Source organism: Meles meles, chromosome 7 (assembly GCF_922984935.1).
Source record: "Meles meles chromosome 7, mMelMel3.1 paternal haplotype, whole genome shotgun sequence".
Taxonomy (NCBI): domain Eukaryota; kingdom Metazoa; phylum Chordata; class Mammalia; order Carnivora; family Mustelidae; genus Meles; species Meles meles.
In genome coordinates, this window is record NC_060072.1 from 48,798,778 (window position 1) to 49,061,116 (window position 262,339).

Consider the following 262,339-nt stretch of genomic DNA (forward strand, 5'->3'; position numbering starts at 1 on the left):
ATGTTACTACATAAGAATTAACTTATTTTCAATAAGTCTTTTGTAACTGAAATGGAAGTTTCATGTTGGCAGAGACATTGCTTCTCTCTCCAACATGTTCTCTGGAATGGCGAAGCCAGCACTCAACAGAGAGCTGTTGGATGAACAAAACGGTGGAAAAGAGAAAGGGATCTCAAGGAAGAACACCTGGAACCAATCCCTGACTCTACCACTTTCTTTCTTGATGTGACCTTGAGCAGATCTTTTCATTGCCTAGCCCCTTGATTTTTTTTAAATATAAAACAAGGAGAAATAATACTCATCTTGCTTCTGTCACAGGAACATGAGGAGGAACAAATTAGGGCTTGACTAGGACGATGCCTTGTCAGCTGCCAGGGGCAGCTTAGTCCCTTCAGGCTGCTATAACAAAAATACCATTGACTGGATGGACGACTTATATTAACAACAGAAATTTATCTCTCAGAATTCTGGAGGTCAGGAAGTCCAAGGTCAGGGTGCTGACAGATCCTGGGTCTGATGAGAGTCTGCTTCCTGGTTCATAGGTGGCTTTTTGCCGCATCCTTGCACTGCAGAAGTACAGAGAGCTGTCTCTGGGATCCATTCTCTAAGGGCACTGATCTTGTTCACGAGGGATCCACCCTCCTGACCTAATCACCTCCCAAAGTCCCCACCTCCAAATACCATCAAGGGGGTGGGGGGTTGGTTTCAGCATGTGAATTTTGGAGGGACACACACATTCAGCCCATAGCAGAGGCTGAGCACAGGCAGGGTGTAATTATCAAAGGCAAAATGCAGAAGAGGAAAGGCAAGGAGCTCCCATAGTAGAGACCAGATTTTCTGGGAGTGTCATTTTGACAGAAGGTGGGGACAAAGTAGGAAAAACCCAGAAGAGGTAAGTACAGCGTAGGGAGGAAACACCCCTGAGTACAGTCCACAATCTCAGGGAACTGGGAGGCAGTCTTAAGAAAGGGAAAGAAAGGGGCGCCTGGGTGGCTCAGTGGGTTAAAGCCTCTGCCTTCGGCTCAGGTCATGATCCCGGGGTTCTGGGATCGAGCCCCATATTGGGCTCTCTGCTCGGCAAGGAGCCTGCTTCCCCCTCTCTCTGCCTGCCTCTCTGCCTACTTGTGATCTCTCTCTAAAAAAAAAAAAAGAAAGAAAGAAAGAAAGAAAGGGAAAGAAAGATGCACTGGTGAGCATTACCATGTCTCTGATACTCACCTTTTAAAACAAAGTTGATTTAATCCACGTGGAAACTCTATGGGGTAAGCACTGTCTAGGTTTTATTTGTGAGGACATGGAGGAGGGCGGAGTGTCAATGCTATACCCAAGGCCACATAGGAAGTGAGAGTCCAGATCTCCGTGCTGATCTGAGGCTGTGTGACAATGCAGTCTGGGCTCCCGCAGAGACCAGTGGGGCTGCTCCTCCCCCTGTTGGGATGAAGCTCTCTAAGAGCAAGGTCAGAGTTAACCAGGGAACACCTGGCAGCCTCTTCCTCAGCTGTGTGCAGGAAAAGAGCTTAATCTGGGGAAGAGTTGATGCCAAGATATAGGACCACCCACAGGGGTGACTGCAGTAGGGGGGCAAGGGAAGGAAAGAGGATGGTAGGATGCTGTTAGGATGTAACCCCAGTTTTGACATTGTTGTTGGCGGAAATGTGCATCTGTGTTGCAAAGGAAATTATTGAGACTGGGGAGCATGGAGACTACCGCTAGCCTTGTTTACTTGTGTTATTTTCTGTTGCTAGGGTTGATTTCTTCTCATATCTTGTTTCTCTTTATTTTTTTAAATCACGTGTTGATATTACTGTTTGCCTTATCTAGTTATCTGTGTGTCTCCATCTGAGTCCAACTAAAAATCATAAAGGACTTCAGTAACAAATCTGGGAATTAAAGCAATGGAAAGAGATCTAATTTTTTTCTCTATGTTACCAATGTTTGCCTAATGAGGATTTTAATCAACTTTGAAAAACCTTGATTTATTTGGGTGTTAAATTTATGAAAGGCAGACCAGCAATCAGGTGGCTAGACCTAATACACGAGAGTCACCTGCGCTCAAGACACTGGGAATTTTGCCCTTAAAATATGGGACCATGGTTAGAAATAAAATCTTGACAATTCTAGAATATTGGATAGCTGACACCTCTGAGATAACATGAGCATGCTTAAAGTGATTTCTATTTCATAGAGTTCATTTTCCTTATAAAACTTGTCCGAGTGTGATTCTGGGTTAGGGAAGTTTTGGCTCTGTGTATAAAGTGGTAAATTTAAACAATGATCAGAATAATCCAGCCCTAAAACCCTTTTCTTAAAATAAATTGATCAGTGATATTGAGAGGTGAGAATGGGCATGTTTTTTCCTCTCATGTTTTCTTTGAATCATGCTTTCAGTTTTCTCAGTTCAAGTGAAAGGACTCTGTGTGTGGGTGTGTGTGTGTGTGTTAGAGAGGGAGAGAGAGAGCATTCCAAACTTTGTGAAGTTTCCCTCCTAGCTCTCTCTACTCGTGTGCTCCCCACTGTCTGTTCCAGCGTGATGATCATGGGCGCAGTGTAGAGAATGACTTAGGGATGGAAATGCTGACAGCAGACTCAGCATTTGAATTCTGGCTTCGCTACTTTCTTCTGGGTTTGGTACATTTTTTAACCCCTCTGTTTCCTCATCTGCAAATGAAGAGAATAACAGTCCTTATGTCTTATAGTTGTATTGAAATAAATTTCTAGGCCCAAAGGGGGGCCACTCCTGCCCAAGGTGTCCCATCAGCAAACCCAAACTTAGAGCGTTTTTGTGTCTCTGTAAATGGTTCTGCTTGACCAAAACCAGTATATTCAGTCAGCCAGCCCCAAACTCTGGGCCAAGCCAGCTCTGGGCCTTCTTACCCCAAACCAGGTTGACTATGTGGCCTGAGTCAATCAGATATTTTCTATTTTTCTCTTTCTAGTTCTTTATTCTTCATCTTGTAAAAGTTTCTTGCCTTCTACCCCCTTTTGCTGGCCTCAGGAGACTGTCTGCTTCATGAAGTGTTAAATTCTTTGTTTCACCTAAATCGTCCTTTTTCATCATTTTTCTAGACAGATGTCATGCAGATTCCATGAGATAATGCATATGGAGCATCTGGTACCTGGTCCACGCTCAGTAAATATTTGTCAGGGTTATTTTTAACTAACAACCTCTCCATTCTCTGTGAGGATATGCCTTTCTTGAGGAGAAGAATGATTTTACTCATGTTGTGATCCTCATGATATCTTGAATACAGTAGGTGTTTAATAACTGTCTATGTAAGGGAACAGAATCCACATGTTAATGATACTCAGTGTGTTGTGTCTGACCCTCAGGCTTCTCAAAAAGATGCCTGTCAGGAGGCAGGTTGAGTGTTTGAATGCTCCACTGCCCTAAAAGTAAATTCATGGTGTATTTCTCAATATCTTAGACATCCAAATGTCACCTTATTTTTTAAACATACACTACTTAGGTTGGATCCTACTGTTCTGTGGTCTTCCCAGGGCGCCTGATTTTTACAGAGCTGGTAGGGGCCCTGGGTGCATGAAGAGACTCAAGGTTGTGGAAACAAGACCACTAAAATTATGAGCAGCGTGGCTGGGAAAATGGTCATTTCTGTTTTGTCTGGGTTGCATCCTTGCACTTGCTTTTCCATGAGGTGGTCAAACAGAGGCAGAGAGAAAATTGATTAGGTGAGTCATCTCTATTATTATTAATAGCTTTGGAAGCCATTTTGGGCATTTGCTAAGGAGAACTGCTTCCCTCCCCTGGGAAACTGAGCCCAGCGTTCTTCAGCTGCTGCAACACCCCTCTTTGCAAGGGGCCCTGGCCCAAGAAACAAGACTGCCTGCCACCATCCTCCTCCTCCAGGTAGCCCCCCTCTCAGCTCCCTGCTGAAGCTGACGGAGATGCTCACCCTCCTGCATTGTTCTTTGGGCCCTCTGTTCCCTCTGCTCCCCAAGCTTCTCCTGGGTGTCCTTTTATTCTGGGTTGGGGGAGTGTGTTCTCTTTCTTTCCGTTCCTTTGCAAATGAAAGAGCTCCGTGTAAAACATTTTTGTAAGCTCTGAATAAATTCAGTCCGAATTAAAAAAAAATCGATCATTCTCTGTCCACGTGGGACCTACAATCTGTGGCACTGACTGCAGAGATCATTTAGGTCCCGCAGATCAAACTACATGAACAGCATTTCATTGCAGAGAGATGGCAAAAATGGACCTTATTAAGAAGCACTGTGAGGATAAAACGTGATTAAAGCGAGTCAGAGGAAATTACTAGGCAGGGGTCAAGAAAGGAGAGAGGGGGGCCTGATCATAGAAATACAGGCCCAGCTGAATTAATTCTATGGGCATTTGTTTATCATAATTGAGCATAAACGTTTGAGTAACAATCACACCTCCAAATTATGTGAAAATTATGCTCCTTTCAATGGCATAAAACAGTTTACATGCTCATGATCAACTTAGCCAGGGCACATGTAATGACGTGAAAGCAAAGATAGCCTTGTAATGTTTCCATTTTTAAAAAAGTCATTTTCCCCTTTATTTATATTTACTTGTCAATTTCAAAGGAATCAGAATTCATTATATCACATAAATAAAGTATCCAAAGGCAGGAGCTCCTGCTGTTTTGGGAAGTTACCCTATATTTAGAAATTCTCGGTGACTTTCCAATAAATGTATTTCCCTTAGAAAAGCCATCCACGGGCGTCTGGGTGGCTCAGTGGGTTAAAGCCTCTGCCTTCAGCTCAGGTCATGATCTTGGGGTCCTGGGATCCAGGAGTCCTGCATCAGGCTTTCTGCTCAGCAGGGAGCCTGCCACCCCCCCCACCCCCGTCTCTTTGCCTACTTGTGATCCCTCTCTCTCTGTCAAATAAATAAATAAAATCTTAAAAAAAAAAAAAAGGAAAAGAAAAGAAAAAAAGAAAAGCCATCCTCACCATCTAACCTAAGTGGATAGAGTAGAGGCTGTTTCTAATGAAATGCAGGAATTCCTGATGTCATCCAGTGTGTGGCAATCTCTCAAATTAAGAGAGGAGGATCAGAAAATGTAAAACCCCTTGGTATACCGAGCAACTTGAAAGAAATGTGTCAAAATCTCACTACGAGGGGTCGCAGTTTGCAGCACAATACGATCCTATAGAAAGTGAAAAGGTCTGCTCTTCTCTGTACATAACTTGCCCTTGGAAGCCGGCGGTGACAAACCTCACAGATCAACAGCCTCCCCTTTGAGCAAATGTGGGAAACCACTTGTTAGTTCCTCCCCTCTAAGCACCCCTCCCTGTGGCTCCACTTTGTTTTCAAACTATTTTCTTTTTGGTAAAAGTCAGGCTCAGAAATACACGAACCCTCCTGAGGTCTAGTCCAACGCACAGTGGCCCCAAGATGAGAATTGGGGCATTGTGTGCCATAAGGTGGAGGAACGTTACTTTATTACCAGAGTGCACCAGAATTTCTCTCCGAAAGGGGGATGTATTTACTTTGAAAAGGACCCTGACAGGAGCCGGGAGAGGAGAAGGGAGCCCCTGGGGGGCTAAGGGTGTGGGCGGAATATTTCTGAGACAAAGGGAGCAACTAGGCAGGAACTTTCCAGCCAGGCGAAACTAGAGATCGGGCTGGGCTGCAGTCAAAGGGAGGGCGGAAAGCGGCTTCCCTCTGTCCCCACGCTTCCTCTCTTTCCTCCCGCACCAATTTTAACTGAAATAAAGGAACTGGTTTCATATTTGGTGGACGTGGTTTGTTTGTTTGTTTGTTTGTTTTTTCAACTTGCGTCAGGGGGCCTGTGTCCAGATCAACGGAATAGGACAGAGTTAACTTGTGTGGACCCAAGCAGAGAAAAACCTCTGAGAATAACTATTTAGGAATTTATAAAAAAAACTCCTGTAGGGAGGCCTCTAGACACAGATGTGGATGGGTTTACTGAAATCTTTGAGGGGTTAAGAGGGGGTAAGAAAGCCTTTTATGGCATGTTGGTCCAGCTACTTTATGGGAAACCTCTACTTTGTGATACTGTCTTCATTGGTGGAAAGCTACTGTGTGTCTTAAGCTATATCATGAGCAGATACCTGGAAACATGATTCTATAAACACCTAGCATTATTGTTGATTCTGGAGTCTCTGAACTGGCTAGACTTCAAAATGATATTAGTTTAAGAGGCTGGCTGATGGAACATAACGATTCTTGCATGGAATAACAAAGGACTTTAAGATCCTACTCTTACAATTCATAAACATCTAACACCACCAGTTTTTCCAACATCAATTCAGAATCCTTGAGAATGAGGAATGAATTCAGAACCAGATAAATCGGATACCTAATATTCCCAAGGGATTTGTCATTAGCCAAGGTTGCTAAGGTATAGGCGAAGATGAGTCAAGATATTTGACCCTTTGCACATAATCATCGTATCTGTGCTAGGATCAAATCTAGAGTATTGCTGTGTAAACCAAGAAACAAAAATATATTTGACAATGTTTTATGGTGTATCTTAGAATTTTAGAGGTATAAAAAGTTAATGGTACATCACCTAAAGAAATGATTCAGTGTCATCAGATACTTCCTTCAACTGGAATGCTGATCCAGAATTTCAGATTGCATCACCTCCTGAGAGATGCCTTCCCTGACCACCTCTTACAATTATCACCACCAGAAACAATCTGTTCTTTTTTTTTTTTTTTAAACCTGCTTTTGGTCTGTCTGCCAACCATTGCAATATGAAGACCATGAAAGCAGAGAATTGATGTTCCTTGTTCATTGCTTCTCAAGCTCTAGGATTGATGCCTGGCATGTAATCAGAGCTCAGTAAATATTTGTTGGATCATCTAATGAATTTTACTCAGCCTTTAATCTACAGATTATCAGAATCCTCACAGACTACTACAAATATATTGTGGTTATTATTATAAAGAAATACATACTGAAGGATTCTTTAGCTGGTGTTTTGATCTAATTCCTTTTTATTATCATCTTAATCTTGGATCATGTAAATGATGATCACATTATACTCATCAGGATATTTTGTAAGAAAGAAATTCAGAATCATAGGAGCAATTTGGCAGTAACTTCCCAGTGCAGTTGGGAAGTGATACACTGGAAGTAGATCTAAAGATTCAATTAAATGATATAACAGTACAGTTCAGTTTTCATATGGAGGAATGTTTTGATGTTCAATTTTAGCTTTAGGTTAATAGCAGTATAAGATTACATTCTTGGGTCATTAGAAGGATGACCTTACTTTTTTTTTAATATTAAAAAAAGCAGTGGTGGAAGCTAGATAGCAATTCTTAGTCACAAGATTTAGCAAGATTTAATATTACTTTTGATTTCAAATTTATTTGAAAATATAATTATGACTAGGGGATGTATAAATGTCTTCAAAATGAGAACAAATAACAAGAATGTTCTTTATCTCCATGCTACGGATAATTAAAAGAAGATATATTTCAAGATAGAAATGTACTGTTTTGAGAGAGACTGTTTTTCTCCTTTATACCTTATTGCTTTGATTTTTTTTTTTTGAGGATCTTATTTGTTATGTGTTGTCATAGGAGTCTTGTTTTATAATGTAACTAGACTTGTTAAACATAAAAATATTAATTTTATTCTATGCATATTATTTTCTCCATCCTCATATAAGAACAATAACAGAAGTACTACTGAATTAAACTGAATGCAGAAAAGAAATGTCCAGAAAAATTTCCAAAATTTCCTCCCTAGAATTGGTGTGTGCATACATACTACTGGCAGAGTAAAGAAAGAACTATTTTCAGGTGTTTATGTATGCACAAATTGTTTTGGTTTTGTTTCCAAAAAAGGCATTTTATTTATCTATTTTTTCCATAACAAATTACCAGAAACTTTAGTGGCTTAAAACAATGATAAACATTTATCTCTCACAGTTTCTGTGAGGACTTAGGGACCAGCTAATGTTCTGCTGGGCAGTCCTTCATGAAGTTGCAGTCAAGATGTTGACCAGGGTTGCGGTCATCTGAAGGTTTGACTGGGGCTAAAGAATCTGCTTCCAAGATGGCACACTCATATGTCTGGAAACTATGTGCTCCTTGTTTACAGGAGATCTTGTTTCCTCATGATGTGTACTTCTCCATAGGGCTGTTTGAGTGTCTTCATAACATGGTAGTTGACTTCTCCCAGAGCAAATGATTCAAGTAAGCAATGTAGAAGTTTCCATGTTTTTTATGGTCTTGCCTCAGAAGTCACACCATCACCTCCATCATGTTCTACTAGACACACAAACCAACCTTTATACAATGTGGGAAGGGACTATGTGAAGGCATAAATATAAGGAGATAAGAATAATTGGGGGATCATCCTGGATGCTAACTATCACAGTGAGACATAGCAAGGTTATCTTAAAATCTACCACTGTTATGAATTTTGAATTGATTATCCATGTTCACTAGAACCCACTTTGCAAATTATGGAGTGGTGATTAAAAAAAATGGAAATAGCATATAACAAAAAGACCTGATAAGTGTATAAATAACATTTCCCACCAAATATTATGAATAACATATATCATCACATTGGATAAGGCAAACAAGTAATTATTATTGAATCTCTTTCATTGAACATGGGTAATCAATTCAAAATTCATAAGATGAAAAACATTTTGGTGGGAAATGAGATCATATCATTGAAAAGAAAAAAAATGGATGAAGGGAAAGATCAGAAAAAAAAATGATAGGATCAAGGGTAAGAATCCAGAGAAAGTAGTAGAAAAAGATAAAGGAAAGGAAAGGGGAAAACAGGGATGAGAAAAGACAAACAGAAATAATAGCAGAAGATATAGAAGACAAAGCTATAGAAGTAAGTGTTAAAAGAAAAGGAAGAGGAAAGTAGAGGAAAAAGATGATTTGCACAAAAGGCAGGAGAAGGAAAGGGAGAAAAGATCATGAGAATGGGAGAGAGTTTATTTTATTTTAAAGAATTATTTATTTATTTTACATAGAGAGAGTGGGGGAGGAGCCGAAAGAGAGGGAGAGAGAGTGCCTCAAGCAGACACCCCACTGAGCGTGGAGCCTGATGCCCGGCTTTATCTCACAGCCCTGAGATCATGAGCTGAGCTGAAATGAAGAGTCCAATGCTCAACTGACTGAGCCACCCAGGCGCCCCAAGGGAAGGAGAGTTTAAAAAGGGAAAAAAAGAGATTAGCCTTCTCACGCCTTTCCTCTGCTGGTATTTTGATCCTTCACCACCTCAGATCAGGGCCAGGGACTTGCAGCCTCTGTGTAGGTTTTCTTCCCATTTCCCAGCTTCTCTCAAGTTTCCTTTAAGGCCTGGTCCTCAGAACCGTGGTTTTAGCTTGTTGTGCAGACTAGGTTGGCCAAGTATTTCTGGAGAGAATAATGGAATGTCCATTTTATTTAATATTCAAGTTGTTCTTGTTAAGGACATACTATCTTTCTGGATAATATTTTTCTTAAAGTATTGAAAAATTGTCATTTATCTGAAAAAAAAAGAAAAGAAAAGAAAAAAAACCCAGATATAAGCAAATAATTTTCTGAGAGATTTTGGTTCTGTAGAAGTTATTACCATACTTGTATTTGGTTCCCTTTGTGTTTCTGCAGATTAGTATAGTTTATATTTTTTTCCTTTCTGGGTTTTTTTTTTTCTTTCTGGGTTTTTGATTCAGGGTTTACTTTAGTTCAGTTTCCTGATTCAATTCATGTTTCTGTGATTAAAGGAAAATTCTGGTTTAAAAAGTAGTCAGATGGCTGCTCTCTTTAGCCAAGGCTTCTTTTCTTCTTTAGAAGAACATTACATAAATTTGTCTTTCAATAATGTTTAACTTATAGATTTAAGGAAAGTTTGACTAAGCAATTTTCATATATTGAAATATTAAATAAGCAAATGAATAATCTGTTTTTTAAAATATATTCTCCATGTACTTTCTAAAAAACGATTTATGTATTTATTTTAGAGAGATTGAGACAGAGGGCCTCAAGCAGTCTCCATGCCCAGCCAAGCCTGACATGGGGCTCAATCCCAGGACCCTGAGATCATAACCTGGGCCAAAATCAAGAGTCAGATGCTCAACCAACTGATCCACCCAGGGACCCCTCCATGATGTGCTTTCTGATAAGTTAACTCACAAAGAAAAGGTTTCCATGCTAATTCAAACTGTGATGTCCTCTCTTCTTCCTTTTCCATTTCACTGATTTTTTTGTTTGTTTGAGTCTGTGTTTGTAGGTGAATATGAGTGAGCTGAGGACAGTTAATTAACAAGCATTTATTGCCTATTCATTATATACATAATGAATCAAAAAATAGACATAACACTTAACAAAGCATCTGGGGTGAAATAAGAGAAAAAATATGTTCATGGTTCCTGGGAAACTGAGAACGTAAATAGGTAGAAACAAAGTGAATGAGAACAAACTTGAGATGACATATGAAATATGAAACAATTTAGAACATATTAAATGTATCACGAATAGGAGACTACAGAGTGAATGATCAAAGCAGAACTGGGCCAGTCTTAGAAAACTGTCTTCAGTTGGGGAATATTGAACCAAAATTTGAAATTGGATTTGGCCCAGTATTAATGGAAATGGGTGAGATTGATTTCCATGGTATGGTGGGAAGTATGGAGGCCAGGGGTAGCTTAGTGTGTAAAAAGGATTGCCAGTGAAGGTAAACATATCCCTAGTGACTTGGGAAATGATTTAAAGAAGTGAATCTGGAAAGATAAATTTAAATGCACAATCTGTGACCCAAATTTTTTTAAATGAATCCTTTCAAAATGTTACAGAAGGCTTGTTGTTTGAGAAGAACTGTGTATTTGTTCTGTATGAAACAGTTTGAAATGATGATAATGGATAACAGAGCTTAAATAAATGACAAGTAGCAAAAAATACGTGATTTATTATCACATACCTAACAGATGAATGTACAATATGAATGTCTTATTTCTCTAAGCTGACAAGTAATTGAAATAATGTGGACACTTTTGGACTCTCTGTATTGCTCAGATGTGCAGATGTACACACAGAAGTCTGCTGTGATGAGCTCTTGGAGTCTGAAGACTGGACTTCAAATCGCATTCTACTTATTAAGACTGCTCTACCTTTGGAGAAGTTGCTTAAATATATTCAAACTCAGTGTCACAGGGGTCGCTGAGGATCAAACAAGACAATGTATGTGCAATTACATAGCGTATGTTAGGTACTCGATGTACTTTTACTTCTTTATCGTTTTCCCTGAGAAGCACTGGGGCTTTATGGAGAACGTTGTCAGTCTGGGGTGGGAACAGAGAAAATATTTGATTCATATTTTAAGTAAAGGGTGAAGCATGTCTTTCATCTTCTTTTTAGTGGAAGGATTTAGGAAGCTCCATACCTCTGTACATCACCCAGTTTTCTGGAAACGGGTCTGGGTAAAAGAGGCCTACTCATAGCCTATCACAAGGATTGGCCTTTTATGGCACAGAGCAAACATTTACAAAAATAGCTTTCTTCCTCCTCATAGAACTGAGTTTATTGTAGAAAGTTTGGAAAGCCCAGAATGTGAAGCCACACACTAGCCACAAAAAATGATTTTGGTGTATTTCCTCAATTCATTTTATGCAACATAAACTTACATTGGAATTAGCTGTACATATCTTTTATAACCGGATGTTTCTCATCTCCACTGTATAGGAAGCATATTCTTATGCCACTACACAGAAGAATTTTCTGAAAACGTAACTTTGAATGGTTATATAGTACATCCTATAGTATAGCTCTAACAATAATTTATTTAATTATTTCCCTATTTTTAAGGCTGTTTAGAATATTTGCCATAACACATATCGCTGTAGTGATTATCAGTATATATAAATCTCTGGTGATTTATTTGAAATAGATGCAAGAAATGGAATTATTACACCACAAAGTATAAATACCTGTAAGCCTCTTAACTCACATTGAGAATTATCCTATGGAAAGGTACCAATTTTATGTTCCTCTTACCAGTGTATGACAACCAGCATTTCCCAGAACTCTTGCAGTGAAGCATTTCTGTGAAGGCTTCCTTCACAAGTGGTTGCCATGCCCATCTGGGCTGATTAATTTCTGGAAACCTTTGTTAATGGTTATTTATTAACAATCACTGCCACTGTACTTGAGGCTTTCCATTTCTTCTTTATCTTCATTACAATATACGTGTTTCCTTTTAAAGTGTTTTCTGAAAAACACCAAAGCAGTGAATATGCTAATAAAACTAAAATTGAGATTTAATTTCTTAGATAAAATTGAGACAGCCTGACAAACTCTGACTTGTGGGAAGCCTGGATGGATGGTTGCCTGGCAAGTACTTCATGAGTCATTGTTTTTAAAACCTCCAGAGCCAGGCAGAAAGGGCCGATTAGCTGGAATGAGTTTTCATATTCCCATTTCACATATTTCTAGAAACAGTACAGTTTTAAAACATGTTACATGGTCCAAAATTAATAAATGATGATAAAAGCAGAAGATGAGCTGCTTTAGGCAAATTTGGCCCCATGACCTAGACATGAACCTCTTTCAAGTAGGGTGAACGGTTCTTCTATAGGAGTCCCTTATGCTTTTGTATTAAATGTGTACATGCCTGCTACCTCACTGGCTGGTAGAGTTCCTTGAGATGGAGAATGAGTGTTTTCGTCTTTATTTTGCTGCTCAGACTAAGGAACAATACCTATGATAGAATCATGTAGATGAATAATTCCCTAATGGCTGGCTAGAAAAAGAATTTTTGTAGCAATAAAAGAAATCCCAAAGGAAATTATCGAAATATTTGAACATATAAAAATTTTAAATGTCTCTATATACCTCCTCTTCCATAAATGTCCACGCTCATAAACAAACTTAGATGTCAAAACAATAGGAGAAAATATTTTTCATAAATTTGGCAGCAAGAGATTTAATCCTTTAACATATAAAGAACTCATAAAAACCAGTAAAAACTATTAAGAACACAATAGTTAAATGGGTAAAGGATATAAATATATAATTCACCAAAAATAAAATATATGAATAAATATTAAAAGTGCCTAAGATAAATTTTTTTTTTTCAAAAACTTTGACTGTGGTAAAGCACACATAACAGAAAATTTACCATCTTAACCATTTTTAAGGATATGGTTCAGTTGCCCACTTCATTTTTAATTGAAGAAATGCAGAACAAAACAGTCAGATACCATTTCTGATCATTAGATGAAAAAAATTCTTTTTCTATTTTAAAAAAGGATAATAAGCCTGGCAAAGGCAAAGTGAATGGGAATGTAATTTGGTACAACCTTTTTGGAAAGCAATCTGGGAATATGTATCAAAAACTTTAAAGATGTTCATACTTTTTGTATAAGAGTCCCACTTTAATAAATTTATCCTAAGGAAACAATCCAAAATGAAAGATTTATAGTATGCAATGTTATTTACCTTAAAAAAAAGTAGAAAAATTTTAAAATTCTATCATAAGGGTTAATCAAATGAATTTTGGTATAGCCAAACAATAGATTATTAAGACATCTTTTAAAATGTCAATGGGCGGGGCACCTGGGTGGCTCAGTGGGTTAAAGCCTCTGCCATTGGCTCAGGTCATGATCCCAGGGTCCTGGGATTGAGCCACACATCGGACTCTCTGCTCAGCAGGGAGCCTGCTTCCTCCTCTCTCTCTGCCTGCTTCTCTGCCTATTTGTGATCTCTGTCTGTTAAATAAATAAATAAAATTTAAAAATAAATAAATAAATAAAAAGTCAATGGAAATTTTTTAATAACGTGGCAAAATACCTATAATTTGAAGTGAAAAGTACAGTCATTTACACATACATATATATCTGCAGAGAAAAATTACTAGAAAGAAATACACCAGCCTATTAACAAGAACTATTTCTGGATAGTGGAATTACATCTAATTTCTCCTTCATACTTTTATGTATTTTTGAGCTTTTTGCAACAATAATGTACTGCAAATATTACCTGAAGCTAGCACTAGTTTTTATCTTAAAGAAAGTGGGTTGTTGGGCACCTAGGTGGCTCAGTTCTTAAGTGTCTGCTTTTGGTTCAGGTCCTGGGTTGGAGTCCTGCCTCAGGCTCCCTGCTCAGCGGGAAGCCTGCTTCTCCCTCTCTTGCTAACCTCCTGGAGATTCTTGCCTGATGACTGTTATTTTCCCTGAAGAAGCAAAGAGATTCTCTGCTAGGCTTCTTTGGTGAAACTTGAGAAAAGTGAGCTTTATAACTGCCGCTGACACAAAGGAAGGACCTCATGTGTTATTGTTTTCAAAACCTGCTCCTTATTCTTCTCCTCTGATTAGGGATGCAAGACAGAAATCATCCTTCCCATTCCTATTGATCAATAAAGTTCTTATTGTCCAACTTCCTAAGTATCTCTTGAACCAATCTCTTCATCTCCTCTACTTCTTCCCTGCTTTGTTGTGATAGATTCTGAACTGGTCTATCTAGGCTCCTTTGTATTCCCACCTTTCAAAAACTCAATAGGGATTTTATCATACTTCCATTTGAAATACTTCATGGCCTTCAGTTGCTTTTAGGATAAAAATCCAAATTCTGTAACAGGATATACAAGGCACTTCTTATGGTTCTTGTATTTTTTCAACTTTATTGTTTTCCTCATCTTTAGTATGTCCATCCATCCATCTATCTGTGCAACTATTCCATTCCAGGCCAGCCATCCTTCTATTCACAAGTACCAACAAGATGCTGGAAACTGTGTAGGCTAAGTGCTAGGGAAATAATACAAAGAAATCTAGACATGGTGTCTGTGGAAGAGCAACTTACAGTCTGGGGAGGTAAACAGACATAAATGCTTGTGACCCGTGCATAGTTATCATGTGTTAAGGAAGCTGTGAATGCACAAAGGACTGAGTGTTAGGTCCCTGAGGCAGGGGCTGCGCAGGGAGATGGGATCGGAGAAAGTTTCCTAGAAGATATGGCCCTTGAACTGAATCTTGAAAGTTGAGTAGATTTTTTGTTCTTCAGAAAGACGTTTCAGGTAGAGGCATTACTGAGAGTAAAGGCATGGAGGATGTGACACAGCTAGTGTTTGTGGACCTGCATGTCCTTTGGTGTACCTGTAGCATAGAATACAAGACTCTAGCGTGGGCGCGTGCGCGCGTGTGTGTGTGTGTGTGTGTGTGTGTGTGTGTGTGTGTGTGTGCATGCACGTGAGCACTGGGGCAGTGGAGGAGGATGGGTATTGAGAGAAGAGCCTGGAAAAGGAGGCAGAGGTCAGATGGTGGAGTTCTAGGCTCTGTCCTGAAGGCAAAGGAAAATAACTGACAGTAACGTAATGAGATTCGGGATTTACAAAGATCTAGTTGCTGATAACATGGAGAATGGATGGGAGGACACAAGATACTGGAGGCAGTTAGGCCATTTTGAGGTTGTTGCGTAGAAAAGAGATGATGAAAGTCCTCAAGGCTGAATTAAGGAATTAAGGAACTAAGTATTTTAGAAATGCTAAGGAGATATTATGTTCTGTAGCAATGCTTCTCCAGGTATGGTTCTGAACTCGTGACCGTCTGTGAACTAGTTGTGACTCGTCTGCTATGAGATAAATATAGGAATTGACTTTAGAATTTAGAAACTTTTGTATTAAGTGAAAGGCGGAATCTTTTATCTATTAAGTCTAATAATGAAAAACCTAGACTTGTATTTTGTAGATCTTTGCTTTTTATTTTATTTATCTAGTAATTTAGCTTTTACTGTATTTTATCCAAGTATTGGACAATATGGGCAAGCAATATGAAGTGGACCTCAGCACAGTTGGCTGAGAGGCACTCAGCTACAGGACATGGTGATTGAGTGAATGTGGGAGTGGGCAGAAGGAGGGGTGTAAGATGACTCTTGGGTCTGACGACTGGGTGTGATAGTTACAGAAAGTTAAAGAATCGGCCATTTTTTGGCAAGAGGGTAAATTCCCACTTCACTATTATTTTGGGCAATAGTCATACAGTTTTTAAAATATTTTATTTATTTATTTGAGAGAGAGAGAGAACACAGGTGGGGTGGGGAGAGGCAGAGGCAGAGGGACAAGCAGGCTCCCAGGGAGCCCAACACCGGGCTTGATCCCAGGACCCTGGGATCATGACCTGAGCTGAAGACAGATGCTTAATGGACTGAACTACCTAGGAGCCTCTGGCTATGGTCATATTTTTTAAAAATGCATTTGGGGGGGCACCTGGGTGGCTCAGTGTGTTAAGCCGCTGCCTTCGGCTCAGATCATGATCTCAGGGTCCTGGGATCGAGCCCCACATCCGGCTCTCTGCTCAGCAGGGAGCCTGCTTCCTCCTCTCTCTCTGCCTGCCTCTCTGCCTACTTGTGATCTCTGTCTGTCAAATAAATAAAATCTTTAAAAAAAATAAAATAAAAATGCATTTGGGGAAAAATGTTACAATCTTTTATGCATCTAGGGTTTGCATGCACCATTTTCTCTATCAGTAACATTCCTTACTCCCTTCTTCACTTGACTAATACTTAATATAAAGAAAAATGTTGTAAAAGCATTTATGTATCATCAGCATTGGGCTAAATACCTTACATTCATTAATTTCATTCACTCCTTACAATAACCCTGTGAAGGAGGGATCTCATTTTGTAGATGAGAAGACTGAGGTTCAGAGAGGCTAAGTAACTTGCTGAAGGTCACCCAGCAGTAAACTGGGAGATCTGGGCTTTGAACTCAAGAAATTCAATTCAAGAAAACACATGTGCATGTTGTCTAGTCAAGCCTCAGTGCAACTGATGCCTCTTCCTGAAAGCCTTCTCTGCTGTCTTTACTTATTGGTGCATCTTCTGCATTTCCACAAGGTACATGAGCACATCTGTCTCTGTCATGGCACTTGTCATGCCTGATTAGAAGCATTTGTCCATTTGCTGTTTCCCTTTCTTTCCTAAACCGTGAACTACTTGAGGGAAGGACGGACTCCTGACATCTCTGATTCTTCAATCCAGAGCACAGTGCCCAGTGTTAAGTAGGAGTTCGGTAAATGTCATTGAATAAATGGAGGTGTGAGAAAACATGGGGAGATGTTAAAGGTGGCGGGAGACTAGGGAGTATGGGTTAAGTGTAAACAGGAAATTGGGGTCACATCATGAAGATTGTTATATTCTGGGTTTAGAAATTCGCAAATAGCTGTCCCGGAATCCTTTATTCTCTTCACCTACATAGATATTAGACTTCTCAGTGCTGTAACTCTATGCTGGGGACACTAGCCAGTGATACGCCAGTATATGTTTAACAGCTACCTCCTCCTTCCTTGGCTCCACAAAAAGCCCCAGTTTGTTGTGCTTTTTGATTTCCATGCTGTACATGCTTCCATCATGGCCAATTTCAAGCTCCTGATATGAGGCTATTGAACATGAAAGTGGGAAGAGACTCTCAGTATCATGCCGATATAAAATATTTTCACCACATAGTTGCAACAGACACAAAGAACTTCAGGGCCACAGCTAATAGTAAGATGTAGTGAAATAATTAAGAAGGGATGAGTTTTGAGGGTTTATCATCTTTGTTTTTAATATGTCTTTAATTATAAGTTTAAATAATTTAATTTTTAATAGTGGCTGTGTTTAACATCTGGCTTACAAAATTCCTTAAATTTGAACAACTGGCTCCCCTGAGCTGCTGCGAGCTGACACCACTGTGGCTAATCTCTTTATCTGGAGAGTCATTCAAGCCCAGCTTCTGGCCTAATCTTATTCCTTAACAGGTCACTATAAGAAGTTCTGGGTGAGGAGCGCCTGGGGGTGAAGCATCTGCCTTCAGCTTAGGTCATCAGCCTCGCATCCAGGGGGATCCGCTCCCTGCTCTCCAGGGAGCCTGCTCAGGGAGGAATCTACTTCTCCCTCTCCCTCTGCCCCCCCACCTTCTCTCTCACTCGCTCTGCTCTCTCTCTCAAATAAATAAATTAAAAATCTTAAAAAAAAAAAGAAGAAGCTCTGGGTGAGTAACTTTTTTATTTATTTATTTATTTTTTCAGTGTAACAGTATTCATTGTTTTTGCACAACACCCAGTGCTCCATGCAAAACGTGCCCTCCCTATTACCCACCACCTGTTCCCCCAACCTCCCACCCCTGACCCTTCAAAACCCTCAGGTTGTTTTTCAGAGTCCATAGTCTCTTATGGTTCGCCTCCCCCTCCAATTTTTTTTTTTATATAAACATATAATTTATTTTTATCCCCAGGGGTACAGGTCTGTGAATCGCCAGGTTTACACACTTCACAGCACTCACGATAGCACATACCCTCCCCAATGTCCATAACCCCCTCCCCTTCTCCCGACCCCACCTCCCCCCATCAACCCGCAGTTTGTTTTGTGAGATTAAGAGTCATTTATGGTTTGTCTCCCTCCCAATCCCATCTTGTTCATGGTGAGTAGCTTTTTGAGGCAGCATTAGCTCCCTCATAATCTGCTCTAATCTTTGTGATCCAAAGATGCTTTTGGACTGAAGATTCTGTATTCCTTTGGCTTCAATAACTGACATTTGGCCTTATTCCATGATCTGATTACAAGGCTGTCTGGCTTCCTGACTTTGAACTAGCCAACCACAGCTCCAATTCAGATGCTGATAAAACAGCAATATTGAAAATGAGCTAATTTAAGCAGGTATTACTATCTTTTTGTTAGCCCTATCTGTCAATAGTTCTAAAAAAACCAGGTTGCCTCACTTGCAAACAATTCCTGGAGATCTGGGAATTTTGAACGATGCCTCAGTTAAAATAATGGAGCAAATGAATTAAACAAATGGCAGCTCTTCACTAGCTATCAGTTCAAGGAAGGTTCAGAGGAGATGGAGTGAACATCTGGGTCTTTTACAGATTGAGTTTTTCTTTGCTATAGCCCATAGGAAGGCCATATGGGATAAATCTAGGCCAAGCACTAGATGTTTCCGAAATAAAAGGCACTATACTTATGCGTAGTCTTATACTTCTTTGTTATTTGAACCTAATAAAATCAAGGCTCTTCATTAAGAAGGGGGCTTGGCATTTCTCTTAGTGTTCAATAGATATTAACACTGGTAACCTAATATTGATAGAGAACTAATGTTAATAGATTTCAGTCTTGAATACTGTTGCGTGATGTAGAGAGCAACTTGAGAAAACCACAAAGGGAAAAGCATGTTAAAAACTTGAGTTGGTTCGTCCAGTGGGAAAAAATCTTTCGTTAGTAGTCTAGGATTCATGCTGTTGGTCGGAGGTGAAGAATTGCCCCTGTGCTTCAGGCTTCATTGACACTTTGCCCTGTGGAGAAGTGACTGGGGCAGTTCCCCAGAAAAGGTCTGTGAGCTTATCACTGAACAGAATGAATCCTTAGTAACTCCAAGATTGTTTGATTTTTCCACACTCCAAGAGAGTTGTTGTGTTTAATGACATAGTAAAAATCTGCCCTGGGACAGGAAGTTGGTTTTCTGAGGAGTATTTCCATTCTCAGACTCTTATCTGTAGAGAAAATTACCTTAAATCTTTTCTTGGAAAGGATTAGAATTAACCCTTTTAAAGGGTTAAAAGATTAACCCTTTTCTTGGAAAGGGTTAGAAACAAATATTCCAATATTCCAAGACATAAATGAACAATTGAGTGACTTAGGAGAGCTTGGCATCTTATCTTTTCATCTTCAGGATGAAGTGGTGCCAGGCAGGGCCGGCTTCGTGGGCCCTCAAGCCATGCCGTTGCAGAGTCCTGTGCTGAGAAAGTTTCCACACTTGGCTTAACACTGTTGCCATTTTGGATTTCTTAATTTGTGAGCAAGGGGCGCTGCATTTTCATTTTTCATCACGGAGCCCCGCAAGTGACGTAACACGTCCTAATGACAAAAGAGGTGGGATTAGGTGTTCAAAGAAGATTTTTTTTTCCCTGCAGAAATGCTCCAGGATAACGCTGCAAACTTGCCTTGAAAAAAAGAGTTGTAATTTTTATTTAACCAGCCAGGCAAGAATAAACGAGAGTGCCACAAATGGTGTTATAAACATCCAAGTGTGTACAACAGCTAACATTTAGATACCCCATGCCAGGTTGGCACACATCCCCTCATCCTTCATTCCCTATTTTGCAGTTGAGGATACGAGACACAGAAAAGATAAGAAAATCATCAAAAGTCATACAGGTAAGTAAGTAGCAGAGCTTAGATTTAAACCAAGAAGTAGGGCTCCAGAATGTTTTCTATGTAATGTTTTTCCTTTTTACTAAGTGGAGTGATGACATTGATTCTAAAAGATGTTTTGCAGTATCTCCAGCTATGCTAGTTATTATTTTTAAATTCAGAGAAAACTAATGAGCTAGGGCCCTTTCAAGGCCCTTTCAAGCCAATGGGTATTTGGAAGCTAATAGCGAATTGCATCATAGAACAAAACACATTCTTTCCTTTGGGACATCAACTACTGACTATTCTATTAAGGGGAAGGTACTAAACACATCACAGTTTAGTGTCTCATAACTGGCATTCAGTTTTGACTCAAACATTTTTAACTACACTACTAAGCTTATGAGCTAGAGGCAACATTTTCCTCCTTAGGAATTTATCCTATACTTTATTCCTTCCAGAGAATTGAGAATTTGGCTTGTACTTGCTGGATATGTTACATGATCCTATAAAGCCATTTTCAAATTAAAGATTCTTACCTCAACCTTAGTTTTTGAATTCTTTGTAGACATCAGACCATACTGGTTGGAGGACAGCCTCTAGCATCTCATGGCTAATTCACTGGTCCTTACCTTTGCATCTGTAATAAATATAGTAGAAACAGATAGCTCACATAGTTGCCACAAGCCTAGAAGCACTCAGCACTTGCTAGAACATAATTAACACCCTGTAAATAGGAATAATTGTTTCATTTATGAAAACTCATATGGAATAGTACCATAGGTGGGTCTCAGGGATATCACATCTCTAAGCTTCAGTTTCTTCAGCATAAAATCAAGTTAATAACACCCATCTCACAGGGTGTTACAAGGATTAAGTAGGATAATGTGTAAGAAGTGTTTAGCACAGGGCCTGGCATACATTAAGTTCTTATTCTAAAGTATCTCCTGTTATTCAATTGGAATTTTCTCTCCGTAATGTAGGTCTAGATAATTTCCCAGTGTGATCTTGGACCTGGTCTATACAACTATTTTATTTTTAATAACATTTTCTGTCTTTTTCTTCTCCATAGGTCATAGTCTGTTAGGAGAATGAGATAAATGTTGGTTTTTACTGTACAGTAATACTTTTCTGTATTAATTATGCATCTTAAAAATAAAATTTGGAAAGATATGTTGGTCTTTTTCCAATGATCCTTTTATAAAGGGCTATTAAAATAACACATAAAAGAAATAACGTTCATTTATTATTCATGCGTTGTAGCAGTGATTACATCAGCTCAGGCTGGCCATCGATCGGCCCTCAGAACCCTCAATTCAGCCTGAGCTCAAGGAGCAGGCAGCAGAGGGAAGGCAAACAGCACATCTCCTATGTTTTCCAGAACTAGTTTCACCAATGAGGCCCTCCTTCTCCTGTTCTGCTCTTCCACGGGTCCCTTTCCCTCTGCCCACCGGTATGGTCGGGTCTTTTCAGACAAGAAACAAAATAATTTTTCTCTTAAACTTGTTCCTCCCCTCAAGTAATTTTTCATCTTTCCCTTTTATTTGACTGCTAACCTTCTGATAAAAATGGTCTTTACTTCCGTAACATGTCTTACTTTTCACTCCCTGTGTTCATCCTGTCTTTCATCCCTATGACTATCTGGCAACCGTTATCTTGAAAGCAGTAAGTACTTCCCAAATCATCAAGGTGTTTGACCTTTTGTTAGTCTTCCTTCTTCTTGACCTGTCTGAAACATGTGATACTGTTGAAATTCTGACAATCTCTTACAGTTTGGGACATTGTTCATGTTTTTCTTGATATTTGTGTCTTGGTTTGTTCACAGAAAATGGGAATGATGCCCACTTTGCAGAACGTTGTGAGGATAAAATAAGATGTTATTGTTAACATATATAGCAATCAATAAGATTCACTTGACAATCTCATTTATTCCTAAGACTCTAAGTCTTACATTACATAGATCACTCCTGTATCTGTATTTTTCTTTTGATCTTTCTCTAGATGTTCATTCTTCCTTTGACCTCTATTTTTATCTGTTATAATAAAACCATGGGTGGTTAGAGCTGGAAGAGTTCTTAGAGAGACCACTCTCAATTTACAGTGGAAGAAATGGTAGTGTGCAGGGTAAATTGGTTTGGGCCAAAGCTGCTGGGTGAGTAAGGATGGCTTTAGCTTCAAATAACAGAAATCCCAATGAAATTGGCTTAAATGTATGATCGTCCATAACAAGAAGTACAAGAGTATGGCATGCTAAGGTTGGTTAGTGTAGCAGTTCAATGATAGCTTCAGGGGCCCAATTTTCTCTCTCCTGGCTTTGCTATCCTCAGCTTGTTGATCTGTTCACAGGCCAGCTGCTGGTGGTTAGATGGCTACAAGTGGTTCCTACTGCCCCATTCATACCTGGCAATGTCCACTGAAAGAACAGATTATCTCTTCTGGTATAGCTCTTCTTAAGAGTGAGAGTTCATTACCCTGAATCACACAGCCAATTTTCCTTCATAATTCATTGAGCAGACTTGGGACATGCCCTGGGAAAGGGAGATGTGATTGACTTAGACCAATCAGAATTTATCCCCTGAGGCTGAGTCCAGCCTCCTCTGAAGCACATGGACTACCAAGTTGGGCCAATGCATAAACTAAATCTGATTTTTTGAGACTAGAAAGGAAGACGGCACAGTGGAAAATGAGGGTTGGGCCGGGTCCCACAGTGTCTGTCACTGTTTCCTAACCACAACTGAACTCAGGTTTCCTGATCCCTACCCAACACTCTTTCAATAATTCCTACTGCCTCTCAACCATTGGAGTCAGACTCAACATGTACACCATCTAGCTGATCACCTTTCCACTCAGACTTGCCCTATGTCACATTTTCCTATGTATTAACCATTTTCTTCTACAAATGGGCTACCATTTTCTTTACTAGTTAGCCATCTTTGACTTCTTTCCCTTCTTCTTCATAGTTCATTTTCTAAATTTTATTTAATTTCTCTATAAAAAAAATCTCATTCACTGTTTTCTTTCCATTATCACTATTAGTTCTGGGTGACATAAAGACATAAAGTCATTATATATGACTTGGATTATTACAATAGTCTGGTAACTGATCTTTCTGACTCACTTCTCTTTCCAATTCTCATTTACTCTTCAAATCACTGCCATATTCATCTTTCTAAAACATTTGAAAAAAACTTCTTTAGAGGGGTGCCCAATGAGACTAAACTCTAGTAGTTTTTAGAAACTAGAATAAATTGTTATTTGAAAGTTGCCTGTAGATGGAGAGGAGAAGGGAGTTGAGAGAAATTGGAAGGGGAGGTGAACCATGAGAGACTATGGACTCTGAAAAACAACCTGAGGGTTTTGAAGGGGCGGGGGGGTGGAAGGTTGGGGGAGCCAGGTAGTGGGTATTAAGGAGGGCACGTATTGCATGGAGCACTGGGTGTGGTGCAAAAACAATGAATTCTGTTAGGCTAAAAAGAAATAAAAAAAAAAAAGAAAGTTGCTTATAGCTTCTATTTCTAGTGTTAGAATTTACAAATTTCCTTAGGAACAGTCTATAGAATGGTCTCTTTTAGATAGATATAAGGCCAATAGTACCAGTGTTAGAGGAAAGTATGCTACAGAACTTTTGTTTTACATTGACAAATACTGCCTTTCTGGGAGGTTGCCCCCCCCAAAAATAAAAAAATAAAAAAAAAGATGGGTATATTTGCATAACATGCAAGGAGCCTTCTGGGAAGTAGTGGATAAAACCATGACACTTTCCTTTCTGAAGTTTAACATTATTAGAAAAGTATCAGATGAATTAAAATGGACTCAACTTAGGTCTTTTGGCAAAGATATCAAACGCCTTTGAGGAATAACTCATTATAATAAAAAGAGAATCCAGAATGAAGACCAAACCCATATGAGAAGTTTAGAATGGGTTCGGAATGGGAGGCCTGGTTCTAGAATGGGCTATCTGAGCTTAGTGGGAAGGCTTTAAAAAAAATGCTGCATGCATATGTAAGTGTAAATATATACATGCTGGAAGCTGAAGTCATTGAAGGGCAAATTTAAGAGTCTAGTACTGATGTGACTTGGGGTTTCTACAGCTAGCCTAATACTGATGGACAGCCATCTCCACTTGTACTTGAGGAATTCGTACAAAGTGCTAATACCAATGAGTTAGTACTTTGTGCTCTTTGGGAGGACTGTAGGATGTTGGTGTCACAGTTTTCTTGAAATCGGGCAAGAAAAAAAGATATAAAGCTATCTGGATTGGTAAGAAAGAAAGAAAACTTTCTTTATTCAGAGATGACATGATCATTTACATAGAAATTCCTATGTAATCTATGAAAGAGCTCCCAGAATTAATAAGTGACTTTAGCAAGACTGCAGAATATGAAATCATATCCATTGGACTTCAATATATAGTGCTAGCAATGAATAAGCAGACATTGAAACAAGAATGATTTAAAATAACATAAAAATATGAATATTTGGGGATTAACTTGAGAAGAAATGTGAACGATTGGTATATGGGAAACTATAAAATATTGCTGAGAGAAATTAAAGAAGACCAACATAGAGAGACATAATGTGTTCACAGGTTGGAAGACTCAATATGGTGAGGAGGGCAATTCTCTAAATTAATACATAGATTCAGAGCAAATCTCAATGAAAATCCCAGCATGGTTTTTTTTTTGGTAGAAATTAATAAGCTGATTCTAAAGTTCATATGGAAATGCAAAGGATCTAGAATAGCTTAAATAACTTGAAATAAGAGAACAAATTTGGAGGATCCACACTATCTGACTTCAAGGCTTTTTATAACACTTTAGTAATTAAGACAGCATGACAGTGTGATATTGGCATCAAGGTAGACAAACAGATCAATGGAACAGAATAGAAATCAGAAATAGACCTATTATACATATGGTCAGTTGATTTTTGACAAGGGTATTTAAATAAAAACGATAACTTTTTCAACAAATGATGCTAGAATGATTAGATATTTATCTGCAAAAAACCCCCAGCTCCCACCCCATAAAGCCCTTCAATTCATAGCATATGAATTTTGCACCGTATACAAAAAAAATTAACTCACACTGGAATATAGACCAAAGTATAAAACTCTAAAACAGGAAGAGAACACAGAAAATCTTGGTGACTTTGAGTTAGGCAAAGATTTCTTAAATGCAATGTCAAAAGCACACTCCATAAAAAAAAAAATTGGATATATTAGACTTCATCAAAATTAAGAACTTCTACTCTTTGAAGTTCATTTCAAGTCTGGGGAAAATATTTGTAAATCATATACCTGATAAAGGGCTTACATTCAGAATGTATGAAGAACCCTGGATCTTTAGGATCTTCATATGATCAGGTATATGATATATTTTAAAATGGGCAAACATTTGAGTAGACACTTCATCAAAGAAGCTATAAAAGTGACAAATGAAAACATGAAAAGTTATTAGTCATTGGGGAAATGCAAATGAAAACCATAATAAGATATTACTACACACCAACTTGACTGTCCAAAATTAAAAAGCAGAGACCACACCAAGTGTTCTCATGTGGAGCAACTGACATTCTCATATAATGCTGGTAGGAATGCAAAGTGATAAACCGTTTTGACAAATACCTTGACCTTTAAAAAGCACAACAGAAACCTACTATGTGACTCAGTCACTTTACAGCTAGGTATTAATGCAAGAGAATTGGAAGGCGTATGTCCACATGAAGACTTGTATATGGGTATTGGAAGTTGCTTTATTTGTAATAGCTCCAAACTGAAAACAATGTAAATGCCTATCAAAATGCTGAATGAGTAAACAAATTATGGCATAATCCATAAATGGGCAAAAATAGGTAAAGTTTGAAACATTGGTTATACCTGGTGAGTCTATATTCTCCAACTAACACCTCCAAACATTTGGGTCTGTCTCTTTCCTGAACAGGTATTAACTTTGATGAAATGAAAACATTTTATTGTGTTTAAAAAAATATGAACATTTTCTTAATTGTGATTATGCAATCTTCATTCACATAAGCTTGGAGAATGTTTCTTTTCTATTTGGGTTGTTTCACCTCTCAATCTATTGTGAATACATTGTGTTTATCATCTTTAAGACATTTCTCATTACCTAAGTACCAGAAACTTTTGTTTGTGGTAGATTTGTAACTGTTTAAGGATCTCCCATATGATGTGCAAGGGTTGAGCAAAATGGCATAAAGATACAGTTGATTATATTATAGAGAAAATATCAAAAGTCTGTTTCTGGAACATTTTTTTCTATTTTTGACCCTATGTTGAAATAATGAAACCCAAATCCTATCTAAGAAATAGGCCAATGATAAAACCCAAGAATAATTTTGTTGCAGAGTTAAAGTGAACAAGAAACTGGGCTAAGAGGAAAGCTTTATTGCAGTTTCAAATATCTGAAAAATTGGGAAATTTTATCCAAAAGGAGTTCAGGAAATTGTACTGGATGAAAATGATGTTTTGTATTTGTTCTAATGTAAAAGCATCTATTTCCCTCACACAGAGATGGAGACATAATTGTCTCAAATCTAATGGAAGTGCTCATTGCCAGGGGTATTGTAGTTTTGAAATGGGTTTGTTTGAGGATGCTAGGTCTAATTTCATATCATTAAACTCTGAAATTACAGAAGGTTTTCCGATGTAATCTCTGTGCTTCAAAATGGCCTCGTGGTGCACCACAAGCCGCTTGTGTACAAAGTCTGAAGGGCCTGTAATACAGTCCACCTTTCTGTAGCAACCAGCACTATGTCTCTGTTGTTGCCTTTCCCATGGACTGCGTTTCTTGCGGTGCTCCGTGTCAGAGGTCAACTTGGATACTACAGGTTTCTAAAGCTGATAATGTGGCAGAGGTGACAATGTCAGGGTTTGGATGAGACCAAATGAGAATACTAATTCCACCATGCATGAACTCCGTGGCCCAGATCCAGTCTGTTAGCTTCCCGAGTTGAAACTTCCCCATCTGCCAAAAGGGTACCACGAATGTCAAGACTTAGCATGGTGCTTGGCACAAGAGAGCACATACTCAGCACCTATGTGGTTAGTATTATCAGCAACCAGAAATTACCTTCGTTTTACTTCAAGAAAATGGTCTTAGCCTTGTGCTAAGGATAATTTCTTTTTCAAGATTTTATTTTTAAGTAATCTCCATCTCTAACATGGAGCTTGAACTCACAACCCCGAGATCAATGGTGCATGCTCCACCAACTGAGCCAGCCAGGTGCCCCTGTCCTAAGGTCATTTAAAAAAAGTATAGTGTGGATGTGGGTGCTTTTCTCAGAAACATTTCTAGAGGAAATTTGGTGGCTGTTTATCTAGTGTTAAAAGGCCTACCCAGCCTTGTCCAAGAGATACACAATGTCCATGCCTTCAACTAGATACACAAATGGTGTTATGGAACCCCTAGATATTGTCCACTCAATTCACTGTGGGCAGGAAGAGGGTCTATTTTTAAAGGGAGGGAAGAAGACCATAAATGGCTAAAAATAAGATTCTCCTATTCTTATTGCCACTTTCACCCTTCATTTTTCTGTCCTCCCTCCCTCCAGGGTTCCTAAAGTCCTCTTATCACCTCTGTTCACTCTCCCTTCTACTTTCTCTACTTTAGAAATGGTACATATTATGAACGAGAAAATTCTTGACACTGTCCCCAGAAAGTTGTGGTGGGGATGATGCATTTTTAATCCCGAACACCTGGCCTCCTTTTATTTGGCTGCCAGAATGAGAAGGTTTTTTGATTATTCAAAAAAGTCCTCTTGCTCACAAATGACTAAAAAGGTTAATAAATTTCAGAATCTGCCCGGTAATCCAGGGAGATAGAACTTTGCAAACATAGACTTTTCTTTTTAGATTGAATCTGACATTATGAAAAGCTACCCCTCTCTTGCCACACTTGAAGTATTTATCCAGGCTTTAAACACTGAGTAGCAAGAGTGTGGCAAGGGAGCTAACATTAATTGTGGGTCTGCTCTACAGAGGGACGCTCACACACATCATCTCACGTGGGCTTCATGACAGTCCCGTGGGGAACGCATCACTGTTTCCATATTTCATAGGTGAGGGCATGAGGGAGCTTCAACACGCTCCATTAGGGAGGGACTTGCTCTAGCGCTGTTTCCCCAAACACTGGTGACCCCTTGCAGGAGTTAGTCATCTTCTCCAGCTGACCCCCTCATCCTGGTTGTGTAAAACCTTGATAGAAGTGCCTCTCTGCCCACCAGGCAGTGCCAGTTATGGCAAGATGTAGCTCCCAAGTTTAACCACCCTGTGTGGCCAATCAATTCTTGGGGTGTCAAGTACAGAAGCTATCTTTCCAGGAAAGAGGGCTTTGAAATGGATATCCCCTCCCTCTGTGGTACAGACACAGCAGCTGTCTCCCTGAATCTCTTTCATGGGTTCTGCTTGCAAAGAGCAGGCCTGCAAGTCCCTTACTGTTGGCTGGGGTGGTGAGGTAGTGTGTGGGGTATGACAGTGGGTGGGAACTCCAGTTACCTCTCAACAGTGCCTCATAGGAAAGCTTGCAGAGCACGGCAGGAATGTGGGGTGTGTTTTGGTCTTCAGTTATGATTCTGAGAAAACAAGAACGTTATTTACACATAGATGATCAGATTTAGTCCTTATAATAAGTCTGTGGGGAAGGTGCAGTCATGGTCCTAAGGTCATGGAATGATTACGGATCCAGCCGTGGGTTTGAATCAGTGCTCTAATACTGTCCATGGTGAGTTCAAGCAACTTGGTATCGGTGTGACTCTCACCTTCCTGTGCCTCAGCTTCTTCTCTGTATGATTTGCCTACCCTATTCTGTTGTGAAAAGCGAATGAGATAAAAAGCAAATGAGATAGTAAGTGAGTCTACATGTTTACTGTTGCTCTCTCTGGTTTCCAGATGAGGAAACTAACACCCAGATGGGTTAGATAACTGCATAAAATCACAGAACTTCTGAGTGCTTTCAAAACCTGGGCTCTTAGCCGTGACTCTATGGCAATGCCTCTTAGCCTTTTCCACAGCCTGACATGCATGGAAAATACTATGCCTCACACTGCCTTGGAGGGGAATGAATGGGACAACTCAAGGCTTTAGGCGATGGGTCTGGTGGGCTCTGGCCATCCCAAGCTCCTTCTGGTCAGCTGGTACTTTGCTGTATTGGAACAAATGCCAAGGATGTCAGATAAGTCTTCCTGGAGGAAATGCTGTTTTCAGGGTAGCTTGAACAGTTAGTAATGTTTAGAAGTGAAGCGGGGGGAAGTGAGGTTGGATGTGAGGGACTGCTTAATTTTCTCTTCTGGAAAATAGAGATCACAATATTATCTATTTTACAGAATACTCAAAAATCGAATGAAGGAATGTATACGGAAAGGCTTTGTAAAATGTGATATCAATTATAGCTGTTACTATTTCTAAGGGAAATGGACAAAACATCTGAAATCGTAAGAGTGATTTAGGCATAGTGGTTACGGAGATGGAACATTTCTACCAAACATTCACTCAGGGAAAGGTACAGTTTGACAGGACTTTCCTCCCTCCCCACCCTCCCTTCCTTCCTTCCTTCCTTTATTTATCTTTAACCAAATAAAAATGGACATTAGCTTCTTCCAAGATTTGCTATGAGGCTTAAACTATTTTCTTCAAGTAATTGAGCGAGTAAGGATAAGTTCAAGAGTCCTATAATCCCAAGCTAGGTGATCTCTGAAGGTCAGACTAATTTGGCTTTATCTGAGGCAATGGCATGGCAGGCTGTCTCCATCAGCTCCATGCATCAGCTGCACCATCTCCTGATGGCAATGCCTGCTGGACATGGTGAACAGTGAAAGGATGAAGGTGATGGGAAGAGCATAACAGGTGCCATATGAATGGCTACTAGACTTATTTGTCAGCATATGAGAAATATTCATATGCTGACATATGGAAGAATGATTAGAAGCAAAAAGTAGGAAAACATGGGTTACACATAAAACAAAAATAAATCTTGGGACATTTCCGCAAGTCTTCATTGCTATTTCAATCCTACGATTTTGTACTCTTGGGCTACTTTTACTTTGAGATCCAGGACGAGATGTTTCAACTAATTCATCTCAAAATACTACCCATTTTAAGAAGTATTTTTTTTAAAGACCTCATGTAAAATTTGCTCAACTTTGACATTTTCTTTCTTGAGTTTACTGTAAAATTCAAGTCAAGTCACTTGCACAAATGCATCAATATTTTAAAAGCTACCAATCTTACACATAAAAAAGAAGGCTCACAGTCTTCAATAATCTTTAATGTAACATGCATTCATTATATATGAGCCCTCAAAGGAGAAACTCACATTGTTCAGAATCCTAAGTGCTACAGAACGGTGGCTTTGGTATAGTTAAATACCACACGTTTGCTTTGTAAAACCACCAACAAATGACTTTAGCACATTAACCCTGAAAGTCAGCATGACTCTTTTGTCTCTAATAATGAGGACTAAGCAAAAGAAGAGTATTTTCTCTGATGTGACATTCTTGTGGTCATAATTTTAATAAGATACTCTCTGTGAAATTTGACTCTGATGATGTTCCTCAGGCCTTGGAGAAGCTGACTCATTCTTTGTGGGTGAACTCAAATGTCACCTCCGCTGTGAACTAGTCCCTAACACCTCAAAAAAAATGACTTGCTCCCATGGAACTTGGTACGTGCCTCTGTTATGGCACCATTATCACCCAGTGTGCTAGCTATGCTTGTGTTTGTTTACCCAGTGAATCATGAGTTCCTTGGGTGTAGGATGGTTTTTGGCACAGGAGGCAATTAATAGATAATTGTGGAATTAAAGAAAGTATCTAACGTCACTGATATGTTCAAGATATAGATACAATTACACACTTGTACCAACAAACAGAAAACAAAATGTTCAAGGGGTTATTGCCATCCAGACATAGAATTTTTTAAAAAAGTATTTTAGGACGTTGTCATCTTAAAATCTCCTTAACTGGAGAGATTCAAGAAAGGTCAACAATATTCTGAGATGAATGGCTGAATTAATGAATGAAAGAAGATTTTTCTGTTAATGTGTGCTCAACTTCCACCTATATTTAAAGCTAGAACCCAGGAGAAGAGAAGGGGTTGGGCTTGATATTTATTGAGTGATTTCTGTCTACTAGGTTCCACAGTTGGAGGTTACTGATATATGATTCACTATAGGTGCCACCACCCTATTGACTGAGTCTTATTAACTCCTTTTGTCAAATGGGGAAAACTTTTGTCAAATGGGAGGTTCAGCAATGTGAACACAGTCATTCCATCTGCTAAGTGGCTGAATCCGAATTTGAACCCAAATCTGAAAAGAATTCTTAGTATATGTCTCTATGTGTTTAAAAAAGGGAAGATTTCAACAGTTATTAAGATAATTCAGATTAACACTTAACGTGTAGCCTACACTTTCCCCTCTTAAACAAATATCTAAGGAAAAGGTTTGGGGGAAGGGCTGGAAGTGGGTTATTGGTGGGGGGAGGTAAGCAAGTGGACTCAGAGTCAGAAATCTGGGAGAGAGCCTGCTCTATCATGTTCTAGTTATTTAACTTCCTTGAGCCTCAGTTTCTTTAACTATAAAAAGTGGAAATGGTTGGAGGGGAATAATTATCATTTGTATATGACAAGATGTTTTAAGAATAAAATGGGAGACTGCACTAAGCAACTAGCCAAGTACCTGGCACTTGGCACTAGGGTTCAGTACATTTTTATCATAATTACCCAAATGTTCTATGCTTATTGCCCAAAGTCAACAAATAGTTGCTCATCTCTCTATTGAATGTTGAGTAGATACAATCTTAGAATAAATGGAAGAGAAGCCCACTGAATGACCTTTCCCCTGTGACCTGCAGCCAAAGTGAATATTTTAATGGGAGTTTGGTTCCTGGTTCTGCTTGGTCATCTTGGCAAGACAGGTCACTCTGTTTCTCTGAACACAGTTTTCTTACCTGCAGAATGGCAATCAAAACTACACCTATCTTACCAAACTCTTGCCAGGCTTACTTGCAAGTGCTAAGATAAGAAGCACATGAAAGGGCATCTAACCTGGTCTAAGAAGAGCCAGGAGAGTTTTCTTCAAGGGAGTGAAGTCCAAATGGACACCTAACAAAGAAAAGAGCCTAGTAAATCATTATACACCTTTCTGCCAATAATAATTGCATTATCATTTTAGTAATGTAAGATCTTCCTTGACTTATGACAGGCTTTCATCCCAATAAACCCATCATCAGCTGAAAATGTCTTAAGCCAAAAAGCATTTAATACATCTAACATACTGCACATCACTGTTTAGTCTAGCCTGCCTCGAATGTGCTCAGAACACTTACGTTAGCCTACGGTTGGGCAAAGTCATCTCACCCAAGGCCTATTTTATAAGAAAATGTTGACTGTCTCATGAAATTTATGAAATACTGTCCTGAAAGACAGAATGGTCGTACATGTACAGAAGGCTTGCAAACATACCAGTTGCTGACCCTCACGATGGTGTAGCTGGCTTGGGCGCTGCCCGCTATTATGAGACCATGTTGCATCACATACCACTTGCCTAGGAAAACATTGAAATTCAAAATTTAAAGTAGAGTTCCTACTAAATGCATATTGCTTTCACACCATTATAAAGACAAAAAATCATAAGTTGACCAATGTCTATATAACTGATACCTAAATTTATTTCAGACTATGTTCTACTGGTTTAACTTTCTGACATAACCTTTGAATTTCATTAAGTTTTTAGGGGGAGGAATGCTGTGATTTTTAATCTATTTTAATTAATTAATTAGTTAATTTTTAGTGGATGACAATTATCTCCAAAATTTGGTCTATCATTTTCCTAAAGACATTTCTGGAAGAACTCAGTATTTGCAATGTCCTGAATCATTGGTTGTATAAAGTGAGAACTAAAAGAAATATCGACTGTGTAACTCTTGAACCAAAGGAAATATAGACTGTGTAACTCTTTCTGGTTTTCATAATGAATGGAATAAGTCCATGAACTGTGTGTTTGTGTATGTGTGTGTGTGTGTGTGTATAAAAATGTGTATACATCTTGGATTTGATCCTGAGTTATTCCTTCGGTATAAATAGGACACTGAAAGGCACATTAACTTTTCCAGGTCATGAGGGTTTTCATTAGAATGCTGGACTATTAATAGTTACCTAGTGGTGGAGAGGAAATGATGTTCCATTCCTTCTCCTCCCCAGAGGGCTTAGCATACCAGAGATCAACACTGATTTGCAAGTGTCTGGTTCATAGTGTGCTGGTATTATTTGTAAAGTCAAATTTTGGATGAACATTTTTCAATGAAAAAAAATCAATAAGGGTGTCTTCACGAACATTCTGTTTCCTAAGGAAAATTATTCTACATGGAATTTACCTAGTGCACCGCATAAGAATTCTTAGCACAGAATATCCAGTACGGTGTAAAAATTTATTTCCCTTGAGTTGCTTAAATGTCATGGTGTTTGGTACAAATAAGGAAATAACTCCTTGTGCAAATAATCTTGCCTACGCTTCTCTGCTATGGTCTCATACATAAGGGTGCCATCTACATAGAAAAGGATAACTGAGTTATTACCTAGTGAACACAAACAACAGAGGTTGCCACAAGAGATAATTCAGAAACCTTTATTTTGTTTTGTTTTTCAGTAAAACAAGATTATCTGCCCAAAGAATCTAGAAAATTACCTGTACTATTTCCAACTGATTTTGTCTGAATTATTTCTGTGAGACCCGTTGAATAGGCCACATTGGGATGAAGAGGACTTGTTAGAATAATAAGATCTGTCACATGGCTAGTATTATCAGGTTTTTACTAGACTATAAGCTGCTTGAGGGCACAATCTGTATCATATTTCTCTTTGGATCTCTCCTGGGTCTTGAAGGTAGTAGGCATTGTTTAACCAGTTATTGAATTGATTTAAATTCATTTTACTATGAAAATAATTTCTGAGCCCCCCAAGAATCAGACAGTATTTGAAAAATATATTCCTCAATGCTCTTTTTAAATTACATCTGGTTTAGTTTCCCATTGGAATCTACGTATGTATGGAAACATAAGTGTATTATTTGTGGAAATTCTGGATTTTCACAAGGAAAGCAGCATCAAAAACTGGGTAACATTTGGCAAATATGGGTAAAATTGATACAGACATGTCTGGCCTAGCAGAATTCATATAGATTAAGAGTTTTTGAAAAAACAAAAACAAAAACAAACAAACCATTTTCTATATACTATAGAATATTATACAGTACAGGCTTTTTATATATTATATAGTATTATATTATAGTATTTTATATATAGAATATTATATATATAGAATATTTATATTATATATTATAAATTATATATATTATATATGTATATATATACACATATATGTATTATATATATAGAATATTATATAGTACAGGCTATAGTACATTATACAATTTGTCTTACTTTTCTATTTTGACGGTGTTATTATTAGATAAGCCTGAAAATCAGGTGAGGTGATGCTTGTGTGTTTGTGCATGTATGTATGTAAACAAGAGATAAATGAAATTTCATCTCAATAAGATGAGTCTGGCATAGAATGATGATAATGGCTATTAATTGAGAGTCCAACATGTATCAGGTCACCTTTTTTTTTTTTAATTTTAAAAAGATTTTATCAATTGCTTTCTTATACACGAAGAATGAAAATACAGAAAGGGAAATTAGAGAATTGATTCCATTTACTATAGCACTAAGAACCATAAGATACCTGGGAATAAACCTAACCAAAGAGGTAAAGCATCTGTACTCGAGGAACTACAGAACACTTATGAAAGAAATTGAAGAAGGCACAAAAAGATGGAAGACCATTTCATACTCATGGATAGGAAGAATAAACATTGTTAAAATGTCTATACTGCCTGGAGCAATCTATACTTTCAATGCCATCCCATTCAAAATTCCACCAACATTTTTCAAAGAGCTGGAACAAACAATCCTAAAATTTGTATGGAACCAGAAAAGACCCCGCATTGCTAAAGAAATGTTGAAAAAGAAAAACGAAAGTGGGGGCATCACGTTGCCTGACTTCAAGCTTTACTACAAAGCTGTGATCACCAAGACAGCATGGTACTGGCACAAAAACAGACACATAGACCAGTGGAACAGAGTAGAGAGTCCAGATATGGACCTGCAACTCTATGGTCAAATAATCTTCGACAAAGCAGGAAAAAATATCCAGTGAAAAAGACACAGTCTCTTCAATAAATGGTGCTGGGAAAATTGGACAGCTATGTATAGAAGAATGAAACTTGAGACACCATACACAAAGATAAACTGGAAATGGATAAAAGACCTCAACATGAGGCAGGAATCTATCAAAATCCTAGAGGAGAACATAGGCAGTAACCTCTTCGACACCGGCCACAGCACTTCTTTCAAGACATGTCTCCAAAGGCAAAGGAAACAAAAGCGAAAATGAACTTTTGGGACTTCATCAAGATCAAAAGTTTCTGCACAACAGAAGAAACAGTCAACAAAACAAAGAGGAAACCCACGGAATGGGAGAAGATATTCACAAATGACACTACAGACAAAGGGCTGATATCCAAGATCTATAAAGAACTCCTCAAACTCAACACTCAAAAAACAAGTAATCACATCAAAAAATGGGCAGAAGCAATGAACAGACACTTCTCCAAAGAAGACATACAAATGGCTAAAAGACACATGAAAAAATATTCATCATCTGCAGCCATTAGGGAGCACCAAATCAAAACCACATTGAAATACCACCTTACACCAGTCAGAATGGCCCAAATCAACAAGACAGTAAACAACAAATGTTAGGGAGGATGTGGAGAAGAGGGAACCCTCTTTATGCTGTTGGTTGGGAATGCACATTGGTGCAGCCACTTTGGAAAACAGTGTGGAGATTCCTTAAGAAATTAAAAGTAGAGCTTCCCCACGACCCTGCCATTGCACTACTAGGTATTTACCCCAAAGATACTGATGTATCTTTGAAGAGAAGGGCTATCTGTACTCCAATGTTCATAGCAGCAATGGCCACAGTCACCAAACTGTGGAAAGAACCAAGATGTGGGGCGCCTGGGTGGCTCAGTGGGTTAAAGCCTCTGCCTTTGGCTCAGGTCATGATCCCAGGGTCCTGGGATCGAGCCCCGCATCGGGTTCTCTGCTCCGCGGGGAGCCTGCTTCCTCCTCTCTCTCTGCCTGCCTCACTGCCTAGTTGTGATTTCTCTCTGTCAAATAAATTAAAAAAAAAAAAGAACCAAGATGCACTTCAATGGACGAATGGATAAAGAAGATATAGTCCATATATACAATGGAGTATTATTATGTCTCTATCAGAAAGGATGAATACCCAACTTTTGTATCAACATGGATGGGACTGGAAGAGATTATGCTGAATGAAATAAGTCAAGCAGAGGGAGTCAAGTATCATATGGTTTCACTTGCTTGTGGAGCATAAGGAATAACGTGGAGGACATGGGGAGATGGAGAGGAGAAGTGAGTTGTGGGAAATCAGAGGAGGAGACAAACCATGAGAGACTGGACTCTGAGAAACAAACTGAGGGTTTTAGAGGGGAGGGGGTAGGGGGATGGGTGAGCCTGGTGGTGGGTATTATGAAGGGCACGTATGGCATGGAGCATTGGGAGTGGTGCTAAACAGTGAATGCTGGAACACTGAAAAGAAGAAAAATAAGATAAAATGGAAAAACATTTCAAAAAAAGATTTTATTTATTTATTTGAGAGATAAAGATGGCGAGAGAGAGCACAAGGAGGGGGAGCAGCAGGCAGAGGGAGAAGGAAGCTCCCCTCTGAGCAGGGACCCCAGTGTGGGACTCAATCCACGAGTCTGGGATCATGCCCTGAGCTGAAGGCAGACACTTAACCGACTGAGCCACCCAGGTGCCCAGTCACCTTTAAATACAACAATATATTTAATGTATAAAAAAACCCCTAGGAATTAACTGTTATTTCCTTTTTAAGGTTAATAAACTGATGTTCAGATCTGTTTAATACCTTGCTCAAGCTCATATAGTAAGTGGCAGAGCTGAGATTCAAACCCGAAACTGACTAGGAAATTGGTCTTCTTCCCACGTATTGTGCTTGACACAGGAGGCACCTACACATGGTGATTCTTAACAGTGTCAAAACATCTTTTTCTTTGGGAACAACCCTTGTTCCCAGGTAATTATTACCTGTAGAGTCTTTCTTTGAGGCTTACAGCTAGATTAAGGCTTTGTCGAAGGAGAGCAATAAAATCGTCCAATTGCAGCTTCTAGCACTGCCAACATTTCCTGGGAAGTCAGTAACTGGACAAAAGTGAGTCACCTTGAATAAAAGAAAAAGAGCGAAGTGAGAGGGCGTTTAATGCTTTGTCTCTTTTTAATACAGCAAATTAAACAATTTGAATTCTGAGTAGAAAGAAACAAGTGAGATGTTATGTCACTTTTCAAACCATGTTGGATTAATATCCCAGCATCTTCCCCGTCAGGTGATTGTGAACGAGCAGCAGCATCACAAAGCTGCAGGTGGAAGAGGCTGAGAACGAGCCTGCATTGTATTGGCTGGTAAGGGGGCCTCAGTGATATTTTGACTGGGGAGGAGAAGGGTGATATTAGAGAAAATTAGCTGGTTTGTCCTCAATCTCCTTTCCTATGCATACGGGACAACGATAAAGTTAAAGTGTTAAAACTGAAAATCAATTTATCTGTCTGACTTTTTTGTTCAAGTGCTGTGGTGCTCAGCCACCAGGAAGCCCAGGTCTGCTGAGATGGGCAACTAAATACCTAAATCCTCTTGTTGTGATATGTGCTAGGTGAAGCAAGGCACTGCTCTCATGCAGCTTATAAGACATAACGATTTCATATAATGGTATGTGAGGACTTTTTTTTTTCAAACGATTTTATTTATTTGAGAGAGAGAGAGAGAGAAAGAGTGAACACAGAGGGAGAGTAAGAGGGAGAAGCAGACGCCCTGCTGAGCAGAGAGCCCGATGCTGGGCTCCATGCCAGGAACCTGGGATCTTGACCCGAGCTGAAGGCAGATGCTTAACCCACTGTGTCACCCAGGCTCCCCACGTGAGGACTTTTAAAAATATCAGAGTCAAAGAAAATTAAGCAACTCAAAGGGAGAAAAATTGCCTCCAGAAGGCCCTGGGAACTAGCCCAAGGCTGGGAGTGTTCAGGGGAACTGTGGGAAGACAAGATAATAGAAAGAAAAACTAGGGCCCCAATGCAGTTTCAGCTACTCGAAGGTAATGGCATTGGTTGGAGATGGCTCCTGTATTGTGAAACAGGAGAGAATGCCTAGGCATTAACTCTCTGGAAACTGCTTGGTTCAATGCAAACTCTCTTTTGTTCACTGGTGACTTGAGGCAAGGGTCTATGAACTCTCGCAGCCAATCACATTCACTTTCTGTGAAGAGTATTTTTTAATAATTAGAAAATATATATTTCATTTATTTATGTTATTGAGGTGAAAGTTACATGAAATTAGCCATTTCAAAGTGAAAATTTCAGCAGCATTTACCATATTCACCATGTTGTGCAACTGTCACTTCTGTTTGGTTCCATAACATTTTTGTCACCCCAAAAGGGAACTTCATACCTATTAAGTAATTTTTGCTCATTCTCCCACCTCCCTGTCTCTGCTAACTACCAATCTTTGCTCAGCCTCTACTGTTCTGGTTATTTATTTATTTATTAAAAGATTTTATTTATTTATTTGACAGAGATCACAAGTAGGCAGAGAGGCAGGCAGAGAGAAGGGGGGGAAGCAGGCTCCCCACCAAGCAGAGAGCCTGATGCAGGGCTTGATCCCAGGACCCTGAGATCATGACCTGGGCTGAAGGCAGAGGCTTAACCCACTGAGACACCCAGGCGCCCCTGTTCTGGTTATTTATTATAAATGGAATCATAATCTTTTTTTTTTTTTCTTTTTTCTTTTTTATTGTTTTTTTTTCCCTTTTTATTAATTTTTTCAGCGTAACAGTATTCATTCTTTTTGCACAACACCCAGTGCTCCATGCAAAACGTGCGGAATCATAATCTTTTGTGTCTAGCTTCTTTCACGTAACATAACATTTTCCATGTTGGAGTATATATCAGTTTTTCATTTCTTTTTATGGATGAATAATATTCTAGTATATTTTATACTCCACATTTTATCATTATTGATTAATAGATATTGGGCTGTTTCAACCTTTTAGCTCTTATAAATAGAGCTCCTATGAACTTGTATTTTCATAGTCCATTTGAACTGTTGAACAAAATACAGACTGGGTGGCTTATATATATGTGCTGCCGAAGCGAGCACTGGGTGGCTTATAAATATGGAAATTTATTGCTTTCAGTTGTGGAAGTTGGAAGTCTGGGATCAGGGTGTCAGCATGTTTGGGTGAAGGCCCTTTTCTGGCTCAAAGACTTCTTGTATCCTCACATGGTATAAGGGGCTAGGGAACTCTGTGGATCTCTTTTGTAACACTAATCCCATTCACGAGGGCCCCACTGTGATAACTTAATCATTTTCCAAAGGCCCCACCTGCTAACATCATAACACTGGGCATTAGGATTCCAGCATGTGATTTTGGAGAGATACAAACATTCAGACCACACCATGTGTGTACCTGTGCTTGTTTGAACACCTGTTTCCAATCCTTTTGAGTATATACCCAGGAGTAGAATTACTGGGTCATATGCTAATTCTATCTTTAACTTTTTCAGAAACTACCAAACTATTTTTTACATGGGCCAAACGATTTTACACACCCACCAGCAATGAAAACAGTTCCAATTTCTCCACATCTTTGCCAACATTTGTTATTTTCCTTTTTTTTTTTTAAATTATAGCCGTCCCAATGGATACAAACTGGCACCTCATTGTGGTTTGATTTACATTTCCAGAATGATAAGCATTTTTTTCATGGGTTTGTAGGTTATCCGCATATCTCCTCTGGAGAAATGAGAAATGTCTATTCTAGTCTTTTGCCCATGTTTTAATTGTTTTTTTTTTTGTTGTTGTTGAGTTGGCCCCCTAAGTTTTGAGCCATGTAGTCCAGCTTTGTCCGATATAAATCTAATCACCACAGCAGTCTTAACAGTGGGGCATGGGCAGGGGGAAGAGAAAGCAGACAGCGCAATAGAGGTGGAAACTGGGATATGGCTGAAAGGGTGTCACACAGCTTTACCGTCCTTCATAACTTAGACATCACAGTTTGTTTTCCCTGATAACTTTGACTTAGCACTTTGATGGTACCATTTTCTGAATCAGTGACCTCAGCTTCTTTCTCACCACCCTTGTGTAGCTCTGCCGTAAAGCGCTACCATTTTTTAGTGTATGTCACGTACATTATCTTGGTTAACCCTTACAGCTATACCAGGTCGACGTTATTATCCTCATTTTACAGATTAGAAGAATTGAATCTTGGGGAGATGGAGTAATTGTTTCAAGATCATAACTAGAAGGCTGGGGTGCCTGGATGGCTCACTTGGATAAGTCTCTAACTCTTGGTTGTGGTTCAGGTCATGGTTTTGGGGGTCGTGGGATCAAGTCTTTTGTTGGGCTCTGTGCTCAGAGGGGAGTCTGCCTGAGATTCTCTGTTTCCCTCTACCCCTCCCCTCTGCTCATGCACTTGATCTCTCTATAATAAATAAATAAATCTTGAAAAAAAATCACAACTAGCAGGAAACTGAATGAGTAGGAACTTGATTCTCACAAATTCACACCCTTTTCCTCTTACTCCACAGATGGTTCCTCCCTTGCATGAATTATTGTCATAGTCTCCTTGCCTGTCTCCTTTTTTTCCAGTATTCCCTTCCTCATTCAGTCCTCCACACTGTTGACTTGATGATTTTTCTAAAATATAAGGCTTTTCATGCACATCCTTACTGAAGGTCTTTTAATGGTTTGTTGTCCTACAATATTCTCATCTTTCAGGTGCTTTCAGGTGCTGTCCTCATTTGCACCCCATCTTATAGTCATGTCAAACTATTCTTAATTTCTGGAATGGGTCAACCTGTTTCATAACCTTGTGCTCAAAACACAGAGTTCCTGCTGCCTGGAATGCATTAAGGACTCCCCTCCACCCCAGGATTACATTATGAACTTCTGCCTATGCCATAAAAATGCACAAACATTGGCAAATAATTAGAAGAAAGAGAGGAAGCTGTCATTATTTACATATCTCATCTTGACAGCCTGGAATATCCAAGAAAATCAACTAAAAAACTAATAAGACCACTTAGTAGTCAGATACAAGATTAAAAAAAAATCAATCTCTCAATCACCAACAGTAACAATTTAGAAAATGTAATGGAAAGAAGGTTCTCATTCACAGTAGCATCAAAAACAAAAACGGTTTTGGTGGGAATGCAAACTGGTGTAGTCACTCTGGCAAACAGTATGAAGACTCCTCAAAAAGTTAAAAAAGAAAGCTACCCTATCACCCAGCAATGGCACTTACTAGGTATTTACGCAAAGGGTACAAAGATGCTGATTTAAAGGGGCACATGCACCCCAGTGTTTATAGCAGCATTATCAATAATAACCAAATAATGGAAAGAACACAAATGTCCACTGACTGATAAATGGATAAAGAATATATATATATGGGATATTACTCAGCCATTAAAAAGAATGAAATCTTGCCGTTTGCAACAACATGGATGGAATTAGAGTATATTATGCTAAGCGACATAAGTCATGATTTCACTCATGTGTGGCATTTAAGAAACAAAACAGATGAACATATGGGAGGGGGAAAAGAGAGAGAGGGAAACAAATCATGAGACACTCTTAACAATAAGAGAACAAACTGAGGGTTGATGGAGGGAAGGGGGATGGGCTAGATGGGTGATGGGTATTAGGGAGGGTACATGTGATGAGCACTGGGTGTTTATGTAAATGATGAACCACTGAACTCTACTCCTGAAACCAATATTGAACTGTATGTCCACTAACTAGAATTAAAAACAAACTATATAACATAATAAAGTAAAATTAAAAAATTGAAAACAAACTATAAAACACCTAAAAACAAAAATACAAAAAAAAAAAAAAACCCAAAATACGTGAATTCATACTTAAAAAAAACTTTCTGGACTATTATTGAAGGATAGAAAAATAACACCTGAATATGCAGTACAGTCCATGTTTCTGCATAGTGTCACATGGTGAGGAGCCTGAGGTCTGACCACTGGAGTCCAATTCTTTCCTGGGTCATCTCAGAACATTTGCTTCACTCTTCTAAGGTGTGGCTTGCCCTTCCTTCCTTCCTTTCTCTTCATTCTTCCTCCCTCCCTTCCTTCCTCTCTTTTTTAGATTTATTTATTTATTTGCGAGAGAGAGCACAGGTGGGAGGGGCAGAGAGAGAGAGAATCTCAAGCAGACTCTAAGCTGAGTGCAGAGCTCGAGGCGGGGCTGATCCCCTGACCTGTAGATGACGACCAGAGGCAAAACCAAGAGTCAGACGCTCAACTGATTGCACCATCCAGGTGTCCCTAAGGCGTGGCTTTCTTGTTTGTAAAATGAGAGCAATAATATTCGTTAACTCCTGTGTCAAAGATGAGAGTTGAAAAAATGAGCTGACTAAATAAAATGAGCTGTTTAGAGCACTCTACCCAGTGCCAGGCACATAGTAAGTACTTAATAAATTACCTATTACACTAAAGATGTCAATTATCTTTAAGATAATTTATGCATTTAATGCAATTCCCATTGAGCATTTGTTTTGGTTGTGATTTGTAATTTTACCGAGAGCTTTACAGGTATTATTGGTTTTTTTTTTACTTTCTGTTTTTGGAGTCATGTGTCTTCTGAGCTCTGGATGTCTCCCAGCAGAAGTGTTTTGCTTTTGGTTTTGCCTTTGCTTTTGCTGCATATGACCCCATATATTTGTCTCTCTTGCTCTCTCATCCTATCTCCCTTTTTTCCTTTCTTCTTTCCTCTGCTCTTTTCTTCCTTCTTTCCTGCCTCAGGTCACAAAGATACTCTTTTTGTGTTAAATCCTAGAGGTTTTATTGTTTCTCTTTCACACTTAGATCTATAATTCACCTGGAAATCATGCCAATATCGTACTGTCTTAATGTTAAGTCTTGATACCTGGTAGAGTAAGTGTTTCTGTCTTGTTCTTCTTCAAGAATGTTTTGGCTATTTCTGGTCTGTTTCTTTTCCATATAAATTTAGAATCGGCATTTTAATTTCCACTTTAAAAAAGCCACTGGGATTTTGAACTAGAATTGAATGGACTCTATAGATCAATTTGAGGAAAACTGATATCTTTTCAATATTAAGTTTTCCAGTCCTTGACGATGGTACATTCCTCTGTTTATTTCAATCTTCTTTATATTCTTTCAGTAATGTTGTCTAGTTTTCTGTGTGGAGGTATTAATGTTGATTTCTAACCATGGGGTTCCCACAATCCTACATATGGTGCAGGCTTGATATTTCAACTTCACAAGGTGGTATTTTTTTTTTTATCATTTTCCATTTTAATTGGTATTTTCTTACAGGCATCAGAATTCTATCAATGAAATTATATTTGGTATCACTGTGCAGAAGAAACCCCCATACCTGTTTTGCCAGAAGAGAGACACTAACATAAGGTCATAATGCTACTAGTGTTTCTTTTCCTTTTTTTTTTTTAAGATTTTATTTATTTATTTGACAGACAGAGATCCCAAGTAGGCAGAGAGGCAGGCAGAGAGCCCGATGTGGGGCTCGATCCCAACACCCTGGGATCATGACCTAAGCCGAAGGCAGAGGCTTTAACCCACTGAACCATCCAGGCACCCCTCTTTTTTTTAAATTTCTTTTCAGCATAACAGAATTCATTGTTTTTGCACCACACCCACTGCTCCATGCAATACGTGCCCTCCATAATACCCACCACCTGGATCCCCCAACCTCCCACCTCCCACCCCTTCAAAACCCTCAGACTGTTTTTCAGAGTCCATAGTCTCTCATGGTTCACCTCCCCTTCCAATTTCTCTCAACTCCCATCTCCTCTCCATCTCCCTATGTCCTCCATGTTATTTGTATGTTCCACAAATAAGTGAAACCATATGATACTTGACTCTCTCCTTGACTTATTTCACTCAGCATAATCTCTTCCAGTCCCATCCATGTTGATACAAAAGTTGGGTATTCATCCTTTCTGATGGAGGCATAATACTCCATAGTGCATATGGACCACATCTTCCTTATCCATTCATCCGTTGAAGGGCATCTTGGTTCTTTCCACAGGTTGGCGACCGTGGCCATTGCTGCTATAAACATTGGGGTACAGATGGACCTTCTTTTCACTACATCTGTATCTTTGGGGTAAATACCCAGTAGTGCAAAGGCAGGGTCATAGGGAAGCTCTATTTTTAATTTCTTGAGGAATCTCCACACTGTTCTCCAAAGTGGCTGCACCAACTTGCATTCCCACCAACAGTGTAAGAGGGTTCCCCTTTCTCCACATCCTCTCCAACACACGTTGTTTCCTGTCTTGTTAATTTTGGCCATTCTAACTGGTGTAAGGTGATATCTCAATGTGGTTTTAATTTGAATCTCCCTGATGGCTAGTGATGATGGACATTTTTTCATGTGTCTGATAGCCATTTGTATGTCTTCACTGGAGAAGTGTCTGTTCATATCGTCTGCCCATTTTTTGATATGATTATCTGTTTTGTGTGTGTTGAGTTTGAGAAGTTCTTTATAAATCCTGGATATCAACCTTTTGTCTGTACTGTCATTTGCAAATATCATCTCCCATTTCGTGGGTTGCCTCTTTGTTTTGTTGACTGTTTCCTTTGCTGTGCAGAAGCTTTTGATCTTGATGAAGTCCCAAAAGTTCATTTTCACTTTTGTTTCCTTTGCCTTTGGAGACATATCTTGAAAGAAGTTGCTGTGTCTGATATCAAAGAGGTTACTGCCTATGTTCTCCTCTAGGATTCTGATGGATTCCTGTCTCACATTGAGGTCTTTTATCCATTTCGAGTTTATTTTTGTGTATGGTGTAAGAGAATGGTTGAGTTTCATTCTTCTGTACATAGCTGTCCAATTTTCCCAGCTGTGTATTTTTTTCCCACTGTGTATTTTTTCATGCTTTGTAGAAGATTATTTGACCATAGAGTTGAAGGTCCATATCTGGACTCTCTACTCTGTTCCACTGGTCTATGTGTCTGTTTTTATGCAAGGTAGGTGGTATTTTTAATTCTCAGAATGGTTCTGGGTTATGGCAGGCTTATTTATGACTCCTTTGAGTTGACAGATGATGTGTTTCTAATCCTTTTTTTGATGATCATGTGACAATCCCAGTTGCTTGTAGGCACTCAGTTCTTGCTCAAGTCCCCTGCACAACTGAGTTCTCATCCTCTACCCCTGCCTGAATGGGAACCAAAGGCCTTAGACACCTATGCCTCTAATGGAGACTGAGAACCCCATTCCCTATTCTGGCTTTGCTTTCCCTCCACGTTTGTGACACTTATGGGTTTTCCTCTCCCTCTTTTGAGCTGAGTTATGTACTTAAAACATTATTTTTTTTAAAAAAAACATTATTTTGATCAGAGTTGGTTGAGAATTTCTATTGTTTAGAGTGGGAGACAGAGGCTTTGGTGCTGGCTTAGAATTCCATATTCCTGGAAGCCTTTGGCAATACTACCTGTAATCTTGAAAAAGGTCTTGAAATAAGAAAATGAGGTAGATCTAAATATAGTAAATATGAAAAGATGGTTAAGTCATATGACTAAATGAAAAATTGCACAACAATAGACATAGTATAATTTAATTTATTTAAGCACAATGCAAAGCAACCCTCCCTTTAAAATACTTAGAACAGCCACACGAAACTGTTCATTGTGGTTACTCTTAACCACTATGAGTTGGGGTGGAGGGTGGATGGTAGAAGGAAACTTTCAAGGAGTTTTTCGTAACATTTGGTATTTTGCAATTTGTTTATTATGTGTTTACAAGCCATAAAACTTATGTTACTCTTACAATTTAATGGTCCACCATGTCCCACCTCCCAGTTCAGATCCCAAGCCCTTGACAGCCCTTCAGAGCTTTGCTGTCTCCCCACCTCCTTGGCATCTGTGCTCCAGCCACCTGGCTGTCTCTCAGTCTCTCAGTCCTTTGAGAATGCCACTCTCCTCTCTACCTGAAGGTCTCTGCATTTTCCCTTCTGTCTATAATGTTCTAGCCCCTCCTCTTTGACTAGTTACCTAAAACTCATCCTTTAGGGGCTCTCAGATTTTACAACATGTCCAAAGAGCAGCCTTCCCTGAACTTCAGACAAGGTAATCTTCCCTGTTAAACATCTGACACTTCTCTTTTGCAACACTTCCCACAATTTTAATTACATCATTTTGAAAGTAGTTGTTACACTGCTGGACAACTGCAGTAGAATATGAGCTTTGTTTTATCAGGGACTAGGGCTGTCTCATTTGCCAATTATTCCCAGAACCTAGCAGAGCAACTTGGACATAATACACACTCAGTGAAGGAATCAACAAGTAAGTGGAGGAGACTTTGGCTGAATCTTGCATATAGTTTCTGATTCCCCTAAGTCCCTTAATGAAAACTTAGGGATCTGAGGCTTCTATATTGGGAAATATTAATTCCTTATCTGTTTCTGCTCAGGGCTGCACGTATTTGTGCAATGCAGGTCATGTGAGCTGCAGTCTCTCACACTGTACCCAGAATGCATGTCGAGAATACCATCCATTACAAGTCTCCTTGAGAATTCTCATTGCCTGCGAGTCTACCTGTGAACAAAGGAGGGACTTAATGGACCTCTGGGGACTTTGGTAAGAAAGGTAACTATTTCCTGTGCTGAGTGTTGCCTGGGAGACTCTCCCTCTATCCCCAGGAACCATTCCCTTTATGCTTGTTTCCAGGCTTCTGCCATCCAACATCTTCAACTTTAGTTGCTAGCTGGTCTTTTGCTGTCTCACTGGAGTTTCGCCATTGGATAATTTCCTGTCCATGGATCCTCGGGAGATTATGCTGAAATTTTATTCCCAGCGTCATCAGGAGTGAAGCTAAATAAACTGAACTCTAGAGAATGTGCTTTCACACATAAGAACACAGCTAATTAATTGCTATGTCGAACAGAAGATGAAATCAGTACCTATAAAACTCATGCTGTAGGATAACTCATTTCCAAGCAAGATCATGATGGGACTCACCTAAACGGAATTGAACTTTTATGAATTTCTTTTTAAAAAGGACCCATTCAACCATCAGACTAAGAAAATCATTTTATTTTACTTAATTAAAAGGTCAGACTTCTTGATGTCCCAGTTACATGGGCGGTACATTATGCCCATGCTCATCAGAACATCATGGATGACTTCAGTTATATAAAAGTGCAGTCATGTTGAAACTCCTTGCTGAATGATCCCTAGAGGAAGAACCCTTTTTTGCAACGAATCACCTGATTCTTTTGAATGATTTCTAAAAAGGAGAGGCCCTCAGTTCAGACATGCCATTTACTGCCGGTCAAAGGGCAATCTGCAAATGGATGTCACCCTCTAGGAAGCAGAGCCCTTCCATTCTCAGAGAAAAGCGATGGTAACTGGACTTTACATATGTTTCCCTTTTTGAGATACAGACCACAGAGTTTGTTTATGACTATCTTTAGCACGAACAGGAAACTTGCCATGAAACGCAAACGGAGGGGCATAGAGTTAAAATGTCATCAAACTCATGAGAAATATGTTCCAAATGAGCCAGTGGCTTTAAAAAGCCCATTTTAAAACATAAGAATGTTGCAGCACGGTTCTGTTTTCAGTAGCAGGGAGGGGAATTGCTGTGCCAACCATACTCTCTGGCCTTGTGACCAGCTGCTCGTTATTTGTCAGAAGAATAGCTGGGTGGGACCACCGCTACAGGCTCTGGCTGTGTTCTCTGTGAGAAACTTTCAAATTTGTATAAAGGTCAAACCAGGAATGCTGTTCTTTAGCAGCGCCCTAACCCTACCCTTAACCTCAGCACTAGCTTTGGTTTTTAAGCAGGATAGCTCAGATGAGTAATCCTGAGGAGACCGCATTCGAGGGTACCAAATCCTCTTCTCTACTCTTACTTCCTCTGAGGGTCATGGCTGCTCCAGTGGGTATCCCCATTGGCCAGAATAGGTCAGGGTAGTCTGTTGTAATAACGACGACAAAAGCCTAAAATCAACCAAAGCCTTCATTTAGAGATGGCTGGTGGAAGGTAGGAAAATGTTTTCTGAGGCAGGAAGAAAGTTTCTCTTTCCTTTTGACTTGGGCATGGACAATGGTTGAGATGGTGGCTGTCCCATTTCAGCTGGCTTCTGGAGTGAGAAGATGAGCAGCATAGCCCCAGCTGATCTGCAACGCAAATAAACGTTGGGATTCTAAGCCACTTAGATTTAGCAGCAGAATCTGGCTTATCCTGACTAAGACCATATCTACTGCAGTTCTATAGATGAACAGATGACTGTTCATACAGGTTAAACAAATGACTCTAGCCAAGGGCCAGGAAAACCAGGCAGGAGCTCTACGAACATGTCAGGCTGATTTTCATTTGTCTCTGGCAGAGCTATGGGAGACATCAATTTTTCCATCAGCTACTGAGTCCTCAGACTGATAAGGTCATTTTGATCCCTTGTGCCCCTGGGAATAAGCCTGGTCTTTTTCAAGGAGAGTAAAATTAATTTTTTTTCTTTGGTTTAGGATCATGCGTTTCATGGCAAGTTTCCTGTTCATGCTAAAGATAGTCATAAACAGGTAGGGTAACCAACCATCCCACTTTGCCTAGGACACGGGACTATCAGTGATTAAAAAAAACCCTTAAAATCCCAGGCTTACCTGGGATGAGTTGGTCATCCTAATTACTGAGGTGATTATCTCCTGGCAACATTCAGTAATGACGTGGCATAAGCTCCCACTGCACCTTATAAATCTTTTCATCGTAATATTTATTACATTATGTTGTAAATGATTCAGACTGTTCAGTGTCTGTTTGCCCACAAAACCCTGAACCTGAGACCAAGGACTGTTTCTTGTCCATTTCATAGTCCCAAAACCTTGTATGGTGGTTGCCCCTTCAAAAGAGCACAGTAAGTATTTGTTGCATGGATGAATGGATGCTTACTTCTCTGTTGTTTTTCATTCCAAAAACTGATGTGGTATGATTGGCTCTTTCTCCTTTGAGGATCAGTTCTGCCGGGAAACTAATTTAACATACAGAAAGGTAGGAGTTTTTCTGGACTGTAGCTATAAGCTGGCATAAAGTTTTCAGTGTGACCCACAGCGTAAAATTACATAAACCTAGCACCGAGTTTCAGCATAAACTGATTCCTTATTAGACTGACTGAATAATTGAATCTCCTTGTTTGGCATTTGTTTAAAGACAGAAGGTCATGGGACAAATGGTGGGTATTTGAGGCTGTGGAAACATATGTTATAAATTTGGTTTAGCTGTTTCTGGTAACTGGGATTATTGTGACTGAAGACCCAGGCCTCCCAAGTCTGCCCTCCACCCTTGGGAATGCACAACAACATGCCCTCCAAAACCAGAGGCAGCAAGAAAATGTCCATGGGCACGTCTCACAGATGGACTACACTCATGCCCAGTTAAGGACAGCAAACAGTAGACTGAGAAACTTGTTCTGGAGAATTAGATCCAGGCCCTAGCCAGCTGGATGTTTTAATAACAGGCCTGTGAGGTGTGCTGGGAAAGCATTTGGTAGTTCTTGACTCCACTTATAAACTAAACCCTCAGATATCTTTGTTTTCATTAATCACCCATAGTGAGTCTCTCCTAAGTGACTAAGCTTTTCTGAGAAGTGATTTAAGTTCTATAAAGAGGGCTTGTGGAGTGGTGGGAGGATCACTGAACTTGTGTTAAAAAGGCTTAAAAAAATCCATCCTCAGTTTCCTCATCTGTAAAATGGGTTTAGTGTTATCTACCTTTCTTACTTCATAAGATAGCTTATGAGGTTAAAGGAGATTAAGTCAGTGAGAATAGTTTAATGCAGAATGAATATAAGATAATGTATATTTCCTTTATTCATTTACCTAATTCTTCTCATCCTTTAATAAATCCTACCTAAGCTTGCCCTCTGCTTTAGGACTTCCTTTCATTTGTCCTAATATTTTCTTCATCACAGGAAGGGAATAAGCATTTGCTTTGTGTTTTCTTTGTGCATTCTCTTCATAATGATACTTATGGCACAGGTACCATTATCTTAATTGTACATACAAATTCTAGTTCATAGTAGTTCATATCCAAGATCATGCAGCTAGACCTTAAGTTTAAACTCAAGTGTCACTATCTCATTCTCCACATGAAATTTCCATCACATCATACTACCTTCCAAGTTTTAAGGAGTTTCCCTTCTTTGTTTCTTTTGTATCTTTGATTTTATATGCAAGTTCACCTTTGGCTTGATTACAACATTTTGATTTTTTTAAAAAAGATTTTTAAATTTATCTTAGAGAGAGACAGAGAGAGATCATGGGGGGTGGGGAGGGGCAGAGGGAGAGGGAGAGAGAAACTCAAGGAGACTCCTAAGTGAGTGTGGAGCCCGACTTGGGACTTGATCCCATGACCCTGGGATTAGACCTGAGCTGAAATCAAGAGTCAGATGCTCAACTGACTGTGCCACCCAGGCATCCACAACATTGTGATTTTTAAAATTTTGATCATATTTCCTCTTCTTTTGTCACACAGACTGAAATGTCCACCTTATTCTGGCAGTCTTCTCCATTTCCTGGATCTTTGTACTTGCTTTTATTTGGACGTTTCTTGAGCTGTAACAGCTAAAGTTGCATGCAATATTGCAGGTGCAGGCCCTCCAGTGTTGGGTACCAGAGCAGAATAATGTTTCCAGATGTACTGCCAATATTGACCAGGTTATCATTAGCTGTTTGGGCTGAAGTAGGGCAATTCCAGTGGAACATCTCCCAGCTATAGCCAGAAACCATGTGGCCAGCCATCAAGGAACATGATGTCTTGAGGTCTCTAATTTTTCTTTTCCTTTATTTATTCAACAAGTATTGAAAAACACCAGCCCTGTGCCAATCTCTGCTCTAGTTGCTGCAGGTAGGGTGGTGTATAAAACACCCCCAAGTTCCTGGGGCGCCTGAGTGGCTTAGTTGGTTAAGCTGCTGCCTTCGGCTCAGGTCATGATTCTGGGATCCTGGGATCGAGCCCCGCATTGGGCTGCCTGCTCAGCACACAGCCTGCTTCTCTCTCTCTCTCCCTCTGCTGCTGCTCTGCTTACTTGTGCTCTCTATCTCTCTGTCAAGTAAACAAATAAAATCTTAAAAAAAAAAAACCCTTAAGTTCCTGTTTCTATGGAGTATATCAAGTAGTGTGGAGAGATAGTCAACAGATACGAATATGTACAATATGTCAGAGATTATTATAATAACTGTCTAACTGGCTTCCCTGTCTCCAGTGAGGCAGTAAGTGCTATGTAGAAAAATAAAGTTGGGTAAAAGAAATAGAGAAAGACTGGGTGGGGGGTTTGCTTCTCTGTCTACAATGGTCAGGGATGTCTGTGATGGAGTGAGATCTGAGCAGAAACTTGAAGCAAAGGTTATCTCAGAGAAGAACATTCCAGGCAGGGAGAACAGTGAGTGCAACCATCATGGGGAAGCTACTCACCACATGTGAGGTGTGGCAGTATAGTTGGAAGTACGTCAGAGTAGACGGGACTGGGGAGATGAGGTTAGAGATAAGGTCAGAGTTTCAAGGTTAAGGAAGGGCAGATCATGTATGGTCTTGTAAGTTCTGGTGAAGGACTTGGTTTTCTTCTGCCAAAGGGAAGGGGAGGAAGCTATGGGAGAATTAAGAACAAGGAACTGGCCTGATCAGACTTAACATTTTAAGAAACTCACTCTGACTGGTCTGTGGAGAATACACTGTGGGAAAGAAATGGTGGTGGCAAGGAGACCAGTTAGACAGCTCTTATAATAATCCAGGTGAGAGATAATGGTGGCTTGGATGGTGGCTCAGGGCAATGGTGGAGTTAAGGGCAAAGTGTTATTTGATCCTGGGTATGGACTGGATATGAGAGAAGAGAAGAGTCAATGGTGACTCCAAGGTTTTTGGCTTGAGAAATTATAAGGATTGGATGAATAGAGTTGTCTTTTATTGAGGAATAGTGTGGGAGGCATGTGTGTGTGTGTGTGTGTGTGTGTTATGTATTGTGTGTGCATGTTTGCATATGGTGGCAGAGGATTTGAAGTTCTATTTTGTGTATTTGAAGTCTGAGATGCTTCTAAGCAAGGACTTCAAGTAGTCAGCTAGATATGAGTGTGATGCGTTCACAGGAGAGGTTAAGGCTGGAGTTATAAGTTTGGGATCTTAAAAGTCCTGGGGCTAAATGAGCTCACCCAGGTACATAAATAAATCGATAAGAAAGAGGTCAGAGCTCTGAACCCTGGAGCACTCCAACATACCATTTCAGGCTTGACAGATAGATGGAACCAGGAAAGAGGAGAAGTCACTTAAAAGTTGCTTTGGTAGCTGTGTGGTAGCAGTTACTGTAAATGCTGGGTTTGCTTATGAGAGATCTGTTTTCAAAGTGGGAGACCACCCGGGATATTTATGCTTGTGTGTGTGGCCACTACACAGCATCACTGTGAAAAGGCACACAAAAAAGGCTCCTGATTTTTCATTAAAAAACTTACAGGAGACTGGCCAGGATGGAAAATTAGGTTGAATTAGTTTAGATTTGAAAAATTTGAGGAGAAAGCAAAGAAATCATGTAGTTCTGATAATATGAACATGTCTATAATATGACAGAAATAAACTCTTGATATCATGAATATACCAAACATTAGCATGTGCATTTGTAAATTAACAAGATTAAATGTTAACTGTGTATTAACAAAATAATACATACAAATGAATAATACATACATACATATACATACATACATACATACATAGATAAAGTTGGACTTTGGAACTCTTTATTTCCCTCTCTGATTGCAACTGGTGTTTAAGTTTTAGGTCACCCCATAGAAAACTTGTTTAATCCACAGTGTATCTCAGGTGTGGATCTAATGATTCAGTTTTCTTTTCTTTTCTTTCTTTTTTTTTTCCCCCCAAATCAATCATCTCAAGTTTTAAAAAATTTTTATTTTATTTTTTCAGTGTTTCAAGATTCATTTTTTATCCACCACACCCAGTGCTCCATGCAATACGTGCCCTCCTTAATACCCACCACCAGACTCACCCATCCCCCTACCTACATCCTTTTCAAAACCCTCAGTTTGTTTCTCAGAGTCCACAGTTTCTCATGCTTCATCACTCCCTCCGATTTCCCCCAATTCACTTTTCCTTTCCTTCTCCTAATGTCCTCCATGTTATTTCTTATGCTCTACAAGTAAGTGAAACCATATGATAATTGACTCTCTCTGCTTGACTTATTTCACTCAGCATAATTTCCTCCAGACCCATCCATGTTGATACCAAAGTTGGGTATTCATCCTTTCTGATGGAGGCGTAATATTTCATTGTATATATGGACTACATCTTCTTTATCCATTCATCTGTTGAAGGGCATCTTGGTTCTTTCCACAGTTTGATGACTGTAGCCATTGCCACTATGAACATTGGAGTACAGATGGCCCTTCTCTTCACTACATCATTATCTTTGGGGTAAATACCCAGTAGTGCAATTGCTGGGTCATAGGGTAGCTCTATTTTTAATTTCTTAAGGAATCTCCACACTGTTTTCCAAAGTGGCTGCACCAATGTGCATTCCCAACCAACAGCATAAAGAGGGTTCCCTCTTCTCCACATCCTCCCTAACATTTGTTGTTTACTGTCTTGTTGATTTGGGCCATTCTGACTGGTGTAAGGTGGTATTTCAATGTGGTTTTGATTTGGTGCTCCCTAATGGCTGCAGATGATGAATATTTTTTCATGTGTCTTTTAGCCATTTGTATGTCTTCTTTGGAGAAGTGTCTGTTCATTGCTTCTGCCCATTTTTTGATGTGATTACTTGTTTTTTGAGTGTTGAGTTTGAGGAGTTCTTTATAGATCTTGGATATCAGCCCTTTGTCTGTAGTGTCATTTGTGAATATCTTCTCCCATTCCGTGGGTTTCCTCTTTGTTTTGTTGACTGTTTCTTCTGTTGTGCAGAAACTTTTGATCTTGATGAAGTCCCAAAAGTTCATTTTCGCTTTTGTTTCCTTTGCCTTTGGAGACATGTCTTGAAAGAAGTGCTGTGGCCGGTGTCGAAGAGGTTACTGCCTATGTTCTCCTCTAGGATTTTGATAGATTCCTGCCTCATGTTGAGGTCTTTTATCCATTTCCAGTTTATCTTTGTGTATGGTGTCTCAAGTTTCATTCTTCTATACATAGCTGTCCAATTTTCCCAGCACCATTTATTGAAGAGACTGTGTCTTTTTCACTGGATATTTTTTCCTGCTTTGTCGAAGATTATTTGACCATAGAGTTGCAGGTCCATATCTGGACTCTCTACTCTGTTCCACTGGTCTATGTGTCTGTTTTTGTGCCAGTACCATGCTGTCTTGGTGATCACAGCTTTGTAGTAAAGCTTGAAGTCAGGCAACGTGATGCCCCCACTTTCGTTTTTCTTTTTCAACATTTCTTTAGCAATGCGGGGTCTTTTCTGGTTCCATACAAATTTTAGGATTGTTTGTTCCAGCTCTTTGAAAAATGTTGGTGGAATTTTGAATGGGATGGCATTGAAAGTATAGATTGCTCCAGGCAGTATAGACATTTTAACAATGTTTATTCTTCCTATCCATGAGTATGAAATGGTCTTCCATCTTTTTGTGCCTTCTTCAATTTCTTTCATAAGTGTTCTGTAGTTCCTCGAGTACAGATGCTTTACCTCTTTGGTTAGGTTTATTCCCAGGTATCTTATGGTTCTTGGTGCTATAGTAAATGGAATCGATTCTCTAATTTCCCTTTCTATATTTTCATTGTTAGTGTATAAGAAAGTAACTGAGTTCTGTGCATTGATATTATATCCTGCCACATTACTGAATTGTTGTATGAGTTCTAGGACTTTGGATTTTCCATATAAAATATCATGTCATCTGCAAAGAGAGAGAGTTTGACTTGTTCTTTGCCAATTTGAATGCCTTTTATTTCTTTTTGTTTTCTGATTGCTGTTGCTAGGACTTCTAGTACTATGTTGAACAAGAGTGGTGAGAGTGGGCATCCTTGTCATGTTCCTGATCTCAAAGGGGAGGCTGTCAGCTTTTCCCCATAGAGAATGATATTTGCTGTGGGTTTTTCATAGATAGATTTTATGAAGTTGAGGAATATTCCCTCTATCCCTATACTTTGAAGAGTTTTAATCAGGAACGGATGCTGTATTTTGTCAAATGCTTTTTCTACATCAATTGAGAGGACCATGTGGTTCTTCTTTGTTCTCTTAATGATTTGCTCTATCACATTGATTGATTTGCGAATGTTGAACCACCCTTGCATCCCATGGATAAATCCCACTGGGTCATGGTGGATAATCTTTTTAATGTAGTTGGATCCTATTAGCTAGAGTCTTGTTGAGAATCTTGGCATCCATATTCATCAGGGATATTTGTCTGAAATTCTCCTTTTTGTTGGGGTCTTTTTCTGGTTTGGGGATCAGGGTAATGCTGGCTTCATAGGAAGAGACTGGAAGTTTTCCTTCTGTTTCTACTTTTTGAAACAGCTTCAGGAGAATAGGCATTATTTCTTCTTTGAATGTTTAGTAGAATTCCCCAGGGAATCAGTCAGGTCCTGGGCTCTTGTTTGTTTGTTTGTTTGTTTTTAAATATTTTATTTTTTATTAACATATAATGTACTATTAGCCCCAGGGGTACAGGTCTGTGAATCGCCAGGTTTACACACTTCACAGCACTCACCATAACACATACCTTCCCCAATGTCCATAACCCAACCACCCTCTCCCTCTCCCCTCCCCCTGGCAACCCTCAGTTTGTTTTGTGAGATTAAGAGTCTCTTATGGTTGGACTCTTGTTTTTTGGGAAGTTTTTGATCAATTTCATTACTAGATATTGGACTATTCAGGTTGTCAATTTCTTCCTGTTTCAATCTTGGAAGTTTATAGTTTTCCAGGAATGCATCCATTTCTTCTAGGTTGTTTAACCTATTGGCATATAACTATTGATAATAATTTCTGATGATTATTTCTATTTCCTTGGTGTTAGTTATGATCTCTCCCCTTTTGTTCATAATTTTATTAATTTGGGTCCTCTCTCTTTTCTTTTGGAAAAGTTTGGCCAGTGGAGTATTGATCTTAATGATTCTTTCAAAGAACCAGTTTCTAGTTTCATTGATGTGTTCTACTGTATCTCTAGTTTCTAGCTCATTGATCTCTGCTCTAATCTTGATTATATCCCTTCTTGTGCATAGGGTTGGTTTAACTTGTTGTTGATTTTCCAGTTCTTTAAGGTGTAAAGAGATTGGTGTATTTGGGATTTTTCAATTTTTTTGAGTGAGGCTTGGGTGGCTATGTATTTCCCCCTTAGGACCGCCTTTGCCGCATCCCATAGGTTTTGTACCGTGTGTCTTCATTCTCATTGGTTTCCATGAATTGTTAAAGTTCTTTGATTTCCTGGTTGATCCAAACATTCTTGAGCAGGATGGTCTTTAGCTTCCAAGTGTTTGAATTCCTTCCAAACGTTTTCTTGTGGTTGAGTTCCAGTTTCAAAGCATTGTGGTCTAAGAATATGCAGGGTATAATCCCAATCTTTTGATACTGGTTGAGCCCTGATTAGTGACCCAGTATGTGGTCTATTCTGGAGAAAGTTCCATGGCACTCAGGAAGAATGAGTATTCTGTTGTTTTAGGATGGAATGTTTTGTATATATCTATGAGGTCCATCTGGTCCAATGTGTCATTCGAAGCTCTTGTTTCTTTATTGATTTTCTGCTTGGATGATCTGTCTATTACTGAGAGTGGCGTGTTAAGGTCCCCTACAATTAATGTATTCATATCAATATGACTCTCTATTTTGATTAACCGTTGGCTTATGTAGTTGGCTACTCCTATATTGGGAGCATAAATATTTACAATTGTTAGATCTTCTTGGTGAATAGACCCTTTAAGAATAATGTAGTGTCCTCCTGTATCTCTGACTACCATCTTTAACTTAAAATCTCATTTATCTGATATGAGAATCGCTACCCCAGCTTTCTTTTGAGGCCCGTTGGCATAAAAGATGGTTCTCCATCCTTTCACTTTCAGTCTGGATGTATCTTTATGTTCCAAATGTGTCTCTTAGAGACAACATATGGATGAGTCCTGTTGTTTTATTCAGTCTTCAACCCAGTGCTGTTTTATGGGAGCATTTAGGCTATTCATGTTGAGAGTGATTATTGAAAGATAAATTTTTATTGACATCATGTTGCCTGTAAAGTCCTTGTTTCTATAGATTATTTCTGTAAATTTCTATTCTATGTCACTCTTGGGTTCTTTCTTCTTTTATAGAACCCCACCTTAATATTTCTTGTAGTGCTAGCTTGGTGGTCCCATACCCTTTTAAACTTTGCTTGTCTTGGAAGATCTTTATCTCTCCATCCATTTTGAATGTCAGCCTTGCTGGATAAAGTATTCTTGGCTGCATGTTCTTCTCATTTAGTACCCTGAATATGTCTTACCAGCCCTTTCTGGCTTGCCAGGTTTCTGTGTACAGGTCTGACATTATTCTGATGATCCTTCCTCTGTACATAAGGAATCTCTTCCCCCTAGCTGCCCTTAAGACCTCTTGTCTGTAATTATGATTTGTGAATTTCACAATTAAGTGTCTGGATGTCTTTCTAGACTCATTGATCTTGGGGAGTGCCTCTAAGACATGAACACTTGTTCCATTCCCCAGATTAGGGAAATTTCACCCAGAATTTGTTCAACTATATCTTCTAGTCTTCTCTCTTTCTCCACCCCCTCAGGGATCCCAATAATTCTGACGTTGGAATGTTTCATGGGACATTTATTTCCCTAATTCTGTTTTCATGGCTTCTAAGCTGTTTGTTCCAGGCCTCTTCCTGATCCTTCTTTTCTATCAGTTTGTCTTCTAGATCACTAATTCTACCTCCTGCCTTGGTTACCCTAATTATTAGATTATTTAGATTACATTAGATCTCATCGATAGCATTTTTAACTTCTGCCAGATTGGCTTTCACTTCCGCCCTTTGAGATTCTATGTTGTCACTAATGGTCTTCTCCAACCTAGCCATTGCCTGGATAATTGTTACCCTAAATTCCCTTTCCAACGTATTGTTTATGTCCATATCCAATAGTTCTGTTGTAGAGGGCACAGTCTCTGAATTTTTCCTCTGTTGGGTGTTCCTCCTCCTAGTAATTTTGGTGAGAGGTGTTTGAGGGGATGTATAGCTGAATATATCAACCACGATCTAGGCAAGGTGCACCCTGGAAAGTTTCAGAGCAATCAGAAGCCACCATCAAAAAGAAAGAGAAAAGAAAAAAAGAGAAAGAGAGAGAGAGAGAAAAAAAGACAACCCACCTAAAATGAGCCCCAAAAGTAAGATTTATAAGGTACATAAACAAGAACAAAGAAACAAAAAGACTGACAAAAGTAAATGACAAGAAAAAAAAAAAACCTAGCCAAAATGAACACCAAGAATAAGATTTATAATACCAGAACAAAAACAAATACATAGAAACATGGGGAGAAGAATAAGATGGGAGGGTGGTTATAAATCCTCAATGTGGGCGAGGACCTAACAGTTCAATTCTCCATTTTCAACCACGTTGTTAAAAGTTTTCAGTTTGCAGTTCTGGATAGCAGCAACTACCTTATCTGATTGACGACCAAAGCCATGTGTTCAAGAGGGATGAGATATTAATTGATTTTCAGAAAACATTATTCTCCTTTTATTTCTCCCCACACCTCCCCTGCCCTCCTAACATGCCACTTCTCTATTCCTAATTTGGCCCGCTAGAAGTAGGGGAAAGGGAAGTGGATCCAGAGAACAAAGATATTAAATTCTTGGTTAAGTCTGAAAAGTCTTTATCTTTGTCTAAGATAGTGAGATTTAAAAGAATAGTAGTAGAGATAAGGCTTCTCTAGACTGGGTCATAGACTCAGAGCCGGAACTGGACAGGAAATGGGAGGTTGGGACAGTCAATGGGTACTGAGAAGAGGCCCTACCTTGCACCTCTACTCCATTATTTCCAAAGCCACAAGTGGGGTAAAATGCATTCACTTCTCCAAACATCATATACTCAAGCCCTATCCTCTAAGTCCTAGAAGGAGCTCATTGCTTCCTCTGGTTAATTTTTGGGGGAGGGGCTCTGGGACAGGCCTGTCACCAGTGAGACCCCCAGGAATGTCCAGCTGGGCCATGCTGGTAGGTAGTGTGGGTCTTAGTGGAAGAAACACAGTGGCTGTGAGCCTTCCTCTCTATGAGGCAGTGTCTTTAGGAAAAATGCTCTTCTCTTCCCTTTCATGTGGCAGAGTAGAAGGGTGGGCTAAAGCTGCCCCTGTTTTGGAGGAGCACCTGCACTTGGCTGGTCTAGTGGGATCAGTTTGGCCTCTTTTTGGATGTTTTCATATTTATCCTTTCATAATTTTTCTTGAGGAGCTTTCTTTGTGCCCACAAATGTAGATTTAATATCTGCTTCTTTGTATTCCAATGCTACCTCTATTATAGCATTGGCCTTACTGCACTATCTACTTGTCTGTCTTTCCTACCAGATTGGGAGCCTTTGGAAAACAAAGACTAAGTAACAACTGTCTTTGTAATCCCTGAGACCCATGACAGTGCATAGGTCATGGTCAGCATGAAATCAGATTTATTACATTACAAAGGAAAACAAACAAATTTACATCCCATTTCTATGCCCCAAGTGTTCTGTTACCTGTTGTGAGTAACTGAGTAGGTAGAGGAGAGTGACTTGCCTGAGGCAATAAGACACTTCCTGTTGGACAGTTGTTCAGTAACAATGACCACCAACGCATGTTTTCTCATCTTCACTCTATTCCCTGCCCTTCAGATAACAGATTGAGGTTGATTTTCTCTGGAAAGTTTCTACTGATGATCCATTCTACAATCTGCCAGTCTCGGTCTTCCTAAGACATTTCTTGTTATCAATTTGTAGCCATAAATACATGTTTCTAGATATCATAGTCAGTCTCGTTTCTTGCCACATTGTGTTCTTAGAAATCACATCTTCCATAAAATGGAACATTTTCTCTTCTGGTGCCAGTGTTGTAATTGAAGGCTGACCAAGGACTCAGTGTCACAGAAAATACAGTCACGATCAATCACACGTCAAAAAGACAAAGCTACAACTGCAATCCTCTAAAATAATTTAACATAGTAGAATCATGCCTGAATCCCATAAAAGAGTTGTAAACACACATTGATTATGCACGGATGCCTGGAATTATGTAAAATCATAAAATTCAACCCTACCCTATCATAAATTTTTTTCCTAAAATTAATATACACATTTAAATGACTATTTTCAAGACATTCATGAACAACAGTTTGCTCCACTTTCATATTATGAATGGAATCATGGAAAATTATTTCAATAATTTAGACCTCTTATAAAAGTCAGTCCAAGCAAGTTAGAAGTTACACCCCCTGTGCCCTTCATAGATTGTCCTCTTCAAACAGGGCTTCCAAATCATTCAATTGATCCTGTAGTTGCACCCAAATTAGTAGGCTGAAGAAATGTTTCCTGGAGTTTATGACAATAGTGGTATTTCTTTCCTTTTCTGAAAAGCTGACCCAATCTCTCTAATCTTCCTCTTCTTTCCTTTTTTTTTCTTTTTTTAAAATTTAAAAAATTTTAAAAAAATTTTACCAAAATTTACCAAGCAGAGTTGCTTGGTAAAAGACCAAAGCAGAGCTAGGGAGAGACATGAAATGGCCTTAAATCACTCAGGCTCCACATCCTTCTGTGAATGATTCCTCCTCGATTTAAATTTTATTGTAAAAGCGATAAAACAACTGCTGATTGTGAGCAAACTCAAAAGAAAAAAGAGGTTCAAAACATCTGTTATATGACTGCTAAGAGGTCTGACTGTCTTTGCTTAAAATTCAATAAAAAAATTCAGTCCACATTTATTGAAGGCCCATTATCTGCCAGGCCTGATGTGCGATTAGGAGATGCTGAGAGAAAGCATCTCTCAGCATAGATTGGCCTTCTGGGAGCCTACATTAAGAAAGCAGCATTTAAGGGGCATCTGGGTGGCTCAGTCAATTAAGTGACTGACTTTTGGTTTTGACTCAGGTCATGATCTCAGGGTCATGAGATTGAGTCCCGCATCAATTCTGCACTCAGTGCAGAATCTGCTCAAGTTTCTCTCTCCATCTCCCTTTGCCTCCCCCTGCCCCCCTCCCCACCACTGCTCTCAAATAAATAATTCTTTAAAAAGAGAGAGAGAGAAAGCAGCATTTAAGCCTAGTCCTGGGAACTTCCTATAGAGCAGTAGCAGACTTGGTTGACCCTCTCTGGGATATTTTAGTCATGTGATTTGTGGGTTTTATGATTGATACTGATCTACAATCATGTCTGGTAAGAGGAAGGACATTTAGAAACTGTTTAATAAGAAGCTTCTGTGTTTTCTAAATTATTTTTTTAAGAGAGGGAGTGGGGATGGGCAGAGGGAGAGAGAATCTCAGGAGACCCCCATGAGGCTTGATCCCACAATCTTGAGATCATGACCTGAGCTGAAATCAAGAGTCTGATGCTTAACTGACTGAGCCACCCAGGCGCCCCACTTCAGTGTTTTCTAGTGAGATTCGAGTATTGAAATTTGCTTCATGTTTAATTAAGAAAAATCTCATAATCCCATGGAAAACAAATAGGATTATTATAATATTTAGTAAAGGCTGATATTATAAGCAATAGGGAATTCAATTAAGGAAATAACAAGGGTGAGACAGTGATGTTGAGGCAATAATCCCCTTAGCCTTGAAGTTGTGGAACGTATGGAGTAATCGTTCAAAGAGGAACAAAACTAGATGGCCTAGCGTGGTTTTTTATGGTTAAGCTATTATTTGTCTCAGAATTTTTATGATTTTTTTCAGAAGACAGCAAGTTCGACACCATGTGCATGATAGAGTCTGGGAGAAAAAGTAGCAGCAGGAATAAGATTATTTCCAAATGATCTACCAAAAGCAAGACATGCAAGTAAAGACTTAGTGAGTGCAATTCAGAGGTTGACAATTAGGCCTAATTTTGTGTGTTTGCAAAGTTGTTGCTGTGTGGGACACTTATTCACCTTTTGACCTATAAATAATTCTCAAGAGACCTCTGATAAGGATGAATGCCATCAGAAACAAGACCCCAGAGGTTTTCTTTTTCCCAGGGGTTACATAGTCCTATGTTTGGAAGCATTACTCTGAGTTTGTTTTTTTTTATATATAGTTTGCATAGAATGCATTTCTAAAAATAGATTATGACCTCAGTGGAAAATTAAGTGAAACCATGAGTTGTCTCTGTAAGCATAATGCTCTAGAAGTAAAAATATGTGCAATAATAAAGAGGGAGGCCTCAAGTCTCCAAGTCTCCAAGAGGGAGAGCTACCACACTCAAGTCTCCATAGTCAAGTGAGATGCCTTCAACAGGACCATTCAAGAGAAACACAGAAGTGCCATGGGGTTTGAGGGCAAAGGGAGGCTTTGGTCCTGGGCCTGAGCATACTGAAGTTGAGGGACTGGGGCCAGAGGCACCTGCCTGTTGGCAGAACAGAGAGAAACAGTCTTCATGTGGAATACGTTGCACTTTCATTCATGATGACTGGCAAGAGTGTGTAAGTTTCCCATTGACTGGACTGGGGACACATAGGAGCAAAATAGCCTGGGGCCTTTTCTGAATTCTGCCCAAGAAGTTAACTGGAAGAGAGCAGTTACTCTAGTAGGGGTGTGACTCTGGGTGGCTGAAGGCAGAGACGGAGATCAGAAGTCAGAAGAGAGGCATGGCCTGTGTCCATGGAGCTATTCAGAAGGCTCTGGGTAGGGGAGGGTAGTATCTTGAGATCCCACCAAAGAGCTCCATCATAGGAACAGTCATCCCTGAAACTCTTCAAGGCCACAGGACACTGCTGGCAGATCACAAGAGGACAGGATAGCTAAGTCACCTCTGCCTGTTTATCCCATTCTTTCTCCCTCCATTGCTGGAGGAGCTAGAGACAGTATCGGGAAGGCACAGAAGATGAGGAGCAGCATGAGGCGGAGAGACAGAGGAGAAGCTCACCATGCCCCTTCCTTCCCATTGCTGGTTCTCCTGCGAGGGAACTGAGAAGCTTTAACTTTGAATGAAATTCAGATTATTGAATTAAAATCAGACTGTTTTGGTAACTAACAGAGACAGTGGGACTTTGCACTAAGAGTATTTAAAAGGGTTTATGGAATCTGCCCAAGATTTCATTTACTTTCCATGTAGGGAAGACACAGGACTCAGAACAGAGTCAGAGAACTGGCTGAGAGAAATAACAGAATCCTTTCTGTAACCCCAGTTTGGAGACCCACTTTTTCAATGTACTGTTATGCTTGTTTATTGATTTGTTGCTCTCTCTATACTGAGAGCTTCTTGGGACAGAGACCACGTGTTATATTCATCTTTACAAATCTTGATGAGTTAATATTGGACACACAGCAAATATTTGTTGAACGAATAAATGAACAAAATAATTGGTAAATGGGGGTCACTGAGTGTAGTGATTCAGGGTACAAACTTGAGCTTTGACATTGATTAGTTGCGAGTTCTTCAGCCAGTTACTTAATCTTTTTATAATTTAACCAGTTATATAACATTTTACTTCCCATTTAAAGCATTTTATTTTATTTTTTAGGGGGAGAGGGGCAGAATGGGAGAGAATCTTAAACAAGCTCTACACCTAATGTGCAGAGCCTGACCCTGGGGCTTCATCTCACGACTCTGATATCATGACCTGAGTTGGAATCAAAGTCAGACGCTTAACAGACTGAACCACCCAGGTGTCCCTTAAAGAATTTTAAAGTACAAAATAGTATTTACCTCATAGGATTTATTTGAGGATCAGATGTGATATCATTCATGTATAATGCTTAGCTCAGGGGCTGGTATATGGTCAATGTTCAGCAAACAGGAGCTAGGATACAACGACATCATTACTGTTGTTGTAGTTAGGGATGGAGTTGCACGGCTAGTGTGCACAGACTACTCCTCCACTCCAGCTGCACCTGGTGTCCTTGATTTTTTTTTTTTTTGAAAAGATTTATTTATTTTAGTGGGGGCAGGGTCAGGAGGAGCAGAGGGAGAGAGAGAGAGAGAATCTCAGGCAGAAGCCTGGGTGAGCGCAGAGCTCCACGTGGGGCTTGATTTTGTGATTCTAAGATCAGATCTGAGCTGAAATCAAGAGTCTGATGCTTACCACCCAGGCTCCTCAAGTCTTTGATTTGATAGTATGTCCTTGACCCTAGTTGGGCCTGGTGACTTTGATGCCTAACCCTCTCTGTTTTACTTCCTCAAGGAGGAGGTTTGGTTTTCTGCTAGGTTGAAGAGGGGCAACTGTGCTGCTCCCTTGGGTAGAGGAGTCCTGGATGGTGGACTTAGTGCCTTTTTTTTTTTAAGTAACTGAAGTACAGGTGGCACACAGTGTTGCGTTAGTTTCAGGTGTGTAACGTAGTGATTCAACAACTCTGTTTGCTGTGCTGTGCTCACCACCAGTATTGCTGCCACCTGTCACCATGCAATGATATTACACTATGTCCTATTACTATTACTATGACTATGTTCTATGACTATGACTATTGCTACTGACTATGTTCCCAACGCTGTGCTTTTCATTCCCAGGAGAAAGTGCCTTTACATGGACACTCAATCAAGCCTTCAGTTTCTAGCCTCCTCACCGAACTGGACACTTTCAGAGGTATGTGCACCTTTTCCTTCCTAAGTCTTTCTGGGATTCTGTAGCAAAGACCAGTTTACAAACCCCGTATTTCTCCCAAAGTTGTTCCAGTTCCTTGGCTTTGCAATGTCAGTTACCACTGACTTTCCAGTTTCCCATGTTTTGTTGCTTTTGCTTCTTCTTTGTCCTTGAGTATTTATGCCTTGAATAAAATGCTTTACCATCACATGGGCAGAGATGGCAAGGGAGATTGGGAAAAATATTGTAATAAATACGAGTGTTCAATATGCCAGGTATAATTAGAAATAGGGGTACCTTTTATAATAAAAATAATTGTAGTTGAAAAAAAGGATTGAGGGGTGCCTGGGTGGCTGAGTTAGTTAAGTGTCTGACTCCTGATTTTGGCTCAGGTCATGATCTCATGGTCTTGAAAACAAGCCCCACATGGGGCTCGGCATGCTGGCCATGAAGTCTGCTTAAGATTCTCTCTCTCTCCTTCTCCCATTGCCCCTCACCTCTCCCCAGCATGCATGTGTGCGTACACGCCCTCTCTCTCAAAAAAAATTGAGTTGGAGATATACAATGTATATGTGCATATTTTTCTACATACACTTAATAATACAAAGCAATTCATGCTGTTTTGCAAAATAAACTATGTAGATGATAAGCACCTTGGCATTTTGATAAAGTAGCAGTTACTAGGGGTGAGGTTATCAAAGAAGGCTACATGACCGAGGTAGCAATTTTCTTAGACTCTGAATAATGGGTATAACTTGGGTTTCTTAAGGGAGATGGCCTCTATTTAGCTCATTTCTTTATTAACAATTATGTGTAAATGAGGATATTATCTAGTGTAGTAGTCATTGCTTTGGCTTCTCAACATGCTTTTTCCTTGTTATTCCTTCATTTTGATAAAGATGAATTCTTACTTGGAGAGAATGAAATCAGCACAACAGAGGAAAGCAGAGCCTGGAGACAGAGAACTGATGACAAGACTTGAGCCCGATCCAGCTCCATCTAAAGCCAGAATGCCTGTGGACTTCCAGGTTGCAAGAGCTGATAAATTTCCCCTCCTCCTCCCCCTCCCCCAATCTTTTTCCTTAGGTTAGTTTTTTGTTTTTTTTTTTTAAAGATTTACCCATTTGACAGAGAGAAATCACAAGAGAGGCAAGCAGAGAGAGAGGAAGGGAAGCAGGCTCTCCGCTGAGCAGAGAGCCCGATGCGGGACTCGATCCCAGGACCCCGAGATCATGACCCGAGCTGAAGGCAGCGGCTTAACCCACTGAGCCACCCAGGCGCCCCCCTTAGGTTAGTTTTAATTGGGTTTTCATCAGAAAGAGTCCCAGCTAATATGACAGAGTAACGAGACAGTATTTACCTCTGAATTTTAGAAGAACACCACCATGGGTAGAGCTAGACTTCAATTTATAGTCTTTTGAAATTACAACTTGAAGGTTGTTTCTCATTAAGCATATTGGTGGTAGATAATTCTTACCCTTTGACTCAAGGCAGTGTGGGAACAGACGGGTGTCTGCATTTTCCCTTTGGAGCTTGTTATTTTTCTCATAACAGATGAATTATTTGTAAGCAAAAATTAAAGATAAAAATCAATTCCCTTTGCTTTTTTAAAAAATGTGGTGAACATATCCCTAGAGTTACAAGAGCTGTGGAGTAATTCATCTATGGAGTGCTGCTGGAAGGCAGAGCCCACCAAACCCCCAGAACTCAGGGTTAAGGGAAATGATAGTTTTATGCTTTTTGATTAGAAGTTTTTGCTGCAGAGGCCAGGGCAGAGATGCCAAATCTCTGGGCGATCTGGCAAATTTCTTCACAAATGTTCACTAATAACAGCTAATTAATACATAAGTACATACTATAGGTCTACTATTGTTATGTATCACCACAAACCTGAATAAGTACTGCTGTTGTCATTGTTTCCATTTTCCAGATAAGAAAAATCAAGGCACAAAAGTGTTTAAGCCAGGATAGGCAGCTAGGTGTCTCATGCTGGTAGGACATTCCCTTACTCACTGCACTCTTGCTTAATAGTTACCCCACAGAAGGTCCCTTTGTGTAGCTGCAAGTCTCAGGTGTCAGAGCAGAGTTTGAGGGAAGAGACAAAACTACTTGGATAATCAGGAAAAAGGGAAAAAAATCCATTTCTGCATAAAACACATTTCTCCGTTTGCTTTAATTGTTTTGAATTTCTCTTGGGAGGCTGTAAATATTGTTCCATGAATGGTTACTAGCATTATTGATAAAGAATAAAAAGAAAGAAAGATAATGACTTAATAATGCCTTCTTATTTGGAAGGAAATAATACTGAAAAAGCTGTGGTTCTCACCCTGGGGGCAATTTTGTTACCTGTAGGACATTTGGCAATGTCTGGAGACCTTTTTGGTTGTCACAGCTGGGAGATGCTCCTGGCGTTGAGAAGGTGGGGACGAGGGAAGCTGCTAACCTTTTGACGATGGGCAGGTCAGTTTCTGCAACACAGAATTGTCTCCAAATGTCAGTCGTCCTCAGGTTGAGAAACTGTACCCAAAACAATAAGAATTCATTGAGGATGCTTTTAACAAGCCATGTAGACATCAGTTTTCCAAGCTCAGAAAAATTCTAAAACAGGAGACAATATATTATCTTGGCAAGTCCGGAACACAAAAATAAGTTTATGGAAATGACACAGCTTATATTGGACACATGAATAGAATGATAATCCAAAGTTTCTCTCTAGAAAGAAAACTTATCTGTTCTTTGTGGTTTAGAAAATTTCTTTGTGGGTTCGAGGGACCAGTTTTCAAAACTGCCAGCTTTTTTTTTTTTTTAAAGATTTTATTTATTTGACAGACAAAGATCACAAGTAGGCAGAGAGGCAGGTAGAGAGGGAGAGGTGGAAGCAGGCTCCCCGCCGAGCAGAGAGCCCAATGTGGGGCTCCATCCCAGGACCCTGAGATCATGACCTGAGCTGAAAGCAGAGGCTTTAACCCACTAAGCCACCCAGGCACCCCAAAATGGCCAGCTTTTAATTACTGAAAAAAATAAATTTTCTCATGATGAGACAACTTAAATTCATCAGCAAATGACCTTTGCCGACTTTCCATCATTCTTCAAATATTTCTCAATGGCTAGGGCTTTAGTAACTCTAGTCAGACGTAATTTGATTTAAAACAAAACAAAAAAAAAAAGAAAGAGATTTTTATGTAAGAGGAAAAAGAACATAATTTAGATTTATTAGTATAAAGAGCAAAATGCAGTATTCTCCTACTTAATCAGGAGACTCAGTACTTTTTATGATGAGCTTTGTCTCCTTAATTTGAATATTTCAAAACTAATTATATTACGAAAATTGAATGCCACACACCAATTCACTTAGATTGTATTGATCATGATGAACTAATTACTTTAGATTTATGATCTGAATAATTTATTATTGTGCAACCCACTCCACATTAGTGGTTTTTGCAAAGTAGTGCAGAAAAGCACTCTTTTTGCCAACTTCTGTTCGCGTTTGAAGAAGAATTTCCTATATGTATGTCAAAATCTGTCACCACAGAACTCAGAGATGTCAGGTTATATAAGGTATCGGCAGAGATGTAGAGAGCATTCATGAAGGGAGATTACTTTTTTAATGGAAATGATGAAGGAAAGATGCATTATTACAGTTAAACAAAAGTCTTACCACTGTGACTTGGGCCTGAATGCTATTCCTGGAAGGCCCTCAAAGGTGTCATTCGCATAATCAACCAGGGTCAGGTGATATACTTCTTTGGTCCTACTGGTGCCAAGTGGTCATTATGGTTGGAGGTGAAAACTAGGTATAGCACTGAAAGAAAACCAGTGGGGATGAAAAAAAGAGAGAAGTTTTCATTCATTCATTCATTCATTTATCTGCTCAGGACGTACTTTTTCTTACCAGCTTTAGGAAGTATAATTGACAAAAAAGTATATATATTTAAGGTGTATAAAGTGATGATTTGACATATGTATTCATTGTGAAATATTCACCACAATTAAACTAATTAATATGTCCATCACTTCCCATAGTTACCATTTCTTTTTGTGGTGCATTCAATATGTATTTATTGATCTTCTAGTATGTGCCAAGCCCTGTGTTTGTGTTGGCAGCAGAAAGTGAGGAAGGCAGAATAGGGGAAAAAAAAGAGGACAACTTGACAAAGGGACCACCAGGCTTTTTCCTGGTCTCATAAAGTTTATAGGTCATGGCAGGGAGAACTATCAAATAGGTAACTAGAGAATTTGTTACATGGTCATAAATGAAACAATAAAAAGTGTAAGGTATTATCAGAAGAACTAATTTAACCTTGGGAGTCAGGAGAGGTAGCTGGTAGGTATGGTCTTGCTCAGTGTAAGACAACAATAAACAAAACTAAAAAAAACCAAGGCATGGCTCATAGTTGATAAGCAGCACAATTCAGATATCAAATATTCTTAATTAAATGTCAGGCACTGGGCCTTTAAAAGACATGGTGAGTTTCACTATTAAGCTAATAAAGCAAAGCAGAATCAACAGGATACTAAAAAGTACTGACTGGCCTTAGCTACTGAAGGACTTCTATGAAAAAGATGGTTTTTAAGGAAGGGTGAGGCTGGTGAGTGGGCAAAGCCCAGGGAAAGAATGGCAGGTCTAGGAGACAAGTTGAGAAGGCATCGGGAATGAGCAAGAGGTAAACAAATGGGAGTACAGGCTAAGAAGCTGGTGAGGAAAACTGGCATCAAATTCACAGGAAATGAAGCATGCTCTGAGGCAGCCAGGAAGAGGAGCCCTGGGTGAACCTCCAGCAGAGGAATCTGACCTGGACAGGAAGTGAAGGGCACCGTCTGAGGAGCAGGAAGGGGAGGTTGTTTTTTGTGTTGGTCATAATGAGGCAAATAAGTATCAGTTACTAAACTTTTGCTAAACCTTCTGTCCTGTTTGGGATTTTAGGCAGTTTGGAGATTCTCTAACAAAATATTCTGGCCTTCTGGGAGGTATTTGTTAGGGAAAAGAACAGAGAGAGGAAAGATTGGAGTGTGGGGGATTGCTATGGAGATGTCTTGCCTGGGCTCCCTTCTGGGGAACACAAGATCTCTGTCTTGGATCCAAATCAGAAGGAAATAAGTCTCTCTCCAACCCGCCCCAATCTCCCTTTTCATGATGGAAGTAATTCACATGTGACACTTGGTTGAGATAAACCCAATTCACGTTATCAAAGTTTGAGGAGTGGGAAATACTTAAGAAGTTGTTTGTTGGAGATTATATGGAAAATTTATTCTGTTTTGACTGAAGAAGGAAAAGGATAAAAGAAGCCAAAACCCTCACCAACTCCCCTAGTGTAACTGGGGGAGGGGAACACTCTGAGAGTTACCACTGAGAATATATGTAAATACAATTTTTTCTTTTTACCAGTCGTAAACAATGTGGTATGAGGAAAGATGGAAGAAATAAAAATAACCAACATTAAGTTAAAAGGGATAATTAGAGGAGCCAAAATAAGAGGTGAATGTTGCAGAGAATCTAGCTAACTTTAGAGACCAGAAGTTCTTTCAAACATTTCAAGACATTGTGAGGTTTTACACGTCTCAGGATTTAACAAAATCCTAAATGTAAAGGTCTTAAATATACACAAACATTTTTTGCTTTTTCCTCTGAAGGGAGGAGATACTAGGAGATGTGTTCTTGGCTGTCATTTGAAGAATAGCTTCTAGTACATTTTATTTTCTGTTAAAGGCTCTGGAGAACAGTTGGCAAATAGAAATTGGTCCACAGAAATAACATAGCTTCCTGGAACTTAGGAGGAAGGAAATGGGTGGTTTCTTTAATTACTACAGTATTTATGTGTGTGTATTATAGCTAAAGATAGCATTGTGGCTAATGTCCTTGGGGGGAAGGTGAATCTGGAAATTAATGAATTCAAAAGTGTATACAGTTGTGTTGAATTTGCTAAGTAAGACAGTAATGCTCTATGTTTTTAATATCCTGGCTAGACCAGAACAAGTGGATTGAAATTTGTTCTCTGATATTTAATCAGTTTAAATTTAAGGACATTACTATTTACGTATGGAGAACTAATGACTTTAATGTACGCAAGAAAGCTTATTTACAACAAAGATGGGATTGGGGGTGGCAAGAGGAGTGGGCCTTAATTAATTGATTTGCTGATTATTCTTTTCTGCTGGGTGTTATATAGTACTTTTACTAATGAGCACCGGTAATAAGAATGCTGCAGCAAGCTATTTGAACTCACTAGTAGTAGCAATAGCTTCTTGGACATCTTAAGATATTTTGGGATCCTTTTTTAATCCTCTTTTATGCTGAAATTGTGGACTTTATAAACTTGAAGAACTAACTATATTCTTTATGTAAACTTATTTATCAGCCTAGATCTGGGCTTCACATTTAGTGACGTTGGAAATAAATTAGATGACAGATTTGAATTTAAATAAAAATTTTAAATATCTCTCATAGCAATGCTAGGTATTTATTTTTTCTTAAAGACAATGACTGGTAACAGATACATTTATGCTCATTAGTATAGATGTCCAACTTTTCTGTAAGTTTACACTTTTTTCTTAGAAAGTCATGGTACTAAAGAAATTCAGAAATCTCCAGGAGATTCTGTGCAAATTCAGACTCATTTTTTTCTTCCACATGTTCATTTGTCATAACTCTTTGACCTGAACTTTTTACTTCGTCAAGTTTGTGAGTCCCATAGTTTCTTCCTTAGGCATGCTCACTCCTGACATCAAGTTTTTGCTTAGCCTATGCCTCCTGCCTAGAATGCTGTCTCTTCCCTTATGCACATCCTTTCTCCATCTCATTTTTCTCCTACATCTACACTGGTTGGGAGAAGATGGTAAGCGATAGGGGTAGCTAATATTTACTAAGCAGGTGTCATGCTTTAGGCACTGTGTTGGCAATTTACATGCATTGTTTAATAATGTCCCCATTTTACAGACGGACGAAATGAAGCTTAGAGAAGACCAGTGGACTTGCCAGTAAGTGGTATAAAGTCTGGATATGAATCTATGTCTTTTTGTTGTTGCTGTTGTTGTCATTTCTAGACTTAATCATGGAATGCCTTGAATTGCTAAGGCCTGATTTCCCTAACCAGATGGTCAGCTGCTGGCAGGCAGGGACCTTATCTTTTAGACTGCATAGAGTAGATACTCAATAGTTATAGCCTTCTGTTGAAATGAAAAATAAAATGTAAAATGTCAAAGAATTTTATAAATAGATCAAACATTTGAAGAAAGAAACAAGTCCCAGAAAACTAGTTTCTCAAAATCACTAGATGAAAGCCACAAGACACTGGTTCTGTGTGAGCTAGGCCCACCCCAACGGGTATCTAGAAATGGGGGGGTGGTTCTTATTTAGTGGGTGGAAGACAGGGATGTCACACGTCCTGCAGAAGAGGGGAGAGTTCTGTAACATTGCTGGTCCCCACCTGGCTTTGCAGGCCAATGATGGGAAATGTGGACCTGGAAGCTAGATAAAGTTCTGACCCACCTCCCCATTTTTCTAGTTGTGTAACTCCCATCATGTTAACTATGTGTCCTCTACTTCGGACACACAGTTAGTGCCCAATAAAGGCATTTATTACTCACTGCTTCCACGGAAGTGTCCCCGATGTCAAGAAATGATCTTTGAGGAGTGACAGACCTTATTAGACCAATAGTAAGAGTGTACAAATCACGATGTATTCTAAAATGGTGCTTCTCAGACCTTGATGTGCTTACACGTCTCCTGGAAATCTCATTAAAATGCAGATTCTGATTCAGGAGGTCTGGGGTACGAGTCTGCATTTCTGACGAGCTCATGATGCTGGTGCTCTTGTCTGTGGACTGTGGGTTGAGCGGTAAGATTCTAAAGTAACTTGGGGGAGCAACTCACTTAATAAACAAATAATCAAGCCATTTATTGCATGTCTATTGATTTCTTAAATTATAGAGATGGAGGTAATGGTGGTTGGCTATAAAGAGTATAGAATTTGGTTTCTTCACAGAAGGCACTTCCATCTGTTTTGCTACTTGAAAGAGAGAGAGAGAGAGAACATTTTCCATGGATAACCAATGAAGAAATATGTTTCTCAAGAGAAAAAGGCAGAGAAATATTTTCTACCTGTGTTTCCTCATTTTAAAAAAAAGGGCATTTGAAGTACCCAAATAATTAATAATTTTAGAGGAGATACTGTAACTAAGTAAATGAAAGACTTGGCTGCTATTCTTGGCTGCAGTAGATGTAAGCCTTGCCTAGCTCAGGACTAATGTGAGCTGTGTTTTTGAGCTTTTCCGTGTGTGTATGTGGGCTGTTGTGTAAGTGTGAGAGCTGGGAAGGGTCTGAGCTCTTTGCTTGGCAATTGCTTTCTTCAATATCAATAGAGAAGGGGGATCTAATAACCCCCTCCCAGTCCCTAAAGACTCAAACTCTGAGTTAGGGGGCAGAAGTTCCTAAGGCAGCCTCGACTAGGAACTTTGCATATTTTAGGCAGTGGAAGTTATTTGAATATAGTCATTGAGAGAAGAGACTACTCATTATCCACTTAAAATACTTCCCGGCTGCAGCACGCTGCTGTACCGACGCCAAAGCAATTGGCTTTGCATTTGGCCAGCTGATTTAGCAAGAAATTTTGCAAATTATGCAGTCCTTACAGATGGTGCTGTTGGGTTTGTTAGAATGTTTTAAAACACTGACATACTTGACCATGAACTGAATTTCCAGTCTCTTAGAGCTACTCCAGCCAATTCTAGACTCTTTCCACAGGCAGCTGGAGACCAGGAACAGACCTTTCCTGCAATCTCATGATAAATGATTTCCTTTAAAAACCACTTGTCTAATAAAATAACTCGGTGGTAAACTTGGCCAAGGGGAACTCCTGGAACTTGTCGGTATCTTTGCTTATCTCTGAGTTGCTCTAGTAACATTTTAAAATGGTTCTTAATTGACTTTCTGGTGCTCTGCCTGGAGGTCAAGGAGGAGGATTTCTAGAAGGGATGATGAGTGTGCTGTGCCAGTGTGAAGTGTAAATCCCCGAGAGACTGTGATGAGGGTCTATGCCTGAATGTGCAGAGAAAGAACAGCTGGAGGTTGTGGCTTCTCTGGAAAGAGGTTTCTAAATTTGCCTCTAGAAACTATTAGAAAGTTTAAGGTACTGTATTGTCTTCAGAGGCCCATTTCTTGCTCCGATCTTTGCAACAGGACTAGTCCTGATCTTTGCCGTTAATTGCTTGCTTGTTTTCTTGGTTTCTATTTGAATCATCAACTTTGATCAATCTTCCTCGATGCCCTTTTGGTTGTGCCTATTTTGGCTTTACGTAAGCAGCATCTCTGGATGCATGAATGAGGCAGATAAAATTCCCCAGGGTTACTGAACTGCCCTTCATCTATTTTTAGCACTGCAATGAATTTACCATAGCCCACAGCATAATTCAATCACTCTAAGCCAGAGAGCAAATTCTGAATTTTTTTTTAAAACCTTTCCCAGAGGCATTTGGTATAGGCTAAGCTTAAAGGCAAATAATTCAATCACTGGTTATTCAAGATAAGTCATACCTGGGCTTCTGTGATTACCAGATTGTCACTGTCAACTAGATGTTCAGCTCTCATTCCTAATTTTGTATTGGAAGCTGTGCAAAGTCTATTGTAGTCCCGTGTGTGTGTGTGTGTGTGTGTGTGTGTGTGTGTGTACGTGTGTGTCTGGCAATACAGAAATGGCAACAAAAATGTACCTAGTACCCATTAAGGGACTGATGACAGCCCATTTGAGAGCTCTCTCTCAGTCAAAGGCTCTTTCTTAAGAGAACTCTTGGCCTATAGCTGGAGATGTTTGATCTTTGTCCTAGGAACACTCCATTAAGGTCACGGCAGTGTGTCTTACTTAGCACCACAGTTTCATATCAGGCCTTAACATTTTCTGAATAGATGAGTTAGAAGGAGGCATTGATTGGATGATTGATTCATTCCTTCACAAACTTTCATTGATGAACACCTATATTCCAGCTTGGAACCCTGGAATGGGGTTTCCCCGGCTTCTGATAGAAATCTATTCTTACCACCCACTATTTTGGCTTGCAGAGCTCCTTATACCTCCTCTACTCTTGACAACATGCTCCACTAAGGTGATTAGCTCTAAGCTATTTGGGGTTACTCATTTGCTTTGCCTCCGCAGGGTCAGCCCTGCTTCTCCTAGCAAGGTGGCCCTTCGCACTTAGGAATGTTGCTAGTTTCTGTCACTGATTTCTTTCACTCAGGGTCAGACTGGAGGTTATGGAGATAGTTGTCCTACGATGTGACCTGTGATGGCTTCGGGATGTGTCCATGAGGCTAGGCTGAACTACATCCTCCTGAATTCCTTGTCTAGTAGGTTCCTGGCTATAGTGAGCTACAAAGAAGATTCTTTTGTAAAAACCATCAGCTGAGGGGCACCTGGGTGGCTCAGTTGGTTAAGCAACTGCCTTCGGCTCAGGTCATGAACCTGGAGTCCCAGGATCAAGTCCCACATCAGGCCCTCTGCTCATCAGGGAGCCGGCTTCTCCCTCTGCCCCTCGCCTCTTTCATGCTCTCTCTCTCTCTCTCAAATAAATAAAATCTTTAAAAAAAAAAAACAAAAAACAAACCATCAGCTGAAAGCTTGGCAGCAACTATTGGGTAACACGCCCCCTCCCCACTCCCAATTCAACCAAGCACCAATCTAGGGGCTACTGTGAAGGGAGTTTGCAGATGTAATAAAAGTTCCTACTCAGTGATTTTAAATTAACCAAAGGGATATTGTTCCAGGTGATTTAATCAGCAGAAAATCCCCCCAGTTTTAGTGAGATATAACTGACATACAGCACTGTATAAGGTTTAAGGAGCACAGCATGATGGTATGATTAATACTGCGAAATGATTACCACAGTGAGTTTACTTAACATCCACCATCTCATACACATATAGAAAATTTAAAAAAAAAATTTTTTTTCTTGCAATGGGAACTCTTAGGATGTACTTTGTTAACAACTTCTAAATATCTCCTATGGCAGTATTAACCAAAGTCAACATGCTGTACATTGCCAGCTCAGTACTTATTTATCTTATACCTGGAAGTTTGTACTTGTGACCCCCTTCATCCAATTCCCCCTCACCCCCGAGAAAAGCTTTTTAAAAAAAGGGTTTAAGCCTGCCGTGATGCTAGAGAGTCTACGCACAGAGCAGAAGGAAAGTTGTAAAATCTTTTTCTACACCCTGGGACAAAACTGATGTTGGTGCTGCTGATCTGCTGATTTGCCTTGTTGGTGTGAAGCAGCAGCTGGGCCTGAAATTGCTTTCCATTCCAGCTGGATCCTCATTCAATTTCACTGATGCCGGGCCAAGTGTGTGTACTCAACTCCAAGACTGCGAGCCCTGGCTTCTGCAGGATACTCTCATCATCACACTCACTCTTCTGAGGTCCTAGCCTGTTTGTGATCTCTGCTTTCTGACTGCCCGCCCTGTAGATACTAGGCTTGCTTAACCGGTTCCTACATCTGGGTAAGGCACTTCCTTGTAATAACTGAATAGATAGATTTTTAAAAAATGAAAAACTCTTTACGCTGGTTCTGCTTCTCTTGTTAAATTCTGATATGCTACATGAACTAAAGAAGCAATTGTTTTCTTCAAATGTCATGAAGTTAGGCACTTGGAAACCTAAATGGCCACCAACATTCATTCATTTATTCATAACAGTGCTAGGGTTGGCAATAGAGCAATAAACAAGGTAGAGTTGGACCTACCCTGGGAGGGCAGATCGTCTAGCAGGAAAGTAGATGTTGAGCAATATTTACAAGGATCATAAGGTTAGCATGGAGCTGTCAGAAGGTATAACTGGGAAATATGACCTACTTTGACATGTCAGAGAAGGGAAGTGAGGCCTTGGAGAGAGAACAAGCAGTTCTTGAGAGAGTTGTTCATGGTGGCAGAAGGGATGAGGCTGGAAAGGCAAGGAATAGAGGGCCCCACAAGCCAAAATAATGATGTCTGACTTTACCCCGAGGGACAAACATTTCTTTCTTTCTTTTTTTTTTTTTTTAAAGATTTTTATTTATTTATTTGACAGAGAGAGAGATCATAAGTAGGCAGAGAGGCAGCCAGAGGCAGAGAGGGAAGCAGGCTCCCTGCTGAGCAGAGAGCCTGATGCAGGGTTTGATCCCAGGACCCTAGGATCATGACCTGAGCCAAAGGCAGAGGCTTAACCCACTGAACCACCCAGGCGCCCCAAGGGACAAACAATTCTATTTACAAATCTTCATACTTCTTTAAAAAAAAAAAGACTTTATTTATTTATTTGAGAGAGGGAGACAGTGCGTGCACATAAGTGGGGGGGGGGGGAGGGGCAGAGAGAGAAGCAGGGAGCTAGATGCAGAGGCTCCATCTCAGGACCCTGAGATCATGACCTGAGCCCAAGGCAGACGCTTAACTGCCTGAGCCACCAGGTGTCCCTAAAAATCTTCATACTTTTGAAGCTGGTATTTCTTTTTTATTTTATGATATCCCACTATGGTTTCACTCTGAGCCTTTTAAGATCCCATGGTATTAGTGTGCTTGCTTCTGCCTCTGCTTTTATTCCTTTTAAGTTTGTTTTTTTTTTCTAGAGTCCTCTTATATAATTCACGATGCTTTTTTATCATGCTATTGTCACACTGGCTATTGTTATACTATTTTTAACCCATTCTCCTTCCTTATGCTTTGAATTCTCACAGCACACCTGGTAAAGGAAAAAGAAAACAAAATCTGAACTCTTAATGCTAATTTACTTGACAGTTCCCTTGTCTCAATGTTTATTTTCTGTTCTGTTTAAACTCACAGCCAAGGGTTCTGGAGGGTGGGCAGTTCAATTGGCTTCATTGTTCCTGGCCTTCTGTGCCAACGTGAGGTGCAGGGAGCTCAGCCCTCCTTTGGGCTTTTAACCCCTTTTGCCTGCTAAGCACCCTGATGCTCTAAGGATTTTTCTTAATTAAGTAATTGAGCCACATACTATCATTGAAAAGTGGGGCAGTAAATACCATCAATTCCATGGGCCAGAGGGATAAGAAAGACTGAATTGGAAAAGCTAGAACTTAGGTGACAAAACCGATCAGAACAAATCTGAGTTGGTTAAGCATGAGCTCAAATTTAATTTTGGTCTTTCTTTGCTCTTCTTCATTTTTCAAAATGCCCTCTTCAGGTCTCCCCTATAGCTGCTTTGGAGAAGTAACTAAGTATGGAGGGGTGAACCAAATCTTAAAAGCAGACTGATTTGGGCTGAAAATCTGGTTCCACCATAGCCTATTCCCTTATCTGTAAAGTGGGAAAAATATTGTCTACCTGTCAAATGACATGTGCAAAGCAACGAGCTTAGTGCTAGGTATATAGATGGGGTTTAGTAAATTTGCAGTATTAAGCACTATGATCTTGAACAAGGTGACTTACCTAGTAGCAGAAGGAGAGGACTTAACTATTTAGTAGTTTACTCTTTCTTTTTACCCTTTGTACACATTTTTATACAAGGAGTAAGAAGCATCATTTGTTTTTAAGAGCAGTATCAGATCTCTCAAGATCCAAGTTAGGAGTCATGATAGATGGTCAGGTTCATGGATTATGAGGACACTTGTAGAACTTGCCCAGACTTGTTTAAAAGTGAATGGGAGTTGGGTGGCTCCCAACTGGGTGGCTCAATTGGTTAAGTGTCCAACTCCTGGTTTCAGCTCAAGTCATGATCTCAGGGTCCTGGGATGGATGGAGCCTGGTATTGGGCTCTGTCCTCAGGACGGAGTCTACTTGACATTCTCTCTCTCCCTTCCCTTCTGCCCCCTCCTCCTGCTTGTGTACATCCTCACTCCCTCTCTTTCTCTTTAAAAATAAATAAATATTTTTAAAAAGAGTGAGTTTGAGTTAACTAAATTTATTGTGGTAATTATTTCTCAACATATACACCATCAAATCATTATGATGTATACCTTTACTACAATGTTGTATGTCATTCATCTTTCACTTAAACTGGGGAAAAAAAAAGAGAAACTATCCTCATTGTTAAAAAAAAGTGAATTGGAATGAAAAATTTTGGAAATAGTGGTGAGGGCTTTACAACATTGCAAGTGTAATTAATGCTATTGAATTGTGCACTTAGAAGTGTTTAAAATGGTAAATTTTATGTTATGCATATTTTACCACCACCACAACAAAAAATTAACCCCTGCCCCCACCAAAAAAAAAAAAAAAGAGTGAATTGGAGAGAGGTTTGCTGGCTGTGTCTGAATAAATCCTCCTCCCACTCCCAAATGTAGGCTAGCTTAGTAATAACGTGACCCACTTAAGAATGAACGAACCACATAGGGACTATTGTTGCTAAGTGCTTCTAGAATGTGAGTGAGGAGGGTCCATACCTAAACTCCTCATCTTTCAGATGAGGGGCTGGAGACGCTGAAAGTGGGACTTGCCAACGACTACATGTGCAGCATGTCACTCCCCTGAGAGCTGACTGCTATAATTGTGCTATGCTATGCTACTTCATGGGATCCTCAGAGCCATCAAGGCCTCTGGTTGCTCAAGTGGGGCCTTTTTCCTTCCACTTTTTCTCCAGGTGCCTGACCCTTGTCACTAAGCATCCAGTGGCTCCAAGTTCTCAAACTGCAAAAGCCAGGACTAGGACACTGGGTGTCAGTCCCAGCTTAATCCTCCCATAGCTGAGCAGGGACAGGCCATGAGTGATGTCTGATGATTCCACAGCTTCTGTCCTGCTGTCTGAATTTCAGCACCAGCCCTTCACCAGGCCACTCTCTTTCTCCTGCTGGGGCCTTTGAGTATGCCATTCCCTCTATCATGAATACTCTTCTCCACTTTGATACTTCCTATTCCTCCTTCAGGTTTCAGGTGAAGCATCACTTTATCCAGAAGTCTTTCCTGTCCTCCCAGTCTCTGTTTGCTCAGACTGTTATTTGCTTTTTTGGTAACCTACACTTTTTTTGTAACTCTCACCTCATTTGTAATTACTTGTATTATGTCCGAATTCCATGCCTGAGGGCAGCATCTTAGTCTTTCCTGTCCACCACTGTTTCCTGAAAACTTAGCACTGGGATGGCACATTTGTGTTCATTAAAGAAATAAAAAACCCTAAAGATAAATCAGACCTGTCTTCTTGTGACAGGGAGAATAGGTTAATGATATACCTTTACCTGCATTAACAGGTAAGAGTGGCCAACGGAAGTAGGGCAGACATGGCCTTTAATCTGTAAAGACTGATCTGGGCACGGCACCAATATCAATATCCAGTTGCTATTCCAAGGCCATGTACAAATGAGCAGGGTGGAGGAACTGGCTTGGATCACCCACACCAGCGTTGCATGCATGTGAGAATCAGTAAATCAGTAGCAGAGGGGATATAGGTTTGACACAAGGGAACACTTTCTGGTAATATTAAGTGTTGTTAAAAATGGGTCGTTATATAGAGGAGGAAGCCTTCCCTTGAGGCTTCAGAAAACAGGCCAGAGTTCCATTTCAGCTGGTTATTTTAGGCCTACCACAGGCAGCCAGGTAGACTAGACATCCTCTTAGGGTCCAATCATTCCATTCCTCTGACCCCCAATCATTCCATTCCTCTGACCACCCCTGGGTGTGGTTGTTGCCAATGAACATGCAAGCAAGCACACACTCAAATGAGAGATGCTTCTAGCTAGTCCTGTGGCTGTAAATGTTGCTAGCTCCTTTTTCTACTGAACATTCTGAATTCACCTTTTGTTTAGAAAATACTTCAGTCTTGGGCGCCTGGGTGGCTCAGTGGGTTAAGGCCTCTGCCTTTGGCTCAGGTCATGATCTCAGGGTCCTGGGATGGAGCCCCACATAGGGCTCTCTGCTCCTCAGAGAGCCTGCTTCCTCCTCTCTCTCTGCCTGTCTCTCTGCCTACTTGTGATCTGTCAAATAAATGAATAAAATCTAAAAAAAAAAAAAGAAAGAAAAGACTTCAGTCTTAAACACAGCAAAGCTCGTTCTATAAAGGACTAGTTCCATATTTCAAAGCGAGACCTGCAATACATACCAATTTAACTCTCACACTGACATATACCTACAAAACAAAAAAAAGGAGGACACAAGCTAGGCAAGAGGATTCAAAAAATAGCCCACTACTCTAATTCTCAGGCATAAAAAGAAAACGATGTGGACATTGTTGCATGTCCTATCCAGGGAGGAGGGACACATCTTCTCTTTCCCTGATTTTAAAGTGAGGGAAGAAAATGGTCTTGAATATGCAAATGAATCTAATTTAATTAACTTTTATGACCACAGCTCCTTTGAGATAACCATGGGAGCCAATTAGATTCCATTAAGATTCAGTGATTTCCCTGAAGCTTCAATGAGATACCCTTGTCTTCTTGAAGAAAAAAAAAATGAAAAGAAACATGAAGAGATTGAACCAGAGACAACAGAAAAGAGAGTTGTCTGCAGTGGCTGTGCTGTGTGGTCTGACCAGAAGCTGCTTCCACAGTCATTGGCTCTAGCTGGTCACCCTGTGTACGTGTGGCATGGCAGGCAGCAGTGTGAAATCATTCCAGGGCAGTCATGTAACTGCTGACCCAGTTTATCATAAGCTGAAGCTATGAAAGGTAAAGGTAATGATATTTCATACTTCGGACCAAAATGCAAGCCTCGTGAGGGCGAGGGAAGAATTGCCTGGACCTAAGGCCACAGACAAAGAGGAACTTACCCTATGTTTTCCTTTGCTGCCCACTTGCGTCATATTCTGTCCTTTCTCTCCCCCCCATTACATATGTAATACATATTTGATGGAAAAATACAGAATGGCTAAAAGACGCTGCTCATATCTAACAAGAGTTTGGAAGTCTCCCTTCTGCAGTTTTGTTCCCTTCCTTCCCCCTTACTAAGCAAATTGTAGAGGACTTTGAGTGTTTGGGGAGGGTTGGAAGGCAGTGGAGGGGGGAGGGTGTAATGAATGTTTGGAGTGTGGGTATCATATTCCAGTTCCTTCCTTTTCTTTTCAGTTTTTATCCTATGTCTCTTACCTCTCTCATCTATAGCACTATGCAATTAAAGAGCTGCCAAGGTTTTTGGATCCTGGCCCCTAAACCATTCTCCATGGTTAGGAAAATGTATGGTGAGTCTATCAATTGTTGACCCTCCCTGAAAGTGCCTTGGGATGGGTTCAGCAAAATGGGCAATCGGGTTTCCAGGAGCTGTATTGCCTGCTAGTTCTAGAAACGTTGAATATCATGTGACTATAATGGTGTGATTAATTTTACTACTTTAGTTAGGTGATGTTTGTACTTCTTTACATAAGCAAGCTATAGCTAAAACAAATACATGCTAAGAGTAAATCACAGTGTTTGGCATTATGTGATTATATAATTGTGCAAACTATTAATTGGAAGTAGAGATAAAGTTGCTGTAGGAAGTTTTTTAATCAAGTAGATTTAAGAACTTACATTTTGTGTTTCCTTTAGATTTTTAAAATAATGAAGTACTTAAATTCCAACAAGGTACACAATAATAAAATAATTAGAAACAAAAAAGATGGTAACGTGGAAAACAGACACTTCTGTGGTTATAAGGGAAAGGAGAAATAAAAGTAAGAAAAATTAAAATGAAATTTTTTTTTCCCCACCAATAGTTTCATTTGGTTTGTTTTTAAGACCTTTAGCTTAACTAGGTCTCAAAATTATTCCCTATGCCATGTCCTAGTTCAGAGTTGAATCACTTTGTTCCTGGACTATTATTACTTCAAGAGCTATATCTATTGAGTACTTACTGGATGCCAGGCACTTCAGTGTATTTTAACCTTTATATTAGTATTCTGAAGTCAGTTGTGTTAGATGGAGCAATTGAAGTCCTCATATCCATTCTCCCCTCTTCTTGTTTGCTAACAGAACCCAATTTTGCTTGAGGTGTCAGAGTATCCAACTAAATACTCACTTTCTCAGTCTCCACCACTGCTAGGGTGGCTCTGTGATCCAATTCTAGCCAATGAGATGTAAGCAGAATTCTGCTAGGAGCTTCTGAGATGCTTTGCTCTTTCTTAACAAAACGGGACACATGTACTTAATGCTCTCAGCCTACCCTCTCCTTCTTTCTGCTTTAGGTGTCAGTGTGATGGCTGGAACTGCCTTTGGTATAAATGTGATGGACCTGCAGTAATCATCTTGGAAACATAACGCAATGAGCCAATACGGTAAGAAAGGAAGAGTTGAAACATACAAAGACCCTGGGATCCTGATGACATCACTGAACAGCTAAACCACTCCCAGCAACTGCTTACCATGGTACTTCCAGTTGTGTGAGAAAGAGACAATTTTTAAAGTTATTGTTAGGGGGATAATTATTTGCAGTTGAAAGCATTCCCAACCTCATTTCTCAGATAAGGAAACTAAAAGGCTAAGTGACATGCCAAAAGTATATATTCTACTTATATAATGGGAATTTTAACTCACATATTCTGATTCTGGAATCTAGAGCTTACTCTCTGAGGCATGGTTGAAGTCCCAGTAGAAGTGTCATTTTTTTAATCTGATGCTTTCCCCTGCTTCCTTCCGTTCTAGGCTTCCCGCTCTGCCTTCAGGCTCTTGTAGCACTTTAGACCTATCTTTAGTGCAGCACTGTCACAGGAACCCACATGCAGGGGTCACGTATGACTCCTTTAGGATTTGCACACCTATCTCCGTGTCTGGCACAAAGTAAGTGCTTAATAATCACTGATTTAGTTTGATTTTGAATCGCACTTCCACTCTTTTTCTTTAATATCCTCTGCAGGAGATGATAATGAAAATGCCAAGTAGACAATAAGAGGGAAGTAGTATAGGAACAGAAAAAAAATCCACAAACTGGATAATTGGTTCTTGAATTACTGACCATTAACCTAAATAGTACTCACAGTAATTTCCAATTCCTCTCTTCCTCTTCAGTTCCAAGTGAACAGAAGCTGTTTTTATTGAGAATGAGCTTCTATCTTGATAGAAGAATGGGTACTATCACCCATATTGTAGAGACTGGGAGTATTCAGGATATGAATGTGTTTTATAAAAGCCATTTCCCTCAATAGTTCATATTGAAGCAGTGAAAATCACTCCCGGGCCTATCCTGGGCATGTAGGAAGATTTCTTCTTCACTAATACTTGTTTGTGTTGTCTATAAACCTCTGGGGAAAAAGAGAAACTGATGGAGAGCAATGCTCTCTATAAACTCTAATGAATGAAATTAAACTACAAGATGTAAAGCGATAGTCCTGGGGGACTGAGATATATTTTTGTTGGAGGCAGGCAGATGGTAGGACACCATTAAATCCAATAAATTGTTATTCATTTTAACCCTGAAGTCTGAGATGGAGGGTAGATCTAATGATAATCATGTGGTACCCTTTCTCTGGTAGGCTTTCATTTCGTCTCCGATCCAGAAAATTTGGATTCAGTTCCGGCTGTGGTCCTTCTGGGCAGTGTGATTTTAATTAAGTCATGACTTTGCTCTGAATCTATTTAAGATGGGGTTGCTAATCATACTTATTTCACAAGGTTGAATGAAATAAGCTATGTGAAAGGACCTTGTAGACTGGGATGAAGCCTACTAACGGTGGTTAGGACTATTATTAGGCTGATCTGCAGGCAGCGATGATGGAAAGAGAGTGGGAGGGAGGAAGAGAATGGAGAGCCATACTTAAGCTGCTCTTGGGCCTGCTCTAATGGAAACCAGGGTTTATTCTATGACAGCAAAGCTAATAATAACGCCCAGTAAAGCATTAGCACTTAAAACTTAGTCTGGGATAAGACTGGGTTTACCAGGGAGGGTTGGCCTTAACATCACATACTTCAAACCTGTGTGGTTGGCAGTCTGTTTGTTGCTCTATTATCGCCTGTTTTGGAAAGGGCGAATCTAAATTGGAACTCTCTTTCCTCTGTTTAAGCTGTTTCTGCTGAGTTCCATAGCATTGATTATAGTTCTCACACCCTGCAACTGGCTGTTTCATTCTTGACTCACCTCCAGACTCATAAATATCCCTCAGAAAACACAGGTTTTAGAAGTTGCCTATCTTTTAACCTTAACTTTGTGAATTCATGTGTCCCATGTAATAGCCAGGCCATAGTATCTTTCTTGCCTTCTTGTCCCTAAGCTATACCGGAGCAAAACCTTTGACAGACTCCTACTGGATCTTTTAAAGGAGAGGCAGACAAACGTAGAAGAGTTTCTCTGCAGTTGTGTGACCTTGGGTGGTTTCTTCAGCTACAGAAAGAGGATAATAATAACTGATGTGGAGCTGTTGTGAGCTCAAGCAATAAAGTAAGGAAGAGCACCTGGTACATGGCAAACAGCCAATAAACATAATTGCCGTTATTAATAGTAATAATAATAACAGCAACAATAACATTAAAGGTATTCAGAATGAAATGACATTTAAAGTGAGTCTTGGAAAAGTTAATTTATACTTAATAGTCAACAGCCTATCCACCAATATTTTCCATGGGCTGATTTAGAAGAAAAGTCCCTGCGCTAGAAGGAAAGACAAACGTCAGCACATAAAAATCTAAGTAACGGGTGCCTGGGTGGCTCAGTTGGTTAAGCAACTGCCTTAGGCTCAGGTCATGGTCCTGGAGTCCCAGGATCGGGTCCGGCATCGGGCTCCCTGGTCAGCAGGGAGTCTGCTTCTCCCTCTGACCCTCGCCCTTCTCATGCTCTCTCACTCTCTCTCTCAAATAAATAAATTTTAAAAAATCTAAGTAACAATGCAATGGATGGAGGACATTTTACTACATTGAAAAACTGTTAAATAGGATAATCCAAGATGGACTGAGGGTACCTACAGTGACTTTTTTTTTTTTAGTTGAGTAGTTGCCTGGTTATTACTCTATAATGCATCAAAAACAGCATTACTTGATATTATATCATGACCATGGAGTATGACAATGAGACTGTCTCAGAAGCTACCAGTACCCCATGTCTCAACTGGCTTTTAGGCCAGGAGACTTCAAATGTAGAGTCAAGATCTCTTTAGGGCTGGCCAAATAGATATAACCCCCACACCAGTCACTCATCAATGCTAGACCTTATTCCTGGATTCTCATTTTTTTAGTTAAAGACCTTGATCCTTATTGAAATGGTTATATCCTTGTTGTCACCAATCACTGACACATTTGTATGAGTGAGTTTGTGTCCTGTTTGAGGATTAAGATTTACTGGAGGAGAAGGCTCTTAGGGAAGCTGGGAGGAAAGTAGACCCTGCAGAGAAAGAAAGAGGGATGCTTGGAGGCTGGGGTGGGGTGTGGGGGAAAGGGTGGGGAAGCCTATCCTGACTGTCCTCTCTAGAGAAGCTAACTTGCCGTCTTGTATCCTACAGGCAACTTTACCTTCTGTATTCCTTCTCCTGGCACTGGTCATACTTAACAGAGATGGAATAGAGATTTTCCCCCTTATTCTTCTATTTGTTCTAAGAACCAGAAAGAAGAGGTATTAAACTTATTAGCAAGGAAAGAAGGCCTTATGAGTGGTGAGAAACTGTACTTGCAGCTTATTTGTAAGATCTTGCATTTTGATGTTATAAATTGTCCCCGGGGTTCTTAAAATATTAAATAAAACAATAAAAAAGTAATAAAGAATTTTTAGTAGCCTAAGGTGGACAATATAGTTCTTCTAGTGGAAAAATTATGATGTAATATTAAATCACTCTTCTTCATGAAGCTTTTCTTTTTAAGTGAAGCAGGAACTAACAAACACTGAATTGAGAAAGAAAGCTGATGTTGAATAATGTATGATATTGAGGTTGGCTGTTATGAATGGTTCAAAGACCTATAGATAAAGTAACATAAAGACTGACAGTAGATTTGTTATTTTTATTAATCACAGTCTGAAGTTATTTTGTGTATTTGTTTACTTGTTTACTCTCAGTCTTCACACTAGAATGGAAACCAAGTGAGGGAGGACAAGCACCATTTCTATTTTTTGCTATGTCTCCTATTACCCAGCACAGTGATTAGCATGTATTTGTGGAATGACAAATTTATAATCTAGTCTTATCCACTGGCTCAAAATTATACTTTTCCTAAATTCACTTTATTATAAGTAATAAAATGAAGTATCTGAAGATAGTTTAAAAAACAAAACAAGGGGCACCTGGTTGGTTGAGTTGGTTAAGTGTCTGACTTCAGCTCAGGTCATGATCGATCTCTGGGTCCTGAAATTGAGCCCTGCGTCAGGCTCCCTGCTCAGTGGGGAGTCTGCTTCTCTCGCTTTCTCTGGTCCTCCTCTTGCTTGTGCTCTCTTTCTTTCTCTCTCAAATAAATAAAATCTTTAAAACGAAACAAAACTCATTCCTGACCTGAAATCATATATGAAAATCACGAAAATATTCTTCAATAGACACAGATTAGTATGGCTCTATCTCTTTAACATCTGTCATTTTTAAATAAATTATTCAACATTATTAGGTTACTTATAAATGACATCAATCAATTAACACTGCAGGGCTAAGTCTTGAAAATTGTTTTTAGAAGCTAGATTGGTAAAGCGTTAACTCTTATTCTCCAGAAAGGATTAAAGCAATTTGGACTCTCACCAGGCTCCCTCTCTTCTTCCCCTATTGAAAATTTACTTAATGTGCACATTATTTGGGCTGTCCCTTCCAACACCGCTGGACACAGGCAGAGGTAGGAGTTTCAACAGGGCGCCTGGGACTAAACTACCCCCACCTCCTACCATTAGAAGAGTGAAATCTTGTGTGGCCTGTTGTTTAAAGACAATGAATCAAAGACTACTGTGCTGATTGCTAAAAGACTCGCTGTTACATTGAAAAGTCTCTCCCAGGCCTTTACGGATTGAAATGAATCATTGTCGGTTTTGCTCTTCATCTGATGGAGGTATTTTTTTTTTTAAGATTTTATTTATTTATTTGACAGAAAGAGATCACAAGCAGGGGGAGAGGCAGGCAGAGAGAGAGGAGGAAGCAGGCTCCCTGCTGAGCAGAGATCCCGATGCGGGACTCGATCCCAGGACCCTGGGATCATGACCTGAGCCGATGGCAGAGGCTTAACCCACTGAGCCACCCAGGCGCCCCTGATGGAGGTATTTTATCTGTTATTTAGAGTATTAAGAATCACTGTTGGGGGGCGCCTGGGTGGCTCAGTGGGTTAGGCCTCTGCCTTCAGCTTGGGTTGTGGTCCCGGGATCCTGGAATCGAGCCCCACATCAGACTCTCTGCTTGGTGGGGAGCCTGCTTCCCCTGCTCTCTCTGCCTGCCTCTCTGCCTACTTGTGATCTCTGTCTGTCAAATAAATAAAAAATAAAATCTTAAAAAAAAAATCACTGTTGGACCTACTATACAATTGTCACACATTCATTCTTTGGGTTTTCTGCATACCTGTAAAAAAGATGTTGTTTAAAGTCACTAAAGGACAGTTAGGATCCTGTATTGCCAGGATATTTGGTTCTATAGATACCTCTTAAAATTTAGGAAGAGAAAAAATTTACTTTTTTAAAAAAAATCTCCAGATTAGGGTGACCAGCTTGTCATGAACTTCCCTGGTTTTAAGATTGAATATCCTACATCCCTAGGACCCTTTTAGTCCTGGACAAATTGAGGAGGTTGATCACCCTACCCCTAGTTGTGTTGTGGAGAGAACCTTATCAGGACTTCTTGATACAGGAGCATGCAATTGATTTGGAGTCCAGTTTTTGCATCTTATTTATTTTAAAGATTTATTTATTTATTGAGGGAAGGGGAGAGAGATAGAGTGAGAGAAGGAGAGAGGGGAGGGGCAGAGGGAAGAATCTCAAGCAGACTTCCGCTGAGCATGGATCCTGATGTGTGTGGGGCTCAGTCTCATGACCCTGAGATCATGACCTGAGCCGACATCAAGAGTCAGACACTTAACCCAGGTGCCCCCAGTATTTCATTTTAAAGGATAATAAATCTCCATATGGCAAAGGTACACAAGTCAATAGGCAGCAAAAGTATACATGTTTTCAGGGATTTTGCCTTGTACAAAATTCTTTGAAGTATTACTCTTTGGAGCCACTTTGGGATTTAGCCATTGGTGCCTCACTCCTTTGTGGTCCCAGGAACACAAGGTCAAGGTATCCAGAAGCATTTGAAGTAGTTTAGACAACTGTGAAGAATTTTAGCAGGCTAAACCAGGCTATCCATGGATTCAAGATTGATTCCATGGGTAATGATTATGTCCATAGCAAAGGCAGCAGTGATGCCACGGAAAGTATGGATCATTGCTACAGAACAATCTTATATGAGAACCAGCTTTCCCCTCTGTGCAAATGGGGTTGATATGTCCATTGGAAAATGCTCCTATCATTCATTCTGCTGTGCTGGAGACATAAATGCTGAGGCAGGAAAGTGCTAGAAGCCATGATTGTCAGAGATTACAGACATTGTGTCTATGATTTGAGCACCCCACTTCTTTACTGTACATGTTAATTCTTGAACCTCTGAACTTGTCAATCTGCTTTCCCAATCTCTTTTTATGATTGACACCTGACTGACTTCTCGGGTATAGAGGCAGCATTGCAGAGCAGAAAGATCAAAGGTTTAGAGTAAGATACATTAGGTTTAAATCCTGGGTCAGCCCACTACTAACTATAAAATGTAGGCAAGTCTCCTGACTTCTCTTGGGTCTCAGTTTATCATCTACAACATAGGTTTAATGATTCTTCTCATGATTCTCATGAGGACTAAATGGGATGAAAGGTGTGAAAGTTCTTAGTAGGTACTAAAATTATAGTAAAAAGGACAAACAAACCCACATACTGTGATGTATAGACTATGTTTGGGCAACATTGTGTCAAAGGTGGTCTGAAAAGTCTGCTGGTTTGGTAAATGGTAGGCATAAGTAGAGAAAGCACTTTATTTATTTATTTATTTAATTTTATTTAAATTTAATTAATTAACATATAGTATATTATTAGTTCCTAAGGTAGAGTTCAGTGATTCATCAGTTGCATATAACACCCAGTGCTCATTAGAGAATGCACTTTAAATTAGTAGTCACAAAGTATAGGACCTAGTCTGGCCTCCACTCTTAAGAGCCCTTGGGCTTTAGTTTCCACTGAGCTCAAGTATATAAGTTGTATCCAATCATTCCTAGAACTCCTTACACTTCTGAAATTCCATGAAGAGATGAAGTCTGCAATATGTGAATCTGAGGTGTGTTGTATTCTAGAGCAACTATTGTACCATGTATTGTATTCCATTCTACAGAAGACACCATCCCACATATTTGAATTCTGCCTCAGGAAGAGTGGTTCTCAGCAGCCCTATGTCTCATTCAACATGACTTTATGCATCTTTTCCCCACTCACCAGCCATAGCTGTTTGTACTGGGAGTGAAAATCTATTTCATGGTGGGCCTGTTAGATTCTCATGCTGGACATTTGGGATTAGAATATAGAAAATCTAATTAATAGACAGTGCTGTTGGACCTGGAAGGTCAGCATATAGGTACTTGGAGGCTGAGGGTACTATTTTGTGGAAGCCTTCATGGATCATGTGAAAGCAAAGTGAAAAATGGAAATCTGGAGTAGGTTTGTTGGAGAGGGAAGAGGAGGGGGGAGAGGGAGAAAGATGGAGAAAGTAACTTCTTTGGTTATTCTCTGTTCCAATTACCTGCAAGCCTTGTTCTTTCAATATTTGAGTTCTGTGAGATTTCCTTGTGTTCTTTTTTACCTAAAGCAGATTTAAATGGATCTTCTGTTCGTTATGTCCAACCATGACCTAAGACATATGGTAACACAGACCGGAAAGTGGTACCTAGATAAGGAGTTCTCCTATGGCAGGGATTTTTGTCTTGTTTCCTTTAAAATAAACTTTCGACTCAGCTCTCTGCACAAAGTAGGTACTAAATGAATTTATACTGAAATGACATAAAAATCATACTTTTGTTTATGAATAGTGTCATTGATGGTCTTTACATAAAAAACGGTTGGTTATAATAGATAAGTATGTTTCAGGAAGCATTTCCCTGATCCTCCCAATTGGGCAAGAAACATTACTGAGCACTGTCTTCATGGTATCTCCAGGACCCATTCAGGATCTAGCTTACCATAGGCTTTATTTAAAAATGTCTGTTGAAGGGCGCCTGGGTGACTCAATGGATTAAGTGTCTGCCTTGGGTTTAGGTCATGATCTTGGGGTCCTGGGATTGAGCCCTGCATTGGGCTCCCTGCTCAGCTGGGAGTCTGCTTCTTCCTCTTCCTCTGCCCCTTCCCCCGACTTGTGTGTGCTCTCTCTCTCTCAAATAAATACATAAAATCTTTTAAAAAATTAAAAATGTCTGTTCAGTTGAGTCGTCTAGGATTCTGGCCACATACTGTGGAGATATTAAAAAAAGATATAATTTATAGTTGCTCTAAATAAGCAGCTTATAGTATAGTTGGGGGATACAAGAAGAAAACCTTGAGTGATTGCTATGGATTTAAAATAGTGGAGAGGATGGAAGTTCAGCAAGCTCTAATATATTTAGAGAAGGTTTGTGAAGAATAGGAGGTTGAGTTAACTACTCCTTGAGAGCTGGGTGGGATTTGGCAAGGCAGAGATAGGGACGACGGGGAGAAAAGGCTTAGCAAAGGTGTGGGGAAGTAATGAGAGTTGTAAGTACATGCACTTGGGATTATATGATTTACATAGAGAAATGTGAGACAGCATGTTCAAGTATGGAGGCAACAGAGGGTTATGGCAGAGAGTGCTGACTCTGAAGTTGGACTTTCCAGATTCAATTCTCACCTCCACATGCTGTTTCCGCACTTAACTGGCTTTGTGATGTCAGTCAATGTACTTAACCTTTCAGTGCCTTGGTTTCCTCATCTTTAAAACTGGGTGTAATAATAGCATCCATCGCATGGAGATGTGAGCATTAAAGGAGATGCAGTTTGTAAAAGTTCATTGTAAGCACTTCACAGTGTTAGCTCTTACTATCTGTTGTTGCAGTAGATATCTGGTGGTGAGATCCAATTAAAACTACCCTATTAATATTCAACAGCCATATCAAATAGCAAATCTCTTAGCCATTTGGGAAGCCAGTTACCATCTGAGTTGCTACTGAATTTGTGGAGCCCTGGTAGGGATTGGTTTATGGTAGGTAAGAACAGTGAAGACGTAGAACCCAGTGGAAGGTCTTGAGTGTGGGGGAGGGTTTGGAGTTGGTTGGATAGCTGCTGCGACACAGCTGTTTGTCCTGAGCAGGGAAATGATGTGATGAAAGTGAGAGGAGAGACAGGAATAGGAGGGCCAGCAAGGACCGTGAGGGGCTGTTGGCAGTAATTCAGCTGTTAGGAGACCTGCTTCTCACCTGCTCTACTACTGCCACCTTGGTCCAGGCCACCATCATCTCTTGGGTGGATTATTGGAACCTCCTCCTAACCCCTCTCCGCTAGAGCCTGGCCTCCTGTGGTCTTATCTCAACACAGCCACTCCTTGGCACACATGAATCATCAGCTCCCACCTCACTCAGGACAGGCTGAACCTCTCACTAGGATCTACAAGGGTTGCACTGTTGGGCTCCTGCTACCTCTGGCTTCATCCGTTCTCTCAACCCACACCCACCTGTTCTCTCTGCTCCATAAAGCTGTTGCCCTTGTTGTTCTTCAGATACATCAGACCTGTTCCTAACTCAGGGAACTTGCCTGTGCCTGTTCTTCCCCTAAATATTTGCAGAGCTAATTCCTTCACCTCTTTTAGGTCTCAGTCCAAATGTCATCTTCTTAGTGACATCTTCCTTGGCTACCTCAGGGAACTTGCCTGTGCCTGTTCTTCCCCTAAATATTTGCAGAGCTAATTCCTTCACCTCTTTTAGGTCTCAGTCCAAAGGTCATCTTCTTAGTGACATCTTCCTTGGCTACCTTTCTGAAAATAGCAACTCTTCTCCATCTTGGCACTCCCCACCCCTCTTATCTTGCTTGGCTTTTCCTTCCCTTATCACCACCTGACATGATTTCTTTGTTTCATTGTCTAATTTTTCCACTGGGATGTTAGTTCTTAGAGGGCAGATATTTTTTACTATCTTGTTCAGGACCTAGATCCATGCCTGGCATGTAGTAGGTGCTCAATAAATCTGTGTTGAATGGGTATATGAATAAAAAGCAATCAGATTTGTTGTGCCAGGCACAGTGTGGGGTAGCCCCTCAGAAGCTGCTTCATTTGCTTTTCTCTATGACCCTGTCAGAACATACAGTTCTTGTTGTCTTACAAATGACGATATGGCGGCACAGAGATAGGAGGTAACCAAGGGCACAGAGCTGGTAAGTGACACAGTCAGGAGTTGTGTCCATTCCTCTAACCTTGGCTCCTGCCATTGTTCTGTGTGTTGTTAAGATGAGATGAGGGAGGAGAGGTCAGTAAGTCCAAGGCTTCTAGTTCTGAATAATGGAAGAGCAGCGGAACCACCAACAGAAATGTAAATGAGGATGTGTGTAGTGAGGAGGGAGGATATGTTGGATCAAGTAAATGTTCAGAGGGAAATCCTTAATCTTAAGCAGGGTGACTAAAAATATATTGACTATATTATGTGTTGTTTGAGAACCTTCTGAGGGTGAAAGCAAGCACTATTAATAATTAAGTTAAAGACAGACATAAATTGGGACTGTCCCAGCAAAATGGGCATGTGGTTAGTTACCCTGGATTTAGGGGATTGCGGAGTTAGTGAGAGGTCATGTCTAGAGATTTGGGTGTCTCCCTTCAAAAGGGACAAGGGGAAGCCATGAGGATGTGGGGTCTCACCATCAAGTCAAGGGAAGAAGAAGATGTCAAGGCCAACTTCATGACCTTCCTACAGACAACATTTGGGGGAGAAAGAGGAGTCTGTGAAAGAGAAGAACCAGAAGGGAAGAAAGGCAAGAGGTCAGGAGGAACTGTAGATAGGAAGGAGGGGAAGTGGGTGGAGACCACATTTTGCAGGGCAACTTAAAAGTAGGTCAGCTGGAACTTGGCAACAAAAATGAGATTAGAGAATTACTTGCTTTTCGATTTTGTAACAATATCTTCATCTGTCTCAACAAAGTGCTAAAAGGCATTTAATCAAAGTAAATTAAAATTAATTTTGATTCGAGGACTTTTTTCTGCTACTGGCCTCATTATATTTTGAGATGTTATGGGGTGCTTTCAAAGACTGGATCAAGAACGAGGGTTTGGTGCCCCAGCCTGAAGTTTTCTGTTCCCTCTGCATGGCCTGAGTCACTAAAAGTTCCTATATTTAGAGTGTCACTGACACAGTTCAAACCGGGCTCCAGTTGGAAGATACAAAAGCAAAAGGGGATACTTTTTTTTTTCAAAGATTTTACTTATTTATTTGAGAGAAAGAATGAGAGAGGGAGAGGGAGAGCATGAAGGGAGGAGGCCCAGAGAGAGAAGCAGATTCCTCCCTGGGCAGGCAGCCTGATGTAGGACTTGCTCCTGGGACTACAGGATCATGACCCAAACTGAAGGCAGTCGCTTAACCAACTGAGCCACCCAGGCGCCCAAGGGGAAACTTTTGTGATTTCTTTGGGGTCAGGAAGATTAAAAATTAATTTTCTAGGCTTGTATAGGTAATACTGTCTTAAATCTGTTATTCTTGGCAATGTAGAAATTTTGATAAATTCATTATCAAATTATCATTATCAAATGATAAATTCATTATCAAGGGTGTCGTGTATATGTGTGTGTGTGTGCGTGCATGTACACACGAGCAGGGTTTGAGGGTTGTAGAGGCTGGCAAAACAAACAAAACCCTAGTTTAAAACATATTGACATGTCATCATTGGCAAAAATGCTGGTGGACAATATCTAGCAATAAAGTTGTTTAGTAACTGGTGGTCTGTCACATCATGGTTAAAGAGTGAGAGTTAGGTCACTAATTGCAATATTTTTGTATCTCCAGACGTGTTGGTCCACTTGGCTCTGGCTAGAAGGGGTCATTTCCAGGTAGGGAGTAGGTGTGAATGGCACATGGTTTGGAGTGCTCAGTTTATTAGACAGTAAAGGCCCATGACCAGGGCCCTGGAAACAGAACCTAGCCTTTGTGCTCTCTGAGAGCCAGCATTAGTAGCTGTTTTGGGGAGCAGAATTAGACAGGGGATACATAGCAGGCCTTCCTCATCATTGCTTTTTATCACAGCAAAAGTGTCACTGGGCTGAAATCACCATGGCACACAACTCCTGGAAACCAAAAGGAATAACATCTCACAGGAATTCAAAAGGAAGAAAGTCATTAACGTGGAGCCAAAGCCTGCTGGCATGCCTCACAGAAATCAAACAGATATGGAGGGCTCCCCTGAGAGAGGAAATGCATGACTCCAGGCTCCCCCTGCACAAGATGCTGATATCAGTACCTCAGTACTGGTTTTCACAGAAGCAGTCCTTCTGTGGCAGGTTTTCATGCCAAAACAGATGCATGTGTGTAGACAAGGCAGACCTTGAGTGGAATGAGGGAGCTGTTTTGGCACTTTGTTCCCTTCTGCCCTTCTCAACCCCACCCTAACCACGGAGTCCCCTTAGAGAGCTTCTCGGAAGATGTTACATGCAGAATGATAATTTATTAGAGACATATGGTACGACATCAACCATGTTCAATATTCCTCTCCTTTTCCCTTTTATCACCTTCTTCCCTCCTCCTCTCCTTGCTCCCATCTGTTCTTTTTCAGAGGCTTTTCTTTCTCCTTCTCTTTTGCCATTCTTCTGTCCCCTTCCTGAGATATGAAATGCAGACAGAGAGGAGAAAGAGAGAGAAGACAGGGAAGGAGGGTCATCTGTCCTGTGTAGATTGTAAATCTGAAATGTTTGTTGATCTAGGGGCTTCTTAGTATTGTTGGTGCTTGTTTTCATCTCCTAGGGTTGTTGGAAGGATTTAATGTGGAGTATTTGGCCCAGTGCCTGGCATGCAGTAAGGTCTCAATGAACACTACTTTTTAGGGATGTCTGGGTGGCTCAGTGGGTTAAGCATCTGCCTTCAGCTCAGGTCATGATGCCAGGCTCCTGGGAAAGTGCCTCACTTCCCCACTCCTTACTCAGGGGTGAGCCTGCTTCTTCCTCTGCCTGCCACTCCCCCAGCTTGTGCTCAGTCTCTCTCTCTCTCTCTCTCTGACAAATAAATATAATCTTAAAAAACAAAACAAAACAAAACAAAACAAAAACCTTGTTATTAGTATTTAAAAGTTTGCCCTTGAAATAAATATCTTTGACTTAGGCATCCCATTTAGGTGGGGATTTCTTTGTTTCTCTCAAGATTTTTTTTTTTTTTAATTCTTTCAGGGTAATTATATGTATATGTGCTTGAGCACTCTCTCTCTCTCACACACACACACCCAGCCACACCACACACACCTTTTTGAAGAAGGGGTACAATGCAGAGAAGTCTAATGCTTCATCTTGGTCTAGTAAAAGGCTTTCAGAAGTTTTTGACTACTACAACTATTACCCACACATACATCTATACAAAACAAAAAGGAAATTTTTAGTAAGCAATACGTGTCCTCACTATTTGTCCTACTGTGCTCTGCTCTGCTCCATTCTCTTTCATTAAAAAAAGTGGACTGTCACTTACTAAATTAATTTCATGATCCATAATGGGGCCACCTACAGTTAGGGGAATTGAGGTCTACTAGATACCTGGGACTTTGCTGGATCTCTCCAGCTCTGTCCTTGCCCTGGGCCTCCCCTCCACCATGACTCTCTAGACTTATCGCATTCTCAGTTCCCCCATTTCTGTCTTTCCAGCTAAGAAACAGCAGATTAGAAATGCCTTTTCCACCTTTTTCTTTCCTTCCCTTCCCATAGCTCCCTTTTCCCCCTCTCCCTCCATCATCTCTCCCATCCCCTAGTAAGACATGGTCATTCTTAACTGCTGCTTATTGAATAACGATGATGATGATGACAGTAATAATGACAATGTTAGCAATAGTCAGGAAGATTGATAGCTAAAACTCATTTCACACCTGCTTTGCATCAGATACCCATCTAAGTGCTATACAAATTTTTAACTCATTTACTGCTCATAACCACCTTATATGGCAGACTACCCTATAATTACTCTGAAGAAAGCATTACCTGCTCTTTTCCTCTAATAGCTACACAGAATCAGATTTGCATATTATAGAATCTGGGCTAACACTTAACTAAGTAGAAATGAAGACAATATTATGGAACAAACTGTTTGTTTTCATGACTCCTGATCTGAAACCCATAGCTAAAGAGGATGTGTACAAATCTAGAATCACTAAACCTGAGGCTTGGCATATTGCTGTGCTTGGGCTGAAATTATTCTTGATATATCACAAATTTGAGACAGAAACCATTAAAAAATGTACAAGTAAACATCTACCCAGAGAAAATTCATGTGCCATTTGTCATTTTAATGCTCTGTTCAGTAATTAATTTTTAAAAATGTAACAAGTAACAATTTTTCTCTGTTTACAGAAGTCATATCATGTTCTGGTTAAAATTCTAGAACATGCAGCCAAATGTAAAAATGAAAATGAAAACGACCCTAAATCCCATCACCCAAAGACAGCATCTATTCACATTTTGATGTTGTGTGAGTGTGTTAGGCCTTTAGACACGTTCTGTTTGGCATGCACATTGTTTTTAAAATATTTTTCATATAAAAACATTTTAGATTTCTGGCATCTCTTGAAAAACTATCAAGACCTGACAACACGGGGCCTGGATTTTTGCAGGGCAACTAACTGCTGAAGGAGCTGGGAAGCCCCTGCCCCTCCTCGTTGGGGAGGGATACCTATTTCATCTGTCCCTGCCCCACACTTCCATTTTTCTTACCTTGGTCAATTTCATTCATTTGCTATTCTTGTGCCCCGGAGGGCATTTGAGTTTTCTTTGAGTTTAAAAACTATTCTTACTTAACATTTCAGGGCCAAAGCTATACTTCTTGTAGGTGGTTACAAAGTCGAAGGTAGGTAGGGGGTGCCTTTCTTGCTGGAGAAGGTGGGAGAGCACCTTCTGGCTTCTGCTTTTTGTCTCCTGGTATGTCTGAAATTCCAAACAAGTTCTAAATCTACAGGATAAATTTCCTTTCATACCTCCCACATCTATTCTGCATCTTATTTTGATACTTTTGGCCATATTATGAACTGATGAAACTGACTTTATTATGTTAAGAAAGTACCTCTTCCCTCTTTGTTTTCACACACTTCTTAACAGCAAAGAAAGCCTGGTAGAGCCAAATCACTTCTCCTTAAGTCCTTGGGTTCCCTTTGGGCCTAGGTCCTTACATTCAACCCAAATACAAAGACACTATAAACATTTTCTCACCTCATTAAAATTATTCAGGAAAATAGAATTTAGTGGCTGAACAATGACCTATTATATGGATATATCACATTTTCCTGACCTTTCCTAATGCATACAGACTCAGTGAGAGGCAGGTCCTATGGGAAAACATGTCCCTTGTGGAGAAGAGAGGAGACAGGAGGTGGTGAAGACAGGCTACCAATAAACAGAGTCTAGATTTGGTTACTTTAAGAAGCAGAAGTCTATGATGAGCACAGAGTTCAAGAACTAGAGTTCCCAAATCCACAGGTTAGGTGGTAAGCGGAGGCCAAGATACTCTGTCACAAATCTGCAAAGGAGGTCAGGAACCAGATGACCAACGAGTGAGCAAGCCAGTGGATGGGAAAGTAAACCCATATTAATCACTGAGCAGGGGTGCAGTCATAATTTGCATTAAAAAAAAATGATTCTCATTCCTGCTAGCTCAATTTAAGAGATATGATGCAGGGTATATAATAATTTATCTGTTTCCCTAGTTGAATATTTAGGTGTTTTTTATTTTCTACTTTTATAAAAAATGTTATGATGAAAATCTCAGTGCATAGAACTGTGTATTTTGGGTTATCACTTCAGGATTGATTTATGGAAATGGGAGTATTTATTCTTTTTAAGAATATTAGGATAGAGGAGCCTGGCTAGCTCAGACAGTGTAGTGTGTGATTCTTGATCTTGAGGTTGTAAGTTCAAACCCTACAATGGGTATAGAGAGATTACTTAAAATCTTAAAAAAAAAAAAAAAGAATATTGGGATATATTGACAAAATGTCTCCATAATAGCTGTTCACATTTTACTCCCATCAACAGCGTTTTTTATGTTCTGCTTTGGCTTCTTCATATTAGATTGGTCTACTTACATAAATCTTCGAATGAAAAACAGCCACTGGCATCTGTACTCCATAGCTAGAATTTTTCTAGGCTGCTGACTTTCAGATTTTTTTGACCATGACCCATAGTGAGAAGTAAATTTTACAAAGTGACTCAACACATACAGGTATATACCTGAAACACTTGTTGCATAGAACAATCACTTGTCCTTTCTCTATGTAATATACTCTGGTGAGTCCCTTCTCTTCTAATTTAATTTTTAAAATAAGCTCATCATGACCCATTGGGTCATAGGTCATTACTCTCAGTTAGAAAAATATCATTCTAGGACAATTTCTGTTTCACAACTTGACTTCCTAGAACTTCAGCCTCTTTCTTGTCCATACTCATTTAGGCCCCAGACTTCTATTCCTCAACAATCCCTTTAAATTAATGAGCTGTTGTGAATTTACTCACCTAGATTTGACTATCACTATCTTCTGAAGGATGACTTCCATAATGTGCCCTTTGTCTTAGGCCCCCAGCCCCTGTTGTATCCCATCTAGCTTCTTTGGGACCTGGATTGGCATGATTTCTTCGTGGTCTCCTCTCAACAGGGATGGGACATTTGAGGCATGAGAGTTCTTGTCACACTGTACACTATCACTAAAAAAGAACGATTTTGCCTAGACCCCTTTAATCTCAGATATCGACATGTGGACACTCTCATTTCCTTCACTGTAATTGGCACCTCTCCAGAGATGTCTTCCCTGACTATAGCATCTCAAATAGAATCCTGGTCACTCTATAGCCCTTCACCTTGCTCAAGATTTTCTTTTTACTTTTATTGAGGGTCTAGCTAATCTTGTTTGAAATCATAAAATATAAAAGCAAGGAGAGATTTAAAGGCCAAATCTGGTTCAATCCCCTAATTTTACAGGGAATAAGTGCAAGCTCAGAGAGGTAAAAAAAATATTTCACAACAGCCTAGCTTATTTGTGGCAAAGCTGAACTAGAAACCAGATCCTTGGATACTTGTCAGTTCTTCACTGGTTTATGGTATTGTCCATGCTGTGATCTTTATGATGAGGTTATTGATGAGATAATTTTTGTCCTATAATAAGCTGTGATGCCTTGTGTGTTAGACTATATTAAACTCAGTAGTAAACTGTAAAGTGAAAATGTTCCAATGTTTCTCACTGGAAGCATAAATTACTTAGTCCAAAGGCTTTATCCTCCTCAAATAAAATCTTCAGCATCAGCTTCCTTACTTGGTCATCTCTTCCATGACCTTTCAAACGTTTTTTTTTTGTTCCACAAAAGAAAACTGAGGCATAGAGAGGTAAGTAACATAGATACCATCCCAATTGAAATAAACTACAATATCAAAGGGAAAGTATTAAGTGCAGAGATCTGGAAGACTGAGGTTGGTAGCCAGAAATTCCAAACAGGCAAAGACTTGAGTTTAAGTCTCCAATAAGATACAGGGTTTATTGACAAATGGAATCAGGAGAAGGGGATAAGACTTGTGTCACGGAATTGATGAAAGAGAGAGAGGATCTACACAGCAGCACAACTGAGATACAGCTATTAGTTCTGGGAAGAACTTTCCAGACTAGGTTGTAAGTTTGGCTGGATATCCGTTTCTCTGATGACAATTTTGTGCTTTCAGCAGCTAGGTCTTTTGGGGAGTTCTAGAGGCTCTTCCATGTAGTACGTCCCTCTACCAAACACCTCCTATTTTCCTCAAATGCAAAAATGTCAGTGATTGGTGGAAATTTTTTATGTTTTACTTTTTAATTTTGTCATTCCTGAATCTATTCACTGTCTTTTGGCAATGACATTAAAATTTTTCTTTTGGGAATGACTCTTCTCTCACTGGTAGCATTCTGGTGGGAACTGTTAACCAACTGTTATCTCCTGATTATCCCTGGTTAAGGGGAAGGTGTTAAGAGACCTGAGTGAACCTAAATGAATGTTGCTTGGGGAACCTGAGTGTTGATCAGGGTACAAAGAGTTTGGAAACAGTTGGAGCTCACTTATTTCAGTGGCAACACTTTGTCTGGACTATTACACTATTCTTGCTTTAGAGACCCTGATGCAGTCTTGCTTTTTGTCTTCTGCAGGGCCTGGTCTCCAGCCTTCCCTTTGATTTTGTGAACTCTCCCATATTCTTCTAGTAATTTCTTTTCTTTTCTCTCTTCTCTTTTCCTTCCTTCCTTCTTTTCTTTTCTTTCTCTCTCTCTCTTTTTTTTTTTTTTTTTTTGCTTAAATTAGTCAGAGTAGATTTCTGACACTGAAACCAAGAACCTGGATTAGCACAGTGGGTAGTCTCACCAGGGAATCCCAACCACCTCTTATTTTTTTTATTACTTTTATTGTATTTTAAAGTTTTTATTTAAATTCCAGTTAACTATAGTGTGATATTAGTTTCAGGTGTACAATTTAGTGATTTAACACTTACGTACAATACCTGGTGCTCATTGTAAACTGTACTCCTTCATCCTCATTACCTATTTCACCTATCTCCCACCCACCTCCTCTCTGGTAACCATCAGTTTGTTCTCCATAGTTAAGAGTCTGGTTCTTGATTTGCCTCTCTCTCTTTTCCCCCCTATGATCACTTGTTTTCTTAATTCCACATATGAGTGAAATCATATGCTATTTGTCTTTCTCTGACTGACTTATTTTGCTTAGCATAATGCTCTCTAGCTACAGCCATGTTGTTGCAAATGGCAAGATTTCTTTTTTTTTTTATGGCTGAGTAATATTTGAAAGTCAATCAATGTGATATACCACATTACTAAAAGAAAGGATAAGAATTATATGATCCTTTTAATAGATGCAGAAAAGCATTTGACAAAGTACAACATCCATTCATGATAAAAAGCCTCAACAAAGAAATACCTAAACATAATAAAGGCCAAATATGAAAAACCTACAGCTAGTATCATCCTCAATGGGGAAATCTGAGAGCTTTTCCTCTATGGTCGGGAACAAGACAGGGATGTCCACTCTCACCACTGTTATTTAGCCTCAGCAATCAGACAACAAAAAGAAATAAAAGGCGTCCAAATCAGCAAGGAAGAAGTCAAACTTTCAGTATTTGCAGATGACATGATACTCTATATAGAAAATTCAAAAGACTCCAAGAAATAATTGCTGGAAGTGATACATGAATTCAGTAATGTCATAGGACACAAAATCAACGTAGAGAAATATGTTGCATTTCTATACATCAATGAAGCAGCAGAAAGAGAAATTGAGGGATCAATCCCATTTACAATTGCACCAAAAACCATAGGATACATAGGAACAAGCCTAACCACAGAGGTAAAAGATCTGTATTCTGAAAACACTGATGAAAGAAATTGAAGATGACACAAAGAAATGGAAAAACATTCCATGCTCATGGATTGGAAGAACAAATATTGTTCAAATGTCTATATTATCCAAAGCAATCTACACATTTAATGCAATCCCTATCAAAATACCAATAGTATTATTCACAGAGCTACCATAAAAAAATCCCAATTTTGTATGGAACCACAAAAGACCCTGAATAGCCAAAGTGACCTTGAAACAGAAAAACTAGCCACCTCTTTCTACCAAAACTATACTATAGGACATACCAATAAACATTTGTTCATCCAAAACATGCCAGGTGGTATTCAGGGGTTTTCATTTGTGTTATCTAATTGACCCTTATAATAATACCACAAGATAGATATTGTTATTTAATATTTTCCAATTTTAAAACTGCACTGAAATACATATAATATATAATTTACTATTATAATCATTTCTTAAGTGTATAGTTTAGTGGTATTAAGTACATTCATATTTTGCAACCATTGCCACCATCTATCTCCAAAATTGTAAATTGTTTTATCTTGTAAGACTGAAACGCTATACCTTTAAACAATAACTCCTCATTACCTTGTTCTCCAGCTCCTGACAACCATCATTTTATTTTCTGTCTCCATGATATTGACTACTCTTCATATAGTACTTAAATAAATGGAATCATATGATATTTGTCTTCTTGTGACTGGCTTATTTAGCATAACAATCTCAAGGCTCATCCGTGTTCTAAATATGTGTCAGAATTTCCCTCCTTTTTAAGACTGAATAATATTCCATTGCATGTATATACCACATTTTGCTTATTCATTATCCCATCAACAGATGCTTGGGTTGCTTCTGTGTTTTAGTTATTATAAATAATGCTGTTAAACATGAGTATACATATACATCTTAGAAATATGTTTTCAGTTCTTCTCTGTATATACTCAGAAATTGAATTGTTGGGTCATATGGTAATTTTATTTTGAAATTTTTGAGGAATTGCTATACTGTTTTCCATAGTGGTTGAACCATCTTACATTCCCACCAATAATGCCTGAGTTCCAATTTTCAATGTCCTTACCAACACTTGCTATTTCTGTTTTTGTAAGAGTAGCCATCCTAATGGATATGAGGTGGTAGTTGTTATTTAATTTTAGATGCAAATACTGAGGGTATATAAATTGCCTAAGGTCATATAACTTGTAAGTAGCAGAGATGGGATTGAATCCATGTCCAGTGGTATTTCAATGTCTATTTGTCCCTTTTCCTTTTCCTCAACTACACTACTTTTGTTAGAAAACCAAAGATATTCAGTAGAGCTGAATTTGTCCTTTAAAAAAAATCTATCAGCTATTAGGAAGATTTAGGAGCCAAAAAAATTATCCTCAGTCGGTATCATAGAAAGTGTGTACCTGAACTATAATAGATTACCAAAAGATTTATGTTGTTATAGTACTTCATGACCATAGAGATGAATCAATTCAACTTTCTCATCTTATAGATAAGAAAACAGAGGCCAGGAGGCCAGCTTTCTGTGTTGCCAAGTATTACTGAAATTACTATTTACCAATAGTGAGGTTTAGATTCAAATCAACTTAGTTTAGTCACGAGACAGCAGGGACTGTGTAAATTTATATAGCTCAATTAAAATCATAGAGCTGAAAGGGACCTCCAGGTCTCCTACAATAATGTATCCATCTACCTCCATCATAGCGAGCTTGAACAATAACAGCAGGATGTCTTTTACTTTATAGCCTACTAAGAAGGCAATTCAATCACTTTCTTTGTGAAGCACTATAGTGTCTTTTATCCCTCTCAGCCTAGTAACATTTTCACATGTAAATGTGGAGCACTTTATACGTCTGTTTAAAAACAAATGTATTCCATTTAAAGGTGTTTTAAAATTGTTATTTGAAAATTTGAAGGAGTCTTAAAAGTAAACTGAAGTATTACTAGGCAACTGAAAGGGTTGTAATAAGTAATTTCAAGACTATTTCCACAATTAGAAACAACATCAGGCCTAGGTTTCAAAAGTAAATAACTAGGGTGGACGATGGTCATGTAAAGGGAAATTTTCTCCAACCTGGAAAAAGAACAGTTATAGCAGGTCTGCACAATATAGTGCAAACCTGTTAGACTCATTTTAGGAGTTTTTACTTCTCAGTTCAATGTAGCAAATGTCTACTGAAAGGCTTTTATTTATGAGCTACTGAGCAAAGAGCTTTGAGAATAAGAGACAGCCAAGTAGAACTCCTGACTTCAAGGAATTTGCAAACTAGATAGGGAGATAACATAGGTACACAAAAACCTTGAAAGGGTTTCCAGTAAAAAGTGCTATCAAGTCCACAGAAATGCACTGTAGGTATGGCAAGGCTCCACCTGGCTGGGGGTCTCAGGGGAAGCTAGTGAGCTGTTTTGAAAGATGAGTACGTTTTTGACAGGCAGGGATAGGGGAAAGGTTATGAAACCAGGAAGTATGGTGTGAACAGAAGCCTAAAGGAGAGTAAATTCCCTATAAACTTTCTATTTCAAGTCCTACACATGCATTAGGAACTGCACTCTCTTCGGAATCCCTGGCCCCCTACATCTCTTGTGTTAAAGACTTATATGAAGATACTTAAAATGATTGCGTTATGAGGGTGAGATTATTGGTAAATTTATTCTCTTATTTTTTTTAAAGATTTACTTATTTTAGGGAGAAGAGAAAAGAGAGAGAGAGAGAGAGTACGTGCACAAGTTGGGGGAGGGGAAGGAGGATAAAATCTTCAAGCAGGGCATGTGTTGTTCGTGGAGCCCGAGGCGGAGCTCAATCTCATGACTTATGAGATCATGACCTGAGCCAGAACCAAGAGTCAGATGCTCAACCAACTGAACCCCCCAGGCATCCCTTTCTTTTTTATTTTTTAAGTTATGTTTTTCTTTGGAAATGTGATTGTATAACAGAAAAATTATTTTTTGAAAAAGATATTGTACATACCTTCCAATGCTAATTCAACTCTTTGCTCCACATAACCATTCCTGACTAGTTAATAAATGTAAATATGAAGTCCCAATTAAAGATATACATGAATATATGTGTATCTTACAGGATTTCTATCCACTGTAAAATCTTAGAAGCAATAATACTTCAGTAGCAAGGAGCACACTAGTACACAGATGTTGCACACATGTCATTTTCTGCTAAATTGAGCCAAGACTCTTTGGAGAAGATCTTGGGCAAAGGAACATAACTTAGTCCAGGTGAGCCTTGGACATCCCATAATTTCAGAAAGAAAGGACATCCTTCAAGATTCCTATTGAAGAGTTAGCTTGAAGGAGCACCCACTGGCTGAATTTGAGCCAATGTGGGCATTAAAGAGAAAAAGTGAAGAGAGAAGAGAAGGGAAGAAGGGGAGAGAAAGGAAAAAGGAGGAAGTGGAGGAGGACAACGATGGGGAAGGCAAGGAGGACAAGGAGGAGGAGGAGGAGGAGGAGAAGGAGAGGACAAAGAAAAAAGGAGTAGCAGTTGTTTTACTCTTTTGGTGGTGACTTACTTTGACAGTTGGTATATAAAGGAAAGGAACTAAACATTTACTTTATCTTTTCAGGAAGGACTGTAGTCTTTCCCTAGTTGAGGAGAGAAAAACTTCCTCCCCACAGAACACTAGATAATAAATGTTTTAGTTTGAATTTGATGAAACTGTTGATTTCAACTATTTTTCATTCGCAAAGTTTCACTGGTTCAACCAATATGGAAAGAAAGAATTAGAAAAGTCAACAGCCTCCAGTGAAATAACTGATTCAGATCAGAATCATCAAGGATGCTAAGATGATTACAAGGGTCTACCCTAGAATTACTTGCTTATTTAAAATTAAAAACATCCTTTTACATCTCAGTGTTGAGATCTGGCATTAACACTTTAACCAAGTGGTGAAACATAGCTTTGCTAATGGTGAGATAACCTAACACATTGCTTCTCCTGATGTGATGATCTGAAATTCACTGCATGGTGAATTTGCCTATGAAGCATTCTAAGCAAAAATGTTTAAGCTGTATCTCTGTTGTTTTCCATTTGCTCTTATACGTCTGTTGATTTGATGCCTTTCTTCGTTCTGCTTTGTGTCCCTGGAGATGCCCCTCTGCACAAGGTATCAGCCAGTCTCCCTCCCATTTGGGCTTCTAATTAGATTTGGCCAGTGGGGAGGCTCTGGGAGAAATCTGAAGGAGGACACAGAGATTTGGCCTCTCATCTCAGTCCCTGCATGGGTGCCGTTTGAGTGGCTCCTGTTGTGGGTCCCACTTTCAAAGCTCCAGTTCCAATCGTGCTTTAGGGGAGCTCCACTCCTCTGCTGCCATGTCAGGCCCGGGGTGGTGGTCCCCACAGGCACCAACCCCCCAGTGCTGTTCCTTGGTCTGCCTACTCTGCTGTAAATAGTCCCTTCACTGAACTCCCTTCAGTTAAACCCTTTAAGTGTGCCATCTGCTTCAGGTCAGGACTTGGATTCCGCCTAAATCTAATCAGGCCTTCATTTTAACAAGGCAACAAGGCTACAAAAACAAATTAAACAACACACCGAGTTAACAATCAGACATATCCAGAATTTGGCACTGTTTACAAGGCAGTTGGTCTGGTGTCTTCAGAGGTCAATATCACTTTTTCACATAAGAAGGAAAAATCCTCCAGATTAAAATAAGCCGAGGAGACCTAACTACCAAATGTAACATATGAACCTGGTTTGCAAAAATCAGCTACTTTTTCTTGGATGACTAGACTGAATCAGCATATTGAAAAGTCATTTTTTTAAAAGAAACATTTATTGGGATTTTTGTCATATAAAATTTTTTTAAAAGGTTTTATTTATTTGACAGACAGCGATCACAAGTAGGCAGAGAGGCAGAGAGAGAGAGGAGGAAGCAGGCTCCCCGTGGAGCAGAGTGCCTGATGTGGGGCTCGATCCCAGGACCCTGGAATCATGAACTGAGCCAAAGGCAGAGGCTTTAACCCACTGAGCCACCCAGGCGTCCCTGTCATATAAAATTTTAATCAGGTTTTATGCCTCACATACTCTAGAGCTTGAAGTATAATTTACTTAATGTAACATCAAAAGCCAGTTGTGTTGTAATTATAGTCTGAACATAGAAAATGCAGTTTTCTGTTCTTGACAAGGCCCTTTTTGTATATAACATTCTAAAATGAAGACATTTCAAGCTATACAAATTACCTCCAAGTTTTCATGATGCCTGGGAAGATTTTCAGTAGATGTTATCATATTCATGTACCAAATTCTGACCAGTGTTACTCCCTTTGAAAAATCTTGAAAAAGCTTTCTATACTTAGAGTTTGCCAAATATTCCTCTATAATGAAACTGTCCTTATTTATTTATTTATTTATTTTTTAAAGATTGTATTTATTTATTTGACAGAGAGAGATCACAAGTAGACAGAGAGGCAGGCAGAGAGAGAGAGAGAGGGAAGCAGGCTCCCGCTGAGCAGAGAGTCCGATGTGGGACTCGATCCCAGGACCCTGAGATCATGACCTGAGCCGAAGGCAGAGGCTTAACCCACTGAGCCACCCAGGCGCCCTGTCCTTATTTTAAAAGCTGGTCAATCCGAAGTCAGAATAAACATCATTTGATAAATAAACAATGATAAATAAACATTTATAATTTTTTATAAAAAATATTTTAGGGGGAACAATTAGGAAAATTTTAATATTAACTGGATTTTAGATGATATTAGAAAATTATTGTCAATATTCTTAAATGTGATAAAGGTATTGTGGTTTTTAGCTACATCCTTTTTAAAGAGGAGCATGCTGAATGAGTTAGGGTGAAATGTTAATAATGGCTGTGACTTCCTTTAAAATATGTAGCGAAGTATTTAGATAGCTAGATAATACAGCAGAATATCAACCATTGTTATATCTGATGGAGATACGGCATTCATTGTACTACTCTTACAGCTTTTCATTATGTTTGAAAATCACATAGTCAAATAGTGGAAAACATTGATAAAGAAAAATAAGTTTCTAACACCTGTTCAGAATGGTTTCTCCTTTTTCCAAATGTCTATAGCTTTTCTATAGTACTCCTTTGCTTCTTGTAGAAGCCTGTGTAACCAGATTGTCAGCTCATTGGAGCTAAGGACTGAACTCTGTCCATCTTCCTATACTTTACAGAGGTTTGTATAAAAGTTTCATATATTTAAGCCTAACTCTTTATGAAAAACATAGGCATATGTGGTCAGAAATTTTAGTTTTATTTTCATTAGTGTAGGGGAAGGCACAAGAATTTGGATGAGATGCAGAGAAGGGCAATCCAGACACTTCCTTAAAATTAACAGAAAGTAGGCTTGAGGTCCCTTCCTAGGGGCAATGAAAGCCACAGTGAAGACAGACAGCATGGGGTCTGATACTTCTCAATGTCACTGAAAGGTTTGCAAACTTAGATAAGTTTTTGGAAGGACTGAGTCCAAAAAAAAAAAAAAAGAAGAAAGATGTGGGTTAGTTCAAACTTATAGTCTACTCAAGCCAGAGAGAAAACCAGGATTAGGTTAAGCCTGAATTCAGAAAAGTTAATTTTGAGTGAACTGCTTAACAAGATTTAACTCAATTTAAATTGCATGTCAAAATATAAAAAATTAATGTAATTCTCTTCGTGCTTAGCATTTAATCTTTTTTAACATGAGTTTCTTTATAGAAAAAGCATCATAGAGTGGAAACAGGACAATATTCTTTTGATAGTGCTTGAATAAAGTGAGTTTTTTTGGAACTACTTGGGTAAACTATAGGCCTAGAACAAATGGAAAATTGATTCTCAGTGATAGCTGTTGTTTTTTCCTCTTCTAGTGAGGTAGTTTTGTACACATCTCAGGCTGTCATATCCCATATGCCCTGTGAACTGCTGGAACCTCCATAATGGGCCAGGGCAGAGAGATAAGCTCTCAGTCAGCTTATTGATGGATAGATGGATGCTGTGTATGTGTCTATGACAAATCCTGCTGATGCCCTTCTAAAGGCCATCTTTCACCTTATTTTTCTAGCTCAGAGAGTATTGATTTCTCATAGAGTATCAGGTACCCCACTATGCTTTAGAGGAGTTATCACAATCCTACCCATTTGTCAATCTTTAATTGAAACATAGACATGTGACACAATTGGGTCAAGGAGGCAGGGGTGGGGGACCTTCTGTGAGGTTTCTAGAAGCTTCTTTATTCTGCAAAAAAGATGTTTTTGAGAAACAGACTCATTCTGTCTTTAGATATTATTGTGTGAGGATGTGATACAGTGTTAACCTAATCTCCCAAAACAAAAAACCCTGATTGACAGTGTTTGCTTATTTTCATTTCTGTGGTGTAAACTCCCTCATAATGGCTGATTTCAGGCTACCTATAGCTCAGCAAGTGGCTGGCAAACTTAGCAATTGGCTTTCAGGAGCCAACTCCAGCCTACCACTGACTGTTTTGAGCTGGTATATCCATTTTATGAAAGGAGTAGGCAACATGGTAGGAATGGTAGAGCAGAAAGACGGGAGACTTTAGGTCCTTAATGACACCTCGAACCACAGAATTAGCCAAGCCTGGAATCTTCCCATCCCTTGACTTCTTGCTACATAAGTTAATGTGCTTATTGTTTAAAGCAGGTTGAATTGGTATTTGTGTGTGGTGAAACTGGGCTTGACCTATCCGATGCAGATGTCCATGGGGTCCCATCTAGTGGAAGGCTGGGAGCACAGCAGGGGCAAAACTGAGCAATGGATCATGGAAACACTAATTCAATTGATGGTCAGGAAGATCAGGTCTTGGTGAGGGAGGGTATCTGGGTTGAAACAGTACTCTGGCCAGTTGCTGGGAGGAACAGGATGGTGGCTGAGGGCCAGCTGGGCTGCCAATGCCCTTGCCAAGGTGGCTGAAGTTCAGGGCAATGTTCCAGCAAGAGCAGGCACTGGAGTGCCAGTCAGGAAGCCAGGCAGAAGTCCAGGCCTGGAAAGGGCTGTCCTGTCAGGTGTTGCACAGCACAGTGCTTTTGGCCCAGGAGAAAAGAGAGGCCTGGGAAGAAGGGGCAAGCACAGAGATGGGCAGTAGTACAATTTCACAGTTTTGGCTACTTGCTCATCAGAGGGGTGGGGAAACAGGCAGCAAGGCAGAGTCAGACTCTGGGCAGCTGAGGCTGAAGGTTGGGGTTTTTCAGTAACTGCCATGAATCAGGCTGAGAAATGCAGAAGGAACCAGAATGTTCCCCAAAGCTGCCTCAGCACATTTTCTTGGTGACATTAAAGAAATGCTGCTGACATTCCTTCCTAGACCTTGAAAAGGGGCATCCCCACTCTACATATTGTTGAGATTTCTAGTGTCTTTGTAATTCCCCACTATGACTTATGTTTAGACTTATCCTTGTCTGGGGGAAATTTGTTTGCCTGCCTGTGGCAGAAGCAATTTCATTTGCATTGTGAAATGTCCCTCACTTAAGTATGGTGTCTCTTGGTATTCATGTGTTCCTTTTCTTTATTTCCTTTTCCCATCCATCTAATCTATCCATGGGCTTGTTCTCTTTCAGACTGATCCCATTCATTGATGGACTTTTATAACAGACTTTTGTGGAGGAAGCAGTCTCAGAAGGAATGAAATGAAACCTGCTTCATCAACAGCATTCTCTGGAGATTTTCAGAACATTACCTTCCTCTCTGACTTAGCTGGTAAACCAATGGGCAGGAAACTTGGCTTCCTTTGCACTTTGCTACTGTGGAAAGTCAGGGTTAGTCATTTCAGTTTTATTCAGCAGGGTGAGTTCTCTGACAATGTCATTATCAGGGAGTAATTAAAGATGAGATCCAATAAGAGAGAAAATCTTCAAAAGTAAAGTTCTGCCAAGTTCATTTCCTTTCCTGTCTGCTTAGTAAAATTCGGCTTGTTTAAGGAGCTTCTCCCAGGCAAGTGGGATGTTTCAGAGAGTAAATAAAAGGAATACTCTTCTGCAATGTAAAACCCATCATGAGCAAACCAAAAGACAATTATAAAAAGGGGAAACATTTGTAACTCATTTAATAGAGAGGAGCTGATCCTATATAAAAAGCTCTCACAAATCAGTAAAGACCAACAGCCCAACAAAATGCATAAATAGAAAGTCCAAGAGTGCCTGGGTGGCTCAGTTAAGCATCTGCCTTTGGCTCAGGTAAGAATCTCAGGGTCCTGGGATCCAGTCCCACATTGGGCTCCTTGCTCAGTGGAGAGCCTGCTTTTCCCCGTGTCTGCTGCTCCCCATGCTTGTGCTCTCCCTCTCTCTCTCTCTGACAAGTAAATAAATAAAATCTTAAAAAAGGGAAGTTCATAAAAAGGGAATACAAATGTTTCCTTAAGATACTAAAAGATAGCTAGCTTCATAATAAGAGAAACAAGCTAAATTTATATCAACACTCATTTTTCATGTAATAGATTGACAATGATAAAAAATGAACAACATTGGGGGAGGTATGTGCTATGGTGAATGCTGTGAAATGTGTAGGTCTGATGATGCACAGACCTGAACCCCTGGGATAAATAATACAATATATGTTAGTAAAAATAATTAATAAAAAATTTTAACAATAAGCTACAGAAAAAAAATGAACACCACACTGTTTGGTAACAGTATGAGGAGACAGGTGCTCTCATAGGTGACTGGTGGGAAAATAAGTCAGTACAACCTTATGAAGGGTTATTTGTAAGTATCCTTCAAAATTATGTATATCTATATTCCTTAATGAGTCAAAGCCAGTTCTAGGAATCTATCCTACAGATTTATTCATGTATATAGGTAATAACAAGTTCACATGTTTATACATTGTAGCATTGCTTTAATATCAAATGATTGAAAACAATCCAGACATCTATCAATAAGGGAGTATTTAAGTGAATTATAGCATATTTGTATAATGGAATATGATACTGCCATAAAAATGAAGATACTCTTTATGTACTAAGTTGAAAGATTTCCCAGAAATTTTGTTAAGTGACAAAATTAAGGTGCAGCAAACTGAGCAACAGAAGAGGAGAGAAAGAATACTTACACCAGATACGTATACACGTCTAGGAAGATATGTAAAGAACTGATAATATGCAGTACCATGGTGGTGAGAACTTGGGTGCCTAGGGGATTGGGTGGGAGAGAGAATTTTTCTATTTTACTTTGCACTTCTTTTGTTCTTTTTGGAAATGTACTACCAATCCAAATTAGTCAATAAAAACATTTTTAATAAGAGAAGTGCTCTGACAGATTAAGCCTGAAATGATCTATGTTCACCTCATGTGGACTATAATCTCAATCTCTCCTGTCAGTCTCTTGCATTATTGAATTTAGTGGCCATCCATCCTCCATTTAATGCATTTCCCCTGCTCCTCCAGGTGCCATGCATCTTTCTCTCTCTATTCTGACCTCAGTTTGTCTCTTAATTTCTCTTGTGGTTGTCAGGTAACAACGCTTCCAGTCAACTATCACTACATGGACCTCTTTTTTCTGTGTGCCAAATGTGGGGGGAATTTCCTCAATTCTTGCTTCAACATGCCCCCCTCTAGAGAACAGAAAATAAAAGTAATGGTTGGGAGTTACAGAGGAAGCTAGCCATCTTTGTGGGGAACCAGGCCCCTAACAGATCAGGGGTTAGCAACCTATGTCATGTATGTTGCCAATGGTGGGTGATGTTATTCTAAGAGATGAAATTGTAGAGAGGGATTACTATACACATGGATGAGCAAGAAGAGTCCACCCTTTGGAGAATGCAGCAGTAAGAATTAGAGGGTTGGGTTCAAATTCTGACTCTGCCACTTCCTGGTTATGTGACTTTAGGCACGTTTTCTCAGCCTTACTTTTCTCCTTTATAAAATGGGTCCAGTAATTGTTAATGTGGCTAAGAGGGCTTGCAGTCCACCAAAATCCATTCTTGTTTTCTTTTGTGGTAATGGACATGTATTAGCTGGGCACATGGCTACTAACATAATTCTAAGTCTTCCTTATTGTTAGATGTGGCCAAGGGACTAATTCCCTGCCAGCGGAATGTGAGAAGTGTTGTGTGGCACATTTGATTCTCCATGCTCTTTTCCCATGAGTTTGAACCCAGAGCACCCTGAGCTTGATCGTGGAGATGAGGACAAGACCATAGGAGTAATAGAGCAGTAACATGGAAGGAACCTGTATCTCTAAATGAACATGTGGGGCAGAGCTGCCTGCCCACCTGGAACACCTGCCCACTGTTACAAGAGAGAGAAATGAACTCTGACTTCTTTAAGCCATTCCATTATTTTTGGGTCCTTCTGTTATGACAGCCTAGTCTTCCCCTAACCAAAGTAGTTTACACTCTATGTTGCAAGTAGTAGAACATTAAACTCAAACTAGTAAATAAATAAATGGTATATTTGACCCCCACATAGTAGAAAATTTAAGAGGTAGAGAACACTTTAGGGTTGTTTGGTTCAGTATTCAGTGGTATCATCGAATAATTGATTTATTCCTATTCCTTTGCTCTGCCTTTTGTGGAATCAGCTTCACCCTATGGCTACGACAATTCCAGACTTCACATTAGCTCACCACACCTTCTAGGAGGAGGCTGAGAGAGAGAGAGCAAGAGGAAAGAAGGAAGGAAGGAAGGAAGGAAAAAAGATAATAGAAAAGGAAGTAAGGAAGAAAAAAGAAAGAGTACACAAGTAAGAATCTTTTCAACATCCCCAGCAAACTTCTTACTGACTCAATTTTGGTCACATGTCTTCTGGGAACTGTGACTAGAGAATGGGCTTATACAGATCAACTTAAGTCCCATCCACTCTTCCCACTCATAGCAGCAGGGGAGGTCCTGAATAGAAATTGCAATTATCAAGATAAGAAGGACTAGATGTTGGGAGATACCACCTTGTCCACTAAGGGATGTAGGGATTGTTTTTAAGGATTAAATTGAAGAAAATAATATATATGGGCCCTTGTTAAATTGTGTAACACATTTGGCTCTGGGACATAAGACTCCTCTGTGTTCTTGCCACTTCCTACAAGCTTGAACACAGAGTACTTATGCCTAGCACTTAGAAGATGGTCAGTGATTATGAATTTACTTTTCCTTCCTAGATCTAGTTAGCTATTCTGCAAAGTGGCAAGGGGTTAGAGAATATTCCCTTTTCAGGTGCCTTAGGGCTGTGTATTTGCAGGAGCAGGGAAACAGGACTGTGATGTGCTCAAAGAAACTGCCTCTCTGTTTCAAGATATTTGTCACCATAGCAACTATGGTGGGAGTGACCCAACAGTGGCATCACCAGCTCATATTCAGAACAAATACCAGAAAGCTTGAAACCACTCTTTTTTTTTTTGTTCTTTTTTTTTAAAGTTATTTAAATTCAATTAGCCAACATATAATACATCATTTGTTTTAGATGTTTTAATTTATCAGTTGCATAAAACACCCAGTGCTCATCATATCACATGCCCTCCTTAATGCCCATCAGCCAGTTGCTCCACCCCCCCCACCTCCTCTCCAGCAACCCTCAGTTTGTTTCCTATAGTCAAGAGTCTCTCATGATTTTTTTTCTCTCTCTCTCTCTGAGGACTTCCCATTCACTTTTCCATCCTTTCCCCTGTTTCTTATATTCCACATATGAATGAAGCCATATGATAATTGTCTTTCTCTGACTGACTTATTTTGCTCAAAATAAAACCAAAGCTGGTGGCATCACAATGCCAGACTTCAAGCTACATTACAGAGTTGTAATCATCAAGACAGTAAGGTATTGGTATAAAAACAGACACACAGATCAATGGAACAGAATAGACAACCCAGAAATGGACCCTCAACTCTATGGTCAACTAATCTTTGACAAAGCAGGAAAGAATATTCAATGGGAAAAATATAGTCTCTTCAATAAGTGGTGCTGCGAAAATTGAACAGCCACACGTCGAAGAATGAAACGGGGCTATTTTCTTATATCATACACAAAGATAAACTCAAAATGGATGAAAGACCTAAATATGAGACAGGAATCCATCAAAATCCTAGAGAAAAACCCAGGCATTAACCTCTTCGACCTCAGCCACAGCAACTTCTTGCTAGACACGTCTCCAAAGTCAAGGGAAACAAAAGCAAAATGATCTATTGGGATTTCATCAAGATAAAAAGCTTCCGCATGGTAAAAGAAACAGTCAACAAGACACCACCCTTTCAAAGGCTCCATTGTTGGTCATAGATGCTCACTGATCCATCAATTTATAAAGACATAGGTTTGAGATTCCAGAAGGGGCTGCCTGTGCAGTATCTAATGTTACTCATGCTGCTTGAGGCAGGCTATGGTTGAGAAATGTACTTGGGCCATTTTATTGGCTTTTCTGCCTCTAGCCACTTGCTAGAGGCTGTGTAATGAAAAGATTCTGGGCTTGAGTCTGAACCCTGCTTTATCATCACAGTGTGATCTTATGAAAGTAATTCAATTCTTTATGCCTTTCAGTGTTGTAAAATTCAAAGAAATGATGTATTTGAGAGCACTTTGTAAATAGAAAATAAAATTTAAATAAAAGCAAACATAATAATGGAAGTACTTTGCTGGTGCATGAGTTTCTTCTTACTAAGGACTGACCTACCTGGGACTTGAGGAACAAAATTGCTTAAGAGAGAACAGGCCAAGTGGGATGTTTTTCTTCATAATGACAGAGGATAGGGCTATGTTTAATTAACAATTATGTATTGACTGCCTAGGTGTGTCTGTTTTGGTATTTTACGTTAGCTAACTTAATGCTTTTAATAATCCTATGAGGTAAATATTATTATACTAATTTACAGATGAGGTGACGGAGCCTGAGCGTGATGAAGTGACAGGACCAATGTCCCAATTTTAGGAAGTGGCAGGTCAGGATTTGAGAGTCAAGTCTACTTAACCACCAAGGCAAGTAAGGCTACCAGCTGATTCAGGTAGGAAAGAAGTGACCACCCAGGGTGCTCTACTTAGGTGGGCCAGCTTTTAAGACAAGGACACGCTCAGTGGGGGCTCCTGATAACTCTCTCATTTGCCTGTGCATCCTGTGAACCCACAAACGGTTTCTGAGTCCCTCTCATGTAATAGGCACTGTGCTAGATTTGGAATAAAATAGTGAAGAAACACAGTTCCTAAGAGATTCAAGAAACACTGGTGCAGCAGAATAGCATGTCAGACTTCCCATTTATCCTCAGTTCAATCCTGTTAGGGAAATTGTTTCTATTGCTTGGCCAATATTAAAGTTTTAAACATTACAGTTGTGCAGAAATGATCCGCTTACGCTGCTTCCTGCTGGAGAATGCCGTTAAGTCCGTAATAACTGAAGATCATAGAGCCCAATGATTTCGTTTCAGAGGCAACTGCACAATGGCTTTGAAACAGTAATAATCGCCCATTGCTCTTGGGATTATCTTATTGTCTGGCAGTGGTTATGAAGACAGTGGAGTTTTAAGAGGCCATTCAATAAGCGTGACAGAAGGCACTATTTTATTTTTCTCTGAATGACTCTCCAAGTGAGAATCTAATTCAGAGCTCAAAAAGGTCTGAAAGAACTTCTGTGATTAACTCAAGGTCCTTAAGGCTGAAAGGAGACATAGTTCTAGAACAACGTAGAAAACTAAAGGTGTGGTTCCTCCGTAAGTGGAGTGTTGTTTGCTTTCAGAGACCCTGAATAAAATGGATAAGCTGGGTGAGATCCACAACTGAAGTAGCCACTGACATGATGTTTTGTGTCTTAATTTAAAGGAGCTATCACCCCTTCTTTGCAAGGTATTCTGAGAATAAGCATCCCAGTCTGAAAAGAGTTCTACAGTTTTACCTGTCCACAGTAACGTCATTTGATGAAAGTTTCTTTGAGGGGGAAAACCATTCTTCCCTAAGTACCTACTAAAGACCATTTTGCTCATTTAATGCTCACCACAACCTTAAGAGTTGTTTTTCACTACCTCACTCACTACCCCTTGCTCACTCATCAATTCATTCAACAAATATTTACTGAGTGCCTACTATGTGCCAGGCACATTTTAGCTATTGGGGATGTAGCAGTAAGCAAAACCTGTGAATGTCCTTGCCCCCACGGAGATTTTATCTTAGCAGGTGGAAATAGAACTAAACAAACAAACAAACAAATATATAATATGTGAGGCTTTGGAGATGAACACTACAGATAAAGTAATGGGGGTAAGGAGGTGGCAAGGATAGGAGGAGTTTGTAGATTTATACAGCCTGGTCATTGTATTACTTACATGTTGCTGAATAAAAATTTACTCCAAATGTCATAGCTTAAAACAACAAATATTTATTATCTTATAGTTTTTGTAGGTCAGGAACCTGGGCATGGCTCAGCTAGTGTCTCTGCTTCAAGGACTCCTAGGAGGTTGTATTCAGTTTGTGGCCGGAACAGTTGTCAGATTCAGTTCATTTCAGACTGTTATACTGAGTATCTCCATTCCTTGCTGGGGATTGCCTAGAGGACTTTCTCAAGTGTCTGCTATGTGGGCCTCTATATATGGCAGTTGGCCTCCCTCAGAAGAAGCATGCAAGATAGTGAGAGACTATGTTTAAGATGGAAGCCACAGTCTTTCTGTAACATACTTTCAGCCCATCTCCACTGTCTAATCCTATTCACTAGAAGCAAGTCACTAAATTCAAGTGTTGGGGATTATATAAGGGTATGATTATTGGCAGGTGGGGATCCCTGGGGATATCCTAGAAACTGCCTATTACAGTTAGGGAGTCCTCTTTAATGAGATGACATATGAACAGACACCTATGGAAGTGAGGTAGCAGGCATGTGACTATCTAGGAAAAAAGCATTTTAGGCAGGGGACTACAAATACAACTTTGGGAATTCCAAGCGGCAACAGGGTATGTGAAAACAGGAAGTGGATGAAAACAACTAGTGTATAGGTTGAGGGAAAGGGGGAAATGGCACAAACTGAGGCCAGAGAGAAAGCACTGGATGAAATAATATAGTTTATGTGGGTCATTGTGGGGAATTTGGACTCTACTTTGAGATGGGAAGGCTTCTGAGCAGAGGAGTGTGAAGACTTGAGCTGTGTTTTTAGAGGCTCACTCTGGTTGCTGTGTGGAGAACAGAGTAGGGGAACAGGCATGAATAAAAGCAATTGGACCAGCTAGAAGGCTATGGTACTAACCCAGCTGAGTCATGATCATGGCTTAGACCAGGATAATAGGATTGGAAATGGCATGAAGTAATTGGACTTTGGATATATTTTCTAGTGGAGCTGATAGGATTTGCTGATGGTTTAGATGTGGATTGTGAAGAAACTGAGGAATCAGTGGTGACATCAAGGTTTTTGGATTTAGCAACTGGAAGGAAAGAGTTACCCTTTATTAAGCTGAAAAATATTAATGAAGGAGCAGGTTCTAAGAGGAGAAGTATAAGGGATTTGTACATGTTAATGTATTCGGATTAGACATCTAAGTCGAGATGCTGAGTTGGCAACCGGATATCTAAGTCTGGAGCTCGGGAGAGTGGAATGGGCTACAAATACAACTTTGGGAATTCCAAGCGGCAACAGGGTATGTGAAAACAGGAAGTGGATGAAAATACTGAAGAAATGAGTGTAGACTCAGAAGTGGAAAGGCCTTGGATTGAAATCCTGAGGCACTCCAAGGTCCAGAAATCAGGAAAATAAGGTCAGCAAGTGAGATTAAGAATTCCTACCTAGGAAGGGAGAAGGAGAACCAGAAGAGATTAGTGCCCTAAAACCAGATGAAGAGTGTTTCAAGGTGAAGTGATCAACTGTGTTAAATCCTGTCAATAGGTCAAACAAGATGACGACTGTATGAAGCACGGATTTGGCAACATGGAAGGCACTGGTGGGATGGGAGAATGCTGGGAAAGTAAGTGGAGAAGGTGGAAACAGACCCTTATGAGAAATTGATGTCTTTCGACAACTGGTTTAGAACCACTTGCAACAAGTCCACCTGTGGGGCTTATAGCAGACTTGGGGTGCCCCACTCCAGAATCTCAGAGGTTGGTACCCTGTGATCTTTATATTTCACAAGTTCCACAGGAGATTTTGAGGCATGTTAAAATTTGAGAACCAATGTCTTGCTCTATGTACTTTATCTTACATGTAGTACAGTCACTATTAAAGATATTCTAAGTATGTTCTGTTTGTATAACCCAAACGAACAATTTGTGGATGAACATTTGTCCTAGAGGCATTCCTACAGTTTCCTTAGCCTTTTTATTTCCTGAAGTTTTTAAGAAAACCGGGACAAAGAAATTCTATAACCCCAAAGAATAGCAATAGGTAAACAACTCCCTTTCATAACAGCTCTGAGGAAACTCACAAATTTTGAAATTCTCAGAATCAGCATGTTACTATTCCAAGGGCTCTGGTAAAGGAAAGACAAAATTCTTACAGATTCAGAAAGAATTTAATATTTTGTGGATCACCAAAGCACTTAATTTATTGAGCTTCTCAGCTGAGAAAGATGGAGAAACTGTTCTAGTTAGGTCTATTTGGAGGACTTAGGGCCCCTGGACTGCCTTTATCACTAGAGCAAAGGCTGCAGTGTTCAGCGGGATCTGGGACTTGTTCTTTTTCACCCCAAGACTTTGGCCCTAGGACCAGAGAGGTTTCAGAGAGAACCATGCAGTGTGGGAAGAACAGAGACAGTAGCAGTTTAAACTTAAGTTTCCCTGCTGTGTGCTGAATAGAAGAGAGCACTCAAAGGATTGAGGCCTTGGGAGGAGGGAGTTCTAAATTGTTGTTCCTTCTCTCCTCAATTCCCTTTTCTTTTCTTACTGTCCCTTTCCAGGGCCTGCAGACTTGTGTCCATGTCCCCTCCCTCTGGAATCACCACCCTTCTCACAAGAGAAGGATTTTCTTCTTTGGTTCTTTCTCATACCTTGTAAACTCCCAGAAACTTGACACCAAGGGAGTCTCATTGCTTAGGTATTTTGGCTCCAGAAGGGAATGGGATAAGGTAAAATCTTACCTGTTAACGAAGGCACCAATTCCAATATTCCCTTTAGTGAGAGCTGCTACTGATTTCCTACCTAATTTACTTAAGGAGCAACAGAAACTGACTTCTTTCTTACAGGTACACCAACAAGGCTAACAGAGGTATATAGAAATTATATTCCAGTTACTTCTATGTGTATTTAAGTGGCCAAGGCAATTTAAAATATAAAAGAGACTAATGAAGAACATTCTGAAAACAGTGCTTATAAATTGTGGGTATGTGTTTAAAGTTCCCCAAAATGACTGATATGGGTCAAACAATGGTGTAAACAGACAAAAACAAACATACAAACGTAACAGAAAATTCCAGCAACATCTGTTAACCCAGCAGCTCCTGGACAAACAATAGTTACCCACCACCCTAAAATCATAACTGTGAAAGAAGTTGAGGGAGATGAAGGCTAGAGAGGATTGCTAGTGAGCTTGCAAATGTTCTGTGAAGACAGAGGACAAGCACCATCAAAATCCCAAGACTGGAAGATGAACAAAAACAGGACTTCCCCAAGGATGTCTTCACAAGAAAAGACAGCTGCCTCCTAAGCAGAACAACTAACTACAGCATCTTCTCTATGAGAACTGGCAGCCCTAGCAGGCAGGCAATGAATGGTAACATCTGGAGCGGTAGTCACATGGGAATCCATGTGCATCATTCATCAGAGCAAGTGCATATTTAGACTGCAATTCTGCATCATCTGTAATTTGTGTCAACTTCCTCACTTCAGTTTTGGGGCAGTTCCCTTTTCCCATAACACTTGTGGTTCTCCTGCTGGGAGACTCTCCAGGAAGAGTTGTGGTCTTTGAGATGGATCTTATTAGTGTGTGATGTCACAACCGATGGCGTTAGTGGATAGTTTGTAGTATTAACTGTCCTTTTCCTTTGCATATTTGTGCCTGTATGTCTCTTTAAGTCAAAATGCAAATCTACATAAAACAATTTGTGGGTTAACATCACTTAGGTGCTTAAAAATAACCAACAGGACTAGAACAGTGGTTTGAAGTCTAGGCTGATCTCTTTGCCCGATAATCACTCCATGTGTTTTTATTAAATGAGAGCATTGGTTTCTTTTAATAGTACATGTGTTGCTGGAGTGGATGGGGTTGGGAGGGATGGGGTGGCTGGGTGATGGACGATGGGGAGGGTATGTGCTATGGCAACCGTGTGAATTGTGTAAGACTGATGTATCACAGACCTGTACCCTAAAAAAAAATTATATGTTAATAAAAAAGTAATTAATTAAAAAGTAATATATGTGTTAAAAAACATACAAAATTCTAACCTTTTCTTTCTTTGGGAGTAGATTTGTCAAATGTTTCTCAAATGTACTTCTTTCTCTTAAAAGATGCAGCAGTGACTCTAAACAGACAGTAATTGTTGCATAATTAATGCATAGCAGGTGGACCCAGCAATTTCAGTTTGGAATCTCTGTTTCTTAATCCTTAACTGCCTTGCCCTGTCAGACTCCCACCACATCTCCCATGGTGCCAAGAACTTCCCTCGACACCTGGAAGTAGCACGGTGGACAAAATTTAGCTTGCTTTGGAGGGCAGCTCTTAAATTAACTGCAAAGGGGGAAGACGGGCACTCTCTGCTAAATATATATATGTGCACGTGTGCAAACATACACCTCAAACCTCATTCTGAAAGCCCTTTGTTACCTGTTCAGTTCAATATACCTTCTTGAACATTCTGCATCCTCAATCTAACACCTGCTTGTTAATTCCATTCAATTTTCAGTTAGTCTTTAGCAAGTGAAGGCAACCCACTCAAATGATATAAAAGGACTTTTCTTTTTCTTTCTTTCTTTGTTTTTTTTTGCCTCTGATCCTTTTGCTAACACTAATCACATACCTACCATATGCTTTCCAAGATACTGGTTCCCTTCCTACTGTTAACTTCTCTTGTGTATCAACTGAAGTCCAGTTTCCTTCGTTTGGTCCAGACAAAACCGCAGGGTAGGGGTGTGATAATATGGAATGAGTATCTGAAAGCAATACTGTTTGCTTCCCACGAAGTGTCCCTTCATGTGTGCATGCTGACGGTGAGAGGGAGGCTCTGCCAGGGCATTATCAGTCATCTGGCTCTTTTCAGGTGTGGCAGGCCTTCTTTTCCCACTAAGTTACATCTCCAGTTGAAGGGTGACCTGAGGTCATCTCAATTTTATTTCTTGTTAAGCTTTCTCCTTTTTTTAATCTCCTTCTAACAGCTATTTAAAATTTTAAGTTACAAATAAAAGACCCAGTTTTGCTCTCTTCCTAACTAGCTGTAAAACCTTCGACAAATCATAAAACTGCTCAAACCCTCAATTTTTTCATCTGTTAAAAGAGAACTAGATCTTGATGAAGTCCCAAAAGTTCATTTTTGCTTTTGTTTCCTTTGCCTTTGGAGACATATCTTGAAAGAAGTTGCTGTGGCTGATATCGAAGAGGTTACTGCCTATGTTCTCCTCTAGGATTCTGATGGATTCCTGTCTCACGTTGAGGTCTTTTATCCATTTCGAGTTTACCTTTGTGTATGGTGTAAGAGAATGGTCGAGCTTCATTCTTCTACATATGGCTGTCCAGTTTTCCCAGCACCATTTATTGAAGAGACTGTCTTTTTGCCACTGTATATTTTTCCTGTTTTGTCGAAGATTATTTGACCATAGAGTTGAGGGTCCATATCTGGGCTCTCTACTCTGTTCCACTGGTCTATGTATCTGTTTTTATGCCAGTACCATGCTGTCTTGGTGATCACAGCTTTGTAGTAAATCTTGAAATCAGGTAACGTGATGCCTCCAGTTTTGTTTTTGTTTTTCAACATTTCCTTAGCAATTTGGGGTCTCTTCTGATTCCATACAAATTTTAGGATTATTTGCTCCAGCTCTTTGAAAAATACTGGTGGAATTTTGATCGGAATGGCATTAAAAGTATATATTGCTCTAGGCAGTATAGACATTTTAACAATGTTTATTCTTCCAATCCAAGAGCATGGAATGGTCTTCCATCTTTTCGTGTCTTCTTCAATTTCTTTCATGAGTGTTCTGTAGTTCCTCAAGTACAGATGCTTCTGCACAGCAAAGGAAACAGTCAACAAAACAAAAAGGCAACCAACGGAATGGGAGAAGATATTTGCAAATGACAGTACAGACAAAAGGTTGATATCCAGGATCTATAAAGAACTCCTCAAATTCAACACAAACAAAACAGATAATCATATCAAAAAATGGGCAGAAGATATGAACAGACACTTTTCCAATGAAGACATACAAATGGCTATCAGACACATGAAAAAATGCTCATCATCACTAGCCATCAGGGAGATTCAAATTAAAACCACATTGAGATAACACCTGACACCAGTTAGAATGGCCAAAATTAGCAAGACAGGAAACAACATGTGTTGGAGAGGATGTGGGGAAAGGGGAACCCTCTTACACTGTTGCTGGGAATGCAAGTTGGTGCAGCCACTTTGGAGAACAGTGTGGAGATTCCTCAAGAAATTAAAAATAGAGCTTCCTTATGACCCTGCAATTGCACTACTGGGTATTTACCCCAAAGATACAGATGTAGTGAAAAGAAGGGCCATCTGTACCCCAATGTTTATAGCAGCAATGGCCACGGTCGCCAACCTGTGGAAAGAACCAAGATGCCCTTCAACGGATGAATGGATAAGGAAGATGTGGTCCATATACACGATGGAGTATTATGCCTCCATCAGAAAGGACGAATACCCAACTTTTGTAGCAACATGGACGGGACTGGAAGAGATTATGCTGAGTGAAATAAGTCAAGCAGAGAGAGTCAAGTATCATATGGTTTCACTTATTTGTGTAGCATAACAAATGACATGGAGGACATGGGGAGATGGAGAGGAGAAGGAAGTTCAGGGAAATTGGAAGGGGTGGTGAACCATGAGAGACTATGGACTCTGAAAAAGAACCTGAGGGTTTTGAAGGGGCGGGGGGTGGGAGGTTGGGGGAACCAGGTGGTGGGTAATAGGGAGGGCACGTATTGCATGGAGCACTGGGAGTTGTGAAAAACAATAAATACTGTTATGTTGAAAAAAAATAAATTAAAAAAAAAAGAGAGAGAACTAGATCCGACCAATTCTAATGTTCCTTCCAGTGCTGATGTTCTCTGAGTCAAGAGATAAAATGTCTCAGGAGAAAGATCTGGGCTGCCTGCCTCAGAGCTTGCCTTCACTCAGCAGTATAATAAGAGCACTGTCTGCCCCAAACAACTACCACTTATTGAGTACCTACTGTATGTTTGCACTTTATTAGATATGCATGTACACAGTGTTTCATTTAATTCCCATAGCAACTCCAGGATGATGATGATGATGATGATGATGATTACTACCAAACCTGTCTTATGATGAAGGTCCTAGGTCTCAGAAAGGTTAAGTCCCTCTTTCAAGATCATAGGGTAATTGGCATGGCTGGAGTTAATTGGCCACCAAGCACATTTGCAATCATTCTGCTACCCTATTTCTCAATTCACTTGCTTTATGATATTGCCTGCCAATGTCCAAAAGCCAGCTTATGGATGTCACCTTGAAATCAGAATGTCTGGGATCCAGTCTTGGCTCTATTGTTTTCTGGGTCTTCAGCCAAATTGTATAAATTCTTTGAGCCTCAGTTTGTCCTCAGTAAATGAAGTAAATAATAGCTATGTCAGCATCATGGTGAAAATGGAAAAATAATGATGCATGTCAGCAGTTACCTGGCTCCCTATCTTGCTTCTCTGTAGAATGACCATCACTTAACCACTATCTGTAGGCTCATCCGCAGCCCAGGCTTCAGGACCAATCCTTCTGCCATGGAAGGGATTTAAAGACCTTTAGTTAAATGAAGTTAGAAGTTAGTTAAATGAAGTTAGTTAGAAGAAGATTCAACATCAACCATGGTTCCTGTTGGTCCTCATGAAGAAACTGTAGTAAGTGGGCCTCCACACTGACTGCAGATGGTAGTTGTTCAGATGGGCCCTGCGACCTACTGCCTGTGTTTTAATCTCAGCTCTGCCCTTACTAATGACCTTGGGCAAATGACTTCATCTTTCGATGGCTCAGTTTTCTCATTTGTAAAATGAGAAGTGTAATAGTAGCTATTTCAGAGTATTGTTGTAAAGATTTAGTAAATTTACAAATAAAAGTACATATAATAGTACCTGGCAAATAGTGTTCAGAACTTAGCTGATTTATGCTTTATAAGATTATCCATAAATGACATCAATTATATACTTTTATCATTATTATCATCATCACTATTTAGGTCCCTGCTTGGTTGCCTCAGGTCCTTCTTGGATAATTTCTCCAGTCTCACTGGGGCTACAGCTCTCATTTTAATAATATACTAGGGCAGGACTCCAGTGACTGGGCCCCTTACATGAGGTGAGGGATTGCAATTTCCTCAAGATGTCCTTGATGTTGGCTGCCCTCCCATATCAATGGTGTTCCCCAAGATGGTGCCCTGGTGGTATGTGTTGTTCCGTGGTGGTGCAGGCTACTTGCTTAGACCACTTGTTCCCTGGAGCCCATGTTCTGTTCTCTGATGCACTTTTCACCAGTGCTTGTGTCTTGGGCTTGTTCATTAGCTCTTGAGTTGGTACAGTATGTGTGTTCAGAAGTTGTCACCTTAGGTTGACACAACCTTATAAAATAACTTTGTAAAATATCATATGCACAAAATGGGTATGAACCCTAGAACAGAACTCAAGTGGGCAAGAGTTATCACATTTCTCTACTATTTTTGGTAGCAGTTTTGTTGAGATATAATTCACATACCATATACTTCACTCATTTAAAATATAAAATTAAGCATTTTTTGGTGTATTCACCAAAAATACAACTATCACCACAATCAATTATAGAACATTTTAATTACCACCCTCCCCAAACCTGTTTAGTAGTTACCACTTCTTTCCCTTAGCAACCACTGATCTACTTTTCATCTCTAGATTGCCTATTTTGGATATTTCCTATAAATGGAATCATACAATATGTAGCCTTTTGTGACTGACTCTTTTCATTTAGGCCAATGTTATTAAGGTTCATCCATGTTGTAGCATCTATCAACACTTCATTATTTTTATTGCCAATAATATTCATAATTCTCTATTTTTAACTCAGTAGTTAACTTCGACTCTCTCCCCACATTCCAAAGGGCTGGTGAGCAATTGAAGTTATTCTTAGAACTTCCCATTGGAGGTTCTATGTCAAGGTTCTCATTTGGAACCTATATCGAGGTTCCAAACACTCAAGCAGAGCTGAGACATCTCAGAAGCCCAGTAAGGCATCAGCCACCTGGCAACATAAGTTACTGTTGAGATACCATTTTCTCTCCCTCTGTAGTTAAGGGTCTCTTCTCTGCCGATTTTGTGCCACCTTTGGAGTATGGGAATGACTCTTTTGGTTGGGGAGGCCTGGGCTAACATTCCGCCTCTTGGTACACTGATGACCAATCTCTCTGAGGTCCTGCTGTGTCCCTTGGGCAGTGATAGGGAGTAAGTTAGGACACAGGGACCCCAGACCTTGATTCCTCCCCAAGTAGGAGAGACTTTCATTTTAGATAGGGGTATTCCTCCTCAGATTTAACTGAATTCTTCTTAATTCCCTTAGGATTTTGAAATCAAAATTCAGGAATTCCCACCTCAAACTTTCTCCAAGGCAAGGGAGCACAGAACCTGGTATTCACATGGGAGGGCTGCTCAGAAGGGCAAACCAAAGGAGAAACACAAATTAATCTAAAGAAGTTATCTTTTGAGCTAGAAAAAGAAGAACAAACGAAGCCCCAAACTAGCAGGAGGAATGAAATAATAAAAATTAGAGTAGAAATAACTGAAACAGAGGCTAAAAAACCAATAGGACAGATCAATATAACCAGAAGTTGGTTCTTTGAAAAGATGAACAAAATTGATAAATCTTTAGCCAAACTCATCCAAAAAAAAAAAAAAAAGGAGAGAGAAGACTTAAATAAAATCAGAAATGAAAGAGCAGTAATAACAGCAACATAGAAATTCAAAGGATTATAAGAATATGAAAAATTATATGTCACCAAATTGGACAACCTAGAAGAAATGGATAACTTCCTAGAAACATATAACCTCCTAAAACTGAATCAGGAAAAAAGTAGAAAATTTGAACAGATCAATTGTTAGCAATGAAATTGAATTAGTAATCCAAAAAAAACTCCCGAAAAACCAAAGTCCAGGACCAGATGGCTTCACAGGTGAATTTTACCAAACATTTAAAGAAGAGTTAATATTTATTCTTCTCACACTATTCCAAAAAATAGAAGAGGAAGAAAAGCTTCCAAATTATTAGATGAGGCCAGCATATGAAGCCCTGGTACCAAAACCAGATAAAGACACTATCAAAAAAGGAAATTACAGGCCAATATCTCTGATGAACATAGATGTAAAAATCCTCAACAAAATATTAGCAAATTGAATCCAACAGTACATTAAAAAAATCATTCACCATGATCAAGTGGGATTTATTCCTGGGATGCAGGGATGATTCAATATTTGCAGGCCAATCAACATGATACATCACATCAATAAGAGAAAGGATAAAGAGCATATGATCATTTTATTAGACACAGATAAAACTTTTGACAAAGTACAACATCCATTCATGATAAAAACTCTCAACAAAGTAGGTTTATAGGGAACATACCTCAACATAATAAAGGCCATATATGAAAAACTCATAGCTAACATCATACTCAATGGTGAGAAACCATTGAGAGTTTTTCCTTTAAAAAATCAGGAACAAGACTGAGAGTTTAAAACTGAGAGTTTTTCCTTTAAAATCAGAGACAAGACAAGGATGTTCACTCGTACCACTTTTATTCAACATAGTACTAGAAGTCCTAACCATAGCAGTCTGACAAGAAAAATAAAAGGCAGCCAAATTGGTAAAAGGACAAAACTTTCACTAGTTGAGATGACATGAAAACCCTAAATTCTACCCAAAACCCCCCCAAACAAACCCTATTCTCACTGATAAATGAATTCAGTAAAGTTGCAGGATACAAAGTCAATATACAGAAATCTATTGCATTTCTACACATTAATAATAAAGTAGCAGAAACAGAAATTAAGAAAATCCCATTTATAATTGTACCAAAAATAATAAAATACCTAGAAATAAACTTAACCAAGGAGACTCTGAAAACCGTAAGACATTGATGAAAGAAATTGAAAATGATACAAATGAATGGAAAGATATTCCATGCTCATGGATTGAAAGAACAAATGTTCTTAAAATGCCCATCCTACATAAAGTAATCTACAGATTTAATGCAATCGCTATCAAAATACCAACAGCATTTTTTCACAGAACTAGAACAAAGAATCCTAAAATTTGTCTGGAACTACAAAATATCCCAATCAGTCAAAACAATCTTGAAAATAACAACAAAACAGGAGGTATCATGATCCCAGGTTCCAAGGTATGCTGCAAAGCTGCAGTAATCAAAACAGTATAGTACTGGAACAAAAGTAGACATGTAGATCAATAGAACAGACCAGAAATGAGCCCACAGTCAATTAATCTTCAGCCAAGAGGCAAGAATATTCAATGAGGAAAAAAAACCCAGTTTCTTCAACAAATGGTGCTCAGAAAGCTGGACAGCTACATGCAAAAGAATGAAATTGGACTAATTTCTTACACCATACGCAAAAATAAATTCAAAATGTATTAAACACCAGAAACCATAAAATTCCTAAAAGAAAACATAAGCAGTAATCTCTTTGACATTAGCTATAGAAACATTTTTCTAGGTATGTCTGCTTTGTCAAGGGGACAAAATATTTGAACTACACCCAAATAAAAAGCTTTTTGCACAGGAAAGGAAACCATCAACAAAATAAAAAGACAGCCCATTGAATGGGAGAAGATATTTGCAAATAATATATCCAATAAGGGATTAATATCCAAGATATGTGAAGAATTTATACAACTCAACACCATAAAACCAAATAATCCAATTTAAAAAATGGTCAGAAGGGGCACCTGGGTGGCTCAGTGGGTTAAAGCCTCTGCTTTCGGCTCAGGTCATGATCCCAGGGTCCTGGGATCGAGCCCCGCATCTGGCTCTCTGCTCAGCAGGGAGCATGCTTCTCTTCCTCTCTCTCTGGCTGCCTCTCTGCCTACCTGTGATCTCTGTCTGTCATATAAATAAATAAAATCTTAAAAAAAATGGCCAGAAGATATGAACAGACATACTTCTGGAGAGACACACAGATGGCCAACAGATACATGAAAAGATGCTCAATGTCATTAATCATCAGGGAAATCCAAATGAAAACCACATGAGATATCACCTCACACCCATCAGAATGGCTAAAATCAAAAACACAAGAAATAAGTGTTTGGAAAAATGTGGAGAAAAAGGAACACTTGTGCACTGTTGGTGGGAATGCAAACTGTGCACAGTGGTGCAGCCACTGTGGAAAACTATGGAGGTTTCTCAAAAAATTGAAAAATAGAATTGCCATATGATCTAGTAATCCCACTACTTGGCATTTACCCAAAGAAAACAAAAACATTAATTCAAAAAGGTATGGGTATGTGTATGTTTATTGCAACAGTATTTACAGTAGCCAAGACATGGGAACAACCCTCATGTCCATCAACAGATGAATGGATAAAAAAGAAGTGGTATATTCATATAATAGAATATTACTCAGTTAGAAAAAATAATGAAATCTTGCCATTTGTAATAACATAGATGGATCTAGAGGGTATAATGCTAAGTGAAATAAGTCAGAGAAAGATAAATAACATGATTTCACTCATATATGGAAGTTAAGAAAGAAACAAAGAAAAAAGAGACGAACAAAGAGACGAACATATGGACTCTGAAAAACAACCTGAGGGTTTTGAAGGGTCAGGGGTGGGAGGTTGGGGGAACAAGTGGTGGGTGATGGGGAGGGCACGTTTTGCATGGAGCACTGGGTGTTGTGCAAAAAGAATGAATACTGTTACGCTGAAAAAATTAATAAAAAGGAAAAAAAAAAAAAAAAAAAAAAAAAAGAGACGAACAAATAATACACCAGACTCTTATCTATTTAGAACAAACTGGTAGTTACCAGAGGGGTGGTGGATTAGGGGATGGGTGAAATAGGTGAAGGGGATTAAGAGCACACTTATTATAATGAGCACTGAGTAATGTATAGAATTGTTGAATCATATTGTGTAACTAATATAAAACTGTATATTAATTATACTGGAATTTAAAAAGTTATCTTGTGTCAGAGTTCCTTTCTCATTGTTCACATCTCTGCACCTAGATAGACCCATAAAACATTGCAGCATTTTATCCCCTTATGCCTTACCTTGTTCTCCAGTCCTGTCACTGCTGGCTCTTTCCTATGTCACTAGCTCACCTGCCATTTTTCCTTGACAGCTTTTCAACTCTTACAAGCCATTGGTTACTTTAAGGACATGATGGGTGGGTAGTAACCCAGGTTCTACTACTTCAAGTTTTACTTTATCTGTATAATGGAACTTTCCTTTGTGATAAAATAAAAATGATCTCGTCTATGCTTTGCATTTTTGTTATATATTTTTATCATACCTTTTTTTTTTTTTTTCTGTTTCTCTTACGTAGCTCTGTAACATATTTCTATTATAGCTATCTATTATACCAGGTTCAGGTCTTGCAATTCTTTTGCACTCTTAAAAATTATTGAGGATCCCAAAGAGCTTTTGTTTATTTGGGTTCTATCTATGGATATTAACCACACTAGAAGTCAAAACTTAGACATTAAAAAAAATTAGTTCCTTTGAAAACAACAGTACTAAACACCTTACATGTAACATAAACAACATATATTTTTTTAAAGATTTTATTTGTTTATTTGATAGAGAGAAATCACAAGAGAGGCAGGCAGAGAGAGAGGAAGGGAAGCAGGCTCTCCGCTGAGCAGAGAGCCTGATGCGGGACTCGATCCCAGGACCCTGAGATCATGACCTGAGCCGAAGGCAGCGGCTTAACCCACTGAGCCACCCAGGCGCCCTAAACAACATATTTTTAAAACTATTTCAACTTTTTAAAGATTTTATTTATTTATTTAAAGAGAGACAGGGCTCACATGCACGAGTGCAGGGGAGGGGCAAAGTGAGAGGAGAGAGAGAATCCCAAGCAGATACTGTGACAAGCCTGACATGGGGCTTGATCAACCCTGAGATCATGACCAGAGATGAAACCAAGAGTCAGATGCTCAACTAATTGAGCCACCCAGGTGCCCATAAATAACATCTTTTTATAAAAAAAATTTTTTCTAAACAAAGAAAGGTAAGAGTGTCATAGTATTCTTCGATATTTTTTGCAAATCCTTTTAGTGTCTAACTTAATAGAAGACAGTTGGATTCTTATATTGGCCTTTGCATCCAGTGTGGCATATGTCATTTTCATGGAAGTATTTGAAGAAAATCTAGCATCACAGAGACAGGTAGTTGGAAAAGGGAGGAGTATCTTAACAACATTTTTCAATAGTTGTAAGTACTACTCCAAACCTCAAAAAGATAGCTTCTTAAAGGTTATTTGGCAATAAATATTACCAGATACATTCTTTGAAGTGACAGACTCACTTTGTTCATTTTTAAGAAAGTGCCCTCCAATACCTAAATAGGAACAAACTGTTCTTTAAAGTAAACATGATGTTTCATGAAAAGAAAAAATAAAATGGTTAGCTCAGCTTGCAACTCAAACAATAACATAGGAATTTTTCTTGGCGACGATTGTGCGGTTTCAGTAGAAGTGCTTTTATGTACACTTCCTAGTTTGTTACACAGAATCTTACAAAGACCTACACTGAAGTATTGAGAATTAATGAAACTAACAATTTTTAATGTTTCACTAAGGACTTTCTTAAGTAAAACTGGCTTGCTTGCTCTCTTTTATATCTCTCTCTCACCTTCCTCCCTTCCTTGTGAGTTTGTGGTATTGAAGAATATGGTGACCATTAGATACAGCTTGGTGCCACTGCTTTGGCATATACTAATGTGCTGACAGTGTGACCCACTGTTACTTTTGCACCACCATTGTAAAAATCCACACAGTGAATAAGGTAAATCACTCTTTAATATTATTGTAAGAGTAGTTTTGTTCTCACAGATTCCCTGAAGGTGCCCCCAGGACTTTGTGGACTACACTTAGAAAAAAGCAGAGGAAATGAAAGGACCCAAGGGAAGAGAGTGGCCCTTACTTTCGGAGTGCTCCTGGTTGCTGCCTAGGACCTTGTGTTCTCTATGTGCCCTGACCTGTCCAGGACTTACTGGCTTTCCTCTTCCCCTTCTGGACTGTCCCTAGTACAACGATGTCTTTGTTGAGTTCCAGGCACCGAGCCTTTTTATTTGTCCTGGCGTAGTCCTCTGTAGAAGTGCTAGGAAGGGCAGTAGTAGAAGACTCTTGCCCCTTTCCTTCCAATTCAAAGAATTTACTAATGAAAATAGAGGCACAACTCCATAAAATCTCCAAATTGCTGAATAAACCATCTAGAAAGAGAACTGACCAGAAATGTATATCCTTCTCCTTGTGGTTTTGAAAACATCTGACTCTTAAAGAGGCTGTATTGATTACCTTGGACATTTTTCCTACACGTTTTATTTTCACTGGATTGTAACTGAAGAATTTAGAAAAAAGAATCCCTGACTTTCTATGCTGTCCATAGGAGCACTCTGTAAGATAGACTTTCCTTAGCGCTACCACATGTAAATGGATCTGAAAGCTTTGAACTGTGAGTCTATTGGGCTCCCTTCCAAAGTCCCGAGGGCTTGTTTTATTTAAAGACATGACACTTGGCAACTTATATCAAGGGTCTGATTCTTTATTATATTACTATAACTAGGTTAAAGAGTATGTGGTAAGCAAAAATATTTACCTGTGATAGAGGATAATTAGTAGGATTAAGTATACCTGGCTATTTCTGAGTCAAATATGCTGCAATTAGCTTTTATGTAAATCTAAAATTCTGTTTTGGTCTTGGAGGTTTTAGACAAGAAAATTATTTGTTTTCAGAACCATAAAATTTGACATATTTCTCAAAGTCCAAGACTTCATGTTATTGGTTTATTTAAAAAATTCATCCATTTATTAGAAACAAAATTTATCAAAAAGCTACTCTGTGCCAAACACTGTTCTAGACATGGGGTTGGAGAAATGAATAAGACAGACATAGTCCCTGCACTTGTGAAGCTTATAATCTAGAAGGGAAGTTGAAAAATAATAAGTAAATAACTAGATAAGCAAGATAATTTTAGAGAATGACAAACATGTGAAGGAAATAACACAGGGTGTTGGGATAATAAATCACAGGGGAGATAAGGTGGTCAGAGAAGGCCTTCCTAGAGAGGTGACATTTTGAGCTGAGACTTGAATGAGAAGGAGCCAGTCAGAAGAATAGCCCGTTGAAGAGAACTGGAAGCAGAGGGAACAGCAAGTAGAGGCCCTGAGGTAGGGATACATTTGGGGATGCATTAAGAAAACCCTGAGTTTTGGGGCACCTGCATGGCTCAACTGATTAAGCACCTGATTCTTGATTTTGGCTCAAGCTCATGATCTCAGGGTTGTGAGATCCAGCCCTGTGTTGGGCTCCATGCTCAGCAGGGAGCCTGCTTGAGATTCTCTCTCTCTTTCTGCTCCTCCCCCCATTCTTTTTTCCTCTCTCTTAAATAAATAAATCTTAAAAAAAAAAGAAAAAACCTTCAGTTTTTAAAATATGACTAAATTCTGATCTTATTATTAATAAATTTGTTGTTAAACTTAATATAATGCATTATGGAATCTTAAATTAACTTTGACATTTTGACTAGGACTACCAGGGAATTGTTTGTCAAATGATCCTAGTTTAGATTGGGGCTGAATAATGGTTTGTCGACTTAGTTACTTAATACTACATATTAATTACTTAATTACTACATATAATTTCACTTGGAAGTCTCAAAACTGAGTTCTTTATCTGACCCACCCCTCACTCCTTTGCCTGCATCATGTTTTTCTATATTCCTTTTGAAGTGGCACTATTATTCTTTTAGCTCAAGCCAGAACTCTAGATCATTCCATACAGCTGTCCCCCTCACTCCACTCCATTGTAAAACTCACAGATTTTATCTTCTGAGTATCCCTTGAATCTGTCCATTTCCTTCATCCTGGGTTACCATCACCTCACTCATGTTCTCCAGTAGTGCTCCCTTAAAAGACATCTCTGTACCTGGAGCGATTTTACTAATAAGCGAAACCATACAGTTCATTCTTTAATTAAAACCTGGCAGGGACACCTGCCTGGGTCAGTTTGCTAAGTGTCTGATTCTTGATCTCAGCTCAGGTTTTGATCTTAGGGTCATGAGTTCAAGCCCCACATTGGGCATGGAGCCTACTTAAAACACCACCACCACCACCAATAACAACACCCCGTAAAACCTCTCCCAGCATTCTGTAGTGATGTCCTACAATAACATTAATTTCAAAAATATTGGGCTAACATGAGATAAAGAGGTCCCTTTATTGTAGGACTTCTCAGAGCCTTCCATGTGCTAATGTATGCATTGTGAATCACTCACGGGGGTAAAAGTGAGGTTGTCTTTCGGACATAAGTCAGAGTGAAGCTATTATTTTGAGAAATGCCAAGGAACAAGTCATGGAATACCTCTATGAATAACAGTACTTTATATAACTTGGCTTAAAAAAATTGTTTTACACAAAGCAATGGTCATATTAACATGGTATATATGACTTCTGATGACCTGGTCCTCATCTTCCTCATGAGCCTCGTTTTAACCACTCCCTTCCTTGAGCTTCATGTCTAATAATAGCAAACCATATCCAATTCCTGTATACAACATGCTTCCTGTGATTTTGCTCAAGTTCTGCCCTCTGGAACATTTCTTCATCTGGCTAAATCTACTCATCTTTCAACTCTCAGCTCAGGGATCTTTCTTGAATTCCAGGTTGAAATAAGTGCCTCTGTTAAGAGTTCCACTTACTACAGTTGGAATAATCTGTTTATATGTGTTTTTTTCCTCCTAGTTTACTGGGGAATAAAGACTGAGGGACCATGTTACGATGATGATGATGATGATGATGATGATGATGGTGATGATGATGATGATAGATAAGTTTATTGCATTCAGTAGGTGCCAGGCTCTGTATATTAACTATTCAATATTCACAAAACTCCCACGAGGTAGGTATTATTAGTATTCTCATTTTGCAGATAAAGAAGCCAGGGCCTTAGAGGCTGAGGAACTTGCCTGAGGTTATATAATTAGTGACTGATGAGAAGGGGTGTGAATTTAGACAGCCGGACTCCCAAGGCTGCACCTTTTGCAACTGTGTCTATAACACCAGCATGATGCCTGGCAGCAGGCGCTTGAGAAATGCTTGTTGATCTAACCTGTGTGTGTGTGTGTGTGTGTGTGTGTGTGTGCGCAGGTGAGGGCATACCCCCCACCCCCTGCAACACACATAAAAACTACTAGCACTGAGGAAGTTAGACATGTTATAGGAAAGTGTTAAACCATCTGTGGCAGAAATGGCAGTGGAAAGGGAGGTATGGAAGGGACAGCCAGCTCATGTTTCAAATTACTCTCAGCTTGCTTGTTGTCTTAGACATATGTTCTGGGGGTGGCCAACCCCTGTGCTACATCTGTGTTAGTCTTTGCTGAATAAAGAGCAAATTAGCATTTAATGGGGACTATTAATATTGTCACCTAATTGAATAATATCTAACAAATCTTTTCATTTACAACCCAATGGGAGTTTCTAGTTAGTGTGGAAAATATTTGATCTGAAAAATATTTTCATACCCTGAGAATATATACATATTTGTGAGAGAGGTTGAATATCCAAAGAAATTTTGTGAACTGAACACTTATCCTGAGCCTAGAACTATTGGCGGTTCCTTTTGAGAGTTACAGAATTTCTGCATGTTAGAATTTTGCTACATGGTTTGAGGGTATCTGAAGTATTTTATAGTAGGTCTCTAAGTTGGTACTTTTTTTAATAAGAAAAAGTTCAAATATATTATTTTGTTGTACTCTGAGGATCAAAAGCCATCATGATATGATTATAATTTGAAATATAAGTAAGAAGCATGTACGGTCATGATCTCTATACGCCTATTCTTTACTTCTTGAGAGCTTGTTTGGAGGTTCTAGCAGGGGAGCACAGCTACTCGTATATACCTGACCAAAGAATGGTCCTCTCCTTTATTGGGGAAGGTCATCCTCTTCGACCAAACATGCAGCTTCGGGAGGGACGTACATGGAGCTGCGAGGGAGGAAGGGGACACCCGCCTAGCCAGCCAGATCAGCCAAATCAACCCTGGCGATCAATGGGGTGATAGATGTTGCAGCCAGGTCACCCTCATATCCTATTATTTACTTCTTAATTAAATTTTACAGATGATAGAAATATCGAAAACAGATTATTAGCTTATAAATGATAAAAAGAGACCAGTAATTCCCATACATATATTTTAATATTCTGTTTAAGAAGTGTCTATTTCATATTAGATCAAACTAGTTGCTTAGAACAAACATCTACATAACTTTATCTCCCAAATTAAAGTATAAATGGGAAGACTTGCAAATGCCTGGAATTTTTTTTTTCTGTTTAATATGTGCCATATCGCTTTGGAGAAATTATTTAATCTGCTTATGTTAGAATTCATTCATTATAAAGAAAAAATTCTCTTATTCCCCATTCCATTTTCTCTGAGAATTAACTACTCATTTATTCCCTTATACTTACTGCAAGTTGCAACCTGGGATTTACTGGGATTCCCACTGTGGGCACATACTTTCTTCATACTCAGTGTTCTCCCTCAAACACATATGTTTTCCTGAATGTCTGCTAATTTACCTGGGAAAGAGCTCTCTACAGCATTAGTGTCAGTAAATCCAGTTGTCTCATTTTTCAGTCTTAGCTATTGCTGGGGTCATGTGCAAATGCTCCAGAAAAATACTTGCTGCAGTGTGATTTCTTTAACTTCTTTGAGACCATACCATGAGACAATAGACCTGGGGGGCTCTGTGCTTACAGGAAGGAAAGAAAGGAGTTTGTGGTAGTTGTTGTTGTTTTTAGCTAAGTGTTATGAAGCTTTAAATCTTAAATTTGGATAATTGTTGCAGATGGGTTAAATCCATCAACTCAGCATTTTTCCTGTTTCTATTCACAAGTGAACACAGAAGCCTTAAAAAAAAATGTTCTATAAAGAAAGACACAAAATTTGGGTTAGGGTTATAAGTTAGCAGTTTCTTTATACCCTGCCCCAAGTTATTTTTAGGCCCAGGGCCTTTAAACCCAAGGTGATCTGCTAAGCATCTTTAACATTTTATCACAAGTCAGTGATCTCCTTCTTTCTTTGTCCTCTGATCTTATTGGCAAGTTTCTGTGGTGATCCAATTCTGCTTCCTGTTTAAACTGTATAAATGATTCATTTAATTCAATATCTAGTTTTTGATTCTATCTGCAGTATATAGTTGAAAATGATTCCATTCATTAACTGATGTATTTTCCCTCTGCTAACCATAATTCAGTCATTTCATTGTTAACCTTGGCTGACGGAGGAGAAGGAACTCTTTGAAACTCCTCCTACTTGTAATGTTATGTGCCTGATATGGAGGTTTATTAGGGCAGAAGCATGGCTTGCCTGACCCAGTGCCCATTTTCAGATCTCTCTACTCATGTCTACCACTACAATGGAGAATGAAGAAGATAAATATTCAGAGTCCATAGTCTCTGAATATTTATCTTCTTCATTCTCCATTGTAGTGGTAGACATGAGTAGAGAGATCTGACCATAAGAGACTATGGACTCTGAAAAAGAACCTGAGGGTTTTGAAGGGTCAGGGGTGGGAGGTTGGGGGAACAGGTGGTGGGTAATGGGGAGGGCACGTTTTGCATGGAGCACTGGGTGTTGTGCAAAAAGAATGAATACTGTTACGCTGAAAAAATAAATAAAATGGAAAAAAAAAAAGAAAAAAAAAAAAAGAAGATAAATATTCACTGTTTTAACCTCCCCTGAAACAAGGCAAGCAAACATGCCTTCTGATAGAGTTCTGGCCAATGGAACATAAGTGGAATTCTGCAGTGGAGGGTTTTGGGAAGGATCTTTTATTTCCTAGTAAAAGAGGCCAGAAGCTCCTGGTACTATACCTTCCACTTCTTTTGGTCTTGACCATGGTTATGACATTTGAATCTCCAACAGTCATCTAGTGATGACTTTGAGACAATAAACCAATCTACTAAAAATGGTAGAGAATTATAGAAGAAACCTTGGTTTTTATTATATCATGGAGCCCCACATTATATAGAGTTGCTTCCCTCTAGACACTATATATGAAAAACAAATCCCTGTGTAGTGGCTTTAAGACATGGTTACATTCTTTGATACTTTTTCCATCAGAAGACATGGCCCAATTCTCTTCTTTAGTAGAGGCCAGTCTTAGTGAGTTGCTTCCAATGAACAGAATGAAGTAGGAGGGATGGTGCATGACTCCCCAGGCTAGGTCCTAAAAGGTGTTACAGTTTCTGCCTTGTTTTTCTTCCGCCTCATGTATGACTTAGGTGCCATGAGTTGACATATCAGAAGTCAGTCTATGTACACCAAAACCGCTATGCTTGAGAAACCATGTAAGAGACCACATAGAGCTAGAGATGCCAAAAGACACCAGCTATACCAGGCTCCAGCTCTCTAACTCTTCCCAACAAGGAAGAGGAAACATGTGAGTGACCCAGGCTTCAGAAGATTCCAGGTCCCAGTCTTCAAGCTGCCCTAGCCAATGCCAAGGAGAGGAGACAAGCTACGCTCTACCAAATCCTTCCCAAATTGAAGATTCAGGAGGAAAATAAATATTATTTTAAGCCACTAAATTTGGGGATGGTTTATTTATGCAGCAACAGAAACTGGAACACCTTATTTTTTATACTATTGTTATTTGGATGTTCTGTTACCTGCAACCAAATGAATCCCGACCTAAAACACTTAGCAGTAGTAAGATTACAAGAAATTGCTAAAATGACCCTTTAAGTTACTGTAAATGCTGATGATCCATTCTATTCCTCTTAGCCTGGCTATGATAATCAATTTAGCTATAGTAGTATGTACTGTAGTAGAGTACAGTAGAGCAAAGTAATAGTGTAGTAGAGTATGATTTTCCACAAGTTGATTTAATTTAGTTAGATAAAGGTTTTATTTTTCAATAGGACTGGGTTAGTAGAAATTTCAATTCAAGACAAATTTCAATTTCAAAGATGAAATTTCACTTCCGGACACCATATTGCTGTTTTCCTGCTCTTTTGGCATTTTGGTAACAACAAACAATATCAATCGCTGCCTCTCTAGCAGCTAAAGCTTGTCTGAGTCTCCAACTTTATCACGTCCCATCAGTGTTTAAGGCTCTTTTCTTAATGAAACGCTCCTAGCATTTGACAGCTTTGTTCCTTCATTGACATTTGCAGCTTTTTAAATAGATGAATATTTAATGTCATATCTAATAGGCCAGATTCCTTGAAGCAAAATCCTATTAGTTAGTGCCCACTTTTTAGAGAGTGGGTGGTCACTAATTACTGTTAGAATTTATTTAAAAGTTTTAATATATGGTTTTGATCATTATGAATCCAATACATAGAAACCAGGAGGATTGTTCTAGATTAGTAGTCATATTCTTACATGGAAGTTACACTATAAATTAAAAATCTTTTTATCCCAAAGTAACATAATGCTATTTCTGGTGATGGATATTCCTAATCAACTTTGTAATATAGTTTGGGCTATTTTCTTATCCCACTGCACTGAAATTTTAAGCCTAAAAGAATAAAATGTAACTCCTGAAAGCTGGTTGCACAAAAGCCAATTTCATTTCTGTGTGTTTATTTACTCAATGTCCACATCCTTAAACTGTTGGCAAATTCACAGCTGGGTGGAGCAGCCCATGTGTCATTGTGCTGATGCTATGGGGTGGGATGGGTGTGGAGGGTGGGTTGGAGCACAGAGGGGTCCTTGCAAAGAGAAGTTACATAAGTGATATCATATGCAGAAGTAGCCTCTGGGGTTTAAAAATAACTGGACAGGGAGTGTCAGCCTTTCTTGGATCTGACTCCCTGATTTACTATCCTGAAAGGTCAGACCTATATTCCTGGGTGGGCTGGAGAGTCTGTTTAAATGCACTCAGTTCCTAATAGCAACCCTACATAATAGCTTAAAGAGCCTGGGAATGTTTTCTTGTCTCAAGGCAGCAAGGTGCCGCATGCAAAAGCTGAACCAACATCTCAATGAGAAGCCAAAACAGGACAGATGTTTCATGCTGTGCCTCAAATGTGGTTGCTTGCAGCGTGGTTTCCTTAAACAGTCAGGAAACACAGAAAACAAAGAAGACAAATGCTCTTCCACAGTAGCTCCAAAGCAGATTAAAATGAGCACTAGTGTCCCATCCTGTCCATCTTTCCCTTACCCATCTTTTAATTAGGGAACCAAATTATTGATGTGAGACAATGCCTTGTATTCATGCTACCTGATGTTTTTATTTTTGTAATTTGTGAAAAATAAGCTGTCAAAGCCTATTACCCTGGTGTCAGAGATTCCTTGGGGGGCCAATATCAGAATTTCATTGCCACTGAGTTCCCATCTAGCACCTGAGAAAATATATATACAGTGCAGTCATAAAAGACCATGGAAGTGGTGGGAGTAGGGGTCGAATTTAACAAAGGTCAGAAAACAACACAAACATATATTAGATCTACCACCTGCCTATGGTGACCTTGCGGCCATCAAGTATCACTTGAGATCTTCATGTCATTAGGGAGAGGCAGGTATTTCTATCACGTGGCCATTGGTGGTAGAATGGATTAGAACCCTTCGCTTCAGTCCCCAGCTCCTTTGATGCCCTCTCCTAGGTAATGTCTTTCCTTGAGTTTCCCAGATGCCTGTGGCATTCCCCCACTGCTCGCTCATTGTATTAGCAGACAGAGCCCACCAATTCCTCTCCAGTGCCCCTGCCTCTTCCGGAAGGCCTATATACCATCCCAAACCAGAAAGCTACCTCTTATCCACATGAGTGATTACTTTTAGACGCATGATCTATTCAAGCTGGCTCATCCCAGAGTTCTTTCATTCACTGAAGTAGTGTTTCTCAAAACATTTGAATCATCTGGGATGCTTGTTAAAATATAGATTCCCACTGAATCAGGCACTCACTGGGTGAGGCTGAGAGTCTGCATGTGTAACAAGCTCTTCAAGCCCGCAGCTGATTCCACCTCAAGATAAAGGTGCAAAGAACTAGTTCATTTCATCCTTATATACATCAAGTTTAGGATGTCTTAGGGATGAGAATACCTTTTCACCCTCACAGCTTGGAAACCCCAGGAAAAGCCTGTTGATTTCAACAGCTGGGACACCACTGGATCCTTCAGCTTGCTATAGTTTCAAAACAACTACCACTGGTGGCCTCTGCGGGGAATCCCGAGGCTGAGAACTCCACCCCTTTCATCCTTGGCCTTTACTGCCCTTTCCTATGCTCCTTTGATGAGTTTCCTTCCCATGGCTGGCACTTGCGTTCTCCTGTACTCTGGTCATTTCATTGATCTGTGCTTCCTCTTCTTCACTGCCCCTGTCCTTGTCATACCACACCCTGTGGTCAGCCCTTCCCTCTCTCTCTAAACTTCCACCCCATGGCAAGTCCCCTTCCATCAGCCCCTGGAGCACCCTAGCCTCCACTGAGTCCTGAATGTCTGTGGGGATGCTCTTTCTTCCTTAGTCCTCCCAAACGTTGTCTGCATTTCTTCTCACATCCATTATGTGCTGGTGGGGGCAGGTGGGGAGCAGAATTGGGAGGAGATCATCAAACATTTTTTAATAGATTTTATTTATTTATTTGACAGAGATCACAAGTAAGCAGAGAGGCAGGCAGAGAGAGGGTGGGGGAAGCAGGTTCACTGCTGAACAGAGAGCCCAATGTGGGGCTCAAGCCCAGGACCTTGAGATCATGACCTGAGCAGAAGGCAGAGGCTTAACCCACTGAGCCACCCAGGTGCCCCCATCAAACATTTTCTATAAAGGACCAAATAGTAAATATCTTTGTGGGCCATACAGTCTTTTATAACTAGTGAGCCTGCCAGCCACTGTAGTTCAAAAGCAACCACAGATAGTACAAGTAAACAAATGAACGTGTTTCAATTAAACTTTTTTTTAATGGATCCTGACATGTGTATTTGATATAATTTTCACATGTCAGAGTTCTTTTGAAAAAAATTTCCACTACTTAAAACTGTCAAAACTATTCTTAGTTCGTGGGCCATACAAAAACAGGGATTGGACTGGGTTTGGCCCATGGCTATTCTTTGTTGACTCTTGATCTAAACCAATGCTTCTCAAACTTTAATGTACAAACATCATGAAGAATTCTGTTAAAATGCAGACTTTGATTCAGTAGATCTGGGGTTTTTGAGATCCTGTCTAACAAGTTCCCAGGTGATAGAAGTGCTCTTAGTCAGGACTCTACACTGCAAGTAGCAGGATACTACTGTCATGGGTCGAAATTTATTCTTTCTATAATACAGACATTAAAATAGTCTAATGATATAGGAAAGTATTCCTACTGTAATTCATATTCAATAGAAAGGTTGTGTGGAAGGCCTGGCGGCTGAGAAAGCAGGCTTTCAAACCCAGTACACTCCCACTTAGCAGTTACAGGAATATGGATACACTTGTTAACTCCCCCCAGTTTCCATTTATTCAGCTAAACCTATGCAATAATGACCTCTACCTCAGATGGCTGTTTTGGATTTTAGCAGGATTATGCAGTTAGCAAGTACTCAGTAAATCTGAGGCATTATTATTGTTAAATTTAAAAGCAAGACATAAACCTGTACCTAACAAAACAATAAGAACTTTGAGTGCTCAGGAGACCTCCTTGCTTGCTTTCTTGGAAAACATTTGTGATGATCATGGCCATTGATTTATTCAAGAAACATTTGCTGAGCTGCTCTTTCTCCTGCCAGGTAACGTGCATTGTTGGATCTGCTAAGATGAGTGAAAGGTAAGCTCCCATTTGTGGGGGAGATGGAAACACCAAGCAATTTTAGCGCAGAATATGTGCTGTCTGCAGAGTGCTGGGGGAAAGCAGCACTCCCGCTCTGCTCTGAGGAGAGGCCAGAGGACTCCACACAGGAGATGATCTTCGGCTGGACTTCATAGAATGATTATGGGTCTGACTGGTGCAGAAAAGAGGGAACAGGGTAGGCAAAGGAGGTGGAGAATTTAGGGGAAATCCAGGACAACTGGACTCTAGGGATGTATGGGACAGGCCAGGGACTGGTCCTGACCAATCAGGCAGACGCAGACCTTGATGTCATAGAGGTTTAGACTGGCTGGGTATCAGCCCGGGGTAGGTCATCATCCCTTTAGGGAAAACATCCTGACAATACCCATAATACATGCCAACAGGGACTCTGTGAAAAGACAGTGCCAGGAAATCCTTGACTACTTTTGTTGGAGTCACAGAAAGACTAGGGAGCCTTTGTGCTGAGCCAAGGAACCCCAGCCTCTGTGGCTTGTATTCCTACAGAATATGAGACTGCATGAGAATGCTCTCCGACTCAGGGCCTACAACATCAAGGCCAAAGGAAAATGGCCTTTATAAGTAGTTCCCTGGTATCCTATTTGCCTCGATAATTGCTTTTCAAGTGTCTGTTACAGACGGACTTGGTGTGGTGCTGCTGGGGCTGCTGAGATGAAGTCTCTGGCATCTGCCGTGGATAGTTTCACTTCTGGTAGAGGAAATAGGCATACAAATCCCTACACCGTGGGTTGAAGGGAGGTCAAGTCTTGGAGGACTTTATAGGAAAAAGAAAAAAAATTATTAAGGAGTTTGGACCTGGTGGTGGGAGCTCCACATGTGTTTCATGGAAGAAGTAGTGTTTGAGTCAGCCTTTGAGAGGGATGTTTCTATTTCTGGTTGCCCCCTTCAGGATTTCCAGCTTATTTAGGGGCTAAGGGGGCTGGGTCTCTCTGTATAAATAACTAACTTTGATCAGTGGTCTTGGAATGGACAGTAGGTTCCTGAACTGACCTTCTAGTGCTGGGTAGGGGCTAAAAACTACCATCTGAAAAAACCTTGAACCTCAATAGGGTAAAGCTTGCAATTAAACACAATTTGGATTACAGCCCCAGAATTGAAATTTGGAAATGGTTCCTGGCAATATTTCTGTCTTCCCTTCTTCCCTTCACTGAGGCCTTCCTTCCTCCATAGCAGGGCTTCTAAACTATAGTGTCATGTGTGAGAAGTGGTGGGCCACACGGCAGGGGGACTAGCAAGGAGGATAGTTTCGTCCCTTGGACTGGGACATTTGCATCCTGACACAGTGTCCTAGGTGGCATACTACCAACTCTAGACTGCTGTCCCTTCTGTTAATTCCTCCTTTCGCAGTGGCACAGGAAGGATTTTTCTGCCCTAATACTCTCCTAAACTATGCCACATCTATTTGAGTTTGCTCCATCTCACCTGCATTAAATATTCAGCCATGTTTGGGTCCAACTGGTGACCCTAGAGGGCCCCTGCCAAGTTGCCTGGCTCCAAAGGGAGACTGGTACTTGGGGCTTGGAGCTGAGAAGTGTGTGGAGGAGGCACTGGGCTATTCCCCAACTGGGACTGTGGACCAGATTTGGGTTCAGTGGAGAAGAGAGTGCAAGCAGAAGCCAAAGGAGATTTTTTTTTTTTTTTATAAGGAACTCTGATACAAAGGGCCACAAGCAACATTGTTTTGGGGTCCAGGTGGGAAATGCTATTCAGGGTGTACCCAAACATTGCTAATCACTTCCAGAGCTAGTGCTTCCAGAATCCTGAACAATTAAAATGGGCTCAGCTTGGGTCTTTCCCTTAGGTTGGATAAAAGGAACTTTTTTCCTAATGAAAAGAGTTTGCAGTTTGGGGATCTCTGTTAATTGCTTTCTGGGCATGGAAACAAAATTCTTACGAGGGGCAGGCGTGAGATGCTACTCCAAATGATTGTTTGTATAGCAAACATCACTGATGAGGCTGGGATGCTAGAACATACGAAGTCTGCTTATGGACACACATGAGATGTCCTTGGATTGAGATGCCCATGAGATCTCTGTCTTCTTAAATACAAGCATGGGAGAACAGATTGGTGAGGTCCCTCGTGATATGGTAGGAGAACACATGAATAAAATGTGAATTGTTATTGTAACCTCATTTTTACCCACTGGCTGGGGAGGCTTGGAGAAATTTGTTATGTTTGTAAAGGTACATGCATGCATATGAGATTGATACTGAAAACACTGTTCTAGGAAAGAGTGTCACTCAACCCAGTCACAAACACTGTAGCCATCTAGGTCTGTGAACAGATGCCACATTTAGTATAAATATGAATCAGCAAACCCGCAATTATTTCTCAGAGTTTCCTAAGCCATTCTTGTCAATAAGTGGCAGTACGGCTTAAGGTACTTTCCCACAAATGGGGTACACGGGTAAATTTTTATTTGTAGATGATCTCTCTTAATGAATGAATAATTGGATTTTATGTGTGAGCTGGAAGCCATCTGTCTCTTTTCTCAGATGCTGTTACTCCTGCCAAATATACCTTGAGTCCCTCGCCTATGGTAAATTCCACTATTTCAGGATAGAGACTGTGGGTGGTTCCCAGGGTATTATGGGTCAGCATGTGGGTGTGGATTCTTATACAAACATAGAGGCCCTGGGGCTTAGCAGATAGTCCCAAAATCTCAGAAGGACTTTCAGGCATAATACTATAAAGTCCTCTTCCTTAAAACATCTTACTTTTTCCCATTATGAAAATAACACATGTTCATTAAGAATGGAAATAGTAGAAAACTACGAAGGTCAAAAAAATTATCCATAATCCCTTTACTCAAACACAAATCCATCTTTCTCTTTCTCCTGGATTACTGAAAGTCTTTTAAACCTGACCCCCCCTTCACTCCAGCCTAGCCAGTCTCCAATCGAGTAGCAGGGTCCGTGAGAGATATTCCCAAAACATGGATCTTAAAGCAATTCAAAGGCTTCCCATTGCCCTCAGTGTCCAAACCACTCAACAGGGTTGGCTCTGCTTGTGTCTTTGACTTCCTATTCCTCTGAGTCCCTATCATGTTACACTTGTGCCAAATGGAATTTCCTTCAATTCTTTAAATGAGCTGCACCCTTGCCTGCTGTCTCTGGTCTTTTTCAAATGTTTTAATTCTGCCTAAAACTCTCTCCACTTTTCTTGCTTCTATTCTTTATCTCTTTGTTTCCTTGCCTGTGTTTATCTTTTTTCTCTCTCTGATTCAGAATTTAGATACTACTTTCCCCCTAAAACACCATTCTCAACTGTCCTTCCCCATTGCCCTACCAAATCTGAGTTTGGAAGTCCTCCTTTTTGCTTCAAAAAACCACATAGATGTGGTACATATACACAATGGAGTATTATGCCTCCATCAGAAAGGATGAATACCCAACTTTTGTAGCAACATGGACGGGACTGGAAGAGATTATGCTGAGCGAAATAAGTCAAGCAGAGAGAATCAAGTATCATATGGTCTCACTTATTTGTGGAGCATAACAAATAACATGGAGGACATGGGGAGATGGAGAGGAGAGGGAGTTGAGGGAAACTGGAAGGGGAGATGAACCATGAGAGACTATGGACTCTGAAAAACAACCAGAGGGTTTTGAAAGGGCGGGGGGGGTGGGAGGTTGAGGAACCAGGTGGTGGGTAATAGGGAGGGCACGTACTGCATGGAGCACTGGGTGTGATGCCAAAACAATGAACACTGTTATGCTGTAAATAAAAGAATAAAAATAAATAAATAAATTAAAAAATAAATAAACAAATAAAAAAAATTAAAAAAAAGAAAGAAAAGAGACAACAATAATAAAAAAAAAACCCACATAGATTTCTTCCACCATATAGTTGACTGTACAGTATTTTAGCTCTTATCTGTAAGGGTGTCTCTTTATTCTCAGTTCATAGCACAGTGCCTACTTCATGTCACATGGCTCAATAAATATTTGTGGAGGTGAATTTAAGTTGAATCATTGTTTACATTTTAGAAACATTTCCTCTTAACCTTTGCTTTAATCATACAGTGTTTTCCATTCTACATAGATAAAATTAATCATATGAATTTTACGTTAGGGGCCATATCATTAAACTTTTTCTTTTTATGTTTTTTTCTTAACATTATATGAACTATTTTTAATTTTACCCAGTATTCAGAAACTTCATTTTTAATAACTGCATACTATTCCATCAAGTGGATGTATGCCGGTTATCTTCTATTGTAGGGTATTTATTGTAGGGCATTGCCTGCTATAATTTGTTAATAATTTAAAAACATCTCTGGATATCTTTGGACATAAAGCTCTTTCATATTTTGAATTATTTCCTTAAAACACCTAAAATAAAATTTTAAGGTCACTGGGTATTTGAAGTTTTTAATACATGTTGCCTAATGGCCTTTATAGTGTTATTTGCCAATTTATATTGTCACCATCAAATTATGCGAGTGCTCATTTCATTTATCCTCAATAAAGTCACTTCTTTTCACCCATTAAAAGCTTTCAAAGAACATGTATCCCCAAAGACAGCAGCACTAAGGACACTGGGCCAACATTTGTCCCTCCCATCACTCCCTTCTGAGGGCAGTGTCTCAGTTCCATTTTCAGAGTGTAGACTTTCTCAACTCTCATCCCACTTGGCTGAGCAATCACTCTGAACATCTGTTTCTTCTTCTTAGGGGAATGAGGTAGCTTTAAGATTGTTCCTTTTATTCTATGTCAAACCCTTTAGCTGAACCCAGGCCAAACTCCACTCCCATTTCAAACCTTTCCATAAAGACACACACACACACACACACACATACACACACTCATAAATCAGTTAAAGCCCACTGGAGGGTAATATCCACTGAGACCTTCCTACCCAGATTGTCTTTTTTTCTGACTTTCTGATTTCTTGGCTTTTCTCTGTAGTTTTTATTCTTCATCTTCTTTCCTTCCTCCCTCCATTTTTTCAGCAAATCTATCAAGCACCTCCTAGGCCAAGCACTAGTGCTGAGAGACATGGAAAATAAGGCAGCAGACCTTCCCTCCTACCGTCATGGAGTTTATATTCTAGTGGGTGTTCACATTCTAGATCAAAAACAAAAACAAACCCATCCAATAAAAAGTTACACATTGTGATGGGCATTATAAAGGGAACAAAGGCTAAGAGAGAGAATATTGGGAAAGATTTGTAAACAGAAAACACCTTCCCTTCTACCCCTATCTTCCCCCTTAACCCCGAACTATGCTTCATTTTCTCCATAGCACTTAGCACATCTGATAGAGTATGTACGATATTTCTTGGTGTATTTGATTATTGTCTGTGGCCCCCAATTTGAATGTAAGCTCCGGGAGAGCAGGGGCTTTGCAGTTCACTGCACACCTGGCCCGTGACCAGTTCTCAGTATCTGCTGGATGACTTCATTAGTGGGAGGCTTTGTTGGAGGTATGCATGAAACTGGTGTCTGAGGATGGGAAAGAACTGTTTGTGAACAGAAGTGGTGTCAGAGCCCAGGTGGAGGAAACAGCAGGTGCAGATGCTCTGGGGCAGGGAAAAGGATCAGAGAGTAGCCCAGAGTGGCTAAGTTAGAGTAAGCAAGGCAGGCAGCAACACCCAATGACGGGCTTTGGCAGGCAGGTAGGGCCCCTCGCATGCCAGGCCCTATAGGCTCTGTTGTTTGGATTTCATTTCAAGGACAACGGGAAACCATTTAAAGTTTTGACGTGACACCAGAATATGCCTCCCTGCATTGGCACAGTGTAACTGCAATATTTGTGTGTGAGGGTGAGGTGGGGTGGAATAGGGTAATTCACATGGTGAACACTTGTGCACGGATTTGTCCTCTGTGACCCATATTCTCCCTATGGGGTGTGGAGTATCAAATTCCTTTCAAGTCTATTGTTTTAGGATCCTACAATTATAAAGCAACAAATATAACTATACTCCCCCTGTTATCATGTTCCCTTATGTTTTGACATCTAGCCTCTTGCATTTGACCCAGATGAGAAACTTCCCTCCTGAAGCAGCGTCTGGAGCTGCCATTTTTAGGATGACAGATCTGACACAGATTTGGTGACCCAAGGGATGATCTTTTGTTTTTTTATGATTTTATTTTATTTCTAAAAGATTTTATTATTTGAGAGAGAGAGCGAGAGCGCACAAGCAGGGAGTGGGGGGCAGAGGGAGAAGCAGGCTCCCGGCTGAGCAGGGAGTTTGACAGAGGGCTTGATCCTGGGATTTCAGGATCATGACCTGAGCTGTAGGAGACAGTTAACCCACTTTTCATGTGAAAAGTGGACTCATGGCTTTCCCTTGAACTTGTCCAGCCCAGTTCATTTTTCTCAGATCTGTTTGGGATCTCAGATCTGTATGGGATTTAGATGGGAGTCTTGCTGTGAGGATTCAAGCCATGTAAGAGCAGGAGAGGCCCCCTCAACAAGGGGAGAGCTCCAGCAAGCTGGGCCGATGGAAAGGCCCACTGCTTTCCAGACCTGTCATCTGGTGGTTGTCTTTTGAGGACACTTTTCTCCTGGCTTTGGACTCCTGCACCTTTGGCGCTTATCCTTCAGCAATCCCTCAAATGATCACAGCTTTTGGCTCATTCCAACTGGCACCACTTCCTGTCACTCTCTTCCTGCAAACAACTTCCTTCTTGCCCATGTACTTGTTGCTTGAGTCTCCTTTGCTTTGTCCTTTCCAATAAGAAATGGCAGTCATTCTGATCCAGCCTCTCAGCCCCCATCAGGGGAGCCACTTTGTTAGCTGTCCCCGAGGGACCTATTTCCCCTTTACCCAAACCTAGGACTCCATGAGTAGATGGAGCTAGAAGGTATGTAAGTAGCATAGAGTTAAACAGACTGGACATTGGACAGCTGGCAGACTCAGGAGACTATAACATGGGGCACATTAGAGATGCCGTTTCCCCTCTTCCTGATGGGGAGATGGAGATGGAAAGGCTTTTTATTTTATTTTTGATTGTGAGCAAATGGCCCTGCATAAATCCAATGATTGTAATTGAGTTAAATTTACAACAGACTTAGTCTGGCACATATTTAACAGAACACCTAATTGTTACTGGGGGTTGCGTGGCACTTAGGTGCACCCTGTATGCAATTTACTGATCCTTCCTTTTATTCAGCTAAACAGCACTTTGTTTTTCCTCATCTCACTTGATTTCTCTAGTGTCTATAATTGGCATAGATGGTATTCCATGGTGGTACTAAATTAATATTACACAAACACATCATACTTTACGACAATTATTATCCTGTAGAGGAAATTAGAGGCCACACATGTGATTAACGAGTGGAAGGGGCCAAATACTGTGTTCTGATCCTGGGGTTCTGACTTCAGCCGACCATTCTTTCAACAACATCACTTTGCATGACTGCTTTTACCCAGCACAGCTGAAAGTCTTAGGCTCTCATTTGCCAGCAGCAGGGGCAGTGGCCATTCATGAAGCAAAGTGCCCACGGCCTTAGGGTGGAAGACTGGGTGTAAGGTTTGCAGGAGGTGGGGTTGGCAGCACATACTAAGTGCTCTGTACTTCTCTTCCTCCACTTCATCCTTGCACCTAGAACATATAGAACCAGTCTATACCAGGGGCATTCTTTTTTTTTTTTTTTTAAAGATTTTGTTTATTTATTTGACAGAGAGAGATCACAAGTAGGCAGAGAGGCAGACAGAGAGAGAGGAGGAAGCAGGCTCCCTGCAGAGCAGAGAGCCCGATGCGGGGCTCGATCCCAGGACCCTGAGATCATGACCCGAGCCGAAGGCAGCGGCCCAATCCACTGAGCCACCCAGGCGCATTCTTATTGTGATATCAGGAAGAAGAAACGCCTTGGCTGAAGGATGACCCCTCTCATTTGTATATTGCTCAGATAGACAGCAGTTCATTTTAAAACTAAAGAGACAAAAAGGTGGGAAAAGACTATAATATAAAGGGTCTAGCCTCGGGTATCTGATTGTGGGGGACTGGGGAGAATGCTGAAGGAGGGTAGGAAGAGGTGGGGCAGTTAATGGGAGGTACATGTGGGGAAATGGGGTAGAAGGGGAGACTGAAGAGAAGAGGACCCCATTTGCCAATGATACCGCTTGCAGGACCACATTACAAAAGATCAACCTTCTTGCTAGTCTTTTCTATTTTAGAGGGCCATGCCTATTCCTTTGGGAATAGGAGGTTCCTCCACTTATTTCCTACCATGGAACTTCCATTAATTGGCTTGGCAAGGACAGGGGTCACACTATCTCTGATGGCAATCAGATTTGCTTAGTGGCCAAGTAAACTGCTTACTTCAGACAGATGAAACAGCAGTGGGAATTTGTACTCTATTTCATGGCAGTCATGTGAATGCTTTATTTTTCTTGGTCATTGAGCCTGTGTATGACTGCAGGGAAGGTGACAAGAAAGTGTGAAAAGATGCTAAAGCCACTTGAGCAATCTGTTTTTTGCAGGCTTGGGAGCCCCGAATAAAAAGCTACTTCAGAATAGGTCAAATGGAAGACAGGTCAGTCGTGGTTGCTATGGTAACCAACAAACATGTTTGGCTTTCAGAGGCCCTCGCCCTGAGCAGCGTGATGGCTTTTATTATGAAATTTGTGAACTTCATCTGTTTCAACACTATTTATTTTCAAAGTTGTTAATAGTAATGAATTACTCATTACCTACACAGAGGTCATCTCGGCTCGGGTTTGCTGCTAACCCAGGCCCCTACCTCCCTTTCTCCTGTGGTCAGGGTCTGGTGTGCGGTTCTAACCTCATAGCCTGCAGAGTCTTATAGGAACCATGGAAAAGCACACAGGAGTGTGGCAATAACGTGACCAGAACTCTGCTGTGTGACTTTCACCACTGTGGCCCTTGTTGCCATTAAAAGGGGGGGATAAATATATCTTCCCTACCCACCTTATGTGGTTTTGCAAAGTTATATGAGACTTTAGATATAAAACTGATTTGAAAATGTTTATTTAGTGCATTATACTCACTGAAGAGAGAGCATAAAAATTTAACTCCTCAGTTTTCAGATAGAATGCTTCCTACAGATGACTAATATGTTTCCTCTTAAGTACCAGTCCTAACTGAGTGATAGTTGCTGCCTCTGTGTTGAAAAGGATTCTGAGGCTGCCTCTAAGCTCAGCTGGCAATGGCAGCAATCACTTAGTGATGTCTGCCGTGAATAGGGGCATCACAAGTGCTGGGTATTTGCCACCTTAGTTCAGGATGTTCCTTCACTGCTCCTTGTGCAGCATTTGGAGGCTGAGTACTCACTGCTGCTCTGTAGCTTGTTTGGTCCTGGCCTGCCAGATCTGATTCATGGGAGATAAACTCCTAACATTCCAGGCTGGAACCTGTAATGATTTTGTGTTTTCAAAACACCATGGATTTCTTTTCTTTTCTTTTCTTTTTTTTAAAAAAAGATTTTATTTACTTATTTGACAGAGAGATCACAAGTAGGCAGAGAGGCAGGCAGAGAAAGGGGTGGGGAAGCAGGCTCCCTGCTGAGCAGAGAGCCCGATGTGGGGCTCAATCCCAGGACCCTGAGATCATGACCTGAGCTGAAGGCAGGGGCTTAACTCACTGAGCCACCCAGGCACCCAACCATTTGGATTTCTTGCTAGTAAATGTGAAATATGTTTATTGTTGGAAATCTGACATATAACAGAAAAACAGACAAGAAACAAAAACAGCTCATAAGCTCATCATTCCTGGCTAACTTTAACATTCTGGTATGGATTTCATGCCTTTTAATCTGATTTACTTATTTAAAAAATGATCACTGGTTGCTGTGTGGAGAATGGATTGTAGGCACATAGTGTGGATGCAGAGAGACCCACTGAGAGGCTGTTATAGAAGTCTAGGGGAAAGATGTTGGTGACCTGGGCTGAAGAGTGTGTGGCAGAGATAGTGAAAGGTAGTTGGATTTGGCGTATATTTTGAAAATAGAAACAATGGAACTTGCCGATGGGTTGGATGTCAGGAAGGCAGGCATGAAAAGGATGATGTCCAATTCCATTTCCAGTGAAGTGATGATCCATTTACAGAGATGGAGAACAATGAGAGTGAAGCAGGTGTGTGTGTGTGTGTGTGTGTGTGTGTGTGTGTGTGTGTGTGTGTAGGGGAGCTGCAGCAATGGAAATCAAGAGTTCAGTTTTGGATATGTGATGTCTGAGGAAAATTTCACATCCTAGTGAAGATTTCAAGTAGGCAGTTGGATATATGGTAGGAGCTTTGGGGAGAGGATGGGACTGGGGATTCCAATCTGAGGGTCATCTGCATTGAGAGGATGAAAAAGAGATGGGACCTGTCTAGGGAGTTAAAGAAAGATGGACAGGAAGTCTGAGGACTGAGACCTGAGGCCCTGCAGTATGTGCCCATTGGAAAGAAAAGGAGAAGGACACACATAGGAGTGGCCAATGATTAGGAAGAAAATTAGGAGAGTGCAGTGCTTAGTAGCCAAGGGTAGAGGCTAGTTCAAGAGAAAGGAGTGCTCCCTCTCTCATGCATATTTTTACAAGGAATACATACATTTTTCATAGAATATGTATATTTTAACATAAATATAGGATTTTTTTCATTTAATATGAACACTTTCTTATGCCCTTAAAAAACCCTTCTATCTTCTAAAATATTAACGTAGTCCATGCCTAGGATATTACCTGCCACAGAACATTCTTGTATGTATATCTTGTGTTTCCTTAGATTAAGTTTCTAAAATGGAATTACTGGTAGAAAGGAACATCTTTTAAGGCTTTTGGTACAAGTTGTCAAATTACCTTTCAGAAAGGTTGTACCAAGGCTGTGCACTCTAGCAGCAGTCACATATAACCAAGTATTTGGCAACTACAGCTACCATTAAAAAATCTCTCCTTTTCTCTCCTCCTGCCCCCACACACATATAAAGTGCTATCTTGTATTTTTTCCCCATTGGCATGCCTTGATTAATGGAGCTTGAGCATGTTTCAGCATCAGGCTTTTTATGTGCCATCTGAGTGGTGACCAAGTTGATCCCTGCACCCAAACCTCCTTAAGTATGAAAACATGAGTATTAACACCACCCAAGTCAGCCCTGCAGGGCCAGAGGGCTGGGGGCTAGGGCAGACGAATAAAGCTGGTTCTGAGCCTGTTTCTTGAGTGAGGGGTGGAGTAGATCTTGTCAGCAGTGTTTGGAGTTTGTGTGGTTCCCACAACTTGCGATGCCTCCTCCCCTCCCGGCCTGACTTCCTGTGGGCTCAGCCTGGGAAAAGGCGTGGTCACTGAGAGGCAGAAGTAACTCTCACAAGCGGGCAGTGAAAACCCACACGGGATAGTAGTGGAGTCTCCGCTGCCCGTGAACAGCCCCAGTTGCTCAGCTTAACCACAAATATGAGCCAGAGGGACACTGGCAGATTGGGGCACAAATATTGCCTCTTGCTGCCTGTGTGGAACCCCTGCAGCTCTGATAGGCCTGGTCTCTGTGTGGAGACCTTAAGAATCCTCTGCCTAGCCTTTCTGGGCATCTGTCCAGCGGAGGCGGAAAGACCCTGTGTGTTGTGAAACTGCGGCCGGGCATGGTGTCTTTCTGTTGGTCTGCAGCATTGCAAAGGACTATTGCACCATGCTGTTATCCTACAGATGTGGAAATTGTAGTTACTGAGCTGATAAAAATCTTAAGAAGATGTGGGACATACAGATAGGCAGAAAATGTGGATTGCGGCATTCTTGTATGTAATAGTTCTCATTTTATAACCATGCCAATTGGAACAAGATACCTTAAAACAAAATGCAACCCAAAGGGGGAAAAAAAGGGCATCATAATCCTCTGTTTTCTGGACAGCACTGACACTTGTAATATTTTCTATAGTAGTCAAAAAAGAATTCCTGAGAGAATTATAGTCATGCAAATTATCACAGGCCCCAAATCCAAAGGAAATAATCCTGTGAGAAGTTAAAAATGAAAATGGAAAGCTTTCAATAGAAATAAGACTGATACTGGGCTGCCTGGGTGGCTCGACTGGTTGAGCTACTGCCTTTAGCTTGGGTTGTGGTCCCAGGGTCCTGGGATCCAGCCCCATGTTGGCTCCCTGCTCAGTGGGAAGCCTGCTTCTCCTTCTCTCTCTGCCGCTCTCCCTGCTTGTGCTCTCTGGCTCTAGCTCTCTGCCAGATAAATAAATAAATAAATAAAATCTTAAAAAAAAAAAAAAAAAAAGACTGATATCCAGTCTTTTCAGATTTTTTTTAAAATTATAAAATAATACATTTTTGTTAAAAATCATTTAACTAATGGAGACAGGTATAAAGTAAAGCTAGTCTTCTCTTGCTCCCTCAAACCTTGTTCCCATTCTCCAAAGGTTTGGTATGCATTTCTCTGGAGCTTTGTTCATGCAATTGCAAACATTTATATAAGAATACATCACATGGCCTATGTATAGTATGTTTATTAAACTGCTAGCATATAGTTAGTGGCCAATAATATATACCCAAACATATCAATAATAAAAGTAAGATTATACTATACAAATTCTACAACTTGTTTTAAATTTTATTTAAATGCAATTTCTCTTTGCCTCTTGGCAGGTAGTTTAGTTTGATCTGTGCTTTATTAAAAAAAAAAAAAACTTCTTTGGGCTAAAGACTACCAAATTTATTCCTTCAACTACTATTTGTTGCCTACCAACTAAGTATCAGGCACTGTTCAAGATGCTGGGAGTAAATGAAATGAAAAAAATCCTTGCCTTTGTGGAATGGGCATGTTAGTGGAGGGAGGTAGATGATGAACGAGTATAACATGTGGTATGTCAGAGGTTACTAGCAGGGCATGTGAGGGCTTTGCAAAGATAGGACAGTCCTCAATGAAAATGTGACATTTGTGTGGAGATCTGGAGGGGAGTGGAGGAAATGCCATATGGATGTCTCAGGGAAGGGTATTCCAGGGAGAAGGAAGAGAACATATAAGAGCCCTTAGGAAGGGATCTGGCTTACTCAGAAACAGTAGAACAAGCATGCCTGGGGAATGGTGAGGACAGGGAGAACAGAAGAGGGGGCTGGAAAGAATTGCATAGACTTTGGAAGCCAAGTGGAGGCCTTGGGTTTTGACTCTGGAGGGTATAGGATGTCACCAGGGATTTTGAGCAGAGCACTCCTATGATGTGAAGCAGGCTGTAATGTGATCCCCCCAGCTGCTATTGAGAGTAGGCTCTGGGGGTAATGGCCAAAATGGGGAACCAGTTAGAAGGCTATCCTGACAATGCAGGAGAGTGAAGATGAGCTTTGAGCCAGGGTGTTGGCAGTAGAGGTGGTGACATTGTGGACTCTGGATATATTTCCAAGCTAGAGAAAACAAGATTTGTTGATGGATCAGATGTGGGGTTAAGACAAACAGCAAAGTGAAGGATGACTTATTAGGACAAAGCAATGCACAAAATGTCCCAATGAGAGATTTTTTAATGAGTTAGTACAAGAAATAAAAACAACATGGATGACATGGGAGACCAGAACATGGAGACTTGGACCTCTTTTCCTTTCCCTTTGCTTCCATATATCATGTGCCATGCCCTGGATGTGTCTTGTCCATGCTAGTACTTCTCAAATTCTGAGAAAACGTCCAGAGGACAGTAACCTATTATTACCAGCTGTCTGGGCCAGTGCCTAAAGCTCATGATGGCTCCCACTACAAGCTAGGCATTGCATTAATACCTTGTATTAAAAAAACAATAATAATGTCAGGGCATCTGGGTAGCTCAGTCAGTTAGGCATCTGCCTTTGGCTCATGTCCTGATCCCAGAGTCCTGGGCTCTGCTCTCGCCTGCTCTGCAGGGAGCCTGCTTTTCCCACTGCTTCTGCCTCCCTTTCTCTCTGTCTCTCATGAATAAATAAATAAAACCTTTTTAAAAATTAATGTTAACTTCAGATCCTACTCCAAAATATCTATGTTTGTTTTAATATATTCGTTACTTATAACCAAGTAATAGTGCTAGTCTTATATGGTGGGTCCCTGACATATACACCAAGAATCTCTAAGGAGACATATAAGGACATATAAGGTTTTTGTTTGTGTGTGCATGTGTGTGTGTGTATGTTTAAGATTTATTTATTTATTTTAGAGAGAAAGAGAACAGGAGTAGGAGGGGAAGAGGGAGAGGGAGAGAGAATCCCAAGCAGACTCCACTGAGTGCAGAGCCTGACACAGGGCTTGATCTCATGACCCTGAGATCATGAACTGAGCCAAAGCCAAGAGTTAGTCGCTAAACCAACTATACCACCCAGGCACCCCAACATAAAAGGTTTTAAGACACTCCAGGTCTATGCCATTCCAGTGTATTCCCAGGGGTACAATCTCCCAAGAAGAGCCCACTTATTACAAACTGGCTGATGTCTGAAGTACCTACATGTTCTCACAACCTGTACTGAAGAACAGGTGACTGCTTGAGCTTTTCCATCTTTACACCACAGCGCAGGTCTTTCTTACAAATGGAAATACACTTCCTCTTACCTTACAACATTCCACTTATCTTTGGCTTTTTAACCCACTGAAAGCTTTCCTCAGATTTCAGACCCTATTCATGGTATCTAATGTTATCACTTCAAGTGATCAGCCATTCCAATTAATTCCCAGGACATTTATTTTCTGTGGGGAAGTATAATACACATGGGGAAGAACAAAGCTGTAGAGTCAGCAAAGCAGAGCCTTGGAATCAAATTTACTGAAGTTTTAATGCAAGTGCTGCCATTACCTATCTATATGATTTTAGGCAACTTTCTTCGTCTCTAGGTCTATCAAATGGAGTGAAAAGCAGGGCTGGCAGAATGATTAAGTGAAAAGCATATACGAAGCACCTAGTACAGTGTATAGGCATTTGATAAATGTTAGTTCTCGTTCCCCCTTCACCTCTTAATTTGTCACTTTTAATATTCTACCCTTTATGATTCTTTTTGAGTTATTATATGATCTATCTCTTGCACTAGACTATAAACTCTTATAGATTAGAAACTACATTTTGTATTTCTTGACATCCCCCAAAGCATCTATTATGGTTCCTTGAATACAGAAGATGATTAATAATGTTTGCTGATAGAATGATTGATGGATTTCTTGACAAGGTTAAAGCTGAAGGACATACTGCTCTCTGGAATCAAGCACAGTGCAACGAGCTTCAAAAAGGAAAATGAGCCTCAGCATTCATGGAGGAAAGTCACTGCTTAGTGCCTCTGGGAGATATGCTACTGATAGATGAGGAGGATGCTGGATGGCTCTGCTATGTGGGTTGCAAACCCTGCTGGTCAGTTACAGAACGGTTACCCAGCTGGGCAGTGAGATCCTGATAATCCTGCCACAACCAAGTTTATTTAGTAAAGCATTTCAACAGGCTGTCACTGGTACACATGGATTGATAGATTGCACAGCTGTTATTGTGTGCTTACAAGGGAAATTAGGAGTAATTAATGGGCTGGGGATCAATAGCAGTCTATATCACAGTGAACAATTTAATTTTCTGAGTTAAGAGGGAGGCACAAAGATAATTAAAATAGATGGATCAGAATTGTAAACTATTGGGACGCCTGGGTGGCTCAGTTGGTTAAGCAGCTGCCTTCGGCTCAGGTCATGATCCCAGCTTCCTGGGATCGAGTCCCACATCGTGCTCCTTGTTCAGTGGGGAGCCTACTTCTCCCTCTGACTGCCTGCCACTCTGTCTGCCTGTGATCCCTCTCTCCTTCTCTCTCTCTCTCTCTCACAAATAAAAAAAAAAAAAAAGAATTGTAAACTATTAATTTCTTGGTTTATATAAAAGTTTAAAATTTTAGGGGCACCTGGTGGTTTAGTCAGTTAAGCATTGGACTCTTGGATTCAGCTCAGGGTGTGATCTCATGGGTCATGGTATCGAGCCCCATCCCAGGCTCTGCACTTAGTGGAGAGCCTGCTTAAAGATTCTTTCCTTCTGCCCCTCTCCCTGCCTCCCGCTCCCCCCCCTCCCCCAGCACGTGCTCTCTCTCTCTCTCTCTCTCAAATAAACAAATCTTGAAAAATGTTTAATTTTTAGCTTCTCTTTACTTTTTGAAAAGATAATGCACATGTATGGTAACTCAGTACAAAATGGTATAAAATGGTTGCTCTCTGGAGGCACGATCACTATTGTCTTGGGTGTTCTAGAGGTGATGCCTCGTCTGTGTGTTTGTGTGGTGTGTGTGGGGAGAGCACTTAGCTAGAAATAGTTTTTTGTTTTTGTTTTTAACTAAAAGTAGTTTTAAGAATCCAAAAACTTCCTACTGGTCTGGTATGTCTATTTGGTTCATCTCTTAATCTTTGGTGGCTAGAACAGAGGCCAGCCCATTCAGTCCAAAATTCATGCTCAATAATTATTTGTTGATTGACTGATTAGATTTATGTTAGTAGTTTTTAAAATGATCTGCAATAGCCTTGTACATCTTTCTTGTGAATTAACAAAAGACATACAATTGGGCATGTCTAGAAAATAAAGCCTCTTAATTCAAATGTATTGGCATAATAATTTAAAACCACTGATGCAGAAACTCCTGTTTAAATATTCTTCACTGACTGGAAGAGATCTTTGGAAATATGTACCACCTGAGTCTAAATAAGGATTGGCTCTGAGCAAAAAAGAATTAAAAAATATTTCAGATCACATATGCAAATCAGTGTGGTTGGTTATTAAAAGCTGCTACTTTGGGAGGTTGTGTACTTTTTAAATTGCCTCTTTGAGTTCATAAACCACATTTTACTGTGGTTGCCACCACTTCTATTACGGCTATTGCCTGCCAATATGACTATTTAGTAAACAGTATGTACCAGTACCATGGAAATATTTTATTTGCATTATCTCATTTAATTGCATATTAACATGGTCAGGCTGGTAATATTATCATCTGCATTTTACAGATGAGGAAACTGAGGAACAGAATGATTTCAAACTTGCTTATATTCTCAGAGCTAATGAAATACTGGAATGGGTATTGTGGCCCAGCTTGAAACCAGAGCACACATTTCTAATCAGTACTTCAAAGTCATCTCATTTTTGACCAAAAATAGAACATTCTTATTGATCATCCTTCTTTTTATTTGCCAGATTTAGCTTCAAATGACTTTTGGTTCTATCAAAAAGTGAAATCCATCTTTAGAAAGAATGATTTTTTTTTAGTACTGTGGCTTTTCAAAAGATATGTGTCAGTTGCTAAAATCAATTAAAAAAGAGGGACTCCCCAAATGGTTTGCATCATTAAAATGAGTGATCAGTTTCCTAAGGTTCCCACTTTGAAAGGGATAGTACCCATTTGTGTGAATATATATGGGAGTTTATTTTAAAAAATCTGTTCTTATATTTATTGTCATATCTCATATAGTTAATTTACTCAAATAACAGGGAATAGGGGCAGTTTCCTGTTAGAGTTATATAATCAGAAAATACCAAACTGCCTATATTTCTTCATATTTCATTACTAGGGCTTTATGATCCAGATAGTCCTAGGCAAATCTGCAAATTATGCAAAGTGTGTCTTGCCACATCCCTGTCTTTCAGCACTTCCCTTTAATTGTTTCTCCACTCTCTTCTCCTCCCTCAAAAATGCCAAGAGTTCAGTGAGCCTCAGTAGCCACATGTAGAGTCCTCAAATTCAAGGTCCTACCCTGTCCCCTCCTCTCTGGGTGCTTTTTTCATGTGCTCCAAAATGGTCCCTCTCTTTAGCCATCTGAACAAAAGTCTCTTCTTACAGAATATCCAATAGCGTGTAACTTAGGAGAAAAGACAGCAAGGTGGAAATGACTGATAGCTCTAGCTAAATATCGAGGTCTTGCTCGTAGCACTGCTATTCAGTAAGAGAAACTTACTAGGTTAAAAGGAATACATTCATTTTGGGCTGAATACCATTCTTGTTTTCCCTCAACAATAACAGATCCCACATTAGGACCTTTCTTGTCCTCCTTCATCTAATGCTAATCTGACATTGTTAGCATATGGTTGGATATTATTCAATGATGATTCATGCCAAAGACCTATTTTTACTTTTGGAGGATTGTGGGGGTATCTGTTTATTTTGGTTGGCCAAGGATGGGGGTTTTGGTTACAGACCAACAGATGGGGACTGGGAAGGGGAATGGGGAGGGAGGTGGGGAAGGGGAATCTTCCAAGGAGACTTTCAGGGGCGTCCATGAGAAATAGACTGACTTTATTATCCTGGAGAGAAGTGTTGTGGAGGTGGTTATTGTTCTTATTTGTTTTTACCAGGGAGAAACTCAAAACCTTAAATGGTCTTCATCTTGTTGCCTCTAATGATGCTTTGGACTTAGAGGGTATCTGGTTCAACTTTTCTGCCAGTTTCAAAGTGAAATAGTATTGGGGGCATGCCACCTAGTGGCAAGAGCTTTTGGTTTATTGCTCATTTACCCTAGTGAACAAGTCTCCTAGGCTTGAAAACCATATTAGAGGCCATCTGAGTCATCCTTTGGGTTTTCTGTAAGCAGGCAAGGATATCACCCTTTCTATGGTCCTGAGTGAGAAAAGATAGGCAGTTCAAAACCACCAGGGCTCAGAAGCCCATTGACTCCTAGTTCTCTGGTGGAACTGGAATGCCGTGGCTTGCCCGGCTGGGACACAGCCCTGTATCCCCACAGGCTTTTTGGAGGTCCCAGAAACAAATGTTTGGAAGAAGACAAGGCTCTTTCTGAGTCTTTGCCCTGACTTGACCCATGTCCTCTCTCTGACCTCTTTTCTTCCCTCTCCCTTCACCCCAGCTCTTGGCTGCTTCTTCCTCTCTCCATGTTCCCTGCTGCTTTTACTGCTTTTCTTCCATGGTCATGCTTTATGTACCTAAGAATATAATACTTTTTAAAAGTTGCCATAGTTCCCTTTTTAAATTTTAGTTTTACTTTTTCTTCCTAAAAGGAAAAGGGTTCATGCTTAATTCGGGACACTTAGAAAACAGGGAAACCACACCCATACCATTTTAGAGATAATAATCGTCAACAGTTTCAAAAAATTCCTTACAGCCCCTTTTTCTTTGTGTGTGTGTGGCTTTTTAAAAACAAAAACAAAAATTGATATAAATACTTCTTTTCACTTAGTAATATATTATAAGTATTGTCTCATGTCAATAAATATTCTTTTACTACATGATTTTAGCAACTGTATTATAGGATATACCGGAATTGTTAAACTTGAGGAAAGTGAGAAGGTAGGGAATATTTTAAATTCATAGCCACAACCAGATCACACTTTATTGAGCATTTATTGTGTACTATGCTCCTGCACAAGGCAATTCTCATATTCATAATCACATTTAACCTTCACAAGATCCCTATGACTCCCTATGAAGTATTGATGACATCTTGCGGAAGAAGAAAATGAAAGTCTGAGAAGTTAAATAGCTTGCCTGAGATCACACAAGTAGTAAGGGGGCACACAGGAAGAAAACTTTGGTCTCTCGATCTACAGTCCCTCAGCTACTTCCTGAAGTCCTAATAGGTACTGAGGGTAGACATAGTTTTTCTGAGCTTTCTTCTCTTGTTCCTCACAACATTAACAGAGAGAACCATCTAAAAGGAGTTAAGTGTTAAGAGACTTTGAGCCAAGGTAAGAAATATGGAATAGGATATGAGAAAGTGAAAGGAGACCCACCTATGGAAAGACTCCTGGGTTTTCAAAGCCCCACCAATAATAATTGTTAAGTGCTCTCTATATAACTGTATACATCTATATATTCAATTGCATTCTCACAACTCTGTGAAGTACATACTATTATCTTATTTTAAAGTTAGGAAAGTGGTTAGTCCAAGCTCATCCTGTTGGGAAGTGGCAGAAGCACAATTAGAACCCAGTGTGTCCAACTCCAAAGCCTTCTCCACTGCTATACAAACTTCCTTTCTATGTTAATTAGTTCTACTAAGAATTTTAGAGTGATATGGTTACAGGTCTCACCCCTGGTTTTAAAAGTGTGTTGAAAGGGGTTATGGTTCAGATAAATGAAGGGGGAGAGAAAGGGAAACAGAAGACTAAAGTGAAACAAAGCCCAGAAAAAAATATAAAAAGCCTGAAAGAGTGCCAGTTGCAATAAGGGGAAGATAGACTAGCAATCTTTGATGCAAAAGTTTGGAAAGCAATGCTGAGCTGTTGAAATGGTTGAAATTTCTGCTTTTTCTTGTTTTGTAAGCAAAGAAGAAACATATGAATAGTTGTTAGAAATGTTTTTTCTTCCATACAATGCTAGTACATTTTCCAAAAATAATTAGCTCAAAATACATTACTTATCATGAAACCAATGAAACAGTCTTTCACGTAGAATATCTCTCAAGTTTGTATGTGTGGTGAAAGATTAGCAGCAATATTACTTTTCAGGATTGTGTCTATTTAAAGCACTCTGGTTTGGGTTTCTTAATGTCTGAAATAAAATGAATAATACTCTCTATGTCATAGGTATTGTAAAAATTAGTGAATAAATACTAAGAACTTGAGGAGTGATTCAAAAGGAATATGTTATTATTGGTTATTATATCTTCATTCCTATTCTGAAGTCATCATGCTCTGATGGTGACACTGTTAGTCATCACCATGGAAACCAATGACATATGCCATGTTTTTTTCTGTGGCTTCTCTCCACCCTTCAGGCAGTTGTAGAGGCTGCCACAAAAATAGGATTAACTCTCTCCTCTTACTATCTTCAAGTTCCTTACTGGTTTGCCAATATCTTCTGTACTAAACTTTCCCTCAATGCATCCCTATACCTCTACCTCCGCCTTTCTTCTCTTCTTTAATCCTCCACTCATTCTCATGGTGTGAATCTGGGCAGCTTATTTTTTGATTCCTTTGTTCTCTTATACCTTGTTCTTCCTTCCCTCCTTTTAGGTGGGGATAATCTTTGTTGATTCTGCAAGTTGTTCCTTATTGTTATTAATGTCTGCATGGAGAGAGAAGCCAAACCCAACTTAAAGCTATCAGGTTTGTTACTGTTGCCAATAACTGAAGTTTCAATGTCTTTGTGTCTTTTGCTTCAGCTATTAAGAAGTCACCATAAATAGATAGCTCTAACTGTAATCCTTAAAGAGGAATGAAATCAAGTAACACCAGTTACCCATCCATGGGTATCAGATGGATATCAGACAACAAGGCTGTCTCTATTAACATTTTTAAAGCAAGTTCAGTTAGATTTTAAAAAATTTGATATTCTTTGTTCTCTTGAGTGAGATTTGGCACACGAAGACAAGCTATCCTAATTACAACACTTAATCTATAGCAATGAAGCGTATGTATTACGTAGTGAGTATTTTAAATAAATTTTTCCATGTTACCAAGTAGCTTTTAGTTACCAGACTAATAGGATGAGACCTGACCCTATAGTAGCAAAAAACAGTATCTCACTTTGAAGAGAACATTCAGAACCGATGCCCTTGCAACTTTCTGCCAGTAGTCAGTCATTTTTTTTAGTGATGACATGTCCCCATTTTTCCTCCCCTCCTTTTGAGTCACTTAAGATGAAAAACAGGAAAAGAAAGTAAGCTGATTTAACAGTTTTCCCATCTTCTAAATACCCCCTTAATTTTTTTAATTTAATTTTATTATGTTAGGAAACTTAACCAAAGAGATAAAGGATCTATACTCTAGAATCTACAGAACTCTTATGAAAGAAATTGAAGAAGACACAAAAAGATGGAAAAACATTCATGGATCAGAAGAATAAACATTGTCAAAATGTCTATGCTGCCCAGAGCAATCCATATTTTCAATGTCACCCCAATCAAAATACCAATGGTATTTTTTAAAGTGCTGGAACAAAGAGTCCTAAAATTTGAATGGAACCAGAAAAAACCCTGAATGGCCACAGAAATGTTGAAAAAGAAAAACAAAGCTGGGGGCATCACGTTGCCTGATTTCAAGCTGTATTACAAAGCTGTGATCACCAAGACAGCATAGTACTGACACAAATAACCCCCTTTAAACCATTCTCTTTCCCGGCAGGAGGCTTAGCTTCTACGTTCTGACATCTTGCTCTGAGAAGCTCTGAGTAGTAGAAGCGCTACAGAAGTGTAAGAGCGGCTGGCTGTGCCTCTCTGGCCAGGAGGAAGAGCTGGAAGCCTGGCTGTGAAGTGGGTGCCTTGAGGAATGTAGCTCTGCCTTTAAAACCTCTGTACCTAGTCTGGTTCTAACTCCAGTGAAGGTGGGCCCAGCTATCTCACAAAGTTCTCAGTGGCCCCCAGTTCAGGGGGTCAGTGGGGGCCATCAGGCAGGATCTGAGGTACCATCCTTCACTTGGCTTGCCATTCTGGGGCTGGAAGTGAGAGCCCTGAGTTGACTTTTGTCTCCAGCCTACCTCCCTATGCTCCTACGCACCTCCTCTCTCCCCCAACTAACAGATCGTCTCACTGCTGGTTCTCATCCCAAATGCCAAGCTGAAGGCAGAACAAGTTGCTGCTTTGCTCTGCCCTACCCGAGCATTTGCAAGGGGCAGATGACCAGATGCCAAGTAGGCTGAAGCCTCATTTAGCTCTTGTCCTTTTGCAGGCACAAGGGAACTAGAATGGATTGAATTTAAAGTTAAACTAAGCCAGAGCACAGTAAGCCATTTGCTTGGTGGCCTCTACAGGAATCTGCCCTTTTAGAGCAATGGACAGGGGAGGGACACTGGCCCTTGCTCCCTCAGCATTTCTTACACTTCCTTTCCATTTTCCTCATTGGAATGAACCCTGCAACAATCTGTGCCGGGCACTGTAATTAAGGTGGGATACAGTATTGTATTACAAGGTTTTTTAAGTCCCATCCATTCCTTCATTGCATAAGGACAATAACACTATTATTGTGTCATTACTATTGCCTTTTTACAGATGATGAAAGGGAAATTTCATAATCATTTCTTAGCTCTGCTGCTGAGCTCAGGGCTTGTCACCTATTGAAGCCTCACTATTGTTTGTTATTAAACTAGAATTTGACCAGTTCGAAGCAGTTAGTCTCCTCATGATAAGAACCCTAGATCGAGATCAAGGCAAATACTTTCCTTAAAAGTATGGAGAGACTGACTCCTCAGTAGTCTCCAGGAGTTCTTTGGGGACTACTTTTCTGTGTTTGATCCCAAACAGGGTGGTAGAGGAGGAAAAAGTTTTCCTTAACTTTCTCAGAGTCGCTGGCTGAGTCTGAGAGTTAAACTAACAAAGACGGATTAACAGGAAAGCAGCACACAGATGTACTGAGTATAGATAGGTCTTATGTGATGCCGAAGCCTTCCTAAGGAAAGGAAAACCTGAAGAAACAGATCTGTGTATCTTTCTGCTGGGTTTGAGGAAGACTGGGCAGTTGTGGAGAAACATGATGGGTTCAAGAGTCTGAGGTGAGTGTACTAAACTGGGGGAAACTAGCAAGGCCTGCTCATTAGGATTTATCTGGGCATCACTTTTCTTTGGAGACAAGGAAGCTCCTTTCCTCTGGGTAGAGGGAGGACACTCTCGCATAAGGATTTTATGACCTGTTTCAGGGGAAAAGAGTGACTGACCTTCCTTGCTGCTGCCCTTTTCTCAAACTCCTCCAGGTTAAAATATTCAATATGCGAAGGTGCCATATTTTGGGGTAGTATGTTGTGAACCCCATCAGGGTAGTTTTCCTTTTCTTTGCTGTTGCTTGTTTATAAAGGAGCTGCAAAACTCTCTTCCAATTACTTTGCAATGCTCAGATTAAAAAAAAAAAGATTTTAGTTATTTGACAGAGATATACACAGGGAGAGAGGGAACACAAGCAGGGGGAGTGGGAGAGGGAGAAGCAGGCCTCCTGCCGACCAGGGAGCCTGACGTGGGGCCGGAACCCAAGACCCTGGGATCATGACCCTAGCCAAAGGTAGACCCCTAGAGACTGAGCCACCCAGGTACCCCTGTAATGCTCAGATTTGTCAGGTTCTATCTCAGCACACCCCAACAGGTTGATAGGTGTTAGTTTTGTAAAAAAGGCTGTGTGGTCCTTTTGGACCATGTTGGCTTAAATCAGGGAAGATGGTTTCTTTACTGTGGGCCTTCCTTCCACTTTTAATATGCTAAACATGCATCGGGGATGTCCTAAAGGAGTACATAAATATTTCATCAATTCTAAGCAGTACTTTCCTCCCAATTTTATCACCCTGAAGCTGGGATAGTTCTTGGACAGCGGAATCTTACACTGGCTGTTGGCAGGCAGCCGTTGAGACCTGCTCAACTGAGGTCACTGCTGGGCATGTGTGAACTTGGTCACAGCTGTTCCTGCTGTCATCACATTAATTGAGTTAGGTACCTTCTTAGGATGTATGTGATGTTTAATTGCTCTTCAGAATGTCTTCAAAAGTTCACACCCTGATCTGGCTCTGAAATGTTACTGTATATGCCAAAAGGTATGGAAACAGAGCAGTGGGGTGTAGGTATGATGTTAGAGTGGCAAAACTTCAGCACTGCGGGTTTAACAATTCCATATTTTCTTGCAAAGCAACAACCAAGTGCTTGATAGAACTTAAGAAAGGAAGATATCCCATAGTTGAGGGTGTATTTTGTTACTGAGGTGGGTACAAAAGGATGACCTAGCATGCGCCAACAAAGCAATAAACCCAAAATCAGAATTGCCAAATTCCCAGGAGAGCTTTGTGTCCTGCTTTTTCTTTCTTAGTGGTACTTAACTGATAGCTTTATAGATCTCAAATATGTTAGTGTGAAGTATTTCCAATCTTATTTGTCTATAGACCCTTGTTTCTCCAGGAACACCTCTTAGAACTAGTGTTCTGTGGAATATAATCAAGATAATATGCAGCACTTATGATTAGCTAGTCACTATTAAATATTTCACCTATATTAACCAAATGACTTCTCGTCACCATCTCATGATGGAGGTACTAATTATTATCTCTAGGCTACTATTAGCTTCATAGTAGAGTGAGGATTCAAACCCAGGGGGCTGGGAGCATGCATTCTTGACCACTAGGGCACCAAGTCTGGGAAACTCCATTCTAGCTACAGACAAGGAAGTGGACATGGTGCTGCAAATGTGGCCCATGGTTTAAAAAAAAAAAAAGGAGTATCACAATCCCCACCGACTCTTAGAATATTTAGCAGGAATCCTCAAGGAAAAAAAAATTTCCTGTTTTTTGTTTATATTATGAATGCATTATTACTTTTTGTATACACCTAAATGATTTGCACTCCTTCCAGGTTATGAAGATTAGGAAAAAAAGTCACTTTCAGCGGAAGACAGATACACTGCAAATTTAACCTAAATAAAATGCCAGAACCCAGTGGAACAAATAACAGCTCCAATGTAGGTCATATCTGAATGCTCTGAAAGGATCCACTACTTTACAGGTTGCTGCTCCCGTGAAAGGAAAGCTGGTGCTTTTCCCAACAAAGGTGTGTGTGTGTGTGTGTGTGTGTAAGGGGGAGGGGATTTATAAAAATTAGACCACTTTGTGCCACTTTCTCATCTTTTGATCAGCTACTATTTGTGAGATAAGTTTCAGTGAACGAGATGGACTTGCTGATGGATGTAACAATCTCTTATTTGCTCAGCCCCTGGGGAAGAGGCAGGTGACAGAGTGATTTCAGCAATAAAATGAACCTGAGCACAAAAGGTGGTGTTATTGCTTGGAGCTGCAGTGCTGTTCAGGTCCCATCAGCTCAGATTTCCCAGACAGGTGATCGTGAGGACGATTCTGCCTGTTCCATCTCCTTAAGAGGATTTCAACTCTGTAATAGGCTTTTTCCACGTGTGGGTTGCTTCCTGAGATTAGTTAGGTCTTCCTGAGATATGTCTGGTCTTATAAAAGCTGCAAGTGAATACAACAGCTAGTATCTTATGTTAATTTAAGGAAATTATACTCTTCAGGAGATAAAATGCTGTTCAGTTGCTATTTATCTGTGCCAGCTGGGTAAGAAAGGGAGATGATTCATAGCCCAGTCCAGTGGGACCAGTGAAAGCTTGATTACACCTTGGTTCCAGGCTGTCTTGTGGGGCAAGTGCCTTGGCATACGTGGGCTCCAGGAAGACTATAATAAGTACTCGTAGTTTGGGATTTAACTTGGGTACTGGCTCTTATGAGAACACACAGGTGTTGTATCAGTTGTAGACAGGATCTTTTCTGTTCATTACCCAAGGGGGATAAAAGATATGGATTCCACTTTAATACATGAATTGTAACTCCAAAGAAATCAGATGGAGATGGCTATCTTATGGCAGCTGGCTAAATGGCAGCTATCTAAATACAAACAAAGGAGACAATACAATTCCCAGGGCTAAGAGAAAGTTAACAAAGGGAAAGTTCTAGTGCATTAAAATAAGTCATCCTTATACAATAGCCACTCCATGCATATATTATGGTACAAACCAATTGGTAATAAAATTTTGACAGGGTTCATTATGCTAAATTTATAAATCAAGCTTCTGGGCTTAAGCAACAGAGGCATTCTTTGTTCTAGGAGGCTGCAAACTAGAAGGTACTTGATAAGAAAGTGCTAGAAAGAGTCCAGCTGTTAGCTATTATGTTTCTTTCGAACCTACTATTTAAGACATGTATAGTTACAAAGAGAGTATATGAGGAGATTAAAAACCATGGTTACGTTAACGTACACCTATCTCAGGGGAACTGCACTCTCTTTTCTTTCATTGTATGCTTCTTGCGGCTTCTCTGCTTCATCTGGCAGGCTGCCTCTGGAATCCATACTGCTTTAAGTCACTTTCAACAGTGTTGGAGGATAGAAGTCATTAAGACAGAATAGATGCTAGGGGCAAGACAGCTAATAAGCCACTCGAATGCCAGTCAAGAATATGTGTGGCAGGTGAAACATAAATATTTTGCTGGAGGTAGAATTACATATAGATAACTACTGTTTCAGAGAGTTGTTAATTATCTTTAATAAAATTAAATTGAAGTCTTCCAACCATATGGAAATAATCTGAGCTAAAAAAAATTTGAATATGAGGTGGTATAGACTATTGTATTATAAGGTTTCTTAATTCCCATTTTATTTTTCCAACCACTACTGTAAGCAAAGGTAACTATTTCAAGACTTTTAAGCCAGGTTTGCAAAACTCTGTGTGGCAACCCGGGAAGATCCTCTAAAGGGCCAGCCCCTCTCATTGGGCAGAGTTTTCCGAGATAACAAGCCACACTTCTCCCTCCTTCTCTAACAAAAAGCCAAGAGGTACAAATTCTTACTTACGCAACAGGAAAATGACTGATTAGTCCAACTCTTCACCTCAGCACATTAGTATTGCGCTGTAGTCAAGCTACAGTCTTTCCTTCACCCATGGGAGATGCTGAGTGCTGGTAGGACAGTTTAGCTTTTGGGGATTCGCTTTCCGTGTTAGAGTGCAGCCTGCTGGGCCAGCCCTGGAGGAATGGCTCCAGCCTCCTCACGCTCTTTTCTAAAGCGTCAACACCTAGAGTTCAGGTAGGTGCTGACGAGTTGCTATTTGTGGGGAATACTTGACCGATTTTCAGTCACAAGTTAGTTCATACAGCACTTCCTTATTTGTGCATATCCAAAAGGGTTCCTTGTGACAGGTAAAGAAGAGAAGCACATGACTTTCAGAGTATACCATGTAATATGCATCTCCTTCTAGGGCAGAGCAGTAGCCAATTTACATGGATGCTTATTTCATGAGGTACTGATGGTTGTAGTTGGGTGGCCTTATTTATACATGGGAAGGGAGGGAGTAGGGGTGGGACTGGATGTTTTTTCCAGTCTCTTCTGTGATTCATTTAGAATCAGAGAAAGATGATAAATTGTATCTTTAAAAAAAATGTGATCCCTATTTAATCTCTCCCCTTCACTACCTAGAAATGCAGTTACTTTGTATCACTGAAGTGAGGGTAAGTCTTAAGATTTCTTTTCTTTGGGTCTTCAACGGAGTTTTTACAATACAGTCTTCCTAAATTATATTTTGCATTCTCTCACATATTTGCATGTGTGAAGATTACTCTGGGTCAGTAATCAATTATGGTCAACTTACTTAACCTCTCTGTGCCTCAGTTTCCTCAGCTGTAAAATAGAGATAATAGTTCTACTTTATAGAATTATTGTGAAGATTAAACAAATTAATATATGTACAAAGCTCCTGAGATGAGTACTTGGTATATAGCACAGTGTATATAATTATTATCATTATTTTTATATTCTCACCAAGACTTCCTAGGTCTTTACCACTTACTTTCCTAGGCATGGGGTAGGGAAGGGGTAAAGCAGGAACACTGAGGTTTAGAAAACATTATGACCTTTTAGGATCTTATAATCTAATAGACACAAAAATGACATATTTGCACTTCATGGAACAATATGTTATGATATGTAAATAGGATCAAATGCTGATTTCAGGTGCTGGAGTAATGGAATGAATGAAATTTCATGTCATACATCTCAGGGAGAAGGCTGTGGAGCTGGGCTGGAGAGCAGGTAGGACTGAGATAGCTGGAGAAAAGTGGCGGGGTGGGGGCGGGGGGATTCCAGGTGAGAACAATGTGCATGAAAGTAGAGAGGCCAGAAAGATAGTGAGATGGTCTTGGGGCAGTAGAGAGACAGAGCTGGCAAGGAAGGTGAGTGGAAGAAAATAAGACTGCATAGAATGGAGCTGTATTATGGAAGTTCTAGAAAGTTCTATCCACTTAGAGGATTCTTCATCTGATAGGAATGCAAACAACAAAAACTCAAAGTTTTCTGAGTGAAGGAGAGACCACATGAGGACTTAAATAATATTTCCATGGTTTGTGTTTGGAGGCTGAGTCCGCAGAGACCAATGAGGAGCTTGTTGCTCTGGCTGTGTGAGTGTGAGAAGATGGGGACTAAGCTGGGACATAGAAGAAGGATAAAGAAAAAAGAAAATGTTTGAAGAAAGAGTTAGTAGGAAAGTTAGCAAAACCTACTTGTCAACTGACTGAATTTAAAAAATTGAAGTAATGGGTAAATCAAAGATTATTACAAATGTTAAATCTGTGGGTCTGAAAACTAGTAATAGTACAGAAAAACTTGAGAACTGATAGAGAAGCAAAGGAAGAATTTGGGGTTGCATACATTAAATCTGCAGTGATAGTGTGATCTCCAAAAATAATAGCTAACATTTATTATTTATTATGTGCCAGGGACTATGTGTTTCACATATAAAACTTATGTAATCCTCATGGAAACTGAGTTACGTACTGTTATTCCCATTTCATAAAGGATGAGAAGCTAAATATAATGCCAGGTTTATATAGTTAAACTTAAACCTGAGCCATCTGATTCCAGCCCTAATGCCTGATCACCACTTTGCTTGGATACTCTTAGGAAGTCCAACTCTGATAAGAAGTGAAGACTGAGGGGCGCCTGGGTGGCTCAGTGGGTTAAGCCTCTGCCTTCAGCTCAGGTCATGATCTCAGGGTCTCTGGGATCTAGCCCCGTATCGGGCTCTCTGCTTGGCAGGGAGCCTGCTTCCTCCCCTCTCTGGCTGCTGCTCTGCCTACTTGTAATCTCTCTCTCTCTCTCTCTGAAAAAAAAAGAAAAAAAAAAAAAAAAAAAAGAAGTGAAGACTGAAATTAGCAGGTGGGAGTTATCCACACAGGGGTGTTCACTGCAGTTATAGGAATGATAAGCTTTCTGAGGGCGAAAGCATGCAGATAGGAGAGCAGATGGCCAAAATGAATCCTGGTGGAGGCCCCTATGAGAAGTCAACCACAGGGAATGGTGGAGAACTCCAGTGAAGGTGCACAGATCAGAGAATAGGCTGTAGGCTTGGACTTAAAAGGATTGGGTTAAGAGAAAGCTTCATCAGAGACCTGAGTAGGAAGCAACTGAGTTTTGTCAGGTAAATGAGGAAGAAAGTGAGGATGGTCAAATGAAGGGTTTGTATTTCTTTGCTTCCTTTTCCAAAATAAGAAAGACCTGTTTTTCAGAAAGCTGGGGGAAAGAGGGAGAATGTAATGTGGAAAATGCAAGGAATACATTTGGGGAAGGAAAGATCCTGTAGGCTTCATAAAAGAGAATCAGTAGCTTTTATTTTAGCTGTGAGGAGGGGACTATTGGATTGTCAGGTCTCAGGGTTGGAAATGGGCTTTAAACTCTGGTCACAAGTCTGGCTCTTGAGACAGATGTGTTGTATTGAGGAGGACAAACTTGAATATGCATTTTTCCCTTAAATTTATTTGTTTAGGAAAGAGATACATGTGACATCTCCACTTGCACGTCTTGTAGGCATCTCAAAATTATTAAGTCCTAAATAGACCCTCATTTCTCACCCTTGTGTCTGGTCCTCACATCCCACCTTGCATCTAACAGTTTCCCCTTCCATCCTTCTAACTGTTGTTGCTAAAAGCCTTGGCTTCATCCTTAACTTCTCTGTTTCTCTCATATATGACATCTAATTCATCAGCAAGTCTTGTGTAACCTGTCTTTGAGATTTGTCAGTAATTTGATAATTTCTCACTATCTCTGCTAATACTACCCTAATCTAAGTCACTCATAACGTCTCCCTGGACTAGTGTAGTGCCCCTACTCCCAGCCTCACCTCCTTTCTTAGAAGCCAGGGTAGTTCTTTAATAATAGCAATTGTATCATGACACTTTGATGTCCAGAACCCTGCAATGGGTTTTCTTTTTTCTTTTTTTTTTTTTTTTAAAGATTTTATTTATTTATTTGACAGAGAGAGATCACAAGTAGACAGAGAGGCAGGGAGAGAGAGAGAGAGGGAAGCAGGCTCCCCACTGAGCAGAGAGCCCGATGTGGGACTCGATCCCAGGACCCTGAGATCATGACCTGAGCCGAAGGCAGCGGCTTAACCCACTGAGCCACCCAGGCGCCCCTGCAATGGGTTTTCATCTGTCTCAGAATAAAATCCAAAGTCCTTGCCGTGGCCTGCCAGGTCATCATCTACTATTTCTCCCCAAGCTTCCTTTGCTCCAGCTATGCTGGCATTCTTGAACAAGCCAAGGATGATTTTGTATCACGGCCTTTGCATATGCTTTTCCCTATGCTTTGATTCATTCATCAAGTGTTTCTGGAGTGCCTACTACGAGCCAGGCACTATTCTAGATGGTTGGGATACATTAGTAAACATGGTGGATAAAGATCCAGTATGTCTGCAACTCTTGCTCCCTCTGTTCAAATATCATGTGATCAGAGAGGCCTTCCCTGACCACCTGGCCTAAAACAGCAATCCCTTCCCACCATCTCATTATTCCATATTCCTTTATCCTGGTTAATTTTCCTTAATGACTCCTATCACCATCTGACAAATGTCATTATTTCTTTGTCAATTACCCATCTCTCTCAGGAGGAGGCAAGCTCCTTGGCAGGGACTTACATCCTTGGCTTTAGTCATTGTTATAGTTTTAGAATACCAGCCTAGCACAAAAATGGTATTTTCAGATATTTGCTGAATAATTAATGCATATGATTGGTGAGAAGGTTTATTTTAGAAACTCATCTTTTCAGTTCTGGGAAGATTTCTTGAAAAATAATTTTAAAATTTCTTTTTCCACATTCCCCCTCCCCCATTTTCCCTTTTACAAATTCCTATTATAATGTCAGATTTTGGACCTCCTCAATGACTGTTTTATTGTATTTTATTTCTTTTTATGGATTTTTAAAATATATATTTTTAAAGATTTTATTTCTTTATTTGACAGACAGAAATCACAAGTAGGCAGAGAGGCAGGCACAGAGAGGGGGAGGCAGGCTCCCTGCCGAGCAGAGTGCCTGATGCGGGGCTCGATCCCAGGACCCTGGGATCATGACCTGAACCAAAGGCAGAGGCTTTAACCCACTGAGCCACCCAGGCACCCTTTTTATGGATTTTTAAAATCTAACTTGCAGGAGGTGGCTTCAACTTCATTTTCTAACTTTTATATGACATTTTAAGATTCTGCTGTAATATTGGTAGTTGCTAGGATTCTTTCATTTTGTCCCATTACTCCTATTATGTTGGTATAGTCATTTTACTTACAAACTGGACTAAATAGGGTCATGCAGAAATCAGCTTCATTCTTTCCCATCCAGACCCCTTCCTGGATGCAGTGCTGGTACCCAAACCTTTTCAGTTACTCATAGATAGGGAATTTTTTTTTCCTTGCTTGCTTTTAGTCACAAGAACAGCCTCCAGTTGGTAGTTTTTAAAGTTCTCATGTAGTCTAAAACTCAGATCCAGTTCTTTTTTCCTTTCCTTCTGCCCCGCTCCCCTGCAACTGTGCCCAGTTGGAGAGAGACACTTAGTTGACTTCTCCACTTGCTTGTTTTGCCTTAGTCCGTCTACTTTTCCCTGCTTTGTAGGTGCTACTTCTGACCTTTCCAGGGCCAGGCTCAGAAGGAGAGGGGATTAATGAAAGACTTTTTGTGGCTTGTGTAGCCTGTAATCTGATGATTTCCTCTGAGGTGGCAGGTGCACAATTGCTGGCTTTCCCCCCTGAGGGATGTTTTGGAGGTGTGCCCACCAAGGACCTCTGACTGCAGCTCCCCTGGTGTGGGAGGGGCTGTACATCAATAGCCACCATGATCCCACCCTCAGCACCTGGTGTACTGACAATCCACCTACGGGTCACATTTCCCCTCAAGGCAATACTCTGAGGTAGAAGCAAACATGACCCCAGGTTGGGGGGCTCCCATCTGTCCAACTTGGCCCACAAGGAAACTCAGATGTTTTTGTCCTACTGTGGGCAGAAGTGTAGTTTGTTCCTAATGCACCCACCTCTTGTCATTCTGCCATTAAACCAGCAATTCTAGCTATAATCTTTCACCATTGTGCGTCCCTAGGCAGGAATTAGATAATACCCTTTCTGTTTCACAAAGTCCAAGGAGCATTTGACAAGCTCTCCAAATGTTCCCTGGAAGCTCTTTTCACTGGGCTTGAGGTAATAGAAAGTACATTCTTTCCTTCCTCCCAAAACACAGGTTTGAGGTATTATTGTGTAGGTCACAGCATGTAGAAAGGATGGAAGAATTAAGGGGGAGGGAGGGAGGCATTAATTTTTCTGTAGCCAGAGGAAGAAATGAGACTTCTTGATGGTGTAGCTCTGTAAGCTGCCAAACCCCTGATTCCTTGGGCAGCAGAAATGTCCCAGCTCAGCCCCAAAGAAGACTTACATCCCTGACAGATCACTTTAGTCCTGAGATCCGTATCTCTTAACTGCAGGGTTCTAGAATAGTTGAAACATATGCCTCTGCCCCTCACAGAGACAGGAAATAATATTAAATATTATGACCGATAATCAGTATTTGTAGATTTTTGAAGGACCATTAAATAAGAGTCGTTACAAGTATGATCGTGGGTCTCAAACAGACCTGGGTTTGAGTTTTAGGTCTGCAACCTATTAGCATATGACCTCAGGCAAGTCATTAAACATCTCAGCATTTTAACTGCCAAAAAAATGTTAACAGTAACACTTGTTTCCTAGATATTAGAGTTGTCTGTGTGCTGCACTGCCTGATGGTAACTCAGCACCACCAATATTTTTCCTAAGGCTGGAAACTACCAGAACATCTGGAACTTCCCAGAATCTCCTTTCCTTTGTGTTCCCAAACTGGAGTTTGTAAGTGAGACTTTGAGTTTGTGACTTGTGCAAGACTTGGTAGGCAAAAATGAAGGGCAACAATTGTTTCTGGGATGATAGTTGCTTAGGCTCATCAGGACTTCACTGGACACAGAGGCTCATAGTCCTCTCTGTGAGCTCTCATTCTGTAGCTACTACAGGATACTCAGACAGGCCCCAAGAGCTGAGTCTCTCCATCCACAATCTAGGACTTCAGACTGAACACATCAGTGACTCTCCACTCCGCTGGCTGCCACCTTCTAGACCTTTACTCCTCCAGCTCCTCTCACATCTATGTAAGTCATCATTTCCATATAAAGCCCCTTATTCCTATACCATTTACAGTGGCCCTGTTTCCCTGATGAAACCATTCTGATACAGCATACACAGTCATAAGACATGTAATGAGCACTCAATATTAATAATAATCATCATCATCATCACAAAAGGTACTATTCACAATAAATTGGAGACTAATGAGTAACGTTAAACTGCATGAGTTCCACTGTGGAGGAAGAGCAAAGATGAGGAATGGTACAAATGGTACAAAAGGAGACCATTCTTAATACCTCATATCAGGAACTGCTCACATTTCTGTAATGTTTTCTAATTTACAGAGTGTTTGCACACATTTCACTGCATTTCGCTGAGATGAAGCATGTTTTGGAAATGGACCCTTTCTTTCTTCTTTTTTTTTTAAGACTATTTATTTATTTAATAATAAATAAATAAGAGAATAAATAAATAAAGAGAGAGATCAGAAGTAGGCAGAGAGCTAGGCAGAGAGAGAGAGAGGGGAAGCAGGCTTCTTGCTGAGCAGAGAGCCCAATGCGGGATCGATCCTAGGACCCCAAGATCATGACCTGAGCCAAAGGCAGAGGCTTAATCCACTGAGCCACCCAGGTGCCCCAGGACCCTTGCTTTCTTAACAATAAAAGCCCATGATCAAGAGAACATCATAATTCAAAGAAGAAAGTGGCTTGAATTGTAAAGAGAACATTTACTTGGAACATGATTTTTTCCACAGAGTGTTCTTTCATCAGAAGAGAATGGAGTTGCCCTCTGGCTCGTGTGCCCTCCAGAGTTATGGAGTGAGCCTTGGATTGTAAGGAAGAAATAGCAAACCCTAATGGCTGTCTATATAGTGGAAAGTTTAACTTTCAAATCTACTGATCATACACTTTATGGCATGTACGCTTGTGATTGTGCTATATGGTAATTAGGCATAAATTATAGAAATCAGTTGATAAATGACTGTAATTGGAATTAATTTTCGGGAGTCAATATTTTTTTCTCTCTTGGTTCACTAGTATTGACAACTTTTTAAAAAATATGTGAGTTTGATTTACCTATACGTAAAAAGGCAAGTCCTAGGCCAGTTCTTCAGGTCTAGTTTCTTTTTCTTTTGCTTCTCTCTCAGATGCTCCTCTCCAGCTCCTCTGTGCTCCTGTCTAGCTCCAATTCCCACCCTTTGCCTGTGAAACTCATAGAGCGTCCTGCTGGCTCCTGCATCTGGCTTTCTGGTCTGCCTGGCTGCAACACAGGCAGAATCTCCGGAAGCACAAGGTTGTGGGTGGCCTGGTGTGGGAGCAAAGCGGACCATGCCATGGTAAGGTAGAGGAGACAGGCTAGGGAAGGGAAAGGGCACCATGAGATCCAAGTCCAGCGTTTTGTCTCTGGGAGTTCTGAACCAGAACCAAGAGCACCAGACCTGACAGATACCATCCTTCCCTCTTGAAGTTTTTGGGACTCATACTCTAATAGCTACGTTGAGGCTGACTCCCCATGGGAACAGAGATATTTTCGCCTATGGCTTCAAATGCATGGGTTTTTTTGTTAGTTTTTGTTTACTTTGTAGGAACATGCTTACAATGATGCACTTGTCCGTGTCCCACTTCAAGGAAGGACAGCTGCTACTGTTACTGTCAGTGGCCTGTGATGTTACCTCCACTGCAGGGAACCACCTTCCCCAAGGCTGGCCCCTGCCTAGGGCCCAGCACAGGATAAGGCTTTCAGTTCTGGACTCTGCATGGGGTTAGCTGAAGTTGTTGTCAGACCTGCCTTGAAGCCTGACTTTTTCTACCCAGTCCTGCTCCATTGCCCTCTCTCCCACAGGTTTTGGTCCTACGGGACCTCACTAGTAAACATTCAGTACATTCAACTGCAGCTTGGGGTCTGTTTCCCACAGAGCCCAGCCTGCAACAGACCTTGTTCTCCATATCACCAATTTTTGTCAACATCTCTATTTTGCAGTTATCTCCTCTGCCATTCTCTCCGACCTTGCCAATTTATACCGGTTTTATTCATCTACTGTCATTTTATAGCATTTTTAGAGGGAATAGAGATACATGCATATGTATAACCCACGATTGTATTGGTCAGAGTTAAATTGCAGAGAACATAATTTATTCAGCTATTTAAAGCAGAGAGGGTATTTTTAGGTGTTCAGTGTTGAGACAGATTTATTGTAATAATAGCCCCACATTTTCTTTCCTCCTTTACAATTAGTCTTTGTAACTCCTCCCCTCAAGAGATTGAGTCTGTTTCCCTACCTCCTGAATCTGGGCTCGCCTTTTGGCTTGCTTTGGCCAATGGAATGTGGCAGAAGTGATGGTGTGCTCTTTCTAAACCTAAACTTCAAAAGACCTTGCTCTCTCTCGGTAGCTTCCTCTCCCATGAGAATAATCCAGGCTGGCCTGTTGGAAGGTGAGGGAACAGTGAGAGTTGTCCTAGCTGAGGTCATCTGAGACCAGCTGACCACAAGTACTTAAGCAAGCTCATTGAGGTCAGCCAAACTCAACTTAGACTATTAGCGACTGGCCGGCTGACCCATAGATTCATGAGCAATAATAAATGGTTACTGTTTTAAGCTGCTGCCATTTGGAGGGTGTTTGTTATACAGCATTATTGTGGCAATAGATGACTGACACAGAGTGGCTTACAAAATCTTTGGGAAGGCAGAAGTAGTAAATTCTAGGGCCACATCATAGCATAGACTCACTAATGCCAGGAGTTGTTGAACCAGGAGATTCTTGGCTAAGTTAATAAACTACTGCTGTAAACCCTGGCTCCAGAACTCCGTTACTGCTGTGGTGATCAGGGAGAGACTGCTGGAGCTGGTCTCTCAGAACCATGCTCCTCTTGCTCCTGCATGACTTAACACCATCAAAACAGGGGCCTGTGCCTTGCTTTTCTCTCATTTAATTTAGTTTATGCAAGTGCTTCTCATCAGCAAAGTGTAAGTTATACCTGACCTTCAGCTGTGAAGAGGCCTAGTGTCAAAGGGACTTTCAGCTTTCTAATTTCTGTAACACATGAGAAGGAGGCTGGAGTGGATTTGCAGTGTCAGCCTCAGTATCTGCCACAGCTATGATGGTCTTAAATAAGCGGGATTCCTAAACCCTATTCTGTAAGTTGTGCTCAGTAATATTGAAACAATTTCCTTAAATTCATATACGTAGTATTTTACAATTGGGTAAATCACTCTCTGTAGGGTCAAACATTATTAATTCCATTACTGGAAGTTGAGAGACTGATGGATGAACGTAGTACTAAGATCTTACGAACTCATTGTTCCACCAAAACCCAAATGAATGAGTTTTTTTTTTTAAAGATTTTATTTATTTATTTGACAGACAGAGATCACAAGTAGGCAGAGAGGCAGGCAGAGAGAGAAGGCGAAGCAGGCTCTCTGCTGAGCAGAGAGTCCCATATGGGGCTCGATCCCAGGACCCTGGGATCATGACCTGAGTCGAAGGCAGAGGCTTTAACCCACTGAGCCACCAAGGCGCCCTGCAAATGAATGAGTTTTAAAGGGAACCAACAATTATAAGTCACTAAGGAGAGGAAAACTGATTGATGTTTTGAAAAATTCTTAGTTCTGTATTGATATTTGATAGAGCATTACTAATATAACAGCGATTTCAGAAGTCATAATAACAGCTATTTGGTATTGATCTGAAGTTCTTAAGGTGCCATACACTATGTGATAAAAGAATATTTAATATTTATTTCGGTGAAGAGATTTAGAAGGTTCTTAGGAAGACAGTGTCTTCTGATCTGACCTTAAGACAAGATGTCTGGTTTTAAGTGGTCAGAGAATTAATGCTTCCCAATCTATAGAGTTAGCAATTCCAGAAAAACCTGTGTTCCTGTAGATACATTCATAGAGATGATGATTTAAGACAATAATCACTGAAGAAAAGGGAAGGCAATTTTTAGATAGCAGAATCATCAACAGTGAAGGCATTAAAATGAAAAGAATTTTGTGTCTTCATATTTTGTTCCCTGTGTCTCGTTCAGCAGAGGTACAACTTGTTATTATGGTATGTGAGGCCTGCAGTGGCTTATTAAGAATTACTTTCTTTATTCAGTCATGTCCTGTAAGGCTAGGAGTCCCTGGAGATCACCAAAAAAAAAAAAAAAAAAAGTACTTGTTGTCAGGAGAACCTGCAGTCCCTCCAAAGGTGCCCCATTGATTCAAAAGCCAGACACTTCTTTGTCAACAAAGGCATCCCATGGTGAAAAGTCTGGAGGATAAATTGCCCTTGGCTCATTGGTGAGTCTTAATCACACACCCTGTTTATTTGATTTTTACTGACACTAATGTGAAATATCAGCAATTTTGCTTCTGAGACAGAATCCATTGATTTAATTTTGTCATTTTTCTTTCCAGTTGTGCAATCAGAAATTCATTCATGTAAGGAAAAAGCAGTTAAAACTGATGGAAAAATGCCAAAGAAAGCGGCTTTCAGACTGATTGCTTTTTGGCAGAGATCAAGATTTACCAAGGAAAGCCCACGTAAATATGACCCAAGAGGAAGTGACAGAGCTCAAGAGCATTACTAAGCCTGGAAACTGGAATTTCAGTTACCTTGCAAGATATTTGAGAAAAAAATTACATATTGCAAACACAAGGAGGATACTGTGTTGCTAGAACGGTGGTTACTAAAACAGCTTTACTCTGACTTTTGAAGCAACGAGAAAAAAAGACAACAGAGAGCAAGTTAACTTACCTTTTTGGGACCCAGTCTGGAGCAAATGTTAGTTCTGGCCTGGATTCAGCTACCTAGGGCAGAACAAAAGGGAAAGTGAAAGGTCCTCTAGATCAGGTGTTTCCCAGGATGGAACTTAAAAGCAGCTGTCTTATCCTGTCTGCTCTTTAATCCCCAGTTCTTGGATCAAACTTCCTGGCACTGGATTTAAAAGTATCTCCAGAATACCTGAGTGTTCATTTTTAGCCCCTTCCTTGAATCCTTCTTTCTATCATTTATTTCCTGGGCTCTTTGTATATGCGTCTGTTCCCTCATTCAACTGCAATCAGATCTGAAGGCAGGGGCTGTGTCTTACTCATCTCTGTATTTCCTTTCTTCAATCCTTTTGTCTAACAGTATTCTGCTTATACGTAATACATTTTTGTTTGTAAAATAAAAATATGGTTAGAGGCACATACAGATTTAACACAAACACAAATTTGAATACAATCACAAATTCTCCAATGTTTCAGTTGCCATCAAGAAAATGATGGGAGGGGCGCCTGGGTGGCTCAGTGGATTAAGCCGCTGCCTTCGGCTCGGGTCATGATCTCAGGTCCTGGGATCAAGCCCCCCATGGAGCTCTCTGCTCCGCGGGGAGCCTGCTTCCTCCTCTCTCTCTGCCTGCCTCTCTGCCTACTTGTGATCTCTCTCTCTGTCAAATAAATAAATAAAAAATCTTTTAAAAATAATGATGGGAAATTGCTAGATTTGTGAAGTGACTGACGTCCTATTTTTAATAGAATAAGTAGCATGTTTATATTTTAAGTGCAAGTAAAAGTTGTTTTTAAAGGATTTTGATATGTTTTTGTTTCTAAAAGAAGTAACAGACTTATTGCAATATATGTAAATCAAAGTGAATCTAGAAAGGGCCAATGGAGTTATTTTATGTAAAAAGAATAGCCACAGTAACTGTCAGTACCTTAGAGTTTCCATGTATTTATAAGTTGAATGATATGTTCTTTGTCTTCATAGCTGCTGCTAATAGAGTTAGACACATGAGGGAACAAGTGCCTGTGAATGATGCTATTATATAACATCATTTTTTTCTTTCTTTCCTTTGCCTTTCTTTTATCCCAACTGATGGTATGCTATACACATGTCTATAACTTGCTTTTTTTCTTTTTTAAACTAATTCCATGTTAGCTCATTAAATCATGCTTCCTTCTTTTAAAGGGTTGGGTGGGTGAAAGTTAACAAGTTACAGACTCTCACTTCCAATCTTACCTTCTGGGCTCTGCAGAGCCCTTGGACCCTGCTAACTAACTCCCTGTCAGGTCTGCTAAGAGGGGACACTAGAGACTGGAATGCTCGCTTTTGTTCACTGTTTGCTCTCAGCAGCACCTTAATGATGACCTTTTGCTCCATGGTAGCAGATGGTTGCAGTCACCAACTTTTCCTTTCCTTTTCTTTTTTCTTCTCTTTTATCTTCTTTTCTCTTTTCTTTCTTTCTTATTTTTCTTTTCTTTCTCCTTCCTTCCTTCTTTCCTTCCTGTCATTCCCAGAGGCAACCTCACTTTTTTCCCTAAGAGACACCAGTACCAGCTGGGCAGTGACCCTTCTCAGAGGTCTGGCCAACTCCCTGAGGCTTCTAGGGCAAACCTCTGTGTTCCAGTAACATCAACATTTTCCTCTGCTCTTCTAACCTCAGGGATATGAGCTGATTTCTGGAATTACTATTCTCTGTTTCTCCTTTTACCTTTTCTAAGTTCTTCAATAACTGATAAACCAACAGTTTATATTAAGCTTTCTTTCTTGAAATGCCTCTAGTAGTTTCTGTTTTCCCATCCAGACCCTGGTGGATATAACATTTGACACCTGAAGCGGGTCTGACCCAGCTGGATCTGCTGGGTTGGGAGTCCCAAGGAGCAGAGAAGCCTGCATTGCCACCTGAACCTGCTGCATAGCCTGTTCTTGCTCTGGGCCCTGGGGGAACTATAATATATTTAACTAGGATGGACATTTAAATTGTTTCCAATTTTTGTTACTCTAAACAATGCAGTAAACAACCTTAAATAAATATTTTTCACATATGGGGAAGTATATTTGTAAGATAAAGTTATAAAAGTAGAATTGCTGGGTCAAAAGGATTGCCAAATTGTTTTCCTAGAGGTGGTACCAATTTAATCTCCCACAGGTAATAAAGAGAAATCTATATGCATGAGAAATAGAGAAATCAACAAAGGGAAGAGGGAACCAGGTACGGCACCCTTGTCCTAGTAAGAGGGCCTTGGTCTGTGGAAGAGAGAAGCACGTCTAGAACAGAATGTCATAGATTGACACAGAATGAAACCAATCACTTGAGGATTACTTTCTGGCTCAGGCTCCACGGAATTCCCTTTGGAGAGAAGGAAGGCTAAAATACAAATGGAAAAGCCCTCTAAGACACTTTGATACTCACTTAATAGAAGGTAACACAAAAATGGGGGAGAGGTGCCTTGTCATAGATCACCAGCAGGCCTGCGCCATCTGAGGAGGCTTCATGTCTTCCAGTGGAGACTCAGTACTCAGCAAATGTGGCTGTGGTGGCCAGCAGCAAGAGTGACCCATACAGATGTGTGGCTATTGGAATGCGAGGCAGTGTTGCCCAGCATACCATATGTGCTAGCTGTAAGCACGTGTGAGATACCTCCTAAGGACTCCCCAAAACACTTGGGTGGACCATTGTAGGTACTGGGTCTGTTTCCTGCAGTAGCGGAGAGTGTAAAAGCTGGTAAAACACAAGCTACAAATTCTCATTTACTAAGGTTGTCCCTTTTTTTCATTTGCACCTCTTTGCCTCATTAACTTGAGTGGACTCTCCTTTAAAAATAACAAAATAAAGTACTCTTCTTCTTTGAATCCTTATAACCCATCTCAGCAAACCCAGGTTGTGACTCAGTCATTTTTACCATCTGCTGTTCTTGTCATTTATTCCCTGCTCAGCAGAGCTCTACTGCAGTTACCATGGCCCTTGTTTAGCAGACAGGCTACATTCTACATGCTTGCTTGTACTGATTTCACCTCCACATTATGTGGTAACAAAATTGTGTATACAGCCAGAGCTGTGTTTTTCCTACTCTGTAAGATCTGGGCTGTTTTCCTGCAGAGGACCTCCATTTTATGTTCCACCATGTCTTGTTTGAGCCATTCTTAATTTACGCGACAGAGATGCTGTCATCACCAATTAACATTTATCAAGGGCCCCCTGGATGCATGGCCACATAGAGGCTAATTTAATATTCTTTTTGTTTCCGATATCAGGTGCCTCCTTCAAATGAATTTTTAAGTATCTCCGTGATGATGAGGAAGAACCGAGACATCAATTAGGACTCAGGAAGACAAGTCTTTGCAGAAAATGCTTAGAGCATCAAGGGTTGCTATTAATATTTGGAAGTTTAAAAGAGTATATTTTCCTCAGTCAACAAATGACAAAAGTAAAGGCATGGTTTTCATTGTTTCTGGAAGAAGTCTGGCAGCATTCCATTCAGACATCTGCCCTTTGATTGTTCCATTTTCCTCTTTACTTATTTCAGTCCTTCTAATCTTCAAGGCTGAGTCTGAATATTTCTTCCCGAGGCTTCTTCTAATCATCTCTGCCCTTAAGGACAACTCCCTCCTCCAACTCCTATAGCTCTTACTATTATACCTGTCATTTGAAAATTTAGTATCTATACACTATACTATGATTGAATAAATAAATGTTCATCTTCTGCAAGTATATTAGACAACTGTCTGGACAATTTATTTCTTTTCCGTGTTCCGTCAATGGTAGAATCTGGAGGAATATTTATTGATGATGGCAATAGTCTATTATAATCAGATGGAATTTTATTTTTTAAAAAGAGTGAGAGGAGAGACAATGCTGAAGCTTTGGAAGTTGAGACTCACAAGCATCATTCATGTTTCTTAGGTAAGAGCTCTGTGTGCATTTTTTTTTCCTTTGGTGGGGCAGGGTAGCAGGAGGCAAGACCATCATTGAAAGTAAGCCGTTTCTCTTTCAAGAGTCACTAAATTTTTTTTTGGCCTGACTAAGCAATATTTATTTTTTGCCGACCCCCCTTTTTTTCCCCAAGGGAATTACTATTCATTTTGTACCCACTAAATACCAAATGCTGTGGTAGAGTTGTTGCACAAACTCTAGGGTAAGTATTATGCCACTATTTTTCCAAATTATTTTAAAATATGACATAATACAAGACATTGCATAATAAAACATATACGCAAAGTTTAACAAAAGTTATAAAGAAATATTCAAATCATCAATAACGTCAAAATAACTGAATATTACCAGTACCCCAAGAGAATTCCATGTACTTCTTTCCAACTACATCCACTTCTTCCCAGAATCTTCCCAGAAGATTACAAGGTGACTCTTGTAATGTCAATTTTACTGCTTTTTGTTATTTGCCGACCTCTTTTGATGTGACAGGAAGTAGTGTAACATGGCTGTCAGTTGGAGGAACGGGTATTCAGAATAGACCTGAACATTTTCATATCAGAAAAAGAAACGTTTCGGTTTCGTCACAGATTTGGAATTAAGAACACACCTTCATGTTTTATGACGTCACGAACCCGGCCCAACGAGCCTGCGACACACGAATCCCACCAGTCAGTAGACCCATTGCCACACAGGACCCGCAAGGCCAGGAGCCGCAGAACTCTCCCCAGGACGGAGCTCCCGCGGGGCCCCACCCACCCCGGTTCCGGGAACCTCATTGGCCAGTCTTCCGCCCGCCATTTCTGTAAGTCCCCGGGATTTGTCACGGGAGGCGGGCGTCTCCTTTTAGGGCACTGATTGGTCGAATCTTAACGCCGACAGGCAGTCCTCCGAGTCTCTATTGGTTCTTAGGCGCAGAATGGGCGGGGAAAGGCTGAGCAACGGGGCTCAAGGAGGAAAGAGCAGAGTGCGCCGGCGCGTAGTCGGGGACGCTAGGCCTGGGATTTTGCTAGGGAACCGATTGTTGTCGCCCCGCCCCCTCGGGGCCTTTTGTCCAGTTAACTGTCGGAGTGGCTGGGGCTCCAGCACCGGGCGACATGCCGGTGCGCTTCAAGGTGAGGCCGTGGTCTCCGGATCTGAAGGCTGCTGGGCGGGAGTCGTGGCGGGGCGGGTGCGGGGCGCGGGGGCCTCGCTGGCTTTCTGCGCGGCGCTCCTGGGCCCCGCAGAGCCTGCCAGCTCCCGAGCCTGCCAGTCACCATCCTGGAGGATGATTGTCTCCTCCACCTAGCTCCCTCTCCGCTCGCACACACTTCCAATTTGCAGTGTGAAAGTGACAGTTGGTGTTGAGAGAGACTGATTTTGGAGGACACGGGAATAGATGGAAGAGGGGCACTTTGTAGCGAGATCTAAGGTGGCTTCAGATTGGGACACCTGTGGCCCCGTTTCCCAGCTTATGCTTTTAACCCCTGCCCCCTACTTACCCTTTAAAACTTTAAATTGCTTATGTCTTTTAAAGAATTGAGAAGTGGGACCTTGACAGTGTAAGGATAGGGTGTAAGACATACACATTGTTCATAGTTGTGCATGAGTTTCAGGGAGGTGTAGCTGTCAGACACCCATCAGTGTGACACCTGGCCACAGCATTTCACAAACCCCGTTTTATTCTTTTATCTTAAGGGCTTGTATCCAGAATGGGAGGGAAATTTGTCTTTCTTTGGTAGACTTTTCAAAATTTCCGAAGGTACAAGGCATCATACATGATATTGTGTACTCACTCAGAACTTAGGATAATTGTAATGACTGAGGATTTGGATTGTCACCTGTTAACAGACAAGAGCCCAGGCTTTGGAATCAGACACCCAGCAAACAGGTGACCACTCAGAAGCTCAGATTCCTGCTAGTATCTGCCTCAGGTGATTGTGAGGATTAAAGGATAGAATACATGTGAACTGCTTAATGTGGGACTGGATAAGCAGTAGCTGTTATCAAGGAGTTCTTCTGTGTTTATCAACTTCTTTCAACTTTTAACTCTCTGTAGTGGTTCAGAAATTATTTTTACTCGTGTCTTCTTTAAGACAACATCCATTAATTGCATTGTACTCAAATTGTCTTTTGTATTACAGGGTCTGAGTGAGTACCAGAGAAACTTTCTGTGGAAAAAGTCCTATTTGTCAGAGTCCTATAATCCGTCAGTGGGGAGAAGGTACCCATGGGCTGGACTTAGATCAGATCAATTAGGTAAGTCGAACAAACTAATAGTCATTATAGCTTAAATAAACCTTGGGGTTAAGTTTGCAAAATTTTAAAAAATTGTGAAGCGTTGTTCAGCCACTTGTTTAACAAATATTTATTGAGGGCTTCCTATAGACCTGGACTAATCCCAGCTTCTAGGGAGATAGCCTTGAACCAGACAAAGACTCTAACTCTAGGGAAAAACAGTAAAAGAGTAACTCAATGAATAAACCAGGGGATTTCAGGTTGTTATAGGATAGGCTAGCATATTCGTAACTAGTGGGAGGGCTGGATTGATGGCAAGGAAAGGCCTTTTTGAGGAGGTAATATTTGAGCTGACACATGAAAGCTGAGAGCAGACAAACGTGGGGAGGTGTACTCACAAGGTCTTCAGGAAGGGAAACTTAGATTCAGTAGCTTGCCCAGAGTTCATAGCGATGAAGTTCTAGAACCTGAGTGAGTTTCGGTGGGCTGAGGTCTAGAGCTGATGACCAATGAAAGAATTCTTGAGACATCTTTGGTGCAAAATGGTGGTTTATTAAAGCAGGGGACAGGACCCGTGGGCAGGACATCAAGATAGTTGGGAGATTCCTGGTGGAATGTCACATTTCTTCTATCAAGCTTCTTTGTTAGAGAGATTTAGGTTCTGAAGAGATTTAACTATATTTACATTTCCTTCTACCTCAGCCTCCTTCAGTTTTGTGTCTGGAGGGGAGGGCGACCTTAGGGCTTGAGGAACTGAGTTATTTGCCTCTGGAAATTATCAATAGCTCAAGGTAACTTCTTTGTTTGTAGATTTCTAGGACATTTGTAAACCAAGGGGAACTATTTGTTTTTCCTTTATGGAGGTCAGGGGTGCCTGAGGAATGCTACACACATTACCAGAGGGGAGCGGATAGAGAGGGGGTGCAAGGTGCCAGCTTTTGCTTTGTCCTCAGCCAGCCTCCTGCTCCCTCATCAATAGTAAGTGGCAAAACCACGATTTGAAATCCAGACCTGGCCTGGATTTGAAAACCTGGCCCTATTAAGGACCAGGTGCATCTATACAGGTGAGTGCTTGGGGCCCCACATCTGAGAGTGCTTGAATATGTCCCCCCAAATATTAGATATTTGAAACCAGGAGGAAAAAAGACATACGGGAAATAAGTATAATTTTTGCAAGTCTGGGAAATTAGTAAAATGAGAAGAGTGTTTCCAGAATTAGGGTTGGAGAACAAAAGGAAGAGTGGACTTGAGTGAGTGGCTCTGGTTCCTCTGAAGCATCAGGATACTTTGCTCAGAGCCTGACTTCAACCAGTGGATGTCCCTGCTTCTTGGGCAAGGTGGTGCTCAGAATCCTCCAAATGACTCAAAATTCTCCAAATCTGAGGCCCATTAGATTAATCCAAAGTAAATCTTAAAGTGTAGATATTCCATTGAGGGCCTGTTATAACACCGGAGTTAACCAGATTGTTGCCCTGAAAACATTTACGCTTAGATCAACTACATTTGAGGGTGTGTTGAAACAAGACTGGGAGCAAGGCCACTTTGGAGTATGGTACATTATGAAGGCAGGACCGGTCTAGGGGAGGTATATTAATGGAAATATTAAGTAAAGGGGAAGAGCAGAGTGAGAACTCCAAGATGTTCAGAAAGGAGTAACAGTAGTTTTACCTAGGGTTGGCTGGATGTTTTGTTAACGTAATGTGTTTTTTCCCCTTCCTGTGTTTTTGCTGATGCTGGAAGAGAAGGACAGACCACTTGAGAATTTTCCCCTTTTATTTTGCTATTCTACCAGAAGCCACTCTCTGTGTTAAAGCAGAGGGAAGTCTAGGGCAATGGTCTTCAAACTTTTTTGCTTTCAGATCCCTTAAGACAGTTTAGAAAGCCTTTGTATTCTTATACATTTTTAAGTTGATATTTAATGTTTTTAATTTTAAGTGTAACAAATAGTTTCAAAGGATATGATTTCCAGCATATTGAATATTGTGCATATATTTCATACATGTTTTGTTAAAACTTTGGACCTGCCAGTGTAGCTCATTCAATTTTTGGTAAATGTTCATTATATAATTGGTAAAGTCAGTTCTCATTGGCAAACTAATCAGGCAAATTAGAATCTTTTCTTTGAGAAAAAAGTCTAACTTTGTTTTTCAATTCCTATAAATGTGTTCATTTCACAACAATTTCACATGCCATCCCTCTTACTCCTGAATTTTAATTCTAAGATAGGTTGGAAAGGTGTGGTGGACCTGAATGAAATAAGGCACTCTTTGTTATTTGTAATCTCTGCTTTCTTTGCTTTGCTGTCAGATATTCTCAGTAGTGAATTCTTTCTTGAATTGTCCCTTTGTTTATCCTCCACACCTAGGAGAATTTTTTGTTCCTTGGGGCTAGCTGAGAGTTGTGTCTCCCTTTTGAGAAGTAGGAAAGCCGGGGTGGGAATGATGACTACAGATGGCAGGTGCGTCTTTCAAGCAGACAAGTGTTGAGAAATAGTGCATATAGAGTTAGGATATACAAAATGATGCCCTTAAGCAGCCTGTTTCTTCTTATCCCCCAGAATGTCTCCGTTTGCCTCCAGACACATATGCACCCAGTTTGAAGGCTACTAGTCTAGGAAAGCATTGTAAGGCTGGCGACCCTGGTTTCAATGGCCAAAACATCTGTCACAGAGGCTAAAGAACTGTGTGGGTTTATGTCATGCCAGATTTTCAGGCCACCTTCCCTCTCCTTCCCTCTAGTCTTACTCTTTCTTCCTTACCCTGCACAGCCTTCTATTTAAAGAATGGCCCCAAACTAGGACAGTGTCTCAGTGACTGTCATTCCACAGAGCTCCTCTTACTTTGGTAGAAGGTTAAGTTTTTTGGACATTTGCTTGCCAGGCAGAAATATAGAGAAATAGTATCTTAGCGCCTGTTAAAAGGGTTCATTCTCTTTAATTCTCAGGAAATCAAGGCAAGTGTAGAACCAAGATCCAGCATAATGACACCTCATCCCTTCTCTTCTTGGTCAACTGTGCATAAGAGCAGCTTTGTGAAAAGTTCCAAATTTTGACAGTACCAGGGCCCATTGTTCTGTTAAGTAGCACAGGAAAGAAATTAGAAACGGAGGCAACATGTCCTGCCTGGCTTGCTAGGCCTGTCACGTTGTAATTCTAGTGACTTATGTTAGGCTAACTCGAACACTGTGACCCCAATTTTTAATTTTTTCTTGTCAAACTTTCAGTACTTTTTAAAAAGCAAAGTTAAAGATTTTATGTTGACAAACTATACCTATCTTTTTTGTATCCTGCCACTTGAAGGACATTGTATTTCACCTGAATTTTCAATTCCATTTCTTCTCTCATAAGTGTTATGAAAAATTGTCTTTGTAACTTTATACTTTAGTAGCTGCAGTTTTTTTACACTATATTTTGTAGGAATCACAAGAGAGCCAAGTTTTATTTCAAAAAGAAGAGTCCCTTATCATGATGCACAGATTTCAAAGTCTCTTGAGTGGAATGGAGCAATCTCAGAGAGCGACGTGGCTACATCCCCAAAACCTGAAGCTGCAGAAATAGCAGAATCACAGAAGGGAGAACAAAAAGATGTTAACCAAGAAAGAGTTCTTGCACTAGAAGCCTCCAGGGTTCCCAAAAGAACCAGATCTCACTCTACAGACTCCAGAGCTGAAGGGGCTTCAGATATTGTGGAAAATGATGCAGATATAATAGCAAACCATATACCGGTTAATGAAAATGAGGACCTGGAACATTCTACCAAGTTGCATTCAGAAAAAGTAGATAACAGGGTAGGTATATTCACTGTATTTCTTTTTGAAAGCATAGAATTCTTTGTAAATTTCATCATCATTTCAGTAAGACTACATTTTGTGCTTAAAAATTTTCCATTGTTGTTTTCTTTTCTAATGTCTTCTAGAATAGTTAAGATACTGTTGACTTTAGTTTTTGGAAATTCTATTCTTAAGAGTTGCCATTTTGTACTGGTTATACTAAGATATCTCTTCATTGAATGGACAGTCTGCTTCTGGATTTTAGTCATCCTGAATCAGCACTATAGTCCTAAGGGAGAGATCAGATTGAGACAGAAGGAGAGTAGTAAGCCATTACCTCTGGCAGGGGTGGTGAGCTGACTTCTATTTAGGCCCCTTTCAATTTCTTATTGTGTAAACAAACAGAATCGCAATTGACTAAATGCAAAAGGAAGGGCAGTTCTGGCTGCATCTCCAAGATCTTGGAGTTCTGCTCTCTTATGTCACACCTGGCCTGGGGAAGGTCCCTGCAAGCACATAAGCATAGGCTGCAGAGACCTGAGCAGACATCTCACTGCCTCCCACGTTTTTTTGCCAATCCACTGCTGCTTCCCCATTTCATGTCCACTGGAGCCACGGAGAGGCAATCAGAAGTGAAGAATCTGTGTCTTGTTGTGAAAGCCAAGGGGGCACGGTAGAATCAAGGAAGGTGATGTGTAAGCGGTGGGCCGGGGAAGGGTATCCCAGAAGCAACGTGGGGATGAGTGAAGCAAGGTGCTGCTGTTTCTTAGTAATAGGTCTAATTATGAATAATTCGTAGGAAGGGGCTGAAAGATGCTATCTTTTTCTGGAATGCACAGAAATTAAGAAATAAAATTCCTTGACAGTAGTAAGAAAGGAATTTTAAATAGTTTGATTGTTTAAAAAGGGAGATTATTTATCAATTGAAAAAAGTCTGCTGTACAACAATGTGCATGTAGTTAACAATATACTTAGAAATTTGTTAAGAGGGTGGATTTCATGTTATATGTGGTTTTGTTTTTATTTTTGTTTTTGTTTTACCATAGCACAAAAGAAAGTTTGAATAGAACCTTTTCATGACTCTGGGTGGGATTTTTCTTTCCCTAACAGTTGGATAGAGTTCTTAGGAAGAAAGCAGGATTGACCGTTGTTCCTTCACGGGATATCTTGAGGAATTCTGAATATCAAAGGCAGTTTGTTTGGAAGAGCCCTAAAGAGACTGCTCCAGTTTTTGCAGCCAATCAGGTAGTTTAATGGATGTAATACATTTTTCTGTATCATCATCTGATCTAGTGACGCAGATTTACACAGAACTAAGAGCTAAAAGAAATTAGGTACTTAAGTAGGCCTAGAGGTAGGTTCCAGAAAAGTGAAAATGAGATTCTTGCTAAAACCATTCTATTACTTCTGATTTATAGTAGTAATATGATACTGTCCTAGGCTACTGATCATCATTGTTGCCAGACCCATCACACACACTAAATATGAGACAGGGTAATGAAACTTGATGCCTGGTAAGTTTCTGCATGCTGTGAGACTTTTTTTATTTAATAAAAAAATTATTAAAATTGTTTTTAATCTTAAATATTGTGCTTGTTGACTAAAATGTTGCATGTTTTCTGTCTTGCAAGAAAGGCATAACTGCTTTGGATATCTTAATAAATACAAAATATGTTAAAAGTAACATAAGATACGTAATCTGGCTTTTGTATCAAATGAGCAGTAATAGGAACTGTCATTTTAACTATATTTATGAAATTCAAAAGCTATGATGATAACTAAATGTGATACTAGATTTCATTGTACCTGTACACAGTTTTTGGTACTGGATAACCATTGCTAATAAATACTCTGTTGTTTTACTACCATCTCATTTATGTTCTTAACCATACTTCTAGGCCCAGGTAAGGAAATATCTCATTTAGAATATCTGCAGAGGCCCGTGATAGCTTAGAATTTTCTTCCTCATGATCTTGGCATTTTTCTTTATAAACAATCTCACCCCTTCATATACCCTCACATTCATTTTCTCTTCTATATCAACATTCACTTGTAATCTATATACCCCTGAGGACTGAGAGGGTAGATTCAACAAGGCGATAATATTAAGATAATAATACCTGGGAGCCAATAAATTGTGTTGGCTTTGGGCTTGCTTGCTTGTTATTCAGTTTTTTAAAAACCTGAAATTTGTATAACATTTTTGGGAACATATAAAATAGCATGAGGTGATGTTTGAACCCTTTGTGAATCTAGTCAATAGGAACAGTACTTCTTTTGAGGGCTCCCCAGTGTTATGGAATATTAAGTGTACCTACAAAATTACTTACTGCCTGAAAATTATAATTGTTCAGTTTTTGTAGAGCATTTCACCTTTATGCTGAAGCTGATTCAAATCAAATCTCCCCTGACAGCATTTACATATTTCAGTGGAAACATTGTGTAGAAATTCTTTTTTTATAGGCTTCAAAGTATAGTATAAAATAAACCGCTGGCGATACCTTCACTTGTAGTTTCATTGCTTTCATCAGTGAAGGTTTCAAATAATTTTGGGGGGAAGCAAATGCTCTTTGTTAATTCAAAGCATATCAGTTTCAGGGTCTGGATTAAAGAGCCATGTGATGGAAATTTACAATGCTTGTTGATAGGGAACCTCTAAAGCTATTCAGTTCTATTTTATCAAACACCTGTTTTCTGAAAGGACGTCTTGTATTAATATGTAAAGGAGTCTGAACAATTTTTGGCAGAAATGTCCTTGAGGTTATACTCGGGAAAAAGATACTCTGTTTGGATTTGATCTGTACAAAGATGCACTAGTCAGCATTGTAAAGCGGTAATACAGCTTATTTGCGCTCCATATCTTTTCCTTTTGCTTTCTTTGTGGACAGTGGTGATATACTATAAAATAGACACCATATTATAAAATATTAAAGATAAAAAGAAATATTTAAAAATAAAAACATAGGGATGCCTGGGTAGCTTAGCCAGTTGGGCGTCTGCCTTCAGCTCAGGTCGTGATCCTGGAGTCCTAGGGTGAGTTCCCCATCAGACTCCTTGCTCAGCGGGGAGCTTGCTTCTCCCTCTGCCTGCTGTTCTCTCTGCTTGTGTGCACGCTCTCTCTCTGACAAGTAAATAAGTAAAATCTTAAAAAAAATAAAAATACAAACAATAATTACTGATTTTTTTCCCCTTACATTAAGCTAAAGATAAGCAAAGGAGAGAAAAAGAACAAATGAACACATCAGACATTCGAAAATGTTAAGAATCTTCTCTTTTTGGAGGACAAAAAAAAAATTCATTTCAAGAAGGGAAAAAAACATAGAGCTAACAACAGAATTGCCTTATATAGTGAATGTCTATGTTCATATCATTAAAGTATGCCTATTTTACTTATTACCATACTGATGGGAGGGAGAGATGGGAAACTTTGGGGAGAAAAGATATGATTCTGGGTTGTTATTTTTTTTTTGCTTAAACATTATATATTTTTTAATTTTTAATTTTTTAAATTTCTTTTCAGTGTACCAGAATTCATTGTTATTTTTCTTACAGGAACTATTTTTTTTTTTTTTTGTTTCCATTGTAAATTTTATTCTTATACTCTTATTCGTTATGCCATCAACAATAGCCAGCATCCTTAGAATTCTCATTTTGTAGGATCTGTATGTTATTACCACCCACATCCTTTTCTTCAGTTCTCCAACTTTCTCTCTTCAGTCATGTGAGCATTTTCTTACATGTTGTTAAGGTTGGTTACATTTTATTCAGTTCTACAATAATTAATGCTTCTGGTCTTCATCTATAGCTTACTTTTTTTTTTTTATGTTTTTCTTTTCTTTTTATTTTTATTTGTTTATTTACAGCATAACAGTGTTCATTGTTTTGGCATCACACCCAGTGCTCCATGCAGTACGTGCCCTCCTCATTACCCACCACCTGGTCCCTCAACCTCCCAACCCCCCCCACTCCCCCGCCGCCCCTTCATAACCCTCTAGTTGTTTTTCAGAGTCCATAGTCTCTCATGGTTCATCTCCCCTTCCAGTTTCCCTCAACTCCCTCTCCTCTCCATCTCCCCATGTCCTCCATGTTATTTGTTATGCTCCACAAATAAGTGAGACCATATGATACTTGACTCTCTCTGCTTGACTTATTTCGCTCAGCATAATCTCTTCCAGTCCCGTCCATGTTGCTACAAAAGTTGGGTATTCGTCCTTTCTGATGGAGGCATAATACTCCATTGTGTATATGGACCACATCGTCCTTATCCATTCATCCGTTGAAGGGCATCTTGGTTCTTTCCACAGTTTGGCGACCGTAGCCATTGCTGCAATAAACATTGGGGTACAAATGGCCCTTCTTTTCACTACATCTGTATCTTTGGGGTAAATACCCAGCAGTGCAATTGCAGGGTCATAGGGAAGCTCTATTTTTAATTTCTTCAGGAATCTCCACACTGTTCTCCAAAGTGGCTGCACTAACTTGCATTCCCACCAACAGTGTAAGAGGGTTCCTCTTTCTCCACATCCTCTCCAACACACGTTGTTTCCTGTCTTGCTAATTTTGGCCATTCTAACTGGTGTCAGGTGGTATCTCAATGTGGTTTTAATTTGAATCTCCCTGATGGCTAGTGATGATGAACATTTTTTCATGTGTCTGATAGCCATTTGTATGTCTTCGTTGGAGAAGTGTCTGTTCATATCTTCTGCCCATTTTTTGATATGATTATCTGTTTTGTGTGTGTTGAGTTTGAGGAGTTCTTTATAGATCCTGGATATCAACCTTTTGTCTGTACTGTCATTTGCAAATATCTTCTCCCATTCCGTGGGTTGCCTCTTTGTTTTGTTGACTGTTTCCTTTGCTGTGCAGAAGCTTTTGATCTTGAGGAAGTCCCAAAAGTTCATTTTTGCTTTTGTTTCCTTGGCCTTTGGAGACATATCTTGAAAAAAGTTGCTGTGGCTGATATCGAAGAGGTTACTGCCTATGTTCTCCTCTAGGATTCTGATGGATTCCTGTCTCACGTTGAGGTCTTTTATCCATTTCGAGTTTATCTTTGTGTACGGTGTAAGAGAATGGTCGAGTTTCATTCTTCTACATATCGCTGTCCAGTTTTCCCAGCACCATTTATTGAAGAGACTGTCTTTTTTCCATTGAATATTTTTTCCTGTTTTGTCGAAGATTATTTGACCATAGAGTTGAGGGTCCATATCTGGGCTCTCCACTCTGTTCCACTGGTCTATGTGTCTGTTTTTATGCCAGTACCACGCTGTCTTGGTGATCACAGCTTTCTTACAGGAACTATTATTCAAAACTCAGTAATGAGTATAAAAAGTTGATCTTTGGATTTTTTTCCCAGTTTTATTGAGGTATAATTGACAACTAAAAATGATACATTTACAGTATACATGTAACGTTTTGATATGCATATACATTGTAAAATATCACAATCATGCTAATTAACACATTTATCACATAATTACCTTTTTGGGTGTGTGTGTGTGTATGTATGTATGTATGTATCTGTCTTAAGCTCTACTCTCTTAGCAAATTTCAAGTATATAATAGAGTAGTATTAACTTTAGTCCCTGTGTTGTACCCTAGCTCTCCAGAGTTTACTTAATCTGCAAACTGGAGCTTTGTACTCTTCGGCATGCATCTTCCCATTTCTCCCACCCACTAGACCATGGTAACCACTATTGTACTCTGTGTCTGAGTTCCATTTACTTAGATTCCAATATAAGTGAGATCTGCTCTATTTGTCTTTCTGTGCCTGGCTTATTTTACTTAGCATATGTTCTCCAGGTTCATCCATTTTATTGCAAATGACAGTATTTCCTTCTTTTTAAAGGCTCAATGATATTCCTCTAATTGTGTGTATGTATCATTTTCTTTATCCATTCATCTATTGGTGGACACTTAGGTTGATTCCCCATCTTGACTATTGTGAATAATGCTGCAATGAACATGGGAATGCAGATATCTCTTTGAGATACTGATTTCATTTCCTTTGGAAATGTACCCAGAAGAAGAATTGTTGGGTAATTCTATTTTTAATTTTTTGAGGAACTTCCATATTGTTTTTCATAATGACTGTACTAATTTACATTCCTACCAACAGTGTAAGAGGGTTCCCTTTTATCCACATCCTCGCCAACGCTTATTATCTTTTGTACTTTTGATAATAGCTATTTGAACAGGTGTGAGGTGATACTTCATTGTGGTTTTGATTTACATTTCCCTGATGATTATTGATGTTGAGTATCTTTTTTTTTTTTTTTAAAGATTTTATTTATTTATTTGAAAGAAAGAGAGAGACAGTGAGACAGGGAATACAAGCAGGGGGATTGGGAGAGGGAGAAGGAGACTTCCTGCCAAGCAGGGAGCCTGATATGGGACTCGATCCCAGGACACTGGGATCATGACCTGAGCCAAAGGCAGATGCTTACTGACTGAGCGACCCAGGCGCCCTGATGTTGAGTAACTTTTCGTATACCTGTTGGCCATCTATGTGTCTTCTTTGGAGAAATGTTTGTTCAATTCCTTTGCCTATTTCTTAATCAACCTTTTGCTTTTCTATTGAGTTATAGGAGTTCTTTATTATTCCGGATATTAACCCCTTACCAGATGTATGATTTGCAAATATATTCTCCCATTCCATTATTGCCTTTTCACTTTGTTGGGGCTTGCTTTTGCTGTACAAAAGCTTTTTAGTTTGATGCAGCCCCACTTGTTTATTTTCGCTTTTATTGCCTTTGCTTTTGGTGTCATAACCAAAAAAATCACTGTCAACACCAATGTCAGGGAGTTTACTGCCTGTTTTCTTCTAGGAGTTTTATAGTTTCAGTCCTTATGTTCACATCTTTGACCCATTTTGGGTTGACAGTGTCCAGTTTTCTTCTTTTGCATGTGACTGTCCAGTTTTCCTAACACCATTTATTGAGTGATTATACTTTTCCTATTGAATATTTTTGGCTCCTTTGTTGTAAATTAATTGAGTATATATTCACTCATAAGGTTATTTTTGGGCTTTCTATTCTGTTCATTGATGTATATGTCTGTTTTTATGTCCTTTGTCCATTTTTATTTATATTTATTTTTTAAAACTTTTTTAATAAAAAGATTTTATTCATTTCAGAGAAGAGAGCAAATGGGGGAGGGGGAGGACAGAGGGAGAGAGAGAGAGACTCCTAGAGCAGACTCCTGATGAGTGTGGAGCCCACTGGGGGGCTCAGTCTCAGGACCCTGAGATCATGACCTGAGCTGAAACCAAGACTCAGATGCTTAACTGACGGAGCCACCCAGGTGACCCTCCCTTGCCCATTTTTAAAATCAGGTGGTTTTCTTGCTATCAAATTGCTTGAGTTCCTTATATATTTTGAATATTAACCTATTAGATGTAGTGTTTGCAGTTATTTTCTCCCATTCCATAGGTTGCCTCTTTGTTGTTGCTTGTTTGTTTGTTTTTTACTATAAGGAAGTTTTTTAGTTTGATGCTGTCCATTTTGTCTGTTTTTGCTTTTGTTGTCCCTTGGATGTTAATTAGCTATATGAAATGGAATTATAAACAGTTACATAATTTTTTTGGTATCCTATAAGTCAACTTTGTATGTGAAATTCTTAAAGCATTTGAAAAACTAAGTTTTCTATATTTAATCAGCAAAAAAAACCTAAACTAAAGTAATTTTTGTTTTAAGGTTTTCCACAATAAAAGCAAATTTGTTCCACAATTCAAAGGTAACTCAATCATCCATGAAACTGAGTACAGAAGAAATTTCAAGGGTTTATCTCCAGTGAAAGAACCAAAATTAAGAAATGATTTGAAAGATAATGAAAATTTTGAAGCAATATCTCCTGAAAAGAAGGTATTCATTAATTCTTAACTTTAAATATTTATTTATTTATTTGGCAGATGATCAAGAAAGCGAGAGGAGGAACACAAGCAGGGGGAGTGCAAGCAGGAAAGCAAGCTTCCTGCTGAGCAGGGAGCCCGATGTAGGGCTTGATGCCAGGACCCTGGGATCATGACCTGAGCTGAAGGCAGACGCTTAATGACTGAGCCACCCAGGCGTCCCCTCTTAACTTTAAACAAAATAAAAAACTTGGGATTTTAGACTCTACATGTTTTTTACCAAACACTACCTGAGATTTTTGGTTTTAGCTAGTTTAGTAATTCATTTGTTAGTTCATTAAGTGTCACATATTCATTAAGCACTTAATGGGAGCCAGGCACTAGGTAGGTACTGAAAATACAGCGAGAACCACACTAAGCTCTACACAGCTTTTGGGCTAATGGGGAGACAGAGATGTAACTAAATAAATATAATACTGTGGCAAGTGCTTGGCAATACGGTAGTTAAGTCTGTGATATCTAATAGCAAATGATTGGTCTTATAGTAATGTGAGCTATAGGGGTAACAGAGATAGAAATATATACTTTAAATAATGGAGATCGAACACAAACACACATACATACATGTATTTTTTAAAATTTTTGTTTATTTATTTGTCCATTTGTTTTTGGGCATGGAGCCCAAATCAGGGTGTGAACTTAGGACCCTGAGATCAAGACCTGGGCTGAGATCGAGTTTGATGCTTAAGGGACTGAGCCACCCAGCTGCCCCCTTTTTTATGTTATGTTATGTTATGTTTTATGTTATTTCTTTATTTAGGTAAAGTATATATACATGCATTTTTAAACCAAAGCTTCAGCGTGGCAAATTACAGCTAGTCTAAATTATGTGATTTACCTCAGCATGTACAAATGCCTGCCTCTGAAACTACATCTTATTTAAGTTACAGTGTCAGGTTAAAATTATTGTAAATTATAGGTAAATGGAATATAAATCCTATTTTCAAATCTTCTGGCATGTTATAGTTAATACTTATGGGTTCTAAAAATAGAAAATACTATGACCAAAAGTAAATTGGCATCTTTATTTCTGTACACACACATATATACATATTTTTGGATTTGTGATATCAGGCAGAAAAAAATGGTTAAGTTATTCAGTAAAGTAATGTGGTTGGTAACTTACTCAGTGGGACCTTATATGTAATTACTGTAACACTAGGGGCACATGGCTGGCTCAATCTGTTAAGCATCTGACTCTTGATCACATCTCAGGTCTTGATCTCAGGGTCACAAGTTCAAGCCCATCTTGGGCTCCACACTGGGTGTGGAACCTACTTAATTACTGTAACACAATTAAATATAAATTTAGAATATCAAAGGCAAATGTAAAAGCACTGTATAATAGGTAGTAACATCAAGGTTTTTTTTAGATGTTTATTTATTAATTAAAAACTTTTTTTCCTAGCTAAGGATATAAAATGCTTTTGTTATAAAGTGAACCAAATCCTGAGCTATACTTCAAAAAACCAAACAGGTATACTAGTTTCAAAACTTGTTTGTTGATTGCTTGACTTTCAGGTTATCTTTACTTCCACAAACAGAGTTATAATACGATTATCTGATCATATTTTATGACATTTATGTTTTCACTTTAATGTGTTATATATTTTAAACATAAAATGTTTAAATTATTTCCATTTTAGTGTAATAAAACAGATGATCCTTTAAAATTAGAAGCAGAGATGGAATCAAAAGAGTCAAACCAGCCTAAAAAGAAGCTTACTCCTTGGAGACATCAAAGACTTGGGTACGTATTTTAGAGGAAAAATATCATGTATTTAGATGATCAACATGGTGAAATATTTACTCTCATTTTCATTTGTTTTAGGAAGGTGAATTCTGAATATAGGGCAAAATTTCTGAGCCCAGCCCAGTATTTGTATAAAGCCGGGGCTTGGACCTGTGTGAAGGAAAACATACCAGATCAGGTGAGTATACGTGAGCTCAGTAGGCCACATTTTCTTTGAGCTCGGATCCTCAGATCACACTGAGTTTCATTTAGTAATAGAGACTACAGTTTAAAGATGTGTGATATAATAGTAGCACTGAAAGTATCAGGAACTTAAAGTTATATGTTAAGATAAAATTTATCAGTGTGTTTCCTTTTTTTTTTTTTACTATCAAATCACTCCTTTCTCAACTAGAGATTTTTATTATTACAGTCTTTTAAGTTAAAAGGGTGTTTTATAATCCAGTATTTCATTGTATTAATGCAATTCAGTTTATAGAATTGTAGCATTGTAGCTTTCTTAATAACATCCAGACCTTCGGTCTCTCAACTGAAGATTCATTTTCAAGATTAGTTTGTCTGATAGTGGCCTCCACTGGCTGTGTGTACTATGACAGTCTGTAAGCATAAGGGAGGTGTGGCCTGTGCTGATAGAGGTTTGAGTTCCAGTGTTGGGATACCCTGACATATGGGAGGAATTCTGAGGATCCTAAAGAAAGGTTTGAGGGAAAGGGTAATCCTAGAATTGGGACGCTTCTTACAGTCAGAAACAGTGCAGTTTCTGCTTGTTGTGCAGTTACCATCCTTTAAACCACATTTTGATGGTTTCCTGCGTTTTCTGTGTGAATAAGCAAAAGCAAAACAATTTAGACTTTAGTAAAACCCCCCTGCCCCATCATTGTAAGAGAGAGGTAATTTGGATGGGGAATGAATCTTCCATTTAGCTCTGTACTTTCAGCCATGGCTAACAGTTAATGTCATGAGCCTCCAGAGGAAGGCATTGGCACCTTGAGCGGCTGGCTCTTGGCCTCAGCAGCTGCCAGACCAATGTCCTGGTGAGAGTCCTGTATTCCACATGTTGTTTCAGGAGGTTACTTGATTCCTTCCACTGTGGCTGCGCCTGGTGCTCTCTACAGCCCTGCTTGAGCATGGATCAGCAGCAATACCGGCAGAGTAAAAGGCCAAGTCTTGAAGCTGTCCCAATTATTGTTGGAAGCAAAATTCATGTATTCACTGTGGTGAAATAAAGTTAAAAATAAGAGCCTCAGGAGCAAGCCTGAGGAAAAAAAGGAAGTGCATCAGTGAAACTCCTGAGCAGTTTATGGCCATGCCAGACCTTGGCAAGGAGCTCTGAGCAGTCTCAAGGGGAATGAGGAAAAGCTGAGGGCAGAGGCAGGGTACAGGGCCATAGAGGGCTAGTGTGGCCAATTACTAGGTGTTAGCCACTGGCCTGTTACATTTAGGGCCTTCACTAGGTTGAGCTCATGAGAGGCTTCTTGTTTTGGAAAGATTATTTCTCCATCTCAGACTTAGGACTCAAATCTAAAAATTCAATGGACCAGAGGATTGTTTTGTCTGGAGTCATGATAATGTGATAGTCCTTATCCTGCCTGGATGTAAGAAAATATTTCTGTTGATATTAAAGACCTGTCTTTTCAAGGTTTCCTATTAAAACATTTTGGTAACATGACTTTTTTAGGCTTTTCAAAAAAATTCATTCCCAATGGTAGTTGTTAATGTTTAAATTAATGCGATTGTTTGCCTTAACCTCTGTGGGCAAAATAATTCAAAAAGTGAATTGGAACTAGAAAAGAATAAAGTTTTAGCTAAATTTTATCACTGATGGTGATAGCTGTTTCAGTTGACGAGGTCATAGATATTTAATATGGGCCATATTTTACTTGAATCTTAGATTTCATTTTTTTAACTTGAAGACATTTACTTATGGGACTGCTTATGAGTCTAAATATAAGGTACTCCCTCATTTTCTCTCTCCTAACGTTTCATGAATGAATAGTATTTACACTCGTCAAATGTACTTGGACATCAGTGACTTTATTATCATTAGAATATTAGCTTTTTGAGTCCTGTTATAGTTTTCTGGTCCATATGTCATATTCATTTCCTTTTGTGTTGTTTGAAATATGAAACTTTTTGAATCTATAGTGTAGTGCCTGGGTATTTTACCCTAAGATCCAAGTAACTATTGCTATAACATTAGAGTGGTTGGTTTTATTTGTCCAGGGGCTGTATATGTCCATTATACAGCCACTGGCACTATTGCTTTTTAAAGAGTTGTTTTTAATAATCGGCAGTTTGATTGGTCTCATCCTTAGAATAACTGAACTGTTGTTAAATTTCTTTTTTCTTGATTGTTAGGTGATCTTCTAGTCATCCAAACTACATTAGTTGAGATACTTTTTCCTAAAGTGTCTCCCACAAATAGGACTTTATTTGAAGATAAAGTTCCACATTTGAGAGACATGCTGTAATTTGACAGACATTGTAAGGATGGCTAGACACAAGATGACTCATTTTGAGGGGGATGACTTTTGGGGAAAAATTTTTTATTAATCTTTCAGTTTTGTTTTTTTTTTTTTTAGATTTTATTCATTTATTTGAGAGAAAGACAGAGATAGTGAGAGAGCACAAGCAGGAAGGAGAGGGAGCAGTAGGCTACCTGCTGGACAAGGAGCCCAATGTGGGGCTTGATTCCAGCACCCTGGGGTCACGACCTGAGCTAAAGGCAGATGCCCAATCAACTGAGCCACCCAGGTGCCCCAATCTTTCATTTTTTTTTTTAATTTGAATTTTCTGTTATAAATTTTAAACAACTTAGTCAAATTCTTATTTTGGGAAAAGAAATTCAGAAATTAAAACATTCTAGAATCTGCTAGCATTTATATCCTATAATCTGATGGCATTACTTGATATGAAAAGGGATGTGTGTGTTGTTTTAATTGAGTGTAGTTGAGTTCATATCCTCTTTAGTGGCTCTGCTTGTTGGTTGTAGGGATTGTTCTTGATACTGCATTCATACCATTAGGTTTTTTTCTTTTTCTAGTAGAACAACTTGCTTAAGGAAATATCAACTTTCCATTTTTTCATCCTAGTTTAGGATCATAGAAATCTAAAATTAGGTATTTGTAAACCACCATAACATTAGCACTAAGATTATTAATAAAGATTGCTGATAAATTTAAAACATTGAGTTTTGAATGTTAGTAACAAATAGAACTGAATAAAGTTTTACAGAATTTCCATCATATCTCCTTTTTAAAAAAATACTGTTGACAAATAAACTGGATCACTGGCACATAGAGGGAATATTTACCCATCCTCTCATTCATCAGATGGTAGGTCCTCCCATCTGGATGGAATACAACCTTTTCTGCAGCTCCTTCCCCCACCCCCACCCTGCCTTACAGACAGTGCTGAGCTGATGGACCCACTTTTGAACCACTCCTTCAATTTATATCTCCTTTGTTTGTTATGGCATAGGCCATCCGGTATTATGATGATAATTTATCGTAGAGGAGGCAGTCTGCCCTCTCTATCGGAATCTACGCACATTGAGTGCTGCGGGGACTTTCTTGTTTATCTCTGGCTCCCACCCACCCAGGTCAGGCCTAACACTTAGTCCACACTCAAGACACTTGGGATGGAGTGCATTTTCCCTCACATTGTGGACTTTAGAGGTTAATGGAGGAGAATGACAAGAATAAGTAATCCAGTAGAATGAAGTAAGTACTAATGGGGACATGCATGAAGGGCTTTGAGAATGGAGGAGGAAGCTGTGCTGAAGCTTGAAGATTTGACCACGTAAGTGAGGGAGCAGCTGTGAAACATTTGAAACATGAGGGGACTTGAGAGAAATAAAATTTGGATTATATCAAGGCCCTTTATAACAAGGCCTCTGTGTATTCACGACACCCTGGTGAGAGGGCACCTGGCTGGCTTTGCTGGTAGTGCATGCAGCTCTTGATCTTGAAGTCCTGGGGTCAAGCCCCACATTGCTTGTGGAGCCTACTTAAAACAAAAACAGCAAAACACCCTGGTTAGTAGTTCAGCAGATTCAAACCCTATGTGTCAATTCCACCTGTTAAATGCAAAAACCACTTCTAGGAATTTAAAGTGTAGGAATTAAGACAAATATCAGATGAATATGGCTGGATTTTTCTTGGCAGTGAAGAAAATATGTTGGATTACCCTTCCAGAATGTTTCAGGTTTGGCTCATTAGAACAGTAGGACCCTGCTGGGATTATATAGTTTCTAATGCCACCATGACAGGTGCTGCCCTTTGCTTTGGCTACTTCCCCACGGATGTTATACTTTCATCCCTTTGCATTCAGGAGTGTCTCCTTAAGAAAATGAGGAATGTGTTTCTCTAGTTGCTTTTGCAATGCCAAGTTTCATTATTTGCTTTTTGGCCTGTTAGTGAAAGAGAATTTTAGCAGACAGTATCTGCATATCCTTTTAATGTTATTATTCCATATTTATAATAGGAAAAATTGAGTTTTTGAAGAATAAATAAAGATGATTTTAAATCCTTGTAAGCAACTTAATTTTTTTATCTGGTGGGACTTGAATTTAGGGAAGCCAGCAGGTGGCAGCATGCTGTATGAAGTTAAAGGGTTTCAAAGCTTATAAAAGGCTCCTTTCCATATGAAAAGGTGTTATTTGCATTTTAGGGAATTCAGATTATCTTATAATTCATCAGAACATTATTTTGTATTGTCACTTTGCTTAATATATTACAATTATTACTTAATACGTTTTTCAAAAGTTGAGGTTTTGCAGATGCCAAGGGAACATTGAGGAATTTGGAGAAGGAAACCTCATGATTCTCTCACTGGGGGCTTCTATGGTAGTAGCTGTTGTGGAAGCCAGGAAATAAAGCCAGAATTGGAGTTTCTGGCATGTCCTACTCTCAGTACTCTTCCAGAGGTGGGGAAGTAGGAATAATAATTAGGTTACCTGTTGCTGATAGCCTTCCAGCCATGCAAGAATGTGGCTGGTGTTCAAGGTAATATTAAGATATCTTGCTCAGTGAATTAAATATTACTAAAAATAATTTTAAAATATTGATTGATAAGTTTGTTATATATTTAGAAGAGAGAATAATAAGGTATTTCATTGATTCCCATTAATAACTGTAACATTCACTGTCATTAAGTGTGTTTCTGTATTCCTCTCCTAGGCTTCTCTAAATGCCATGTGGTATGCGGAGGTTGGTTGCTTTTGAGTTTTTAAGAACTGTAATAATGCATAGAGTACTTGTGTAATTTCAGTCAAAATACAATGTAGGTGTCAATATTTTTCTTAGTTGCTACAAATTCTTCTTCCTGCCTGCTGGCCTGAAATAAAATAACTGCATTGTGCTTTAGCTTGACTGTTTTAATTTCTGCTTAAAAATGCACATAGTCTGATGATGTCTGTGTCTCTTTTTGCCTTCCTTTCTCCTTGTTCTCTGGCTGCATTTGTGCATCATCATTGGTAAGCTATGTGGTGATATTTGCAAAGGAGCTCTTAAAGTAATACACAATGTCTCAACTCTCCTGCATAGGTTAAAGAACTCCGAGAGAAGGCTGAGTTTTATAGGAAACGAGTTCAAGGAACACATTTTTCTCGGGACCATCTGAATCAGATTCTGTCTGACAGCAACTGCTGTTGGGATGTCTCCTCCACCACGAGCTCAGAAGGAACCATTAGTAGCAACATCAGAGCTCTAGATCTTGCTGGGTGAGCTCTGTTCTGTGTGGATGGCACAAAAGTATGTTGTAGCTTAGGTAGATCATGGAATCATACAGGAAGTTGACATGACCACTCAAAATTTGTCTTCTGGTCAAATGGAGATATGCCAGCCATTTATTACATTTCATTATTTTTAGTGTATTCTGTGTGAAAAGTAAAGCTGTGTGTAAATAATACATAGTGTAAATCTGGAAGACTGGACTTAATACTATAAACATGTCATTTTTATAATATCTCTTAAGGGTAGACTAGGAATGATTATGCAATAGATGGAAAGAATGTTAAAAAGTAAGAAGAAGAAAAGGTAGCAACAATAATGACAACTTAGAGAATATAAGCTATTCTTATAGAGAATATAAGCTAACATTCATTAACAGATTTCGGTGGCTAATATGACATATAGGCCTTGATTCTGTGGGACAATTCTCTGCTCTTTGGGTTTTAAAATGAACATTATTCAACTATTTATAAGAGAAATAGTTGATTTGTAGCAAATAAAAGTCTTTAGTTGTTATAGTATATTGATAAATTCATATAAGCCCCAAATTAAACTCTAAGTTCTAATTATGACATCTGATTTTAAAAATTCGTCACAAAATCCATTATTTAGGAATCTCTGCAAAAGATTAGTCAACCTAAAGTATAAAGTATAAAATTTGAATCCGTTTGTTTGATCCACAAGTACACTTGTTTGTGTGTAAACCCTAATTGAGTAAGTGAACAAGTTGAATCATGTGGAGTCTTCATTTACATGTGTAAATGTCAGTCTAGGGGGACACTCATGAGTGTTGTCAGCAGTGGTATGGGCATGCATGTGTGAAGGTAGGAGTAAGAGAAGATACGTACATTTCATTTTGGATTACTGTAATAGAAAATCCAAATTGTAGCTTTAGTTTATTATACTGTCAGATGAACTCTTAATTAGATTTCTTTCTTTAGTTTCAGGGCAAGATAATATCTGTGGGAAACATTGTTGTGAACACTGGAAGGCAATGACAGACTTGTTAAATTTAGTATAAACTAGAAACCTCAAACCTGAAGTTTCAAACTATTTTTGTTATGCAGAGATCCTACAAGCCATAAGACTTTGCAGAAATGTCCTAATGCAACACTGGAAGAAAAAATGCCTGTCTTGGAAGAGCAGCCCCAGAAAAATGCCCCAGAGAAATTGGGCATGTCAGATGCTCCCACTGTACCTGTTAGAAGGCGCCTGGCGTGGGATGCAGAGAACCCCGATGAAGGCATACCGAAACAGCCGAGAGAGGAGGAGGAGGTGGAGGAAGAGGAGGAGGAGAAAAGAGACAAGGACAAGCAGGTTCATACGGGAGAGCTGGAGAAATTGGAAGTACATGAAAAATCTAAGGCAGACAAGATAAAAGAAGGGTGAGAGTTTAAAATTAATTGGTATATGGAAGCATGCATATGGTTAATATTTTTTGTTTTGTCACTAAGTACATGGCTTACATTCTTAGTTTTATGACTAACAGAGAACAGATGTTAATGTCACAAAGCAGACATTTTTATATGATTTATAATTTGATTGACTCAGGTATTTGAGTCACCAGTAATTGGTGGTTGAACAGTTGAACATTGAGCTACTGGGGAAAAAGTAGGATTATTTTCATTTATGTCCTGCTAATTATGATTTGCCAAATTTGAAAATGTGTCTGGAAGAATGGCGTTCTTTTCTATTTTTTTTAAATTAACATATAATGTATTATTTGCTTCAGAGGTACAGGTCTGTGATTCATCAGTCTTACACAATTCACAGCACTCACCGTAGCACGTACCCTTCCCAATGTCCATCATCCAGCCACCCCATCCCTCCCACCCCCTCTACTCCAGCAACCCTCAGTTTGTTTCCTGAGATTAAGAGTTTCTTCTGGTTTGTCTTCTTCTCTGGTTTCATCTTGTTTCATTTTTCCCACTTCCTCTACGATTCTCTGTCTTATTTCTCAAATTCCTCATATCAGTGAGATCATATAATTGTCTTTCTCTGACTGACTTATTTTGCTTAACATAATACCCTCTAGTTCTGGGGCACCTGGGTGACTCAGTGGCTTAAAGCCTGTGCCTTCGGCTCAGGTCATGATCCCAGGGTCCTGGAATTGAGCCCCGCATTGGGCTCCCTGCTCCGTCAGAAGCCTGCTTCTCCCTCTCTCTCTCTCCCACTCCCCCTGCTTTTGTTCCCTCTCTCACTGTGTCTCTCTCTGTCAAATAAATAAAAATAAAATCCTAAAAAAAAAAATGTGATTTCTGCAAATAGTTAATTGTTGTTGGTTTGTATGTTAATTGCTTTGGGGAGTGATTCTCTACCACTGATAATGGTGCTATTTTTTCCTAATCCAAATTCCTTATCATTCCATCATGAGTTTTGTGCCTAATAGGAAAGTTTCAGAAACAAAATGGCCTTATCTTATAAATTATTTATTTTATTATTGTACAGTAATCACAGAATATTTTCAATCCGATTTTCTGGAGGCAATGTTTCATAGTAGTTTGTTTCCACCTGTAGGTCAGAGTCTTCTTCTGTATCTTCTGGAAAAGGAGGCCGGCTTCCTACTCCAAAGCTGAGAGAACTTGGTGGAATCCAAAGGACTCATCACGATCTTACCACTCCAGCTGTTGGTAATGGGCAGACACAATGGTTCTTAATTTACCTGCTTTTTCTGCGTGAGAATTTAGTGTGAGACTTATCTTCTGCATTCTTCCAGGTGGTGCTGTTTTAGTGTCTCCGTCTAAAGTGAGGCTTCCAGTCCCAGAGCAGAGGAAAAGAATGTCTTCTCAGGATGGCTTAGAAACTGCAAATAATGATTTTAGGAAGGTAAATATTTATATTTTGGAGGAAAAACAACTTTTTAGGAAGTGATTATTTTAGTCATATGTAACGAATGAATAATAGGTTTAGATTTTAGGAAATTCTGTGTGTTGTATGTGGAGATGATGCTATTAACCTGCTTTCAGTAAGGCAAAGGCATCGAATTATTTTTTCTGACAGTAATATTATATTTCTGCTGATATACTTTTTTTTAAAAGATTTTGTTTATTTATTTGAGAGAGAGAGCATGGGCAGGTAGAGCAGAAGGAGAGGGACAAGCAGACCCCTCACTGAACAGGGAGCTCGGCAATGTGGGGCTCCATCCTAGGACCCAGAGATCATGACCTGAGCTGAAGGCAGACACTTAACTGATTAAGCCACCCAGGTGGCTTATATACTTTTAAATCTTTAAATACTCTGCTGATATACTTTTAAATCTTGTCGATAGTGAATGAACAGAAAGAGAGAGAAGAAAAAGAATATTTTTATTGACTATCTGCTGTGTGGCAGTTGTATTCCAAGTATGCTTCGGGCACTATTTTAGCACTGGAGATAGAGCAGTGAAAGAAGCAGGCAAAAATCCTGGTGCTTATTGAACTTCCATTCTAGTGGAGAAGAGAGTCAATAAACAGGGTAGCGAGGTGCAATACGCAGTATCTTAGATGGTGATAAGTACTAAGGAGGAAAGTAAAGCAGGGGAGGTAAATAGGAAGTAGCCAGGGAAGTTCTCACTGAGAGGGTGGCATTTGAGCAGAATCTGAACTGGGTGAGAGATTGACCCACATGCGTGTGTAGGAAAGCATCCTGGGCAAAAAGAACACCAAGTGCAAAGTCCCTGAGGTGATCAGGTACCTGATTTCTTGGGAACTAGCCAGAAAGCAAGAGAGGAAGAGTGTGGGCAATGAATTTAGAAGCACAGTGGAAAACTACACTGTATAGGGCCTTATAGGTCATAGCAAAGACTTTGAATTTTATTCTGAATGAAATGGGAAGCCTTTGGAGGGGCAGAGGAGTGATACAATTTGGCTTAGGTTTTCCCATGGTTACTCTGGCTGCTGTGTTGGGAACAGAGAACAGGGATGTGAGAGCAGGGGCATGAAACTAGATAGGAGTCAACTACACTATCCAGGCAAGAGGTGATGGTTGTTTGGTTCATACTGGTAGCAGTGGAGGTTGTGTGATGGAGTCCAATTCTGGATATGCAGCAAAGGTGTAGCTGACCAAATTTGCTAATGCTTAAGTTATGGTATGGGAGAAAGACAAGAATCAAGGACTACTCAAGACTTTTGGCCTGTGCAATAGGCCAAAGGATGCAGTTGCCAGTTAACTGAGATGGGGAGCACTGTGTAGGGAAAAGGTTTGTCAGAGAAGACAAAGAGTTCTGTTTTGAACACGTGACATTTGAGAAACTTATTAGACGTACAAGTGGACATGTTGCATTGGCAGTTGCCTTTCTGAATTTGGAGTGTGGGAGGAGGGGTTGGACTGCAGATATTGATTTGAATCTTTATCGTACAGGTGGCACAGATATGTGAGGTCTTGAGACTGGGGGAGATCATCAAGGAAGTGGGGACAGATAGAGAAGGTACATTTAGACACGTGTCAGCTCCAGTTTTTTGATACTGGGAAGTTGAGGTGTAACCAGCAAAGAGGCTGATGAGGAACAGCCAGAGAGATGGTGAGAAATAGAAGACTGTGGTGTCTCGGAGTTGTCGAGGAGGAGGGAGTGTCAGTGCTACTGATGGGTCAGTAAGGTATGAGGACTGATGATGGATTTAGCAGCATGGATATTATCGGTGACCTTGACAAAGGACAGTCTTGGTGGTGGGGAGGGACAAAAGCCTAAATGAAAGTGAGTTCAAGAGAAAGGGAAGGAGAGGAAGCAGAGGTAGTCATCACAGATAATTCTTTTAGAGTCTTTTCCATGAAGGGGGAGCAGAGTAACAGGTGGGAGTTGGGAGTGAGGTCAAGATGAAGGAGATAACAGCACATTTATATGTTGACAAGAGCAGTTTTTTTTTTTTTTTTAAGATTATTTATTTATTTATTTTAGAGAGTGGCAGAGAACTGGAGCAGGGCGAGGCGCAGAGGGAGAGGGAGAGAGGCAGACTCCCCACTGAGTGGGGAGCCTGACTTGGGGCTCCATCCCAGGACCCTGAGATCATGACCTGAGGCAAACGCTTAACGGACTAAGCCACCCAGGTGCCCCAGCAAGAACAGTTTAATGAGAGAAAGATGCTGCTGCAGCAGCCAGACCTTTGCACCTGTGCATGAGTGCCTCCAAATGTTGCATAAGGTCTGAGGGAGGAGCGAGGGGAAGGGCTGATTTTAGGCACTCTGACAGTTCCTTCCTTGAGGATGCAGAATATGTGAACACTGCTGATAAAATCGGGAGATGTGGTGGGGGCTGTGGGTTGTTTCTTGGTGGCACATGAAGAGTCTTGCTGAGAATGAGGCTGGGGAAGAAAAGGTTGGAGGTTTGAGTACAGAAAAGAAGGTATGGCATAGTCTTTTCTGAGAGTGGGAGAGGGAATGGGCCAGGGAAATGGGATATAGTGCAGCACCACACAAAGGGCCCTTTTTCGGCTCATGGTCACAAATTTGTTCTAAGACCAGTCATGATGAGTTGTGTGCTTTTCTCCAGCCAGGTTTGACTGCAGAGGTGTGGGATAAGTAGAGTTGGATTTTATTGCTGGGGTTTTCATGTTTTGTCAAGGGAGTAAGAGGAAATGACAAAGGGGGTCAGGGAGTTAAGGTGTATATCCCAGGAAGTGACTCTGATGATTGGCCATGGAGGTTGAGTTGGTTAGGGCAGAAGAGTAGGACTTAGGAAGGTAAAGCACAGTGCAGAGGTGACAAGATCAGTGGAAGGTCTTGGCAGACATGTTAAAATTTGGGTACTCACAGGGGTTCGTTTTAAAGGTAGGAGGTGGTGGTCAGAAATTGGAAGTCTGGAGAGGTTGCAATTAGCAGTAATGGCGAGGCTTAACATATAATCATGGGAGTAAGTGGCTGAAGTCAGAGAGAGAACAGTCAGGGAGGAGGTTGAATTTCTCTAGGGGATTTTGCTGGTGGCTGTTTATGAATTTCAGAGGGCACAGAGGAGAGCTTTTAGGTGGTGGGGAGAGGTAGAAGATAGGATCAGAGCCCGGCTGTTCCCAAAGTCCAGTACTGAAGTCACCTCCTAGCAGGTGCCCATTAAATAGGTGTTGACTGAGTATTATTGGAGTGACAGAATCTAAACTATTTTTTGTTGCTTGTGTATACATTGGCTTATGACAACAGGAGTGTAGTCAGTGGATGATCAGAATCAGATATTAGGAAATCTCTTGCCCTCATGGACTGTTCTGTCCCCCCACCAGCCACCCCATCCACCTCACCCCCTGAACCCCGGTTGCTATCTGGAAGGTATAAGCTTCTAGGCAGCTTTACCCACAGAGTTGACTACCCTCAGCTAAAATGAGTAGCTTTAATCCATATTGGCAGCTGGATTTGTATATATTATTTTCACTCATTATGGAATTTATTGAATATTAGTTAAATTAACAAAATAGAGTAATATTGCTCTTTAATGCCAATCTGCTTCATTGTGCCCATAATGCAGTTTCTAATAAATTATTCCTATTATTCAGTTGCCCTCAATTAATATTATCCTATGTCTCTTTTTATCATAGGAATCAGAGAGAATATGTTCTAATATCCAGAAATTTTTTGAATGTTAACTTTTAATGACATTTAATTGTAGGAGTGTTATGGGCAGCAGCAATTTGGGTAACTTACATGGGGACCACCATAATAGCTAGCATTTACTGAGCACTTAACTATGTCCTAGCCCCTGTGCTAAGTACTGTATATGAACTTGTTGAGTCTTCATAGTGGCTCTAGGAGGCTGGTCTTGTTATTTTCATTTAGATGTTAAAACTGAGGTAACATAGCTGCCAAATCATGGAGCAGAATTTGGTCCCAGGCAGTGTGTTCTCAGAGTCCACATTTTTAACAAAACTGTCTCATAAAATTTAGAGTAGAATTCTCATGGTATTGGTTTGTCAAGGACCATTTTCACATTTTATAGATGATATTAAAAACCTAAGTGTGTGTTGGCTCACTTCAGTCATTCAGCAGATGTTCCTTATCTGTTTACCCACATACAGTAAGGATAGCGAGCGAAAATAGACCTGGTTCATGATCTTATGGAACCTACAGTCTGGTGAGAGAGATACACAGTAATTAAAGAATCATACCCCCCTCAAAAAAAGCAAAGTTAAAACTAACAAGAGTCTCAGAGCACTATATAGTGCTATTCTGAAAGAAATTGACCTAGTCCTAGATCTGGAAGCTTCTTGGAAGTCAAGGATGCTTCTTAGAAGAAGTTCTAATTGGGTTGAGATACTGGGGAAGAGGCAGAGTTGATGAGGTAAAAAGGGTGGAGAGGAGAAGCATAGCATGTGTCAGTATCCTGTGGTGAGAAAGAACATAGGGTTCTTTTTTTAAAATTAATTTATTTCAGAGACAGAGTATGCAAGTGATCATGGGGAAGGGCAGAGGAGAGGGAGAGAGAACTTAAGCAGACTCCACACTGAGCAATGGAGCCTGATTTGAGGCTTGATCTCATGACCCTGAGATCAGGACCTGACCTGAAACCAAGAGTCAGATACATAAAAACTGTACCACCCAGGGGCCACCATAGGATTCTAAGAAATAAAGGCAAGTATAGTGTGTGGCAGGGAGTAGGTCGAGTCTGGAAAAGATTGCAGTATGAAAAATTTTTATCATTATCTTGAGAGCAATGGGAAACATTGAAATATTTTAAAGACCTTTCTGGTTACCATGAAGGCAAGAGTAAACTGTGGTTACCCTTAGAAGGTCATTGGGGTAGTCAAAGTAGACATGGTGATAGCTTGGACTAAGGAGGGTGGGCGTCACAGAAGTGGATGAAACTGAAGAATTGTGTAAGGAGAACATGAAAGCTCAGTGCTGGGTTGCATCATGGAGAGGGGTAAGAGACCATGAATGACTTCTACGTTTCTGCCTTGCCCAACAGGATTGATGGGGGGATGCCATGTACTGAGTAAGAGAGCTCTGGAAAGAAATCACCTATGGAGGGGGACATCAGGAATTTCACTTTCATTCACCCAATTCACTCTGTAATGTGCTTTTGCTATGTGTCAGGCACCATTCTAGGACCTGGGGATTCATTGGTACCAAGACAAAATCCCAGCCCTCATGGAGCTTACCTTTTCATTTTGAGAAATAAGTAATTTTTTAAAAAGAAAACTTCAGCACAAATAAAATCACAAAGGACCTCCAAGGTATGGGTGAGGTTGCTTTACACTGGGCCATCAGGACAGGCACCTCTGAGGAGGTGATATTTTAGCTAAGACCTGACTCAATGAGGGATGGGTCCAGGCAGAGATTAGCGGAGACTTTTCCAGTTTGAAAGATCAGTAAATACAAGTGTGCAGCAGTGAGAGTTTTAGAGTGAGAAGACCAATGTGACTGGGGTGAGGAGAAGGGTAGGAAATGAACTTTGGAAGGGAGGTTGGGTAAGGGAGGGGGGATGTTACTCTGAGGCTTCTGGGAAGCCCCGAGAGGGTTGAAAGCTACACAGCAAACATGATCTGATTTACATGATAAAATCACGTGGGCTTTTCAGTGGAAAATGGGCTGTATGGGGGGTTATGAGGGTAGAGTGGTGAGGCCACTGAGAAGGCTTTAGGCTCAAAAACAGATCACCAAAGCCATGACATTAAATTTGGGAACCCCATATGTTACAAATATTCTAGAGATTTCATTCAGGCCTTTTTAGCAATAGTGAAACTAATATGACAGATCTTAAATTCCGTGTATATATGTAGAAAAAGAAAATTAATAGTTTTCCCAAGTGATACCTATAATTATAAAAAGGGAAGCAAGAGGAAGATTTGTGATTTATTTTAGATCTTGATTTAAAAAGATATGTTTGTTGGATAAGACCGCAGTCCTTCTCCACTTTAAAAGCAGTACATTCTCAGGGTGCCTGGGTGGCTCAGTGGGTTAAAGCCTCTGCCTTCGGCTCAGGTCATGATCTCAGGGTCCTGGGGTCAAGCCCCGCATCGGGCTCTCTGCTCAGTAGGGAGCCTGCTTCCTTTCCTCTCTCTCTGCCTGCCTCTCTGTCTACCTGTGATCTCTGTCAAATAAATAAATAAAATCTTTAAAAAAAAAAAAAAAAAAGCAGTACATTCTCTAATTGCAGAAAATGATGCCTAAGGTCAGAAGGCAGTGTTTTGAATATTGTGTTGATAAACCCAAAGTCACAGAGTAAAAGCCACACTTATGAGGAATGATTAGGAAAGTTTGGAACTATGTTTAATTTTACTGGTTTGAATTCTCCTAATAAGTAAAATTATACAAGGACTTTTAGGATAGTGATACATTATCATTGTGGAAAATAGAAAATACTAACCAACTAAGCAAAGTAAATGATGTCCTCCCTACTGTTCAGGGCCAACCACTATTGAATGTTTGAGTTCTTTAGGTATATAGTATATTTGTCTATTGTGCTGGAGATAAGTTTTCATAATCTATTCACTTGTCAGTGAATTGTGAACATATTTACATATCATTAAATGTTTTAAAGGCAACATGATATGCAACCTATAGTTATATAGGCTGTTTATTATTGAAAGCAGTTTTTTTAAAACTAGATGCCTATTGTTATTTCTTAATATTTTAATACTTTTGTTTTGAAAAAATGCTGTAAAGAAATTGTCCTTTAGCTACTTTTTTGTTCATATTATCTATTTTTGTGTAAATACTCCCCGAGTGTTATTGTTTGATAAAAGAACACAAAGTTTTAAAGCTTTCGGTGTTTCACCAGCTCCTGGAAAGATCGTGCTCCCAACGACACTCTAGGAGAGTGCCAATTTTCCCATATCCTTGTCAGCACTGAACATTATAGTGTGACTTTTAAAAAATTTTTTAATCTTTAAATTTGGTAAATGAAAAGTTAGTATCTTTTTTTTTTTTAAAGATTTATTTATTTATTTATTTGTCAGACAGAGATTACAAGTAGGCAGAGAGGCAGGCAGAGAGAGAGAGGAGGAAGCAGGCTCCCTGCTGAGCAGAGAGCCCAATGTGGGGCTCGATCCCAGAACCCTGGGATCATGACCTGAGCCAAAGGCAGAGGCTTTAACCCACTGAGCCACCCAGGCGCCCGAAAAGTTAGTATCTTGATCCTTTTATTTTGAAATTATTTGATTACTAGTGAGGTAGGATATTTCTCCTATTTGTAATTTATGTCTGTATAATTTGCTTATATATATATTTTTTCTATTCTTAATTAGTTTATCCTTCACTACTTTAAAAGAAATATTTATGTGGCAAAGATAATTCATTGTCAATATATGTTATATATTTTCCTCAAATTTGTGATTTAAATTTTTTTTTAATGTTTATATATTTTTATATAGCTAAGTATGCGTACCAATATTGGTTGTTAGGCTTATGATATCCTCCCCACCCTGAGGTTACATAGATTTTCCTATAATTTCTCCTGTTGATTTTATTGTTTTTTTGTGTGTGTGTTTAAAGGTTTGATTTTTTTATATATATACAGACATATGTATGTGTCTTATTTTTTTTGGTCACTTAGAAAGAAAGTCGTGCTATATCCCTCCTGACTTCTCCAGCTGCTGGTATAAAAACAGTGGATCCCCTGCCTTTGAGGGAAGATTCTGAAACCAATATCCCCAAATTTGCTGAGGTAACTCTTCCAGTTTCAAAAATTCCAGAATATCCAACAAACACACCTGGGCCGTCTCCTTCTCCACCCTGGGCTCCATCCTACTGGCATCCCTCTCGTCGAATTCAGGGCTCTTTGAGAGATCCAGAATTTCAGCATAATGGTAATTACTTTGGTTTTAACTTTTTGTCTTTTTAAATGAAAGTGTTATAATGATGGGTACAAAGGTTTAAGTAAATACTATATGTTAATCAATTATATTATCTAGTATTTTAGTTAATGTAACAGATTTCTTTAAATGGGAAAAGTCTCTTTTCTCTGAAACAATCAGCTGGGCTATAACCCCATTTCACTTTTGTGTGAAGGTGAGCTTTTCTTTTCTTTTCTCTTTTTTTTTCTTTTCATTTCTTTCTTTTCAGTTATATTTATTCATTTGAGAGAGAACATGAGCAGGGGAGGGGCAGAGGTAGAGGGAGAAGCACACTTCCCGCTGAGCAAGGAGCCAGATGTGGGACTTGATTCCAGGGCCCTAGGATCATGACTTGAGCCAAAGGCAGACACTTGACGGGCTGAGTGTCCCCAGGGCGCCTCAAGTGTGAGGTTTCTTTCAAGTGTTTCCTATACACATATAGGCAATCCACTAGATGCCAGCACGCCCTTCTCAGGTGTGACATCTAAAAATGTCTTCAGATACTGCTAAACGCTGCCTAGATGGGGAATTCAAGGTTGTAAGTTATTTTTGTTTGGTTTTATTAGGCATTGTTCTGCTCTTTTCTAGCTTCCACTTTTACTGTTGCAAAGTCTTGTGTTCTCATTTTTGATCATTGTGTGTGGCTTCTTTTCCCCTGGCATCTTTGAGGACCTGTCTTCATACTCATTGCTCTGAGCTTTTACCGCAGGTCTCTGTTTTGCTAGTACTCAATGGACTTTTTCAGCTGGGGAACTTGGTTCCTCACTTTCTCACATTATTTAGTCAGTAATTCCTTCCCCTCCATTGTTTGTTTCCTCCTCTTCTGGCACTCCTTGTTATTCCGATGTTGGACATGATCTTACTTTCTTATCTTACCTTCCCTATTTTCCATCTCTGTCTTTTTATTTTAATTTGAAAGGGTTACTCATTTTTGTTTTCTACCCCTTCTTCTGAGTTTTAAAGTTTTTTCAGTATTTCTAATTTTTTTTAACCCTGTATACTCCCTTTATATAGCATTTTGTTCTTATTTTATGGATGTATTATTTTATCCCTTTGAAGAGATAAATGATATATAGAATTCCCCTGTTTTGAATATGGTACCTTTGCCCTTAGTTGAACCTGTGTCCTTCAGTCTGAGTCACTCTGATAAAGCTTTGGAGAGGAAAACTCCATTCCTCTTTTGGGAGGAAGAACAGTTAGCCAACTGTGCAAATTTAAAGAAGGCTTTGGCAGACTATTCTATAAGCCAGTTTTCTGGTTCAGTCTTACCTTCACTCCAACTTTCAAGGGTACTTAGTACTCCTACGCCTGAGCCAGGAGCAGAGAACAAATTGGTTGCCTCTTCGTTTCCTTCCTCTGCTGGCTTAGGATGCGGCTTAGGTATGACAATAACACACTCTCAGTTTTTCTCATTGCTTTCCATTTTCCAAAATTTTGTTGCTGTTTCATTGTCTTTCATTTTCTCTGTCCTATGGGTTTATGTCATTCTTGTAAATGTGTGTAGTCCATCTACCATCTTTAAACAGAAGCCTACAGCATTTCTTGAGGCTCCTGGGTGACATAGTCAGTTAAACATTCCACTCTTGGCCTCAGCTCAGGTCATGATCTCAGGGTCATGGGACTGAGTCCCACATCAGGCTCTGTCCAAAGCAGAGTCTGCTGAAGACTCTCTCTCCCTCTTTCTCTCCACCCCCAATAAGTAAATAAATCTGTAAAAATAGAAGCCTACTGCATTTCTTTAAAGTTAGAATAGGGACACCTCAGTGGCTCAGTCGGTTGAGTGACTGCCTTCAGCTCAGGTCGTGATCCCAGGGTCCTGGGATTGAATCCCACGTTGGGCTCCTTACTCAGCAGGGAGCCCGCTTCTCCCTCTGCCTGTCCCATACCACCCTGGCTTGTGCTCTCTCTCTGACAAATAAATAAATAAGATCTTAAAAAAAAACACAGAATAGATCAATATTGTCACTGTAAAGAATTCTAGAAATTTTCTCTTGTTTATTTACATATTTGTTAAGCACATTGTAAATCAGTGAGTGGCTGTTAATAATAATTTCTATTAAAATATAAAATTTTTGGTAGTTTACTTTCACTAAGGTTTTCCTATAAATATACTATACTGTTAGGTGGCTTTGAAGGCTAATTTTTCTGCCCCCTTTTTTTTTTTAAGTGGGAAAAGCAAAGATGAACAATTTCCAGTTGCCTCAGCATGAAGTCTTTAATGATGAAGGTATTTCAGTAGTGAAATAACATGATCAAAGTATGAGGTTTTATTATATGGTATTTTATAATAGTATGATGATCTCGACATTGGATTAGTACTTTATAGTTTACAAAGCACTTCTACAGATATTATTTTATTAGACCTGTGAAACCCTGTGGTGGGGGTTAAATTATCCCCATTTACAAATGAGTAAACTGGGACCTAAAATCAACTTGATGAATTTTTTTAGGGCAAACAGATAAGAGAGATTATGCCTAGCATCATACCTGAGGTTAATACTCTTTCTGTTTCTATTCTGGCTAGCTGGGGGTTCAGGAATTTGGTCTAGTAAAACTGTTATTTTTTTCAAATGTTCATATATTGTCAATTTTCATTTCTCAAGAAAATATGATTAGGGAAAATGGACTTTTTTTTCTTGTGTAGCAGTCATTCTGACAAACTCGTTTGCTTCTAATAGTGGCAGGAAGTATTTTGAATTCCTGGTGTGAACAATCAAAATTACTATTTTAATTCATCCTAAAATGTATGAAATTACTGAGTTTATAAATTTTGGATGTGAAAGTAAATTTGAATTAATACTTTATGTATTATAAGTTCATATACATTGAAGATTTTCTGTCCTCTTATAAATTTGGGACTTTTTTCAGAATTCAGTGAACTAGAAATCAAGTTAATAGGTTTTGAAATGCAAACACCTGGATACTTTGAATGAATCCAGCTGTGTTTTCTTCTTAATGGAAGAACAGTGTTTACAAATAACCTTATAACAGATTTGCTTACTGAGAATGAGGAATTTCTGTAATGATGAAGGATAGCATGTTAAAGTCAAACATTATTTTTACAGTAAGTGAAATTATTTTGGAAATGTGATGTTAGCACTATGTTAAGGTATAGCATTTTGCTTTTAAAATGCTTATAAAAGCTTTTGCTTAGAACATCTGTGCTTTTTAAAGTAGGACAAGACAGTATGATGATGAATTGTTTCCAAGTAATACTGAAATCACAGGCCATGTGTTTCAGGTAACGACGTTGTGGGATTTCAGGCAGGAAACAGAATGCTCATTTAACATTAAAATATTTGATTTCTAAATATGGTAAACTTGGGATATTACAGTGAACTATCCTGAAAATGTTAATATCTTATATTTTAATAATTTTTTTCTGACAGATTCAATATTGACATTATAGAGTTTGATGCCTTTAATTTTCTGTTAATGTTATAAAACATATTTATTAGAGGTATTTTCTACAATGATTATAATTTTTTCATTGCAGATGAGGACAGATTATCTGAGATCTCTGCTCGGTCTGCGGCTTCTAGTCTCCGGGCTTTTCAGACTCTGGCACGAGCTCAGAAAAGGAAGGAGAATTTCTGGGGCAAAACATAATTAAATGTGTATCTACTCAGTTGCTTAACAATCTAGGGCACCATTGGCATAAATCTTTTTTTATTGCTTTACTATGTTGAGACTTTTCAAGTGTTTGGATTTTTTCCCATTTCCTACTTAAAAAGAATTGGTTGACTTTTCAATAGCCAATTCAGTTTACTTGGAAAATTTTAACACAGGTTCATACAAATTCAACTTAATTTTTTTGACACCTATCCCAAAGTACAAAGACGTAGATTTCTTCACGTGCTATAAGTTTTGTATCAAGAATAGCTGGTAGAACTGTGAATTTTACCTATCTACAGAATATTCTAAAAAATGAACAAAGTGAAATAAAAATTAAGATCCAAGTGTGAAGTATGTATTCCTTGAAGATTGGTTATGTATATCTTTATGATTTGTAGATGTCATATGATGAATTTGTTGTTCTGTATCTTTCGATGTAGTATTTCTTTTAATTTTAATACCTTCTATATGTGGTTGCAGTGTTGACAATTGTTCTTTAAATACGAGCTGTATATATTTTTCTTATTTATGTAACAAAATTTACTGAGAGAATATGTATATTTTTGATCTTTCTGTGTATTCTATTTGTATAAGGACTTTGGCTTACATTTGAATAATGTCTCAATTTTGAAAAATTATTTGTATAATGGAGAGTTAAAACTTTGTAGACATTTTGAAATAAAAACTGATCAAGTATTTCAATTCTGTTTTTTGAAGTGTTTCAAGTTTTTAGCTTCAAGTTACTAGATGGAATAAATAATTATCTTTTAGAAACATTTTACACCTAACAGGTTAACTAAATGTTCTGCTTCTTGTGCAGCTATCCAGATGCAGCAAAACTTGAATCCACAATAATTTTGTATGAATATAGGAAAAAATACAGCATTTCCAAGGCAGACTTATTTTCAAAAATTTAACACATACTTTTTGACTATTCTTTATTCATAGGACATGTTATCTTACTCTTTATTTCATCTTGCAAATCACAAATCTAATGTCCTGAAAAAATGAATTTCATGAATATTACATGTGATGTTTACAAGAAGGCACAGAAGGTACTGAAGATAAAATATATAAAATATTCATGCCTATTTGTTAGAAAACAAATGAAAAGTCTATTTGGAAGTGCTTAATTTGGTCAAAAGTGCTTTCACAAATCATTGATTCACAGTAAGTTTGTTAAAGATTTATATTATAAGGTTATAAATAATGACATACAAATATTTGCTTACATCTCATGGACTTAAAAATAGGATGGATTATTTACCTTTGTTGTAGTTGTTGACACCCAAAATAGTTATCCTGACATCTGGAATTTTGCCAAAAGAACAAATAATCTAAAATGGAAACTCATCCTAGAATCATTTACATTTGGTTTTGGAATATGTTTTTGGTACTTTTAGGTGAGGTGATATTAGTCATGTTAGCGTGCTCAGGGCCCAGTTTTTGTCAAACTGCCATCATCACTCACTTTCCCAAGATGAGTCAGCTGTGCAAAGGCTATTCCAGGCAAAGGAAAGGAACAGTGTCTGTCATCGGACTAGTTAGGGTTGTGTTCTGCCAGCCTGCCCCTGTTACTTGTGGATTAAAAGCAGGCTGGGAGTATCTTGCTAATGTTGAACTTGCACTCTAATTTGACCGTTTGGGTCTTTTTCCTGGGTCACCCCAGGAGAAGATCAGCCACTTTGCTTCCTCTCAGGTTGAGAGGCAAGTTTCCTATAACACTACATATTTCATTCCCCCTTCTACCTCCTGGAGGACAGCAGCCTCCCTCAAGAAGAGGGCAGCTCTCCCATGGCACTACTGCTATATGGCAAGTGAGAGGGGCAGTAGTCATCTCCAAGATGGTCTTTACTTTTCTTCCCTGAAATGAGCCATCCACTAGCCCCATCCATGGCTTCATTTTGCTCCAGACCCAGTGTGTCCTTGGAAATTGAGTGAAAAATGAGAACTTGCCTTTGGTTGTTTACTCCTCAGTCGTTTGACATTGGCCATGGTGGGAGGATTTATACCATAGAAATCGGCTTCCTCCCCACTTACCCACCAGAGGCGGTTTCAAGCCCAGCAACGTGACCACTACACCAGTCTCTGATTTTCTTTTTATATCATTTGCGGTAGAAAACAGTCCACTTCAGAAAGAAGAGGCAGCCCAAGAGAAGCTGCTCTAAACCATTCGCATCTTCCCTAGTTTATAAAGACAAATAGCACATGATTTCACTCATATGTGGAATTCAAGAAACAAATGAACAAACAGGGAAAAAAGATAACAACAAAAAACCCAGATTCTTAAATACAGAGAACAAACGGGTGGTTGCCTGAGGGGAGGGGGCGGGGGGCCGATCTGGTGAAAGGTGAAAGAGATAAAGGGAATTAAGAGCACACTTATCGGGATGAGCACTGAGAAATGTACAGAATTGTTAAACCATTATATTGTACACCTGAAACTAATATGACACTGTATGTTGATTACACTTGAATTAAAAAAAATGCATTGGTTTAGTTTCCTTTCTTGGCTGAAGTCCACCTAAAGAATAAAAATAAGCTACAAATAGCAGATAATAAATTGCAGAGGGAGACTCTCCATGATCCACCCATGGTACTGCCCAGAAATAGGGCCCGGGGGTCGGTGTGTATAATCTTCCAAATGATTCTGATATTCAGGTAGTTGAGGAGCTACTGGCTTTGGGGCTATAGTAACCTATGGTCAAATTTCAACTCTACCTCGAGCAAGCTGGTTAAACTTCTTCGACTCTGTGTTCTTCATCTGCAAGATTTAAGATTCCATGGCTTAAGGTCTCTAAAGGTGTTTCATATACCCTATTCAGTTGCTCGAAATGTTCTATTGTGTTAAAGGCAAATTTTCATTAAAATAATGGGGGGGTGTGGAGATCATGTTTTAGAGAGGCTGAGTTTAAATCTAGAAAGCAGGAGGCAGTGTATCTTAAAATTGTGGCAAATGACCTTGGGAGCCTGGGTAGCTCAGTTGGGTAAGTGTTTGCTTTCGGCTCAGGTCATGATCCCAAAGCCCCGCATTGGGCTCCCTGCTCTTCGAGGACCCTGCTTCTCCCTCTCCCTCTGCTGCTCCCCCTGCTTATGCTCGTTTTCTCTCTCTCTCTCTCTTTCTGTCAAATGAATAAATAATTTTTTTTTTAATTGTGGCATCTGGCATCAAAGCCCTATCTGTGATGACCTACATTGAGCTCACGCGGAGGCAGTATGGGGCAGGGGTGGTGAAATGATTTGTCTGTTTCCGTTATGTGGTAAAGCAAAAAAGACTGACTACAGTCTTGTGACTCAGCAACTCTAGAAGGTGGAATCAATTACCTGAGATAGGCAAACTGTATTGATGTAACCATGAATCGGAGATGTTATCAGGAACAAGTCAGGCAATGTGGAGGTAAAGGACCCACCATAATTACTGATGAGAGGAAAGATAGGTGAGTTGCTCTCTAAATGAATATACCCAACAATACCAAAGATTTCCTATGTTTGTTACAAGTTATTTTTTTATTTTAGAGATTGATGATATAAATCTCAAAGTTTTGTATTTCAAGAAGAAAATATAAATTAACCTAAATGGCACACATTCTGGGAAAATGTAGAAGTTTTACACTTACAAATTCAATTACAGTCAGAGTTTGAGCATGTCACTCAGGAGGACTTTGCCCACAATGAGTACCCTAGCATTTGATGTTTCTGTTAAAAAATTAGGTCAAAACAGTTAAGGTTCTGGACAAATCAAAGAAAATTGAAAGTAGGTTTGTATGACAACTCTTTGGTTCCATAAAGAACCATTACCGTTATTAGGCATGACTTGTAATTTTGTGAAGATGAAACAGGTAAAGAAGATGTGGTTCATAAATATAACGGAATATTCCTCAGCTGTCAGAAAGGATGACTATTTGCCCCTTACATCGACATGGATGGAAATGGAGGGGATTATGCTAAGTGAAATAAGTCAATAAGAGAAACAATTATCATGTGGTTTCACTCATATGTGGAACATAAGGAATAGTGCAGAGGACAAGAGGGGAAGGGAGAGAAAATGGAATGGGAAGAAATCAGAGAGGGAGACAAACCATGTGATCATGACTCTTGACTCGGAAACAAACTGAGGGTTGAGGAAAGGGAGGTGGGTGGGGGGGATGGGGTAACTGGGTGACAGGAATTAAAGAGGACACATGTGATGAACACTGAGTGTTATAGTCAACTAATGAATCATTGAACATTATATCAAAGACTAATGATGTACTATATCATGGCTAATTAAATTTAAATAAAAAATTAAAAAAAAGAAACCCCAAATGCCTTGCAAATTAGCCTAACCTGGTACTACCAGCACCCTAGCCTGATCATTTAAATTAATTACTACGTGAAGTATAGCTGCTTAGACTTTATTTTTATTTTTTTTTTTTACTTTAAACATTTTATTTGAACTTAAAATGCATGCTTACACACACATCCATTCACTAATATTTATGTGTGATTCTTTTTAGTGTATGATTCTGGTTATTTTATTTTATTTTTGAATTTTATTTTATTTTTTTTTCAAAGTTCCAAAATTCATTGTTTATGCACCACACCCACTGCTCCATGCAATATGTGCCCTCCATAATACCCACCACTAGGCTCACCCCCAGACCCCTCGCAAAACCCTTAGTTTGTTTCTCAGAGTCCATAGTCTCTCATGGTTTGTCTCCCCCTCGGCTGCTAAGACTTTAAAAATATGGATCAATGATCTAAGAAGTTGTCACTTCCTTTCATCATTCAGAATCAAAATGTGGGGACCAAGAAAAGACATTTCATTCAGATTTGTTTTTATAAAGTTTACAAATTTAATGAATATATTCACTCATTCATTCGTTCAAATGCATGCAAAAATTAACATATTATATCACACACATTAATCTCAGTGTCTCTTTAGGTAATAATCCATTTAAACACATTAGAACTGCACTTTACAAAATCATCTACTAGACATTTGGCTATTTGGTTTTTGTTAATTCCATATAAGGAATAATTCCATATAAATCATGTTATATGGATTTTCACATTTTTAAATTTATGGACACTTTCTTCTCTCATAAGGGCAGTATAGCCAGCAAGCAAGTCTTCATTTTTCCTGTGACAGATTCCCTGTGTTAAACTCTCTTTCCTAGTTGCTAATAGCAAAAATAGCCATCTAAGTTACAGTCAGATATAGTATGTGTGGTCTGTGTGTGTGCAAGAGTATGTTTGCGTGTGTGTTAACACCAACACATTGTTACGTGTCATTTCCTGCCGTTCTTTTTTGTTCACACAGAGTAAAAGAAAAATATAACAAATTTTGTATGGCTTTCCCTCTGCCAAACCAATCTGCTTTAAAGAACATTTGACCTGTCTTTGCCTTCTGATTTTCCATGGTCCAAGGCATTGCTTCTAGAGAACGCATCTTTACCTCGCCCTCTGCAAGACATCTCTTATCCAGACATGGCAATGATACAAATTTGGTCCAATGTGTTAATGTATGTTAACATATTTTTCTCTGGGGGAATGAATCAATCTCCACAAGTGTTCCTGTGATAGATTTTCTTTAACAATCTTAAGACAACAAAGAAACTGGGGGCACCTGTGTGGCTCAGTCCGTTAAGGGTCCACCTTTGCCTCAGCTCATGATGCCATGATCCCCTGCTCAGTGGAGAGCCTGCTTCTCCCTCTCCCCTCTACTTTTGAATTCTCTCTCTCTCTCTCAAATAATAAATAAAATCTTAAAAAAAAAAAAAGACAACAAAGAAGCTAGAAAAAAGAAACACCTATCGGTGTTCATTTTAAACAGAGCTTTCACTCTTGGATCTGATAAAAGATGCTTGAATCTTGGTTCTACTTCTTGCTAGTTGTGTGATACTGGGTCAGTTACCTAATTTCTCTGAGTTCTAGTTGATAGTATGCTAAATACAGATCATAAACAGGGGTAATAATAATAATAGGGATAATAATACATGGTCTCTAATGGTTCTTGTGGAAATTAAATAATTTCATGCATGGGGAGAAACTTAATGCAGGCGCCGAGTTAAGAATTGAAGAATTATAACTGTGATAGTAATTTTCTATCTTATTGCCTAAAATTGCCCTATTTTAAAGGATATGAGAGATACTGGGAAGAATAAATATAATTTTAACTTAGTAGCTGAAGAAATTGTAGGTAGCTCGTGAGACAGAAGTTGGGGCAGGTAGGCGGGCAAACCCTGACAGGCATGCCACCCCGCACAGGAGACTTTCTGTCTGGACCTCGTGCCTGCTCTCTCCTCACGGCATTTTACCACCCACCTGAACGGGACTTAGAAGTTAGAAAAAAGAGAAAAGAGAGGATGTTTTTTCATATCGAAAACTGTAACCACAGCAATGCCCCTACCCTGGAGATTAAACACAGAGGCACATCCAGTAAAGGGGCTGTATTATAAACCAGCTACCATGCTGAGTACTTGGAGCTTAGCACAACCGGGAGAGCTCTGGGAGCTTGTAGCTCTGCACGGAGGGTGGCAGGAACTCCCCTCAGTCCCCACGGGAAGGATGCTGAGATGCAGAGGGGAGTGAGGAACGTCAGTGGCACTGACACCAGGCAGGTCATGGAAGCAATGGTAAAGCCCGCAGGCCAAGGAGAGCAGGTCCTTCCACTGGAAATCAGCAAGAGGGGCCCTTGAGGCTGGGGCTGGGTGGGGCGGGGGGGACGCTCACTCAGTGCCCGCCTCACTGTGCTCACGTGTCCTCTGTCATCTCTGATTCCCTGCAGTCAAGTGCTCAATGTCCAAGTGCTGCTCCACGAATACCGGTCTTGTAAAAATGTGCAGGTAGTTTTCTAGGGAATTGTATTAGTTGGCTGGGGCTGCAGTAAAATGGCACCACAGACCCGGCAGCTTCAAGAACAGAACTGATTTCCTCACACACCTGGAGGCTGGATGTCTGAGATGAAGGTATTGGCATCGCTGATTTCTTCTGAGGCCTCTCTCCTTGGATTGTAGGGACTTTCTTCCTGATCTTCCCCCTGGGTCCTGATCTCCAATCCTACTGAACTAGGACCCACCCCGATGATTTCATCCTACCTTACTTACCTCTTTAAAGACCCTATCTCCAAAAATAGCCACGTTCTGAGGTCCTGAGAGGTAAAAACTTTAACATATGAATTTGGGGGCGGGAGGGAGGCACAATTCAGTATGTAATAGACATATATCAAAAATATGAAATTGTGGGGTTACAGAGTCCATGTATTTTAAGTGTTAATAAGTTGGTAAGATTGGCATCCTAAAAATGTTCGTTTTCCTTACAGAGGAAAATAAATGAGGTTGTGCTTCTTGCACACCCAAGTTTGCATCCTGGGCGACCACTGAAACCCATGGCACGTCTTCATGACCCGAAGAATAATCCTTGGCCCAGCAGAGCCGGTAGGGGTTTGGGAGATGAGAGGGAGTGAATTCTTTATATTGGAGAAAGCTATTATTTCTACACAGTACATAGAGATCGTTCTTACCCCCCATTCCCCAATCTGATATTTTCTGTTCAACTGTTATTCTTTCCCAGTTCGGCACTAAGAACACAGGTTGTTATTACCTGTAAAAGGTTGTCACTGAAGAGTGAAATACAAAGTCAAGCTTTAGGATTTCATTTTCAAAGGATAAACAATGGATGACTTTGTAGTCAGGCAAAGCCAGTGCTTCCAGCCTCCAGGAGACCCAGAGTGGCCAGACTAGGACTGGAAATGGGAAGGAGACAAATAGATGTTCGTGGGATGTTGAGGAGAAGTCCTGGACAGAGCCCTGGGCTGATTGAATGAGTGAAGATAGCAGTCATTTCCATTCAGGTGAGGCGATGTGTGCTGAAGCCGCTGCACCTGCTTGTGGGAGCCAGTCCTGGAGTCTCTGCCCAATTCTACCTCCAGGTTCTCACACTGGGAGCGTGAACCGGCCATGGTGAAAATCGTTACGCCGCAGATCTCGGCAACTAAGACAAATCAAGACATTTCCCCTTGAAGAACTGGTTGGTAGACGTTTACCAGCATGTCGCTGGTTTGGGAAATATTGAGGATAAAGGTGACCTTTGCCTCACTCCTTGCTAAAGTCTAGAGAAGTGGCAAACCTTTGGAAATCCATCACACGTCTAACCTACATCTGGCAAAAGGTATAAATGAACTTTGCTGTGTTGTCTGTGACTTATCTTAGCAGAAATGTTGTAAAACAGTATCCCACAATTTTCCGTGACCTCAGATGGGCATGGAAGAGCACTCAAATTTGTCCTGACTTTTGGTTTTTTTGTTTGTTTGTTTGTTTGTTTTGTTTTAGAGAGAGAAAGTGAGAGAGCAAGAGTGAGTGCATGTGGGAGCAGGGGGAAGGGCAGGTGGAAAGGGGGAGAGAGAATCTTTTTCTTTTTAAAAAGACTTTATTTTTTCACATAGAGAGAATGAGAGAGAGAGAGAGAGAGAGCCTGAGCAAGGGGAGGCACAGCGGGAGAGGGAGAAGCAGACTCCCTGCTGAGCGGGGAGCCTCACGTGGGGCATGATCCCAGGACCCTGAAATCATGACCTGAGTCAAAATCAGACACTCGACCATCTGAGCTACCCAGGCGCCCCAAGATAGAGAGTCTTAGCAGGTTCCACGCTCAGCATGGAACTCAACTCGGGGCTTGATCTCACAACCTGAGATCATGACCTGAGCTAAAATCAGAGTTAGACACTTAACCAACTAAGCCACCCAGGCGCCCCTGTCCTGTACTTTTGAGAGGGGTTCAGAAGTTACTGAAATGGAGCCATATCTGTGGGTGTGATGATCAACAATCAGGGAGGAAGATGTCCATCTCGGGATATAAGAGGTAGACAGGTTACAGCGGAGGACTAGTTTCCTTTCTGCCCCCATAGGTGAGCAAGAATATGGAGATATTCAAGATATAATGGAGAAACAAGAGGGATTCTTGACTGCAATTATCTGGACACCTGAATAGGACTTGAAGAAAGTTAAGTCTCATTATAGAGGAAAGTAAAGGCAACTATTTTTTGCATTGCTGATCTTGGAGCCTGAACTGTATTCTCACCTCTTGAACTCTTAAGAAAGTTGTAATACCACCTGGGATATGCCTGCACGAACAAGCTGAGAAACACTTCTCCAAAGTTTTTCATTGTAAAAGTTGTAAACATTTTTTTTTAAAGATTATTTATTTGAGAGAGAGAGCGCGAGAGAGTGAGAGAGCAGGGCAAAGGGGCAGAGGGAGAGGGGAAAGCAGACTTCCGCTGAGCAGGGAGCCTGATGTGAAGCTTCATCCTGAGCTGAAGTTAGACGTTTAGCCGACTGAGTCACCCAGGAGCCCCTGAAAGTTGTAAATATTTGATAGTAAAAGCAAAATGGTATTAACCAACTTGTGATATGTTTTGGAAAAAAAAAATCTCTGAGTGGTACAGTGGTTAAGCCTATACGCTGTATAGTTAGAATTTCTGGGTTCAGATTTAACTTTGACATGCTGATGTCTCTTAGACAAGTTACTGAATTTCTCTAAGCCTGTGTTTGGTTCCTCCATGGATGAAACGAGTGGGTCCATTCAGGGTTCTTACCTCCACACCTGCACACAGCCAACGCTCGGTAAGCTCTAGCTATTGTTCGAAGGCAAATGACAGTGATTGATGCATTTTATGTGATCTGTCCTTTGGCTACATTATTTAATTCATGTTTCTAAACCATTTTATGAGCATTGTCTCCCTTCTGCTGGTGTGACAACTGAGGCTAAGATGAGTTGAAATCTAAACACAGATCTTCTAACTCCCAAACCGGGTACAATCCTGTCCACCACCATTGAGCAAGGACAAGGAGCACCCACAGCCTTCTCTCAGTGACAGATCAGTGACAATTCGATAGTCAAATGAACTGCAGGAGATTCTGACTTTAAGATCGTAAGAAGTTGGAGCATCTGGGTGGCTCAGTCAGTTAAGCATCTGCCTTTGGTTCAGGTCATGATCCTAGGCTCCTGGGATCGAGCCCCACATCAGGATCCCTGCTCAGTGGGGAGCCTGCTTCTCCCTCTCCCTGCTCATGCTTGTTCTCTTGTTCTCTCTCTCCCTCTCAAATAAAGAAATTTAAAACATGTAAAATCATGAGAAGCTACACAAAATCTTTTTGACTTCTGAAATATCAGTCCAAAATGAAAAGATTTTCCTTAGAGAAGAAAAAAAGGTTTATTCTAAACAGGCAAAGAGAACAGGTCAGCCCCTTTAGTCTAAGAAAGGGGTTACAGTGGACCCATGTATTTGTTTTTATTTAAAACAAATATCTTAATATCTTACTCTACATTGCTACTACTTTGTTTTCACTAATTAACCAGCACTTGATAAAAAGAATTATACTAGGTGTTTAAGATAGTTATACTTTAGCCACGTGGGGAAAGTCCAGCTGGTTGTCCTGCGAAGCCCGAGGCTGAGGCACTGCTCTTCACCCAGTGGCAGCTACATAAATTCCTATGTGGTGACCTGGAAGGAAACACCCTGTCTAAGGAACTTGTCCTTAAAAGTGCAATCCATAAGATCACATGGGCGATTGGGTTTCAATGGGGAAAGTGCCCCTTGCTTCTCTGAGTCAGCAAGGTTTAAATCAAAAAAGACTTTAATTAAATGATTAGGTTGAACCCTAAGAAATTGCCATGTGTGCAGGTCCCCAGTCATCAACTATTAACAATTCACATGGTTCAAACTATGGGTTAAATTAAATCTTTAATTCCATGAGGCGCCTGGGTAGCTCAGTTGGTTAAGCATCCAACTCTTGATTTCAGCTCCGGTCATAATCTCAGGATCGTGAGATCGAGTCCCATATCAAGTCTGATGCACTCAGTGTAGATAGAGTCTGCTTGGAATTCTCTCTCTCCCACTTCCTGCAACCCTCACCCCATTCATGTGCTGTCTTGTTCTTTCTCTCTCTTAAATAAATAAATAAAACCTTTAAAAATAAATAAACTAATTCAGTCTTTGATTCCTGATTAACTTTTTTCTTCCCCCAAGCTGGACTGGATGATAGTCCTAGCAATAGGAGGAGGTGTTGTTGTCTTAAGCATTTATACTCATTAAACACTGACGATGCCTCTCTTCTATTCTTAGTGTTTTACATATATTAATTCATTTTGTGCTACAATAACCATGTGGAATAAGAATTATTATTATTTCCATTTGAAAGATTTATTAAGTTGTGTATGGCAGCTGTAAGCATTGTGTTAAAAGTTCTTCATGAATAATCTCACTCCCTAAATGCGATTCCTGGATAAGCACCAGTCTCTTAGAGCTCGCAATGTCTCAGAAGGTAACAGATGTGGCAGTGAAATGATTTCTCTGGGTAGTGGCTCCGTATTACTGGATCTCCTCATAGGCATACATATTTCTGTTACCAGGCAAAGGTAAACAACAGCTAAAGCTAAGTTGCTCATATCTGTCAGAATGGCTGTTACTAAAAGATAAGAGATGACATGTGTGGGTGAGGATGTGGAGAAAAGGGAACCCTCGCACACTGTTTCTGGGAATGTAAACTGTGCAACCACTATGGTAAGCAGTACGGCGTTTCCTCAAGAATTAAAATAGAATTGCTGTATAACTCAGCAATCCCACCTCTGGGCATAAAATCCAGGATGAAAACATTCTCTCAAAGAGGTTCTGCGGCCCCATGTTTATTACAGCTTTATTGACAAAAGCCAAAACATGGAAACAATCGTCCTTCAACAGATGAATGGATAAAGAAAATAAAGTACATGTATATTATAGTGGAATACTATTTAGCCATAAAAATAATGAAATCCAGTTACTTGCAATGACATGGATGGACGCTGAGGGCATTATGCAAAGTGAAGTAAGTCAGATGGAGAAGGACAAATACCAAAACTGATCTCAGTTTTGTATGGAATCCAAAAAGGCCAAACTCATAGGAAGAAGAATGGTGGCCAAGGGGCTGGGGGCGGGGGAGATGGGGAGATATCAGTCAGAGGGTTCAAACTTCCAGCTGCAAGATGAATGAATTCTGGGAATTTCACATAAACATGAGGAGTACAGCTGTCAATACTATATTATATATTTGAAAGTTGCTAAGAGAGTAGATCTTAACTGTTATCACTACAAGAAAAAGATAATTATATGAGGGGATGGAGATGTTGACTAACCTCACTGTCCAACAACTTCATTGTATACACAGATATCAAGCCGTCACATTGTACACCTTGAACTTACATATGTTATATGTCAGTAACATCTCAAGAAACCTTGGGAAAAAAACAAACTGCTATTTGAACACTGTATGCAAAAGGCTTTCTGAAGACAAATGATTTAACTGCTTTCAAAGGATTTGCTGCCTTGGATCCAAGATCCAACCACAGTTGAGATTTTCTCCCCCATGTGGTTAAGTCGCTAGAAGTGGGTTGTTTCCTGCTGTAAGGGGGTAGCCCTCTACACCCAGAACATAAAGAGTGGGTTCATTTGGAAGACTTGCCACACTCACGCCCATAGCTTTACACACTTGGCTCCCATAGGAGCTGTACAAATGAGGGCCTTACTCTCTTTAATTTAAATGAGTCGAAATGAAAAATCAAATGACAGAGAGAGAGTGAAAGTATCTGGTACCCCTCCTTCCAGACCCTGCATGATATTTTGCCTAATGAGATACAGAATAACAGGTCCCCTTTAACACAGGCCAAATAATAAGACTAATGGTTACCATGTACTAAGCCCTTACTATGTGTCACGCACAGTGCTAAGTGCCCACATGTGGATAATCTTCCCCGTTATCATCTGCATTTTGTAGATAAGAAAGCAGGCTTACAGAAATGAACTAACTTGGCCAAGTTCACATCCTGTATAAATGGCATACTTGGGGCTCAATCCAAATCAACTGATTTTGGAGTTCTTAGTTTTTAGCACCATGGTACATTGATTTTCAGAAAATGCAACCAGTAAGCTCTGGACTGAATCTACAAGCTACATCCTTTGACTGTGGAGTCCTGGTTTGTTCAGCTTTCCTGCCTGCACAAGACAGCCTCCAGTCCCTCTTTTGGGTGTGTGACTTTCATAGCTGTTTTGTCCTCCTCGGGTTACATAATTGGCTATAATGGTTCCCAGAACCCAGGGAAACACTTTGCTTATTGTTATGGTTTATTGTAGAGAAGAGAAATGAACATTTCCAATAAAGGGGGATGTAGGGCACGATCTGGAAGAGTCCTGAAGCTTCTGTCCCCATGGAGTTTGGGTACGTCACCCTCCCAGCGCACGGACACATTCATCAACCCAGAAGTTCTCCATACCCCTTTGTTTAGAGTTTTATGGAGGCTCTATTATGTAAGCTGATTGATTAAGTTTTTGGCTGTTGGTGGTTTTTACAATCTCTAGTCCCTCTCTCCTCCCTGAAGGTGTGGGGGAGGGGGTTGAAAATTTCAATCATCTAATCCTCCCTTGATCTGGCTTATGTGTAACCAGCATCCACCCTGAAGTTACTAGAAGACCCACCAGGAGTCTAGTCCTTAGCATTCAAAGAGGCACTTCAGTCTGGAGATTCTAAGGGGCTTAGAAGCTCTTGTGTCAAGAATCAGGGACAAAAACCAAAAAAAAAAAGATGGTCCCATCACCCTTATCACTCAGGAAATAAATCACAAGGGTGTTATGAAGTCTATGCCAGGGATGAGGGACCAAAAATATATATATTTTTAATTTTTAATTTCTTATTATGTTATGTTAGTCACCATATAGTATGTCATTAGTTTTTGATGTAGTGTAATATATTTCTTATTATATTACAATATTACATCTGGTAATGTTTCTATGTTAACATGTGGAAAAGATCTTCTTCCTACTCTTTTTTTATTGTATGTTTTTATTTTTCACTGAAATATATTTGACATAACATTGTGTAAATTTAAGAGGTAGAATACGTTGATTTGATACATTTCTATAATATAATATGGTTGCCATTGTAGCAATAAATAACATCTTTAGCTTGTCACATAATCATCATTTCTTTTTAGTGGTTGAAATAGTTAAGATCTAGTCTCTTAGCAAGTTGATAATTATAATATAGCTTTCTCATCTTTATTCACTATATCGTGATTAAATCTCTAGGATTTATATACTACTCACTGCAAGTTTCACTTTTTACTCTTTACATTCACATAGTATTGCATTATGTGGCTATGCTCTATTTGATCTAATTAGTCCCCATCAATGGGCATTAAGGGCATTATGACAATCATAATGAATATTAAAATTTTTGCAATCTTGTAATTACAAACAACATTGCAATGAATAAGCCTGTATAAATGACATTTTTTTTTTTTAAATCCATGCACATATATCTACAGGATAAATTCCCAGAAGAGGGACTGGTAGGTTGAAGGGTAAATGCATTTTTGATGGTTATTGTCAAATTGTCCTTTATGGGACTCTCCCACCAGCATCATATAAAATCCTCTTTCCACCACACTGCCGATAGAGTGTGTTATCACATTCTTGGATTTTTGCCAATCTGATAGGTGAGAAATGGTTTCCTAATGAAGTTCTGATTTATAGTTGTTTTTTTATGACTGAAGTTGATATCTTTTCGTAAGTTTAAGGGCACTTATGTTTCCTTTCTGTGAAAAATATGGAGTGGAGTGGGGAGATTACGTGGCTTGAGATATAAGTGACAAGTATCTTTCCCAGTTTGTCACTTATCTTTTAACATTGCCCTTGGTGTATTGTTATTGTCATCATTGCTATTGTTATCATTTTGCCATTCAGAGGGCTTTTGTTTGTTATAGAGTTGAGGGTGTCATTATGCTCTCCCATAACTCCTGGATTTGGAGCCAAGTTAGCCTTTCTTATGTGACGCTACAAACGGATTCCTCTGTTTTTCGTACTGTATTTTATAGTTTCTTCTGTTTTCCATGCATGTTTAAATTTTTATTGGTGATATTCAGATGAGCGTTATGTTAGTAATGAATCTAACTTTGTCTTTTTGAATGAGACTACTCAGTTTCCCCAGCACATTCTAATAAATAGTCCATTTTTACTCAAGATGCTACCATTGTCATATACTAAATCACTGCAGGCATTTGGTTCTAATTCTGATTTTCTTTTCTTTTCCAGTGGTCTATTTGTCTGTTTGGCTAGTAGTATCACCCTGTTTTAATTATTGATGCTTTATAGCACATTTTAATGATTTACAATATTTCTTTTAAGGAAGAGAGGACGTCCTAGTGTTTTAAAGGGGAAAGAAAGTTGCTCCTGCCAATTATATTGTGTGTATAAGTCTCGCCTTGTTACACATCAATATTAAACTAGTACCAGCCTGCTTCCCTCACTAACCTCCTTGCAAGGGCAGCAGCAGTGGGCAGTTACCGGTCTGGAGTGGATGATGAGTGATGTTTTTTATACCTCCTATTTATGCGGATGGGGGTGGAGGGCATGAGGAGTATGTGGAGTTGGGGCTGAGCGGGGAGTTGGTCTCCTGTTCTACTTGGATGTTTGAAACAATTCCTGAAAAGGAACCTCCTTGGAAGAGCACCGAGAAGCCAGCTCAGGGACTAATTCCTACCAAGTGGTATCTAAGTGAAAAGTCTTAGGCTTGATGCCTGTCTCTTGGAGCTTTAAGCTTTCTGCCCACTGACTTTTCAAAAGATCCTATTTCTTTACAGCCTAGAAAAGAGAAGGGAGTGCCTCCGTGAACTTTGGTGAACAAACCCCCTAAATCATCTCTTGTCCACCACGTTCTCAAAAAGCAGAATTGCCTTTTCGGAGACTTTCCAGCATCATCTTCAGTCAGGATATATGTGCAGCCAGCACTTCCCACTTCCCAGCGATGCTATGCAACGGTGTTTAATTAAGAGAGAGTGTACGTGCACATAAAATAAATCTGTGCATTTCCCTAAGGTGTAGGCATTATGAGGATTGCCTTTTTATTCAGCCGCCACGATAATAGCTCATTACGAGTCTGCAGCTGTGCTTTACTTTCTGCACGCATCACTTCATGGGCTCCTGGAGCAGCCTCGATGAAGTTAGCTCGGCGCGTGTGGTCATTTACAAACTGTGCAGACAGCGGGAGCGCGGCCCAGCTGTCTGTGCGTGCGTATGTGAAGGTGAGCAAGCAAGATGTAGCAGTGGGCAGGAAACCCTCTGCTTGATACGGCAAACCTCTGAGTCATTCTCTTTCTCAGTAGGTGCCCATGTTATTAATTCCTAGACGATCTGTGGTTTGTTTTTAACATGCCTTGGCCCCCTTGCCATAGTGGGAATGCCTCCCTATGTCTTCACTGCCTTCTCTTTCTCCCACTTTGCGTAGTCATGCCAGGTTCTCCCATTCTCCTTCTAGATCCCTTTAGTGTTTGGAGAGAACTCTGGCAGCTGTGACAGGCATCCTCACAAAACTTGATTTCTATGTTGGTCAAAGATTCACTAACCTCCTACTTAGTTGTACGGTTCTGACAGCGACCTTTCTCATAGGCATTAAAAGCATTTCTTTTATTTTCCCTTAACTAAAGGCATTTATACCCTTAGATAAAACCCAAACACTGCAGAAATACGTATGGTTAAAAGTGAAGGTCCCTTGGAATTCCTGCAGAGAAAACCAGTTTAACAGTTTAGTACTCCCCTTTTTAAAAAGAGGGGTATGCTGGCTACATTGTTCTTATTTTACAAAAATGGAGTTTTACAAAATGCTATTCACACTGTTTTGCAGTTTGCTTTCTTCAACCTCTCCATATGCTGAAATCCCTGTTGTAATAATGAAGCCAAATACTTTTTTTTTTTCTCAAGAGAGAGCACAAGCAGAGGGAGCGGCAGGCAGAGGGAGAAGCAGGCTCCCCGCTGAGCAAGGAGTCTGATGATGGACTCGATCCCAGGACCCTAAGATCGTGATCTTAGTCAAAGGCAGATGCTTAACCAATTGAGCCACCCAGGTACCCAACGGCAAGTATTTTTGCTCCCTTTCATTTCCATTCTCTATTTTTGGCTCCTATTTTTGGTATAGCAAATATTCTCCTGTTTTTGGTATAGAAAAAAAAAAAAACTGAAATAAGATGAAGCAGTCTTGGATTTCTAGCCATAATTCTGCTCCCAGCTAGCCGTGGGACTATAGGTAGGTAAGTTGTTCATTCTTTTTGGCTTCAGTTTTCTTCTTTGTAAAATCAGGGGGTAGGGCACATGGTCCTAAAGGTGCCTCCCAGCTCTACCAGACCAGGTCTCTTGGGAACAGATTTGTATTGAGCATGTACATGTCAGGTGCTCCTCGATGCTCTCCTGGATGCTGAGGAAGCAGCAATGAACACAAGAGAAGAAAATTCCTTCCCTCGCAGAACATGCGTTTCAATAGTGAATGACTGATCTCCCCTCTGATGAGAACAACCAAGTTTCCTAAAACAGTTCAGTCTCCCTTCTCTCCATTTCTCCACCACCCCAAATTATTTCCCAACACATAGCAACCAAATCCTTGCCTCAGTTGCTCCCACAAAAGTGCTCTAACAGATGCCAGCAACTACCTTATATTCACGACATCTAAAGGACTCTTACTGAGTCTTCATTTTACTTGAATGCCATGTGGACTGTGACACGATTATTTGTTTTCTCCTTTAACTGATAGTCTTCCACAGCAGTAATTTCTTTCAAGAATGACCGTTCCTTCTTTTGAATATATGTGCAGGCAAGCATTATTTGCAGATTCAGTATCTGTGAATTTCACTGACTCGAACTGTTTTTGTAACCTTGAAAAACAATATGGTTATGCTGTAAAAGTCTTTGACTTTGTTTTATAAGTCAGTCAAAAATAATTGGCCAGAAAGCTAAAAAGTCGATTAGTTATAGCAAGAAATTTCCAAATGGTGAGACTACTTCAACAGTCAGCGGAACTCTGGGTGTGGTCCCAGCTCCAGCGGTGAAGCTGAAGGGGACTGGGTCATGGCAATTTGGGCCACACTCTGAGTCAGAAAGGACCTCAGAGGAATGGGTTCAAAGGCCACAGCGGATTCAAGAATCACTCTGCACCATCCAGGATGTGATGTGACCTGCTTACAACTCTTTGATGACTTCCCATGTTTCTAGGGCAAAGTCCAAACTCCTTGACATGGTGACACGGCCTAGCAGGTCTTCCACAGCCTGGTCGCTGCCAGTCTCTTCAATCTGGCTTCATTTATTCATTCCTTTATCAACCTGTTTTCAGCAAATATTTACCGAGTGCTTACTGTATTCCAGGCATTGTTTTGAGAGTTCAACAGTAAATAAAACACAGAAAATTCCCTTAGAGGTTATATTCCAGTGGTATAAGGCAGGCAATAAACCAGGAAATAAAATGTGTTGTCAGCTGGTAATGAATGCCATGGAAGAAAAGTGCATGTAAGATGGAGTGATTTTCAAATATATTCATGTGTCCTTTGATACTCCTCCCTCCGGGAGGTTGAGCCTAATTTCCTTTCCCTTGTGTGTAGACTGGGCTTAGTGGCTCATTTCAAATGAATAGAGTCAGTCAGAAGTGATGGTGTGTGACTTTGGAGACGAGGTCGTGAAAGGCTCTGTGACTCCCACCTCTCTCTCTTAGACCTGACACTGTGGGAGATGTTAGAGAACCTACTGTGAGCAGTCGTTTGGAGAACCCCATGTGGTAAGGACACGAGGCTTCCAACAGCAACCATGTGAATGAGCCTACTTAGAAATGGATCCTCTGGGCCTTGCCAAGCCTTCCTAGGAATGCAATGGCAGCCATCTTGACTACATCATGAGTGACCCAGAGCCAAACACTTAGAAATTTTATTACATAACAAATGTTTGTTGTTTTCAGCTTCAACATTTCAGGGGCAATTTGTTACATCACAATTGGAGACAAATACAAAAAGAAAATAGTGAATATATATATTAGTGTTGGCAGTTGCCGAGGTGGCTGGGGGATGCTTTCCTGAGAGGGAGCCTTGTTATGAACACCTCAACGACACAGCTGCCCTGCCAAGTAACGGGCTCATAAAGCCTCTGTAGATCTTTACTCATCTGCAACATGCCCCCGATGGGGAATGCTGGCAAGGATCATAAATGGGCGATGTAAATTACCCAGCAGCCTACGTCCTACATAAACAATGATGAATTCTAGCAATAGGAGTTTGTTCCTTTACAAGACAGTCCATTGCATCCATTATTGAGAGTTCTATTAGGAGAGAAGTGGTTCGAGGTCTGGACATCCAAGGGAGGGCCTGTGTTTTTGGCTGATTCTTTGTTGGCCTAGAAGGCGGTTACTCCAAAGGAATGTTGTTATAGAGCATCCTGATTCCTTTAATACTGTCTCTCAAAACAGAATTGTGAGCAGGCACTGACAACTCTTTAGCTTCATTTGGGACCCTAAAGGGCAAATTTCTTTCTATTCTTTAACAGAAACAGAAAAAGGAAGATGGCAAGATTTCTAAACACAGAGGGACTTTTAAGAAGAAATCTGTACATGCACATGTTTCTCACTCTGACCTGAATCTCTGTGATACTTCATGTCAATACTGTTTGTTACTGCAATGCTCCCTAGCTGCTTTTGCTTTGTGTTTTTCTCACTAATTCAGTTATAATATGAGGAACTTTCCCTGTGTTTCTTCTCTCCTTCATAACAAGGACTTGTAGAGGGCTGGGCACACAATAGTCACTCAGCTCCTATGAGAGACTGACTTGTGGGGAGAAATGGCTTTTGGTAAACTCATGGGAAGGTCCTCTGTGGATTGATTAGGACTTCAGGATAGACCTTCTACAAGAATGCCAGAACTTTTCATGTATTTTGATGAACGAAACTCTTGCCAATTTGTGTGAGGTTTCGTCAGTTCATGAAATAAATGACCTAGCAACACTGTGACACGGGTAGACATCTAGGAAAGTGGATTATCTCAAAAGATCAAGGTGGAGTTTTGGTTGTATCTGTGGGTGCAAAAAAATGAAAGAAGGAAGCACTTGTGGCTCTTGAGGTAAAGTGATGCTAGCTTCCAGTTCTTTCCCCCAATCCATTTCGCTTCGTAAGTCATTGTCGAGAATACTAAACCACCAGGGTGATACAGGGGAATCCCATTGGCAAACGTGATGTGAGAACATGTCCTCAGAGGGGTCTTGGGAGAGGTATTCTGGACATCCCTGGGGAGTTAATTAATGGCTACCTGGTAGTAAATATGCTGTAGGTCCCTGAAGTCAACTTGGTGCCAAATAACACATCTATTCTGGGATTCTATGCAAAAATATCAGAACACTGTCTACTTTTTCTCTATTATAGTGAATGCCATTAACCACAAATATTTCCAAAGAGGTCACAGAAATTCTAATGCTAGAAGAAAGTCAGAAGGTCGGGGGTAAGTAAGGCCTAGCCCAACATATGTGAAAGAGGCTCAGAAAGTTACAAAAAGACATTTATCTAAATTTTTCCACTTTGATCCTTCCATTTTCCCCAGATTTCTGATTCATCATTCCTTGAGCTAAGATGTCAAAGAATCTTGCAAAAATACCTATCTGCCTTTAGAATGTCTTAGTTATTCATCCCTAGGGGTGGGTTAGTTGGTCATTATAGTCTCAGTTACCTTGTGCCACCTTGAGTAGTCGCAATATAGGCTAGGTACAATTTTTATAAGGTTGGGGACAGGATGGAACTTTCAGAGTGTAGGATGCTTCCAATGAGGTTGTGCATCTATGGAGAAGACACTGGAGACACTGGATAGTTTGGAGGTCAACACAAGTATGACCAGAGCTGCAGAACAAGAGGAGAGTAGGGGTAGTAAAGTTATGTGTGTTTGCCATTGTGGTTTTTCATCTAGAGTGCTCTCAGGGTGGCCCTGCCACTGATGTGGAGAGAGCAGATCAGTGGGGAACTTGGGTAGCAATGGCCATTGGGTCACTCTGGGAGCATACATGCCTGCTTGCAGTAGGAAGAACTGGACAACTCTTGTGAGACACAGAGACCTAATCCTTCCTGATCTGACTTTCCTTGAGTGAATCTTTGAGGCCCGACATAGCTCAAAGGATGGGCCCCAAATTGGCTGCCTTGGTCATGTGAGTGCAGGCATATCCTTTAGGAAATGAGGAGGTATGCAGTTTGCTGCTCCTCTCCCCTTGGGGCCAGGTGGCCCTCTTCTTCTTCCAGGCCATCCTTTCTCAATCTCTGCTCCTAATGTAAGGGGGAGGAGGTTTCCTATAAAAAACCTTCATGTGGGGCGCCTGGGTGGCTCAGTGGGTTAAAGCCTCTGCTTTCGGCTCAGGTCATGATCCCAGGGTCCTGGGATCGAGCCCCGCATCGGGCTCTCTGCTCCGCAGGGAGCCTGCTTCCTACTCTCTCTCTGCCTACCTCTCTGCCTGCTTGTGATTTCTGTCAAATAAATAAAATATTAAAAAAAAAAAAAACCTTCATGTTTGGTTTGAACAGTCATGTAATTTACTGGAAGTTGTGTAGAGTAGCAATATTCTCATATTCCTCCCCCCCCCCATTTTACTCCAGACTATACCCAGGGAGGTACACGACTGAGCAGAGGAAGCCCTGGAAATTCTTTTCCAAATTAGGGAAAGGTGAACAGGGTCACAGTGGAAAAGGTTTAACTGATTTTGACATTATGACATTAAGACATTAAGAAATGTCATTAATAATGACATTAAGAAAACTTCTATTAAGCTCTAGAATATATATAGAAAATAAAAAAATCTTAAATGCAGAGCTCAATATATTTTCACCAGATAAACAGACTCATATAACCAGCCAGATAAAGAAAATGCATTGTCATGAGCACCCCAGAAATCCCCTTTAATTCTTATTTCAGCGTCTAACCACCCCTGGAGGTGGGTACTCAGTTCAACTTTGGTAGATATCGCAAAAACAATTTTCTAAAGTGGCTGTACCCACAATGAGATGTCATGTCAGAATGACGAGTATCAAAAATGAGCAATAGCAAGTATGATGAGGATATGCAGAAAAACAAATCCTTGTGTACTACTGGTGGGGATGCAAACTGGTGCAGCCACTGTGGTAAACAGTATGGCATTTCCTCAAGTTAAAAATAGAAATACCATATAATCTAGTAATTGCACCACTAGGTATTTACCCCCCAAAATGAAAATATTGGGGCACCTGATGGCTCAGTGGGTTAAAGCCTCTGCCTTCAGCTCAGGTCATGGTCCTGGGATTTGGGGATCGAGCTCCACATCAGGCTCTCTGCTCAGCAGGGAGCCTGCTTCCCTTCCTCCCTCTCTCTGCCTGCCTCCCTGCCTACTTGTGATCTCTGTCAAATAAATAAATAAAATCTTAAAAAGAAAATAAAAATATGAATTCAAAAAGATAGATACACTTCTATATTTATTGCAGCATTATTTACAGTAGCCAAGATATGAAAGCAACCCAAGTGTCCATCCATAGATGAATGGATAAAGAAGATGTGATACATATACATAATGAAATATTATTCAGCCATAAAAAAGAATGACGTCTTGCCATCTACAGCAACATGGTTGGATCTAGACGGTAAGTCTAAGTGAAATAGCCAGACAGAGAAAGACAAATACTATATAATTTCACTTATATCTGGAATCTAGAAAACAAAACAAACAAATAAAAATAGAAACAGACCCATAAATACAAAGAACAAACTGATAGTTGTCAGAGGAGAGGAGGGCAGGTGATGGACCACATGGGTGAAGGGGAGTGGGAAGTACAGGTTTCCAGTTATGAATCCAGTGAGTAAATCATGAGAAGAAATGGTACAGCATAGGAAATATAGTCAATGGTATTGTAATAACATTGTATGGTGACAGTTGGTAGCTACAGTTGTGGTGAGCATAGCATAACATATAGACTTGTTGAATTGCTATGTTGTACATCTGCAGCTAATGTAGCATTGTGTGTCAACTATACTTCAATAAAAAAAAAACATGATTGTAGCAATGTATACTTATACAAGTGGCTTATGCAAGTTCCGTTTGCTCTAGTGCTTACCAACAATTGGTATTGTCTATCTTTCTCATTTTAGTCATTCTGGTGGGTGTGTGGTTTTAGTTTTGCCTTTCCTTATGCCTATTGAGGTCTAACCCCTTTAATGTTCTCTTTTGAAAAGCATATATTCAAGTGTTTGTTTGTTTGTTCCTCTAGGATCATTCTTATTTATTTGCAAGAACTCTTCACATATTCTGGATTTGAATCTTTTGTTAGATATATTATGAATATTTTTTTCTGGAGTTGTTTTTAACAGCAATTCGGTGGTCATACATTAAGTGGCAGTAGATATTTATGAAAAGATATTTATGAAAATAAATTAAGAGATATTTCAAAGAAAAAGAAAAGGAAGGATTTAGGACAGTTTGACCATAGTGGATGAAAGAGAAGAGATACTCATGCTAGAATCTAAAGTTAAGAGTAATATGCATTAATTCACTCAACAGTTTGGTTTCTTCAAGGTAAACAAATGACAGAATCTCTGTTTCCTAACTCTTGACTACCTTATAAATATCTTCATTCCTTTCTCTTGGTTGTTCCATATTTTGTCCATGAAGAGGCTCATTCTTGTTAATAACAAATGTTTTCTGAATATTACTGGGTTTCAGGCACTAGCCTAAGCACTTCAGATTTTTAAAGCTGTATGTAGTAGGTACTATCATTATTCCCTTTTACAAAACATTTGGCTAACTTAGCTAAGGTTATCTAGTTATGAAGTAGCAGAGCTAGATTCAGATCCAAGCAGAGTGCCTGGAGAGACCATACTCTTCACGGCTGCCTCCCTGCTACACCATGTTGACCTCATAGGACTTCAGTTCTTTAATTCAAACTAAATGTCAGTCTTATTAAATGTATGGCCCAAAGTCATCAGCAGCAATCAACTTGAAGAAACCAGACTTCAGAGGATGGAAAAAGAAAGAGGTAGATAAAAAGTAAAATCAGTGGTCATTGTATCAGAACAACTGACCTCAAATTCTGGCTTTTTTCATGATGACTCTGTGGCTTTGGGTACGTCACAAACAAATCTTACTCTTCCCGGCTGTAAAGAGGGGGTACAACCACTTGTCTTTTCTACATTAGGGTGGCTAGGGGGTGGCTGCAAAGATGAGAAGAGATAAAAGTGGTGAGAGTTATTGTCTCAATAAATATTCATTTGTCCCCTCAACTAAAAGAACAGTTATTAAATGCCTACTGAATGCTAGGCACTGTGCTAGGAGCTTAATAAATTGAAAGGTCAAAATATAATGATGGCAAAAATAATCAGGTTACTTTTGCTTATAGTTCATTCAATCAATTGACTAGAATTTATCAAGGGCTTATGATGGTCTAAGGATTATGCCAGATGGAGTCTGTGCTCTTATGGAGTTAAACTTACAGGGAATGAACAAATGAGTAAATGAATGAATAAAGCATATTGCCCCCTTTCCTCTCATCCAGCACCCAACAGGCACCCTGTGAATATCTCTTTGGTTCTGTTTTATTTCCTGGCAAACCTCATGCAGATGTTTCCTCTTACACTCCTGCCTTTAAGCTGTATATTCTAATAGATGATACCACTTGTCTATGACTTTATTATTTATTGTAACTCCTCCCTTTGTCAGCCTGTTAAGTATCCCATGCACCATTTCCATCCAGCTCTTATATTTAATTCCCTCTCTATTCATCCAAGGGCTTATAGATCTTCTAATTTTTTAAAAAATCAGGTTCATTAACTAATATGAGTGCAGCTTAAATTCCAGTTCTCTAATCAGTATTTTGGGACATTCAAGCTTTTCTCTAAAAAGTGAGCCCAGACTTCAGATTAACCCTAAGGCTGCTACAACACAATTACTGTGTTACCTATTACTGTATTTCTCTGAAGTGTTAAACATGAGTCCAAGAACAGCTATGTGGTAAAATATTCAAACAGTAAAAAAAATTGGTATTTATTAAAAAGAATGAGATAGTATTAGCCTAGTTGATTTAGTTGTATGAGTTTGGAAGAGGTAACAAAATTCTACTTCTTTTAAAACACACTTCACTTTGAACTTGTCATTGATTCAGAAGGACATCTTTTCCAACCTACATAAATTACTGATACTTCATCTGATGCATAGCTCGCACACAGCTTTTGAATTAGGACAGTGACAAAGAGAAAAGAAAAAAGGCATTTCTTCAGGATGATGTTTATGATATTTTAAAACCAGATCACTTCAGGATTGGAACTGTGTTTGATCACATGTTTTTTTTTTTTTTTTTTTTAAAGTTCAACAGAGTAGTGGGAACATAGGAAATACTGAGTTTGCTTGGCCCCCAGTTTTCCCCCAGAGACAAAGAGGGTCTGGTAAATCTGCACCAAGAAACACAGTTTAGAAAAGGAATTTTTGAAAGTTATGTTTTAAAATAGTATTTAACGTATGAGAATGATTGTGAGAAACAGTAATAATTCTAAAATTGGTTAGGGAATTGGGATAAAAGCTACATTGATATTGGTTGATTAATGATGACTCTGAATATCTGGTGTTATAAGCAAGTGTGAATTATGATTTTTTTTTAAAGATTTTATTTACTTGACAGAGAGAGAGAGAGAGAGAGAGAAACAACACAAGCAGGGGGAGCAGGAGAGGGAGAAGGAGAAGCAGGCTCCCCGCTGAGCAAGGAGCAGGACGTGGGACTCGATCCCAGGACCCTGGGATCATGACCCGAGTCGAAAGCAGAGGCTTAACCATCTGAGCCACCCAGGCACTCCTGAATTATGATTTTTTAAAAACTTATTTACTTGTCGAAATAACAAATGAAATGAGAGCCTGGGATAGTCTCATCGATTTAAAAAAATATATGACAGCAGAGGGCAGAGGACATCAGGGACCCAACGCCAAATCTGTTTGTATGTACAAGTGTAGGGAGACATTTGAATAAATGTTGCTTTCTTCTATCATTCAAATTGATCTCAGTTCTTGGTTTTACTAGAAAGGAAAATAAACTAATTTATAGTATGACATATTCCTGTGGGTATACTCTTCACCTTGAAAATGAGATCCAGTCCAGACTCACAAGATTTCGTCCTCAGGAAGGAGAGAAAGTTGGCTATGGTTGACAAGTGTTTTTGTGGGCAGGTTGTTAGCGGGGGTGGTAGGCATGGAAGAAAGTCGGCCTGGGTGTTGTCAGGATCAACTCTGAGCATAAGAAGAAAGTAAAATATCTCAGGCTTTGTTGGGGGCTACCTCTAACTCTCTGCTCTACTGAACCTAAAAAAAGAAACACATGCTCTTCATTTTCCCAGGAGATGACTGTCTGATATTTGTCCATCAGGAGTTTATAAGGAATCAGACTGCTGCTGTTGAAGACTGGTTTGCAAATTTCTGGCATTCTATTTTTGTTTCGCAGCTATTTATTCCCTATTCAGGAATGATAATGAAGCTGGCAAGGAGGGCCAAACCCTCCCCTTAAAAGTACCATGAAGGCAGTCCCAAATCACCTCCATGCATATTCCCAAAGATACATAGTACATTATTTAAATTGACAGATCTATATATCTCTATATATCTAGTCACTTGACATCTTTTTTGTTGATTTCTTTTTATATGTCTGGCACTGTTTTAAGTGTTGGAAATAGAAAGATAAAAAAGACTAAGACTCTTGCCTGGAAAACACATAATTTGATGATGTCAAAACTTATTTTCCATGGGAACAAAATTATGTGTGCTTGTCAGGTTCCCAGGCAAACCAACAAAAACTCTATTTAATCCAAAGGATAGCTTAACCCTAATGCTAATATAATTATTCAGAGTTTTAGACAAAAATGGCCATATCTGGGGCCCCTGGGTGGCTCAGTGGGTTAAGCCTCTGCCTTCGGCTCAGGTCATGATCTCAGGGTCCTGGCATCGAGCCCTGCACCCGGCTCTCTGCTTAGCAGGGAGCTTACTTCCTCCTCTCTCTCTCTCTCTGCCTGCTTGTGATCTCTCTCTCTCTCTCTCTCTGTGTCAAATGAATAAATAAAATCTTTTTTAAAATGGCCATATCTCATATAATAGAAAATTGGATGAGAAAGCATTTCCTCATCTTGGGCTCATTAACAACTTCAAGCGAGTGTTTGGAATGGGCCTTGCTTTTATTTACTCTCCCGAATCTTTCCTTTTGCATTTGTCTCCTAAGCCCCCTTCCCAAATGCTCAATGTCATCACGTTGTTCTAATCCTTCACCGTGGCTCCCCACCTGGGTCTCTGCCATCTCACCAATGCACAATATTCTAAAATCATTTGCTTTCCTTCTTACAGTTCAACACTCCTGATCTTGACTAGTTTTAAGGAGAAAAATCTGATCAAATAAATTTGCACATTCCCTCCCCTAGCAATAGGTCAGTGCACATGCTCCTTATTGTGGACACCCCTGGGGGAGAGTTTCCAGTCTAGTTTTTAGCTGTTGTTTAGAATTCAATGTACTTTTAATAATTCAAAGTCAACATATAACCAGATTGCCAGATTCTCTTCCATAGACATCCATGTACATAATAAAAATTGTTATAAGAATTTTGGGAATATTATTTTGAGACTTAATTTGTGTGCTGCTTAGAATGAGCACAGGTAAGATTTTAAGATGAGCCCCTATAGCCACTGTATTCTTAAAATACTCATATGTTAAGAAAAAAAAATGATTAGGTGGTTTAGCCTTAGTATTTCCAAATCTAGTAATCTCTACACCCAATGTGGGATGCAAATTCATCCCCCTAACATCAACAGAGTCATATGCTCCACTGACTGAGCCAGCCAAGTGCTCCCAATAAAAAAAATGTTGAGATCTATTTGCATCCACTGTAATTATTAAGATCACATTAGAAAGTCACAGAATGAGAAGAAACCAGTGATTAGATTAGTCAACACTGTTCTTTAAAAAAATGTGAGTCTTCCTCAGGATTCAGTGTATTTAAAAAAGGAGATAAAATTATTTTTAAAAATAGAGTTACCTCCAAATATCACTACTATGTATTTTAAAGCAGGGTATACAGACATAGATCCTTTACTTCTGATCACCTTTAATGAGATAAGAATCTATGAAGCTGGTGGGAAAATGAGTCCATGACCAAACTGTTGACTCAGCTACTACAGAAGATCAAAAAATATTATACCGAGTCTGGAATCTACAAAGACAAAGCAATTGTTGTTGTTGGTGGTGGTTTTTTTTTTTTTTTTTTTTGGAAAATAAGTGGGTTTTAGACAGTTTCTGGGATTTATCTGTAAAAACACCTTCGGGGCCCTAATAGTGACGTTTTAGGGAAACACTCGCATTTCAAAGTGGGAAAAATAGGAGGTGGCGTTTTGTGGGCTCCTGTGGTGGTTAGGTAATTCTCAGAAGACAGTACTGGAAATTAGATATTTGCTGATGTCATATTTTTCACCAAAAAAATGTGTATTCTGGGGGCTATAAAAAGTAGCAGCTTCTATCTTCCCCTCACAAGCAGAATCATCGGAACAGTAAGTGTTTCAGCAAACTTGGGACCATGGTTCGTTTGAGGTGCTATACTTCTTGATACCTAATGGTTTGCCTTTATGTTTTTGCTTCTTGTTCTCTTGATACCAGGTTTACTTTTCTAGTCAACATTTGTTCCAGTTAGAGTTGTCTGCAATGGCTGCCCTGCAGAAATCTGTGAACTCTTCCCTTCTGGGAGCTCTGGCTGCCAGCTGCCTCCTCATTGCCCTGTGGATGCAGGGAGGAGCAGCTGTGCCCATCGGCTCTCATTGCAGGCTTGCCAACTCCGACTTCGAGCAGCCCTATATAACCAACCGCACCTTCATGCTGGCTGGGGAGGTACTCATCTCAGTCTCTATCTCTCTTTCGCATCTTCTCTACTTGGAACCTGATAATAGTTACTCAAATTTTCTCCAAAGTGTTACTGAGGTCTTTAAGAACCCATCATCTAGTCTTACTGGTAGACCAGAAGATTATTTTTCTATGTCTGTTTAGAGACTCTTTGGAGATTGGTCTTTACCAGAAGACCTTCTGTTTTGGCCTTGATATGTACATTGAGTTTTACTTCAAAGAGGCCATTTATGAGCCCACCTGACTGCTTTCCCTCTTATTCCTCTGTGCATTATTTCAAACTCATGCACACATCTGAATTTTTTTTTTTAAGTCTTCATGGGGCTACTCTGGGAAGAGTGGATAGAGAGCATCTCTACTCACAGACTTTTCTACTAGCTCCTCGATGTCCAGGCACTTAGTCTTTTCTTCTCTTCCAGGCTAGTTTGGCAGATAACAATACAGATGTTCGTCTCATTGGGGATACACTGTTCCATGGAGTCAATGTAAGCCATACTCATGATAAACAGGACAGTATGTCATCCTTGGTTATTTGGATACTGGTGATGATGGTTTGGGTTTTCTGGATGCCCTCTAATATGAGCCCTGCTGTTTCACTTTGCCTACAGAAAGGAGACCACTGCTATCTGATGAAGGAGGTATTGAACTTTACCCTTGAAGAAGTGCTGCTCCCCCAATCCCATAGATTCCAGCCCTATATGCAGGAGGTGGTGCCCTTCCTGACCAAGCTCAGCAACAAGCTAAGCCAATGTGTGAGTTCTTTTCTCAGCCTAACTTCAGACTCTCCTACTTGCTTGCCTTCCTCCCTTCTCCTCTTTAGAGCCCTTCTCCACCAACATTCCCTGCCCTTCTCAGGCTTGCAACAAGAGGTGCCTTGGCAACACCATCACAAGTCATTTTGAATCACAGATATTTGTTTTTGCTTTAATTCAGTCACATTTTGAACAGATGGTGATAAAGGGGATCTAATAGACAAGAGCACAGAAGGCTCCTTGTCCCTGGGAAAAAGCAGCTCAGGTTATGTGAGATGAGAAGGGTGTTAGGAACTGTAGAGAAAAATGCCTAGATGTGGAAATGGATGCCCCAAGTATAGATAGAGGAGACGAGAAAGAGAGAGGATAACAGGAAGATTTAATGTTCAGCACTGGGTAGGCAAAGATAGTTGCCTTTTGGATTGCGTGAGAAGTGACAATGGCAGAAGAATGTGACCTTGATGGCTCTGAACATTTAAAATTATGAAAAAAGACTGGAGTGGAGTGAGCAGAGTGAAGGAACCTAGTACTTATGGAGGAGGGCCTCCTGTTCACACAAGACATTTAATGTCCATTTCTTGTTCTGAAAATGAATTTTTTTTTTTTTGGTAGAGTTAGGGTTTTATTCTTCACAGAATTTGCATAAACCACTCCACTCTTTCTATAAACTTAAACTTCAATAGGATGTCCCAAAGATGAAGAGAGGTCCCATGTAAGGGAATGACTGGATTTTGGCGTCCAAGGGAATTCAAGAGCTCTGAAAATCTAGGTCACTGGTGAAATCTAGGTCATTGTGGGTAAAATTGCTAAGAACTTTTAACTCCAGGTGCATCATAACACACCTCAGTTAGGGACGCTGAAGTTCATAAAACTTCAGTACAACAGTGTTAAAATAAGTGCTCTATTTTCATTTTGTAGCATATCGACAGTGATGACCAGCATATTCAGAAAAATGTGCAAAACCTGAAGGACACAGTGAAAAAGGTACTACTAATAACTACTAATGCTAACCTGCTAATAGGAGAGACAAATGTTGTTTTTCTTTTCTTCCCTTTCTTTCTTTTTTCCCCCCTATGTATAATTTTCTACTTGATTCACCTACATCAGTTTGATTATTTAGGTACATATATATTATGTATGTATAAATATATCTGTATATTTTGTGAATTATAGAATGGCCAGGAAGTTAGGTCCTCTAGTCTCATCACCCATGTTCTGGGCATGACCAGTAGCAGAGCCAGGGCTGGAATGCAGGTCTCTTGAATCCTGTCCAGCACTGTTTCCAGCAGCAATTTGTGTTAGATTTAGTATTATTAATTCTTCAGGAAATTTGAGATTCCTACTGATTCGTGTAATTTAAACAAGCACGTGTTCAAAAATAGAGAAGTACCTGGGGACAAATTTATTTGAAGTAATATTGGAAGCCATTGACTTGATGCTCTAAAACTTGGAGAAATAAACCCAGAACAACCATAACAGAAGAGTTGGACTTACCTATAAGGTGAATTTCTGGAATGACTGATACTTCTATTTAATTATTATAATACAATACCTAACAGCAATTGGTTTTAATTTAGAAGCAAGAGTGAGCCACCCCCAATTTCTTTTATGCAATTTTAATAGAATGGATTTATTAGAATGAACGCTACTCTGAACTGGAAATCCTCTTTCATTCCTTTCCTTCCCCCTTCCTTTCTAGTCTCCTCCTTCCCTCAGCAAATCCCCAGTGAGCATCTATCTGGTGTAGGTTAGTGTGCATTTGTACAGAGAATGATACTGTCACGTGGACTATTTGGGGAAAGGAACACTAGTAGAAGGCTCAGACTAGCAATTGTGACTCATCCAAAAACCAGAGGAATGATTGCTAGCAGCAAAAGTGATGCTCTTGCAAATGGGTAAGTTAAACCTCAGCAGCATGAGGGTTCTAGCTGATGGAATTTTTAGTAACAGGTGTAACCTCAATCTTCCCTTTTTTTCCACCTTGATATTTCTTCACAAAAAAAGTATTTCTTCCCAATCATGATTTAATAAATGTGACTGTTTCTTTGATCATTGAAAGCTTTGTAGTCTTCCACTGTGAAGACCAATTCTCTTGTCATGGATCTCTGACCCAGGGTGTGGAGGGCTGAATATTAGAATGCCACTGCCAAGAAGTGCTTTGCACTTTCGGTGTGAAGAATTCCTGATGTCAGTTAACTTTGTTGGTCTTAGAAAAATGCAGTGTGAGAGAGAAACATCTGAGGGGGATCCACATGGGGAAATAGATTTTAAAGATATTAACCCATTTTGAGAGAATCGATTTTCACATTTGCAGTAGGGTGTCATGTGGAAGAGTGGTTATGCTTTAAAACAAAACAAAACAAACAAACAAACAAACAAAAAACCAATAAAACCCACAGTAGCTCCAGAATGCATAGGTGAGAGAGGAATGTTATTCCGGGGAGGCTCAACTTGAGGGGAAACTTGTCCGCACTAACTGAAACGGGAGAGTGGGCTTGGAGGTGTTAATTCTCGGCCACTGGAGGTAATAGCAGAGAGCAGGCTGTGGTAGAATGCATGATAGACAGTAAGGCAAGAGAACTGCAGGAAAAGAAAGGAGAACAAAGCACCGAGAACGTTGATGGCTTACAGTTTTCCTTGAAAGAATCTAGAGCAAATTTAATAGATTAGAGAATTTCAAAGGAGGATGCCCTGGACTCGAATTTGCCTTCCCGTCCTATGTAGTTGGAAAGCCTCTTTAGCATAGGACTTGGAAGGAGGTGGAGAGAAGAGATGTTTAGAATGTGTATTCGGCTTTCTACTAATTTGAGCAACTGGATGGGACTTATTTAATATTTTCCCCACAAAAGTAAAAATCTGTATTTTTTCCTTTTGTTAGGGAGGTGGGAACAGAAAAAAACCAACGCTGTGTGAGTCGAGCTGTTATAATTAGTTGGTCATAGACTGTCGTGAAAGGGTGAGGCAGGGCACCGGCGGGGATGAGGGGGCAGCACTTGTTCCTGCAGATGCCTGCACAGCTTCCGTCCACTTGTTCTGGTGAGCAAGTGACTTGAAACAGCTTGATTCGTGTAGATCAGTTGAGAGTGGTGCCTGCTGGTTCAGTTAACCATAATTCTAAGGTCTATGGCAAATCATATTATTTTCTTGGTAAAAGGTATCATTAGTAATCTTACAAAAGGCAAAAACTCAGTTTCTGTCTCCAACAACCTAACCACCTTTTCCTGACTTGATCCTCTTTAAAAAACATGGTATAAATGCTCAAATACTCATTTGTTCTTATTTTTACAGCTTGGAGAGGATGGAGAGATCAAAGCAATTGGAGAACTGAATTTGCTGTTTATAGCCCTGAGAGATGCCTGCATTTGACCAGAGCAAAGCTGGAAAATGGATGACTAACCCTTCTTGCCTGTTAGAAATAGCAACAAGATCCCCTACAGGTTTTCTTTTACCAAAAGGAAAATGGGAAGCCAACATTTACAACCATGCGTGGATTCTAAATTAACCCCTGCTTAGCTTAAAAAAGAGAAAAATGTCACCTGTGTCTGGAAGACCAGAAGGTCGACCCTCCAAGCTTAATGAGAATTGTTGATAACACTTTATTGTAGTTGGTGTTTTATACATAGAAATTTATTTTTTTAAAGCAATTGTCTATTCCCATCAAAAAGATTACTTCCCCTTCCTTTAGGAACAAAAAAACCCTAAATAACTTCATATACAGGATCAATATTTTGTATTTATGAATTTATTTATTATTGTCAGGACATATTTTATTTATGTCATTTTAATAATATAGATTTATTTATGGAAGCATTATATGGTATTGTTACTTAAGTATAAAGCTAATATTTATATTTATGACAGTAATTATGGAGGTATGTTTATTTGACCTCAATAAACATTTTGTTATCCTATATCTTGTGTCTTTGTGCTTTGTATCCCTTTACTATCATCATCATCCTCATCATCACCACCATCATCACCACCACCACCACCATCATCATCATGTAATCATTCCCACTTGCTAAATGGGCCAAGGATCTACACTTTGTTCTCGACTCTAAGTCATTGAGGTGGCTGTTAGTATTAGCTCTATTTTAAAGGTGAGAAAACAGAATCAGAGACATGTTACAAACATTGGGGTAACTACACATAGTGGACCTGTATCGAGGGAGGTCTATCTGATTTCTGAGCTCTCTGCTATATTATTGCCTATGTAGATATATTATGTTGACTTAGCATGTAGTTCTGAAAAAAATACAGTAAGACACCGAAAAGAATCCATTGGCCTTATTAACAGTTGTGGATAAAAGAACAGAGCGTTATTGTGGGCAGAGAAATACACATATAGTAGTTCTTACTGTGGAAGAATACTTTAGCTCTAGTCTGAATCTATTAGGGCAGACATTTTCCTGTTTCCTGTTACAGTTCATGTTTCCTGTTACAGTTTTCCTGTAAGTCAGGAAATAAAGTAAAAGGGAAGCAGATGGAGTCTGGGGAGTCTTCAAAATTTGTTCAGTGATAGAAGGAGTAGAGATAGTTGGACTGGTTCTATCTAGAAGATTGGACAAATGACATCAGCATTGGGGAGTGTGCATTTTTTTTCCACAGAAAGTGAAAGTCAGGGTTCAGGAGAGGTCAGTGGGTCAATGGTCTACTGTCTATGGTGTTTTCTTCTCTGAAAAGTCAGGAACCTCAGGTTTATTGTACGGGTCACTAACCAATTGTTTGTCAAGTTCCTGCAGGAGTAGGTCAAGTCTGGTGGTTAAGGTGAGTGCATACGTAAATTGCAGTTTCACTCTTGGGTAAAGGGAGTTAACATTTTTGAGTGTGGGTTCCAAATGCTGACAGGTCCCAAAGCTAAGCTGCTTGGGTAATAGAATTATAATTATTTCTGGGAAGGATTTAGGACTCTTTCCTCTCTTTTTCCGAATGCATCTCAGTGTAATAACTTAGCAAAAATTGGGGTTGTACTTATTTTTGACGAATTATGGAGCAATCTTCTAGAAATTGAGCCTTAAATGGAAGAATGTCCTTAGAATTGGTTTCATGAAGGCTTCCATCTGGGGCAAGGAGTCTGAAATGAAGAGATTTTAAAAATTCTGGATGCTAATGAACATTAAAACATAAGGTAGCAGAATCTTCTTCAGTTCCAAAGGGCAGTGCTGGCAAATTTTTTTTAAAGATTTTATTTATTTATTTGACTGACAGGGATCACAAGTAGGCAGAGAGGCAGGCAGACAGAGAGGAAGAAGCAGGATCCCCGCTGAGCAGAGAGTCCGATGCGGGGCTCAATCCCAGGACCTCGGGATCATGACTTGAGCCGAAGGCAGAGGCTTAACCCACTGAGCTGTCCAGGTGCCCCAATGCTGGCAAATTTTGCAGCTATATGAGATAGTCCAAATTCCTCAAAGGGAATCTTGACTATAATCATCGGTACATACTGTAGCAATTCCTTTGCACCAGTGGCAGAGGGCACCATTTAGCTGGTACTATCAACACTGCTCTTGTTCTTGGCATTGGCAGAGGTCTTGGGTATCTCCTCCCCCAGTAGCAGACGACAACACCCAGCTGTTCAGGAAGACTAATCTGTGAGGTTGCATGAGACATAAGCCCCCAGGGACATCAACCAGCATGTAGGACTGATGAGAAGCCACTGCAGGGTTTCGAGTGTGGGACAAACTTATTATGACTCATGTTCGAAAAAGATCACTTTGGTGTTGGGTGGAAAGTAAGTCTAGGAGGGTTAAAACTGAAGCAAGTTCAGCATAATCCTTTACAGGGAAGGTGATGATCACACTGGAGTGGATGGGAATAGAGCCAGAGAAAACAGGCTTGTGACCCTTTCTGTGACACTCAGTTTGGGTTGCCTGGGAAATAAATAAGAGCTACATGTAGGTCAGATTCACTAAGAGGAATCATTTACGCTATATTATTCACTAGCATGCCGTTCTTCATATAAGTAAGGACATACAGGTAGTTTTGTTCTGAAAAGAGGTCAAGATTTTAAAGTTTGAGTAAAGATGCATATCAGATGAGAAGCAGTGATACCAAAGGTTGAAAACTGTGGTCCTATTGTCTCTGAAGCAACCACAGCGATAGTGGCTTTATCTTTAAAATATACTTTCGGGGCACCCAGGTGGCTCAGTTGGTTAAGCATCCGACTCTTGATTTCGACTCAGGTCATGATCTTAGGTCATGATCTCTGTGCTGAGTGTGGAGCCTGCTTAAGATTCTCTTTCTCTCCCTCTGCTCCTCCTCCCCCCTCTGCTTAAGCTCTCTTTCTCTAAAATAAACAAACAAAAAAAACCCATATATATATACATACACATGTAAAAACTGTATATATGTGTAAAAACTATATATATATATATATATATATATGTAAAAACTATATATATATTTAGTTTCAAGGAATGTTTAATGTTTATTGTTGAAAAAACAGGTGGAGGTTCCTGGGTGGCTCAGTCGGTTAAGCATCTGCCTTCCACTCAGATGATGTTTCCAGAGTCCTGGGATGGAGTCCTGCATTGGGCTCCTTGCTCAGCCAGGAGTCTGCTTCTCCTTCTGCCCTTCCCCCTGCTCATGCCCGATCTCTCTGTATGTATCTTAAATAAATAAACAAAATACTAAAAAAAAAAAAAAGAAAAGAAAAAAACCAGGTGGAGAAGACTGGGATGATGGATCCTGATCACCAAAAGAAAATCATATTGCTGCTACACCATGAGCGCTGGGTAGACGGTAACTAGATCAAGGACATGGACTGAGATTCAATAGGCTCACCAATGGAGAACTGCATCAGTTGAAAAAGACAGGATTGAGGCGCCTGGGTGGCTCAGTTGTTAAGAGTCTGCCTTTGGTTCGGGTCATGATCCTGGGGTCCTGGGTTCAAGTCCCGCATCGGACTCCCTGCTCAGTGGGGAGTCTTCTTCTCCCTCTCCCATTCCGCCTGCTTTGTTCCCTGTCTCACTGTATCTCTCTGTCAAATAAATAAATAAATGAAAAGACAGGATCATCAAGAACTCCATTTCTATAGGAATGAGGGTTTAAGTCACTATAGCCAGTAAAAACCCCATTCAATGGAGAAAAGGCAGAGGGTAAAGGGAAAATGGAATGAGCAGTGGAAGAAAGAATTCATGATTATTAACTTAGGTAATGTGAACAGCGATAAAAATAGAAACCATCGCACATAAGCCAATAACGAGCTTAGCGAATTAATAGGATTTTGGCTCACTCTCCTGACTTGCCCTTAATCTAATATGAACTGGTAAGACAACTGCCTCCACACTCTACTCTAACTTTCTCTTTTTTGAGTTTGGGCGGCTGCCATCCACTAACACGTCCCACCACCAGATGTCTCACAAGAATTATGGGAAATGTGATGTTGCTAATGGTAGGGAGTGAAATCCATTCAAAAAGCTAAATACAAAGCAATTAGATAGTTTTTGACACAGGCAGACAAGAGATGTCACCTCCAGAAGAATATACTCACGGTAGGAGACCCATCCACAGCCTACCTGGCCCACTTTTGTTGATAACCTCTGACATGTGAAGCTTCTAGAGAACCCTTGTTTCAAAGCCATGGTAGTATCATTCTGCATTCTCTGTCAATGATTTTGTCAAAATTTCCATGCCTTTTTTTCATAGGATGGTTCTAATGGACTGGGGCATGTCCCCAGAGTGCGTGCGATCTGCTCTTCATCATCTCCACAATCTTTGAACTGCAGATTCCTTGTTCTTCAAATGAGGAGAGTGATACCTACCTTCATGAAAGAATGATCACTCCATCATGGCTAGAAGGAGAATTTTCTGAATTGAATTTTTTTTTTAAAAATTCATTTTTATTCTTCTTTATTCTTTTTTAAATTTTTTTAAATTAACATATAATGTATTATTTGCCCCAGGGGTACAGGTCTGTGAATCAACAGGCTTACACACTTCAGACTTTCTTCTTTTTTTAAGTAGATTCCATACACAGTGTGGAGCCCAACATGGGGCTTGAACTCACGACCTTGAGATCAAGACCTGAGCTGAGATCAAGAGTCGGCCACTCACCTGACTGAGCCACCCAGGTGCCCCTAAAGTGAATTTTAGTGGTGTTCAGAAAAGAGAAATAAGATGCAGCACCCTCTAATTTCCTTCTCTCTCCCCAAGTGTGGAGCCCAGGGAGGCACCTCTCTGCCCTACCTAAAAATTAGACACACCCCAGGCAGCCAGTCCTTGGGGTTTATAAAAATAATCCGTGAGTTTATAAAAACTCTTGGGGTTTATAAAAACAATGTGTGAGTCAGATTTGGGCTGTAATTTGCCAACTGCTAGCTTAGCTCATTCACACTTCATCTTCCATCACTAGGTACAAACAAAATTCTGTGAGCGGGATTAAAAGGGAATGGTTTTGTGGGCAACTAAAAGATCTGCTATGAGCGACAGAATGGCCAATGTGTTCAGCATTGAGTATAACCCGAAGTCAACAAAAATTACATTTAAAATTAAATTTCCCTGTCAACCATGAGTTGTTATAGCAAAACCATGAACTGTGATCATTACTATCGTACTGTTTTATCTTGCTAGCCATTACAAAAATACTTTATTTTATTAGAGTTTAGGTTTACAGCAAAATTGAGAGGAAGGTATAGAGATTTCCAATATAGGTCCTGTCCCCGCTGTTGGCATCCACAACTGGTTATCTACATTGTTGTTAGCTATTTCTTGATGACAAAGAATTTCTTTTATTACAATAAAAAGTAAATCTCTGTCTTCCATTTTATGGGCCATCTCAGAGTCTCTTGGCTTCTTTTGTTCCCAGCCGCTACTAGGGTGATCATTTCTGGTTTCTTTTGTAACTTTAAGCTCAGAAAAAGTGCCCTGGGGCAGACTGTGGAGTCCCCTCCCCCCCCCAAGTGCTGAAGAGGCCAGGTAATACTCAGAGGCACCAGAAGTTAACTCTCTGTTCACAGAAAACGTTTGCATATATATTGCATTTGAGAAGAATAAAAGAACCCATTGATTCAGGGCAGACCTCTGTAAGACATTAGCACCCAAACCAGTTTGTGGGAAGGATGAGACCTCTTACTAGCTGATTCTTGTCATCAGACAGCACCCAGCCTTGCAATACAAAAAACAAAGGTGTGTTTAACTGTGGTAAGGTGAAGAGCTGGTGTGTAGGAAGTAACGAGAAAAGATACAGAACAAAAAGGAGTAGCCTGCATCACTAAACACAGAGGGGCTGGCGAGCTTCCCGTCAGGCCCAACGGTGGGTCCGCTGATCTGATTGGTCTATTCACTTCCTGGTGGGTCTGAAATGCAGAGGAGAGACAGGAAACAGCACGGAAAGCAGGGCGGGGATGCACACCGTGGGTTCTGTAGACCTCCTAGGCACCATTAGAAGATCAAGAGCTGCTTGTGGCTGCCCAGCAGAGCTCAGAAGTGGGTGGAGAAGAAACATCTGAGAGACTGTCTCTGGAGAAGTTTATTGTGTCACAGTCTGCCCCAGGGTACTTTTTCTGAGCTTAAAGTTACAAAAGGAACCAGAAATGATCGCCCTAGTAGCGGCTGGGAACAAAAGAAGCCAAGAGACTCTGAGATGGCCCATAAAATGGAAGACAGAGATTTACTTTTTATTGTAATAAAAGAAATTATTTGTCATCAAGAAATAGCTAACAACAAATGTCTTCTTCCCTCTTCCTCCGAACTCTGATGGCCTTTGGTCTTTCCTCCTTCATGGGGTGTTGGGTGGTGCATACACATGTTGGGGTGTATCCAATAACCCAACACTATTTATTGAACATACACTATGCACCAGGCACTTTTTAGAACAGGTGTAATAGCGATGGATGAAAAAGCAGACAAAAATCCCTGCTCTGGGAGATGGGGCGCCTGGGTGGCTCAGTGGGTTAAGCCTCTGCCTTCAGCTGGGTCATGATCTCAGGGTCCTGGGATGGAGCCCTGCATCTGGGTCTGTGATCAGCGGGGAGCCTGCTTCCCTCTTCCCCTCTCTGCTTACTTGTGATCTCTCTCTCAGTCAAATAAATAAATAAAATCTAAAAAAAAAAAAAAAAAAAAAAAAAAAATCCCTGCTCTGGGAGAGTATAGATTTTAGTGACAGGATAGACATGGTAAACAAAATGCATAAGTAGAATATATCATATGTTGGATAATGACAAGGGCTTTGAAAAAAAGAGAACAGAAAATGGGTTAGAGGAGCTGAGGGTGGGATTACGTCTATTAGGGTAGTGTATTAACTGGCTGGGGCTGCCATACCAAAGCCCCACAGCTTGGGTGCTTCAACAACAGAAATTTATCTTCTCATCCTTCTGGAAGCTGGAAGCCTGACATCAAGGTGTCAGGAGGGTTGGTTTTGCCTCAGGCCTCCCTCCTTGGCTTGCAGATGGCCTCTATATATGTCTGTGTCTTAATGTCCCTCTTCTTATGAAGACACAGTCTTACTGGATTAGGGCCTACTCAGAGGACTTCATTTTAACTAGGTTATGTCTTTGCAAACCCTATCTCCAAAAAGCATCCAACCCATTCTAGGGTTAGGATTTCAACAAATGAGTTTTGGGGGGTGGGGACAACATTCAGCTCTTAATAGATATCCTGGGAAAGTCTTGCTGAGAAAGTGGTATTTGAATCAGATCTTGAAAGATTTGAAAGAGCTAGCCATGCAGATATCTGGGGGGAAAAGCATTTCCGGCAGAGGGAACAGCAAGTAAAAAGGCCTTAGATAAAGGTGTGCTTGGTGAGTTGGAAGAGCAACAAAGAGGTTTTGTGGCTAGATCAGGAGAGCAAGGGGACAGCAGTAGGAGAAAAGGACAAAAAGGTAAGGACAATGGGCAAAATCAGGTAGGCCTTTAGGCCATTGAAGGGACTTCAGCTTTTACTCTGAATGTGAGGGGAAGTCCTTAAGGGAGCAATCATGTTGCTAGTGGTCTGCAAGTTCAGGTTCAAATGCATTGCTCAGTCTGAGTAAATTCTATCAAGTGTTTGTGCTGTTTGCCGCAGGGCCCTAGGACTGAAGAGACAGACCAACAATTAATCCATCTTGACGGAAAAGGTACATCTATTTCTAGGACTCTCATAATATGATTTCTAAACTCTGTCTCCATTCTTGCTCTTATTACTGCAAACCTTATTTTTAATGCACTTTGAAAATGAGGTAGAAAAGCTGTTTTTAAGTCATATGTGCTTTGAAAAGACTTTGGAGGATGCCTGGATTTCTGCCTTGTGCTTCCTTCTTCTCCCTTTTCTTTAGCTTCTTCCCTGGGCTCAGGGAAGGGGACAGCAGCAGAGACCAGCTTTCTGTCATCCTTTGTGATAGGATATGATAATCTGCTTCTAATTTTTGATTTTTGTTTTTTAAAATCATGGTTAGGATATCATATTCTTTGCAGGATTTATGGATGATGCACGTTCCATTGCCAGAGAATGAATGGCCAAT

At 39.9% G+C, this 262,339-nt stretch overlaps 2 protein-coding genes and 2 long non-coding RNA genes across 11 annotated transcripts; 3 read left to right on the forward strand and 1 right to left on the reverse strand.

The window, feature by feature from the left end:
* Window positions 1-9,150: 9,150 nt before the first annotated feature.
* Window positions 9,151-186,433, reverse strand: LOC123945751. Of its 4 annotated transcripts, XR_006819495.1 has the most exons (9): window positions 186,328-186,433; window positions 181,781-181,833; window positions 68,575-68,718; window positions 67,260-67,430; window positions 37,279-37,411; window positions 32,546-32,627; window positions 20,607-20,707; window positions 11,962-12,175; window positions 9,151-9,345 (listed from the first exon to the last, which is right to left on the reverse strand). It is a non-coding gene; the product is annotated as an uncharacterized LOC123945751 (long non-coding RNA). The 4 variants fall into 4 exon arrangements; XR_006819497.1 differs by lacking the exon at window positions 32,546-32,627; XR_006819496.1 differs by lacking the exons at window positions 9,151-9,345; window positions 11,962-12,175 and adding an exon at window positions 18,297-19,791.
* On the forward strand, window positions 51,898-65,901 carry LOC123945752. Its single transcript, XR_006819499.1, has 3 exons — window positions 51,898-52,017; window positions 64,841-64,916; window positions 65,813-65,901. It is a non-coding gene; the product is annotated as an uncharacterized LOC123945752 (long non-coding RNA).
* Window positions 186,434-186,699: 266 nt separating the features above from the next.
* MDM1 (Mdm1 nuclear protein) lies at window positions 186,700-222,091 on the forward strand. Of its 5 annotated transcripts, none has more exons than XM_046013767.1 (15): window positions 186,700-186,832; window positions 187,841-187,955; window positions 191,350-191,720; window positions 192,813-192,947; window positions 199,394-199,561; window positions 201,255-201,358; window positions 201,440-201,539; window positions 206,542-206,571; window positions 206,908-207,083; window positions 208,161-208,478; window positions 209,611-209,723; window positions 209,810-209,919; window positions 217,544-217,796; window positions 219,991-220,050; window positions 221,320-222,091. In XM_046013767.1, exons 1-15 carry the CDS (start codon window positions 186,815-186,817, stop codon window positions 221,430-221,432), a joined length of 2,184 nt encoding a protein of 727 aa, XP_045869723.1. In that variant the 5' UTR covers window positions 186,700-186,814; the 3' UTR covers window positions 221,433-222,091. The 5 variants fall into 5 exon arrangements, with proteins under 5 accessions (XP_045869723.1, XP_045869727.1, XP_045869725.1 ...); XM_046013771.1 differs by having other exon boundaries at window positions 217,544-217,654; window positions 221,320-221,449; XM_046013769.1 differs by lacking the exon at window positions 219,991-220,050.
* A 27,867-nt stretch (window positions 222,092-249,958) lies between these two features.
* IL22 (interleukin 22) lies at window positions 249,959-254,271 on the forward strand. The gene is made up of 5 exons (XM_046014056.1): window positions 249,959-250,141; window positions 250,573-250,638; window positions 250,762-250,905; window positions 251,824-251,889; window positions 254,194-254,271. Exons 1-5 carry the CDS (start codon window positions 249,959-249,961, stop codon window positions 254,269-254,271), a joined length of 537 nt encoding a protein of 178 aa, XP_045870012.1.
* Window positions 254,272-262,339: the final 8,068 nt, after the last annotated feature.

What these genes read in the sequence shown, in the direction of transcription:
- IL22 (XM_046014056.1), top strand. Translation starts at nt 249,959, where the DNA reads ATGGCTGCCCTGCAGAAATCTGTGAACTCTTCCCTTCTGGGAGCTCTG. An exon ending in CCTTCATGCTGGCTGGGGAG is followed by an intron (nt 250,142 to 250,572) that starts GTACTCATCTCA and finishes CTTCTCTTCCAG; the next exon opens with GCTAGTTTGGCAGATAACAA. An exon ending in GCAACAAGCTAAGCCAATGT is followed by an intron (nt 250,906 to 251,823) that starts GTGAGTTCTTTT and finishes TTCATTTTGTAG; the next exon opens with CATATCGACAGTGATGACCA.
- MDM1 (XM_046013767.1), top strand. An exon ending in CAATATCTCCTGAAAAGAAG is followed by an intron (nt 199,562 to 201,254) that starts GTATTCATTAAT and finishes TTTCCATTTTAG; the next exon opens with TGTAATAAAACAGATGATCC. An exon ending in TGGAGACATCAAAGACTTGG is followed by an intron (nt 201,359 to 201,439) that starts GTACGTATTTTA and finishes CATTTGTTTTAG; the next exon opens with GAAGGTGAATTCTGAATATA.